Source organism: Etheostoma cragini, chromosome 12 (assembly GCF_013103735.1).
Source record: "Etheostoma cragini isolate CJK2018 chromosome 12, CSU_Ecrag_1.0, whole genome shotgun sequence".
NCBI lineage: Eukaryota > Metazoa > Chordata > Actinopteri > Perciformes > Percidae > Etheostoma > Etheostoma cragini.
The window spans coordinates 14,404,879-14,658,137 of record NC_048418.1 but is presented as its reverse complement, the minus strand read 5'-3'; the positions used below and the strand labels follow the sequence as shown (position 1 = coordinate 14,658,137).

Genomic DNA, 253,259 nt, shown 5'->3' with positions numbered 1-253,259 from the left:
TGGCTGCTTAGAAATTAAGTGTTAACGAGCAGTTGGACAGGTGTACCTAATAAAGTGGCCGGTGAGTGTATATAGACCGGTACGTAGATCCCGCACCGCTGCTGTTCAATGAAGCAAACGATGTGGCTGCCATATTGGTCCATAGTGACCATACCTCCTAATGTTTGTCTATAAAGGACAGTGGTCTATCCATAATTCAAATCAGAATTTCTTGCTACATTTTTAAACTGTTTTTGTTTTAGTTTGCTTAGTTTTGACTTTTCTTTCGCATGAACATCCAAAAGCAGGACAAAAGTCTATGCTTTTCTATTAATCTTTATGGTCAAAACGGGTCTTACTCCTGACTAAGATGGCAATGGCGGCAGAGACGCATCTCAGTAGCCGCGTTGCGGCATCTACATAGATATATCTATGCCACTGAGGCTCATGAAAAGTCATACATTTTGCAGTTAGGACAAATTCCATTTTTGACCTAATCATAGCACTGGATGAGCAGTTAAAGGTTATTGTTCAAAGTTACAATTCATCCTGAGGGGGACGCAAAAGTCTGTGCCACATTTTATGGAAATCCATCCACTAGTTGAGATATATTACGCTAAGGGGAACTCCACCAAATTTACATATGTGAAATAATATGTACAAAGCATTTGTGTCTCCAGAGGGACTGGTGCAATTTTGATAAATTACCTCACGTGATGTCACTTAAGTCATTATCAGTTGGGGCAGAGCTTTGTAGCCCACTCCTCAGATCTGCCCCAGACTAGCAGCCCAAGGCTATATTAGTTGCATAGTTGCAATTACTTGCATAATATGCCCAAATATCTGCCTTACCTGTTGGCAGTTGAGCATTGTGGGTATTGTAGGTGCCAGGTTTTAACAAGAAAAAAAAATGCATGGTATAAAAAGATGATGGTTCTTGTTCTGTTGCATTGGTTTTGATATTTTTTTGTGACTGATATAGCAGTGCAATGCTAAATCGGTGGAGCACTCTTTTAAAACCACAAGTGTCAACCTCATGGTGATGCTAGAGGAAAAGTCAGGACATAATAAAATACATTAGGATTCATCCTCTGGGCACCATAAATGTTTATTTAAAATTGTATGTCAATCCATCCTACAGTCGTTGAGATATTTCAATCTGGACCAAAGTGGTGTACTGACAGACTGGCCAACATGACCATCCATTCAGCCATGCTGCTAACACAGCTAAACAGGCATTCTTTAAATCAGCTGAGGGAAATGCAACACTCTTTTGAAGTGAAAACAACTCAACTTTATATACCCCCTGAGCCACTGAATTGTGTAAAGCCATGCAAGGCATCTCCTCCCCAGTGTTAACACCATGGCCTTGTCTTTCAGCAGAACCTAGCTGAGGAAATATACTCCGCGCAGCAGAGGAAAGGTAAAACGTCTGGAGGATGGATAAAACACAACTGCAAGGGATGAGGAGACTTTTTTTTGATAAGGGGACAGGGGAGACTAAACATTGTACAATGTAAGCAAGTGAAAATTAAGCACACTGCCACTTTGATCACACTTCTGGCTGACAGGGAGATGTAATTACGACCATGGGAAGGCAATTATTCACACGACGTATGAAGAGCCGACAAGAGAGACAGAGAGAGAGGAAGAGTGCGGCAGGAAGCAGGGGAGAAGAGGGAAAAATGAAGAACGATGTACAAGTGATAGCACACAGAGGAGGGGAAACAAGACAAAGACAGAATGATATTGAGGGTAGCATCCTCAGACAGACTGAATGACGGGAGAAAAGACAGCGAGTCAGATGAGGAAGCAGCCACATCTTGTAAAAGCAGTTCACCAGGCACATACTGTAACAAGACAATCTTGGACATGAAGACAGACAGTGCTGCATGCTGCCGGTCAGGGGTTAGGGATTGGGGTAAAAAAGCAACACGGAAAGCCTACAGTAGTAGTTATACCTTCATGTACGCCCTGCATGTCTTCTCTCTTTTTTGAAGCTTTTCCACACAACAAGAGGATCAAGCACAAAAGACAGATTGTAGAAAGAGGTGGTAAAAACACAGGAAGCATTAAATCATGCCACGCACTTACCATGAAGTACAGAATTAATAAAAAGAAAGAAAGGCACAGGTCTATAAACCACAACCTTGAAATGATCCTACAGCTCTAAATGCTTTTCAGGGGAATTCTAAATATGAATCACAATATAGTGAGGGGAAGGGATGAGAAATGCTCAGTAGTGTGGAGGAAAAAATGCTGAGACTAGATTCTGATGCTCCCCATTAACGATGCTTTAAAATACAATGAGAAGATAAACAATGAGGGATGAGGTCATTTGTATTTCATGGCATGGAGAGCAAAATATAGTAGCTATTTTGAAGAACCCTTTGTGTTTGTAGCTACCTTCTCCTACCTAATTGAGTCAAAGTGGAGATAATCACATACTGTAGGCGTCACAACAAAAAGATACAATTTTCTTTGTATCCCGATTACAACTGACACATCATAAACACGTTTTCTTCAATAAAGACCAGATTGCTGCCATAGACACCCCCATTTACCGCTTGTCAATTTGTGGGAAAGGGCTGCGTGTAACTTTAAGAACCATACCAGTGTTTTAGCTCGTTGAACACAAACCATGTGTATATGATTTCTAGTAAAGAAGACACTAAAAAAAGCCAATAGAACTTGCAAAGCCACGGGTATGGTGCTTTAACTTCTGTCATTGTTGCTTGTCATCAGCCAATCTCACACTGTTGTTGTGATGTACAAGTCAGTGAGAAACCTGGAAGCTCTTATCTTCACATGCGTAACAGCAATGCAGCTGTCTTGAACAAAAAGGCACAAACAACGGGCATCATTTGGGTGAAAATAACCTTGTTTACAGAACAACTGCTGTCAAGAAAGTCTGAATAATAATGTAATTTTGTAACTGTCACTCATCTCTCCATGTGACTGCCTGCAGCTGAAAGATGTAAGTAAGTCTTGGGCCTACTCTTTTCTTGACAAATGCCTGCAGAAGCTCCAGGAGTGAGCAATTCCACACTTGTCAGCAATGAAGTGTTATTCTTTGTGTTGGTGGGGGGCTCATGGCCATTAGCTCCTTTAAGGTAACACTGCCAGGTAAGTCTGTGTTTCCAAAGCCGGTAATTACCAGGAAGCTGCAGAGGAATGAGCTTCCCCTCAGGGCTAGACCTGCCTCCCTAGCCAGTGAACACTGTGTGTGTCCAAGAATGTGTGCATGTGTGTGTGATTACATGTGCAGGTTTGTGTTTGTGTGTATTGGTAGGCATCCTGTTAATGAATGTTCTGAGTCATGCTGACACAGAGTTGGAGCAAAAGGGGAATGAAGTTTATGCTAAACAGGAATTTCACAGTACCTTGTTGAAGCTGCGACCAGCTGAGTCCTTCTCGCTGGGCCTTAGCTCCTGCAGCTGAGCATCCAGGATATCCACGAGCTGCTCCATCAGGCGCACCGAGGAGCTGACGTCTCCGGCAAACACCGGGCCCTGTGTGTGGCGTGCCAGCTCATTGGCTAAATTAGCAGCATTTTCGCCACTTCGAATCTAAAAACAGCAACGGGGTAAACAAGGGGGTGTCAGTGAAGCGTCATTGAAGAGGCCCTGAGATGGTTCTGCAAGCCGAAGCTAAAATAATGAATCCCACACACTCCACAGAGTCATAATCCATTGCTTGTTCAGAAGGAAAGAAAGGCATTGTGTGCAGAATGAATAAAAACACTGGGATTGATCACAATAGCATAACTGTAACACACAAGCTAAAGAAACTCTGAAAAATGTTAAGCTGTCTGTGTTTGTATTCTCATATGTGATCAAGTCCAACCTGCCTTTACTGGGCTGACCATATATAGACAGTATATCCTATATATACTTATATTCATGGTATTAGTATACAAAAATTAATTAACTTCCATTTGGTGCTAAGAGGAAATGAAACACACACACACACACACACACACACACACACGCACACAGACGCGCGCACACACACACACACACACACACACACTCACACACACACTCACACACACACTCACACACACACACACACACACACACACACACACACAAAGAGAAAGCTAATGCAGCGTTAATGTCATAACATCCAGGCAAAGTCTAATTCCGAGTCGGATGTATCAGACATTTTTGGCAGCTGGGATATCTCCAACTCGGCAAAAGAAGAACTACAGGATTGTCACGTGGCATAATGGCTGCAACACCACCAATGTTGGCAATAACATCTAAATAAAATTAAGTATCATTGCTAATACAATCAATTCAGCCAAGTGTACTGTTTTGAATCTGATTCACTAGCTAATTAGCAGCAAATATTTAGTAATAACAACATATAACTACATTTCTCTCTCATTAAAACATGGACAGCTCAATTCAAAATTCAAGTTTGTAATTCACTTTAACCACCATTGAAATGTAATTTTAGTACACAAACTCCAATCTCAGACTAGCTCCCCAACGTTTTGGGTCAGTTGCCAAAGCCCTTGATAGTCATGGGCGCCTGAAACCACACATAACATGCAATTATCCCATTCTTCCCATTGTGCCAACATGGAATGGATGCAGCATAGTTATGTTTTCAAAGAATAAATGATTATTTTTAAAGCTCATTCTGAAGCTGTGTGATCACCATCAATTTAAGTTACTTACGTTGATTTGAATGATTTGCATCTCAGAATAGCTTATATGAAAATAATGTTAACTATACACACTTAAAAATTAAGCCGATATGCTGTTTCTTTAGAGTGTTTTAGACTTTTTCAAAAGCCTGCATATAATTAGTAGTGCATGGAATTGAGGCATAGTTCTTAAATTAGTCACATCTACATTATCCAAAATGCCCACTGCGAGCACCCAGAAACCCTTTCTAAACCTGCTGTATGTGCAAGGTGTTTTTCAGTTCAAGTGAAATCTCTTCCTTAATATTCAATATTGTGCATTTGTTTTGCAATATGGTTCTTTCAGGCTTGTTAAACTGTTATCTGTGTGAGTCCATTAGATTTCTACCTGCATGGCAATTGAACATCAAAGCAAAAAAAGTCAGTGAAGAAAGCAGCTCTGGGTCTTTGATTCTCAGTAACTGAGAGCAGAACTTGGCATTTACTCCTGATAGCTCATTTCTCTCTGCTACCACGCTGTATTTAAGCCACAAATAGCTGAAGTATTTTCATAATCTTTACCCTTGACCAGTTCTCTGCTGGTATAAGAAAAACAAAGTGAGCAAGTGAACGGGTAAAACATTCCTACTAGATGTTTGATTTGGACATTTTAGATGTTTGCTGCTATATTTTGTAATTGACACATTGCTGTTTTACCTTTTGTGCCACTTGAGTCACCCAGTGGGAGGTGCAGTTGCTGAGATCTGGGCCTTTGGAGCACCAGGTCCCTGTCACAGTGCAGAGGAAGGAGGCGATGCCTGCAGTACCACACAATAAACACAGCAGTTGGAAAGAAGCCAAAACCTTGCTCAAAACACTTCTTTTTTCTGCTGATCACTCATTCACATCAACTCTTTGGTGCAGAAAACTGTTGCCAGGAACAACCACTTCCAACAATCTGAAAGGCTGCTTTGTAAAATTAACACAACTACAACAGAGAAAATTCCAGAAGGCATACTAAAACAGTCAGGTTCGTACGTAGCTTGAACAAAACTGACGGGAAAAAACAGTGGACTCTGGTTTGTTATTGTCTGAAATAGTCTCAATGCTATGCATGTCTAAATAAAATAAAAAGTACTAATGATGACACCCCCACTGACAACAGCAACAATATACAGTAGTGTAGGTAATCTAAGACTCATTCCCTTTTCACCCCCACAGTCAAAACCTTGTCTCTTTTTAGCTTTCCTCCTCCAATGACCCCACTTTATATTTTGACAGTTCTGTCAATCTCTGTGATGAGGTGTTGAGGTATCTGATGAGAGATTCCTGTGCAAGTATCATTGTCAACTCATGGTGTATAACAGCCCAATGCTTCGTTTACTGCTGACTTCCTGCACTTCAAGAAGTTACATTAAATGTGAGACATAACTGAGAATATACTGCCTGAATGTAATTCAGACCATAAGTAAACACTGGACCTTGGTTCCTGCCTTCTATTTCATAACATCCCAAATATTGTTCATCATCTTCACTGTGTCTGTGCTCTGTTAGGGATGTAAAGGACAACAGCATTTTTCTCTCTTCACACACCCAGCCGCAGTACATGGAGGCAATATGGAAATAGTACACCTAGTGAATAGGCACAGTTTTTGAAAAAGACAATGAAAGAAGCTGTAGTATAAGCAGTCCATGGATGTTCTATATATCGCTAGCATCCGGTAGGCACAACAGTGGGTAGAAAAAAGGTTTAGATTTAGGTTTAATGGAGTGTAAGTTTAAAGAACATTTTACATAAAGTTATAACATTAGTATTATGTAGAGTGAGGCGGACATCACAGCAAATACAATCCCAACAGGGAGATGCACGACGCTGACGTTGGGTTTTCCCTACTTTTTGCCACAGCTAATAAATTAACCGGACTTCTTTTTGTCGATTGATGGATGTCCTCCAAAATGATCAGAACCAAGTATTTAACCAAGCCATGTAATATCAAACACTAACACACAGATAGTGGGCCTACCTCTGGTCCCTTTGGGGCAGGGCCTCTCCACAGTGCTTCCAGTGTGGGTCTGGGGCCAGTCGATGGCTCTCCTGCGGGTCGTCTCACAGAAGCGCCTGGGTGTTGGTGGCAGCTCAGGGATGGTGGGCTCTGCTGTCCCTGAGCCACGATTGTCCTGAAACGGATCCCTCCCATCTCTTGGATCTGCTCCTGCTACAGTGGTGTCACCCTGACTCTTCACAGTGGACACAGCGGTGGTGGTGGCCACAATAGTCTTGGGTATGGATGACGAGAACGAGAAATCTTCACTGGTTGGCACTAGAGTGAGAGAAGAGTGAAGCTGTTAGAGCTTGAGTCGTGAATGTTCGTGCTTTGAACTCCCATTTTTTCCAGCAGTAGGGGAACTGCAATTGTTTGGAGTCCCGTGGCTTGTTGGTATTGCTAGTGTTACTGCTGCCCATAATTCCTGGAAATTAAAAGCTTTATGCAGCTTAAACACATCTATCTCTTGCTATTTTTAGTTTACTTAAGCCCCTAAATAAGACAAGCAGTGCTGGTCGGGCATCCCTTGACAAAACACTGATTTCCTTCTAACAGAATCAGTACCTTGGGCTGATTAAATGTCAACAATGAAGACAAAGCCTGTCTGCATTTTACTTGTTCTGCCTAGTTCATCTCTCTCACTTTGATAAAGCTAGTGTGCAGAAGGAGAACTGCACTGCTCCGAGCGAAAAACATACATCAGCAATAATGCGATTCCACTGTATTCAATCCACGTCTACAATTCAAAGCAAATCTATGTGTAAATGTGTTGCATGCACGTGTGTAAGTGTGCTTGTGTTTGCTCCATTACTCAGGTGTGTTCCTGCTTAAGACCACCGATGGATAGCTGCTGCAGAGAGCCTGGAGATAGGAAATATGGACTGTTGACTAGATAGACTAGGAAATGAGAGCAGAAATAGGAAATCTATGAATTGCATACAGCATAAATAACATAATAATAATTAATACAAAGAGAAAACAGTGAATATTTGTATGTGCGTGTGTCTACATGGATATACAACTCTTCTGTATGAATGATCACACATTTTTACCCACAACCACCTGATTGTATTTAGAGAAAAAAACAGCTTTCAACAATGAGGTCTACTGTTGTGAAAGGCACTATAGTGTTGTCTTCATGATCCCTAGGTGCTTCTGGGAAAATGCAATATCATCCTATCTGACACTCCATCATCCAACACGTATCTCCATTTCCTGAGAGAAAACGGTGACACAAGCCCACATTTCATGTTTCACACTAATCAGCCAGTCAGGAAAGTCTTTACTTTTTCATTCCAGTGAAATATGTTATTCTGTGTTTAATACAAAGCTGATATCTGGCGATGAGGTCTGGAGGCCACAGCTGGGAGGAAACAGTGTTCCTGTGATGCTTATTATTAAAAAAAGAAACTAAACCCCCCAACCACCCTACAGTGTTGGTTGAGTTGTGACATTTTACTCAATGACCTTTTCCCCTGGCAGGAACCCTAGCTAATTAACTTACACTCAAGTCCTTGTGTCTGTCACCCACACATTCACAGGTTGGCCAGGTTGCATAAGTAACAGCTGACATGGGCGGTTAACACGAATAGGAAGATATAAGTTTAGCACAAAAAGTAAGGAAATTTAATGGTCATCCGCCAGTGAACAGCATGAGCAGGAGGAGCCGGGCTGTTGTGGTTCTTCCACACGCTACTGAGGCTCCTGATTGTGAAAGGAATAAATTGTTAAATTGCCAATATGTCTTGTTTCTTCAAACTTCAATCATCAAATCCACCAAAGACCAAATGAGTCAATGGCAGAATAAGCTGCTTGGCATTGGCAGGGAAGATTTGGTAAATTTTTCATGGGTGCAACCCACATACTCAGCGCTGCTGCTCATCCCACAAATGCATGTTCCTTTCAAATGGTGCCCCACTTGATAGGGAACTAAATGTTATGATGCCATCATGGCAGCTCTTTTCTCTCTTGTTTGTGTGATTCGTCTGTTTTCCTGTTTGTTCGCCCTCATGTTTTTTCCTCCTGTGTCTGTGAGTTGTGGCCTGGCTTAGTTTTTGTAGGCTGCGTCAGGTGAAGCCCATTCCCTAATCATCCCCCGGCAGTACTTTAGGCCTTCTCTGTGATCCACTCGTCTGCAGATCGTTCAGTCTACTAGTGTGGTATTGTTGTAACTCCTTGCTCCTTGTGTAAATCTGTTTTCTGGTCCACATGGTTGACGCCTCAAACAAAAGACACTGATTCAGTGGGCACGCTCTGGGGAGCGCACTGCACCCACCACTGGATCCCTTGGACAACCCCTTCTCCCTTGCACTATTACTGTATATATATATTGTATATACTGTATGTATCTTTATTAAATCACTTAAACAGATTTCCTGTGTTTCACGTCTGCTTTTGGGTCCAACCTCCAGTGCCGTTCTATAACACTAAACAGGTTTTTTAATTGTATGAGATTTATTGCCAAAAAGCATTAATAGGAAATAATCTATCAAACACAAATGTCCTTCCATAAATTTCCTTCCTTTTTTTCGCTAAGTTTAGCACAAAAAAACTTTGTTTAAAAATATTCAAATATGTTGTGTACTGCCAGTGAAGATTTTTTGACTTAGGAAAAAAGAGATGATTCATAGGCTGACTCTGTTGATTCAATATACGCATATAATGCAATACAAGGGCAAGTATAATTGGGTTTGAGAATATTAAACCTCTCTATACCTGAGCAAACTCCTGCTTTTTCACTGGCTAATATAAGCCCTAATATGCATCTGCCTGTAACAGCTTGCTTGCATCACCTGAATAACCTGCTCCTGAGACCACATTGCTCTAACTCCTGAGCTCAAAGCCCTCTACCACCCACACTTCAGCATAAATTATCATACCGTACAGAGACACATTTTGTTCTGTCTTGGCATTTTTTGTCACTGCAAATTCTTTTTTCTTTTATATTAACAATAGCAGTTGAATCACTTCAGAGATGCTGCAGTACATGTTAGGGCTGCAACAAATTACAACGTTCATTTTCAATTAATCTGACAATTATTTTCTTGATTAGTCATTTAGTCTATTACATGTTGTATACAATGTCAATCACAGTTTCTCGGAGCACAATGAGAAATCTTTAAAATGACAGAGAGTCTAAAACCGACTGAAAGTCTCCTCTTCTAGCTTTAACAATCAAATAAAATGTAATCAGGAGGGGAACTGAGATGTTGATTTTAAGACCAGATACAATCTTTGTGGCTTTTTGCAGTCAGCAAGTCTGGGGTTGTCAGAGTGTGATTGTAAAGGGAGAACATCATATTTATTTAATACTACATCAAGTAATGTCAGATGTCGAAAGCATATGTGGGTTTATTTGATGTCTGTGCTCCATGCGCCCTACAATTTACTTTTGATTGCAAAAAGCAAATTCCCCTCCAGTGAGATCCGTGTGTCCTCTTATGGCACTCAACCAAGAGAGGGCTGCACCAATTAGCTGCCATTTCTCTCAAGAGGCAGTGAAGTCACTCTTTATGGACAATCTGACACCAAAGGCATACTGTTGCCATATGCTGAATAATCCCTCTTGTAAATAATGGAAGAGTTTGAGATTGAACACTTGACAAATGGCTATCACCAGAGTCAAACCCTGAGTGTGTAAATTAAAACAGAACTAAAAGAAAGAAAAACCATTGTGCAAGATCATCAATCAAGACATCAGAGATGAAGCAGAATTAGTTTTATCACTTCCTAGCCCCCAGAGTCATCTGCAAGGAAGCTGACAAAAACTATTAAACCATAATCAGATGATTGGTCTAGATATTCAGTTTGCCCTTGCTTTGGCAGCTTACAATGCTGAACTAAAAGAACATTTTATCTCAAATTACACACACAGTCAGAGCAGTAAACATTATTTAACTGTCCATTTCAAAGCCAGGATAAATAGATCATAAGTCATCTAATACCTAAAGAGCAATGGCAACTCAAAGCCAAATCAAGCTGCTCTTAATTGGTTTAAATTTTTAAGATTAATCAACTACAATGCTAATTCTTCCAGTAAAATGACAAATAGACAGATATAGTTGAAAGGAAATATTGAATAGGCGGAGCTCAGTTATTAAACGGTGAAAAACAATCAATGTGTGCTACAGTGCCCTTTCTTTTCCTTTGGAATTTGTCCTTGAACTGAAAAGCACCAGATTGAGCTGCATACCATCTAAACGGTATGAAATGGTGAGCGAACGTCCTATTGTCGATCCACATTAAAAAGAAAAAAAACAGCTGTGACAGTAGAGAAATAGAGCAAGGTAAATATACTGTATGGAAAATATAAGGCTATAGCCAGTAACTGGTTAGTTTAGCTTAACATAAAGACAGGAAAACAAGAAACAGGCTAGCCTGGCTCTCTCCAAAGATAACAAGATCCAAGTATCAGTATCTCTAAAACTCATGTTATGCATTGTTTGTTTGTTGCATACAAAAAGTGTAAAAATGACAATTTACCGTTTTATGGTGGGTTATGTGCCGTAGCATTTCCTAGCCAGGACCAGTTTCTTGCTGTAGTGGGGTTGCTTGGCAACTGCTCAGAGCTAATTCAACATCCGGAACAGTACTACTAACCCCCAGTAAAACAGTGAATTTTGGTTGTTGCACTACATTTTTTGGACGGATTAAACAAGCAAGATGTAAAGTGTTAATTAAGGTGCGGCGCAAGTTACTTGAAAAATGTAATCAATTACTTATTACTCATTGAAAAAAAAAGTAATACTAATTTCTCAAAAGAAAAAGTAATCGTTACATTATGTGTAGAAATAAAAAATAAAAAAGCTGTTTAACAAATAGTCTACATTGAGGAGGTATTTACTGACCTTGAACAGCTAGCTTAAATAACTAATTGTATTTTGAAAGAGTATTCAGGACATACACATTACTGAGTTATCAAATTCTTTTTACACATTTAATTGGTGAGCTTTAGGTACTGGTAAAATTGATTTTGTTACCTTTGTGCTAAGCTGCTGGTACTTTCATATGTACTTTACAGACAGAGTTTTATTGATCCTCTCATTTAACTTGCCCCGACAAAGCAAATAAATGTATTTACCAAAATGTCCCAAACTTTTGCTTTAACCAAACAATAGGGAAGTTGCCACGCTGACGGTGCTCGATAAACCACTATAAGTAAAGACAAGATGTGACTACATGTGTGTGGGTCTTCATATATCTTTATACATTGTGCATTTGAGCATGACCTAATAACAAGGCTGTATCAGAGATAAGAACTGTGTGAGAGCTACAGTTGGTCTTTTTTGCCTCTTTACCTAGAGCCAGTGCTGGTAATTAATGACAGGGAAACAAGTCCCAGAAGACATGAATTTTACATTAGGCTGTTTATATGCGCTCATGCTGTTCTGCTTCATCCAGGCCTACGTGATAAGAGTACAAGGCTTGGCATGGAAGGTGCAAAGTCACAAGACAATTCATCTGCCATTTTTTATCCAAAGCTGTGGAATATGTCTTTATTTCTGCTAGATGAAAAAACTCCAACTGTTGAGAAAATGTTGGGGGCCTCACTGTTTAATTACCAGTGGTCCTTTAAAGAGCAGTAGACAGAAAAAGCTCTGCCGGACGTATCCTGTGTCTATGCGGTTAATTTATGAGGCCTGCAACTTGGTAATGTGGAGCAGGAAACATGGCATAGTCATAACTAGACGGTTTAAGTCAGAAGAAGGTGGTTCACAATAAAGACTAAAACACATGTGCAGACAGAAATACACTCAGAAATAAAGAAATGCAAAGAGCAAAAACAACCTACAACTCTGTCGTCTAGGCCTAACTTAAACAATTTCCTGCCATAATCTTGCCAGCGTTGATGCAAGGCGAGAAGCAGAACAATTAGAGCTCTTGCAAATCTCCTGACTCCATTACTTCAGCTACTATTTTTGCTGCTGAATATAATGCTTCAGAGGGTGGAACACAGGCTTAGTGCATGATACATCTATAAATGTCCTCTGTCTTGACGGCTGACCTGGACTCGTCGTTCAAAGATATAAAAGCCTGTGCAGCGAGGTGCACAGCTGAGTTTAGCTACAAAATGGCTGAGCAATAAACTGCGTTGTGATGATCGATATCTATCATGTGGCAAGCAGGATATGAAATACTGGTTTTGCTTCACATTTCAATTAAGCGTAGAGCTCATTTGTGCTCCCTGCTACTGGATTACGGCAGTGGGCTAAGCCTTTTGGACAAAGCCATTCATTTTATGCCCCTTGTCTTTAAGGCCTCAGATCAATGCAACTTCAAATACAAATTAATTTTCTCCTTTCGCTCCTCGTTAGTTGGAAATGCTCTTGGCGATTGCAGGCTCCTCTGATTGTTTTTGTTTTTAATTCATTGGACTGAAATCAGTTAATGCCTTTGCACATCACAGAGAATACATTACTGGTGTCCCAAGTTTTCTAACGACGCGCGCTTTGGTGGGCTTTATATTGGCATGAACCTCTAAGGAGGTGGACTCTAAGTATTGATCATTGCTGTTTTGTGTTCACAATGCATTAGCAGGGAGTAGACATTTTGTTTCAATGCGTGTGAATTGTTTGGAAGAATAAGCAGAAAGATCAATATGGGAAAAGATCTTAGCTAATCACATCAACCAGGGCCAGAATTAAGAGACCTGCAGTGATACAAACACTGTACACAAGGTAAAGGAAACTGCAGACAAGTTGCTAAGGTCAATTATTTTCTGCTTTGATCACTTTGCTAAAACTCCTTTATAAACCCCTAATCCTGCAGACACTTTAGCACCTCTCTGCATGAGCATTACAGCCAAGGTTGATGCTTCTGACAGAAAAGGACACAGACACTCATTGTGTTCCACAAGTTCTACAAGGGAGAGAAATACACTGGGTTGGGTGTTCGAGGTAACACTCTGTGGTCGATGAATCTTAATGGGCACAATTAATTTCCTTTACGCCTCAAGTGCCCCTCAGTTTTAGAGTGAGAGACATTCTTTCAGCACCATTAGATTACCCTGCAGAATAGGTTGTTTAATTCAACGCCATATCATAGGCAGCAATAAATTCTAATAGCTACACAGTAAAGAAGTTAAAGGTGTAGATCTGAGAAAAACTAATAAACAAGAACCAATTATTTTCAAGTGCCATTCACAAAGCCTGGTGTGCTACTGCTGGACATGGCATCTAGTCATGACTCATCTCACCTTCTTGATCTCACAGCAGTTTAAATTGTCCCATACACCATGACATGTTCTGCTGCAACGACACATTTCTGATTAGATCCCAATAACGGAACAGCGGACGGAAACTGGTATTTAGAATAGGTAGTGAAATCAACTGCTATGTTCTGTTGGGTTCCTTGATTAAATGCACTGTCCCTGATGCAATTGGCAGTGCTACGCCTATGTGGCATTAATGTTTACCGAGGCTTTACACTAGCTGAAAGAGCACATTAAACCCTTCATTGAAAATGCTCTGTGATGGCCACTTTCCTCCTCTCCCTGAGCCTCTTTTGAGACAAGGAGAGTAATTATGAGAATTCAGTTGTTAATTACATTAACATACATCAGGACGTGAACAGTTGAGCAGGCAGTTTGCATGCATGGAGAACTCATTCAAGTTTGAGTATTTTACATATCTCCTCTAACGTACTCTTAATTGAGGCTTTGGTTGTTCAGCAAAACAGACACAAAGTCAACTGTTCTAACAAACAGACCCCCCCCCCCCCCCCCCCCCCCCCCCCCCCCCCTGGGTATCGAGTTATCATGCTGGGGTGGATTCCAGGGTATTGCAGGAAAACAAACAGACTTGTTGACAAGAGGTTAGAGTTCAGGAGCACACAGCCACCATTGAGACATCAATGTTAACCCCCCCTTCAACAGCTCAGGTCAAGAATCAGATTCCCCCCTTGCCACCCCTCCTAAATATCCAGAAGTTAAAAATCATAACTTATTCCAGACCAGTGCTTAGGGGCAACCAGAGCTTCTAACATAACTAGAGTTCAAGTCAAGATCCTTATTCCCCAACGTCACACAGGATACTCTCTGCGGGATAAGGTGGCTGCAGTAAAGTAATTAAGCCCATTATCATATTAATGTAAGGTCTCTGTCTGATGACTTATATGTCACCTCTCAACACTTCACAGATTAATGTAAGCTCTCAAACCGCCTGACATGATTCTTCACTGTAATTGATCTCTCTTTCCAGCTACTCTTCTACACTGATTCACCATGTGGTACACAACTCACACACTTAAGCCAGGTGCTTTGAAATATCGGCCATTTTCCCCGACCTCCAGGATATAGGATTATCCTCCTAAATTATTGTTGAAAAAATTAAATAAATGTATATATATATATACACACACACACTACTTCTCAAATGTGTATATATATATTTATATATACACATATGCACATATATACATATGCACATATATATATATATATATATATATATATACGTACATATATATACATACATACATACATATATACATATACACATATATATTTATTCATCATAATGGTTTCAGATAAAGCCAGAGATTAAAGGATTTGATAGGGCCCAAGCTTCAGCTGGAGAGAGGGCCTGAGCATGCCTGATGGTAATAAAGAGACGGGAGCAATCCCACTGGGAGCTATCCCTCATTCCAAGGTGGACCTGGAATTTCTGTCTGCAAATGAGCCTATTCCCCAAGACTAACACAACCCTCTTTTATCTATCACCTCTGAATTGCATCCAACATTAAAAGCCATCCATCTGTGACATGCCATGCTGCAACCAAACAATATATCAATTAGAAAAAAGACAGTGAATGAAACCAAAAATAGGAGCATCTCTCACCTTCAGCAGGATCCGGTGGCCCAAAGTCCAGGTCGTAGCGCAGGATGTAAAAGTTATTCCACACATATAGCTGGTTGTCTCTGGGGTTGTAATCCACAGCGGTGATGTACTGGTACTGGTTAGGGAAGAGGATGTCAGTGTATTCGCCCTGGCTCAGCTTGGTATTGTAGATGTAATCAATTTGGCTCCTGCTGGCCTCGCTTTCGTTCTCTTCGTAGGTCGAGCGCACCACGTGGAGCACGCCGCACACCATAAAGGCGTTAGAGGCAGAGCGCTTGTCGTACGCTGTCTCCCATGTGGCCTCAAAACGGAGAGTGTATGGGTTGAGCTGGCTCACCACAATGCGCCCATTGTTCTGCTCCGTGGCGTAGATTACCCATAAGCCCCTCTCGTCTACTGCTAGGTCAATGTCCGTCTTGCCACCCCAGCGGTAAGGTGAGGTGTCGTGATAGTTGGCATTATTAACAATAGCCTCGCCGCTTTTGATGCGAGTGCGCAGGTCAAACTTGACAATGTTGCGTGTGCGTTCCTTGTTAAAGAAGATAGCCCCATCATAGGCCACAAAGCCTGTCCCGTCAACACGGTGCGGAAGCTTATAGTTAGTGGTCTGGCGACCATTTTTGAAGTCCTCAAGAGAGGCGTACTCGATGAGGGTGTCAGTGCGGTACGGAGTCCAGGGCATAAAGAAGACTTTGTCACCGGCCTGCAGCGGGTCTTTGCACCATGACCCCGCTTGCTGCTCTGCCTCAAACAGGAAGGTGGCGTCTCCTACACCCTTCAGAGTCCCGGGACAAATGAAAACTAGTGACAGAGAAGAGAGTGAAAGAAAATACAGTAAGGCAAAGTATTTAGAACGTACATAACACATTTGATACGCATCATTCTTGCTGCTGAACAACAAAAGTACGGGATAAAAGAAAGATCAGGGATTGTGAATTTAGAGGAATGTTTTAACTAGTGCTTTTGTACTATTGCTAGTGGATAGGGAAAAAAAGAAAATAAATGGACGTGTCATAGTGGTTATTGGGAATCAGAAGTGTGTGTGACGTTAAGAGAACTTGCATCTCAAGGGTCTGCTGCTACATCCTAACAGGGACAAAACAAAACAAAATGTGAACAGAAAGGGTAAAAAATCCTGCAAATAAAAGACATGGGAAGTGGGGAAAATAGAGTTCACACTTAAATAACCAGCCTGTCGCTGACATCAAGTGCCACATGAACAGCTGGGTATATGGACACACAGCACATGCATTCTAACATCACTGAGGTCATAAACCAAACTGAAAAGGGATCAGACTTCACCTCTTGTGATAAGAGTGAACAACAGGTTGTCAATGGTGGTGGTGGCAGCAAAGCAGAGGTAAAATGAAAGTGGAGGTTGGGGAATAGATCGAACAACATTGGTAAAGGATTTTCACTGCTTCTGTGGCAGAACACAAGAGTAACCAGTGATGGGTGAGGGAGGCCGTGGCACTGTTCCCATTTAGACGGTTTTAAATTAATTGGTTCTGGCTAAAAAGGGACACAATGAATTCTTGTTTTCCTTTCAAACTTTTTTTATTGTCTGTGCCAATCTCACTCAGCCATCACTGCTATTTCACATCACGTGCTATGGGTGCAGCAGAAGTTGGGCCAAGCAAACTAGACTGCCAAATAAGAATATATACACACACAACTACTCATTCTTCAAGGGTTAACAAAGTGCTAGGCAAGAGTCCCTGGAACAAATCAACACTGAACAGTTGGTGTTTTCTTTCAAATTGTGAGGACAAAACTACATTTGTTGATCATGGATGTCATTTGAAATTCTGTTCTGAAAATTCATTTGGACTCCATGGGTGCAAACAATCCTCCTATACGTTTAGACGAGACGTAGGGCGAGCTGTACTCAACACCACAGAACAGGGAGCCGGGGGGGTGGGGGGGTGTGTGTGTGTGGGGGGGACCAGACCACTCATTTACCTTTTTGCTCCACTTCTATTTCAGGCATTGGAAAAGAAAGCATAAAAGAGTGCAAAAGGGAGAGAAAGGTTATCATGAGTCAACTACCAGGTACAAAGAGAAGAATTAGTTGGAGGATATGACCATGAGAAGAACTGCAGGGCTGCTTTGGGAAGAAGAACTCGGAAAAAAAAGTGTTTGTTAGTGAAACAACCTCTCATCCTAGGATATAAAAACAGACAAGTTATAGCTGGAGACAGGCTATGTGCCATGATTTCCAGTGCATAAAAACTTTTGTTTCTTACTTAGTCCTCAGCCTTTAACTGCCAACAAAATAATGCATTGGCTGATGTAAAAGCAGTATAAATCCCTCTAAAAATGCTTCTCCTAAGTGGCAATAAAAAAAACATCCCATGGTCATATTTAGATGGTTAAGATTCTTAGAAAAATATCCCTGAAGTTTAGTTTGGCATGTATTGACTGTGGGTGGAGTTTATTCAAACTTTATAAACACGAATAGAAACTCGATTCCAAACTCCCTCGGCCACACACGTAAAACATGACACGGTGCTAATGTTACACACTCTTAAATGAGCCAAAGAGAGCAAAAGCACATGGGATGACTGATGAACAGTCGGCCTAATATGGAGTTTCTTTAGTGGACTGTTGAAGCTGCATTGACTCTGGGTGGAGTGGGGGGAGAGGCTGGAGACAATATGTGAAAGCTTAAAAGTTGAAAAAAATGAGAGCACAGAGGTTAGTGGGGAGGGGTACAGGACAAGAGGTGAAAGGGAGGTCTGTTTGAAAGAAGAGAAAAAAGGGTGAATATTTCTAAAGATGTTTACAATTCATCAATTTAAATACCAAGTACTTTCACAGGCAGGAATGAAGTCTAAAGCTGCTCTTATAAACTACTCTAAAACACCCTTTTAAAGCAGATTAACTCAAATCACATTCCAAAGACAGGTTTTAATCTAGTGCCGGTTTTAACCAACTCTACGGCACATTTAATGAAATCATGTTCACAGAGAAACACTAAAGCTGATCCGTCACAGACTACAGGAATTTGGTTAAAGTTTTATGATCATTATCACTTATGCTGTTTTCCAAGTCTCTGTAGTTTCCACAGGACATTAGTGAACACAATGTACTTTTACTAAACCAAGGCTTAAAATGTACCCATTTCTGTGTAATCTAGCCTTTATTATGTCAGCAAAATGCACCAAATTTAAGAGAGATTCCTTTGGATTGTCCAGAGTAAAAGAAACACTTTTTCGGAAGAAGATGTTGCTGTTGAGATTCATTGAGAATTTAATTTTTTGTAATGTTGTGGGCATTGCACACTACAAACCGCAGATTCCATTTACTTTATTGTGCTCAGGGCAGACATCTCACATCTCACACCTTTTATATTGTATTAAATGCAAATCTAGTATTAACTCATCTTAATATATTTGAATGATTTCTAATCCATTTCCAAATCTGACAAGGTTTAGCTTTCAAAAAATGTTAAAATAATTAAAATTATGTATAACTTAAACTCAAAGATTCAATTTATATTTGTTACTTACTTACATTGAATCACTACCATTTTATTGTATAACCGCTGTATCCTACTTTATTTTTACACCTTATTTTTAAAACTGAAGAACCCAAATCTTCCTGACAAACTACAAAAAACATGCTAGTCTTCCAGTTGTAGTTTCATCTGTAAAACAAACGTTTACTTGTAACTCCCCTGAAAAAAACGAGATAAAACATCTCAATGGTTTTATCCTTACACTAATACATATTTTGAACAACTGAAGAGTATGCAGACTGTGGTTACTTAAAAAAACACACAATAAGAGTTCAGTATGAGATTCGGATGGCGATACTTACTATAGGGAACACACTCATACTGGACCTCTAAGTACTTGTAGGTGCCAGGGCATGGATCAGGAAAGACATCAGAGCCAGTGATAACCACACACTGCGTACGGTTGTTGCACCTAGAAAAAAAAAGATTGACCAGAGATTTCATCATGACTACCCACAGCAAGAGAACTCGGCAAAGACATTGACAGCAAAGAGTGGGGGAGAAAGTGCATAGTTACAGTTACAAAGAGATTGATGAAATCCCAGCCAGGACTGTCACATATGCATTCTAGTTTAAACCTTGACAAACAGAGAGAGGAATGAAAGCATTAAGGACGTATGAATAATATAAATGAATGTGATAATGAATAAGCGAGCAGATAAAGGCATGTAAGGAACTAGTGATGGCATTTCCTTAACAGCGTCCTTATACCACTATTGAAAGGGAAGACGTTCATTAAAGCACATAAAACAGGTGGCGGTGACATGCATGCGGACTGGAATGGTGGCCTCTGTTGAAACGGAGCGGCTCCTCTGTGTGTATGCGACAAACTGGGTGTGAATGTGTGTTATTTTATGAGAGGTTATAGCACTCTGGTATGAAATAATGGCCCACTGTTAATTAACAGTCGGATGTGTGAATTGCAAAATTAGTGCGTGTGTGTATGTGTGTGTGTGTGTGTGTGTGTTGCAGATGTTACTGGTTGCTAACAAAATCAAATACTGTATGGGGTGCTGAGACACTGGGGTTGGGGGGGAGCAGACGACTTCAATCAAGTTCACTTGAGGCCGAGGGATTTAGAATAATATCAGCAGTAACAGAAGCAAACAAGAAGAAATTGGCCCCAAAATAGGACATTCAACAATTTGCAAGCCTGAGATAAATATTTCAGAAGGTCAGTAGCAGTCATGCAAGTTGGACATACATTTCAACATTGGACATAACTTTTAAAGAATCATTAGTAATTCAAGAGGCTTTTTGTTCGTGCGAATGGGATTGTGCTGCAAAACAACCACACAAAGCATTGCCACTGTACTTTCAACTATGCAGAATGTTGAAGTAATAATTGTAAAAAGTAAATGTATGTACATTAACCAGGAAGAGATTATGCTTTCCACGCTGCACTCAAAATCCAGCTATGCAGCTATTTTCATAACAAAAGCCTTCCCCTAGAAACTAATGGACTATTAAACATGTTATATATATATATATATATATATATATATATATATATATATATATATGAATACAAAGGTGCAAAGTCCATTTTGAAATTTACAAATAGCATTAGCTCAAACATCAATGCCAGTATGGTGCCAGGTGCACTTAAGAGTTTCCCTTTTACGGCTTCATTGCAGTGAGCGCTGATGAAAGGGACATGGGTTACTGCAACATTATGTGAACTGACTGACGGCACATGAGAGCAACAGAATCACTTCAAATACACCCAGAGATAATCAATTTAATTCGGGGGTTTATAAGTCTGACTGACACTGGCTCTGAACAGAAGAAGAAAGTACTGTACTTGTGTACAATTTTAGGATCTGCCGTTTAACACTTAACATTTGACATCCATATTTTATATGAGCTATTTATTATAATGCATTCTTACGTATTCTTATGATGAAATGTATATACATTTCCTCCACTTCAACCAGCTACAATAATACAGTACATTGCTGCTAACATGCGTATTATAATACAGACCTTAAATGAAGCCATTCGGCATTATAGTTGGTTTTACTTTTGATTATTAATACTTACGTGTTTTTAATTAAGTAAAACTTTTAATGCAGTGTTTTTACTTGTAATTGAGTTAATTATTTTGCTCACAAAAAACAAACAATAAAAATAACACTGACATATTATCACCACTTAAGTTGATGTGGCTAATGTGTTTGCAAATAATTACCTATTTACACATCCAGAAGCTACTTTTAGCAATTTTAGTGTTTATTTGGAGTTCTTTTTTCTGCCCTAGTAATATATTCACTCACTTCTTAGCTCTGTTTTTGTATCTTCCAAATCCTGAGGGAAATATCTGGCTCTTAAGCTACTAAATGCTGCACTGTTCACCAGCTAACTGCTAACTTTGTCTAACGTTGCTGGTGCTGAGGTAGGTAGGATACAGTCTATCAGTCTGTATCAGAGCTTTTTCACTGAAGCAGCTGCCTAAACAATGAGCTGAGAGACTTTTAAAGCTGAACTGAAACGTAGGTGGTTAATTTTCTGTTGGTATATGACTACAAGTGAACGTTTCTTTTTTTACTACACAAGGTAAATTTCAGCAATTGTTAACAGGGAATTAAAGGCCAATATACGCCTTGTTTGCCTACCGTCGTCCTGTCAGCAAATAACATGACATTCACCCATAGCAGTGTTTATGGCAATGTGTATGTGTTGTGTCACATTTATTTTGAGCTGGCATATTTTGGTTATTTGGTTATTTTTAACATATCACAATCAGTGTTAATGTTAAGTAAAAGTAAAAAAAAAATCTAAATAATTATTCAGCCACTGCTAATCTTTCCACATTGTAAGAATTCACTCTGGCATGTATTGTACTGCAATTCATTTTTAGATGCTTTGGAGAAAAGGGAGGTGTTGTTGCTAAGCATTTAGTCACGCTTCCTCTGTTTTAAACTGCCGCTGAAATCGCTGCATTTAATCTCTATTGCACTGAGCAAAATCTCATGGTTGTAAAGTGTTTGAATCCTGCTTCCGTTGTATCAAAGAGCTGCACCTCTGACCAGAATAAATAAACTTTACTAAGTTAGTTTCACTGAGTCAGAGAATCGCTGGCCATTGAAATGAGGTTATGTAAGTGACCAAAACAGCCTTATTTAGATTATCATCTTGTGTTTTTTTACCTACACTAGTAGAAAACAAAGAGGTAGTGGGCACAAGGTTGACAGAGAGGGATTTCGGACATGCCGTCCATTTACACTCCATCTCTGAGAGAATGATCACCAGAATATTAAACATCCCCAGTAACCTGCGTTGCCATTAGTTCCTTGTCACATTTTTCATCAAGACGCTATTTTTTGTCAACAATCAAATATTTTACTTGACAAAACACCTTGATGTTGCTGAAAATCAATCCAATTGATTCCTGTCTAGCTGCTTTTGTTGTGAAAAAGGGGTTCCTGATGAATACTTTTGTCGCAATTTCCCAACCAACAAAACTGCCACTCTGTGTGGCAGACGCCTCACTGTTTATATCTCCCCAATCTTGTTTAATGTGTTTTTTTATCTGTCCGTGGTGCTATTGCCTTTTGTTCATCTCCCCCGACTATGGCAGAGAGCTGTGTCTTAATGTTTTGCCGGTTAAACATTCTCCTTGTTTTAGTTTGCTTCAGACTGAAAGAGGACTGATTACGGTCTCCAAAAGCTTTGTGACTGCTTTAACATCCCTGGTTATCACATCAACTTTAATTACGGTCAGGAGCCCATTTCCTCTGATCTGAATCATTAGAATAATTCTAGCCGGGGGCTTGTGGTGAAGAGTCTTCTCAAAGCTTTCGCTCAAACACTGCCTCCAGGGAATCTTCCATGGAGATAAGTTTGAAGTTCAGCTCCAGCAAGTGAGTGTCTGACTTGTCAACAGATGTGGTGCACTATGTAGTAGGTTGCAGACTAACCAAGGGGCATGGACACTGTCAGCGGAATGTGTCGGACTCGGCTGTAAATTCAGAGTAAGACAGAAGGACTTGATCTATTCCTGGGCTATTCTGTAGCGCTGCACCTCATGGGAGTAAATACAAACATGAATGAGGGATTTAACCCAAAGGAGATCGATGGTGGGTGGTGATGCTAAGAAGCTAGCCTGAGGGGCTAGGTTAGGATAGAGCAGTGTATTAGATGATGAACTGTGCTAGTTACTATTTATGAATAGTTCATCCAGTGCCCTTTAAAAATACACACCCCTCTAGGGGTAGGCAGCAGTCGAGTTGAAGTGTTGTTGTGCAGTCATTTGACAGCAAAGCAGCATCCTGTGAGAGGGTAACCGGGATAACAGGCATGACGATGGGTACTGCTCACTACCTGAGGCAAAGTCACTTCAATCCAGTACAGGTATTTGAACAAAGGAGGACTAATGTTCCAAATAGGGATTTAAGAGGGTGTTCATGTGACTTGGAGTCTTACTGAGCTACGCTGATTATGACTTAAACAGCAGCAACAACACACAGCTGGTGTGAAGAGCTCTGCCACACGGATGTCAATTCTTGTCTGTCAAGAATTAATCTGCGCCCCAGTTTTCCAGAATTTCAAAAACGCCACCTACATAATTAAGTCAAAATTGAAAAAAGGTGTGAGATGTTGATTAATTGTCCGGTATGTACGTGGCTTCACAAGAAAGGTGATAATTTAAACAATTCTTTTGTGCGCAGATATGTTAGAGGCAGCAGGAGAACAAAAAAAAGGTTCATACTTTGCCAGCTCCTGGTTATGTTTGTGAAATAAGATCCCTCCTCTCCCCCGTGTTTTACCTTTGTGATATGATCTTGTAGGCATCGGGGAGGTAGCAGTTGACGTTCTCCATCTGGAATGGGTCAGCGTCACAGATCTTGTCATCGGTTCGGCCGTAGTTGGCCGTCTCGATCATAATGACATCACTCCCCGGGCACCGGAGATCAATTGCATATCCTTCACATGAGAGCTCCCTCCTGACCAGCCCGAAAGGCAAGGCTGCACGGATGAACCCTGGCAGAGGCACAAAGACAGAGACAAAACCTTTAGAGAAATAATAAAAATTAAAAGGATCACTGCTGCAATACAGTAAGACCACACATCATGCGGTAAAAATCCACTGGCACAAAATAAATAGGCAACAGCAGTCCAATGTTTACCACAATTTTAAACAGACGAGCCATTACACGCGATACAGGAATGGAGAAAGACAAAACAATTCATCCCTCCTTCTCTCTGTGGTCTTGGATGTTGGCTAAGACATCAAATCGAAGTCATTGGAGACCAATGGTAACCTCATAAATTCTTGAGCAAACACTGAGGCTACAGAGCATCAGGAAGGCCTCCACCTAGAGAACATCCAACACGGAGCCAAACCTATCTGGACTGAGAATAGTTTGTTTTACAGTCGTGCAAGCCCCCTCATTTGTTTCTTTAGCTGTACTAGCTCTGTAAAGAAAGATAGAGAAAAAGTCAGAATCCCGGCAGAATGAAGTGTAACATAATCCATTTTACAATGTCGGCGATCGAAGAGTCTGGAGTCCACACAGGAGGAAAAATCTATACATGGAACACAGCAGATGGGAGCAAAGCCAAATAGCTCTACTTTGGAGAAAATTAACTATTTTGCTCAAATCTGTCCACTCATTTTCAGCAAATTACAATAGAAATAGGTTATTCTTCTGTATTTCCTTTTGTCATGACACAAAAAAAGATGGAACTACAAATGTGCAGATTTGCAAAGAGAGAGAAAAGTAATACAAAAACTGGAGAAATGAAGAAATCCATTATCTGAGGTTAAAATGATCCGAAAAAAAAAGGAATTTGCAATTCTAAGAAAACAATTAGGTAAAATCTAAGTAGAACATGCAAATGTGTTTCATTTAAGAAGTGCAAACAGAGCGCTGCATGAACCGTCAATAATCGCCGTTGTTTGCAGCAGGTCCCTGAGGGGGCAGCTACCATTTGTATTTTCGGCACTGCTCTTTCCTAATTAGCCCTCCTTTCAGCCTCTTGCTTTTTCCATGCTCCCATTGGCTTCCGAGCATTGTCATGTACTAATGCTTACCACCCCGGGTTCACTTTTCCCCCGCACTCTAATTATCCTCACACTTCTGACAGTCAGGGCCTGACGCAATTAGCATTGTTTGAACTGCTCAAAGATGAAGTGGTCCCGGCTTGAAATTCCTACCCTAAAACCCCCTGACCCAAATGTCTGCTAGTCATTTCAGCCTGCTGTGCCTGGCTCACTTACATATTCTATGTCAGTCTGCACATGTCATACTAGCAAACACAGACATCTGTGAAACATTGTTGAGAATATAATGTTGGAGTCATCTCATATCAGGAGAAACTTCTGCACGCACTAGTAGTGGTAGCAGTAAAAGAAAATATGAAACTAACGGTATAATTTATCTGGCATTCGGCCACTAGACATTTCATTACAGTGCCATGATCTTTCTAATGGCCAGTAGACTCTGCTTAGCTGGACTGTTTATCACCTCATTAGGAGACGTCAGTGTAGTCGAACCGTAAGTGGAGGGCTGTGGGGTCACTCCATCTATTCCAATAACCACTACAATTATCCAAACCTTTGAGAAAACCTGTCCAGAATGGTAAATGATAAAACACAGAATGGAGTCACCGGCTTTACTGCGAAAACTAATGATCGACCCGCCTGCCATTCCTCATGGAAGGAGTGACGGGTTTATCACGGCAGCATACAAAAAGAGTGCATTTCATGGGGGTTTTAAAAATCTGAGAGACAGTTTTCCAGCTAAAACACCCTCACTGACACACATGCACACGCCAGCTGCCTTCCATGATGGCATGCTGCTGTCAACGGAGGTCTAGCGATTAATTTGGCCTGTGCCTTGCTGGCCTGCTCCTCCCTCGCCTGTATAGATGCTCTATCTGGTCATAGGCTAACACTGCATCAATTATGGGGAGTAGCTTGACTGTACTGGCAGCTTACAGAAGAAATTGCTTTTTCTCCAAACTGCATATAGTCCCAGTCTCATTAATGACTTGTCAACTTGTAAATGGGCAAGTAATGACAAATCTGTCTGAAAAGTTAAAATATATATAAAGGAGATGTTTCGCTCTGAAGGATGATAGCTGAATTCAAGGGACTATATTTTTGGTTTACTTAGCTAGATGCTGCTTAAGATTTAAGGATGTAATCACAGCTAACAAAGAAAAGCTAAGAAAGAAAAACCTAGTGACAACAAAGATTTCTGGATGGAGGTATTCTTCTGTGTTGATTTTCTCGGTTCAAACAAGTTTTGAGAGATTTTAGAAAAGAGAGGAAGATTGTTTATGTGCACAAATGTCAATGTCTTAGGGGGGTATGAAAAGCTTTTCATCTTGCGTTCTGTGCTTTGTTTGACTGCTCAACTTTGCAGCAGTTGAAGACTGCGACAGAAGGGCACCAGCTGCAGGGAAAACGGTGTCAGGAAAACTGCAGGAAAAAATCTATAACACGATCCAATGTGTGTGTAAAAAAGAAGAAGAGAACGGCCTGCTCTCGCTCTGTGTCTGTACCTAGGATTAACTTTACATTACACAATCAGTGAGGGAATTGAACAATGTTTTATATGACCATTTAGTCAAATTGCCTAGGTAACCACTTTGACTTAGCTATAATTGGCTGTGATTCCCATTCCTGGCCTTGTTGACACAAAGCCTTATCATGCATTCTGGTCAGTAAGTGACTGTGAGGAAAGTAGCTTTTCAGATTCCTCCCCCTGACCTGGCTGCTAAGCCGTCTTTTGAACTCAGGATTGCAAAGCAAGGGCCCAGGACTGCTTCTCAATATGTTGCATTCTGGGAGCTTCTCTTTTTTTCTTTAGTTGACAGCCTATAATTCACTGGCGACAATCCCTCATAATACATATTTTGTTTTCTATCAACACCCTTGAAATTGGAAGTGCTACTGTGGCTCAGATGGGCACATCTGAAACCATCCACAGAGTTACACTTGGTGGCTTTTAAAACCCTGGAGATGAAGCAAAAAGATAATTGAGGTTTTTGGTGTCAAGATATTGCCATTTGGGGACTGCAAGCGCCAGAGCATAACACACATGTTAAGGTTCATCTTCGCTGCCTTGTGCGTTAGCAGTTGAGGCCGACCTTTAACCCTAAAAACTCCACTGCGACGGTGGGAGAAAGAACTGGAGGAATGTTTGATCAGTCCAGAAGAAAAAAGAAGTAGGCCATTTTTTGGAGGGTAGACAGAGTGGCTAGAGCTGGCACAGACACAGAGCAAAGGCGTTGGTTGACGCTTGTCATCCTCCATTAAGGTTCCTTTGATTGGCCTTTGTGGTCCTGGAAACGGCAAACAGCTGCATGCAAATGGCTCTGTTTCCCCAAGGCTGGCCCCCATTGTTCTGGTCTTGGGTTTGACAGGGACGCTTTCTCTGCAGCATAAAGGAGGGTGTAGCCTTTAGTCAAATAAGAGTTCCCCCACCGTGGTCACAGCAGGAGTACCTCAAGCTTGTTTGTCTTTTTATGTTGTTTTATTCCTGATATTACTGGTAGCCAACATCTTTGGAAGAAAGCGCAGATCTTAGAGTCAAGCTTTTCCTCCAACAGCGGGGGATGCCTCCGTAATCCAATATCCGGAGTGACAGAGTGGTCTCACAGCATGTTTTGCTCTGGTGAAGATTTTCAATGGAAATTCATAAAGTATGATAACCAAATGAACACACATTTTAAATCTTAAGATTTGGGAATAAAGCATCATCAATGTTTTACCTCTTTTTTTTCCAGCTTCTTTGTTCTTAAATGCTGTATATCTAATCTGTTCAGTGGAATGTTTTGTTTGCTGGCCAAAGAATAAAATTAGCTTAACATTTTTTAAATCCAAAAGAGCATTGAAGTAAACCTGTTATGTATTAAATAAATCAAGAGCACACTTCACTGTCCATGCACATGCCTTTCAACTGACTAAATAAATAGTTGGACTAATTTGGACAACTAACAATGTACAAAGAAAATACTCAAACTGTCCACTCCCACATCCATACATTTGTAAGGCATCCGGTGTTGCTGCTCAAAATGTGTGACTAACATTTACAAATGTAGTACATGACCGCCCATCAGAAGTGAGAGTCACCCAGGACCGAGGTGGGAGATGAGAAAAGAGATTTGGGATTCACAAAATAACACCTGCTTTTCAAATACAGACAACACCCCGAGAACTCCCTTTCTCTGCCACAAGGGCTCATATTTCATTTCAACAGTCAAAATGCGGTGAAACACTGAAAATCTAGTTGGACATATGGCACCATTTCCCATGACACTCTAGTCCCCGCTCTAGTCCACCTTGCTGGGAATTGTTTCTAAAGACGGTGTCAGGCTAGACCACAAACCCCAGGGCTACACCCCCCTTTCCCAGACAACTGCTATCAGACACTCTTGATTACGATATAAGTATTCAAAAATAGAAACTGGCAATATAGGAGTCACATTGATAGAGTCCATTTGAGGTTAGATGAAGCGCTCTGAGTCATATCTCTTTTCTCCTGATACATGAATTCAGTGTAGCCACTTCCCATTCCAAAGAAAACATTTGTATTCATGGCCATGACCTTTTCTCTGATTTATCTCCTGAATGTTTCTTGACTTACAAAAAAAAAAAAAAGAGTAGGTGGAAGGAGAGAATCATATGCTCCACCTTGACGCATGTCTTATTGAAGGGGTTTAAGAGTAAGGATTTGTCATATTGCTGAGGCTAAGTGAGATAGACCCTGCTGCTGCCGCCACTAAACTCCTCAGGTGGGACAATTTAGACAAAGCTCAATCCTATCCCCACAGATACAGGAGTGGAAGTTTTCTCTTTTAGGTCAGCAAGAATAAATTAAAGGCCAAATCCAGTATACTTATAATCACGGAGGGATTTGTGAAAAAAACAGAGAGGGGAATGTTTTACGAAATTTTTAATGAAAATAGGTCACGAATTTCAGAACTTGAATTTCTTCACGGAATTTGCAGTAATATTATATATATCTTATTTACATACATTTAATCTATGTATATCTTATTTATTCTTGCTAGTGCAGTGCCCATTAAAAACAATCCAGTGTGGAATGGGCGGATTACTTGGGCTGTGGCATTGCTGCTTGTAGCTATCTCTAGAACTATTTTACCCCGAAATAACTTACATAAGAACCCCAAAATACTTACTATGCAACCCCACTGTATACTCACTAAAGCCCAATTTATGCTTCTGCGTTAAATCAAACTGTGTATGTAGGTATGTGGAGATAGGGACTCTACGCCGGACCCTACGCAGTCGCCAGACATGCACCTCTCAAAAAGATGTAACTAAACGCTGTGTCGTTGTATGTCGCTTGGCTGTGGCTTGGGAGCGATGCAGACTTATTCCCTGGTCATCTTCTCCATAAACAACATGAAATCAAGGAGAGGGATAACTTTTTCAGCTACAGATTTTTGACCATGGTAACAAAGCACAGGGGAGACATTTGTTTCTCTCAGTATGCCTCTAAAGTCGAAACACAATCCCAACGCATACACCAATGCCGGCCCTGCTATTCTCTTAAAGAGATCAACGCACACACTGACGCACAAGTAACAACTTCAGACTATTTAGGTAGGCTACAGTGAAAGCTCTGTGTGAAGCCTCCGCAAAAATATAAATCCCCCTTTACTGTGTACTTCTACTTCAGAGGAAAACACTGTACTATTACAGCAAGCCAAGTTTGAAGTAGATAAGATAAACGGTTCTCAGGATATTTGAAAGACACACATACACACACACACACAGACATTGTACATTTTTTAAACGTACATACCACAATGTACACAAAATATTTGAAATGCACCGTTTTTTTTTTCATTTTGACATCTCAAATTATGCAACTTACAGAAAATGTTTAAATCTTTCCACAACTGATGCCAAGTATACACGGTGGATTACTTTGGTTCAACATAACAGCCGGCTTAGCTGCAGAGAAGACTGCAAATGAAAAATGTCTCCCAAAGGAGTGAGAACTAAAGTTAAAAAAGCCAGAAAGTGCAGAGCTATAATGACTGTGTCTTAATTTGGCCGCAAGTAATCAAGGTTTTCTCCCCTGTCGATAAGTTGAATGATCCCTGACACTGTGGGCGCACATCAAAGACAACCAGCAAGGAAGCATCGTTACATCACTAAAACGTATAATCCTCTGAATGTAAAGAGGGTCGGTGCTTAATATAAGTCACATTGACAAGAGTAATTCATTTGCAGAGACATTACCAGATGTAACGTCTTCTTTTGTTCAGGTCCATGGACACATCACTCAGATTAAAGCGAAGTATAATTTGACACCTTGTATGGTCTACTGAGAAAACAGCCCTTTCATAAAGAAACAAATAACTGTCACAAAGGCTAAACATTTTAGAGAAAAAAAATTCTACTTGGAAGATGAAAAACCTATATGGTCCTGGGGGAGATCCATTTTGACAGAATTAGTTCATTGCTTGTTCAATATCTAACTTATTGTTGCATCTCTTTTTGCAGGGAAGTTGATGAAACACGTAGAAAGAGGTGTGTTAGAGAACCCTTCCCAAGTGCAGCAGGGCTATAGTTTCACAGGTTTGATCTACCCTGAGTGATGCTTAACTCCCCTTAAAGCCCATATTTTACCCCTGCACTTAAACCCCCACTGGATTTTCCGCTCAAGAAAACGTCTAAGAATAAGTCAGGTGCCTCCCTCAGGGTGCGGATGGAGAGGGAAAAAAAGAGGAGGAGGATGTGGGTTTGGCTCCATCACATGCTTGTCTCTCTGTTCTTGTTTGCTGGGGCAGAGTCTCCCCATTTCACCCTCCTAATCAACCCTCCTTCACCCAGCCCTGCCTGTGCAGAGCGAGCCCAGGAGGCTTACTCAGTACGTCACATAGACAGGGTGTCAGGAGAAGCTGCAACTGAAACACGGATTACATGAATAATGAGCCACAGACTACAAGGATGACTAGGAACAGAGATCAGGGCCTCAAGACAATAATGAACAGACAGTTCTGATAGGAGACAGTCTTTATATTTATGCAGAGCCTGAAGTAGTAGCTTAAGGTAGTAGGTGCTATCACTTTCACAAGTCCATGTTGGTGCTTTCGTCTTTCCAAATAAACCCACTTATGCCGAAGATGAAGTGTTGCAGTTGGGGCTGTGTTAATGCGGATGAAGAGGGGCAGGCCAATTCTGGTATTTGTTCTAACATTAAATTGGGTTTAAGATTTTTCCGTGGCTTTAGCTGGTACAGAATTGGGAATTAATACAGTAATACGGTTTAACGTGGGTTTTAAAAATAGCAACGTATCAGTTTCAAAACCGTCATTGAAACAAATGCAATGCACTTATGTAGGAGACTAGTATTCACGTGGCAGTGTGGAGGAGAAAGAGAGAGAAAGAGCGAGGTGGAAAGATGGCAAGTCGCGCACTGAGTGACAAAATTCATCAATATCAAATTTTGGATACCGCCCAACTCTAGTGCACAGACAAAAAACCTAGACCATGAATTTTTTGTTTTGTTTTGCCTCCTTAATTTGAACATATGTTGTTCATCTGCACATTTAATTGCACATACTAATTCAGCGTTTTTAATGCTATTACGACAGCACCTGTGCTAGCTTAGATTAATGAATGATCCCTATCAGGAATAGCTTTCGCACACATTCAAAGCTCCTGCTAACAATATTTATCTTCCTGTAGCCCCTTTTTCTAGACTGCCTATGTTTCACCAGGACTGGACTTCTGATCGACAGTACAAAAAATATGTTGGTCAAAGCCATTTGCGCTTGCACTCCAGTTTCAAAGAAAATAGAGCCATTATTTGCATACAGGGCCAGTGACAGATGGTAGCTGAGCTAGCAGTACAACTAGCAGGCTGTGGGTTTGATGGTTTGTGACTTTGGTGAATAAAGGTTTAAGTAAAAACTATGGACCTAGAACAGTGACAGTAACCTATGGTATTGAAAAAAAAAATTGGCATTGAAACAAGAAATATTGGCACTGAAAAGTGTTGAACTGACCAAATCAAACCAAACATCAATAAGTAAGATTTTTACAATCCTGTGATATTATTTGGGTCTGAGCAACGAAGTGCAAGGGCACCAACGGTGTACTTGCACGAAGTGCAAGGAACCTATTGTTTTTGTAAGGATTATTATTCTGCACCTCTCCCGTCACATTTTTGAGGTTCTTAGCATATGGGAAAACTCACAAAAACTTGCACACATGTCAGACCTATGAAAAAAATTCCCAACTTCTGTAGTGATTGGTCTAGGCATTGACAGGGGCTCCATAGCAGCCCCTAACGTGCACCCTGAATTCAGCAAAAGTAATAATATATCACACTAACTTTTCAGGGTACATGTGTGTCATTTGGGACTTTATAAAGCTATTTTTAGAAAGACTTTACAATATGGCGATATTCATGCAAAATTTCTCATTTTACAGACTAGTTTGAAGACTTCAGGATCCAGGAAAACTCTCAAAATCATGCAGCCACGTGCAGAATATTAAACTCTTTCATCTAAATTCACACTTAGGCTTGAGAGTGGTATGGTTGTTCTATAGCGCCCCCTAAGTGTTTTTAGCCTGGTTTTAGCCCTTGGGCACATTTTTGATTTATATACAAAAACTCACAAAAATTGGCGTCCTCATAAACATCTGGGAGCTTTGGAAGATTGTTCAGCGATTTGGCCCATACCTGTAAGCGGGTTCAAAAGTGCCCCCTAATGTATGGAAGGCCTACCTTGGACATAGTTTCTCCTATCTTCACCAGATGTGATATGCATATTGCTCTAATCATTGCAGACATATTTCAAACTTACCTTCATTAGCTCCGCACAACCGGAAGGCGGCTGTTTTGACTTTATGCATTTTCATGTGTTTTATATTCTTTTGAACTCCTCCTAGGCCATGATTGCATCTTGTTGAATCTTTGCAGGTAGTATCTGTCTATACTCATGACGAAAAGTTATCCAAAGAATTTTGAAATTTTGCAAAAAATGTGCAAGCTATAAAAAATCAACTTCCTGTCAGGGCTTTTGAAAAAGGAAGTTCTGTTCCGAGAGGGGCAAAGAGGGCGTGGTTTAGGGTAATTTACATAGGCCACCGGCAGATATTTGATATTAGATGTTATTTATTATAACAGTGATTCCTTTCTTGACTTGCTTGTGTCTCTCATTAGCTTTGCCATGGATGTATTAAGACAACGAGCTCCGCTCTTTCTACCTGCTGCCAACACTGGCATGGAACCTTAACACCCCTCCCCCATAACCCTCCTCCAATCACAAGTATAGCAGCTGACCGACAGATTTTTAGGCAAATCACACACTCACTAACAGGCAGAATGCGTTCACTGACCAACTGCCCTAACTGTGTTTTCCTAGTTTTAGAAGATGTCTGTTCAACATTTTTCAGTGCCAATATTTCTTGTTTCAATGCCAAACTTTATTTTCAATACCGCAGGTTACTGTCAGTGTTCTAGCTCCATAAAAAAACATTTTAGTGGGAATAGAATATTAAAAATGATGTTTGACTATTTACTTCAGTGGCCTCTTTGTCATTTGGAAAAGAGGAATCTTTTGTTGGGGGACAGCAACCCACACATTAAACAGAAATAATACGATAATAGAACTGTAATGCTGAAAGTGGAAAATAATTTAGTTTGAAGGCATCCTTCAAAACTGATCAAGCAGTTCAAGTTCAAATTGAAGCTTTATAGTCATGTACAAAACAATTACAGTGAAGCAGTCATAACAATCAAATCCTTGGTTCTCAGGCAGTGATCAAACAAATGTAAACACAATACAATTAAAATTAATAAAAATGACAAAGTCATAAGGGCATAATTTCTGTATGAATATTAATTAAAATACAATTATTTTAATTAATTAAGAAATTGTATTGGAGAGGGGTTGCCTTGCTAAAAGAGTCTCATTTGAAATGTTTGTTTATATTGTAACTACCAAAAATCTGTAGGCTACAAAAAGTATCCTACAGATAGCCGTCTCCACTCGGCACGTGAACCTTGCTTTTGAAGTTGGAGCACTCCGTTTCCCACGCATACAAAAACACTGCCAGCACGCTGTGTATGCATTCTACACATGCAACCTTACATACGATGCAACAGGCAAGGCCTTTTAGGACTTTTATACAGCTCCATTTGGAGTCTCTTGAAGATTTACCAGGAAAGTCAATAAAAAAAAAACATCCAGGCACATTCCTTGGCAATAACCCGCTGCTATCTCTGGAACACTGACCACTTTGATTGGCTTGAGCGTGATGACCTTGTACCATTCCCTTCCACCAGCATTCCGGTCAATGCGAGCTGAAAACAGGGGCACTGATAAGAGATGCAAAGATGGGGAGATCTTCATGACAGACAGTTTCCTGCCCCTCGTCTTCGATGAGGCCATTGTGCCTTGTGCACTCAATGGGGATATATATGCTACAAGAGGGGGTCAACACCGATAGAGCGAGGCAAACAAAAACGTTCTTTGTGCTTTGTTGTTTCTCAGACTATTTTTTTTTCGCTGCGTACTTATTCAATTTCCTGCACTGCAGGAGAGCGCTTCCTTATCTTTGACTGTTTAGACCTGCAAGTCGCCTGGTGGCCTTTTGTTTGCAGGTGACCCACCCTTAGGTGACATTTAATTCCTGGACAAAAAATGTGTGGTCATGCTCTATGGCACAGACTCTCAGCCTGAGGAGATTACTAATACAGTGAAAGCAACAGAGCTGCATTCATGGCCTGAAGTAAGAGCTAGCCGGCAGACACAAAGACCAAGACCCAACACACAGTAGTACACTGGTTTTAATCATACATGACCATAAGCCATGCAAAAGTGAGTGGAATGAAAGAGAAACCATTGGTCCATGTACCAAAGTGGAAACAGCTCCATCTTATATTCAAACACCAGTCCCTCTCTGTACGTTTTTCTCCCTCTCAGACCCAAGTGTGTGTGCGACACATTGGAAAAACTGTGCACACTAAAACACACACACAAGTCAAAGAAAGCACACAAAAGCACATTTACCGAATCATCGTACTTTCTTTAATTAATTGCCATCCTTTCCCCGCTGCTTGACATTAGCATTACCACATTTAATGTGTAACTTATAACCAGCAGAATCTAAAATGTGTGAACTGAGCTGTTTTGACATTTCTGATACGGAGCAAAGAGGAGGACAGGTAGAGACAAATGCATCATTTTCAAACAATTTGACATCAAGTAAACATAATTGAGGCTTTGCTCTCTCTTTTTTTTTTTGCAACAGCGAGGGGCTTTCTGTTCAAATAGCCAACGTCTTCTTTTACACAGACAACGTCTCTCCAAAATCAAGCTCTATATAATAAATAAATGCTTGTAAATGTATGTCACGGTTAGAGAAAAAAACAGCTGGAGAGGCTGTGCTAAAACAGAAAATGTGCTGCCGCATATTTATTGAGAACAACAATCTGCTTTGATTGCCTTAGCACAATGTCCCTTTGGTGTTAAATGATATATCTCTTTTTGCTTTTGCATGTTTGTTTAGCTGTTGTGCTTTTTGTTCAAATTATATTAGTTCTGACATGCCTTCAAGCTATTTTAAAGTATTGAGTGAACACTGAAGCACACGGAAATCCGACAGGTTCTTGTTGCCTCCCTAAATACTTTTGTCTCTGTTCCAATCCTGATTTATATGGTTGGCAAACGCCTCCCCACACACAAGGAACTCTACAGCTTTCTATAGTGTAGACTTGATTTTATTTGAAACCCTTCTGCTTCCACTCAAGATTAAATGCATTACTTTGTTATGACAGCTGAACCCTCCTGTGAAGCAGACTTACACCGAGCAAATCCAAAAGTTTAGATTCTGAAGCAAACTACTTTGTGGTTGTAAGCGGGACTCATCTATTATTTGAAATAGGCTGCCTGGAGAAGGAAAAAAAAGTGTGGACATCATTCACAAAAGGAAAGAATGAGGTAGGCATCTCCTCCAATGTTTATACAATTTGTTACCATAAGGGGTGTGAATTGAATGGCTCCAAGGTGCTCTAAGCATGAGAGATTTAAAACATGCTTGACTAATGAAATCAAACTGTCTGAAAACCGTTGCTCCTAGACCATAGAATTAATTGTGTAATTGTGTGTCTCAGCACACAATAAAGCACAAGCTTTTCTCCTACAGGGAAAAGGGCTTTGCTCCTACATTCGCATATTGGATGGAAACATTTCTTGCTGCTTTTACTTTACCAAAAACGCACTCAGGAAATCGCTGTTGCAATAAATCTAGGATGACCCCATCAAGGGTGATATTGTATTTCATTTCCTCTGAGTGAAATACTGATCCTAGAGATCCATGTGACTCTGGCTCATTTCAATTTCATGTTCTCACATGATTCAAAACTTTCCAGGTCCTCAGTTATTATTAAACCAACGTATTGTTGTACAATGCTATGCAAAAATATATCTGGTGATATATCTGGTGCTCAGTACAGAAACTGAAAAGCAGCACACTTTAGAGAGAGGGCCAAAACGCAGACAAAACTGTATCAGAAATGAAGATAAAAATAACAAATGTGATGATGTATCTATCTCCATGTGGCAAGAAAATCCATTCAATCCATATGATGAACCCCTGCCTTATTTCTTGACGTACTTACAGTTGGCAATTTTCATATAAGACTAATATAGTAACAGATTTTTTTTTTTCTTCGGTGGTTGTTCTTAACACATAGATTGACCAAACATCTGTGAATCTCCCATGGTGTAGCTGATAATTCATAATCACCCTGCCATAGATTTGCAGCATTCAATATGAATTAAATGATAATGGTAAGCCAAGCATATCAATGGATGACAGACTGGATGTGTATGGCCAGGGGCCAGAGAGGAGTTAGACCACAATAGCTTCCCCATTCAGTAAACCCCAGGACTGGAAATGCCAGTGAGACACGAGGGAGGGTCCTCCATCAGCACAATGTATGGCACTGCTTGAGACAAATGTTGTGCTGAGACGTATAGTTAACCTTTACAACCTTTTGGGGGGAAACACAATCATGCTGGTATGTTCAACCAAGGAATATTTCACAATCTCCCTTAGAGATAAATGTGCAGTGTGTTATCCAGAACAGTGGGGGGCTCAAAACTAAAATGAAAAAAAAAAGAGCAGAAAATCTTTTTTCAGAGACGTGATTCTGTTTCTTTTGACTTGATTATTAAAAAGCCAGAATATTAATGTCCGCCATTTGCCCACTCTGTCCATGCTGGAACACTTCCTCGGACCAAAACAAACAATGCCTCTTCACTCTGATCCCCGTCTGTGCAGATATGACACTAACCATTTCATCTTTTACATTTTCCTTTTGTGCAATATTTAGATATGAAGACCAAAGTGCCTGCTCTCCCTTTGGCATTTCAACACAACAGACAACTAAAAGCGTTGACACTAGACTTTACGACATAATCCCCCAAAATCTGGCTTTCTTTACTTTAAAGACTCAGATAACAGCTCTCATTCAGTCACAGCAGGTATGTGCCTGTGCACTTGACCCACCTTTGTGGCTGCTTCCTTTGAATCGGGTTGTCTTCTATCATATCTGCAGACTGGGCGGTCTGAAACATCTAAAACAAATCTGATACCTGCATGACCTAGTTTACTCTAGCAGGAGCGTCACTTTATATACCTGTTATATAACAGCACATGGATGAAGAAGAAATGGAGTGCAAATATTGAGAACAAGAAATAGCATATGGAGAATTTGAAGTGTCCTTGTGATGTTTTCCCTGCACCATTATACCCAATCAAAAATATTAAAAGGATTAAGATTTGACATTCTTTCAAATTAGATATTTTCATGCCATCCGACCCCCATTTTTGACATTTAACTTTTTAAATTTTAACGATTTAACAGGAAAACTAAGCAATAATGTAATGCAGCCATTACTGTTTTTACTTTCATCTCATTGATAACAACATTACTGTTTACTGCTCACTTTCTTCACCCCATATCAAAGCTGTCTACTGCCATTGCAAACAGAACATTTTCTACCTTACTGCTTCACATTAAAAGCATTCAACTGGCAACTGGAGTCTTATTTCTGGCAACAAGGTGAATTTAAGTCAAATAATTACTCTTTTCTAGCTCGGTTTTTCAACTATCAACTCCTGAGGGAATTATCTGTCTCTTTTGCTGCTAAATGCTCTACTATGTTCACCAGCTAGTCACTAACCGTGTCGGTCTGCTTTTTGTGCTGAGCAGGCAGCGACAGTGGGTTTTTAGAGCTTTTTTTGCTGAAAACTGGTACAGCCGTCTGCTCTGTCCCTTTGTAGAGACTGCTTTACCGAGAGGCAGATGATAGCTTGGGAGCTGAACAAGCTAGCCAGCCATCTCCCACCTGGTAGTGACGCAGAGGGACTGTAAAATCCAAACTACCGCCATGGATGTGTTATACTAACTGGATACCAGATCCCAAATAGCGTCTATTCAGTTCAGTGAAGTTGCTCGCATGGCACATACGTCAAAACGTTTCTAAGCTTCTGGGTATATATGCGGCCCTCTGAATATGGGCTGTAGTGTTTCTCCTGCTGGCCCCGCCTGCGAATTCCTGCTTAGTTATAGACTTTAAATGTGGTGACGTCACAGGTTTTTAGATCACTTTCTTCCGGCTAGAGGGAAGTTTTCAAATATAAAAATCCATTGTTTAAAAATTCTGAATAGAAAGAGTCATAACTGACCTTGTTTGCAGGTTGAGGTGCCTTGTCACCAGTTTTAGAGATGTCTCTTTTACAATGGTGGCCTATGGGGAAATCCTTTTTGGGCTGCAGGGAAATGTATTGTTGCAATACCGTGAGTTCCCACTGGACAAAAGTGGCTGCTGAGCTAAGGGCTCTTCCTTGGGGCCTGGCTACCGCTGGCTGATTCAGGTGGGTCAACGCTGAATTGTTGTATGTATCTACGGAGAGTTATTGTGAGACAAGGCGAGGCAACGCGAGGAAATGCTTCATGGCCAAGAGTTCTTTGCCTTCTGCTTGGTGTGTCACCAGCTTTAAACGACGCTATGAGATTGAACCAAAACAGTAAAGTTGGGACGGTTAAAGAATGAGCTGAAACTGGCTATAAAGCTCCATAAAATCGAGGGTAGCTTCAGATTCAGTTAATAATCCATCTGTAGGTTGTATTGTTATTTGATACATAATATAGAAATATTGACTATAGCCGCTTAAAGGATTTTAACTATAATTGAATGCCTGCTAGCATTTGATTTTGCACAAATTGATAAAGTTTGTCAAAACAGAGGCTGACTGGTGTTCATTTTTGCAACTGGCCAGGAAAGTCAATACCAGGAGAGAGAAAAATACCTTTCTTTTCAGCTATGTCAATGAGCATTTTCATAGCAAGAGGAATGTTTTGGGTGAAAGCTATAACCTGATTATACTCTCTCCTGGTGAGGGACAGGAGGTAATTATCAAGTAGAGTTTTCAGTGCTGGCACTATGATGGAAGCGCAGATCATAAGCGCTGGGATGCAGGGCCTCAGGGCTGGACAGGCTGGAGGTGAGTGGCATGTGGATAGAATCAGATATTGTTTTCAAAGGGAGCCACACACACACACACATGCATTCCTTTATTGATGGATGGCAAATAATATGCATTCTTAGGCCTGAGAGCCCTCACATCCACTGAAACCCAAAACCTGAACTTGCTGCATACCAAAGCAGTATTCCTCTTTATGAATTCCAACAGGACTATTTAACACAGTTTCTAAGCCAGGCCACATCACAGGGAAATTCTTTTAATGCGTCAGTAAGACTTTTATATATTATCTAAAATTACAATCTACAAAAAAATGCATTTCTGCTCTAAAGACTGCAGGGATGGCCTTCTCCATAGCAATCTATAGTTGTTAACAAACTATACACCACAGCCAAACCTAAAATACAACTAGAAGACAAATAGCAAGAGGGAGAAAAAGGGCAAAATCCAAATTGAAAAGGAAGCCCCCAAAATAATGGTCTTCAACTATCTATCTGTAATCAATGCTTGGCACACAAGCATGTGATTTTGGGTTACTTTGTTTCCCGGTACAATAGGAATGAATGGGGGACAAAACTGTAATGATTATCATTAAGCAGACATACCAACATCAGTGGTTTTGATGGGCATGTAACAGACGGGAGTGTTTTGTGACAATTGTAATTACAGCCAAATGTACTCATCAAAAGTGAAGGAAAGAACCAAAAAAGAGCCTTGGGATCTCATTGCAGACAATTAAAAACACTGACACATACTTTCCCAGTTCTCGAGTCTGGCACTAATCAAGTGCGTTGTTTTTTTATGCTTTTAGGTACACTGGCTGCTCTGGAAAAAAATTACAAAATGCTTTTATCCGCGGCGGCTCCAGTAGCTCAAAGTACACTCAGACACAACAGTTATGTGTTGTTCTGGAAGTGAATGATAGTGTCCATTGGTTGGCAGGGATATTCAGTGAGTTTAGTAAGTCTTTGAAACACTTTTTTTCACACTCCAAGAGTAAAACCCCTGAAGAAGAACTATTGTCACACATTAAAGAATGTGTGCTATTAAATTCCACACATTCATAAGCTGAATAATGAGTGGCTTGTTGAAAGTATGACGAGAATCACATTAACACTTTCTGCCACTCAATTCCATGGTTACTCACCTTGTGAACAGTGGAAGCAAAAGAGAAGGAAGAAGAGGCAGCGAAACATCGGACACCTCCACAGTGCAGAGGCCATTATGCGTTGTTTGAAGACAATCCAGGGAGCCTTTTGGCTAATAATAGTGTTTCAGTGCGTTGCAGTGGGAGAGTGGAAATCTGGAGCAATGTCAACGATCAGTAGTTCTCGGAGAAGCATCACAGGTCATCTTCTTATCTGGAAAAAAGGAGGCGGAAAGAGCATTAAAACTGAGGAAATGGACGGGGTTATTGTAGTGTCATTACCACTTCACGTGTGCCTTGCATTAAATTAAATGTAGTCACAAATCTAAACAAGCTGAAAACAAAAATTTGGACTGCTGTTTGATTCAAAAAAACAAAAGCAATTTTTTGAAGTTTCACAGAAATATTAAAACTTTCAACTTCACAAATGCTTGACATAAAAAAAAGAAAACAGAGTGCCTTTCTCAGCAATTGTTCAGCACTTTGCAACGTGTTACAATACAATGTTCATACTGTCTCATTCCCCCAAGCTTCCCTGTTCCACCTTCGCCATTTACTCCCAGATCCCGCAGGAGAAAGCTTGTCGCTCTAGCAACACATTCACACAGGACGCCATTAGAGACACAGCTGCTTTGAGTGCAACTTTTGTCTCCTTCCTTATCAAGGGGTGGCAAAAACAGCCCTTTGTCTGCAAAAGCAGCAAAAGGTTAGAGCCTGAGACGGACTAACACACCAGACAGATAAGCTGCTTACCAAAATCAAACACCGAGGAGGGATGTGTTGTGTCATGTGAAATGTCACACATACACAACACACACACACACACACATATATATGCATGCGCACACATCATACCAATGACATGTGCACTTCTGAAGACGTCGAAACACATGCAGAGACAGCATCCACACACTTACACAAAAACACACACACCAATATATTGTATCTTGTTTAGTCCCATGTGCTTACTATCCAGCATTTCCCAAATGCACGCACATGCACCCATGCACACGCACACACACAAACACACACAGAGTAAATAGGATCCGTCACTTGGTAGCCGTAGCTATGCAGAGGAGAGTGAATGTTTCCCGGCTCTGGATGCCGCTCCTCCAGAGCCACTCGTCAACTACCCTGATTATTTTATAATGAACCTAAATTTGAGCAGCACAGCAGTCTGCTCTGATCGGCCTCCGAGCCCCACTAATGCGCTTAGATATTTTTGGCAACATGAGAACCCACAAAATATGTGAAGCTTTCACATTAGCATACTGAGTAATAATTGAAGTCACTTTGGGATTCATTCTATAGGTCACTGATGCCTGGACGGAGGATAATAGCTGAAAAAAAAGCCCACCCGATCTGCACCTAGCAGGCTGAGATTGTTTATTTTCATTTGCAGTCACCCTGGCCGAGCAGTTGTGCAGCAGTCTGTGCCAAGGAAACACACATACACCTACCTTATAATTTATCAGTACAACTTGGGTGGTTTTTATAGGAATTGTGGTTTTATTTGTCTTCCAGCTGTTTATCTGCCAGTGGCGCCGTAGCAGATCAGATAAGACAGAATTGGAGGGCGCAAGCTCTTCTGTGTGGGAAGTCTCAGACCAAGTCTACTGAGGCTGCTCACATTCTCAAGCCTTCTAACACGACTGCCACCAGTTCAATATTGGGCAGAGCACAAAATCTCCAGGGACACACATGACTTCTTCTTTAGCCATTAATCTTCCACAAATATTAGGCCCGGGGCCATGGGGTAACCATAATGGTGGTTGACAAGAGGAGATTGGAAACTGTTGGGGGGGACATCCCCCCGCCATTCTGGCCTGCTGGGCCTGCTGAGCCACTTAGCCCCTCTAGACACCAGGGGACAAGAGCCTGCCGGGCCTCGCGGATGCAGACTTGCCCTCACCACCCCGGGGATTCTTTCTCCTGATCAGCCGTTGCCCCGCTGAGTAACATGTCTCCTTTCTTCCTTAAGCTGGTGGAGGACACAGCCATGCTCATCTTCCTAAAAACACTGTTTTGTTTGGTGGGATTTCTGCACTGAATCAGTCCGGACTTGAGATAAAAGGATTAGGCGATTAACATTCAGATGCTTTACACAAGCACTGACAGACGTATCATAATTTCACATCAGGGGACAGGCGGATGGTGGTTGTGGGTGGGGGGGGTAAGTGAGGCATCGCTAACCCTTCCGATATTGTGTTGTCTACTATACCCCACGAACCTCCTCCCCAGTCCCCCCCCTAAGCCTGGGAATTGAGGTTACTTGTTTCTCGGTCTGCAAGCTTCGCAAAATTATCATTATGTTCCACTGAGGCAGATTTGAGGAGAAAAAAAAAAGTTGCACAGTTATGACTAATTGTCAGCACCAACACTTAATCTAATGAGCTCAAACATTTAATATACACCAGATGACCACTCATTTAATAAAAGTTATTCATTTTCATCTGCGCCTTCAGCTCCTCTTGCTAAAAACAAAATACAAGTATATACTGTATATATATATATATATTCCCTCAGGTTATCTCTCTCTATTAACAGTATGTCTTTCTGGAAACAAGACCACAGGAAAACCACCAATGAAATGAAAAATGATACGCAAACATTCGCAACATCTGTTTTTCTTTTATGTGCAATACATACACAGTGGAAAGGAGAAGGAAGGAGAGAAATCTATCATCAGTTAAGATAATGGAGAGAATCATAGTCCACAGCCGATTTTTCACATCAGCCTGATAGAAATAATAAGCAAGCATTTAAAAGAGGACGGAAAGCAATTAAAGCATAATTAAAATAAATGGATAGAAAGAGACAGCCCACATGTCTTCACATGAAATACAAGGCTGTGTGCAACAGCCGGCTGAATGAATGTGAGTCTCCTTTGACAAAGCTTGTGTCTGCCTCACTCAAGCTGGAGAGGCGTCCAGTGAAAGAGCAAGTGAGAGAAGGGGGGAGTTTGGGAGTTTCTAAGCCGGGAGGGACTAAATGGATGGAAGAAGGAGAGCGGAGGAGGAGAAGAATGGAAGGGGGAGAAAAAAAGAGTGGTAGGGTCACCGTGGAGGATTGACAGCCTGTGAGTATGGCCTGACCTCCTGGGTGCGCCTCCAAGTTCTCTCCACAGGCTTAGAAAAGACAAAAATAAAGCCCAGGAATGTTAATTTATTTTCAATTGTCAATGCCAAGCAGAGATAGATAAAGAACGCATACATACATATCAAGTAAGGCTGAAACAAAACTAATGCGCGAGTCCAAGTGTAAGCTGAAAACCTACAAGTGAAATAGAGATGTTGAGCTGGAACTTGCCAACACAATGATTCTTCTTCCACTCTCTGAATAACTGCTTATTTGGAGAACTTTCTGCCCCGCCCCCAGTGCACTACATTCAGGGCAAAAAAGTCACACGTGAGAGGGGAATTTTAAACATCAGAAAATGGTTGATGTGTTAAAAGTGGGAGACGGGAACTACAGGAAAATACAGCCTCCAGACACTTTATTTCTGTCCTCGGTGCACCCTGATGTTCCCAAGGAACTCTTTTGTCATGACAGTCCTGTCAGGCCTGCGCTTTCAACCCCTACAGGGACATGATGTCATTTCCTTGGCTCCACCGGAGATGTAGTGAACTTGCCTTTAACTGCCAGAAACAGAGATGGGCTGACACAGAGATCAGTCCGCAGTGTTTTCTCAACACAGAACTGATCAGACACGCAAATTACGATAAACAGGTTGTATACAAATGGCTGGTTTACAGCACACAAAGAAACAATAAAGATTTCTCAACAGACGATCAACGGAAAATTAAGTCATTTTGTTAAGCAAAATTATATTTTATAGACCAATTGACTTTTACGAGTAAGACAAAACCCTAAACAAACCTGTTTTTTTGCTTTTTTGATGACAGGAGATCTGCAATGAGTAGTCGATTAATCGATCAACAACTATTTGGATATTCAATGTTGTTTTGAACTATAGACCGGACAAAACAAGTACTTTGAACATTTATTTGGACATTTTATACTGTTTTTTGACCAATTGATAAACTAAGAAAAGTCCTTGGGAGCAACAAGATATCCCAAACATAATCTTGCATGCTTTTTAAATTATTCTTTTCAACTATTGATTATCCAAGTTATTTTTCTTTCAACTGACTAATCGATTAATTGGCTTATCAATTCAGCTCTAGTTTTATTTTTAGGGAAATGGCTTTGGATTACTTCCTATGAGCCGGTGGGTGCTACTGTTTTCTTTCTATATTAAAGCCTGATTCAGTGCCTATAAATAATTTTTGTCAACAGGTTTTCATAAGATGGTTAATAGATCACAGAACTTCTAACATCTTCTGTTTAGGTGTGGGTCAGAATGACTTCCTGTAACATTTAAATGAGAAAAACTCTAATTCAAGGCAATTAAATTGCAGCTTTTATGTCGTCTTTGTTTTCAGAATGAATGGCTCCACATTAAACGAAGACTTCTGAAAAGAGAAAATGTTCTTTAGTGCGGCTCAAAAAGCCCAAACAGAAACCCCCTAAAAGGTGCAATGCTTTACTATTTTATTGAAAGAGAAAAAGCAAAACAGTTGGTGTGTTCAGCAGCTCTTGGCCAAATGATTGAGGCAGTAGATAAGATAGAGTGCCAGCGGGCAGATGGACATGGTGAAACAGAGAGGGGTGAGCAAAGAAGCTTAGTAAAGTGAGGAGAACAAAGAAGACCCAGACTGAACAACCAGGTTAGTGTCAGGCCAAATGAAGAGAGGATGGGGTGTTAGTCTTCAAAAAGGAGCCGTGCGGAGGAGCAGGCACTTGAAAAAAAGACACAAAGCAGATGTTTGTAGTTAAAATCACCTGTCAACTGAATAATGAAACTCACTACTATTACATATATGTCTACCTAATCAAAAAGCAATATTGACTTATGGGCTGCAACTTACTTTTATTTTCATTATCGGTTTAACTGTTGTTCATTCGTGTAATTGCTTTGTCTGTAACCTTTTCCAATGTGATGTTTCAAATCATCTAAAAGCCTAAAATATACTTCTTTGGTATGATGGAAGATTGAGAATATTCATACTTGACAAATTGGAAATGCAGTGATTTACTGCTATTTTTGCTTCAAAAAGTACTTAAATGATTATCAAAGTAGTTTGTTTGATTTTAATTTAAATGTATTCATTTTCTTTCAATTAAACATCTAATTTATTCAGCTCTGACTGGCATATATATATTGTATATATACAGTATATGCCCTAATTATTGATAATCTTGACATGTACAAACCAATTGCGATGGAGAAATGTTTTATGGTTAAACAGTCTTTTTTTAGATTCTCCACCTCAACATTTTGCAAAGGGTACTTGGGCTTGTTGAACATATTCTGCTAAAAAGCTGAATTACAAATTTGAAAATGTGTGAAAATGACAAAATGTCTGTTTCAGTCTCTAATAGTCGGCCACAGGTTAATACTCCGAGCTCAGTAGCCAATCCGGCTTGGCATTGAAATGATAGGGCTGACCTCAGAGCAGTTGGTTAAGCAGTAGGGTCACCGGAAAGGAGCAGAGAGCAACTCGACTCTGACATGGAAAAGAGAGGTTTCTCTTCTTCAAATCAGTCTCTTTATAAATGCACTGACAGCCTCACTTCCCGCCTCCTCTACACATGATTCTAGCACTCCCCACACAGACACATTCACACACCCACTGCATACCTCCAGCTCTCTCAAATGTCAAAAACACATTTTTATAAAAACAACACGAGTGGCCCAGCAGCATCACCCCAAACCTAAACTCACAACAAATTAATTCACTCCTTCAACACATTTCCAGTAGGTGATGTGTTGATGTTCACACCTTATTGGGGGAAATACATTGACGCCATGCTTAAGGATTACACACTGTAGCCCTATTCAGACTGGATTAGTTTTCAGCAAAATGTTCATAAAATAACTGCTAATACTAACATCTAAAAATGACGTGTTAATGTTAATGAAAACATGCAGGCGAGGAAAATTGTGCTTCATCAGTCTCCATTCATGGGCTGCCATCGCAACAAAGATGTATCATAATTATCAAACGTAATTTCCGCAACTGACAGCAAACTTGTTTAAACAATGAAAAAACTGAAAAAGGAGAAGGTGGTTGCATCTGGACTAGGGTGATGTCAGTTTGGGGTTAAGGCCAGACGATAGTGTGCAGAGTATCGGTATCTGAACGTCTCTATTGGGAGGTCCCAGATTAAGCCGGTCGCTAAAATGCGCACAAGTTACTGACATTTCAAATTTACAGACATACTTCCAGTTTCGATTACATTTCACCACCTCCCCCCAATACAACTAATCTCATCCAAATGGGGTTGAGAACTAAGTGGTTATACTGAGAAATATATGCAAATTGGGAACACACTATTAATCCTTGAAGGGAGCACTTAGTCAGTGGTGTAACCATTTTTTTAAATTGTATGCAAGGAAGTAGATTTGGCTTCAGAAGTGGATAAGGGGCAGATGAACTAAGGCCCTGTATTTATATCTTTATTTCAATCTAGTAAATAACACATTATTATGAAAGTGCTTTTTGTAATTCCCCCCATTGTTAAACATCACTGAAAATCCCAATTAGTTTTTGCGGATAGAGACCAAATTCACAGAGCTGTAACTTTTTGCCAACGCATCGATTAGTTGGTCAACGGGAAATTAATCTGCAATTATTTTGATAATGAATCCGATTATATTCAATTTCACAGACTGAATATCTCTGGGTGGTGGACTGAGGAAGTCACATTTGACTTAAGTGATTTACTGTGTTGTTCGTTATTTTCTGATCTTTTATAGGCCAGGTATAATCTGCAGATAATTCAATGATGAAAACGGTACTTGCAGCCCCATCACATTCTCACTACGAAAGGAGTTTGCTGTGCAGCTTGAGTAGTACCTGACCTCCTGCAGGTACAAGCTCCAACAATCAGAGAGTCTCACTGGCTCATTATATTCAATCATTGATGAACACAAATAAGACAATTTCTATTGTTTTTTTCACCTCAAGTTATTTTTTTGTAGAAAACTCATGTAAAACCTAATATAATTAACTCAGATCTGCCAGTAGTAGAAGCACCTCCATTCCCACAATCTGCCACACAGCTGTTACGTTAATGTCTTATTTTATATAGGGAGACTTTATTTTTAATGACAAGACCATTACTGTAAATCAGACATTTTGCATCACTGCTGCGGCTCTCCTGACATTCTGATTTACACTTAGTTACTCACATACTTTACACACAGTGCATCTTATTGATTTAAAAGCTATTAAAAGTTATATGGTTTCTTTCAGCTGCGACTGTTTTTCCACGATGACAACTTCATGACTCGCTTCACGTACACCGAACCCTGGTTTTTATCACCTTCCTCAAGTTGATTCATTGAAAAGTTTAAGGTTTTTGTCCAACGTATAGCACATTTTTGTCCCAGATCCAGTCTGCTTTGCATTACCTATACAATCCATGGTCAACACATGGGCTGCATTCTAACTCTGGACAGTTTGTGTGGTCTCTAGTCACTCGTGCCTGACATGCATTAATTCAGGACTGTAATGTGTACTCAGAAACATGGTAAATATATATTGAATTTTGGCTTGAGTGTTGTGCTTGTTTGAAAATCATCAAGGAACAATTTTTTAAATAAAGTAATCATCTGTAAAGTTGTAAAGCACAAATAACGGCATACAAGGCTGCAATAAAAAAAACAAATATGTTGTTGACATGAAAACAAATTCAACAGTCCCACAACAGCCTCTAAAATGACCACTGTTGAATTGAGTTATTTTCAACAACAAACATTATAACTGTTGTAGAGTTAAGATGTATTACATATCACCTGGCACCCCAGTGCTAGATGTATACTAACAAAGAATAATAATCTAGAGCTGAATCAACTAGATTTAATTAGTCAATCAACAGAGCATTGTTTGGCAACTACTTGATGATGAAGTAATCGTTAAAGTATATTTAGTTTTTTTCCCTCTGGTCCATATTGTAAACTGTATGGATATGGACTGACAAGCTATTTGAAGACATCACATTGGATTCTGGGAAATTGTGATGTTCATTTGTGACTATTTTATAACAATTTATAGAGTTGTGAATCAAGACAATAACTGCAAATGAACTAATAATGAAAACAATCGTGAGCTGCAGCCCTTAAATGAGCAAATGTTTGTTAAAGTCAATTAACTGTTAAAATATTTTGCGTCAACATAACATATACACATATTAAATTTCCACTACTCATTTCATTAGTTTTTAATTAAAACTTTGCTGGAATTGTTATTTATACAATATTGTAAAACAATATCACAATATCCTATAGAAATCACCGAAGTCAATATATTATAATACTACATTATTACCAAGACCTACTTTCCACTTTGCATTCACACATTACATTACAACTACATGAACATAGTAAATAAAAATGACTAATTATGGCTTTAAAGGAAGGGAACCCTAAAGGTCAATGTGGAAGAGCTACAGTAAGTGAAAACCTATTGACATGTAAACATCAAGGTGCTAATGAGTAGTCTAGGTGACTTTAGGCTCTACAAGAAGTGTGCAATTTTCTTGAAGAAGTCCCTGCTTGTGTGAGAGCTGAGGGAGGTGGTCATCGAGTCCACATTAATTAATTCATGAAGCCACTGTAAACGTGGTTCTGCTACAGCTACAGTAAAATTAGTAATATTTTCTCATGCACCTTAGCTATTACAAAACGGTGTGAAGAAATCGTCAGTCCTTATGATCAGTGGTTCAATCAATTGTTGGGTCTTTGTAAATTATAGAGTGTGGTCTAGACCAACGCTATCTGTAAAGTGTCTTGAGATAACTCTTGTTATGATGTGAAACTATAAATAAAATGTATTGAATGCATTGAATTGAACTGAATTAATGAGTCCCATGAGATGGCTGCCAATGCTATTATGGACCCACCAATGTGTTTAACAGTAGAGAGTAGGCATTTTTTTCTGCACGTTGAAACATTTGCAAACAAACTCATAACACCATATCATTATTTTCAGTTTCTCAGTGTTTTGCTTAAAAACTAGATATATTTATGACTCTGCCTTTGACAAAGGTGTAAAGGGTACCCTCCTAATCGATACCTGCATGCTGTAATATAATGTAATTGCAATGCTATTCAGCTTAGGCTGATTTATTGTGTGATGCTAGTTATTCTACTGCTGAGTGTTGATTTGGTTGAATAATGGCTAACTTTCCAAACAGCTAGCACTAGCAAGCTAGCTTTGGTTGGCCAGGTTGCTGAATGCTAAACAAGACATTTTTAGACAACCAAAATCTTCCAATTAATTTTCATGAACCAATAAACCCTGTAAGAGGCTTAAGGTTGGAAAAGGAAACCAAGCAAACAAGTTTTTGGCTATTTTAATGTACACAGTGCCGTAGATACGCTAAGCCTCTTTCCTGATTAACAGGTTGGCGTGTAGCCACGCCCTAAAGAATTCCCAATGTCGTTTTAACAATAAATGGGACCATAACTTACAAAATGACGATCATGCTGTATTGAAGAAGACTTGAAACTAGCGATTGAGACCATAAACATGTTAGGAAAATATTTACTGAGCAATGTAATTACACTGTCATAATTCAAATGAAAAGTAAGGTCATTTTCCCATAGACTTCTGTCCAATCTGCCTTCTTTATGCTACCAGTGGAGTAACCACCTGCTGGAAAATACAAAATACAAAAATACAAGTTTAATGCACTTCTGCATTGGCTTTACTTTTCAGGCCCAAAAGATGTCGCTTGGCAGGGAGTAATGGAACAAGAAGGAGCAGTCACAGTAAGCTGTTAGATGAAGAGCTGCAGGCGATGGCTGCACTCCTAACTTCTCAGCAAGGTAACTAACTTTCACTTTCACAATTCGCAGACTCATGCCGTGTGCAGCATCAAATCAGATCACAGTTTGTCACAGAACAATGGAAAAGGGCCAATTATTGCCTGACTTCTTTATTAAAACGACAGTAGTTTGTTTTGCTGTCCCCAGTATTCGGGGACGTATAGTATTAACCCACATTTGCTGTTACCACCTGATGTTGCCAATAAACCAGGACTGAAATCTTAAGGATTGGAACTCTAAATCTTTATAATTTTTTTTCCAGACATATATCTGATAATTCAACAGTCACCACAGAAGCAACTGAAATTTAGTCACATAAAAAAAAAAAAAAGACAATCGTGAAAGGGAAAATAATGGCACGTAAGTAGTGGCAGCTAATGTCAGTGTGTGTGCTCACACTGACATTAGCACAAACTATGAACGTGATAAGAATATACAGTATAGAACGCAGGAAAAAAGGAGATGTGTTTGTGGTTTTCTGGGTCATGTGTTTTTGCATGAATCAAAAAAATCTCCCAGAGATTCTGGATGACACAAAACTTGGTTATTTTCATTCAAAATGTTAATTGTAATTCAAATGCTTAAAATGCTTTATAATCTTGAATGAAATCATGTGTGTACCGTCCTGTTCAAATCTATTGGCATTTATTACAGGCAGATTATTTAAAATTACAGCTCTGATTAGAAACATCCTTTAGTAGAGAAACAGTATTTCACCAGTATTTCACCAGTTTGTAAAATATAAAGCTACTATCCTTTTTCCAGTTTGGCTGTATTGAGTTGGAAGTGAGCCATGGACTTAATATGCACATGTGCTGTAGGCCTGGACGGGTTTCATGCTTGTTTTCAGTTCAAAGTCGTTTTTCTCAGTATTGGTTTCTATTAATTTGTCCACCCACTCGGTCTGTTCCTTTGGAAACAAAGACACAGGCATCAATCTGCAGCATTTCCAGTGGGAAATAGGAACTGGTTGGACTTGTTTTTCTTGTTTCTTTGTCCATAATTACTTTCTTGTTCTCTTCCTTTCTTGCCTGTGACAGTCTCAGGGTTATTATTATTTAAGACTTACTACCCCTGATTCAGTTGTAACACTTAATTTTCTTTTTGAAAGATGGACCACTGCAGGTTTACCGGTGGGCTTAAAATACCTCTTCCTACATAGCAGTTAGATTGATCCCTGCTGTGAAAGAAAAAGCTGAGACATACTTTTCTTACGGACCCCTCACTGGTGCAACATGAACTTTAACAATTCAGAATAGACAAAAATACATCAAAATTACACAACATGCCTCCAAACAACTAGATAAATTTCAACAAATTTGGGTCCAATCTTGGAATGCCACAGTGGCCAGACTTAATGTCGTAAATGCACCAAATGTGTGAGACTGTTTACAGGGGCAAATGGAATGATTTTAGGCAGAAAAACGTCCACATCTCTAAAATGAATGTTAAAATGGAGCCAAGAATCTATCTTAAAAGGACATTACTGCTGAATCTCAGCATGCTAAATTATACGCTTTACCAGCATTTCCACAATGTTTTTCTGCTCACTCCATTGTAATGCAAACTGGAGGGCCATACAAGTGCGGAGAGACTGAATTGGAACAATGATGAAAGTGCGTGCTATAAGAATCAGGACAGCTGTCAGGGTGTACAGGCATACATTTAGTGGTAAAGGACAGACTTTACTGAAATGCAGCTATGTGTGTTAGACAGTCACTGGGTGTGCAGCATGTTACACTCTTTGTCTTTGAGGGTCAAACTCTTTAAAACAGATTAGACTTGTGGCTGCACAAATTGAATCATACAAAAATATGAAACCTTTAATGTAACCTTCTTTCAAGATTCTTGTTTTGAAAACTACTTCAGAACCTTCTTATTTGCCTCTACTATCTCCTCAATGAGAATCATTGTTCAGTACTTACATAGCCCAACAAAAACAATCAATCTGTGCAACATATAAACGCAATTAAAAACATTTTTTTTTTAAGAATACCACATTCTTGTTACTGATCTTCCTTGGAGACAGTGTAATACTCTACACCACTGACATTTTTTCTCATGTATATTTGTAAGATACACACCGCACCCGTTGCCCTGTTACGTCATGTCAAAGTTGTATCCAGCTAGCGGATGCTCCTAATTAGCAGCTGCAGTAGAAGCATAATCTAGCAACTGTTGTCCGAGTCTAACCGCAAACCAACACAAATAAAAATTTAAAAAATCGGCCAATGCCATCGGTGAATGACATCTTATTTGCTGCCGATGCCAGTCAACGAGGTGAATATCGGCTGATACCAATGTTCGGCCGATGAATCTGTACATGCCTAATTCTCTTCTTTATTAATTAATTTATTGATCTTTTTATGATTAATCAATGAATCCTTTACTGTATAGAACTTCAGAAAACAAAGAGAAGAATGTCTGTCACAAGTTCCCGGAGCCCAATGTAGCAACTGATAGAGAATTAATTTTGATAAAGTCTTTTATTCCTTATTTCTTAAAGTAATTTCTTAAGTAGTATAACTTTCATGCTTATTTTATGTACATTTGACAAACTGTGTTTTTCCAGTTACTGCTGGTTAACACAAAGGTGGTAAATGTCTTAGTTTCGAGGACATTCAAAGTACACGTTGCACAAACTGGCTGCACTCTGACACCTTTAGCGTAGGCATAATAAAGATAACCACCGTCCAATGTATCCTTGTGTGTGTGTAATAAAAAGGCTGAGCTACAGAGAGGATTTCGAAGATCCTAGGAGCAATGCTGGTAAAAGGTTGTTTCTTAAGTAAAGTCTATAAACTGCTCACTACTGTCTAAGTCTTGTTTGTTGCCTTTACCGTCATTATTTGGTAAGTTTAAGTGTCCCGAACCTGACAACAGTCCAGACCTCAAAGATATCAGTACACAATGATACAAAACAGAGAAAATCAATAATTACCAAATCATTTCATTTTTCGGCTACATTCAAACCCGCCAAATTCACCTTTACGTCACACTACTTGAAACATTTGTCTATACAAAATAAAAAAGCAGAGCCAGAGTGATGTGTGTACCCCCATTTAAAGCAACAAATATAAGCAACCAACACACAGCCACCATACCATATCCAATGCTTCAAAAACTGATAAATTCCTTCAGTAGATGCATGCCTTTCTCTGCTGCCAAGATTCCCTTGTGCAGTGTGGCTTAGCCCAACAGTAGTGTAAAGGATGCATGCTTCTCTTATTTTATTTTCAGCCCCCCGCCTCCGTTTTTTTCCTCCTCCAGTACATCATTCCTTTGGGTGTTTGTGCGGTGTCCCTTAGTTACCGGTTAAGAGAACCAGCAGCTCAGAGAGTTAAAAGCCTGCCCTGTCCCGCTCATACCAACAAGGACATCAATAATTCACCTTCATCTGGAAGCATTATCTAACAGCAGTATAAAAATTTAAACATGGTGGGTGACAACACGGAAGCATGAAGAAAGTGCTCCGTAAGAGGACACTTGAGGTGGCAACAATGTTGGCAACAGATGTTAAAGTGGAGGCAGAGGGAAGATGTGTCAGCCGGCCCTGTGAGGCTGACTTAACCAGTACACATCAAAGCCAGAATAGTGCTGGACGGTATACCGGTCTATACAAGTATTTCCTGTATGATGTAAATTTTTCATATACCATAATACCAATGCATTGCCGCAGAAAGCGCAAGTAATCCGTGGGATCATTTTGAACAGGAGCCCTGTTAATTGTGTACCCTTCTCAATCATGGTAGTAACTTTATACTACAACAATGAATAACCCACAACTAACTCTCTTTAAGAGTTAACCTGTTCAACAGGATAAAACACCATAGCACACAACAATGTGTGGGGTATTTTTCTGCAACAAAAAAGGGACATCATTTTGCAACTGTTGCCTGTTGCCCTAACATAACTCGATTGCGCTAACATTACTCTGCCGTGTAACATTAAAAACACGCCACTTCAAACGTGGAGCCGAGAAACAACGCAATAACAGTCTACCTATGGTCCCGTTACAGAAGGTTAAGAAAGACGGGTTCAGAGCAATGATTAAAACACTGGATTTAAGATGTCTTTCCTCGCTGAAATATGTCCGCGGAGCTACGTTCAGTCGCCCACTTTTCTACAACAACCTTATTTAGGTTGTTTTATACAACTATCTTTCAACTTTGAGGTTTTGAAAGGGAAACAATGTTAAAATTGTTTGTAGCCGTACTCATTTAATTTAAGTTTATTACACTACTTTGCAGTTTGCACAATGAAAATAGTTTAGTTTCTGTAACTGTTCCATGCATTCTCCCTCATATAACGTGATTGTATAATGTTGCGGAGCCAACCAAATCCTTTACTAATCCAGTTTAGTAAAATGATGATATTAAAAATGTACTCCTGATAGTAGAATAAGCCATTAACCTACATAAAGGCCCAGTCAAGCAAAAGAAGGAAAATACCGTGATGTACCGTGAAACCGCCAGAATCTACCGCAATACAAATTGTTGGTCATACCGCCCAGCACTAAGACAGATGTTAAAAAACAAAAACAAGAAGGCACATCTCCTCTCCCCTTGACCGGCCCTGTGTGAGTGCAGCACAGAGGTGGAAGCATTTGCTCGGCTGTATTAACACCCAGGCTCATTCTCATTGACAGTGAAATCCCTCTAAGCCTAGATCAATTACATCCAGCTCTGCTGTAATTAAAATGTCCTAACAAAGGTCTTAGGAGCACAGGACAGAAACCTACCCATTAACAATAAGCTCAGTCCAATCTATAACACCATCTCAAAGAAAGTAGCCTAAGATTAGATTCAGGCTTTCTTTGGATGTGCAAAAAGCATCCATGAAAGGCTGTGGTGCTGAAAATCAGTCATTTTATTTAATTCCTTGATGTCATGATATGATTTAAGATAATGTATTAGGCACACAAGCTCACATTAAACACTATTATGCTGCACAGAAGTAAATAAAATAAATAAATAATTTATCTATAGTACTAAAGAAACCTGTGCCTGGTCTTCTAGGCCTGACTGGGATGAAAACAAATTATTTGTTCTCTTAAGTACATCTGATGCTTGACTATGCTCTGCTGAGAAACGACATAATGCTTATGAGTCTCCTAATTAAAACTCAGCAGTGGAGTGATTAGCAATCACAACTCCACTCTTCAAATATCAAGATCTGATTTGCTTGGCTGATCAACAACAAGCTTGCTTCTCTCACTGCAACTCACAGAGCCTGCAGTCTCTCTCTCTCTCTCTCTCTCTCTCTCTCTCTCTCTCTCTCTCTGTGTTAAGGAGGTTTTTGAAATGGAGCAAAGCAGCACAACTATACCAGGAAGGGCTCAGCTGAGCCTGGTTCTATTACACACCGCTGCTGATGAACGCTTAAATGTTTTTGGATTCACATGATAATTCATCATAGTATGAAGTGTAAGACATCAATAAAATTACTTATGGCAGCCACCAAAATTAAACTTGAAAGCTGTCCCCTCGCTGCGCCAAGGAAGGACTATTCCACAGAAAGAGAGCAAGATGGCTGACTGCACTGACACGTTGTGAAAGCACGCCTTGCCATCCTAGGTAATAGATTCTCTTTGCTGTGTGATTCCCAACGCTTCTCATCTCCTGTGACAACGCCTGCCAATCAAGGCCCGGGGAACGTTCAAGGGCTTTGACAATATATGTTCACCTTGAAAACACATTGGCTTCTTTGCAAGACACCAAGTGACATCAAACAGACATCGAATAGCCATTAGACGTGGCAGACTACAGGTGATCCTGTGGCTCCTTTTTCAATATGCTCACTGAAAATTGGCAATAGAAGTATTATTTATATACATAAAGACACAACTAAACATATGCGGAAATATTTTGTATGTGGACAGTACATAAGAACACTAAATGTGGAAGGATTTTATGATCATTTTAGAGAATCTGCCATAAAACTTAAAAGAATATTCAATTCAGCCTTTCAATAAAGCCTAAAACTGGTTCTTCATGAAGCAAATGAACCTATGCTGTTCATGTAGAGGCATTTAATAGAAAAATTTGAGTGGAGGCCCTCCGGATTTGGACAATAAAACGTGAATTTGGGTGTATACCTGTTACATTACACAATGTCTTTCTTTTCAATGCGAAATGAGAAATAACAATGTTACACCACATCAGCAGAGTGATTTGCATTTTTATGTGATTCATGAATAGCAAGGAGGACAGGGAGAGATTTTTCTGCAGTGAAGCATGGCCTGAACCTCAATTTCTGGAGAATTATATGATACTATTTAGGAATTTGAAGAAGAAAGAAGCATTTACTCAGTTGAAGACAGATGACCTGTCAGATACACCTAATACCAACACAAAGCCCTCAGCCTTTAATCTGCACACTTCCTGTGACCTATACTTTGACAGAACCAAATAAAGCACACTATCTTTGTATCCCCCTGAGACAGAGCAGTGTCCTCATATGCTAATGTCAGCTAGTGTTGGAGAAGAAGCTCTGAGGGCGGCCCAGACAACTCACAGGTCAGTGCTAATCTTCTGATATATGGAGCCTAAAGACCCGGGACACATCCATCACACACTGCCAACGGCTCCCAAGTGGGAGAGATCTGCACACACCAAAGGGTTAACAAACATCCCAAAGAGACCTCTGATGATCCATCACTCAAGAATCAGCCTCTTTTTTGAGCAGGAGCATCCTTTAACCACACAGAGGGGGTAGCTTTCTGGGCAGAGGCTCTGCAATGAGAGCCAGTGTGACTGCTAGACCTAAGCTCCAAGCCTCTGTTGATCATTAAACATCCATTTTAAAGCAGTGGGCGAAAGTTAACTGTCATTTTAAACACAGGAGGTGGTAGTTCGGGAGAAATCCTCCCCCCCCCAGATGTATTTTCTCGGCTAAAAGAAGCAAGTACACATATCCATCCATCGCGTTAACTACCCAAACGCATAATCATTTGTTCCAGTCATCTGTCTTTTTATTTCTGAGGCAAGCCACAAAATAGCTACGCTGTCTTTTTGCAGTTAAATGACAAACTCACCCCAAAGCACTATATTAAATAAACCAAATGCCCTTTGCTTTTTTTGGGAGGTTGGTGCTTTTTCACAGCATCACCGATAAATGTCATGTTTGGTGTCAGCCCCTCCGGAATCAGACTACATTCTAGACCATTTTGCAGCAACACTCACCCGGGAAGAAATTCATCTTAGGAGATGAGTAGGAGCACGGATGCCAATGTCAGCACCGATAGCAGCCTTGACAGAACAGAATGTGTGTACATCTCCTCTTCAGCAGCTTTTTAATAATTTGGCAACAACCAGGCTTAGCTCAACACACCACAGCGTGGTTTCCACTGACTTTTTCTCGATTCAACACACTCACTATTAGTCCTCCCCTATATCCTCCAACACATACACAATGCAGAAGGGGGCCTTTTGTCTTGAGTTTGTCAGAAGGAGAAGTCAAAGACAAGCAATGGTCTTAGAGGAGAAAATAGTGCATTTTCTGATGAATTGTGTAGGTCTAAAACTGCAATATTTTCTCCTCTAAGATGCAATCGTTATGTCTCATCTACCATTATTCATCACTCCCTGTCTCTGTCCATTTGTTTGTCCAACTTTTCAGAGTGAGCGTGTCAGGAACTGAACAAGACAGCTGTCAAACCCACCCGCCTTGAGTGAAGAAAGCAGGTGAAGTCCTCTTTTTTTCTCACCCTTCCTGCTCTCTGGGTTCAAAACTCAATCTCTTTTGAGTCTCTTTTTTAAGTTGTGTGATGTTATTTTGTCCGAACAAAGGAAGAAGCAAGCTCTCTTCTCTAGCAGGTTGGGGAGCAGTTGGCTCATGTTATTACCCAGGAGCAGAAGCAGGACCATGAAGGGCCCACCGAACCCTACTGCGCTCCCAAAGGCATTTCCATTCCCTGTCTTTGTGTAACAACATGTCCCAAGCTGCACTTCTTCACTATTAACTTATGCTGATCCTACTTCTAAAGTAAGGGCACACACAAAGCAAGGAAGCCTTTTTTATTCTTTGTTTACCTTTGTGCTCACTCAAAATGACTATTTTCTTTTACTAAGCTGTCTAAAACTGAAAAGATATTATGCCATATATCACAAGACAACAAAAAAATCCATCAAAAATAAGCAGTGTCTTGCCGCATTCTTTCACTGATAGACAACAGCTGCACAGAATGGGGAATAAATATTATCTCTGCGACAGAAAAACAATCAGACACTGCTAGGTACTCAGAGTCGCTCACAAAGCTTGAATGCTCTGCGTCTTTACATCCATACTCACTGAATGTGGAATTAAGTCCTTTATTTTACACCTGAAGAAAGATTTATTTTGGCGCATTTGAGATGCTGTGATTAAAATACCCGTCGAAACATGTAAACAGATTTTCATCAAGTTATTTATGCTTTTTATTCTCCCACCATGGATGCGGTGGGTTCTCATCCTAAAAATGACACAATACAGACCTTTCTTTGTTTTAATGTTGTGTGCTCTTGCTGAGGAATACTGGGGAAAATGTTCTAACAGGACAAAATCTTCTTAACATAACCACGTCCCTCTAACATTTCCCCACATACATGGCTTCTGGTGTTAGATTTTGGCCAAGAAATTCTACCAATCCACACTAAATCTGCTTCCAACACAAACACTTGCTTCACACACACACACACACACACACACACACAACTGCAGTGTCCAGCAATCCTGTCAGAAGCCTCCACCACCACCACCAGCAGCAACACTATCAGAACAGCTTAGAAGAAGGGGGCTGGTAGCTCAAGTTCTCCCTATTGAAATGCAGACACTTTGATATGGAAATTGGCAGCAACAAAAACCCGCTAGAATTCACACTAGCATGCATTGAAACCATTTGCGCAATGTGAGATGAGATTGCACTTCCTCCCAAGACAACACAGACAAATGGACTAAACCAGCAAGTGTGGGACGGGTGAGAGACGGAATGAAGGTAGAGAGTGTGGAGAGGAGAAGGAGGAGGAGGGAGGGAGAACATTTGTCCCACTCCTCTATTTGAATTCCTAAAACCCACTGTCCCAGCATTTGCTTCAAGAACTAGACTAAGATGAAATGCAGAGGATTTTTTCAACATCTACATTCACCAGTAAAACATTGCACTATGATCCATTGGCACGGGGACCTCTTTCATCTTCAGAACTCACTGATAGGTGTTTCATTATCAAGCAGCCACATTCAACTTCATCCCAGCTAAGGAGACTTTTTTTAATCTAGTCTTCCAAAATGGCTGGCATGACCAAAAAACTTCCCCGCCACGGTCAGAAAATGTTTGGATTTGTATGGTGGTGAGGAAATGTCTCACACTGTGCATATGTCTTATATAATGTTGCTGTTTTCTTAGATCACAACTGAACAGAAAATGCTTTTGGTTTGCTTTGATGTCCAAAAACAACTGAATTTGGACAGAGTCATCATCTGTACTTCCATGCATGAAAGCTGTTATATAAGTAAATGAAGGGGGAAGCTCTCAGTTTCCAAACTTGTCAGTATGGCTTATATAAGGTTGCACCACTATCCTGATTTGGCATTGACAGTATGGATTGTGTGTAAATGTTATTTAACCTTGATATTTTAGTCTGCCGTGGTCATGCTCTCCTGGGGTTTCTAGCTGAAGTCTATGCAGCCCTATCTCTAAAAGCTTAACGTGAGCCTGAGATATGGTCCCTTTGCCTGTAAAAACTGTGTGTGTGTGTGTGTGTGTGTGTGTGTGTGTGTGTGTCATTATCACACATGGCTGACTCAATTCTTTGAATTATACATGCTCTGTGAAATGATCTTATTTTATAGCCGCAAAATGGAGAAGTAAATGGAGACAGTAACTGACATCCAAGTACTTAGATCCTGTTGTCCTGAAACTGGGTGGAGATGTTTGGGTGAGCCCTACTTTTCTTTCACCATTTTATCACGCTGACTATTTTATAAATCAACTCCCATTGGGCTTTTCTTTTTATCCAAATCCAGGACTTTCCTTGTCAGAGTGTTCATTTTACATACCAAATGATTCAATTTGTATATAATTTGAATACATTCAAAAATGTGAAATGCTTATATTAGATACATATAATATAAGCATTTCACATTTTTATCACGTACAAAAGAATACATCCTTCAGTGGGATTTTAATTTAAATTAAATATGGATATACTTTAATCCACATGGAATTACCCTAATAGCCAAGCGACTTCATGTTCATCAAAAGTCTTGAGGCTCCAAACATTACAGAATAACATCCCATACCATGCACTTGATTTGCTATGCATTGATCTCATAACAACAGTTTTGAACTGCTGGAGGAGCCCGTGGGCCAGGGTTTCTGACATTTGCCTTATGATATCCTGAGTGTAAATACATAGTATTGATTTAGCAGAGGCATAACTCAGCATCTCCCTTGAAAGACTAAAATCATCCGCTTTTAAAAGCTACTTACTGTGGTAAACCGTGCCAAAATATGGATCCCGGTATGAAGTGTAAATTTCAGATCAACACCAGGAGCCCCCCTCTTCTCCCTTTTTCAGAAGAGGCCCCCAGAAACTAAGCAGCGGGTCGCACAAAGACGGCTGGGGCTCGGCTGCATGCTCCACTTTCTTCACAGTGGACAGATGGTGGGGTTTCCTGTGGCAGGTATCTGTTCCTCTTCAAGCCAAAACGCCCGGGACCGGACGAATAGCTCCATGGCGAGTCTGTCCAAAAGTAATGATCGTTACCTCCCCCCCTTCCTTCCTCTTGTGCGCGCACCAAGGCTCCTTCCGAAGGGAGCGCTACGGATAGACTGCTTTAAAAAAAAAAAAAAAAAAAAAAAAAGGAGCACTTGAAGGAGACGAGATGCACCCCAGTCTCGCTACAAAATCAAACTCCGAGCACGTCAAGTCTCTCTGCAGATCTCCAGCGGCCTGGTTCACATATACAGCCCGAAGAGATACAGGCTAATAAGACTTATTCAGTCTAGCTTTCGGTGCGCTGCCGGTCGTTACCTCTGCGACTCATCCACACGCCGTGCGGACAGTCGGAGCTACAGCCGGACTGGAGGCAAACAAGGCGAGGAGAAACGGCGCACCGGTCCCCTGCTCTGCAGCAGCTGGCTGTCGAGGGTGGCACACAAAACCTGAAGCGGACTACAGGCAAGGCATGGACTGGACCCTAATGCTAATTATGACAGCCCCGATATGAGCTAATATTAAACCCAGTTATCTTGTGTGGTGGGATTTCATGCATGAACACAACACGTTCGCTGTGTTTTCTCCAACCCATGTTGCACAGTATTTTAATCAGAATACCCCAAGTTCAATCAGGAAGGCAAAACAAGTGGCAGGCCATTAATTAGCCTACCAAAAACACTGTTGATTACTGGTAATGATGATAAAAACACTGCTACAATGAGGCTTAAATAAGATTTTTTTAATTGGGTGATTTCACAGATGTATAGTAAGATAGAGTAGAATGCATCAAGGTGAAAAGAAAATCCCTTTTTTAGTTTTTTAGTATTTCTTTGACAAAAAGTATTCCTTAGTGTGGAATGGGTATATGTAACCAGGTCTTGTTGCCAGGGAGGGTGACCTTCATCTCTACACTTGAAACTCTTCTGATAGCTGTTCTACAAAAGTTTAGCATCTAATCAGATGGTGCCAACAGCAGCAAAGTGTATGATGAAGGTATACCTGTGTAAAGATGAGTGAATTTTACAGTTTACAGTTTAGTAGAGGTGAAAATATAAGGTGGATGATTGTGAAGTCAATTGATAGAAACTTGATGTGCATCAATTGTTGTTCCAGCTTATCACTTGTAAGGATTTGCAGCTTTTCTTTATCTTAATTTAACACTAAACAAACTATCTTTGGGTTTTGGAATGTTGATCAGACAAAGCAAGTCATTTTGAGGTGTAATATTGGGCTTTTGGTCTAACTTGCAAAGATAAATTTAAAGGTAACGTTTAAGTACTAGACCTTCATCAAGCAAATGCCAAATTATAGGGCTGCAACTAACAAGCACTAACAACCTTCATAATGAAGGTCTAGTACCAAAAAATGTTGCCATTCAAGTTAGTTTTGCAAATTAGACAGTGTGCAGAAGTTTCTTTGCAACTTTTGACCTACTTGTCACTCTCCAAAACATCTCATGTAATAGATGTGCAAAGTATTTTTCACTTCATAGATGAAATGATGCCTCAATTGTTAAAACAAAACAAGATTAGTTGATAATAAAAATGTGAACCACAAGAATCCAATGATAGATAGTGAGAAAGGATGTAACTGTGGTATAGGTTACAGTGTATACAATAACCAAGATACAAATTATATGAAACAAATAAATCGAACTACGGTATGTTAGTAATGTAAGTGTGATGTGTAGAAAGAGCCTGAGCAAGTATGTAAGATGTGCAGTGTAAAAGTAGTGGCTGAGGGAAATTGGCAATACAATCACAAGGCTTAACCCTCAACCTTTACCGTGCACAAGATTAATCCAATAGTCATATTCATACAAACATGCCCCTAAACCTCCAGAATATAGTGATATTCAATCAGGGAGCAGATGCTGATACATGTTGTGTTTAAACATTCAGTGTTCATCCATATGTTAATAGAAAGACATTTTGATGCTCAGCACCTCACTTAAAAGGTTATTCTTGTTGACATGGAAAAGTTATCAAACAGGATTTAGACCACGGAATTTCACAATGCTCCACTGAAATCTTATGAATTTATATAAATACATTTAATTTACAATCCCTTTGAAATGTCATGTAAAAAAATAACACTTGTGAATTAAAATCACTAAAGCTTTTTGGACACACGCAGCTTTTTTATAAATTAAAAAGTATGCATCAAATCAAAGTGTATTTTTCACTTAATTTTCCCAACTATACCCCCATTTTGGCATATATTTATGTATAAACATGACTCGTTTCACATGTGGAAACAGAAAGGACCAAACTGTTTTTGAAAGTTTTACATCTTAAAGTTTAAATCATGTAGAGTTTAAACAATTTTCCAAAGCATGTTTGTATTTCTCTTAATGTTTCAGACAGCCATTGTACAACTCAACTATGTACGTTATAAATGATATCAAACTCTTGAGCCTAGCTTGAGCAATAATCCCTCAGTGAACAATAAATGTGTATATATGTTTGCCAATGTTATATACATTTTCCAATATGCAAAAATGCACTCAACAATAATGTGATGTAAAGGGAAATGGTTCTCAATTCAATTCAATTTTATTTATAGTATCAGATCATAACAAGAGTTATCTCAAGACACTTTACAGATAGAGTAGGTCTAGTCCACACTCTATAATTTACAAAGACCTCCAGTTCCATTAATTCCCCCAAGATCAAGCAACAGTGGCAAGGAAAAACTTCCTTTCAGGGAGAGAAAGTTCTACAAGGGTTGGTAGATGAGTCTGACAACGATGACGAGAAGGGGTGCTGTGTCTGTAGCTATACACCCTCACCCGCCGGTCTAGACAAACGGAACTGCAGTGTTAATGTTGACGGATGCGTTGCACAACTAAAGAAAGCTTCAAGAGTTTGTTTACTGACTTCTATACAAATATATATGAATAGAAACCAATGGTTGCCAGGAAAGGTTCAAGGAATACATTCAAATTTCTAAAATACAGTAGCGTGTTTTATAAATTGGTTAGCTTTGATATAAAGTGTACAGCTTCTGTAGTGGGCTGAAAAATAAAAATCCATGAAAAGTATGACATGGCAATTTACTGTAAAAACTATGTCATTTTGTATAATATTACATATTAGTGTCCAAATGTGTTAAAATAGAACATGTTCCAAATTCAAGTTGTAGTTCACATGTGATGCTTTTATGTAAGGTTAGAAATATTAAACATCCTAAACAATGTACTTCCCATCTATTGAATTTCAGCTGGAAGTTGAGTGTTGAGTGTCTAATATTTATTCTTTAAAAAGGCTTGGTGGGTCAACCATTTTCATTAACCGCTCAACGTCCTATTTGAATATTGTAAGGATAATTAGGAGATAAAAGAAAACACCACAAGTGCAACAGGGCCGATATCTTGTCCTGCAGGCACATTACAAGTCTTCAAAGGAATATTTAAAGAGTGTTGATTTTGTTTCACTCTATGTTTCTATATCTTTGGTCAGTTTGTTTCTTATTTAATAAAAGAAAACCATTATCTACTGTATATATGTACGTGCAATACATTGCAACAGTTTCCACAGAGGCTTGACTTCAACTCAAGAAATCATTCATGATGCAAATAGGAATTTTGTTGCACTGACTTCATTTTTAAAACACACCATGTTTGTGCTCTGTTGGTTACAATGGAAAAGGGGTAAATTGAATCCTGATATTACGGTTGTGAATTGAGACCAGAATTGTAACTGACTTGGCACCCCAAAAAATCTGCAACCATGACTGAGTTGACTGGAAATGATGGGTTTGTCAATGAAATTACACTTTGGAACTAAAAAGCCCATTAGGATTTTACTGTAAACTGCAAAACATTATCATTAAATTGCCATTTGGAAACAAATTTGATATAATCTCAATGACAAACTGGACTACAGCGTGTTTAAGCAGGGCAAATCCCCAATTATGTAGTCCTGATTTGTTGACTGTTCCGGATATGCCAGCTGCAGGCTACATATTTTCTGTCTTGGATAACTGGAACAAAAAACATGTTCTGATTTATTCAGTCAACCCATTGAGGGTATCATTAGAAACCATTACGCCTGTGATAAGCAAAAGTAACACAGCATACTAATGGTTCATGAAAGGTGTAATGTCTACCTGTGCTGCACTACCAGCTGTGTCCTCATTGTGAGCATGTCTCTGCATTGACTTTCTGGCAAATGTGACATGAAATGTTTAATGCTGTCTGAGCTCTGTCATTTTACCTCTACATATCATGTCAAGTTTCTGTTGTCATTTCTCAACAATCGATGTACTGGAAGGAAAATGATCTGCCCAGCTGGAAGGAGGTTTATGGTAACATTTTCCTCAGGTTTCTAAAGTTCCACCCCATGCAGCTTTCTTTTGAACATGATATTATACTGTGAGTAGGAGCTTTTCATTCTTCTCCAATATGCCTATTTTTACTTTTCAGCATGGTAATAAAAGAGCTACCTCAGTGGTGCAAATTCAGCTGTAAGACATATTTTGCTTAAAAAAAATGTCTAAGAACAAACACTAAATCTCCAAGTTTGGAAGTATTAATGTCCTAAATATCAGTTCTCTTCTCTTCCTCTCATAAGTATATAGTCTGGTCAATGGTCTCCGTTACACGTGGCTCCAATAGAAAACAGTCCCATGGCCGCAAAGGGGAAATGTGAATTTGGGTCAAATTCACCAGGTGGAAAGTGAGCGGATTAGTGCAAAGCTTGCATGTTTTCTGAGGCGTAGTTTTACATAATAAAGAATAGAAGAGTAAAAAGAAAACAGGTGTAATGATGCTGATCCCCTGGCACATATTCTTATTTAGAGAAACAATGTTTATGTATGGCCTACTACTGAAAGTGTAAACTCTCTATTTCATTTTAACTGACCCAGGAGAGCCCAGCTTGCTGGTGTTTTATTCATTGTGGTCCAGGCAGTATATATGTAAATACACACAGTCGGCCCTTGTCTCTGTTTTTTTGTCTTCTTTTTATGAGGACTGATGAAATTGTCAGAAAATGCTTGGCTTTTGCTTTTTTTGCTTCAGCCTGTCATTCTAGTCTGCGGTCATCGTGCAATCAAAACCCCTAGTAATAGCACAAAAAAAGCTAAAAAACAAGACTCAGTTTTGCTGATTCATCTAAAGAGAGTAAATAAATTTCACTGCGAGAGACCAGACTTCATCATTAGAACAGAGTCCGATCTGTAAATCATAGGTCTTTATGAGCCTCCAGTTTAATCCACATTGAAATTATAGCAGCGCGAAAACAACATGCTCCCTTTTTAATTTATACTTCCCTCAATTTTTGTCAAAGCTTAACTTCCACATTTGACCGTAGCTTTTAATGACTCCATTTGTGTTAATTAACATTAGGGAGAGTAAATACCATCCATGCATAAACATTACTTTACTGCTCATGACTGCTAGTGCTTTTCTCTGCATTACATCTTAATGTAGGAAGGAAACAAACAAACTGGCTTACCTTGTTCAGTAACACATGCAACATTTGGGAGAACACATTGTGGTTATGTTAGGTTGTTATTTACTGCATACAGCTGTTTATTTATTTTATTGGTTATTAAGTTTTTGCTCTGGAATTATACTACGGTTGCTGATTCTTTTATTTGAAAATTAGCTCCCGAAACACAAGAAAACAGCAGCCCGCATGCCTTCAAACACAAAGATAATACTTTAATTACATAATAATTACATTTTTGGGGGGTAGCGTTTTTGTGGTATTTTTGCAGCCGCAGAGACCCCACAGAGAGACACAGTGTCCGAATTCGAGTCGCTTCACCTCTACATGTTCTTTTTGATTTGGTCTTCTTGTGCATTGTGTGTGTGTTTTTCCTCCAAATGTTCCGTTCACATTATGGGAAAAACCTCATGTAATAATGTGGGGTGTTTCAACAAACATTCTTGTGGTAAATAAGAGGGTGGCTGGGAATGCTGCGGTAAATATGTCTTGAGTAATTATTAGGTGGTTTTACTCATTAAAATCAAAACCCACAAATTCAAAGAAAATTCAAAGGATCGAAACTGAGTTTTTTTAGCTTTCTTTATGGGAATTGACAAATGCTCTTGTTCCTCACAGACAGAAACACTGGCTGTTCTGTCTGCATTGAGAGGAAGCTAATTCTTTGCGGCATCCATTTCCCAGCTTATTGTACGGAGTAGCTTTCTATAGTTTTGTAATCATAGGGCAGCATGAAAAAGGGTGGGAATTATCATGATCTTGACAGTCTTGTAGTAACAGTTCCCATGATGAAATGGGCTTGATTAAAAGGTTCAACCACAAGTGAACTCTACCACATTCACGATAAGACAATGACTTAATTCAATGAGGACCAGATTGGTTCGCACCAGCTATTCATAAATCCATTACTTTGATTGTGTGTATCTTTCCTTAGTTCCGAGGGAACTACTAGATAGTTTCCACCCTTACTTAGTGAACCAGCTAGTTTCCAACTATAAAAACGTAAAGAATTCGTCAGCGACAATGTATAAATCAGTTACCAGGAAACATCTGTAGCACCTCGCAATCAACAGACATGACATAACTTACAAATGTAACAGTGTTTGGGGGACAAGGAATACAATAAACCTCTGCCGTCTGCCAACTTTTTTCTATTTTAAAGATGCACCCAGAAGTATGTTTCAGAATTAGTAGTGTTTCTGTATTTTAAAATTAGCGGAAAAGAAATAGTTAACCGGATGTTATTAGCTTAACTATTGTGGATTTGAAGTATGTGTTATTTTTGTGAAAACTAATTTAAAATTTCCCAGTTTATACTGTTTTAAAATCAAATAGAAATAAAATTGTCAGGTCAGAAATGTTTACCATATTTCATGTTGCCTTTTTTTTACCTTCTCACTCACAAGCTACTGTTAATTCTAGCTATCGTTACATAACAGTTACTCCTGGGAGTTACTAGAAGAACTATTTAGTAAAAACTAATCATAAGAGCTGTTTTGTGTGTTGCAAAGTTTGTTTTAATTTAGTAATTTAATGTAAGTATTAATTTGTCATATAAAGCATTTATCCATGGATAAATATGTGTCTTAGAGTTAGCAGTGAATGCATTTTAGAATGAGTGGAAAATATTTTGAAACAGCTTAATGCTTTGTAATTTGTGGTATTTTGCGTTATTTTTGTGAAATGTAATTTAAAATGTCCTCAGTTTACATTGCTTTTTAACATATTTTCTATCAAAGTTTAAAGTCAGGAATGTTGACCATATGTCATATTGCTTATTTTACTACTCACTCACAGGCTTAGGTTAGTTTTAGCTAACATTAGCTAAACATCAATAACATCTCGCAGTTACTGGGTGTTAAAATTGAGTAAAAACTAGTTTACAAATTTCAACTTACAAATAATTGGTGAAACCAATCTTAGGGCTACCTGAAGACAAAGAAAATTCTTATTTCTTAAATGACATGTCTTGGGTTCAGCCAAATAAGTACTGGCCTACAGTCTTACAAAACAGTTTTCAAACAATAGCTAAAACTTCAACTTTTAACTTGATTTGTCCCCAAAAGGCATTTGGTTTTGCAGAGGGAAAAAGCAAGCTAATTTGGAAGCTACATAGTTAGTCATAGTATAGACAGCATACTGAATTATTAATTTGGTACTTTAAAGTTGCTTTGGAGGTGGCTTTGAATTTCAGAACCCTAAGTATATTCTCCCTTCTGGAAGTTAGTCCACCATTCCCCCCCCCCCCCCCCCCCCCCCCCCCCCCCCCCCCCCCCTGAGACTTGACTACAGATTCTGCTGACAGAAGTTAGATCAAGCACAGAAAGTGAATTCAACTCTACAATAGATACAATCTGACAAGCAACATGGATCCAGACTTGTCTGCCCTCTAGATCTTTTTGGCTCACAGAACGTCGCCTTTTCTCTGTCCTTGAAACATCTGTAAAAATGCTCTTATATGGGGGGAAACATCGAACAAATAAAAGTAATGTACTAGAATGACTGCTTTCCAGCTGTGTGATTTGCTCCAAAAATATCAATGTGTCTCAGCCCAAAAACAAACTTATCTCAAGAATGCATCTCACTCTATACTTGAGCATTTTAAAGCACTTGGTGAAGCATTTAGGAACATTTGTTTTTAACTCACTTTCCAATGTTGAATGTTTATCTTAGAGTGTAGTTATAAGTGTTGTTCCTCTGTTGTTGTGCAGTGAGTCTACTCTCTTCCACATATGAGGCAGAAACACTGACACATTGGAAACAGATGCTCATTGTTCTAGCATGAAAAGGCAGAGAAAAAACGACAGAAAGAAGAAAAAAGATTTACAGCATCTCATGATTCCATTCAACGGTAGCTGATAGTTAAGTTTTCTTCACACTGTAACTGTTCACTCGTCAAGTCAGATCTTTCTTTTAAGAAATACAGACAGAAGAAGAAACTATATAGTATTAAAAACAACTGGTCTGCCAGAAAATACCATAGTTGAATGAAGTAGTACATGTAGGCTATAGCATAACATAATGCAGTAGGTGGTGGTTAACTTTTTAGGAAAAGAGGAAATGGGTCATCTTCGCGTGCCAGTAAAAGGAATCCTGTCACTCAAGTAGGAGTTCTGTGACTGCCTCTATTTTTAGCACCTGGAGCTCAGACGCATACCATACATTTTAACCCTCACACAAACACAGACGCAATAAATAATAAATCCACCAAACAGGAAGATATTATCCTCTCAAGGGTTGGTTGGAAGTCATTCATTTGCACAAGCAGCTCACAAGATGAATGGGGTAAAATAAATTCTTAATGCAAAAAACACATGGAGGAATAGATGTTAGCGGAGCACAAGCAGTCTTTAGGGTGGTTTGGGACTTTGAATGCAGTTCTTCCCCCATTTCAAGCTAGCTTCTGTTCCACTCACCTAATATACTTCTCATGATGTTTGTATTTGTTTTTTTCCCCCAAAAAGCTGAAGCACTGGGAGGTTGAAAACACATTTTGTCATGGCTTTGTTAGTGGCAATACACATCTATCTTGCTCTCCTGTTAGTGAATAGGCGAATTCCTGTTAGGCGAATCACACCCTACTACTTTTATTTGGTAGTTAAGTAAACTCACGTAATTAACAGCATTGCTCCACCCAACTTAAACATGAACAGAGGCACACCTGTGTGCCTCTGTGTGTACCTGTGTGTGTGTGTGTGTGTGTGTATGTGGGTGTGGTTGTTTGGCAGGACCTTTTAATAATAACTTTTGTCATGAGTCTTTAGCTGCCGTCTGTAGGTGTCTGTACAATATATAACCCCATACTGTCAATGCACAAATTTAACCCTCACATTCTGCCATCATACAACTATAGCTTAAGTCGTAAAAAAATGTGATTGTGCAATTACATCAAAAACAAAATCAGCCAATATCAAATCAATTGACTTAAATTCAGTCAATAAAGCTAATTAATCTGTACCCCATTTGTTTGTATCTGATTTCACTTGAACACAAACCGCTTCCAGTAACATTATAGAATTAGCCAAGTCAGGTCCACCATCATGGAATAACATGACGTTTTCCTGTTCTTCCAGTGTATTTTCAAAGCCTCCTGGAAGCTGTTGCTTAAGGCCAACACAACAAACTGTCTTTATGTTAAAAGGTGCTTGTATATTTGTGTTTAATATGACAGAAAACCACAGTATTGTGTTTAAGCTTTCCACAAAGAGCAATAAAAGATGTTCTATTGAGAAAACGCTTGCTAAGCCTGAAAGTTGGTTCTCCAGGGTTGTCACTAGGTCATCAAGACCCTTTCACATGGCCAACATTTTGATCTAAAATATCAATAAACACTACAGTAGACAAAGCAACAATGAGTCACAAAAGTGAAAAATCAATAACAGTATGAAAAAAATCACTACTTAATATGACTTGTGTAAAGAAATTACTTTTATGCTCAGGTGAATAAGCTCAGAAAATATGAGTCATTCCTTGACCGCCACTCAGCTACTCAGCCACACTCAGAAGCCAACATCTCTAGACGGCTCTTTTCTGCACAGCATTGCATCAAAAGTAATAATGACATTTCACAGCCACAGGTATGTCAGTGTGGAGAGAGCCGCCATGCAGGGAGAGGCTGTTGTGGCAGAGTCATAGGCGGCGTGTGCTCTACATCCAGGCTCTTGTTATCTGAAATGCTACAAGTTGATGAAAAATACATTTAGTAAGTGTGCCACCTGTTAGGGAGCAGAGGCAGAAGTATAGTATAATAACAATTTGATAGCTCCATCATAAATGACATGTGTGACCAGTATGCATTATTTTGGTGCAAAACCTCCAATCTATTTTTGAAATTTGTGATTTTGAGCTTAAAATAAATTACAATAACAAACAAATGCTATGATATGCAGAGCCATAATCATACTCAATTCCATTAGTCTTACTGTCATAGATGTGAAGTGGGAGGAAGCATAGGAGGAAGTTACTTAGGCTATTTGCAAGATAAGAGTGTTAATGGTGTCAGTTTTTCAAAGCATGGCAACCATATCAATCCGGGCCCATGTCAAATATGTTTGACATGATTCAAGAGTGCATTTAATGCTTTGACATTTGTCTTGGGCCTACATTCAGACTGGGTTAGAGAGAAAAGCAGAGAAAATAAATATGCCAATCACGGCTACTGTCAAACTCTCATTGTTCTGGAGTATTTTATGATTTATGCCTTTCAAGAAGGATTGTTTCACATATCAGGGTTTCTACCTTCCTTTTCATATGCATGCCATGTGTGGAGGTTTGTGGACATACTACTGTGGTAGCATTCAGGCATAAGGCTTCATGACAGATACTTTACACATGCCAGACTGTTAGGCGATGGAAGACTGTGAGACAACGATAAAATGTTCATATTAAAAGCATTTACCCCTCTCCAGGCGCCAGCCTGTCTGACACTGGCTCAAATTGATTCTTAATCGGGTTTGTATGGACCCTAGATCTACCGTTGATGAGCACAGTGAAAAGTGGACATCTACGGCTATAACTCTCCACAGAAACGTGATAACACAACTGACCTGACGGAGGGGAAAATGACTTCTTAGAGTTCTGGGCTCCATTTTTAAACAATAATAATTATGAACCGGACAATCTGCACATCTTGAAAGTGGATTTAAAAGAATGATCCATCATCCAGACACAGCAGAACAAAGCGACGGACTGAAAGGGATGTCATTACTCATCACCAGTCACAACCAGTTGGCATTAACCAGCTGTGTAGCTAGATGTCTTTTTGGGGGACTTGTTTTTTTTTTTTTGGGGTTGTAATAAATCACTCAGAGTTGCTGTGGAATGTGATCCAGTCCTCTGGAACAGCTTGGTCTTGGTTGAGGTGATTTTCTGTTTCTAGGCTGACATTCCTCATTATCTATTTTGGCTTGCCTTGCGTGCACACTGGGTCGTGGAAAAGGCTGGTTAAAAACTGAGCAGTGGGGGGAGAGGGGCTTGAATGCTCCTCTGTGCCCCCCTACCGCCATTCTCCCCGGCAAAGCTTAGCATTCCTGTATTTGAAGAGGAAGGGAGGGAAGTTATCCCTACCTTTGCCTTGCTTATGAATTTTTTTCTCTCCGCTCACAGAAGAAGGCTTGTTACCAGAGCAGGCAGACATGGTGGAGAGCCACGCTGCAAAGCTTTATTCAAGCTGAGGGGGAAGAATCTGCTGTGGATTAAGCCTTGTCCAAAGTCTGGTCCTAATTTCACTGCTTTTGTGCAGTCAGACTGAAGGAGTGCTTTTGATTACTGTCTATACCTTTGAAGGCTCACTGCAATTTCAGGAGTCAATAATAATAATAAAATATGTTATGAAAACAATGGGACTAAATGGGCCTCCATTATACAACTCAGGATTACTCATAAACTATAAATGCTCTTATAATGAGCGTATTAACACTTGATTACTGCAGAAAACAGAGCATTTGTGTGGAGTTGTACTGATTACTGTGAAAGAGATAGAGATATGATGGAGGTGAACTAGGCACCATAGACAGAAATGCATTAGGCAACACCTTAACTGTACATGTTATCACAATGAACTCATGCAAACTGGATCAGTGCGCGATCTAGAGCATTCAGAGATATCAATGGAGTCTGTACCATAAACAGTGGCTAAGATATGAATACAACGTCTTTATGGGATGGTTTTTAAATTCTAATAATTTATGGAAATCTCACTGATGTAAGATAATTATCTTGGGAGCTGTTGGGAGATATAAATCAAAGAGTTTATGTAGCATAAACGGTTTAAAAGCTTGAAGTTAACAAAAAAGGACAGTATAATGAATAATCACATGAATGAAAGACAATATGTGACTGTAGCAGGTCAAGATAGTAATACTGACAACAAAAAAATCTGTTGGCATAATAAACAATAAGAAGTAAACCCTTAAATGGAAGCACGAAGCCAAGCAGCAGGTCTATGACTCAGCCACTTGCTTTCTAAAGTGCAACCTCCCCTTGCAAGTGTCATAAATTGTCCGAGGCACCCGGGGCTTACCAGCCTGCTGGGGTGGTCCTTCACCAGCGTCATCCCAGGGTGGGCTAACGTCAGCCTGCAGGCCTAGCGGGCTCGTCAATGTCGCTTTGCTGCTTCTATTCTGGTCACCAAGTGGAGAGGAGCAAGTGTTTGAGTGTTTGAGTGGGAGGCAGAAAAAAGAAGAACCTGTTGCAAGCGAAGGTATGTTCCAAGCATATGGTGGTCTCTTCATTTTCAAAGCACTAAATGGATTTAAAGCAGGGGGAGGAATTTACAAGGTGGCAATGCAAAGAGGAGTGAAATACACAGACTGAAAGGATGTCATGTGTGAGCTGCAAAAAGCAGTGAGGGCTCATTTTACCTGACACCAGGAAGTGGATAGAATAAAGTTAAAGCTTCTAACACTGATCTAATCTTCAGCGCACACATTCAAAACCATGATTATTCCCAATAAAGCAAGATTTGTATGTTTTCCGAGCATTGGGATTTTTGATATATTGATCTGCAATGTATTTAAGCTAATTTCATCTGTGCTGAACAAAGGAACAATGCCAAACCAAATGTCCAAATGTTTCTGTTTCGAGACTTCCATTACAATTCATTTGTAATGTAACACATTTTCAAAAAGGAGGGCACTGTGTTGGAATTTACCCTAATTAATATGCATGTAACAAATGGTAAAACTGCCAACATATTAGCATACTGTTTTCACGATCATTTCCAAATTAGGATTAACAAATTGCATGCTTTTATGACATCAGTTTTCTTTCTACTCTGCAGACAGAACATTCCTATGATCTGCAATAACCCAAACCGGGATTCGACCGCCTTTTCTTTATAACCCATAAATAAAAAGATTGTGATCTATTTGTTCCTTTTATATCCCTCAGTTCTGCGACATTCTTAGATCCTTTGTGTAAAGTCAAATTTGGCTTTTTTATGCGTTTTATTGCATTCCTTCTCTAACCAAATTCCTTTTGTGCTTTATATGGTAGATGTTTCTCTATATTTTCAATGAAAAAAAGTCACTGCTGGCAGATCCTTGGCCTGTTGTGGTCCAGAAGAACAGCACCACAGGGAACTTCAGAAAAACACACTCAAATTTCAGCTTTTGAAATATCGTGGCTAGCGGGCAAGAGCATCTCCAGGTCCAATATTTCAAATCAGATACAGACTCTGTTCACTAAAGAAGGATGAATGCCTCTCACAGAATAAGGTATACATGAATTCCATGTATGATCGACTGTCTGTGTGTTTCTGGGTGCACGTGGTCACAGGCTGACACTTACGTAACCCCTTAACAGGTGCTGAAGTCTTATGTGTCTGAACGACAGCTTAAGAGTTTTCTGCCTTTTTTTACAAGCCAAGCCTTAGTTAGTTCACCTCACACATGGCGGTGTTTTACAGTGCTCAGGCAACTGGTATGACGCGACTGCAGTCTTTAATGCTACAGTGTCCAATGAGTCAATAGAGCTATTATGGGCTTCTGAAAAGCATGACTATTTACCATCTATTGTACCGCATACTATATTGTGTGGTACAAATCGTTTTAGACTTTTGAAGTTGTTATGCCAGGGTCTGTGTATGTTGTCAAATACTGGAGAGAAAAAGAATGCAAAAGGAATATACCCTAAATGAATTGTGCACAGAACTCAATTTTGGCAAGGCTTCTTAAAGGAATAATTTAACATTTTTGGAAATAAGCTAATTCATGCAGATAGTTAGAAGAGAAGATTGATACCGTGCAATAGGTTAATGTAGCTTAGCATAAAGACTGGAAGCAGGTAGAATCAGCTAGCCTGTCTCTACCTAAAGATAATTAAATCTACCTACCAGCACCTCAAAACTAATAATGTCAGTGATAATATGATTATTTTTTAAGTTATATCTTGTTTTTTTATGCCTAGAAAAAAGTGTTAAAAGAGACTACTGGCCATGGGGGTTATGCTGGATCATTTCTTGGCCGGGCACAGTGACTTCAGTCAACCAACAGAGACTCCAAAAAGTTACTTCCACTTTTGTTTTGTACGGATTACACAAAGAAGTTATAACATGTTAGTCCACATGTCCACTGCATGGTACGTCCCGGCAAGGCACGGCTCTACTCAACTCTCTCTTAACTCTCTATAGTATCTTTTACCAGGTACTTTTTTTTGTTACCAACTTGATCAAGTTTCCAAGCAAGCTGAGCTATTAGAATGTGGACACTGCAGACCACTGATTGGTCAACGAGAACCATCACTAGCACAACATGCGACATCCTGCACAAACCCACCATATCTAAATAGCCAAGATACCGTCAATAAAAACCTCAATTTATGTTCATTAGCCCCACTTTTTTTTTTTTTTAAATGGCGGCTCGCAAAACTACACAGGACACTTCGCTGTATAATTGCTAAAGTGCAGACATTGTTGCAGATACAAGAATCCAGTGTGTGTCGCTTGAAGATAATGCGGTGAAAGTTACACACGGCGCCGCTATGGCGATCAGCTCAGAATCCTGCTTACAACGAGGAGGTACTATCTGCAGTGTAAATGAAATTGAAAAATAGCCCATGGTACCAAAACTTACTTGCGTTAAGTTGAGTCGAACAATGCAGTAAATTAAAATGAGGCATAAGTGTGCTTAAGAGGTGCTGATAGGACGTTAGTGTTTCCAAGCTTTATGCTAGGCTGCCGGTACCTTTATCAAGACAAAATGAAAATAAATAAAAAATGGATGTTTTTTTATATTATTCAGTATTCATTTTCTTTCTTGACATTGGAATAATCAGTAGCTACAAGACACTGAAAAGATGTTTTTATAAAACACATACTGTATAATAGATGTTGCAAATGCTTACAAATTTCCAAAAATAGACAAAAGACCATTCAAACTATTCAAAACAGAGTCCTTATTACTAAAAACTTGTTGACTGTGGATCACAATATTTACATTTATGCAACACTGCCTTTACTTGTTGTAAACCAAGGATCCTCTGACACAGGATAAAGTTAAAATAGTGTACTCAATAAATAGGAAATTAAGTATGTGTAAGGGAAGTATTATAAACAACATACATTGAATAGTTCCTGAATCCCATATGCCCCTTCACTCCCCCATCTCTGCTTCTAATGTTGCTCATATGCTAATGAGATCAGTCACGATCGCTGATTCCCTTTGAACTTTTTATTTCGTTACGGGCTGACGGAAATCACAGAGGTAGAGAGCAGGAGGTTTTCTACCGCATGCCCACCACCCCTCTTTCACCATCTGCTGGACCTCATTTCATTTGAATAATAAATGATAGCCTTTTTTTCTCTGTTACACAGAGCCGCTTCGGCTCCTCATGTGTTTTTGCACTTCAAGACAAAACGTCCACTAGCCATGACGGAGGACTGTTGTCTCTCACTGTAGAGCCATGCCCTGCGTCTACAGGCCACACCCGCCTGCGGCACACAGAAATGACTGATTCAAAGCTGAAATGTATTTTTATAAGCCTCGCACTGGAGGGATTGGATTCTTCCTTTATTTTGAATAACTGTACATGAATTGAAAAGCCTGGATATCCTGTTTTTCTTTAAGAACAAAAAGATACTGAAAAATATTTTCATGCTGGGTTAATTCTCTCAAATGAAAAAGCTTTAGCCCCAAAAGACAAACCAGAAATAGATTTTATCAGCAGGATACGCTCATATGGTTACATTCTTGCTGTTGATGGCCACAAGATAACAAGAGGAGCTCTTTTCAATCATTGGTACATGACAATTTATAGACTACTCACTAAGCGTAGAGGATGTAAAATGCTAGTGCCCGTAGCTCTAGAGCTGATGGTGGAGGCTTTAACTATTCTTGCACAGATAAGGCTCCTTGCTGTCAATTTACATAGTTCCCAGCTGGAGATGTGCTGAAGCAGATCTAATTCAAAGTTTCAAGGCTCAAATACACACAGCAGTGCTTCAAACAGCAATAAAGCCAGTGGCCTCTGCCCTCTGGTGTACTTCCCATTGCCACACTTTACAACCCTAGCTCTTAGTGTTAAGATTGGAACATGTGCTCACCAATGGATTCAAATCGAGTCAATAGGCGCTTCTTTCCCCTTCAGCAGTCCCCATGTGGATCTCAAATAGCAAAGTGGTGTGATTAGCATGCACATACTTGATAAGAATTCAATCCATTATCATTTCCACTTCATACGAAGTAGAAGCAGAACATGAATGTTAACAGCGTGCTAATCCTCCTTTTGTTAAAAACAAAACAAATGATGTCTGAACCTTACAGTGTACATTTTCTTTGAAGAGAATATTTTTACAGGATTTTCTAAGCTTTAGTATTTATTAAGAACAAACGTCCTGGACAATCTGTCGAGGGGAATATGGAGAGAGTACGTAAATCTAGTCCCCTGCTGCGTGCCTTCAACAGCTTTTACAATGATTGTCCTCTGCAGGTTTCCAGAAGCCTGGAAACAGGGGAATGCCCTTGACAAACTAGGTATGAGAGAAAAAACGACAAAAAAAACTAGCTGAAACCCGAGGGATCAGCAGGGGCAGTGAAGCAGGTTGTTCCATTTCCCCTTCGTTTAAAAACTACTGCCAAGCACTGCGTAGACTTGGACCCATGTGCCTGGTCAGGAACAATGAGAGCCAGCTAAAATTAATGAAACAATTATCGACAAACGTTGCAATTAACCAGCTTTCCAAATTCTACTCTGCATGAGTTGCTGAGAGAACATCAGTTTGGATAAAATATACATAGGTGCCATAATAGAAAAACACAAACAGCCTCGTAAGATCTCCGGGGCTCCTGGGACACAGAGATGGGCCTCCCCTTTCCCTTTCCTGTTTCCATTTCCAATCCAAACTATTACTAGTGTTAATAGCGAAGCACACATCCCAGCTGCTGCTTTGCACCAGCATTTCAATTAGCAGGGTGTTCAAAACCTTTCATTATCATAGATATGGTAAGATAGCTGGTATATACCAAGCGAGTGCTATCAACACCCCTGACAATAACATGGTGTTAATCACTAGGATCAGCCCGAGCCCTACTGTGAAAACATTCTGCATTGTCACTTTTGATCAAGTACGCGCCAGATGCATGAAAGGTAAGGGCATTAACATGGAACAGCAGGGGTTGCAGCACATTGCAGCACATTGCTAGTTCTTTGAATTAGTCCTGGTCCTAAAACGTTAAGGTTTTTTTTCTCCGATGTAATGTGACATTGTAGTGCAGCACCTTAGGGTAACTATTAAGTGTAATTTCATGGTGAGTGTGCCTTGTTCGTTACACTGGTCAGTGTGCCAACTGAGCTTAACTGGAAATCTATTCTGCCCTACAAAGGAAACACACAGAATCAACATAGTAAATCAAAAATGAGTAAAGACCTGAATCTGATATTTTAATATTGGTTTTACAATTTAAAAAAGACATTATAGCAGACAGAGCTAAAAACAGAGCTAAAAACCTACATCTAAAGTAAGCACATCAAGCCAAAGCTAGCTGGTGAGATGGCCACAGCTAGCCTTAACATCTTGGTTATTTCATTAGGTATTCCACATAACCAAATAAAGCAGTAACTAAATTAAATTACTATGGAGAAAAACAACTCCCCAGCTAAACTCTTGCTAAAGGGAACATAGCAGTGTAGCAGGGACTCTGCAATGACTATTGGAATTCATCTAACCATTAAATAGCATATGAAAATGTATTAAATTGTAAATAATGTATACATATTTTTAGTAATTAGACAACTTTCCATTACTTTATGTTGTACATGACTGCTGCTTGCCGTGTGAAGTTCAAACTCACAAATATCTTAATAAACATTTGTTTGCAAGTTGCAAATAAGCATATGTGAGAGTATATTTCAGGAAAACAGACACAAATAAAACGTTTTATGCACAACTTTTACTCTATCCCCTGGACAAAGCAGCTGCAGCAGTGGTTACACTGAACAACAAACAAACATAAGGACATTATGTTTCCTGCCATGCACTCAAACAACTGTTCAGGTGATTGTGTTTTAATTATCCTCTTGAGGCCAACCTTTAGTTTTGCTTTTCATCTTGTTTTACTATTTTCTAACACATTTGAATGTGTCTGTTTCACTGCCAGGTTTATGGTCTTTGTGTACAAATGCAAATAGAGACTTGTGGCGCATTGACGCATATTTGTCTGACAGTCCAGAATTATGGTAGGCAGACTGGATCCGGCCGTGAGCGGGAGGAGAGAGAGAAAGAGGGCCCCCGGCAAGCTGCCCTGGCTTTGTTTACAACAAAAAGCCATTGTTTGATGTGGTCACGCAGCCGGCTCCAAAGCTCCCGCTCCCACAGGATGTACTCTGGGTAAAATGCCAGACGGAGGCCACTGCTGGATGACTGCGACCTCGCCATACAGGGACTCTAAGCAAAGTACTCCTGAGGCCTGATGAGCCTTGAAGAAGTCCATAAAACTACAAATAGTTTGATGCATTTTTAGTTTTGCATCTATTATGGGAGAAATGTGTGAGAATTAGGCATCTGTTGACCAATCAAATTCATGTATTCTTTTAAAGGAGAAAAGTAAAGGTAGCAATACCAGGTGTGAAAAACAAACTTTGTAGATCTATGACATATTCTTAATTTTCTTTTACAGACCTTCACATTCGACAATTTTACCCTGTTCCTCAAATGGCAGGATTGGTGACATGTTAAGTAGCAAGAGTCCTAAAGTTATTAATTTCCATCCCACATTTCTTCTATTCACAGTCCTCACTCGCCAGAAACATAATGCATTTCTAATTCCTTTCACTCATTGGAAGATTTCTCTTTCAGTCCTTCTCTGCCTTTCCCTGCCAAATCGTCAGTACAATCAAGTCACATGCTACCAGTTTGCAGACCATTGCAAGCCCAGAGAGCCTTCATTGTATTAATGCTACAACTATTCAAACGAAACAAATGTAGGCCATGTAAAGGATGTGTCGTCAAAGGAGACTGCAAGCATTCCCAAAGCTTTATTAATCTTTAATCACATGCAGTGTCCTTAAAGAGGTGTCCGGTTGAATGCCTGGCTGAAAATCATAATTGTGAAAATGGTATCAAAGTGTCTTTTTTTTATTAATTTTTTATTGTTGAAGTAGCATACAAATAAGTAGTAAAGATAGGGCTAAACATTCATTCCACACAGGTGAAGCATTTCCAGCTCTGTAACTCTGTAAATGACACTAGCTCTAGCTTTGTTGATGTATATTTTGATATTTGGTAATTTACATTTGTTTGATGTGTGTGTATATTTTTATCAGTAAAGTAAAGAAAGGGCTTTTTTTGCATAACTATGAAAGGAACAGTAGGAAGAGTCTTCTGACATGCCAATAAGGATCTGGTGTGGCACACAAGGCACTAAGGTAGACTGTAACAGTAGCCGGTATATGGGGATAATCTATGCCTGAAGCAAGACTGGGCAAGCAAAGACACATGTGGTGGTGAGCCAAGCTCAAATCCCTTCTGACCTTGGCCCTTTTCCTGCAGCCAGGATGAGATGAAAGGAAGCGTTGATGTCTCTACTGCCCCCAAGAGGTGCTGGCTTCATGGCGGGAACTGGGGAATCATCTTCAAGGCTAATCTTCCAATACACATCTAACAGGTTGTGTGTTACATAAACTCCACTTAGGCTGATGAGGCCTGAGTTTAGATGTTGAGTTGTCAAACCCACACTTCAACAGTTTAACATTATGATGTACTGCTGTTTGAGAGACAAGGGATCTAGACAAGAGGTTCAAGGTACTGTAAGTCCCAACTGTTTCATGCAGGATCCATTTAATGTTTCATGTCAGTGGTAGTACAAAGCAAGCTCTAAACCACTGACAAAAAGGCAACCTGTAAAGTCCTTGAGGAATCCTAAGAAAGAGTCCTAAGTGAACTGTTGGGAAATTAAATATGCTCTCTGTCCTTCCTCTGAAGAAGTGATGATTCTGGCAGAGTTGGGGGAAATGTAGCACAAGCAACGGTAGAGGAAATAAAAAATCACTGACACAGAGACTGTCTTAGCATGGCTGTTTTTTCCACAACACAACGCAGAAGTTTGTCAAGATAGTTTATAGCCAGCTGTTTCATCTCTTAGCAGTCATGCTTGGAATTAATAGGGCCTTAAACACGGGCAGCTGTGAATTTTCTATACTGTGGCTTGTGGCATCAGGACTAACAGTTGTTATTTTTATATGATGAAACGTCCCTCTTCAGTAGTGATGGGAATAACAGCATTGTAAACAACGGCGTTACTTACAGCCTTACTTTTTTCAGTAACAAGTAATCTAATTGATTACTCTTACCATCTTAATAACGCCGGCGCGTTGTTATAACTGAAGTTTTTTTCATCAGACCAACTTAAACTCAAGCCAAGAGACAAAGACTTTTTTTCTTCCTTGGTTAGTGGGCCGTGCACGAGACAAGCGCATAAATGCTGTTGATTGGCAGAGGTTGAGTAAAATTTCTTTGGAAAGTCAATCAGAAGTTGGGCGGGTGTTCAAAAGCACGCATACTCGGACACAATGAACAACACAAGTAAGTCAGTCAATGAGAGACAGGTATGGCGTTATGAAATCTAGGAGAGGGGGGACTTTTCTTGCTAAAGTTTTCCCACCGTGGTCAGAAAACATAGGCACCATGACTCTATAGTGGCTACTCGCTCCAAAGCTAATCAGTGTCACTCTCTCACTTCTCCCTCGCTCTATCACACACACACACACACACACACACACACACACACACACACAAGTGTAAACACTTATGTTATTTGCACTACAAAGAGTGCATGTATTTGTTATTTATTTTTGCTATAGTGCTTAACAAGCATTATTCAACTTTGCCCAGTTGTGGCCTGTTGAGGGGTAATAAATATCAAAAGTTCCAAAACATCTATTGTGTCATATGTATTGATCCACTAGACATGGTATCTTCGTACTGTACATGGCATTTGATTGAGGCTATTCTCACTTTGTCCCACAGACACATTACAATAGTTCAGATGTGTGTAAATTGGTTCTGTTAATGCATTGTATTAAGGGTCCATTTCGTTATAATATTAGGATTTACCATGAATAATTGAACATGTATTTTAAGTTCCATTAAAGAGGGTTGGAAGTGGAGTCACATTTGAGCATTTAAAAATGTACCTGAAAGTAACGCATTAGTTACTTTCTGAAGTAACTAGTCACTTTTATAATTTGTAACTGAGTATCTAATTTAGTTACTTTTTGGAAGAAGTATCTAGTAACTGTAACTAATTACTTTTTAAAAGTAACTTGCTCTTCAGTATGGTTTCATCCCACTTGAGAACGATGCAGCAGCTATGAAAACTCAGTCAAGCAATTCGTTTCTTATGAGGTCGTTTTGATGAAAGTTGGAGATGTCAAATTTGTTTTGTTGTTATTAAAGAAATCTATATTTTACAAACATGAGACCATGCTGACAACTGATTGACATTTTGCGAGGGTGCTTATGAAAAAAATAAAAGGATTAATATACATTTTAGCAACGTGTGAAGTCAGTTTGCCAACACAAGGGTTTCTGTTTCACAACCAACTGTCATATGTAAATGATTGATTTTCTTTTGGTTTGCTTGATGTCACTGAGCAGATATATTTTATTCCAGTGATTTGCAGCAGCATTCTTAATACTTCTTCCTGCACCATGATGAGTCAGGGTAAATCTATACACTGAATATAAATAAGATTGTGCCTGCAGAGCTCTATAGTCTCTATCCACGCCTCATCTCTCAGCAGCAGCTCAACACTGCAGGACGAGAAATCCGGGAGTTTGAACTGACAGTGACCTGAGCACCTCCTGCTGAATTTGCTCTGTGGCCAAGTGTGTACAGGGGGGCTGTAAACCTCACCAGGAGCTTGTTTTGCCCCATGCTGTCAGGGCAGCTGGTTCTGAACTTGTCATGAGAACACCTACAATCACAAGGTTTTCCCCTCCAGATCAATACACTATTGGATGCTGTGCAGAGATGAGCACCACCCTGCATGAGCAACCAAGCTTCACTCAACACGTGCTGCACGCTCCCCAACCCATCTGCATCTGGCATCATTCATTTTGGTCTGAAATTAAACACCTCAAACATTACTGGAAGCATGCCTGCCGGTCTGTCTGGTGCTGGAAGAGATTATTTTTCAGTCTTTACCTCTGCCAAGTATGTTATGTTTTTTGTATGGCTTTTTCAGTTTGTATGTCTGTCAACAGGATTATGGAAAAGGTCAGATTTTCATGAAACTTGGTGGAAGTGGGTAGCATGGGCCAAGGGGGAACACAATACATTTAGGAGTGGAAACAGAATCAGTGTCTGAAAAGTGTCAGAGTCACATTTGAGATTGGGCACTTGTGCTGCATTTAAATTGATCGTCATCATCCTCAGTTGATCTTTTTAGGGCTCATCTGATCCGTTTGGTTAGCGCTTCATTGTCCAAAAAATACTGATAACAGCTTTCAGCTCTGAGCAACACAATATCTTCTTGTAGCGTCCATGTTGTATTGAAAATACAACTTTAAGCTCATGAACACAACAAAGTCGTAAGAACAACTTCCCAACTATAGTGTTGGGACCAACCCCGGGGCGCATGAATGCACCATTGGCCTTGTCGTCTGCACTCTCCGAGTGTGAATAGTTTCATGTGTAAACACTTAAGTTACATGTTCAAAATTATGCATCCATTTTTTTGCATCCATTTTTCTGTGCAGTGCAGTTGTTTGGAGTGGCGAATTTCATAGTTGACATGTTCCAGAAAGGCTTTAGATCAATGCAATGTCTTCTGGACAATATTGCTGACCTCCAGGTTGCCACAGAGCCTCCAACATGGAAAATTCAGAAATAATATATAAATATTTTTTTAAGTTACCTATGAATGTAAAATTGGTTTAATGCCACATTTTAGGTGATTGTTTTTCACCACTGTATGCATCAGTTTATTTTTTGCATTTATTTAAAGGTTTCAGACAATGACCATTTCAAGGCAACAAACATACAAAACAACCACAAACACAACAACAATAATTATAGAAAGTAAGCCACAATAAATAAATTGAAAACACTATAATAGATAAATTAATGTATATATTTTAGGGCTATTTAGGGCCTTAACACGTTAATCGTGATGTGATTAAGGGCTGAGCATAACGCATTACTTTTTTTAAATCGCATTAATCGCATGCCGCCATTTATTAATTTATTGTACACTTGGCTTTGCATCGTGTCTAGCTGTTCTGAAATCACTAGAATCTACGGACTCTTGGGGCTAGGCTACTATATGTTGACCCTTCGTCGCACATATACTTATCATCAAGCTGCAATACGTCCTTGTAACTTCCTAAAAGCTGCAGGCATGATAGAGAAAGATTAAAGAAAGATTAATTTTCCAAAACTCTTGGACGGCTCAGTAGACAAGTCGAGAGCTTTATGCACATCGTGTAAAGCCGAATTGTATTCAATGAACGAAATTCAAGCTTGAGCAACCACCTACAAGCTTAGCATAGTACAGTTAACGTGACTCAGGTTGATACTACCGGGCTCAGGATAAACACTATTTTGGAGAGGGCTAGTTAATGACCTGTGGATAAAACCAAATCCCCAAAAATTACTACGAATGGGTGGCAACTAACTGCAGACCTGTCAGCGGTTTTGGACCATTTTGTTTGTACAAGCAAAGTATTAATGTTACATCTCAGTTAATTTTTGTGGTGTAAGGACAGGGAAGGAATTGTGCAATAATGACAGATTTTTTTTTTGGGGGGGGTGGGGTTGGTTTACAGTAAATAATAAACAAAAAAAAATCTTAAATTCAAGCTCATAAAGCAACTTTCTTTGCGTTCATTTGATTCCTAATCAAGATACACTGGTAATAATTGCTTTCCATTGTTAATCTGTTCTTAAAAACAGTTCAGAAATGCAAAATAATAGAATTTTAATCATGTGATAAAACATGTGATTAATTGGGATTAACTATACAAATTCAGCATTTAGTCGTGATTAAGAAAAAAATTATTGTTTGACAGCCCTAATATATTCCTAATCTACATCTTTCTTTGAACACCTAATAATAGCTTGTCTGTAAAAAGGTAACCACAGTTGTCACAGAACAACAATGGAGGGCATTTTCTTCAGCTAATGGCATTCCTGACACATTATTGCGCTTGTATGGTGGCTCATATCTAGCCAATAGGTGTATTATACTGCATGGGAGTTTTGACAGTTCCCCTGCTTTTAAAACTCCAATTATGATAATTACATTGGACCGCTTTTCAGCTGAAACTGAGGCCAACTTTGACTGTAATACTGGAATTTCAATCAGTCGTATACACAGGATCTCACCCTTCAGTATAGGAGAGTCAGGAACTGATTTTTACATGAAATCTATCTGAAGTTAAAGTTTACTTTGCAGTCAAAGGAAACCAACGTCAAGCTGCTGAGAAACGCAACACAAAAAGAATTGACGATACGCAAATCTCAATGGAACTGCATCTATATCAAAGCCAATGATTATTCGAGCAAAGCCTTGTCTGATTGCAGTAACAGCTAGTGAGAAGATGAGAGAATAGTTTAGCATGTGATGGCTACCTCGGTGCCTTCGAAACAGCAACGCATGTGGGGTAGATTGCTTTAAACTTTAAAGGTGTCAAAAAAATGTATGAGGCATCTGAGAGTCAGATGGACATTGTGGCATCAATACAATGGCAGCACATCTTGTGTTAACACCCACTGGGCTGCAAAACAGAGATATAGATAGCTGGACAGACTAAAATGACTAAATCAACTCCCTGGATGGATGATAGATAGATAGATAGATAGATAGATAGATAGATAGATAGATAGATAGATAGATAGATAGATAGATAGATAGATAGATAGATAGATAGATAGATAGATAGATAGATAATTTCTCCTTGCACAAATCCTTGTCCATAAGAAATTACGTTCTGTTTATTGTGTGAAAGAATTTAAACACACAACACATTTTGTGATGAATTGAAACACTGCTTGCAAGCCAGGCCTTCTTGTCCAACAACAGTGCCCTGACCTCACTAATGTTCTTGTGGCTGAATGAAAGCAATTCCCTGAAGCCAGCATCCCAAAATCCTGCGGAAAGCCTTTACAGAGGAGGAGAGTCGGATTTGGCTACAGATCAATTGCCCATGGTAGATACTGTAGATAGACAGTTCATTTTTGACCCATTAAGACTGCATTTCTCAACATCATATATAACAAAAGGAAGTGTGTGCTTCATTTTGTAGAAACCACCAGATGTGGTGTCAAAAACAAGAGATGTTATCTCATCTTAACAACCAGCTCTGCATTGTTTAAGAGATTTTTACCAAGATGTGTGGTGATGAATTGTTCAGGGCACCAAATGTATTAAAGTGAGAGGCTTGTCCACAACAATTCAACATGATACAACGTACTTTTGCGCCACTACTATACAGACAGAATAATGTCTGTATTACAGGTAGACAGTAGTAGTAAATGTGCGAGAGCGGGTAGAGAGGTTCTCACAGCATACAAAGGGAAAGTTGTTAGTGTTCATTGGCCCGGCAGCTCTGCAGAGGCCTGAGGATAAGCCTTAAGCCAGAGCACAGCAGATAGCCAGGGGTGAGGTGAACACTCAGACAATACGGATAGACTCTGAGGCAAGCATCCTGCTGGAATGGCAGACTACAGCAGATACTGTGTCACGCAGCAGTGTGTTGGTGTCGCAAACAACAAGACCCTTATTCACACTGTAAGCGGGGGCTTCATGGAACGAATGAGAAACTACGGAGGCAAGAGTTTGAGAGGAAAAGAGAAAGCACAGCAAGGAATGAGATCTTAAAAAAAGGTGTGATGCTGCCGGCACAGAGAATAGATCTAGATTTCTTTCTGTCCTTCCCTCTGTAGGAATTGAAAGGGTCGGCCGGATAATATAATTGGTTCCAGGAGTTGTGAATGACGCAGGGAGGGACTTAAACGCACCCCAAGAAACCTAACAGTACATGCCAGAGAAAGAAAAGAAAAAAGGAAAACAAAATAAATGCAAGTTGACAGGCAAAATGGGGGACAGTTAGGCTTAGTGTTATTACCATGACAAAGAGAAAAGAGCACAGTGTCTACTCCCTGCATGGAGGGTGAAGAGGTTTAAGGACAGAGCAGCAGGAGATGAGGAAGTGGCACACTGAGCTGTGCGTGTGTGCCTCAGTATGCTTCTATCAGCCTGGGGGTGTGTTTGTGTGTGTGTGTGTGTGTGTGTGTGTGTGTGTGTGTGTGTGTGAGAATCTGACACTCTCTGTCATGCGCATGTATGCAATTATACCTCTTGCAAGGCATAGCACTTTGTCTGATCTGATATTAATACTCTGCAACTAGAACATAACTAGGAGGACTTTCTGCACATCCAACGACAGAAATGATTAAGTATGTTTGTTATATGCTCACGCAGGGCCTAAAGTGTTACAGATTGAATCAGCTGCAGAGACAACTATCAAAGACTGATAACTCCTAAGGGGCCCTTCAGGCATGCATGAGACTGATTACTCCTCTGCAGGGCAAGAAGTGACATCATCCGTGGCTGGAAGCTGTTAAGAAGAAGGCTAGCAGAGAGCATGCTTCATATACCATCAGCGCATGCCTCACACACAACTCCCAAGCATGGAGACTGGTGCTTGTATCTTTACACTGTTGAATGTGGCTCTTTACATCATCCGACCACATCAAACAGCAAAGGACAGGGTTAATTTCTCCTTATGGTAATGCCCGGAGGTTTCAACAGAGATGCAACTTTTCAGTCTGTGAGCAATCCTCACTGTCAAACTTGATCACACAAACAGATTAAACTCTTTGCTCAATTTTGAAAAGAACTTGATTCATTAAAATGCAGCAAAAAAATTGGATTAATCTGTATCAAGTGAAGAGTTTCATTCCAAAATTAGATTTCCGCAGAGCATAAAATATGACTAACCAAACAGCAAGAGGATGAAACCTGTTGATTTATTTTCAATGGGGCTCTGAAGTTACAGTAAACAATTTGGGAAATTTTTAATAGTAAAATGTCCTTTTTTTAAATTATATGTAGGTGTGCAACTGCAAGTGGAAATGTGGACGAGTCTAAGTTAAATTGAAAAGTATGTTTTGTTAAACCTAATTCCATACAAAGATTTTTATGAAGCCCTGAAACAGCACACACAGACACACACACAGACACACCCAATGACAATAAATAAAATGAGAGGACAAAAGAGTTCAGTAACATCTCATCTCAATAACATCAAATTAATCTCGTTGGCAGTCACGACAACCACAAAACTTTGAAGATGGGTAAAATGAGTCAATCAAACAATGGCTGCCCCACATTTCTGCCTTTTTGCAACCTTAAACGTCAGAAGATGGATAACCATCTTTAGCTGAAATACAAAAATATCACACACACACACACACACACACACTTGGACATACATGTATATGCCCATGTCATTGATGTATATGCTTTAGGTAAATGGGAATGTGGTGAGGAAAATGGGAAATGTTGCATGGAGAAAAAAAAGAGTTGGAAAAAGAACTAGTGAAAGATAAATTAAAGTAATTTAAGTTCTAATTTTTTTATATTTTTTTGACCAACTGAATGTGTTAAAATGTGTAATGTGTTAATGTGGCAAGTATAAAGTTGCATACCTACATTTCAATAATACATTTAACAATATTATGTATTGCTCTATTCAGTTGTATTTTTGACTGTCTTTTCTGACAACATTAACTACATTTTGTCAGATTTGGGGCTCCACAGAAAAGTTGGTAAAAATATATCCAAATTGACAAATACATGTATTACATAATAGCAGCAGAAAGTGGCAACTTGCACAGAATGACTTCTCTCTGGGTTATTACGTTAAGTAAGTATAATTAAGAGGGCTAGCTTGCCCCCATCTCTTAGAGCCTTACAGACCCTCATCAAAATATGAATGTTTTTAAAAATCAATATTGCATGGTTATCCCTGACTCTGACACAAACAGTTGGGTAATTCATTTTGTTTTTTCCTGGACCCAATTAGCTGATTAGGCATTATGTTTTCTTGTATGACAGAATCAGACCAACATGTGTTATTTTCTCTTCCTGGCACAGATTTCTTCTGCTGATATTATCTATGTGTCTGAATTTTCTTGCACTGGGAAGCAGCAGGTCCTTCTGCACCATACTGCCACAGACAGGCAGATTATATTTCCCTTGTTTTTAAGCACCATGAAGTGTGACAAAATGAACTCTCCAGTCATGGTAATCCACAGTGAGTGATGCACAGAAAGTATGTAAGAACTACAGTTTCACAACAGCCCTGCCCAGATTTACTCTTTTGAGATTGACCTATCAAGATGAATTTCATTGTATACAATGAACTGAGCACCCAGAGTTACCAGACACCCATTATAGGAATTATGTTACTGTGAAAATGACATGTGGTGACAACATGCAGCGATATGGATTTTTGCATAGGGTCTGCACCCAAAGCAGTTAATCAGACCACCCCGGTTGTGTTAACAAGGAGCCTGACACTAATATAAGTCAATTGGACGGTGTTGTTGTGTTATAGTGATCATGTTCCAGCTCCTAGTGGATGACGTTTACTACATGTCTTGCTAAATAATGCTAAGTGGCGTTGTGCATATTGCTGTTGAGCATCCCAACACAGTTTACAGCGCTGACAGTTGTCTGTCTAAGTGGTCCAAATGTTTATCCAAACACAGGATGATGGGAGGGACAAACTAGAAGGTGTGAACTGACAAATGCGTTGTGTCATTATCAACATGACATGTAACACAGTAGTGGCATGGTGTGAATTATACAGCAGAGACACATTTAAGAACACAAGCAGGGCAGGGATGATGTTTCGGAGTCTTGGGTCACCTGAAACATTGTGTCAAAAGATATTTAAATCCCAATTATTGTGTTTTTGTTACCACTGTTAAAAACTCCAAGTTGTTATTAACTCGCTGGCTTCTGCTTGTGTCAATCATGAACAAATGATTGACATGACTCTTCACTTTAGTGGACAAAGGATTCACTTCTATGACGTTAACGAATATTGACATGTTCAAACTTGAATATCTTGAAATTATTAATATGCCTTATTTTGAGTATGGCTACTTGAAATAAATACAATATTTAAAAAACATAAAATTCAAAGATTATTTGTTGGCCAAGGAGTAAACCTCTATATACGACCACAAGCTCTACCAGGTGAGCTACCCAGGCGCCCTAATATTGAAATTGAAAGTAGATATTTAGATGTGGGTGATAAGGCACTCTAATTGATAATTACCTAATCAGAAAACAATTCTATCCAAACTCCCATTTCATAACATAAATAAAATGTGTCCTCTCAGTACAACGCAATTCAACAATACCACAAACTAAAGCCTCTAAAATGACCATGAAGTTAAATCAACATCTCTCCAACATTATAACCTTTATGGTGATAGGATTTATTGAGTTTTTCAGTGTTTTAAACCCCCAACACACTAGGATTAGGCTGTGGTTATGGTTAATTTTGGGTTAGGTGCCTTGAAGTCAACGATCGCAGCGCTGCCCGGTAGGAGACGTTGGGGGCTTAAAACACCATCAAGCATTAATCGAAGGGTAGTAGACTGTATTGGGTGTTTATTTACAGATATACTGTATGTACATAGAATGAAGTGCAGTTTGACAAGTTATTGCCATTGTCTTAGAAACTGTGGTTAAATGCGTGATATTGAAGTGTGGCATTTTTTTTATATTAAAAAGCCAGATTTTTATTTCCTGTAATTTTACGTCTTTTTATTTATTTCTTCAACTGTAGACACATAGCACGTCTCTGTTCTAATTAACAGATTAGCAGATGTCCATCTTAATTTTCATCAAATTTAAGTACAACTGCTATTAATACCACGACTATATTTTAACAGATTGTGAAACGCAGCTACAGTAGATGTTGAACTCGAAACTGTCATAAGGGCTTAACTGTTTTACCTGTTAGAACAAAAGGTTATTCTGTCTATTTTTGGGAGGTTTTATTTTTATCTATAATAGAAATGTTAACTAGGACACAAAGGAAGCAGTCACAGAAGAAAAGAATGTGTTATTTTCTTTCTCATCAAGTAGAGGCTAACCTTCATCTGTGGCTAAAAGGAGGTTACAGCAGAAATATGCACCCTCACTGACACTCAAAGAACAGACAATTAGATGTATAACGTCCCTAGAAAATAACAAAACTCAATTTGAAATCAATTGGACATTGAGGGGGGGAAAAGCCAAATAGTATTTTGGCTTCCCTGTCATTGTGTGTTAGGTATGATCTGTGCTCTGTGCCTAACTTTGAACACAAGTGGAGAAGCAGCTCATAACCCCGAGCAAAGGGACCAGCCTGACTGTAGCCTAAAATCTTAGATCTCACTTGTGAAAGCGTTCCTTAATTTAGGTCTAGCGGCCACCCATCACCCTGTAATCAATTTGAAATAGTCAAGCACATCCAACCCTCAGGCTCTGACCAACACCTGAATGGTAAATGCTTCTTGGCGCAGTTTCCCTTGACTGCAATTTGTGAAAAAGGGTTCCCTTCCTTTCCCAAGGTGTGTTGTCACTTTGCACCCACAGGACAGAAACAGTGACAGCGTCAGTAGCAGCAGTGATCCTATTTCTTAAACACAAATTCAGGCTTAACACTGCACTGTACTTATTGAGTAATATTTTTAACACTCCTGTAGCAGTGTTAAATTAAATCAGCATGACTGTTCATTTCTGACCATGCAGAAGAATCAATATTTTTTTTAAATTATTTCTTTTCTTGTATTTGTTTTTAGGCATTATGCCAACTGCAGGAATATAAGAGGAGAGAAATATAAGATATGCATACATGTCAGAGCCTTTGATTCAAGCAACAGAAGAGTGGAGGTATTTTCACACCTCGCCTCTTATTTAAGAAATGCACACTGCAAAGAGACAAAACAACACTTACATTGTTTAAATATAGTACTACCAAAGTAGGCCTGAATGTTAATTATTTTTAATAAATATTCTCTTTCATTAGTGCCCTTCATAATTTAAAAAAAATATCTTTAATAAATACAAGATTTATTCACATTATTTGGCACATATGTTTGAGATTGGGGTGAATACAGTTTTATGTTGTCTAATAAACTAAATGCAGCTTTTTTTTTATTAATTCATTCATTAATGACCATGTACGGTACCATATCTTCAGTCCCCAGTCCACTTTTATACAGTTACACATTCAAATCTGTACAAACACAGGCTTCCACTCTGCTGCTGACCAGGTTTCTAATCAGAATGAGTATGCCTTCATGCATTATAACATTGGCTGGTCCAGTTGATTTACAAAAGCTAAAAAAAAAATGTTTACCCACTTTAGTAAATTATCAATCATCAATGTAGCACAAAAAATAGTAAAACTAATTCATGTTTAATGTGTTTTGGAAATACTTTTGCAGTAAAAACTAAACAACTGAATACTTCAGGAATTGTAAATTAAAACACATTGGATTGGATAAAACAATCTTTTCAAGGCATGACTTGTTTTTTGGTTTTTTTTGTCTGATTTCATGGAATATTGGCAGGAGATTGGCAAGGAGTTTTGCAATTCCGGCAACAGGATGTCAGGCAAAGGGAGAAGTTGAGATGCTGCTTGGCAGAAGATTCTCTATTTCTGCTGGTATTATAGACAAATTAGATACGCCGCAGGCCTACTTTTTCCCCCCTATGGAAATGACCCGCATTGTGTAATTTAGGAAACATGCGGCATAAATGCTCCACCTTCTCTCCTAATCCCTGCTGCTGGAGGTTTTCAGTCCAGGCTGAGCAAAATGTCTACACTGTTCCATGGCAATGAGGTTTTTATTTAGAGCCACAGTGGCTGTGTTGCACATTGTATGATGGAGGTTTGAACTTTGGAAATGAATTTCAAGGATACTAGTCTTGTCAAGAGATATGCTGCCTCTTATATTAACTACCATTCACCTGCCTATCATTATTCAAGGTGTGGTTTTAGATTTAATGAAAGAAATTTAGTTGAAGAAACAGATATCACACTAAGCGGTACTCATTATTGTGTGGGTCTTTATTTCACAGGAGATAAATCCAGCAGGGCGGGGGCTCAGGCTAATAACTATTTCAAGTCCCAATAAAGCCCAAACATCTGATATGACTTAGGAAGCTGATAGAGGCTTGGCGAGGGAGCCTGTTCTTTTGTCAGAAGCATCCTGCTCCAAAATCCCAACAGACATACATAATCACCTTTCCCTCATTCTATTTATTTATGTCTTATTAATGTTTGCGGATGGCACAAATGCCAAGTCACTCACTCCGTAGGCAGTGATTTACCACATGTAAATATGCCAAGAAAGAATTTTTCGCTGCTCTGCCAACGCCTCCATCAATCAAACCTTTTATAACCTGAATATGATAATAGGGCAAATGTGGGAACAGTTGTGTTTTTTGGCATTGCTTCCACTGCATTTGGCTACTCTTTCTGGTGTTTTTGAGCAAATAAACATGTTCCAGTTGCTTTACTAATTACTTCAATTGCAAGGACCAAGTTAACCCAACTCTTTGCTTTAGTGCTCCAAACACTAGATTGCAAGTAAATCCTTTGCACATGGTGACTACCATAGTCCAACAATGTACAACACCTTGTTTGATAACGACATGTCTTAGATCATTTCTCACACTCACAGGTTATTTACTAAGTTCCTTAAAATTCCCTTTTCATTATTTTCTGTGTGCTTTAGGAGCCCATCTGCTACCAAGGTGCGGGGGCACATTTAATTACAATTTAGAATGAATAACAACAAATTAGGTAGTAATAAGGAAAGGGTTTCAGTGACAGAGGGATTCAGAATGTGCCTTCTATTATAAAAAAAATATGCGCTTCAGAAAAACATTAAAAAGGTACTGTTGATGACCTTTTAAGTATCACATCTGCCACCAACACATTCTGCACCAACCAATCAAAATGCTCCTCCTTTGTCTTGTGACTGTCTATGAATCCATTGTAAACAGCCCTTACATGAGTCACAGGTATTCTCCAACAAGGCTCACTTGTCTCAGTGGGAGGTTTCACACACATTATCAGCCCTAATTCTCTTATTTCCTTTCTCCTTTTAAAAATTTGTCTTTCCCCTCGACCTCATCAGAGGAGGTAGTATGTCCATATTACATGCTGTCTGGCAGCTGCTGCAAGCTCTCACTTCATTTTGCGGGGGCTCCATGAACCTCAAGGTCCAGAGAAACACAAATAACACATGCTACCAAAAAATATAGGATATCTTTTTCCATGTGCTAGTCTGTACTATAGGCTGAATCACTCAAAAGATCTGGCTGATGGAGAATGCTTTGAAGGTTTTAGTCATACCCAAATGTGCTGGTTTTCCTCTCGTGCGCCTCGACAAGGTTTCTCCCTCGTGCGTCTGCGAGAGGATCTGCTACAAAGAGAATTGCAGATCAACTTCAGCTTGACAGTAGATGAATGCAGCCAAGCACAAAGAACCTAAACAGCGTTGCCTGCACCTCAACAGAAGTTGGAAGCACATTTCATTTAGCGTGCAATGGTTTGAGGAGAAATGATGCTTGTACACAACATCTTTTGCAAATTTCACTTTTGATTTCTTCACATTATCTTTAGAAAACAAAAATACGTTGCTGTTTCATAACTGGCGCACTTCCTTGCTACTTGCAATGATCAAGAAAGGTTATGAGAATATAATTAGACACATTCACAAAAACGAGCCGCTTCTCGTCGTCAGTGAATCAGAGGCACATGGCTGAGAGTTGCAGTATACAAAGCAGGCTTTGTGGAATTAAGCGACAGTGAGGGTGCTGCTGTGATTGTCATTTCCAGCCATGTTGGTTCCAGTATCTCATAAACAGACACCCCTCCTGCGCTTTTCATGCATTGGACAACCAGCAAACCCTCCAGTCAACAATAGCTCGGGGAGCAAAGAAACCCGGTTCATTAATGGCCGAGACGGAGGGAGGCAGCAGGAATAAAGCAAGTAAAAAGGGTCGGCCACAAACAAGAACATTTTAATTTGTTTGTTTAAAATGAAATAAATACAAAAACAGCACAGTACCGCCTTCAGATAGAGAAACCGCATGATGTTGGAGACAAACTTAGAATGTCTGTTTGATTTTTTTTTTCTTTCCCAAACACAGCTGTATCAGTTTCTGAGGTTTGTTTACATGGAACGAAATGCAAACTGGTCTGCTTTGTTATCCAAACATCCTGAACAATTTTTACAATTCATCACAGAATTCATACATATTTTTGAATATCAATAAATATAATAAAAAGTATAAAATAACTGGGTTTACAACAGATATTTAGATATTTTCTTAAATAATTCCTGGCTAAACTACAGTTAATTGAAAGTAAATACTGTAAAAGGCTGACATTATTCCATGACCACATGTATGGATGTGAATAGACCATTAGCTCAGGTCCAAGGTCCAACACTCTCAAATATTTTCCGATCCGATGTGCGCTGCATTAACACTGAGCAGATGCTCCTGATAGTTCAAATCCCACATGTGTAAAGTCTTTATGAATGAAACCGAAAACAGCCAAAATGATGACAGTATGAATAAAGAGTGTAATATATGTGAAATTCTCACATTTACACATGCTGTGTGAGAGTTAGTGAAATTATTAAAATAAGATGAGGATAATTAGATTTTAAAGGGGAAAATAATGGGATGAAATGATGAAGTTATATTAATGCTACAGCACGGTAACATACATACGAGATATTTATATTTGCCTGTTAAAGACACAAAGTTGAAGAAGAGAAGAAATTTTGGGGAAATAGAAGTAATCTAGAGGGACTATGCACGATATTTGCACAACATATATATTACTCATTCTTTGAAATTATAGTTACAGTACAATACAGTGTTGGAGAGAGAGTAAGTGCCTTAGAACAATTTTAAGGTACTTATACTTTACTTGAGTATTTATATTTTATATTTTTTAAATTCTACTCCACCACATTTCAGAGGGAGAGATTGTACTTTTTACTCTAATACATTAAGTTGTAGTTACTTTGCAGATTCAGATTATTAATACAAAATATAATTTAAAAATATATATAATAATTCTAATAAATTTATAATATATATTATTATATTAAGCTATCCAGCAGTATGTTATGTAGTTCAAATTAACCCCACCTCACATTTAATATAACTTGCTTAAACTCAAAAAGACTGTGTGAGCACACACACACACACACACACACACACACACACACACACACACACACACACACACACACACACACACACACACACACACACACACACACAGTATGCAAGAATGCATCTGCCAATACAACTTACAAATTACAGTGTGTGGGATAGGATGTCACATTTCACTCCCTGACTTTGAAGTAAAAAATAACTCTCTGTATTTGCCTTGTTGATGCTTTTTTTTAACCACCCGGTGTGTAACAGACAGATGTAAGCCATTAATAGTAGATATTGAGGAAAACTCTAGAAAGAGGACCTAAATAAGCAAGGAGATGTGGGTTTAAATGTGAAAAGGGATACAACCATCACACGTCTAGCAATTTACGGTAATAAAACTACAGAATTTTCATCTTTAAATATACAGCAACTGCTGCATAGCTGCATTTCCCAGCACAAAACCCATCAGCCCTTGTCACAGATGAGCTGCAGTAAAGGGAGCCTGGTCTGCTGCAAGCTGGATGTACTTAATGAAATAGCCGCTGTGTGAGAAATCTAGACCAGAGCAGTAATTCTGTTTACCACAATTTACCCCCAACATGCACTTTGTGGGGTTTCTTGGAAAAGCAGGTACATATCCGCTGTATCCTCTTCCACCTTATTGAAACAGTTGTGGCAAACAGCCATTGTTCTTGCCTTCCCCGATCTAGTTTTCTCCCACTCTACACACATGCTGCCACATCAATAAAATCAATTCCCTCTCTGTCATGCTTTAATCACTCACTTTTTAATGAAATCTGCAAAACTTCAATGGATTTTTCCGCGTCAGATGCTCTATGCCTCCTCTCGTCCCCGTTTTCTGTTTCCTGATTTCCTTCACGTGTCAACGTGCATTCTTCCTCCACCGTTTGCCTTGATTCTCCTTCCGTTGTCTTTTGCTCTTCTTCTGAAGGTCTCTGACCTCTCAACTATTTTGCAAATGTATAAACTTGCTTGTAACCGTTTTGAAAAATTGTGATCATGTTGGATATATAGCTCTATTTTCAACTCCTCAGCAAATAACACAAAACCCCAAGAATGAGAGGAAGACACCTAGTACACTGAAGACATTACCAGAAAAATGAAGGGCCTATTTCACAGACATGGATTAAACTAATCCTGGCCTAATACATTGAAAAAGAGAACTTTGGCTGTCTGTCTGTGAAACCAATCCTTAAATCTCATTGAATTTAAAATGTCTGATATCTCTGCCTTATACTCAGCTGTTTTACACAACATGGGAGACCTATCAGTACAACTGCTTATTAATAGCATAGAGATGGGTGGCAACAAAAAAAAAATCACATACACACACATTGTAGTGAAAGTATATTTGTGCAATTTAACCCACCCTAGTATTAGGAGCAGTAGAGAGTCTCCAGGGAGAAACTTGGGGTTCAGAGTCTTGCTCAGGAAGACATCGACATGTGGCAAGAGGAGCCGGGGATTGAACCCCCAAGAAAAAAAAGATTTACAATAACGAATAACCTCCGAAGACTCATAAATTTATTGCGCATAGGGTTTGAATTTTCCACAAAATTCAATCAGAGTGCTATCCTTGTCCAAGTTATCTCTCTCTCGACCCTTTTATTTCCTTAATATATTAATATATTCCATTTAATCTATTTCAGATGATATCAGACTTTTGCTGTATCACGGCTGTGGTGGCCTAGACAGTTGAGTGTTACCACAGTATGATTTCTGGCAGAAGGCAGAGAATGAATGGCTAAATCATGATGTTCCTGTCTAATATCTAATGTCCTTTTACTTTTAAGATATTTAACTGACACTTCTACACGGAGGAAGTAACAAAAAAAAGCTGCAAATAGTTGTCAAACTGTCATCTCACTCTGTCTTTGCTTTTACGCTGAAAATATTTCCTGGCAACTCACAATGGATGTACAATTGTGTTCATTATTAATGGTTACATGATCCCAAATGCATTTTCGCTCCCTAAACATAGCTAACTGTGTATGTATGTGGCTAACGCTGAGTCTGCCAGTGTGTAAAATATTTAGGTGTACAAGCCCTTTACAATTGTAAGAGCTCTGCACAGGATGCTTCAGTCAATATCACAGCACAACAAATATCAATGATGACCGCTGTGCTGAATATGAAAGATACTTGCAATGCAGCCATTAGATTGAGCCAGGCCAGTGATTCTGAGCTTATCTGTCCTTGATTCAAGTGTTGCCGTCATGCTGCATGTCTAGGATCGTTTGATGTGAGAACATTGCCCCCTGCTGATTCCCCGATGTACACTATCAGAGGCCTTCATCAGCCAAGCTGACTGACAAAAGACATGTGCGATGGGGTCACTCAAATGCCACAGAGCAATCACTCTTAGCTTTGACAACTTTTTTTTTGGTTCAGTCTCATGTCCCAACTCTGGTGTCATTTGTCATGTAAGTTTCATCTCCAGCAGCAAATGTATCATGTTCTGGATATGCTGCAGACAAACAGTATGATTGAACTCCACCAGACCAAAGCCGTTGGAGAAATCATATGGAATAAAGTTTGAGTGGTCTAAATAATTCACTCATATCCTAAATAAATAATCTTTATATAATGAAAATATACTGATTCAGTGCATCCCTTTTCTCAGTGCATCATTAAGGCACCCAGAAAACTCTAAATCTTGAATATGTCTTTACACGATTACATATTTATGACCAAATAACACACAATCACAAAGTTTGGGTGGAAAATAAATCTTGGAAACTGAGCTCATCAGCTTCATCAGGACTGTGAGTGTGTGTGTGTGTGTGGGGGGGGCGTTAATCAGATTGAATAGACTAAACATTTGAACCTGACAAAAGAGATGACTACAGTTGAAATTAAAACCAGAAAGTCAAAAAAAAAATACTTCAGTAAAGAGCGTTGATGAGTTTTATCAATCTGGGCTAAACCAATTTTTGATGGAGTAGGTACGTGTACGGGCACGCTTGTAGTTTTTTCATGGGAGCTGTCGCTTTATCCCTTAAAATCTTACTTAAAATCACAAAGGTTTCAATTCCTTGTTGCGACTGCTATAGATGATGGCAATGTGTCATACTTGTAAATTATGAAAAGTAGATAGGACATCATGACTTTGGCTCTTCATAGTAGACTTATTAGAATCCCTAAACAAATCAGAAATGAGAGCAGTTATTCAGAGGTCTGGAACCAGGCTACAGAGAAAACAGCACAGACAGAAACCAAAATGATTCTAACTTTGGGACAAATTTGTGTATTTGTGTAGGTCCCCATTCCTCATAGTAAGATTATTGAGAAATCATGTTTTGCGGGCCTTTGATAAAACAAAAAAGCAATTAAGCGTAAACATTGAAAGCTTGGCTAATAGAAAACAAAAGCTTATGCTTTACTGCAAATGATGTGTTTGTTTCCTTACAACGCTTCAGTCTGCAGCAGTCAGAGATGAAGTTACAAAGTGTGTCAAAGTTCTAAATACCATGTAGGTCTCATTTCATCTGTCAGCCATCATAGATTTCATGGTGGAATCTTCATGTCTACTAGTTGAGCCATCCAACATAAGGTCGATATGTTCTAAATAAACGGTAGAAACGCCTGGTGAGAGAAATTGGTATTCTAACAGAAGCCCTGCTTCCAACTGATGGTAATCTGTATTCACAAAGTCTGCCCTGTCAGACGAAAGACGTCAATAAATCAATTCTATTCAGTATTTTCCTATTATGCCACCACCACTATTTACATTCTCTTTCAGCACCCAAGGGAGCTTCCACCCTGTCCGACAGTTGCTGGAATCACTCCTGGTGGGAATATAAAAAAAAAAAAAAGGTTTTGAAAAAAGTGTGAAAACAAGTGTTTTGTAGTAATCAGAGTCATGGACTTCTAATGCCTGATGCTCCCCACCTCGTGGCTGTATATGTGAGGAGCCATAAGTCATCCTTTCAGTCTTAACCCTGGATGAAAAACTGAGACTCCAGCAAAGAGATGAAACACCTCCAATGCTTTGATTTGCACCCTCTTGCTGGCAGGGGTCTGTGCCGGCCCTTAGCGTGATGCTTGTTCCCTCACCGGGTGTTCTTAGTAGAGAGAACCACTGATCAAATTTTGCTCTGTTACCTACATGCTGCTGCAGGATTCAAAACAATACAGTAGCTGCATCTCAGTTTTTGCACTTACACAAAAGAAAAGGCGCATCTGTCTTGCAGACAGATTAGCTTCGTATTTGTGTGGGTGGGCGGCATAATGCTATTATTTTGAACCAACAAGCATTGCCATGAGAAATTATTTTCTGAAGATAATAAAGCATCAGCAGCAGACCTCATCTTGTGCAACTCAATAACCAAACTCATACTGAGATATTCCTTTGCGAGTTTGTAAATTGGACCAGTGTGGAGATTTTCATTCAGGGTCTTTATTATTAGTATTGTGGTGTGGTTGTATGGGAGGCAAGGCACATAAAGGAACATATTTGCAAAGCCAAAAGCAGGCCAGTGGGAGTCCGTTTTCAATGAAAAAGAGCTAAAGGCCATTCTGCAGAGACCCTGCTTCGATTTAGCCCATATATCTTGCTGGGTCAGCCCAATAGCACTCCAAGTCAGCTGGATTTCTGCCGCACCCCTGCTGGAAGAGGCGAATTGAAACAAAAATATAAACCCTGTTTTATAGAATGTGTTGCATTCATGAAAAGATTATGTAAAAACCAAAATACACTGAGACAACGATGACGAAGACCTGAGGTATAACTTTCTGTGTGTATGTATGTACATGTATGTAGGACTATTTACAGGCTGCATGTTAAAATTAGAGTTGCTACAATTAGTTAGTTAATCTATACTAAAAATGTACAAAAATTACAGCAATTCTGATAATTGATTCATAGTTGGAATCAATTAGGGCCACCAGGCATGCACTCACTGAGAGGTTCCCATGTGAAATAATCAAAGCAAGAATCCTTTACATAACATTATGTGAACTCTGTTCTTTGCTAAAAATCGTCAGAAATTGGAAAAACGCTAACATGATAAGATCATATCACATTATTGTTCAGCAACCAGTATATATTCTAAAGTTAACTATTTAAAAAATACTGCAAATAGGAAAACAAGTGGAAAGAAAACCAAACGATACAGATGACCTACTTTTCTTTCAGTGGGTTTTGTTTTTATTTCACTTGACCTTGTAATTAGCCTCATGAATAAACACTTTGAAAGGAGAAGGGACATACTGGTACTTAAAAATCAAATTGTCTTTGGGACAGACTATGGCTTGGCACCATGCTTGGAACTAGCAAAAGACAAATGTTAAGTAACGTTAATTCATTTGCACGGTTGCACGCCAGAAGCCCTTATCATTGTCTTTAGCTAGTTAAATCTAACATATTTTCAATAATATACATCCCGTTTCTACTTTTTCTAATTCGACTTACTTATAATGATTTTGACTTCTTGCAGCATCGATGTAAACTGGTTGCCCGGTGCAGGCGGTGTTGTGCACTGTCTCGCTCCCAGTCAGAAACAGCACAGGAAGAGTTAGCTGCCCATTATTGCCCCACCAATCAGCTGTGAGGTTACTTGGACGCCCTGCCCAAACAATACAGACAGATCGCTGGAAATATTGCCACAGCGCCGCATATTTAGATTTTACGATTGGCAGGTTTTATTTATCTTCTTAAAACCATTTTGTAGTGTTTCCAAAATGAGCGATGTCGAGGCACGTAATTTCAAAACTCGCTGAGACGATGATAGCATAATAACGATATCCAGCCTGTTAGCTACCGTTAGCAAGGTATCAGATGCTAGCCCAGTCAGCTAACACAGCAAGCTATGTGACCCCCGGCAGCTAGTCGAAAAAGTTGTTTTGGAGAAGCTCTTTTGGGAAAGTAAAGTAATGCAGATCAGCTGTTGAACATTTGTTTGTATTCGTTGTAAATCAACAAGGAAACCAACAGGCAAAGTCCAATGTGTTTATATCCGTTAGCAACGTTGCGTGGTTGAAATCCAAGCTAGCAATTGAATAGGTAGCTAGCTTAGCTGCTAGATAAACGACAACATCCATCAAACTGGACAAAACTTTGGATTTAGTCGGGTTTAAATCGGGCTCGGCTGGTTCGCTGACCCCTCAAAAGAAGATGAAGAAGAGGAAGGAGCTGAATGCCTTGATCGGACTTGGGGACAGCAAGAGAAAGAAGACCAAGAAGGGGTCCGGTCACCGACTTCTCCGAACCGAGCCGCCGGACTCGGAGTCCGACTCCAGCTCGGACGATGACGAGTTCAACAACCTGAGCAGCGGAGCTAACTTTGGAAAGTGAGTGATCAGTTTAAAAACGTTTTGTTTGGGTATAATATTTGGTATTATGAGTGTGTTTTACTCAATCATTAATTTACTGCATAAAACTGTATTTACATTTCCAAAGAAAATGTAGATTAAAGTGACCTAACGTTAGTGGAATAAGGAGGCTGAAATAATTGTTTTCAAGAGCATTTGGCACTATTCAACTATGTGAATTCAGTTTTTTTGTAAAAAACTGTTAATATTTCTGTTCTTACCTCGTAGATTATTACTGATTTAATAGATGATTAGGTTGCCAACATATTGCAACCAAACTATCATTTTTCACTAACATGTGCAGGACAATTATAATGAAATATCACAATTTTCGAATCAAATAGGCAGGAAAAGTTCCATTCTCCTCTGCAAATCTATATTGTAGTCATTGTGCAGATGTTTAAAAAAGATTTTAAATATATATCAATCCACTTCCACTTTTCTTCTGTGCCCAGGTCAGTAGGACCATCTTGCATACTAAGAAGATAGTCAAGCTTTTTCTTCCTGAAGATTGATATTAGGCAAATCAGATACTACATTCATCATAAGTATGATATGAGGATATAATCTATGTTCAAAGCACCATTATTTAACAGTAACCCTTTTAATTCCCATGACACGGAATGCAGTCTTGTGAAAATATCTCTTTCATTAATAATGAAAGCGACTGTGCAGTTGTAATGTCTAACAATGTCATGTTTCTTCTCTTTTCAGAAGAAGCTACTCCCAGTGCTGCAATGTGTGCTACCCCTTGTTTCTGTTCATCATACTTGCCGCCTGCGTTATGGCCTGTGCTGGACTCATATGGATGCAGATTGCTCTGAAAGAGGATCTAGACTCACTGAAAGAAAAGCTGCATAGCAGTAAGACTCACTGTCACACACAGTCACCTTGTGTGACTTAAGCCTGTTATATCCCAGTTACATATGCATTCATTTGTCTTTAACACTGCTTTCATGTTGTTGTGATGTTTCTGTAACAGTGGAATCCAGCCAGAAGGTCTCATCCAGTGAAATACCAAAACTTAGTGAGGACTTGAAAAACAAGGAGAGAAAGCTTGATGATCTGGAAAACGGAGACAAGGGGTTGAGCAAGCTCTGGTCTAACCTAACAGAAATGAACAGAAAGGTCAGTTGTTTTCGTTGCTCAGAGGTGTTGAAGCCACTTTAACTTTCACACTGTCACACACTGACCACTGCTCATGACGATGTGTTTGAGAATATCTAGACTTACGGCATTGCTCATACTTGAGTTTTATTTTCTTGACCTAAATGTGCAAACATAATGGTTTTAGTTGTCTTTGGGAGTGGCTAAATAGATCAGTTATTCTGTCTTAGAGGTGTAACTGAAGAGCTTGTGTAATTTTACTCTTGCAGATCAGTTTGCTGGACTCTGCGGTAAATCATTTAAAGACCAACTTAAAATCAGCTGCCGACTTAATCAGCCTTCCCACTACAGTTGAAGAGCTTCAAAAGGTAAAGGCAAAGTATAATGGATGGATGAAAAGTGATTGAGAATCAATCTATTGCTATTCTTTTTGTTTTACTGATTCTAAATATTGACCTCGCAGAGTATTTTTCTTTTCCAGAGTGTTGCTACAATTGGCAGTACACTAACAAGTGTACAACATGACGTGAAGACTATGCAGGCTGCTCTGGAAAATCAGAAGAAAGATGAGGAGTTGAAGAAGACAATGGTAAAACAGCTGGCAGTTGGTATGGTAACATGCTCAGATGAAATAGGATAGCAGGGCTACAAAACCTAAACATCTTTTCAACAGCTCTAAATACACACTTTCTTGCTATCTTTGAGATGATTGTGTTGGTTTTCCCTTTTTTATTTATTGACTTCATTTTAATCTTATTTTGTCTGGTCTTGCAGAGTAACTGTTCCATACTCAACATTTTTCCAAGTTTTAGTACATTCAACCATCAATTTTTTTTTTGAAATCTCAGAATGAATCAGCACTTGTGTCTCACATTCAGGGATGATGGATCTTGTTTGCAATGAGAGGCAGAATAGTCAAAGAGAATACCTTTCAGAAGAATTTCAAACTATATTAAACTACTGAAACATCATACAGTGTTTTGGGCAGATGACGAGCTTGTAGATGGCTGCAAGCTCTAGTATTTCACATAAGAAAACCCATGGATTTTTCATGAGTCAAAGTTGAATTTCACTTATTTAGTTTGCCGGCTTGTCTTGTTTATTTACATGTCTAGGTTTAATGCAAATATTGCTGCTTTTTTCATTAAGTATTTATGCATAAACGAATGGCAGTAGTGTTTTATAAAACAAGTAAACTCCAACCTGCGGCCCTTTGCTGCATGTCATTCCCCCTCTCTCTCCCCTTTCATGTCTTCATCTGTCCTTTCAAGAGTAAAGGCCAAAAAGGCCAAAAGAAATCTTTAAATTAGTTGAACAACTTGGCATGCCAGTATTTAATGTTCTATTTCTCAGTTCCTAGCTGTGGATTTGCTTTTGCACATTTGTCTCACTTAGAATTGAGGCAAATATACTTACATATGCCAAGATGAGTCTGTTGATGAAATATTGGTTGATCTGCTTAACTACGGCAGGAATCCAAAGCAGACTCTGTGGTGAACTTTGCCACTGCCAGAGTAATTTGTTTATTTGTTTACCCACCCACGCACGCATTCATGTTTTGGCAGTTCTTGTCGGGCTTACATTGACAGCGCCGACGGGTTAAAAAGCCCCTGTCCTTTCTTGGATCCATGCTTTGGATTTCCATTCATAATACATGAAACCAGTGCCAATCTATTTTGGGAGCTTAGATGCTTCCGTTCGCTAAATGAAACTAGGTCAAATATCTGAGACAACTGCAGTGTGTTTTCTCCACTTAATTAGTTCGAAGCATAATAGGATAGGCAAAGAGGATCAGCAAATAATCACTGTGATCAATAGTCACTTTTACACATTTCTTTTATAAAGTGACCTTAATACGTGTATGTGGTCAGTGATGAACTGCTAGCCGGCTGAGATCTCCATATTCTTGAAACTTTAGATTGCCTAGATTCTGACGAGTCGTAGAAAGTGGCAGGAATCTCATCCAACAGTAAACTGCAAGTTGCTGTTCTGTACATGGATTTTTTTTCTTTTCTTTTTTAAATCATAGGACATAACCGACCTGAGAAAAGCAGTGAGTGAGGCTAACAAGACAGAGGAGCTGCATGTTACACAGACTGATGAGCAGATCCACATCCTCCTCTCTACGGTCACAGATCTTCAGCAGAGAGTGTTGTCATTAGAGAACGGGTCACAGCAAAGCGTGAGTAATATGAAGCTTCACATTTTATTTCTGCATTTTTGAAGCAGCAGCACCTCTGGTTGGAAATCTCTGGCCTAGACAGTAATAGACAACTATATGCATTTTACAATTCATCTTCCAACTGGTTTACAGTCGAAGGACAGTAACGCAGCAGCAATCGCCAGTGGAAGTCCAGTGACTGCGACGGTGAACCAAGCCACTCCAACCCAAGCAACGCCTGGGGATGTGCACGGTACAGTGTAGGATAAAGCAGTTCATTACATCGGTTTTCTTTTCCACATGTGGCATTTTAATATTTTTGTGTCTTTTTTTCCCCCCCAGAGGTATCCACACCACTGACAGAGCCTCAGACAAGCAGACGCCCACGCTTCTTAAATCCCAACCGCTCTAAGAGAAATGCTGAGACGACTTGCCCAAAGAGGGTGTTCCTTCCTGGTGTCAGTTCTCTAAAAGGTGCACATCATCTCTCCACATGTATAGTTCAGCTGTCATTAAAGGAATGGTTTGACATTTTGTGAAATACACTTCTTAGCTTTCTTGCCGACATCTAAACAACTCTCATGTCTCCCAGGAAATATTAGGCTATAGTTCATCAAATGTCCCCTGGTTGCCTGGCAACCTCATGGTGATGACAAGACTTCAAAAATGTATTTCTCCAGGTCAAAAAATACCCGGCACACAAATCACTGTAAAACATTAACTTGCGATCTGTACGTACGTGGTGAGCTTTAGAGCTGCTGATTGGAGGATTTCTTTTTTGTATCTTTGGACAGAGCCAGGCTAGTCACTTCCCCCATTTCCAGTCCTATGCATATTTAACACAGACTTGAGAGTGGTATCAATCTCTCTGCAAAATAGCAAATAGGTATATTTCACAAAATGTTAAAAGGCTACAATATAATATATATGAATGTACTCAGTTTTACAAAGGGCCATTTCAAGAGGGCATTGACCTCATTACTGTTTTCCCTTGGTATGTGGAAGACTTAAGGCCGTTTTGTGGTTCTGCGTAGAATCGACGGCGTACTCCCGCAGGCCCCTCTGCCTCTACGCCAGACCCTACACCGTGGCACGATGCACATCTCTTGAAAAATGTAACTACACGTCGCAGCCACGCATGGCGCTCTGCCGTGGCTTGGTAGCGTAGCATTTCCCCCAACTCATTTCCTTGTTCTCCTTCTCCACAAACATGAAATCCAGGAGAGGGTTAACTTTCCCTACTACAGATTTCCCACCTTGGTCAGAAAGAACAGGAAAGACACGTTTCTCTCACTAAGACTCTAGAGTCACTACTCACTCCGAAGACAATTGCTGTCACTTTCTCACTCGCTCTCTCACCCACTCCCCACACACTTGAGTGCCGGCTCGAGAAACACCCAACGCACAAAGAGTTTTGCTTTGGACCCTCTGGAAAAACCACACACCCACTAGCGTTCTGGCGGTGAAATGCACAGCTGTGTAAAGCAACACGTTCGATCCTGACACCGGACTCCGATAGGGTCACAACGCCATAGGAGTGACGGCGTAGCTACGGCGTGGAGTTTAAGAACAACCATAAAACGGCCTTGAGGTGCACATATGTCGCGGGAGGTTTAGGGGTCCTCCTTTTTAAGAAAGTATTGCATCAGCCTAACAGCTTGGGTGCTGCTGCTAAGCCTTGTGATTGGAAGGGTAAACCCTGCCTCACAGACAAACCGTTGTTTGCATGTTTCTGATTAAAACTGTTCTTTTCACAGATTTGGAAGACATCTTTCATCAAGCAGGAATTGGACATAATTTACTCGGGTTTACCTACCGGGGCCTGAGGAAAGAATTTGGAACATCAATTCCCAGTGTTCGTACCATGGAGTGTTTTGACAATGATGGAGACCAGAGGTACTCCCTGATGGAGCTGAGAGCTGCTGTAGGTTTGTGAGCACATTATCACTGACAGCAGTGTTGAATACCCAGCAGGGTCTGGGGGTTCGAAGTTCCGGACCCTTTTCTGTAATTGCTGCACTTTTGTGAACTGAATATTTATCATACCGATTGTGGAACAGTGGCGCTGGCATGCCCCGTACTTACTCGCTCTCCCCGGTCTATTCCAACACTTCCTCGTCCACAAAACATACGCTTACATTTTAAACTTATATCAGTACTATATGCAGAATATTCAGCACTTATTTTAGCAACTCCTATGGTTTAAATGAAATAAACAGTGGAAAAAGTGTTATTTTGAATCCCGTTTTCCATCCTTAATTCAGACTTGCCGTTTTTATTTTTTTGTTAGTCCGTCTGGCTTATTTACCTTTTTTGTAGGCTTTGTCAGTCTACTTCCCCAGTCAACAACAAAAACACCTGATGGAACTCCCCTGAACCATATTTATAGAACCTAAGATAGAATTTTAGGAATGTTTACAAAGTAATACTAGAAACTGTTTTTGTGAGTCTTCTGTTTTGAGACAGATTCCTAACTTTTAACTGAAACACACAATTGAGCATACAAGTGAGAAGTTTCAGATTCCTTTGTTTTTTTCTTCTTATTTTCACTTAGTTGCTACATTTTTGTTGATGTGTTTAGTCAATCTGTAAGTTTTTGCAGCTTTTAGTTCTAGAAGTTTTGAAGGGCTATGTACACTTTAAATCATTAAGAAATAGTTTTGAAGTAACTCATGAGGCACATGTAGCAATAACAAAATGACAGATATTGCTTGTTTAAAACTGCAGTAGACCGAAGGCACACCTAGCTCACAATGTGTAACAGGTAGTATAAGAAGCACTGACAGCCACTCTATACTTGATTCATTTTATTCCATTTTTAATGGGACTAATAATGGTGTATTTACATAGCAAATTTGTCATACTCAAACGTTGTTGTACTCTGTAAAAATGGTTTAAATGTATTCTCACAAATTATCTTGTGAAGGGGGTCTGGTTAAATTTGCTTTTATGGTCTTACTCAACATTGGACATTTCTTAAATAATTCTGTTGTGCTTTGCATGTTGCTTATAATGTAACATGAACAAATTATTTATGAACTTAACCTAGTCGACTAGTTGTTTTTGGAGGACAATGTAACAGCTTTGGCCATCATGACAGATTGTGGGTCCCTGCTGCTGTACATGGAACGATTTTATGAATGTTTTTGTGTGAGCACCAATGAATAAACACAAAGTTGAAAAGTTTGATTTGTTGTCCATCGGGTTGCTTTAAGTCATGAACTGAGAAACGCTGTCTACACAATGTTTTACAAGCACACTCCACAACACTGCATCATATTTGATCCAGGCTGTTATATACCAAAACAGGCGAAGAGCTTTTAACAAACATATTTACAAGTATTGGATTGCTGACAGAGTTGTACAAAAAGATTTTTTTTTTTTTCTCTCCTAGTTGTATGAGAATCTAGAGAGACTTAGGCCAGTGCCCCTTTAGCCCTCCAGTCCCGGGACAAAAGCCCCAGCAGCTCCTCTTCATTCTCTTCTTCCTCATCGCTGGCGTCTACCTCCATGCGTTCCTCCATAGTGGACAGAGGCTTGCCCTTTGCCACATCTCGCTTGTCTCTCAGTACTTCAACCCTCTTGTAACACTCAATCTGTTCATCGATTTCCTCAATCTGTCGTTCAAAGCGGCCCTCCTCGTCGTCCTCCGCCACGATGGCCTCTGATTTTGTGTTTACCTGTCGTATCTCCTTTTGAAACTCGTCCCACTCCTTGTCCATGTGATCTTTGGGTGCGTCGACGTTGCGCACTTTAGCATCTCTCACAGGGTCGTCGAAAAAGCCCTCGGGGAGTGCCTCGGCTGTGTTCTCTTTCTTTTCTGTGATTTTCTCTTGCACGTCTGCTTTGAGGATGGATCCTGAATGGGAGATGGCAGGAGTTGATGGGATGGAGCTGTCAAAGAAATCAGCGGGTAGTCCTGCCGATTCAGCCTCTTGCGGAGGGGGGTTCGTGGTTCCTGCCCCTGTAGCGTCTTCTTCATCGTCCTCGTCATAACCTTCAGCCAACAGACTCAGACCTGCAGATCTTGGAGTAGAGGAGGCTCCCTTTTCGCTGGGTTTCTCAAAGAAATCTCCTGGCAGCCCTGACGACGCAGGCTGGCCTGCATCCAACGAGGGTTTCGCCTTTTTCCAGTTAACGTCCTCGTTCTCCGGTCCTTTCCTCTTTACTGGTTGAAGCTGTGGTGTCACTGGTTGACTCTTTCCGCCCTTAAGCTCAGCAACTTTTTCTTTGTGCTGTTTTCCAAGAACATGCGCCGGCCAAAGTAGTTCAGACTTTACCTGCACATTGCACAGGACACAGCTGAGGTGCCCGAGACTGTTGTATTTAGCAAAAGGAGACTCGATGCGCTTCTTGTCTGTGGTTTGCCTTTGTTTTTCCCTCATTAAGCGTCGTAGTTCCTCCTGATTTACCACTTTCTTCCCCTTCTTTAAGGAGGCCATTCTTGTAAACAACGTAGCTTGTTAGCCAGCTAGCTACTGGTCTGCGATGAAGTCAAGATACGTCTCATGAAGATGACATGAACTCGCGCACACATTGTGCGTCGTAGAATAATCTCGCGAGATTTACCACACGCAGCCAAGCTAACAGAGGCGTTGCTCTGTTGGCTAGCTACCGTCTACCCTTCCATCTAGTCCGCCTGGATTTTGCCGCAAAGCAAACTGAATCTATTCCATTTTAAAACGTATATCAGAGGAGCGGTAGAGACAACGATGTAGTAGTTTGTTATTCGTTTTAATTCATAGCTGTATGCTAATTTAGTGCGTGTGTTTTCTGTTATGTTTAGCATTATTTTCTGTTTTGATCGCCGCATCCACCGTATTCATTTTTTTTATTGTGGGCCAGCTACTGGTAACGGTAGCTAACGCTAATGCAGGCTGTGGAGCAGCAGGTGTAACGTTATTTGATTAACAGAACTAGCTACTAGAAAACAATCGCTATTAGCTTAAATTGCTAATAAACTCATTTGAAATCCGATTTGACTAGATATATGCCACAGCTTCACCAGGGTGTATTACGGTAACATTAACGTACGGTAGTCATCATGACAGGTGAGAAGATACGCACCATGCGAAAGGACCACAACAAACCAAACAAAAATGAGGAGATAATGGACACGAACGATGAGACCTCAAATGAGACTATCCCTAACAGCACCAGTAACCATTACAAATCGAACAAGGCTTTTCAGAAGTCAATCAAAACCACGGAACTGCAACAGCAACAGCAGCTCAACGCAAACAACATTAACGGCAACTCATCATCATTTGGCAGTATTGTTAATGATAACAACAAGAACCCAATAATCCTGACAAGTGAGGATTTGGAGTTTCCCGTTCATGAGTGCGTGTTCAAGGGAGATGTGCGTCGGCTCTCCTCTCTCATCAGGACCCATAGCATCACTCAGAAAGATGTGCATGGTAAGTGTTCTGTAATTACCTGATTTATCTTTTATTTAGTTATTTGCTAAAAAATACATGATATAACAGGCACCTCTGATCATGTGGAATTATTGATATTATTTACATGAACTCGGATAATCATCTGAAGTGCTTCTTTTTCAGGGAACACACCTCTTCATCTGGCTGTGATGATGGGCCACAAAGGTAAAAGTGCTTACAAAAAATGTTTCATCAGCTCGTAGTCATTCACAGGATTACCCAAATTGAACAAAAAAAGCTTCTCGGATGATAATCTACCAGCCTCAGGTTGATCCCAGAAAATTATACTAAATCTGCTGTACTCCATGTCCTTTCATCATAATGTGGCTTTATTGAAAGAGCATTTGGCAACCTCATTAAATTCTCTTTTTTTGAAAACACCGTTCCAGTTCCTTTTTTGGAGCAGCCAATTATAAGGAAATGGATACTTTTTGTGTAGTGCAGATTACCTTTAGTTTATATAGCCCAAAATCCCAAATTAGAGCATTCCATTCCTTACTATTTACGACAACTTCTTTTCTTAACTACTAATACTGAAAAACTCCACAAAGCAAATTTCTAAGCAGGAAAAAGGGGGGGGGGAAATAGAAGTGGAACAGAGAAAAGAACCTACTTTATGGTACAGAAGTAGTAGTTGCTGGTACTACTGTTGATGCAGACCTAAATGATTTACATATACTGAAAAATGTGCATAATGATTACTAAGTTTGTCATTACATAAATATCAGTAGTCTGTTTAAACACACATCTTTTATCTAGACTCAGTTGGAAAGTTACTAATAACATCTTAACATTTACCTTTTTATATTCATTATAGCTGCTCAAAACAATGTAGGGAAGAACAAGTGACAGTACATAGAATTGACAATACTGTAGATATGTTCCCAGTTGTCTCTGATCATTTTGTTTTACTTTCAGAATGTGCCCTCCTTCTTCTCGCCCATAACGCTCCTGTAAAAATAAAGAACGCACAGGGATGGAGCCCTCTAGCAGAAGCCATCAGCTACGGCGACAGGCAGATGAGTAGGTTATGTCAACACTGCTCTGAATAGCTGTCTGCTGTCCCGAGGTTTTCATTGGTGGATGGGTTTGTGCTAATCTTAGTGTCATACCTACAATTGGGGCTGAGCGATACAGAGAAAATCCAATATCACGATGTTCTTGCATGGTTGTATGTATATTGTATGGTTGACCTTTGGTGCTTTAACAAAATGTTATGTACACAATGAGATTTTTGATAAATATTCTCCAGAAATGATTTAACGACTTCGTGGGTAAAGGTAAATTGTAGAACAGCTAGAACAGTCTGGTAAGTTCAGAAAATGACATCACTTTACTGTAATGCAGCCTGTAAAACAAAGCCCCTAAAAAAGGACAACAACTTACCATATTATATAACAATATATCTAAAATCTAAGATGATATCTAGTCTGATATCGCAATATCGATACAACATCAGTATATTGCCCAGCCCTACCTACAATCATATTACTGTTCCATGCTGCCTGTCTGACGGTTTGATAGAGTTATGAAGGGATAGTCGGAGAGTCACACATTCTGACATCTGGAACGGAGTTCTGTGTGAATGCTAATATTGTTGCAGTATTGGTAAATGTCAGCTTGGTGGTTATGGTGTTGTCATGAAGTATCATACTTGGTTTGTTTGAAAATTAGGATATTATTCTTTCTCATAGTTATTAATAAGTTACGACACAAAATGTCAATGTAAATTCAATCTCTAGAGCCAGTGCTGAGCTGAAACGTGTCCTGGCAGTTTGTACAGTTTAGAGTCTTCTCAGATAAGTCTGTAGTACACGGTTTCTGCAGATAAATGGGGGATAAAATCTGTTAATTTCCACACAGTTGAAATTAACTGAAGTTGCAACATCTCAAGTTTGCATAAAAAACACATTTTTAGTCTAAATCTTTAACTCCTAAACCTTTAACAGTACCTCCATATTGTGGTAAATAACGTGTGCATTATTGACAGATATAAAGACCGCTATCCTGTCAGTCCAGCTAAAAAAAATAAAATAAAGGTGGGGGGATTTTCTCTGAGCACTCCTCATCCAGATGGGCTGGAACACAGCCTGAATGATAGCTTAGTGTTAGAAAGCCCTGAGCTTACAGCCTGGTCACACTGCTGCTTAATGATGATGATGATGCTGCTGCTTTTAGATCTGACATTCTGTGAAAAAGAATCAAAGGACATGTGAAAGGCACCAGCTAATGCCTATGGGATGAACTGACTGCTCTTTCCGTTTTTTTTTTAAAGTTCTGGTGTTAATTTTGTATACTTAACTAAAGATAATAAAAAAAGATAACAGGCAGGCTACGTGTCTTGTAAAAGGGCCGCATACTAAATCCTTAATCTCTGTTTTTGTAACAAAGCTAAGCTGCTTGCCTGTGTAGATAACCTAACTGTGAATTATCAGCTTCCTCTTATACAGCCTGTGATGGAGGCTGTGAGGCCCAGCAGTTTGAGAAATGACCCTCAACGCTGTTAGTATGCGCCGCGACTCTCCCTGCCCGGCTGGCTTGGGACTGGGACCAGGAGTTTCGCCTTGAGAAGGTTGCACCACTCACAAGGGGGAAGGGGAGGCAGAGCGGGAGCTGAGTACATTCACACACGTTAGCAAGGACATGCAGAGAGAGGCATAGCATGGGGTCTTTAGATCTTTGGTTAAATAACATTAAGCACTCAGCTGGCTATCCCTTATTGAGAAGGGCAAACAGAGAATAATGCGTGTTTGATGCAAATTGTCACGAAATACCGCACTCCTGTCAGCAGTCGTTACCTTTTGCTTTTACACGTGTGCACGTTGCGTCAGCAGCTTGTCCACTGGTTGTCCGTGTTCAGCGAGTGCTTCATCAGCACTTCACTCCTCAGTCACATCCATTTACAGTCTCCCGCCTCGGTCAAGATAACCAGGATACATCTGAGATACGTTAATGTATTGTGGTCCATCTGGTATTGATTGGTTGCTGGTCACTTTGTAAAAACAGTGAGTGTTATCAGCCCATCTAATCAATGCTACTGAAAAATGTTGTAGCAGAGTAGTGATGCTTACTCAAGTGTTTATGTGTAACAGTAGCCATATTAAAATCTCACTAAGCACTTTACTAGAGATTTGTAATGTGATACCAACATATCTGTGATAAGAGCAATTGGTCAATCGGACTGTAGTACCTTGTTTAGCTACATTCAAAAGGTAATGTGAAGACAGTGGATGTACAAGGCATCGTCACACATTTGTGTAACTTGAGTTCTATCCTTTCTCATCCTTGTTTCCTCAGTCACAGCAATACTGCGCAAGTTGAAGCAGCAATCCAGGGAGAGCGTGGAGGATAAAAGGCCAAAATTACTGAAAGCTCTCAGGGAGGTGAGGATCATGCTGCCTTCACTTCCACGGATGTCACTCCCACACCAAACTCCAGTTTGCAACTGCTTTCATTTTGCATCCCTGAACATTCCCTCCATTATATTTTCAACATCTCTGCAGGCTTTGATTTGCATGAATTTGTTTTTCCTGTACTGTAGTATGCATATTAATTGCTGACCCATTAGGTCATAATACATCAGCTGAATCCTTCATTTGGATGTGGTTGTGTCTTTTCTGTAGCTTGGTGACTTTTATCTGGAGCTGCATTGGGACTTTCAGAGCTGGGGTGAGTTTCAGAATTCACACACAAAAGAAATTGTTTACCCTATTCCTTTGCTAAGTTCTTCAACATTGCTAGATAGGTCGACTGTTGCTTTAAGGCTTGTATTGAATATAAGTGAGTGTTTTTCTTTTATTGTCAATGCATAACCTATAATATAAAGAGTATAAAATACTTGTTATTCTGTATTTTAGTGCCTTTGCTGTCCCGGATGCTGCCATCTGATGCTTGTAAAATCTACAAGCAAGGACTTAACATCAGGTAAAACTGTCCTGAATGAGAGAATCTAATTCACGGTGCGTTTAATGCAGCAAATGGTCGATATCCAGGTCGAGGACTTCTTTTAGATCTAATAAGCAGGACGAAACCATCTTCACACACACACACTCTCTCTCTGTCTTGATTTAGACTTGACACCACCCTCATAGACTTCACTGATATGAAGTGTCAGCGCGGAGATCTTAGCTTCATTTTCAACGGCGAGGCCGCACCCTCCCAGTCCTTTGTGGTTCTAGACAATGAAGCAAAAGTGTATCAAAGGATACACCACGAGGTGAGTAATTGGGACGACCAGACCTCTTGTTTCACATGGTGTCATCATCTGTTTAATATGAACAGCAGCGCCTCACTATCATTGTCTTGCCCCCATTCAATTGTGACCAAGATATGTACTGTGCAGGACGAAAGCTGGAATATAGTTAGTGCTCTCTGGTGGACCAAATGTATAATAGCGACACTGTTTCTCACTGACCTCAAACACATCTTTGACACTTTTTTTTACTTTCAAACTGTATCTTCGCCTGCTGCTGGTTATCTAGTTAATGCCTCACTGTCATTGTCTTGCCTTCAAGGAGTCCGAGATGGAGACTGAAGAAGAGGTGGATATTCTGATGAGCAGTGACGTCTACTCTGCAACTCTGTCCACCAAGTCGATCAGTTTCTCTCGCAGTCAGATTGGCTGGTTGTTCAGAGAGGATAAAACGGTAAGCTTTATGGGACAAACCCTTACTAAAACATTACTAGACACATTAAACCACAAAAAGACAAATGTGGGGTAAAGAAGATTTACAGTAGCTTGTAGTAGTAATTTGAGAAAATATCAAATGAGGCATAGTTGAAATCTATAAAAAGGAAGGCACATTAAATAGGGGTTAAATATCAAAACATTACATGTAAGCAGGGTAAAGGTGTGTTTTCAGTCAGCAAGCCTAAGTTTACAGGCATTTAATAGTTAATAGTTACCTCTGCTAATCTATAAATCAATATAGGAAAGAGGTCTGGTTGTTTTAGATTTTCAAATGGATCATTGTCTACTTTTTAACCCAAATCATGATCCATGTGACAATGAGAGTAGTCTAAAGATAATGACACACCAACCCGATAACGACTCTAGTCTGTTCGGTTGCCGTCGTCAGTTGGAGGAGCCGTCGTCCTTCATTTGGACCGATTTAACATGTTGAATCTGAAGGCGGGCAGTCAAACTCAATGACCAATCCGATTGGAGGAGTGGTAACCCGGAAATGACAAGCGGAATGAGCGTGACAAACGCCTCTCAAAATCTGACAAATCTTTTAAACTGAGCTGAAATAGACAGGTTCAGCAGCTGCATGGCCCATGTCCCGCTTAAAATGTTTTCAGAAACAATATTTTTGTAAAATATGAGATGGAGTTGCCATGACGGTCCGGCTTTAAAATTCCAGGGACCCCAGATCCACGTGACGCGTTCCTAGGCACTTTTTTGACCAACTCGGGGAGACTGTCAGCCAAAGGTTGCACTATGAATCTGAAAAGACCTGTGTGTACCTAATTGCTATGTTTTATTTAATTTAAAGCTTCTGTGTCCTGAAAAGTTAGTACAGTCCTACGCTCAGGCTGTACCTTGGCACATTTTAAGGAATCAGCAGTAGTGTTGCGTGATTCAAAGGATAACTCACGATGAAACCCCAAACAAAATATGCTTGTTTTCTGTGCAGGAGAGGGTTGGAAACTTCCTGGCTGACTTCTACTCAGTAAACGGTCTGGTGCTCGAGTCACGTAAACGGCGAGAACACCTAAGCGAGGAGGACATCTTGAGGAACAAAGCCATCATGGAGAGCTTGAGTAAAGGAGGCAGCATCAGTGAACAAAATTTTGAGGTAAGAGAGAAACAAATCCCTGTTCAGGCTTCATTGAATTGTAAATAGTAATGGTACCCTGATGATTACTTTCTTGTCCTCAGCCTGTGAGACGGCAGTCCCTCACAGCTCCTGCACCCAACACCATTTCCTGGGAAGAGTACATCACTGCAGAGCAAGGAAAGTAAGTAGTTCGTATTTTCTATGATTTCATCAGTCTTCGGCACAATAAGAAATGTAATCTGGGCAGTTACAAGAAATTCCGTATAGATGGTGAGCGTTACATCCAAGTCCACCACCAAGAATAAAAAGCACTCTCTTGTGTCTTTTGTCTGCGTCTCCTCTCACCTTCAGGCCACCTCATCTTGGGAGAGAGCTTGTGTGTAAGGAAAGCAAGAAGAACTTCAAAGCTACTGTAGCCATGAGCCAGGATTTCCCTCTAGGCATCGAGTCGTAAGTACATCCCTTCCTCCTCAGATCTTTTTGCAAAGCTCTCTGCACAGTTGGAACCCGGGTGAATACCCAGGACCTACCGATGAGATGAATTCAGAATCAACTGCTCTACCATGTGACAACAAAATGTCAGTATGTTGGATTATTTTTTAACTCATTGAAACCACCGTGTGGGCTGTGTTTGTTGATATTAGAGCCTGACTTTTACAGAGTTTTAAGACTGATAAACAATATTTTGTAGTTTAAAAAGCCAGTAGAAGTAATGTGCCTAACATTTTTAATAAGAATCCATTTAATTGTGACCAAGATATGTACTGTGCAGGACTCAATCTTTTTTTTTCTACTATGGCCACGCCAAGACCAATACCAAATCCATTCACACTACTATTGCCCAGGCATCCATGTTTACATGTACAGATTCTATCCCCTATCCTCACCGTAACCACTCAAAGTCAAGGCCTAACCCAAACCAATCGAGCTGCTATTGAAGACCGTTCTGGATAGGTAAAAGAAAATAGTCAGCACTCTCTAGTGGACAAACTATTTTATAGCAACACTAATAGTGACACCAAAGCCCCTCTATGGAAAACCTGTTCACTCCCCATTTAGCCCCATTGTACCGAATTTGGGGACAGTTCCACCAGAGTTCCACTGGGGGGGATCGCATGCGAGTGCAAAATGAATGGGACTCTATGGAGCTAGTCGGCTAATGTGTCTCTATGGCTGGATTGCCGTTGAGAAATCTCAGATTTGATTGTAGATTTTGCAAGTTCAACATGGATTATAGGTTAAAAGTTGGATGAACGAATATGTCCTTCCGATTTCTTAAGGTTGAGTTGTTGTTGTTGCCCATAAAACTCTAGCATTGTGCTAATGAATGCTGAGTGGTCAGTGAAGGACTGATAACGACTGGAGATCCTGCTTGATGACGCCATCTGAAGCGGTACCAGAACATCTGAGCGAATATTTCGGCATAGTCTTTAAAATGTTGGCGAAACAAACCTCTTTCTACAGTGTGTATTGACAGGGAGAGCCTAACCTGTCCGCTGTGTTGTTGATGCTTCGAGAGAGAAAAAAAGGAATTTACTCAGAGCTTGCCGTAAAGCAGTATCTCCGGCCGTAGAAGGTGTATGATTTAAAAAAAAAAAAAAAACTCCCAGTAGAGTGTATTGTCTTAGCCTCCCCTTTCAAATGCAACATTCAAATTACTAGACAAAAAAATGATATCCTGAGAAAAGTGGATTTTGAGAGGTATAGCTCCATAGAGTCCCATTCATTCTGCACTCGCCTGGTGGACACTGGTGGAACTGCAACCCGTTCAAAAGCCAGAAGCATTGAGAGAGTGGAAGTACTTCCAGTACTTGACACTTTTTTACTTTTAAAATGTATCTTTGCCTGCTGCTGGTTATCTATTTACCCACATTTTATATTAGTTCTTTAAACATGAATGGACAAAGTGTAACTACTTTAAGCTTCATTGATCATCTATTGCATTGAGAAGAAAGTTACATGCAGAAAACATTTAAGCTTTAGTGCGTAACTTTTTGATATAAATGCACGTCCGTCACAATCAAGCCATTGCCAAAGGAGTTGCTACCCAGCTAATTAAGACTTTCAGCTCCACACAACTCTATCTGGGTGCACGGTCACAGAAGGCTTGTATCATGCGGATACACCGACAGATTTGTTGACATTACACAGAATTCCTCATGGGGGGAGACAGAAACTACGCACTATAGCTTTAAATAAACTTAAAGTTGGTTCATGATAATGTAACCAAGAGGTTCGCAGAAAACAAATAAGATCTGAGAAAATAGGAATTTCAAAGGATTACATTACACTGAGTCGATGAGGAGGACTGGTTCAAACAGGATGTGGTTTTATGTTTGCCTGTAATGGGTTACAGGCGGTGCTGTAAAATATTACTGGGACATCATGTAGTAAATTGCTTTGTATCCCCTACTGAATGAAGCTTAAGGGAGCTGGCAATAAAACCCCACCCTTTTTAACTGGTAATTTTTTAATGATCCCCCCCTCTTCCCATTTTGTGCTTTGTAATGTTAAAAATGTGTTGCACTTGCTTCTCTTACACTGTTAAATTGAATCTCATTAATCACAAAAACAGAAACCAATGCTAAAATTGTAGATACATTATTTTGTCACATTATGTCAGGTTTTGAAAGAATACTTTTCACCCAGAATACACCTACCAGTTTTTATTCTAATAGCGCCTCAGAGGTTAATCGATTTGTTTTCCACTATGAAATTAATTGCCAACTATTTTGTTAAATGATTCATCGGTTTGAGTCATTTTTAAGAAAAGGATCAGTATCAAAAAAGTGTCTCTGATTCCAGCTTCTTAAATGTGAATATTTGAAGTTTTTTTTTGTTCTCTCTGTGACAGTCAACTAAATATCTTTGAGTTTTGCAACATTTGAAAATGTCATCTTGGGCTTTGGTAAACATTTTCCCCTTTTTCTGACATTGTATAGACCAATCAACTAATCAGGAAAATAACTGACAGATTAATCGAGAAGGAAAATAGTCTTTAGTTGCAGCCCTGAGTTCTAACCATTTATTTATAGAATCTTTTACATCTGGGATGTAGAGTGAGTGTACTTCACTACTCAGCGTGATAGAAGACCAGTTAGTCTGGACCCTGAGGACTAGGAGAACCAACGGGTCACAAGATAAATCTAAGGGCTGGCACGATCATTAACAGGCCGATGCACAAAACTAAGACGGTATAGGCCGTACCTGAAGAACATCAGCATGTTAGCAATCTAATTGTGAGCATGCTAATGTTAGCAATTAGCTCAAATTATCACCGCTGCTAGCGTGGCTCTAGTCTCTAAGTTAGTTTAACTACTTAATTTTTTTTTTTAAGTTTTTATAGTCTTTTTCAATTGGAGAAAGGGGACTAAAGCCTGTGCCAAGATTCTTTATTCACTCAAGATCTCAAATTGCAGTTTGACTTGGCCCCTTTTTGTTGCTCCCATTTCGAGGAATGTTGGCAAAGAAAAGACCGCGAAAGACGGTGAAAGAAAGCTGCTGACTCACTTTTCTCTGCCTCCAGGTTGTTAAACGTGTTGGAAGTCATAGCCCCGTTCAAGCACTTCAACAAACTCCGGGAGTTCGTTCAGATGAAACTTCCACCTGGGTTTCCCGTCAAACTCGGTATGTGCGTCGATCTACCGCTGTGTTCCTGTGAGTGGGCGAGCGCGACGAGAACGAACACAGGGTAACCTGTTTTCTTCTTGTGTTTTCTCCCTTGCAGACATCCCCGTCTTCCCCACGATCACAGCAACTGTCACCTTTCAGGAATTCCGCTACGATGAATTCGAAGAGTCTACTTTCTTCATCCCCGCTGAATACAAAGAAGATCCGAGTCGCTTCCCAGACCTCTGACCTGTAAACACATCTGACGGCGAAAGGAAATGACCAGCGAGCTAATATGTTCAACATGTGGGAAATAACAATTGAGGAATACAGTAGTTTTATTCCTATATAAATATTCTCCATTTAAAAAGAAAAGAAAAGGGAATGGTCATTTTCCAAAAATTTGAAATTTAGAGCAGTTATTTTTCATTTTTGCTGATGGATCCAAAGTGAATCAATGCAAACAGATGTTACAGAGCGCCATCTAACATATATTATAGATGCATATTGGCAGTCGTTTTTATGTGATATAAGTGATAGCTTTCGTTGTTCTCACTGTTCACCACCTGAGCAGTTGAATGCACTGCTCTGTGCTGCTGTTCTTTCCTGTGAAAGCTGTCAGAAGACAAAGCCTGGACATCACTATTTTAATATCTACTCTTATCTCAAGTAAGCAGAAAGGACTGCTTACTGTATTCTCATTCTTGAAACTGCACTGACACTGTCATCTGTAAATGATTCACGTCTCACATGTAATTCATATGAAAAACCACACAAATATAGCTATATACTCAAATTGAGCTTAATCATTTATAAGTGATGTACTTGATGATATATCTCTAAACACACACACACACACACACACACACACACACTCAAAGGAGTAACACTGTGTAGCAATACATTTCCAGTACATAAGAATGTTCTTTACTAGCAGGGAGAAGGTTACACATTAAAACACATTTCGCTATCCAAGCCTTTCACCCTGTTCAGGAGGCAATCTCTTGTATTTTCAGGTTAGCTCATGTTACCTCTTGGCTCTCTCTGTTTGTTGTGATAGTATGAACTCTGTGATTGGTCTGAGTGAACAATTGTACGGTACCAATGGTTGTATGTGCGTTTGTGTGAGGGAGAACCCAGATGGGATATCAGGTAAACTGTTCTCAGTTTAATACTGCACTGATATTAAGTATATTTAAGGCATGCTATGGCTGTGTTGGCCTGCTGAATAACATGCACCCCTGTGTTTGTTACATTACCTGCAGACTTATTGGTATCAAGATTAAGTAAAAAATGACAATTGTAACTAACACTTTGGAACACCTTTTATTGCTTATAAAAATCTTTCCTCTATGGTAGTCTGCACATATTTTATTTAATTCAAGGAAAGTAAACTAAGCTGTGAAGTTGATATCCTGGTACTGTCCTGGTGAGAAAGAATCTGATCCATTGAGTTGTCTCTGGCTTCAGCTAATATGTACTGCAACCATACCTACTTCACTTCCCTTTAAATAAAGCACCAGCATCATGTTTTAACTGGCTTTGTGCAAATATAATAAAAAGACAGCATTCCATGAGGCTTAAAATAGGGCTGGGCAATATGATTTTGTCAACCATCATGTATTCTACTATGTCGCTTTAATAGATCGGTTTGAAAGCATTAAGTGGGACTACTTTGTCAATATTGAATTTCTACATGATTTACATCCGTGTGATGAGTAACTTTTCTTAGGTTGGTATAATTTGTCAGTTTAGCCAAAAACAGACAATTGTGTCTAACGTAAACATGACTATTTACATATTGATTTGCCAAAAGTCTTGTTAGTCTCATCGTCACAAAATCAAGTTAACTTATAAATTAAGACAAGTAAACACCTTCAACTTCGTTCCCATTCTAGAAGCTGAAACTTGTATGATTCATTTTCTATCCACCTATTGTTTCAGCTCATCTGGTTGAACCTATTCATTTCTCAAAGTCTTGGTTCTCCAAATAGGCTTTATTATAAAAGAAATCCTTGATAAAACACTTTTAAATGACAAGAAAAGTTTTGAGAAGATGGGGAAGAGGCCTTAAGAACACACCACAACACTAAATAAAAATGTAAAAGATACAATATTTGAAAAATATGACAAAACCTGACAACACGTGCTGAAGAAAAGCAAAGTAAGCCTACTTCCAGTTTTAACAGACTATGTTCTTAGAGGCAAAACATAAGGGTACTTTAAAGCAATGTGACACTGTCATCGGGCAAACTCCCTGCAAAAAAAGACAATTCTGCATTGTACATTTGCAAAAAGAGTTGTCGAGTCTTCTGTGCGAAAAATCATAACAATCGCTCACTTCACATTTTATATTTACCCCAGTGCAGAAAAAAAGTCATAACATGTTCACAAACAAAACAGAGGGACAACAAGAAAGGGACACACTACTCAATCGCTGACATCCATGTCCTCCTCATGGTGATCGTCCGCTCCATTAACTTTGGCCTGCTTCACAGGCCGCGCTGTGCCGTTGCCTTCTACAGACTGAGGAGACAAAGCAGAGTCGTCAGAATCCTTCCTGTCCTCCCTCTCTTTCGCGCTGTCATAGCCTTGTTCTTCCTCATCATAATCCCTGGTGATCTGTGAAAGCAAACCAATGGATATGACATTTTAAAGCATAAACAGTCCCGGTCTGGTTAACATCTCAAGAGCAACACTCACGGTAAGTGTGTAAGAATGAAGACTTGTTAAATACACTATACTGACCTTGACATCTCCTTTCTCCCCGTCTGATTTCCGCTCCCGTTCCCGTTCTTTGTCTTTACTTTTCTTTTTCTTGCTGGTGGAGCGTTCACGTTCCTCGCGACTGTGATCTTTATCACTCTTGCGGTCCCTGTCCCTTTCCTTATCCCTTTTCTTTTCCTTCTTGTGTCTGGAGGGAGGAGAGGAAAAGTCAGTTGTGCCATGAAATTCCATGAATTGGCCCACACAAAGGATACAGAGTTTATTTAGTCTGGACCAAAGAAATAAATACAGATTGTTGACTTTTAGTTCTGATTTGGTTAAAAGAAAGAAAGAAGCAAAACGGGTAATCAGTGTTTTTTTTAATCCACAAATATTTCACATCATAACACCAACCTTCGAGGAGATGGAGTCTTCTTTTTAGGAGACTTTTTAGGAGGAGATCGGCTGGCGCTTCGACTTCTCCTGCGTCTCCTGCGTAGCGGAACATTAATAACAGGCTGAGTACTTGAAATCTGAGAAGATGCGGTGGCTTCTGTATAAAAGTATATACTTTCAATCGCCTTCTATCTGAGCACAAGACATCCTTTGCTGTACTCACCGGTCCACACTGCGGGACCTCCTGGCTGTGCTGTAGCTTTTAGGTGGCGTTTTGGATCTTTTTCTCCCTGAATCGTCTTTCTTTCTATCTCTGTAGATACATTTGATGTAAGAAATTGGATTTAAGATCTCAGACAGGCTCAAATCATAATTAAAGATGTAAATCTTTAACTATTATTTGCGTAAAGTCAGTTTAAAAGCAAGCATTTATTACAGTTAGCCCACCTGGATCTGCTTGGAGAAGGCCTGATTTGGTCTTTGCCATCGGTGTGTCTCCTGCTGCGAGGGCTTTTGGAGCGCCTCCTGCTTCTGGAGTTTGATGGTCGCCTTGATCTGCTTCTGGTTCGCCTGAAACCACACATTTAGACCATTTAACTTTATTCTTAAAATAACAAAAAGCTAGAGAGGAAGTGGGCAAAATCTTCAAGATGGATTTCCCCTTGGACCCTTTTTTTTTCTTATTGGAGATAATGCCTGAAGACTTGCTCTCTAAGGACCAAAGCTACATGCTACATATCTTGTTAATGACCGCAAGAAAAATGATTACTATTAACTGGATGAGGCCTGGCCCCCCTAGAGTAGCCCAGTGGAAACAAAAAATTAAACAGGTCCACACAATGGAAAATAGGACTGCTATTTAACAGCCGAAGGCACCTGTGTTTGTGAAAAGATGGACTCCTGTCATTCTAGGCCTTGATTTAAAATAATTTAAACATACTGATGTGTAATGGTGTTTTTATCCTGCATCTATGTAGTCAATATGGTTGTTGAACGAAGCTCAAAAGAGGGTGAACCTTATGTTGTTGTTTTTTATTATTATTTTTTATTTATTTATTTCCCCCATTGATTAGAAAGAAAGAAAAAAAAAGTTTAATTGTACTGTAATGTGTTGCTAAAATGGCCTGTAATGTTCAACTTGGGCAATAAAGTTAAAAAAATAAATAACATAAGCTTCTTCATCTCGACTCCTCAGATATTTATCAGTAATTATCACCTGTGTCTTGAACGTGATCTGGATTTCCTCTTCCTGGACCTGGACCTCGTCCGAGAGCGCTTCTTTTTGCTCTCCTTATCTGCAAGACAGAAAAAACAGAATTTGTCAAGGTACAATGTACAAAGGACCTTGTGTAACCTTGAAGTACACACAGACATTATTGTGGACCGCTAAGTCAACGCCCTGTTAAGAAAACTCCTCCAAATGTTTGTACACTCACTTCCAGGTTCAATTGCAGCAGAAATGAGCGACTGGGCTTCTCTGACTCTCTTCATGGCCTCTTCGATTTCTCTATTAGACGCGTCCGCCTTCAGGCTTGCACTCATATTCAAGCCTGCAGCCAAAGGATTCATTCTGAACAAAAGGATATTAATTAGTGGAACACATCCATTTCTTCAATTTTTTTTTAACCAGGAGCTTATTTATACTGACTTACTTTGGATCTGTCATGAACTTTAACAGCTGATCAGCAGCCTGTATAAAAAATAAAATACAAAAGAATTGTTGGAAGAAGGGTTAGGGTTTGTCTCGTTTGTTTAATCAAATATACTGCATGGTCAACTTCACAACTTCTGGAAGACATTTACAGTCCGTGTCATTCAAGAAAAGCTCTCACCTGGGGATTCATGTTGTGTCCTGGGAATCCAAACGCAGCCATTGCATCCATGCTCGGAACACCGAACGGGTTCCCTCCCATCTGGAGTAGAATCGCATACAAGAAACCACAAACAAGCATGTAAAGGCACTTTTGTTATGACAGCCATATTGTTGAGAGATCTTGACAAGTGTTTGTGTACTGAAGAATGAATTTTTAAACTTTTAAGGTATTATCAATTAACTAAAGCATGAATTTCTGGTAGAATATCCACCACTGTGTTGTCCCATTTTAAAATTGTATACAATGTGACCACAGCAAACATTTTATAATTTTCTTAAGGTTATGCACAGGCATATTCAGAGAATTTGAAGTCTTACAGGATTGGACATGGGATTTGGCGTTGGAAGAAGTCCTCCTCCTGGCATCATTCCTGCAACAGCGTTTGCTGGCGCCAACAGTGACAAAGCTTTAGCCTCATCTGGAATAGAGCCTACAGGAAAATAAAAAAGCGGCATTAGGAGAGAATGACATCTTAACACACATCAACTACAGAGAAGACACTTTGGAAAAGACAAAAAAAAAAAAAAGTCTTCACACTGCAATTCCTCATATTAGGTTCAACAAAATAGTTACCTTACAGATCAGAGAAGATTTCCCTTAACTCAACATAATCATTGCAGTGACATAACTATTGCTGGAATATATCACACTACTCCAATGAACACTGCCAAGAATATATCACCTGAACGTGTTTTTTAAGTCATGAACCAAACGTTAGCAAGCACAGCTGCTTCTCCAGTTGGGTGAGCCCTCAATTTTCATTAAGACGTTTACTGAAACAAGCGACTCACGCTGGCGGCTTCGCTACTAAAAGCACACAGAGAAAAATCGAGATACACACAACAGAGAGAATTTTAGGGATTTGGCAAGAACACTATACAAGCTATTAGTGTTTACTTACCAAAAACACAAATGTCAGAGCATATAGTGGTATGTACTAAATGACAATAGCAGAATTCAGGGTGGGTAGCGTGTCTGCTTTACACCATTATTCTAGTCTCCTTACCTGCCACTGCATCAATCAAATAAACAAACCTAGGCAGAGGACTGGTTTGGTTAACCTGCGCTACCACAGTCCAATTACAAAATAATTGTTCATCTTTAAATTGCAATATGACACTGATTGTTGGCCACATTTTACAAATAAACACCTTATAATCATTTCACAGTAAATCCACCCCCAAAAAAAGTCTTTCACAAAAGGACATGACACACAATGACAACATTCAAATAAAAAAAGCACACTGAAGAGAGAGAAATTGCTGCAGGAGACAAAACTGTTGGATGGTATTTTCAGCAGGGCCTGGTATACAGGACTGGCTGAGCCAGGAAAAAGAACTGTAAAACACAACAACAAAAGAAGACCACTGTTAAAGAGAATATATTTTACCATCACTGTGTCATTTCGGGTGGGCATCTTAAGACAACTTATGATGAGATGTAGTACCGCTATTATATAAACTAACCAATCATTGATTAGTGTTCCGTTGTTAAGTCACACAATGAACTGCTCTCATTTGGGTAAGTATGTGTAGTGTCAGTTGCCTGGGCATTGTTGTTTTTGCACGCAAGTAATTATTAAAACCCTTGTATAGGCTTTTACCACTAAACCCAACTAATGCATTGTATTTCAAAGTTTTTTCTTTCTTTTGTGAGTTACTTTGCACATTTTTATAGATAAGGCTGGCAAAATTACATTTTTGGTTATTGTCAACATTGCTTTCTGCTGCATCCAATAGCGGACCCATATACTAAGGCGTGCTGCATGTCATGCCCTCTCTAGCTTCCCCTTTTTCTGTCAATCTTCAACTGCACTATTAAATTAAGACAAAGAAGCCCCCTGAAACAAATAATCCAACACAATACTTTGTGCTCCCAGCCATAACCTATTTGTTACCACTGGAATTACAAGTGACAAATACATGATTTCATTTTTATAAAAGACTAACACAACTGAGTAGCAAATGTTTTCATAGAGATGTAAATAGTACATTTCTTGGGGACTATTTTTAGTGGCGGATGTGTGTAGTGTGTGCTAGCAAGTATTCGTGGCTGCAGTGTGGTGCCGGTGCCACTGACTTAAAATAAAAATACAATGCCTGTTTACATCATAGTGAACAAAAAAAGTCACCCTGGCAAACAGTGTGGCTCACTGATGGGCTGTCAATTGTTTTTGGTCAATTGTCTTTTCATGGAATTTGTTGACATCAAAAGATGAAGAATATTGCCAGCCATATCCGTTAAGGAACAATGCTTTTGCCACAAAATGCCTGAGAAGCTGTTTCAAAGTGTTGCAAAACAATGCAAAATGAGCAATGTTTTAGGCTACGTCCCAGATATAACTTTTTGCTCTAAACTAAACCACCTAGAAAAGATGAATTGGACAGAAGAAAAGAAAAAGAGAAGGCAGAGAAAGAATAGAGGACACAAAAAAAGAGTGGGGTGGGACTTGAATGCTTGCTGGCCTTTGAAAATGTCTACAATCCCCTGTTGGCAGGCAGAGGACCACTTTCAGCCATCAACGAGGGGGCTGCTTTTCCCTTCTTCACTACAAAAATCACACACACACACACACACATACACACACACAAATAACAGAGAGAAGTTTAACAGTGGATAGTCCAATATGGGGGAGAAAATAAAATGCATATGGTTAGGAGTATTAACAACTTCACTTCACTGCGACGCCGACAGCTTGGGATTGTTCAACTCCTAGTCTGTGAAGCAGATTTTGGTATACTGCACTTTCTAAATGCAGGACAAATTATTGTTTTAGGCGGAGACACACCATTTGATATGCATTTGCCCAAATAAATACAATCCAGTTCATCAAAAGAATTGCATTGTTGTGGTAAAAAAAGATTTGGGATGTCCTACCACAGTATATCAAAAATCTGACAATACAGGTCTGCTTGTATACAATGGGAGGGAATGGCATTACCAGTATCATTGAAAGTATCTTAAAAGCTTATATAAACAGACCAAGGTGAGGTGACTTGTGAAATACATAAATGGGACAAATAAATCCTTTTTACTCTTTAACATTTGCACTATTTGTGCCATTCAATCAACAAGAACCACTCATACGGGAAATAATGATGTGACGACAAACCTTCAGCAAATGGGACCACAATCAATGCTCTGTCCACAAACACTGTGTTTGTCAGATGTTGAGACACTCCAACAGACTCTGGCTCCTGGAACTTCACAAAACACACCCGGGATGTCACCGGCATCTGAGAATCACTATTGAGGAAGTCACAAATATTACATTAAATAGCATAAAATCTACAACAATCAAAACAATACATGTTGCATCCTGTCTTTTTACAACGAAATGGGGTCCAATCCTACCCACATATATTGACATGTGTGGATTCGGCATATTCACAATTTAATGGGATTTAAATTAATTTAGTATATTTCTCAAAACAGCATCCACACACAATACTGCCATAATTATAACAATTGAGTACTAGTGAAATTAGGCAGGTTTTGAGCCACCGCAGCAATGACTCAAAATGTCTTATCAGGACAACTTCTGGTTAGTCCCCGTTTACAAAAGACAAGACAAAACAAGATGTATTGTCAGTGTCCAGTCTTGTTATGAATACATTTCTCTACGCTTCTTCAAAACTAAGACGAAGAGGGGCAGTAACAAAACAAAGGTATAAGTTGCCAGGGGAAATGAGGGTATGCTGATGATAGTAAGTCAACATTGTCACGTTGTACGGCGGAATCAAGTCAAACTTTATCTTACTAAAGACAAATATTGAGACAGTAGAAAACAATAGTTTCAAAATGACTTGTCTCACTGTGAGTAAGTTTTCGTCTTTATGTGAATGATTTAACATTTATCTTTTCTCTATGCTGGGAGGAAAAACGTATTTCAACTACTGTAAAAAAACAACAAAAAAACTAACAAAACGTTGCAACCCATGTAACGTTAGCATTAGACGCGTTATGTTCGTTTAGGACTCTCTAATATTTTATTTGACCCTTTATTACTAAGTTAGCTAGCTACATTTTGCGTGTGTACGATACAATCAACAAGTCAAATGAATATGAACGTGAATGTAGCTAGCTGGTGTCAGACAAGTTGCGTAACGCTAGCTAGCGAGCTATAGCGTTATTAGGTTAGTTAGCTACAATTCTGGTTAGCATGCTAGGCCCAATATTTCGTTATAAGCCGTGAACCCATTTACAGACCCTTCCAGGAAATCTGGTACTTTATTATCAATTAAGTGGCTAGCTACTTCACCAGATAGTCAACTCACTCTGGTGGAAATAACTTCAGTTCTTCGATGGTTCCCAAAAAGCCGAACAGTGTTCTCATCTGCTCCGATGTTGTGCTCGGCGACACATTTGTCACCTGGACCACTTTCGTGGTGTAATTCATTTTTCAGACTAAAACCGTTTAAACAACACCGCTACTGTTAACCACGAAACTTTAATTAAAGTCACGGTTACCCCTAGCTTATTAAAACAACAGCCTCGTACGTTATTAGCGAGCTGGATGTTAGATCGCCTCTCGATTGTAGGATGTCGCCGCCATATTGTAATTTCCGAACAAAGTGCGCATGCGACTAGCTAGTTGATCTCGGTTGCTGAAAATAAAAATAAAAAAAAGGTTTATACTTTCATTATAACATCAAAGGTTATTGGGTTTCTCATTAATTCCGTCTACTCTTACATTGATCTAATATTAGCTAATCGTGCCCACCAGTGCACACGACAATAATACTGTGTTGTTGGAAAAGTTGAAAAAGTTGCAACCTGCAATCAACCAACAGAGGTCTCCCTTTTAAGGCTATGACAACTGAGGTACGTGGACAACACAGTAGGCCCATGGAGAGTAAGCCTAAGTATTATTGGGGATGTTGTTATGGTTACATTTCGTTTTTATTATTTTATTTTTCTGATAACCTCTGCGACTGGAAATTATGACTGTACCAAACACAAGCTCACCCATTCTATTTATTGTAGATAGATAGATAGATGGATAGATGGATAGATAGATCCCCATGACAGCTGGATCTGTAAATCTATAGCCTACTCTTCATAACTTCCATGACAGCTGGGTCTGAAAATCTATAGCCTAATCTTCATAATTTCCATGACAATTGAGCAACCTCTATGAGGAGGACCATGTGGAACTAGGTTACAATTGGCCGAAAGATACGGGCATCTGATTTGGGTTGACAGACCTCTGACTGAACCGCTGTCACTCTCAATGGGCAGTATTCAATAACTGACCATTTCTTTTTATTAGATAATCATAAAACATGTCATATAGGGCTTTTGCTGATTAACGTTAGTCCACATGTGTCAGCTGGGGGAGCAACGTCACAAGCCCAGCTGCTTCTGGTGAAACTTTCCCTACTAATGGTGTTTTTTCCCCCCAGGAGGAACAATGCAGCGTTTGTCACCAGGCTATATCGAGCATAATCCCTGTACATGGATTATAGTTGCACTGAGATAAATAAGTTAAGGCATTTTGAGTTTAAACCAAAGAACAACTGGCCACATTTCATCAGTATTATTTATTATGTTACATTGTAATAAAAGCAGTGAAGGTTCCCTGTTATTGTTGTTTCATAATACACCCTCATTATATTACTGTACCATTTCAGAAAACCATTACTTAATCTAAAATAAAGGGGTGGTACTTGAGTCCCAATCCCAATGTTCCTATGAATTCACTTTTAATATTACATTTACATTTAGATCACAGATATTCTGAATTACTGACCTTAAAATCCACATTCACTTTTGTTTACTTGCACCATGTTTTTATGTAGCCCTACAAATTGTATCAATACTCTGCACAGTATGACTCAGCGTAACAATATCATAAAGCACAACAGTACAGTGGCTTGAGAAGGTTTGCACACCCATGCTAAAGTAGATTAAAAAGAGGAATAAAAAAATCTTCTGTAAATGGATCTTAATGCCGTAATTAAAACAATTAGGGAAAATCCAACCTTTTAAGAACACCAATTTACTGTGTGAATGAATAATGTATTGTAAATAAATAAATGTTCTTTCTTAAAATACAGAGGGCATAAGTACACAAACCCCTATGTTAAAGCCCCATAGAGGCAGGCACATTTTTATAACCCCACAGGATCACATACCTTCACCATACCTCGAGATTGTTGAATAGTGATTCAACAATGGAAGATGGTGATAGGTATGTGATGATGTGGGGTTAGTTTAATTCCAAAGGCCAAGGGAACTTTATCAGGATGCATAGTGTCCTGGATCCATGAAATAACTGGCCTTTAAAAATAAAGATGTCCCTGCCTCTATATAAATTTAGCATAGGGGTGTGTATATTTATGCCCCCTGTGTTTTAAGGAAGAACATTTATCTATTTACATACCTTGTTCATTCACAAAGAAAACTGGTGTCTTTTAAAGGTTGGATTTTCCTAAATTCTTTGAATTAAGGCACTAAGATTAATTTCCAAAAGATGTTTTTATTCCTCTTTTTAATCAACTTTAGCATGGGTGTGTAAACCTTCTCAAGCCATTGTAGATACAATTGGAAAATCACATGCACAATTGCAACATATTTGCCAGTTCTGTGCAATAAATATTTTCTGTTATAAATCCGGTTTAAGAGGGGTGGCCATGGAGGCACCCAGCACAGGATATTGGCACAAAGGGATTCTTGTTCACGGTGGGACACGATTGGCTTGGAGAAAGGTTTACAGAAGATTTTCAGGGACTGTGAGGGGGACAAGGTAGATAAATACCCCAAATCCATTGGGAGACCAGAGAAATCCAGTTCAGAAGGAACTAGTGGTTTTCTTCAGAGTTTGCTTTGTGTGGTGCCACAAGCAGAAAACATGGTCAGCCGGTGAGTTTCGGATGAATTATTCCGTCTGTAATTGTTCTTAATTTCATGGTGATTCCCAAAAGGTGGGGACAACATGTTTCAAAACTAGCTTAATCAGTGATGGATTTTGCTTTTGTTTAAAAAGTGCTTGTTAATGTTATTTAGCTCTTCTATATACACTCTGGGTCCTGTGACTTTTACACAGTCACTCGAATGGTCAGTGTATCTACAGCTTATTCAGCTCCTGAAGGATTTAAAAACTCATGATCTGTCAGCAATTCAGCTTTTAAGGACTTTAACCAGCAGACTCATACATTTAACTAACTGAAGTTTAATTTATTTGGCTGCGATATTGCTTGATGTCTTCACTTTTTGACAACAGATTTGAACACCCAGCTGGTAGCTACAAGAAGATTTTTGAGACATGCGAGGAGCTGGCTGAGCCTCTTCCAGCAACAGTCACAGGTTTGTTTGCATCTTTCAGACAGAAATAGACCGCAGGCAAATCCTTCTTTGACAATCATATAGTGAGTATTTTTCATCTTTCTTCTGAGAGCATAGGAAGAAGGCTCTGATAGCCTTTTCACAAATCTATACATTTCAAAACAATCTCTGATTTGTGTTTATTATGTTGCTGTTATACAGGTAGGATCCCTTCATTTCTGAAGGGGAGTCTTCTCCGCTTGGGACCTGGGCTTTTTGAGGTTGGAGATGAACCTTTCTATCATCTATTTGATGGCCAGGCCCTCATGCACAAATTCGACTTTCAGGACAACCAGGTCACCTACTACCGAAAGTAAGACCTTGAGGACAATACTCGCATTTTGACATTTTTCAGACCGTTTTGCATTATTTACATTACTGCCACATAGCTACATTAACCTGCCAAAACTTGAGCATGTGTGCATCAGGTTTGAATTTTAAATAGTGTGCATGCATTTCTAATCAAGCTGCACACACAACTGCATTAACACCATGGAATAATATCATAGCTGCATTTTATAAATAAAGGATGTCTAGTAAATCACTTGAAAAATGTTTTTCAAAATGGATGTATAAAGTTTTGGGATAAAATTCTTTTTCTTCGTTTAGGTATATCCATACAGATGCCTACGTGAGAGCCATCACAGAGAAACGTGTGGTGATCACTGAGTTTGGCACCTGTGCATACCCAGATCCCTGCAAAAACATTTTCTCCAGGTGGGTGGCACATTACCACACATGATTTATTTTCCGGCTCATCCTCACTATCATTTAGATGCTTTGTAAATGTAAAAATGAAATGAAAATGCTAAGTAACTTGTCAAACTCATCCAGAAAACCAATACACACATTTTCCTTTGGCTCTCTTAAGCGATTGCACTGCTGACTATGCTACAGCGGGTTTTTTTGTTTGTTTTTTGTATCTCCAGACACCTACTTGTGTCAACTTTCATTTAATCTCATAACAAACCATTACCTTTGCACAATTTAATCTTTTTTTTGTTTGCAGGTTTTTCTCTTACTTCAAGGGTGTAGAGGTCACAGACAACTGCCTGGTGAACGTGTACCCTATAGGTGAGGATTTCTACGCTGTAACAGAAACCAACTACATCACTAAAGTAAACACTGATACCTTGGAGACGCTGAAGAAGGTACATCAATGCAAATATATCATATCATTTGGGGTGTAATTTTACTTCAGAAACTGTACATTATTTTTTCTTAAAGCACAGTAAAATTGTTTTCTATGCAGGTTGACTTGTGTAACTATGTCAACATTAATGGAGTGACAGCCCATCCTCACATTGAGAGCGATGGTACAGTGTATAACATTGGAAACTGCATGGGAAAAGGAGCAACGCTGGCCTACAACATCGTCAGGATTCCACCAACACAGAAAGGTATGCATCAGCGGTGACATCACCACACGTCACTGCAGCAGTTAACCGCGGCGACCTCTCCTTAAACTCAGATGCTCTTTGTTAAGAAAATATGCTGTTGAATGCTAATTTGGAGTTATCTCTATTTAATAGGATATGTGCACTGCCAACTTAAGCTGATTACTACAAACAAGTACTGTGATATAGTAATTCATGTTTTTTTTTTAAACAAAAAAAAAAAGACCACTAAAAGGTTTAATTATAACTAATTCTGGGATTACAGTGCAGGGTCATTCCCCGGGAGCTTGCTTAATAATAATAATTCAAAACAGTCTTTCTTTTTCTTAGATAAGTCTGATCCCATTGAGAAGTCCAAGGTGGTGGTGCAGTTCCCCAGTGCTGAGAGGTTCAAGCCCTCCTATGTGCACAGGTGCGTGTAGACAGGTGTTTTGTCAATAATCCATTTGTTATGAGCATTGACACGTGAGGTCCAAACTTTGACATTCTCCTTAATAATTTCAGCTTTGGCATGTCAGAAAACTACTTTGTCTTTGTGGAGACCCCGGTGAAAATCAACCTGCTGAAATTTCTGAGCGCTTGGAGCATTCGAGGCACCAACTACATGGACTGTTTCGAGTCCAACGAGAGCCAAGGAGTAAGAACTTGAAGTAGTTTGATCTCTTTGGTGATTCTACCTATTGATATCATCATTGTCTCTGCCCCTGCAATCTCATTAAATATCTATTTTGAAATGTGGTTTATAGACCTTGTTTCACATTGCCAAGAAAGACCCAGGAGAGTACATTGATCACAAGTTCAAAGGGGCACCCATCGGCATGTTCCATCACATCAACACCTACGAGGACCAAGGCTTCATTGTTGTTGATCTCTGTGGCTGGAAAGGGTAAATGTTAGACTTTTATTTAAACCTACCTGTACATCTTTTCCATATGTATTTGATACAGAGATATTTTTTGTTCATAATCCGTTTATTCGTGCAGTTTTGAGTTTGTTTACAACTACCTCTGGTTGGCCAACTTGAGAGCCAACTGGGAAGAGGTGAAGAAGGCGGCCATGATGGCACCACAGCCGGAGGTCCGCAGATATGTTATTCCACTGGACGTCCACAAGGCGAGTCGCCTGTTTTGCTCATCACAACCCAAATTGCTCCCTAAAATTGTAGTCTCACGTTATTTGTGTTTATCCCATTGCGGACTCCATGTAGGAGGAGCAGGGGAAGAATCTTGTCAGCCTGCCGTACACCACGGCCACAGCGGTGATGCTCGCTGACGGCAACATTTGGCTGGAGCCAGAGGTTTTGTTCTCCGGGCCTCGACAAGGTGCAAACACACCCAACAAATTCAACTTACTCAATCATGGTGGACATATTTATCTTTAAATATTTTTTGTTTTTGTAGCCTTCGAGTTCCCTCAAATTAATTACTCGAGGTACGGAGGGAAGAATTACACATACGCCTATGGTCTGGGTCTCAACCATTTCATACCAGACAGGGTAAGTTGACAAAATACCTTCAATTGAAAGTGTGTTAAACAGAGGTTTTTCATTAACTGATTTTGATGCATGTAGATCTGCAAGTTGAACGTGAAGACCAAGGAGACCTGGGTATGGCAAGAACCAGACTCCTACCCCTCAGAGCCTCTGTTTGTTCAGACTCCTGATGGGGTAGATGAGGATGATGGTATGTCAATAGCAATAGAAACACACTATATACAATTCAACACCTACTGTGATAGAAATGAATTTGGTGCTGTACCCTTAGGAGTGCTGCTGACCATTGTGGTGGCTCCCGGCTCCCAGAGACCAGGATACCTCCTCATCCTCAACGCCAAGGATCTGTCTGAGATTGCCAGGGCAGAAGTGGAGTGCACCATGCCTGTCACCTTTCATGGGATGTACAAACCATAAGGGGGGTTTTCTCAGGGTTTACAGCCTTTACAGGGTTATTGACTGTCACCCAGCATTTATAACAGATACATAATAACTAAATGGTTGCATGTTCTCATATGCAGTTGACATGAGTTGTTAAATAATGATATTGTGAATTGATGTGCCTTTTTGAGTCTAATTGTTGGATGTACTATAATATCTAAAACTGAACTGTCAGCGTTGGTGTAATTAAAACAAAATGGATTTGTTCACATGATGTGTCAAATGAATATTTCATGGTTGGAAAAATAAATTTAGCAACATCAAAACATGTTGTTTTATACTCCTCTTATGTGGTTCTAGCTATTTACTAGGCAGCACGGCGGCAAACAGAGGATAAAGAACAGTCCTTCAACTGGAATTCCATCCTCCATGAAACTGGATATTAACTGATTTAAATTCGTTTTTAACACAAACTCCTAGGCCGCTGACCCTGTGCTCCAATTTCACTCAAAAGATGTTTTGGGGGGTAAAATAGCCCGGTGTATATTGATGATGCTTGGTATTTTCTTTAAATTAAAAAAATATATATGTTATAACTAGCGTCACTTTATTGCGAATTTTACCTATTCATTCTTTTGCCTTATTTAAAAAAAATTGAACTTTTGTTTCCAGCAAGCATTGAAACAGAATGTTAATGCCATGACAATAGATATTCCATTCTAAACAAGAAGACATTTTCCTTGACATATCATATATATGTATATATCAGAACAGCAAAAACAATTAGTACAAATAATCCTGAAGCCTACAGTTGAGAGATTTGAAGGGATTTTATATGTTGCCCCACCAAATCTTATTATGGCTGTGTTTGAACAGGTGACCTTTAAATTTTCCGTCCTTATTGGGTCTGAATCTCGTGCAGATCTTGTAAAACAGCTAAGCTGATTACATGCGTCACCGCTTAATCTAAAGAAAGAACATGTTGCAATCCACTGTTGTTTAAGTGCATAACAGTGGATGGGTGGCCCTTGTGTATAATGACACCACATAAACCATTTCTTTGAATGTAAGGTTTACGTACATAAACAAGGCATCTCTTTGGTTTAATGGATCTTGAGCAGACATGTGCAGACCTTTATCTACGTATACGAGGATTTACCTTCTGTTTTTACAGTTTGAATCTGTTTGTGCCTCATACATAAAACACTTAACTGTCAGTCTGACTAACGTTTCCAAGCCTAGGAAACAAGCGTGGGCTCGCTTGCTGCATCAGACAGCTGGAGAACCCTGATTATGTGGTCCCATTTTACACCCCACTGCCAGATTTTAGGATTGCATTAAAAGGTTCAAAGTAATCTTAAGACAAAGTCTGTAAGACAAAGTATTTTGGTTATGTATAGAGCCACAAACCTGCCCCATTGCCTGCATTTCATCTCATTTGCCTGACTGATGATCAGATTTTTAGATGAGTGGCAGCTGTTCTTAAGCCATAGAACTACAATTGTTCTTCCTTTATTTTATTTTTTACATGATGGCTTATTAGCCTTCCAAAAACCAAGAAAGAAAACAAGATTACAGGAAATATTATTTTTCAGAATGAACTTAAAATATAGAACACAGCAAAGGAAAAGCTCAATGAAAAAATTGATATCTCAGATGTAACTATCGCACCATAAAAGTCTCTCAGTATGAAATTCATTTGGGACAGAGGTCTGCACAGCCTTAAACCAGTGTTAAAGATATATGCTTACTTTCCTAAATATAAAGTGGATTTTACACAAATGTAACAAAAAGATAAAACACAGGTAACAGGAAAAAAAAGACACTTTCATCAAATAATGACATATTGAAAAGAAATAATTGTAACTACTGCTACCGTAAATTGAAATAAAGCAACATTAATTATAGTGTAATAAAACAAAGAAATGTGATGTTAAATAAAAAATGACTTTGCCAATGTGGATTGAAAATGAATCCAAATTCACCCTTAAATTTAGCCTATATTCTTTCTCAAAGAAACAGTTTGACATTTTGGGATATATTCACTTTGCGCCAAGAGATGAGCAGATTGATACCTCGCTCGCCAGTACGCTAAATATGTAGCTCTAAGAGGGAGCCACTTGGCTTAGAATAAAAACTGGAAGCAGAGGGTAACAGCTAGGGTTGTTTGTTCTGTACTTAAATAGTTTTACATGGTGTTGCACCTTTACAATTAGTGGTCAAACACTTTATATCCTGGCTATGGAGCCATCCTAGAAGTTTCCCACTACTTACAGTTTTTATGCTAGGCTACGCTAATCGCCTCCTGGCTCCAGCTCATAATTTAAAAAATAAGATTGATACCTTCCAATTGTGTCAAAATGTCAAACTTTTCCTTTAAACTGGAGCAAGCCTCTGTCCCTTCACTTACACACAAAAACACACAACAAACGTCAAGCAGAACAAAGCAGAGGCTCACACTACCAAATCACGGATTTCATGAAACATATCTTCAGACTTACTTAAATGTGATAAGTGACTACAGACAGCTTTGAAAATACTTTTTCAGCTATACAACTTTTGCATCTCACAAATTAAAGGAATGAAGTATTGATAGTGCAAGGTTATAAGGTACATATATTAATATATTGTTTAGATACTGTCCTATAAGTAAAGTGCAAATTTCTGGATCAGATGAAAAGTGTGTGCAAGCATTTCTAATTGTTGACTGACTGATCCACCTGCCCATGCACAAATGAGCCCTTTACATTGGCTGCCTGCTACTATCCACACGGCCTAGTGAAACATTCAAATTGCAAATTTTGTCTTCAACTCAAAGCATTTCCTATAAATTCTGGCCATTCGGAGCGACCAAATATCATGTAGCCTTGATATCTCATGTAGAACTTTGGGGGACTTCTGTGTGTGCATAATGTCTTTGTCATCCTGTCAAACTGGAAAAGTGATTTATCCTTTACTGTCTAACACCAACAGCGTAAACTTCAGCTGTGTATTGCCACACCTCCAAAATGTAGGCCCATTCTAATATGAGAGCATGTTCAGGATCATTATGTTGAGGAAGTCTTACTGTTGCCACAGAAAGCTTCAAGTTAAATCAAATGGATTTCTAGGTACACCTCATTGCATTTTGGTCAATAACCTGTTATCCTAATTATACATTTGAATGACGACTAAAGGGGAATGAAGATGAATTGGGGTCAGTTAGGGAAAAACACCACTGAGACCAGCTCAAGTGGAAATGCAGTCAAACAACCCAAACAACTCGCTCGCTCGCACACACCGCTCACCGTCAGCATGACAAACACACACAAACTCAATCATGCAGGGTCACCTGGAAACGGTTTCTTACAGACTTTTGTAACTGGTGGTTAAGACCAGCTTACTATTTAAACATGGTGGCATGGAAGGCCAACATTGGATGAGTAAATTTAGAATTTTTCAAAGTGCGAGAAAACAGCCAACACATTTGTTTTTTTACCTCTTCTCACTCTCTAAGAGGGCAGTTGTTGGGTTTGTGTGCGTGCGTGTGTTTAGAGCTGGATGAGCCGTGTTTGATCTAAGCTTGGGGAACAAGGGGTGAAAAATCAGTTGGTCTCATAGGTGGAGAGCAGGGCAGCATCCACAGGCTCCATGCAGGAGGGGCATGTGAAGGATCTCATCAGCCAGTCATCTATACAGTCCATGTGGTAGATGTGCATACACGGCAGGAACCGGATTGGGTCCCCGTAAACAAAGTCCAGCATACAGATCACGCATCTGAAAAAACATTAAATAAAGAGCTTAAATACACACCGGTATAAATACATAATTCATCTTTATTGTCTACATAACTGCACAGAATACTGTTCTCAACCTGCTCTTTGGTATTTAATGCTTGTTTTGCACTTCTGGTTGGATGTCAACTGCATTTCATTGGCTCTGTACCTGTCCTCATCTAAATGACAATAGAGCTGACATTGTGCTGTGAGGCTACAGATCATCTAGGACTTAGCAATATTTTTATATATTATATAACTCACACTGGTCTTTAAGGACACATTAAGATTATGTAAAACTGAAATGATTTGTCAATAAATGTAGTTGAATGACAATTTTGGCAACAATTTTGATAGTCGATTAATCCTTTAACTATTCTCTGGTACCAGCTTTTTTATAGTGATGGAAATGATGTTATACATATTGTTACCATAACCATAACCATGGACTATATTTGGGCTGCAACTAACCCATTAGATCAAATATTAGTCACAAGTGTCGCAATATGTATACTGAGGTCAGGGGTAGGAAAAAAAAAAACATATGTTTGAATAAATTACTATTGCTAAGCTCAAATGGCCTGCAACCACCAGCAATGTAAAGAGCTTACTCTCTGATCTTCTTCTCTGAGCCGTCTTGCCCTCCATCATAAACACCCTTTGGGAGGTGCTGAATGAGGCCGATGCGTTGAGCTATGCGGATCTGCTCCTCCTCTGTCAGCTGGGTGGCCAGACGGGCCTGACTGGGCGTGGGATGGTACATGGGCATGTGAGCCTGCTCCTGTTAACAGACAAAAAGAACCCCAAAAATGAAAAAAACAGCAATAATGATCCTCCTGTCAGCTCACTTAGTCTGTACAAAGCGGTCTGACTGGTGAGGCTCTGTGCGTCACTTTTAACTGATAAATAAAGCAGCTGTGTGTTTTGGACGTGCGTTACAGGCCAGTTAATGATTGTGTACTGTGGTTTTCTACTGACGTTACACTGGACTCGAGGCAGACTTAGAAAAAGGCCAGACAGTAAACAAGGAGGGACACAGTCATACTTTAACAATCATCCCCTACTGCATATGAAGCATTTAGGTTTTTAATTAACATTATTTTCCCACCACGTGTCCTGCGTGTGACAGACGCTTTGTTTTTCTTAAATTATCCCCCTGGATGTTGAGTATTAAGGGTCTCTTACCTGGTATGGCGGAGGTGCCTCCAGGTCAGGGTCCGTCCCGTCACCAAAACTCGCCCTGTCTGACTGGGACTCATGAAGCAGAGAAATGTCGTCTGATGTCGGAGACTTGAGACAGTTGCCCATAACTTCGTGTCTCCAGTCCTGTCCCGGCCGAGGTTAGAATCAGATCTTTGTTGCTAAAGTTGCTCTCGGTGGCTAATGTTAGTTTTGTCTAATAACCCCAAAACTATTAACTTACAGTTCAACTACACACTGCCAAATATCCAATGTGCATGATTACAAAACTCCTACATTCACGTTAAATGTCAAATGTCCACACTAGATTCTCTTCATGTTTACACGGACCTTCCCTTGAAAAACAAAACAAAGAACTCGTGCTAACGACAGCTACTAGCTAGCCCAGCTAGCTACTTTTTCGCTAGCCAGCTGGACGACTTCCTTGATAAGTGTCGCTCATTCCTTTGTAGGAATCACAATTTCTATAAAATATATATTTCAGCAACAGCTGTGACTGTACCACTGAGCTGCCTGAGTGTTTGACTGTAGCGACATTTCCGCCTTTAAACTTAGTGAGTAACGTAAAACAGTTTGCTTCCTTGCTAGCTCTTTCTTCAATCGGAGGACATGTTATCGGTCCGTTGGATATGACGTACGGGTGTGATTCTTCGCGGTGATTGGATGATTTCCTTTACGTACTAGATCTACGAAGAGAGCCGAAGCCATTTAATAAGGAATATTATCATTTGTGATAAACAAATGATTATTCAAACAATCAGGAAATATGTTAAATAGATTAAAAAACAATCTAAAATCCAGTGATTAAAGATATACATTTAAATAATGTTTAATTTAACAAGTTTTATATTTTAACTACATGGAATGACGGGTTCCTTCTAACAGGTAGCTACAACTAAACTGATAGAATAATTATTACTGGGCAATTCAATGTAGCTGCTTAAAATGCTGGCTAGCTGTCACCGTCTTGGTGATAATAAGTTATTTGTGAGAACATTTGCTCAGACTGTACTCTCCCACAGGGATATAGAGGTCTTATAAGGTTCACCTGTGTGGGTAAAACATAAATGTGTAGGACCTTGTAAAACCTTGTTTCTTGCTTGCCATTGAAATGTATGTTTTCTTTTAATATAAAAGTGTAAATGTGCTTCAATCTCATTTGTTAAGAACTGTTGTTATGTTAGGCGGAAACATCTTTTGGTCACTAAAGTTTAGGGAGAAACCCCTTTGTAAAGACATCCTGTTTTATTACTCTCTGTGTGCACCTATACAGTTTACTATTTAGTGAATCACAGGCTATGTACAGAAAATGTGCTGTGTAATCAGAAAAACCAAATAGCAATACAAATACCATAATAAAAATATGTCATCAGTTTTAACAACTAATAAGTATAGTAAATCAAGAATATACATTTAAATAAAACTGTCAGTTTACCACTTGAACTGGTTTCTGTGTGATGTCTTAATGTCATGGTTATATCTTATTTATCAAGGTCACTGATGTTGTTGATCCCCAACAGAAAAAATAAATGAAAAATGCATCCAATAACAGTTGGCAACTTCAGGACACCTTTATTTTTATATACAGCTATTGTACACATAAAAACCCACAACGTATTTGCATTCCAGGAACTTATGGATACAAATCGCTATGTTTTTGGTTAAGTGATTTTCACAGAATTGACCTTCTTCAGGCAAATAAAACAAAAACACAAACCTTAAAATGAACATTTCCAAGGATTCCTTTACCTTTAAAGGCCATCAGCAGATACTGTTTTGTTGTTACTTTTTTCTCTAAATGTTACAAACAGCAGAATTTCTCTGTACATTATTAGTAAGTAATAGAGTAATGTTAATCTGTGAAGCAAATGTGTCATGGGGTGTCTAAAATGTGTTTCTACAGTCATCGTCTGCAATGGTTCATACAATATTCACAAGGAAAAAAAAGATGAACGATGAATTTGTTGTCATATTAGTTCATGGTAAAATTACACGCCCAACACATGTTAAATATAATTGTTGGGAAAGTCTCAGTTAAAGGGTGTTGACTGGTAAAAAAGAAAAGCAAAAGACTGTTTTGAAGGATAATTTTAAAGGTTTGAGGTTTGTTGGAGGCATGATTTATCAATAACAAACAAATAAGCCTATCTTCTGTTATTCTATTACTGTATTCATACCTGACAATTTATCATGTTCAATACCAAAACGTTAATGGCAAAGGAAATCAGGCAGTTTTTTCCCCTGCACATACATTCACACTGTAAAAAAAAATCCAGCATTATTGAGTGTTACTTATTAGTATCCACATTGTCTGGTAAAGTACCAGACCCCTCTTTGTCATGGCTTATTCTATTTTAATAAATAGCAATGGTGTGATGACCACAATGTATTTTACAAAACAATTAATTTATAAGAAAATGTAGTTACATATTCACACACCCCACAGGTACATGTTAAGATCAACACTGAATTATTTAGAAACATCTTCGGAAATGAAAATATCCATTGACATAAATTACATAATTTGATCCCTTCATTTATTTTGTACATCCCGTATCTATTTGAGATGTATTATTACTCTCTATCATCAAGTAATAGTCAGGAAATAGACCTTATTTATTGTCAGTGTGTGAATTGGCAACTACAGTTTCAGGAAGTTCTTTTTGTTTGTTTTGGGTTCATATTTTATCAAACATCCAGAGTGTTCGTGGCCTCTAAGCAGTGATGCAAAAAGAGTCACATTAACCTTCGCTTTGTACTGTCGTACAGAGTCTTAACACCTCTCTGGGATTCCCCCTCCTCCATCATGCCGTGCCGACTGTCCCTAGCACCTGTCATCCTCCTCTGTGTCGCTGAGAGCATCACAGCCAGCAACAGAGGTTGTCTGTGCCAGGCGCTTCCGAAAGTGTCCGTTGGGGACCTGCCAGCCAGTCCGCAAGCGTGGGCGGGCCGAGCTGACGGTGTTTGAGCGTCCCAGGCTGCAGGCCACAGCCGCCTCGAAGGTCAACGTCTCCATGGGGCCAGAGGGGTCTGGGCTGTGGTCCCCTTCTTGGGAGGCTAGGAATGGCTCGGAGGGGTAACGCCGAAGTGGGGACGCGTCTCTGCCTGCCTCTCTCAGCCTGTCACCTGCGACCTGCTCTTGGGTCTCCCAGTTGGTTTTGCCCCGCCGTATGGTCTCTGGGCTGCCTTGCTCATCCTCGTCTTCACCGACGGAGGGGTGAAGCGGAGAGTAGGAGACGTGAGGGCGAGAGCGGGTCTGTGATATGGGTCGTCGGCCGCTCGGGGTGCTGGACTCTGATGTGGAGGGCACCGGACTGTCCGAGCTGTTGCCCTGGAAACCAGAAAAAAGACAAAATGGAACAAACACTGTCTTCATGGACTGCCTTTTGCAGCACATCTGGTAACTTTAACCTGTCAAAGTTTAGCAATGGAGGGGAAATTTGGTCGTTCAATTTTATTTTCAGAGACTTTAAAATGTTGTTAATTTGTGACACTAAATTGTTGCTGTCCAAGTCCCTGAAGTCAGTTAGTTAGACTAAGCTTTTCTGACCCACCTGTTTATCTTGGCGGTGTGCTCTCTCTACACTAGAGGACCGTGAGGGCTGAAAACTTCTCTCCTCTGAGTTACAACGAGACGTGTCTGGAGAAAGGAGGTGAGAGCGCTCCTTAGACCGGCCACGCTCCCTGTCGCCCTGCTGTCTGTGCTCTGACCGAGAAACTAGAGGGAAGACATTCAGGCAAGGAAAAGACATTAAATGACAGATAAAGAGATACGGAGCTACTTAAGGGGGGGGGGGGGTTAACACAAGTGTTCGATGTTAGGAAATGGTGGGGGAAAAATGCTTCACAGCACAAGCTGATAAGATAATAACAGGTGAGCAGCAGAACTGACCAGCAGCCTTGTAGCTTTTGTGACGAGGTCGATAGAGTCTCTCGGGACTTTTCTCCTCCTGCCAAAGACCATTCACCTGCTGATCTGCAATGGTGGAGGCTGAACGTTTCATGGAGCCACTTGCAACCTCCGTCTGCTTATTTGTGAACACACACAAAACAGACAAACATGCAAGCACAAGGTACATACATTAAAAAACATATTGTAATTACATTCAGATTATTTATTTTAGAGACCAGAAAGTGGTCCAGAAAGGTTTAAAAAAAAAAAAACATGCTGAAAGGAGAGAGTTTAAGGTAAGAAGGCACCATCATTCAAAGATCACACACCCAATTTTAACAAGTCTTTGAATCTTAATCAAACTCCTAAAAATACAAGCCAACACCCTACTGACTTAAACTTCGCCATCACATAAGGAACCAGGTACTTTGGCATAAGAGCCCATGCAGCCACTGACATCCTCACGTTCCAGCACAGAGGCCATGTCATGGAAGATGTGTGTACCTGCGACTCTACAGCCAGACGGGGCATGGAAGAGGCCCGCACACACAGACCACTTCCTAGTGGAAGCTCCTGTGGGGCCTCAATCCCTCTACTGCACTCGCCCACCTAGGTTAGTACAGAAACAAAAGAAGAGGGCAAGGAGGGACACCAATCAGGCTCATCCCTGCCAGGACTACCAATATACGGAAGTCCAGTTTAGATGAGAGGAAGGCGGACAAGCCATTTCATCACTACGGGTCATCTATCATAAACATCACCATCGCCATCCAATCAGAAGCCATTCCAGCCAATCACGGACAGATTAAAAAACTAGCAACAGGAAAACTGACTTCAAGGTGGAATAGAAACAGTGGAGAAGACGAGCAAGAATAGGCAATAAACAAAACAGTTTACAGGGAAAGATGGAATCCATATCTCAGCTTGGAAGTACATTCACTCATGCATGTTGAGGTCTTAATAGCTATTCAAACAGAGCCAGATAACATCAGTCTAGGGACCAAACACATTCCTCTGCAAGAACAAAGACTAATATATGGGGATTTCAAAATCAAAAAAGTCATTTATCTAGCAAGCAGTGTAGACCAGTAAAACCAGACAATATAGACACAACAAAACATTAACAAGTTTGACAATCTGCCTTTGCATTCCAATCTCAACAGGACCAAGAGACAGGAGCACAAAGAGCAGCGATGCAGTGCTCTGCAAGGCACGGAGAAAAGGAACAGAAACGTAAAAGATTACAATATGTTAATACTGTTTTTGTGGAGTTAAACACTTAAACGAAAGGTGTGCTTATTACCTTTAAATTCATATTAAGCCTATGTTTGTCATAGTACAAGAGCCTGGGGGTCAGGAGCCCCCTAAGGGATTACAAGATAACTCTAAAGTGCAACACACATCAGCAGTGTATGACGCGTGTCAAACCCACATGTCCATTGTTTACTATGTACGTCCGCACACCAACAGGCTCGGCACATCCTTCCTACTGCACTAGGGCTCTGTTTTGGGAAGATTTTTTTATAATAAAAAAGTTAAGAAGAAGGGAGAATTTTTGCTTTTTTAAGAAGCTGCTGGTAAATGGACAGTTCTTACATAGCGCTTTTCTGATCTCAACGACTACTCAAAGTGCTTTTACATAGTACAGTAATCATTCACTATTCACACGCATTCATACACTGTGGCCAAGGCTGCCGTACAAGGTGCCACCTGCTCTTCAGATTAACACTCACACACATTTACATTATGATGCGCAGCATCGGGGGCAACTCGTGGGTCAGTGTCTTGCCCAAGGACACTTCGGGACTAGGACTGCAGGGCCAGGGTTCGAACCACCAACTTTCCTTTTGGCAGGCCATAGCTAACCATGATGAATGGATTTTTATACTGATGCTCTGTCCTACCACAGCATTGATGTAGCATGTGTGTGTGCGCGTGCAAGCAAGTATGCATGACAAAAAGAGAGAGAGCGAGGTATGTTTATAATATTAAAACCTAACTTTAGACTGATATCTTCTTGCTCAAGCAGTTTTCTAATTACAGAAATTGTTCCTCAGTACTAAGCTAGTACTTGTGCCTGAAAAAAACGTGTGAGTGCCTGACTCACCTCGATACTATACCTTGACAACTTCTTCTTTTGTTTGGTATAGAATAGGGACGAGTGTGATGTGTGTTATGGATGTCAATTGATGTGTGACTCTGTGAAGCTGCAGATGTTTGTTGCACTTGAAGTAGGGTTGTAGAATGAATAAACATTAGAGAGTAGAACAAAACATTACTCTTCAATATGATGTTTAATGTCTGTTAATTGTTCAAGAAACAATCTGAGGCAGATAATTGCTGTTTCATTTAACTGTCCACAACCACCTACACATAAGCAACCTGTGGCAAGTCAACAATGCTTTGTTCTAGGGGGTAACAAGTTAAAAAAGGTTAAGAATCACTGCTCTAAGACATGGTTGTGTTATTTATGGTTGAAGGCTCAAGTTGGTCCTCTATCTTACCAGATTTTGCTCTTGACTAGCATCAGGGTCGGCGCTTATGGGCTGCAAAAACAGTTCCTGAGGTGAGATGGGGCTCAAAGCCACAAATCCTCCTCTGGTCCTGTATTAACATAGAGATGAACAGTAAACAAATGCATAAATAGAGGTACAAGTACAAATATAACTAATCTGTATGTGTGCACAAACTCACAGGGCTGACCCAGCGCTGTGGCCCATCATAGGCAGCGTCTGGGTGTTGGACAGAATTTCCTCGGGAAGAGCAGAGCCATCCAGACGCTTAAAAATTAAGCTACTCTTCTAAAATGAAAGAATAAAAAACACAAGAAATTAAACAGAGGTCAGAGGGCTTCATTCCATATTTATTTTCACATTGTTAAGGCTAAAAATATCCAAGATGATTGAGTACTCTACACCCCAAAGACAAGAAAATTCAGTAACTTCTGTACATTGCCAATCCTCCCTTTATGTTCTGTACACACTGTGGTTCTGTTTGGTAGCAGTGGACGCTTACGAACAAACGTTGTGATTTTAAAATATATATTATACTGTCATTGTTATTCCTCCATTTACATCCTGTACTGACTTTTCCTAAATACCTATTCTGCACATTCCTACCCTGTCATAATGATAGACTAATATTTAGAAAATCAAAAAAGAAGGTTTAAAAAAAAAATATATACATATCTATATCGTGGGGGCTGCGCTTGTCCTTGCTGCTGTAGAGATTAACGCCGCGCTATAGAAATGAAGAGGGGTGATGCGTTTATGGCCCGTCAGCGATAACAAAAGACGCAGACTCTTGGATATAGAACCTCTAAAATGCCTGGTGGTGCTAGTGTTAAGAATTATTGCCAATTGGAAAAGAACTTGATTACTGTTTTGCTACTGCAATTCTTCTTTAAACGTTTTTTTGTTTCTTTGTGTAATTGATCAAATTGTGCCTTAAATGTTGTCCATACTACTATCAGAGGAAATTATAACAGATCCCTTGTGACAGACGATTGACATGGCTGTCTAAAGCTGTGCTGTGAGTTGAATGTTTTTTGCTTTTCTTCCCCCCACATTTTCAAAATCTAATTGCGTACCTCTTTGAATATATAATTGCAAAACCGGTTGAGGAAGTTGATAGCAGCATGCAGAGCTGACCTGAGCTTCAAGTTGTTGCCTGAGCTTCTTGGCTTTGTTCAGTTTGAAGTAGTCCATTATCATCATCGAAGCATAGATCTTTCCCACTGTCATGTCCGTATCTGTGAGGGCAGACACGCTACATTAACTGTTACTGCTTGTCTCTCAGTATTACTTTGTAAGTATTTCCTCCGTAGTTAGAGCCAGACCTTTGTTGATAGGTACCAGTAGGTCCAACGTCTTCTGAGGCAGATAAGGCCAAATGATACTGATCTCTTTTTGTAGTTCACTATCCAGAGTGATACGATCCTCACCTCCTGTGACAAACATCCACATTCAGCCACTTTGGCAAATATAATAGGTTACATTAATGGTTTTACTAAAGCTGAACAACTAGTCAATCAGCTAACTGATGTCATACCTATTAAATAATTACCTAACTAAGAACTACCTATTAACTAAATAACTATGAACTACCTATTAACTAACTAAGGAACTAACTAAAAACTACATACCAACTAACTAACTAACTAACTAACTAACTAACTAACTAACTAACTAACTATCTATCTATGACCTACCTATTAGCTAACTAACTATTAACTTACTAACTATGAACTACCTATGAACAAGCTAACGTACAACTTTCTCAATTGTGATGATTTGCTGAATTTGTTTGTTTCATATGATAGCAAACTGAGGATGTTTAAGTTTTGGATTGTTGCTCGGACACAACAAGCAATATGACATGAATTTGGACATGTTCACTATTTTAGGTCATTAGACCAACCAACTAATCTATAGCTGAACCCCTAGATGCTATGTCACAATCATTAAGCTTGCCAATTAGCAACTCTGACCTCTAGCTATTTTGATGTCCAAAGCTGTGCGGATGAGTGACATCAGCGTGGAGGTGAAGTGAACGGACATGTCCTCATCTACAGGCATGTTCATCAACACCAACCTCTGAGAGACGGATAAAAGGAAGACAAGTCAATCACTTCAGTTTACATATCCAGCAGGAAATACCAGACAAAATGATTTAGTCTCCGTACATTTTCCTAAGTGGAATAATAATCAACAACAACAGCAACAATCCTTCAATTGTATCACCCTTCGACTTCATAAAGAGTCTATTAGTATGTTCCCTTGAATACTTTTTATTTACAATTCATATTTGTCTTTGCTGTAGTATATATCATGCATACACCATACAGATAGGGTAGGCTTTACTTGAGTTTTGATTTTATCTAGCTCTTCTGTGTTTAGTGCTTGTTAAGTGATTACGTTTTCAGTACCTTGTAGGCGATCTTAGCAGGGCATTTTTTGCCCAGGCCCAGGGGCGGTGACATGTGGGTTAACATCTCATACATGGCGGTGTAATGGATACGACCACTACAGAGTGATAAGTGAGGGGAGGCACAGAGAAACAGACACAGAAGATGGAGAGTTAAAAAAAAGTCTCATAAAACAGAGATCTCATACAGATGAAGACAAACAGCAAGTACCCTTTTCAAGGTCTTGTACTTCTTATGTGGCATTGGAGATTTTTAGGACAATGATTTATTTTTCTAGCAAAAACTTAAGCACAGTGAACTCTTGATGTTCTTTAGCACTTTTGGAATTTTATCAACTTGTGCTTAACATGACAGCTCATTGCACTGAAAAATGTGTTTCACACGCTTTGACGGCCCTCTGCTGGATAAAGATAGAACATGAATGTTGATGAGGTATGCTCGATACTAAATAAAACTGAAAATGTGAAAACGCAGCAGTTATAAGATCATGTCTCACCATGCCAGACGATCATACTCCCCCCAGATGCGAACAAACTCATCCAGGTGATGGGGACCCAGAATTGAGGAGTCTCGTGTCAGGTACTCAAAGTTATCCATGATTACAGCCACAAACAAATTTAGCATCTAAAAAAGGACATGTAGAACAAAATCAGTGTGCAAGCCAGCAGAGAAATTGAAAAAAAATATAAACGTTTGTATTTTGTATTTGTATTTTGTATTGTGTATTTTGGTGGAGCCCTGACCAGAAACGAGCTAAAGAATATGAATGAGACGAAGTAGCAGTAGGCAAAGTCAGTCCCACAGCCTCCTTCGTGGTCTGGAGACATGATGAGAGGGGGGATGGAGGAGTCTGGTTCACACTCCTGACCAGATAGACATGAAAGCATAATCTCCTGCCAGGACTCCCCTGTCGCACTCCTGGTGGTTTAAAAACAAACACCTAATTGACTTGACATCAAATTAAAGGGGACATATCACACTCATTTTTAAGTTCATGCTTGTATTTTGGGTTTCTACTAGAACACGTTTACACGCTTTAATGTTCAAAAAACACTTTATTCATACTGTCTGTTTGACTATACCCGTATACCTGTATCACCCTGTGTCTGAAAAGCTCTGTTTTAGTGCCTGTTCCTTTAAGACTCCCGAAAGTCCGCTTAGACTGGCTTGCAAGAAAAATATGGCGCACCTTTGCAAATGTAGTTTTCGAGCTGTGGGAGGAGATACTCAGATAGGGGGTGGCATATTCTAATGAGCCTGCACGTGACATAGGATGAATATCCAAATCTAAATGGATTGTCCCATGTTTTCCGATCCAGGCAGCCCACAAAAAACTGAATGGGTTGTCTATTTCAGTTTGTGCACAAGCACTAAACACTGTGGGTTTTTCATGACATGTCATACTTTTCTGGAAAGGAAAGAGAACAAAGAGAATGGAATCTAAAGGCATGAAAGGTATTTTTTCATAAGCCCACCTGAAGAGCAGCATCAATGCACTAAAAAAGGTCTTAAAATTGTTGTGTTGGTTGATGTGACTCTCATCATTCAGCTTGATGTTTCCAAACACCTGCAGAAAACAGGTTTTGTTAACTTCATCGGATTCCCATTAGCTTCTGCCATAGCAGTTATAATCTTCCTGGGGTCCAGGGATAGTAATTTAGTTAAAATAAGCAATTAATCATTTCAATAAATGGTGCACCAAACAAGCACGATACAAATTACAACCATACAGCAACATTTAAACTCACAAACATTTGTAAAATCCATAACTACAAAGTGTACAGAAGCACTGTATATATGTTTGATTTCAACTAAGAGCCGTGACAGTCTTTTATATTTGTGAAATATTAGTGAAAGCATACCTGCATTCCAATTATGGCGTATATGAAGAAAAGCATAGCAATGAGAAGACAAACATAAGGAAGAGCCTGTTGGAGAAGAGACAGTAAAGATTAAAACTTTGTCATCCACCTTGTGCGAGGAATCAAAGTGAGGAAGAATATACTGTAAAATGTCCGACCTTGAAAGATTGTACAAAGGTCCACAGCAGAATACGGATGGTGTAACCCTGTCTCAGCAGCTTGATCAACCTGGCTGCTCGGAAAAGCTTCAAGAAACTCATGTTGATGGTGTTCACCGACTGACGCACATATGGTTGGAGAGAGGGTGAAACAAAGGAGAGGAAGGGAGAGAGTGGCAGACAGAAGGGAGAGTCCGGATGTAAAACACAGATGGCAAAATTCATCACAACACGACTTGAGTTGTTTTTGGAGGCAGGGATCATAACACACAAGGGAAACTTGTTAAAAGATAATGCTGCATTTAACACTGGCTATTTGTTCATTTTTTAAAGTCACAGCATGTCACAACATCGTGAAAATGAGTGGTGCCTTGGCAGTATCTTACCTGTAAATCCACAATTATCTCGCTGATGCTGCCAAGAACAGTGATGAAATCAAAAATATTCCAAGTATCTCGAAAGTAGTTCTGCGGAAAAAAGAAAATGTTTTAAGTAATCTGACTAAACATAGGCAAATTATTCATCAGGGGTGCTAGATGGGATTTAAATGGCTTCTCTCTTCAATTGATCTCTTCTTTTGTCAATGCTCACCACCAAGCCAAATGCCATGATCTTGAGTATACACTCCATGGAGAAGAGAACAGTGAAGGCTGAGTTGAGGTGTTTAAGGACCATGTCGTAGGCTGCCGGGGCGGAGTGGTACTGAAGGAAAAGAGAACTTTAAATTTACTGACAGAAGGATTATCAGAAGTCAAAGTTTCCACCCTGCTGTTGATTACAGTTCATTTCAGTACGGTATGAAGATGTTCTTCCAGAGACTTAAAACTTGCTTGCGATTGGTAGTCACATTGAACAATGAATTGCCTTTAGTTATATCTGATATCAACGTTTAGTTATTGTCATATGGTGCAGCAATTTTGAGTTAAAAAAAAGTGGTACATTCAGTTGCTTGTTGGAAGTTACAACATTCTTGCACTGTCGAGCAACGAAGAGCTATACCCAGCATGCCGTTCGGCGGTGTGACAATTACCTTTCATTTCAATTAGATACTGTTCCACTATGAATCCTGATGTACAGAGTGCTTTACCTTCATCATGAGGACCACAGTGTTGAGAGCGATCATGACTAGCACTGTGTTCTCAAAAGAAGGCGATGCCACAAAGTGCCACAGTCTGTACTGGAAGGTCTGTCTGTTCTGGGGCATGTAGCGGGTCATCGGCTTGGCACTGATAGTAAAGTCAATGCAAGCCCTCTGATGGTCAGAAATTTACCAAATTAGACATGAATGAATACGTTTAAATGTAAATGTGTGTATTTATCTGCACATGTATTTCACCACAACACACCTCGTTCTTTTCCAGAGTGCACTCCTGAATCATCTTGTCACCCTGCTCCTGGAAGGTGATGATGATCAGAGCCACAAAGATGTTGACAAAGAAGAACGGGAAGACCACAAAGTAGACCACATAGAACACAGACATCTCCATTCGGTTCCCACGACTTGGCCCCATGCTGTCCTCTGTAACATCGGTAGAGTGTTGCAGGACCCTAACGGAAAGAAAAAAAAGGGAGAAAAGCGTCATTTATATTTTTTAATTCTCGTAAGACCAATATGTTTTTTTTTTAACTTACATTTTGATATATTGAATTAAAAAGAAAAATCCCCTTACTGAGGCCATCCCTCTCCAGTTGAGACAGTGAAAAGTGTGAGCAGGGCCCAGCAGACGTTGTCATAGTGAAACTCATGTCTCTTCCACTCTCTCCTCTTCACCTCCTTTTTGTCTCTGCTGTAGTCAATGTAGTAGCCTCTGTAGGGAGCAGAGCAACTCGAAGGTCATTGTTTCACTTAATTCAAAGATTAAACCAGCATTTTGAATGAAGATGAAAATATGTAAGCTTTTGTAATGTGCAAATCTTATCATCTAGTGAATCTGGGGGTCTAAAGAAAATCACAGGTTATCTGGGGGCGTATAAAGACTGAGGTGCTGCCCTTCATGGCCATGTTTTGCTGCTTATACCCAGAGTCTCTTTATTGGGAGCCATTTGTGCAAGGACTTTTGTATATCATATTGTATAGCATTTGTTCTCAAAGATCAGAAATGTTGCGGCCATGTTTGTTAAATCTAGTTTTTAGTTAATTATATAGAGTTACTGTGTATGTAAACTCCTTGCTCCTACTTTACTTGCTGATTTAGATATATATCCACTTACTGGCATGCCTTCTCTGAATTCATGGAGCTGTCAGTGCAGTAGAAGAACTTCCCCTTGAAGAGCTGCACGGCAATAACAGCAAAGATGAACATGAAGAGCTGGTACACGATGAGGATGTTGAAGACATTCTTCAGAGATGTGACCACACAGTCAAAAACAGCCTGGGGAAAAGAAAGACAAGAGGGAAGATAAAGCAAGTGCAATCTGTTAAAGATCTGTGTAACACCAAAACCCCCAGATACCGGAGTGCTTGCAGATTTTAACATCATACCTTCAGTTTAGGAAGCCTCTTGATGGTTTTAAGAGGCCGCAGAACTCTTAAAACTCTGAGGGACTTTATTGTCTTGATGTCTCTGCCTTTATTGTTTCTGTTGACATTGAAATACAGCCCTTAGGAACATAGCTGTACACTCAATCAAGTTCACAAGGACACATGGCACAGACCCATTCAAAAAGAAAGACAGTAAAAAGCATAATGTCAACACAAGTGCATACCAAAAAAATCAATGAAACACAGAACTTCATCATGAGTGTGTTTATACAGAGCCCAGCAGGTGTCACAGGTAAAAGTTATGATAATTTGTGCTATTTGTACATGTTTTGAGATTCACGGATACATTTTGGCCTTTGGCTGATAACACAACAATGTGTTATCTTCCATTATTCCATATTATGGAAACGTTTATGATTTCCTATTGATTATTCTGCAACAATTCTTAATTTGAATGTACAACTCATTAATTAGAGGGCATCAATGATTTGTTAGTATCACCAAATAATCAGAAATGTTACCCTTAAAACCTGTCAGGCAGTTTGGTGAGATTTAGAAGACACAACAACACAAAACAAAGAAGCACACTGAATACGAAAAGGAAAACCTTTACACATGAAAATAATAAAATAAATATATGAGAAGCTTATGAGACACATTTACATTTAGTGTGACAAAATCTTTTACCCCATCACATTCCTGGTAGCCCCAACAGTGACAAAATCCACAGGAACAACAGAGAAAAATTTAGGCATAAAAAGAGATTCACCGTGAGCAAAGCTCGCAGGATCACAGTTATATTCACAACAGAGAAATTAACATACAATACAATCCTCTACAGTACAACAAAAGGCACAAAAGATTCAGTAAGTTATCTGGCACACTCATGCAGCGTGGACAACAAAAATAAGTAACGTAGAGGCTTTTTAGCTTCACCCATGTATAAACCCCCATATTACACAGAAATCTATATTTCCTCTTGTTTTAGGACCATAGGGACATTTAATTCTGAGTTACACACTGTACAGCACCATGCATGCCGCCATATTTGCAGTTTATAGCTGCAATGGAGCAAAAATTAAGCTGCAAAAGGTGTCTTTGAGGGAAGCTCGTTTATAACAATACTGTATTCTCAGAAAATTATTTGCTGCAGTGAGTCAGTCATCTGCAGGCAGCAGTGTATAGTGACTCACGTTAGAGCAAAGGCAATCAGAGCTCCCACCACCACAATAAAGTCCAGGATGTTCCACATGTCTCGGAAATAAGAGCCATCGTGCAGAATAAGACCCTGGTCTATCATCTGGAGAACAAAAAACGTACCCATACAGACACGTAAAGTTAACAGCTTATATACGTACAGGGACCAAAACACATCAAAGTACATTAAATTCTTTAAAAGTGTGATTGGTGTTGTTAAAGTGGAGTAAATAAATGTTTCAGTCACCCACCTTGATGATCATTTCGAAGGTGAACACTCCAGTGAAGACATAATCGAAATAACGCAGGACCTAGATAATTTACAAACAAAAAAAGTACACAGACACAAGACTTTTCTGAGGGTGCAAAGTAACTCACAAGTTTGTATTACTCACATGTACACTATTTCTAATATATACGTTCTGCATATTAATTGTCAAGTACAAACAAATCGCAACCTTGGAATGTCCCAGCCAATTTAACTTGATTTAATGTATGGGTGTGAGCAGCTCTTCTGTTTCATTTGTACATTGGGGCAGAATAATGTCCATGAAGGCTTTCTATTCATACATTTCCAAAGGGATTTTGTGTGCGCTTAGCAGTGTTGTTACCATGTCATCTTTGCTCAAGTCCTAAGTAAGTCAAAAGTCATTTGGTCCAAGTCTAAAGCAAGTCTTGAGTTGTTGTTTTTTGGGGGCAAGTCAAGTCAAAGGTAATGTAAAGTCAAGTCAAGTCAAGTCAAGTCGAGTCCTTAGTTAAGGCAAGTCAAGTCCCAAATCATTTTTTACACACAAGATGGAGCACTCTTTTGTGTTGATTTTGAATCCAAAAGCGATTAGGCCTACAGGTGGCACAGACGCAGGCAATGTGGTTTTACTGATGGTGACTGACCGACAAATCAAGCTGTTTCTGGGTCTTTCATGTTACTTGTTGCCATAGCAAGGAGTTTGAGTGACAGCCAGTCATCCAATCATGACAAATACATACCTGGAAGCTTTTTGAGGTGTTCCAATCATGATTCACAGTTTGCATTGCTGCTGCTGCATATCATACTTGATAGTTTAGACAGAAACGTGAAAACGTTAAATTATATTATATTATACTTAATAGCTAACAATCAAACTCATGAATATACGCAAGACATCCGAATCATCATGCCTCAAGTCAAGTCCAAGTTAAGACATTTATTTTTTGTCCAGTTGCAAGTCATCAAAACGGTGACTAGAGTTGACTCAAGTCCAGGTCACCAAGTCTCAAGTCCACATCTCTGGTCCTTAGTGTGGATCTTTACTTGGTGTGTGTCTCTCTCTCTCTCTCTCTCTCTCTCTCTCTCGTAGAAGTGTAGCTTTTACTAGTTTGTGTTTATTTAGTTACTTGTGACACTTTCCATGACACAGAGTTGTGAAAACAAATAGAGCACAGCTATTTCCCAGGAAAAAACTGCAGATTCGCACCTTGTATGTGTGTGAAATTAAATGTGTCACGACACATTCTTGCTGACAGTGTTATGTCAACTTGAGATCAAACAGTAAACCTTAAAGCTAAAACTGTCAGTAGTATTTCAGAATGAGTAAGTTCATATTTTCCATTCATTCTTTTTCAGTCGGAAAAATGATTGCTTCTTACCATCAAATTGCTCTGGTGCGATCACAACCTTTGTGTAAGTTAAATAAATCTAAGACATCCACTGCTTTTCTAAGGTATGTATGTAGGTATGTTTCATACGAGGTGCGTTTCAGATAATCAAACTAAATTAATTTAATTAATTGTACCCTTTCCCGAGCCAACAATCAGACAATCACACCCACCTAATGCACTGATTAGCCAGCAGTGTGAAGTTTTTCTGGTTCTTCACACGATTACTTCTGTCACTTCTTACATGCACAAACAATTGCAACACTATGAAGGCCTTCAAGGAGAGACTGTCCTAAAAGTGTGGGCCGTTATCGACATTTGAACAATTTATGTGTGGCCGTTCGGAAAAAGCTATTAGCACTTTTGCCTGCAGACATGGCCAACATGTTTGTAATGAGCACAGGACATTGCACACACCCGCTACTTTTCCAGAGCAAAAGACATTGTTAAAGACAGTTATCACACTGGCCACCATCTCTTTGATCTCCTGCCCTCAGGGAGACACTACAGGTCCATCAGAACAAAAAAACCCAAACTGGACGCCACCAGACTAACAGTTTCTTTTCAAAGGCCATACAGACTCTAAATCTACGCACATAATGTCTTTGCACCCATATTCACATTTCCTATTAGTGTTTTTACAATCCATTTTATTGATGTTTGCAAAATGATATCTTTGTTTCTATTAATAACGGCAATTTATTTATTATTGCAACTACCTGCTATTGTTTTATGATGAATTTTGAAAAAATGTGGTTGTTTGTCTAATGTTATACATGGATGTGTGCACTATAGTTTTATTTTAAGCACCGCTGGGAGGGGCACTTTTTTCAGTTTTGTTGTATTGATTGTAATATAATGACAATAAAGGCTTCTCATCTTTTCTTCCGCCCGCCTTTAGTCTACCAGATATTTCTAACGCACCTGTAAAGCACTGCTGTATAATCTTTTTGCACCTGGTAAGAGTTTTCTTTTGACATCAAATTAATCATCCGACATCCAAGTTTTGGATCATAAATAAAACTATTGACACCTGACGAGAGATTTATTTCACTCTCACCTTGTTTCTGTCTGAATTGGTACAGACGGGGTCCTCAGCAGCCAGTGCAATGCTGCTTGCCACAATAACAAGGAGAATGGTCATCTCAAAGTAGCGCATAGTGACCATATAGTGACAGATCTTCCTGATACTGCAGATCAACAAAAGGGGGAGATGTTAATTGTTGGTGGATGAAAGAGTGCACACAGGAGACAAAGACGTTTGATACTCAGTCCCAAAATTTTGTGGGTTTTGTAGGATCTTACGGGTTGGAGGCCTTAAAGATGAACATGCTATCTGGAGCTATAGGTTTTGGAGGAACCGGGGGTTCCTCCTCGTCCTCCTCCTCCTCGTCCTCCTCCTTCTCTGTGTCGTCCTCTTTGTCTGTCTGTTCAGAGTGGTATGCCTCCAACTCTTTACTGTTCACTAAAACCCAGACAGAGGTCCCAGAGGATAGAACAAAATGTATTAGCTGTGTTTGGACAGCTATGATGAAAAAAGAACAATGTGAGTCACCAGCAAAATGGATTCAATAAAAAAAAAAATAATAAACACTGGCACTCTAACCAGATGTCAAACACATACACATGGTGATCCGAGGGGATACCAACACTAAATCCTACAGTATGATGCACAGTAAAGGAGTGTGACTGCAGTTAAAAGTGATCACAGTGCTACCTGTCATAGCCGTGAGCTCAAGCAGCGGTTGTGCAGACATTTCGATGGCCACGCTTCCCATTAGGTTGGACTTGTCCCGTTTGATGGAGACCGGGCGGTTCTCAGACTCGATGGCCCTCACACTGAACTCTGTGGCCTCTAAGGCGGTCTCCACTGGGATGCTTTGGTCTGAGTGCCCGCCTTCACCCTGCTCTGACCAGGTACAGTCCAGCAGCTGCTCACACTGAGGAGGATTGGGAATGTCCCTGAAATAAAGAAGAAAAATAAAGAAGAAAAGATCACTGAACTTAAATCAGTGCAACAACACATAGATATGTTATGACGTGGCTCTTTTCTGTTGAAGAAGTGTGCAAAAGCTCTTAAGTATACTGTATTTGTATCATGTGTTGTTGTACAATTATCTTTCGAAAGAGAGAGTTTTTAGCTATGTTGGCTCTATAGATGTATGGATATATAGGCAATATTTCAGCAACTACTAAATGGCTTGACAAGCCATTTGGTGCTGACATTCATGTTGCCCTCAGGATGATTTGATTTGTGACACCTTTTATCTGGTCAAAATTATAATTGGTCCAGCACTTTGGTTTATGATGAAAACCCTGCATAACAAGTAACATTCCCATCGACCTCAGCTGCACTTTGTGTTTAGTGCTAATCAGAAAATGTTAGCATGCTAACATGCTAAACTAAGATGATGAACACATGGTAAAGATTCAATCTGCCTAACATTAGCACTGTCACAGTGAGCGTGTTGACATGCTTTTGTTAGCACTAAATAGAAAGTAGCACTTCCTAATAGAAGAGATTTGGGACAATATCCACAGTCCTCCTTCTGTGCAAACATGCTTTCCAAAGTTTAAGTGAAGCAATCTGAGGCCTCAGCAGTTAGACAAATAGGTGTCTTTAAAAGTTAAGTTAACCTTGGTTAAGTCAACTCTTTCAATGAGGACTCCAAACGAGGGACTAGAGGGAACTAGAAAGATAGTAACTTAGGAAAAAATACATACTTGATTTCTTTAACCCAAACTTTTTAAACTTCATATAATTCAATTTACTTAATTACAGTGGGAATGCATTTTTGTCCTGATTGTAGACTAAAGGTAGCTAAATAAACTTTTTCAATGCGCATATGGGCATGTGAATAATGTTTGACAATATGCCATTATGTCTCATGAGAAAATATCCAGTGACAAATAAACAATCCAGTTAAAATGGATTTTACCAGATAATTACTTACAACAAGAAAAGGGATCAAAATACAAGGGTAAAAACTATGCTTCAGTTCTAGAGATAGTATTTAACCTTATGATCCTTCTTCCTCATCAAGTAACACATGAGAACAGCCTTACCTTCGACAGTCTTCTGCAACTTCTGCATATGGGTTGATGATGCATGTCCCACCATCATCTTGGACTGACTCTCCTTCTTCCTCTAATTTTTCTCTCTCCTCTCTGTCATCCTTATCTTCCTTCTCATCCAGTATCTTCCTCTCCTGGCTGTGCGACCGTCTGACTTGTGGCACCTCATGTGGTGCCTGGGTGCAGTCCAGACTCTTGGCTTCAGCACGAGCATCGCGGTGACGGTGACGTCTGTGTCTCGCCCCTTCGTCTGGCCCCTGACTGGGTCTGAACTTGCGGGCCATCCTGTGCCTGCCTCCGCCTGTGGTCCGGTGGTTAGCTCCGACAGTTTTCTCCTCACTCAGGTTTACCAGAGGCTCAACTGTTGGAGGCTCAGGGATAGGGACGGTGATGGACATCGGGGGCTCTGGGATGGGCATCCCCACAGACATGGGAGACTCAGGCAGGTGAGTCGGGCTGGGCTCGGCAAGGTGGGGTATGGTGGGAGTTTCAACGGTGTCCTCTGTAGGGCTTGCAAACAGCTCCTCTCTGCTTGCCATCTGGCGCCGTTTGCGTAGCTGGTTGGCTCTCTGCTCCCACACTGACATGTGAACTTTTCTCCTCCTCTCCCGGCGGCTGACGAAGGCGTTAGCGCCATTGAGGGGCTGTTCGTCTGGGGCCCCTGTCTTGTCCTCGGGCTCATCGGGGAAGTTTGGTCGGCCTCTGTGGATGGCTCGTTTCCTGTATAGATAGGGCCTTCTCCTCCCACTAAGGACCACAATATATTTCATATCAATATGGGGCAGGAACAGGCCCAGATTTAAGGAATTGGTGACAAGAAAAATCAAGACTTTAGCATACCAGTTATATAAAACAAAAAACAAACCAAATGAAAGCTGCAAGAAAAGGACAGACCTTTTCTGTGAATTTAATTAGTTAATCAGTAAGACAAAACAATTCCCATAAAAAAATACGCAAAGTACTTCAAGCTAAAACAAACACGAATACATTCAAAAAAGAAAAAAAGAAGATGATACCTAAGAGGTAAGGACAGATAAAAAGAACAAATACCACAAGAACGAAAACGGTACGGTGCAGGATTTAAGTACAGAGTGTAGAGTAGGAGTAGGAAAACTCAAGGGAGAAATTCTGTGAGACAGAGATGCATACAATTATACTTACTGGTATTCAGATTCTTTTGTTGTCCATGTAATCAATGAGTGATTTTTGAAAACAAGACATTAGTGTTTTACAACATACATAGAACATTTGTTGTGACACAGAACAAAGTGTGTAAAGGGGACACAAAGTGTAGGTGAAGGTTATCCAGTTTACAGAGGTTAGGGATTGAAATCAGTTCTTTAAGATTAATAGTTTCAAGGGAGCATTCAAGTTATGTCCATCAACATTAAATATTTTCTTACTTTAAGGTGTAAGGTTCAAATTAATTTGAAAGCTGACAGCATGTCAAAATACACAACATTTTGGTCAGTGCCACAAAACAGGCATAAAACAAGACAATGTGATGGGACCAGTAAAAGCCTGTAATACACATCAGAAGCAGGGTCTTGATAGCTGCAACATATACCAGACTAACATTCAAATATGTAACAGACAAATGATACATTCAGTGTAACAGCTAAAGAGTTAGTTACCCCTCACTATAGATAGGTGTTAGGTGCCTTTTCTCTATGGAGTTTAAAAGTGTCTGTATTTTCCGTCTTTTGTCTGAAATGCAGTTTGTAACTTTGAAATGTGCTACGCAAAATAAAGGTTTATTGTAACATTTATAACATGATTTTAGGGAGATTAAAGGGCCCACCCTAACTTCACCAGGGAGTTTGCATGTGTTATCATGTAAACATTTGTATTATTGCCTGCAGTAATATAAATTACTGATGTCCCCCCATTTAAATATGGTATACAACTCAACTAAAAAAGCTTGCAGAGACTTTAAACACTTGGAATAAGGGATTTTTCACAGTGAGCATTTATTTGTTCATTCATTTCTTTTGGTAGGGCAGTTGCAAATTAGAAGTTGTTTTAAAAACTCTTTATTGTTGGTGTTATCTGTTTTTTTGGGAAGCTCCGACATTCAATAATTGGTGATATAGATCTTTTCAATGGACTTCCATTACTAGGCAATAGCTGGGCCCCTTGCTAACTTCCTGTCAGTTGATGTCATTCACATGACACATTGGCACAGGAAATCAACATTGGGCCATTTAGAATGTTTATGTTTACATATGTGAAAAGATCACTTTGATTTCATTGCCGAAAAGCCAACCAAGAAATTTCAAATGATCATTTTCACAATTGTCCTAATTTGCCTTGTGTGTTAGATTTTTCAAAGATTAAGCCTGAATCGCGCCTTGTTTATGTTATGAACTACAAATGAAGCCTCACTTGGAAAGCAGCAAAAACAAATTCATCAATTTTAACCATTTACATTTTTTTTTTAAATCTAGCTAGTAATGGAAATACCCAGAGTTTGTTGGTAATGTAATAACTGACACTGATTAGACGGAGTCATACTAAGTATGTAAAAATCTGGCACACTCCAAAATGTGCCTCCTCCCAGTAGTGACACACTAAGACTTCCCACAGTTCCCAGAAACTACCTACTGCCCTCCGCCTGACTTATTGGATTATTAGACCTGTGGGAAAGCCACCAGGTACCAGGGAAATGGACTGCAAATTAGCCTACGACTAGAAGTCCCACATACAGTAAATTGCATCGGTTGCACTCCAGATGTAACAAAGCCCATATGTATTGTCCCTGACAAAAAAACTGATAAAATAAAAATAGTTCATCGGAAGGAACGGGACAAGAGGTCAGAGAAGAATCTCGTTAACTAAAGCGGCTGCTTATCACCACTAGTAGGCTGAGACGATTATAGAAGAAGGTTCAGTTATGCTGCAAAATCAGTCTCTCAGAGGTCATGCTTTTAAATCAGGCACATTCAATAAACATTCAGGATTGTGTCATCAATGCCTCAAACATGCTTTTTTCACTGAACTGCATTCACCATGCAACTAGAGGCACTGCGGAGCAGATTTAGCATTCACCAGCTACACCTTAAACTGGTTCTCAGAGAGTCCACAGTTGAAGACATTGTGAAAATATCGATCTTATTGGCAATACCTAATTGTTTTTTTACACAACTTCTCTCCAATAACAGAAGTTGCATGATGATCGCATTCAGGAACACCACCAGTTCTCCCACAAGCATCTGTATAGTACAAATCTAAGCTCGATTCTACTACTTGCATCTGCGGCAAAAAGACAAAACAATTTAATGAATCATGACACGTTTTCAGCCCAATCTGAATTTTCCATTGCTCAAGAGGATAGCTGACCTGAGAAACAGTCACACACTCACAACTAAGAACTACTTGAGAGTATATCATCCTAGAGTGCTCACTTTGTTAGCTTGTTAACTTACTCAGATATCAGGCCATCTCTGCCTCTGGCATATCTCTGGTTGAAGAACTCCTCCTCCTCCTCTTCATCCTGATAAAGACAAAATCAATATGCACATTTAATGACCAATTTCTGGAACACGAAAACCATATAAATCTATCAAGTATTACACCTGTAACATACATCATTGAAGGTGTGTGCTGTATGAATAAATATATTGTATTTGTTAAACTGCCATATTGGAGGTAAAAACAGTTCAAACCTTTGTCAGTTCCTGTGCGTTGGCCAGATTATCCACAGCGATGGCCAAAAAGACGTTCAGCAGTGTATCTGTCGTGAAGTCAGTTAAGCACAAACACACCAAACTGTGGGAACCTATTATTCTTTGTCTTCCCCTCTCCCCTTCATAAATGCAAACTGATTTTGAGTTTGCATGACAAAAGAATCTAAACTCAATTTTCAGTCTTGATGCTAATTTAAGCTACGCGGCAGTTTACATTAGAGTGTGTAAGTGTTCTCATCTAACTCTCCGCAAGACAGCAAATACGCGTCTTTCCCAAAATGATGAACAATATTATCATAAAATAATATATAATTCTGACAGGGGCCATTTTGAGTACTTTGACTTCTGACGGTCAGTCCATTTACAGTAAATTTTGACTGTGTACAGACTTATACGCTACATCAGAGTTCTCTGCCCACTTGTTAAAGGTTCAATAAGGATACAGTTTCCAAACAGGGTGAGCACTATGAAGTAGATTGATGACCACATTCCATACTGCACTCCACCCTGCGAGCGAATCCCATTATACATCACCTCGTTCCAGTCCTCACCAGTCAGAATCTGTAGGCAAACACACAGAATACTTAGCATATATAATTGCATTGCTCATTGTTGGCCTAAAAATACATGAAGCAGGAGACATATTCTCTGTCTGCAAACCAGTTCAAGATATGGTATTAAAAATGGCAGCGAGATATTTAATTGCTATGTGTGCTGATCAAAACACTCTTTCACAGTGCAGTTTGTTTTGTAGCATATCTGATGTGGATTCACTTGTCTGATATTCATGTGCGCATATGTGTGCATGGATGTGTGGGATGATAGCGGAGGCAGGGGCTGGAGAGCGAGTGAGCAGAGTTGTTTAATCTGCGCCTGGGGTGAGAAATATCCCAGGGTGCAATGTGTCATGGAGAGCAGGCAGAATGAGGGGATTTGTGAGAGCCAAACCTGAAACACTGTCATGATGGCAGCTGGAAACGTGTCAAAGTTGGTGGGAGTGTAATCTTCAAAGATGAACCTAGAGGGAAGGCAGATAGAAGGCAGGGTCAGATATGACCAAGGATGAATAGGAGGAGGAAGATGAGGAGGATGCGGAGCTATTTTCACCCCGACATGTCATTTCCGTTCCTCTTCATCATTGAAAAAACTGATGTTCAGTTTGCAGGGTGTGTAGCTACCATTTTAAACTGTGATATGATCAGAAATGTAGATTAAAAATATTCTGAGAAAAGCTGTCCTTGATAAGTGAAGCAACAAGGATGTCAGCTTTGACGTCCTTCAAGGCTTTTACTCACCTTCCTCCAAAAAGCTGCATCCCCAGCAGAGCAAATACCACAACAAACAGAAAGAGAAGAAAAAGCAGGCTGATAATGGACTTCATGGAGCTCATGAGGGACACAACCAGGTTCCTGAGAGAGGCCCAGTATCTGACAGAAGACACAAAAAAATCAATGATGTTTTCTGATTTTGAACAGAACTCTGTGGAAATATAGACATAGATATGCTACAACTGAGGCCTAATTTAGCTGGAATGCTGTGCTTTTGGTTGTCCCACTTACTTGGTGATCTTGAAAATTCTCAGAAGTCTCAGTGCCCTCAGTACGCTGATCCCAAAGGACATGCCAGGCCTGAAGAAGCCCCAAACGACCTCAAAGATGCTGCCAACAATAACCTGCAAAAGATGTCAGCATAGACATGTGTTTATGTGTTTTTTTTTGTGATCTACATTTGCGAGAATGGTTTACTTGCTGATTTATATTCTGAAAATAAAAAATAAAAGTTGTAGTCGTAATAAAACACCTTCATCAGTTAATTAGCATTACCCTAATTCCTAATTTGAACTAGAAATGTAACTTTTACATTTGCAACATAAACAAACATTGGTTTTGTTTTTGTGTAATAGGGAGTCCGTATGAGGGATGAAGGACCTCACCCCACAGTCAAAGCAGTTGAAAGATGAATGGAAGTAGAGCCGGAAACCCAGACCGTACATTTTCAAAAACATCTCAGCCAAAAACAGCCCCAGGAAAACAAACTCAGCATAGTCTAGAGGTGAGGACACAAACAAGCATAAAGTTCACAAAAGAGAGATGAAACTGTCTCCCAAAATATGCATTCATCAGACATGATCTGATTTATTATAACAAGTAGTAAATAACAAGCACCACCAGTCAGATCTAAAACCCACAGAGAAAGATGGTCAGCCAGTCGGGCTGGTTGTGGTGGACGATGGCCACACAGATGGTGTTGAGAGCCACCAGACTGAGCACCATCAGGTAGAAAGTGTCCGTCTTCACCATGCGGCGGATGGAGATGCGTAACATGCGCTCTTTACGTCGCAGGTAGGCAGCAGGGCCTCGCCGGCCGCTGCGGAAGTTCATCCTCGATCGCGACATGCCTAAGAGAGACAGAGGAAGAATCAAAGGCGGGAAAGAGAGAAGTGCAGGACGGTGAGGAAGTGGTTAATACGTAGGCGAAATATACACCAAGAAAAGAAGCTTGCTCTAAAGGCAGTGAGTTACTGAATAGACTGAAAGTCCTTTACTAACTGGCAGTAGACATGTCTGTGTACTTCTCGTCCCCTGGCGCTCCTCTCCGTGCACCAGTCTTCTTACTCGCCCTCTTTAGCACTGAAAATGTTCCACAAAAACTCAAGGTTATAAATATTTCAATATATTTCAAATGAAAATGAAAACACAACTAAAGAAATGATCACTCTTGGTAAACTAAAGGTCTGCTCAACAGTGAGTAGGCTTTTGTTTTAGTTTTTACAGTTTCCGCAGTTATCAAAGCAAACTGACTGTGGATAGAACAGTGCATTAAATTTATTCACATGGTTCACAATTCACGAATTTAGCACCCTAATACCATAGGCACTTACTAAACAAGAAGGAGGCTGTTTGTGATCAGTTTAACCCATGGTTAAGTACCCAACATGGCTGGGTTCATCTATTGGCTGCAGTCATGGCTTTTTAACATTTGTTTAGGGCTTTATTCAAAGTTCACAGGACCGTAACAGCAAGACCTACAATTCTCGCACGATATTTGGCACCTCAAGCATGAGTGGAAGAGGTAGCAAGCACTGTTGAAAAGTGTAATGATATCAGGTCTCTCATAGGATGAATTAGTGAAGGATTTTAAAACTTATTTTACCACTGATGCCTGAATTAATGAACAATCAATTAAAGGAGAAAGCTCAAGGGAGGCTTGCCCCTACTACTTACTCGTCAATTTAATCATTTCATAGTTTATAACTTTAATTTCAGTCTTCTGCCTATTTTTTTATGTCCATGGGAACCATTTTTTAATTCCTATTTGCAGTATGAAAAGAGATTTGCAGTATTTCATCTATGCAATTGACTTGAATGAAAGTTAAAAATATAAAGAGGTAGACTGCTGTTCTGACGTTGTCTAATGTTAAATCAAGCATTTATATTGTTGCTATGGTTACCAGCAGCTTACACAATGACTTACAGTACAGAGATGGATACTCGACCAGGACTACGTTTGACATGGTCGGATATCCGGTAAACCTTTGTGTTTTCTTCCTGTTGACCATGCCCTTGTTGTCTTCCAGGGTCAAAATTGACCCGGTTTGTTTTGCCAATTTATAAAGCATAAAGTATAAATTAGCACCCATTTTGGTGTTACATTTTCTTTTCCAACTTCTTTCCAACCTATTAGTACTAGTTTTACAATTATATATATTTTTTATGATATGGCCAAAAAACCTTATTAAAAAAACCTGAAATTATAAGTCATTTTGACTAAGAGTTGAGATTGGAAGAACATAGTATGTTGTCGGGTTATCATAGACTGGAATAAGTTTAGTCAGGATACTGTTTTGAAACTAAACTAAACTAAACTAAACTTTTTCAATTTTTTAAATGGCAGCAAATAATCTCACTTATTGTCCTCCCGGGTCTAAATTGACCTGGTTTGTTTTGCCTTTTTATAAAGCATAAAGTATAAAATATTACATTACATATTATGTCTGTGTGTGCATGTGTAAGTGGCTGTTTGTGTGTGTCTCTGCATTTGCAATCATGTATATATATATATATATATATATATATATATATATATATATATATATATATATATATATATATATATATATATGTATCTGTGTGTGTGTGTGTGTGTGTGTGTGTGTGTTCATCTTCTGTAAAGCACAATAGTGCCCCATTGCACCACCAGGTCAAAATGGACCTGGAAAGACCACAAATGCTATATAATTAAAGAAAACATCCAAAATTAAATGAAAGTAGAGAACAATCATTGGGAACCACCCATGTTATTTTTGGTTAATTTGGTTGAAAGAAACCAAAAACAGGTCACATTTGACCCGAAGACAACGGTTAAAACCTATTTTATTGAACTTCAAAAGTTAAAACATACAGCACTTAATCCAATAAGACAGTATATGTTGTCATATAATACGTAATACCCAGATCCATGTGTAATTAGATGTGATGAAGAACGTATGAGAACTCACCGTCTAATGGGGATCTCCCAGAACTTTTATTCTCTTCTGCAAGCATTACCTCCTCTGTAATACAATAAAACTCGAGTTTATACACAGTCAAACTTGATTTTATTAAGAAACAATTTAAATCATCACACGTGGAAATATACATTGCAGGGCTGAATTCCAAATAGAATTCTATTCTATTTGGATGTCAGCAAATGTCTACAGGAACTGAGGCCAAACCAATGTAAATGCTGCTTTGAGAGACCAAAAGGACCTTCTTAGAATGAAATAGCCCTTATTCTTTCTTACATTCTGGCGTTATCTCCCTTTCCATTTTCCCTCTCTCTTCCCACACTCACCCACATCCCTGCACACATAAATATGCACCACAGCTCTCTCTCACACACACACACACACACACACACACACACACACACACACACACACACCAATGCGCATGCACACAAATTTAAGTCAGTGAGTCAGTCTCACTTTTTTCTCACCCTCTACTTGCGTGGGAGACTAGTAATGTAGATTGCCATTGCACCACTGTGTGTGTGTGTGTGCGCTCGCATGTGTGCATGCATGCGTGCAACTCAAAAAAATTATCTACTTTCTGTATAAAATGAAATTCAGTTTGTCATAGCTTGACATTGAAATTTGCTTATTCACTTCCTTGCCTTTTCAGAGATAGATAATATTGATACCACTCTCATGTCCGTCTGTTAGACATAAAACTACATCAATCAGCCAGTTAGCTTAGCGTAGCATGAAAACAGCTAGCCTAGCTCTGCCTTCCAATCGTGTTTTCAACCACACCACAGCACTGAGATGGCTTTTGTTAAAGTTTTTAATGACATCCATTTAAACACAGATAGTGGCAAAATCCCAGTCATAGTATTAATTGATCTCAGTGCTGCATTTGATACGGTCAACCACAACATATTACTAGACCGGCTGGAAAACTGGGTTGGCCTTTCTGGCTCAGTACTAAACTGGTTTGAATCCTACTTAAAGAATAGGCATGCGGAGTTCCCCAAGGCTCCATTCTGGGGGCCTCTTCAGTTTAATATCTACATGCTTCCAGTGGCTCAGATTATGGAAAACAATAAAATAAGTAACCATATTTATGCGGACAACACACATATTTACATAACCTTTTCGCCGGGGGACTATAGTCCAATACAAAAACTGACTAAGGACATTGAACAAATTATCTACTTGATGTGCCAGAACTTTCTTGAAAGAAATGAAGGAAAAACTCATGTGGTTGTTTTTGGAGCAAAAGAGGACAGTTGAAAGTCAGCGCTCAGCTTCAAACAACAATATTTAAAGCAACAGACAAAGCCAGAAATCTAGGTGTAGTCATGGACTCAGACCTGAATTTTAACAGCCAAAAAGACAATGACAAAGTCAGCCTATTACTACTTTAAGAATATATCAAGAGTCAAAGGACTTTTGTCTTAGCAGGATTTAGAAAAACTTGTCCATGCTTTTATTTTCAGTAGACTTGACTACTGTAACAGTGTCTATACAGGTCTCTCTAAAAAAATAAAAAAAATAAATCAGACAGCTGCAGGTGATTCAGAATGCTGTTGCTCGAGTCCACATTAACACCAACAAAGTTGAACACATCCCTCCAGTTCTGAAGTCTTTACACTGACTTCCGCTGCCTCAAAGAATTAATTTCAAAATACTTCTTTTGGTTTAAAAATCACCAAACGGTTTACACAGTGAACTACCCAGACCTCTCAGGTCGTCTGGGACAGGTCTGCTTTCTGTCCCCAGAGTCATAACTAAACAAGGGGAAACAGCATTCTTTAAATGAGTGGTCATTTCTTCTACTGAAGTTGATTTTTGTTGAAACTGTATGACAGTCAGCAGGGGTAGGATCAAAATGAAATGACTTGATTAGACAGTGATTTGACTGTTCTGATGAACATTTCTAGACAGTGTGCAACAAAAAGGAAATCTTTATCATTCATGTTGGGTGAAACAAATATTAAAGTGAACTTGGTGCCTTTTGGGATGTTTTTGTTATCCATTTGTGAGATTAGGATTGTAGCCATTCTGGGGTTATTTCTGAACAGGAAACAAATGTATGTCTGAGAATTTCTCCAACATGGGTGTGATATAGATTTTAAGGAAAAATCTACCAGAAACAGTTGAAGCTGTTCAGGATTTTGCAAAGTTTGCCACGATTAAACTAAGCCTTATAGTGATGACTATATTGAGGTGTAAAAAGAAGTACTTCCACTCTTGGTCATGGGTAACCAGAGTACAAAGTCACATGATCCTGCAGGGCCCATGGTGGATGAGATGCTAAAACAAATATTGAAGTGAACCGAGTAACTTGCTACCATTTGGGTTGTTTTTGTTAACAATTTTGGAGATTAACAAAATGTTTATTGTGCTCCAATAACGTGGGGCGGCGGCTTATACACTGTCCCATACTAGCAGCCTAGAATCTGCAATTTTATCTGCTTTTATATGTTCTTCTCATCCAACTTCCGGCAGGAAAGTGAATAAAACCGTATTTCCGTAAAATAAAGAACTATAATGAACTATAATTGTAAAATATAGAACTATAATGGTTTTAACAACGTTGTACAGTTTTAAATTGATTTTCAGGAAATCAGGAAAAGCCACATAAGAGAGGCTCTAAACATTTTGGAATGCTTTTACACATCACGTTTTGTCTGTTGTGAACACCTGTTAGGAAAATTATGATACATACTTTTTCTCTGATTATTATTAAAACTGTTTGCATAAGAATACCATATTATACTAATCACTCTAAACAAGATAACCATGGGGAGCCATTGTCTGTTCTTGTGAAAGTCACAGGATGTTTCTGGGGGCAGAGCAGGCAGAGGAGATTCCCATACCCAATGAGATAAACTGACATTGACTTTGTTACGACTTTGAATCAACATCCACTTTGTATAAATAAGTGGCTGTAGAGAGCTTCCAGTTATGCATTTTCTGTACTATTCTGTAGTGTGGAAACTGTCACCTTGTGTTCACAAAAAACTACCATAACCACTGAAGGCTGCCGGCTCACTCACTCACTCACTATAAGCCTCTCTGTTACTGTAAACCACCACATAATTAAACAACAAGATTGTGTCTGCAAATGTTAAGTAATTCTGCTGCCCAGTACCTGCCCTGTCTATCCAGGCTCGGTAGCCGTTCAGTTCTCTTTCCACTTGTTGCTGGCGGCGTAGCTTCATGAAGGCCCGCCTGTTCTCCACCCTCTCCCTTTCCTTGGCAAATTCTCTGAAGAGGGAAGCATTACAAACATAATGCATAATAGAGACAAACACCAGTGTTGTACATGTAAGGAGATTCACACTCACCCCGACAGGACACCCAACACAAGGTTCAGCACAAAGAACGAGCCAATGATGATGAGGGGAATGAAGTACATCCAGTTCCATGTGGTACCCAAGGCGTCATTGGTCTGAAAAACATTCATGTGAACACACATTTTCAACAACTGTGTGATGTTTTGTGATTCATTTGTTTCCGCAGAACTGAAGCTCACATTATAGAGAACAGCTGTCCATCCCTCCATGGTGATACACTGGAAGACTGTGAGTACAGCAAACAGGATGTTGTCGAACTGCGTGATGCCGTCGTTAGGTCCAATCCAGGTGTCGTTGCAGTCGTACTTCTCTGGACACTTCCTCACTCCGCAGGCAAACGCCAACTCTGTCGAGTCGACAGTCTCATTGTCTACACAAAAAATAGTAAAGCAAACCACTCACAACCGAGTCATTCATTTTCCAACCATTTATTATATCTCTCCCAGACCTTTTTTTTACGCTTTGGTTTTAGTAGTGATCAAACAAACAAGATATAACATGTATATGAATAAACTCAAGAGAATTGTTGCTTTAAGGAAACTCTTAATTCACATTGTTTTTGCACACTGCACAACCATTATCATAATTCTTTCATTTTCAGTTTAAATCTCTCATTTTTAATGGTATAGCTCATGCTTTAACTACACAACTAAATATGCACTTAATTGCACATTATGCATTCAACAAATATATCTTAAATACATTTTTTTTAATCACATTATTCTATGATCTACTACAGCCAGTCATTGGTCCAGTACACAACTTACACAAGTGTGCTGTGACAACTTGAAACATGTCTTGCATCCAGTAGTTAAACATTTGAACTATATTTGCATTTTTCGGTTGAAGTATTTTTTATACATCTAAAAACATGTTTGGAGGGAATCTTTAAACCTTTAAGGGAAAGATGTTAATATTTCCCCCCGGCTCTAAACGCTGTTTATACATATTCAGGTTTTATTGTGCAGGGCGATGACAGTAAATGCTATGGTGTGGCGCGTGATTACAGAGTAGTTGTTGACTAATTAAGCAGTAGCTAAATTAGCCAGCAACAATTCTATTAATATGTCTGAGCTCACTGCTACTGTAATCTATGAAAATCTCAGTTTTAGTTTTCAATTTAAAACATGAGCAAACCACACATTTGATGTACCTGCTGGTGAACCAATCAAAGTGAATCCTAAATTATCTAAAAACAGAGTGTGACAATAATCCTCTAAAGGCATTAGTATCATGATGAAAGCAGGTGTGAAGACACCCCTTTATTCTAACTTTGAGAGATAGCAAAACATGGTTTAAAATAATCCTGCAACATTTGTCCGCCCTTAAACTTTGGCGATGTCTTTTGATTTCATCTTATCTAGGTTTAACTTAGGACCAAATCCAAAGCTTTTTCCCTTGTGTCTAATTATTTAGTTTCACACTGTATGTACAAGAAATGAATATAAAACAAAAAATGTATGTGGAGAGCGGACTGCCCTCTTTGCCTTAAAACAGAAAGAGACGTACCGAGGATATCGACAGATGGCAAGCAGGTCTGGTGAAGCTTCCCGCTGTAGAACTCCAGACCAATGATGGCAAACATGAGGATGGCAAAAAACAAGAGAAGGCCAATCTGTAGCAGCGGGATCATGGCCTTCATGATGGACTTCAGCACAATCTGCAGGCCTTGAAGTATTCACAAAGAGACATACATCCTGTTCAAGGATAACATCACAGTATTTTACTTGCAATACACTTGTGTGTAATGTGTAATACACTTAATAGATTAAAACAAATATATAAAAAATTAATAACAAACATAAAACAAAAGCATAAACACTAGTCTGTAAATGATTTCTTCTAGATAATTGCAAAATGTGTTGCAAAAACTGCAATAAACATGCTTTTGAACATGTTTCTACATGTCTAATCTGTTTTTCACAGAAGGTATCAATGACTGGCAGCTCATGGTAGATTCTGAATGCCAAATAAATTGGTAAGATTAAGCATGTTTGTGCATCAGCAAATTCTGTTTTTCTGAATAGTTTTGGAACAAATTGTTGTTGTTCTCGTAAATCTTACTGCAAGACACATTCTCAAAAAACTAGATCTTTGAACTGAAAACTCCTAAAAAATTACCTGCAAAGATTAATGACTTGTTATTTGCATTATTACGGCATTTGTTCAACCTGACAATGCAGGATTAGAGGTCAGTAACTGACTCACTGGGGATCCCGGAGACAAGTTTAAGAGGTCTCAGCACTCGCACTGCCCTCAGGGTCCGAAGGTCCACTGGAATGTTCATGTGGGCACCAGCAGTGGCCAGGATCCTGATGGATCACACACACACACACACACACACACACACACACACACACACACACACACACACACACACACACAAACACACACACACACAATGTATAGAGAGATATGGATGGTAGTGTTGTTAGGCAGACTGTACATTGTTGGTATTTTTAATCTATTCTTTTGTTAGGACAGTTAAATAAATAGCTTGAAAGATAGGCCTGAGAAGAAAAAAGACATTTGGGTTAAACTAGAGAAAATGCAACAGGGACATATAAAAAAAATATATGTCCCCAAGCCTCTCTTTGCTTTCTTGAGATTAATGTTTTTGTCTGTGGTGTTTGACACATGTAATGACAGAAATCAGATCAAATCAAATCAAATCGATGTAACTCAAAGACAGTTCTAGAAAGGAGTCATTTAAAACGAAAAAAGGGAAAATAATAAACTGATTTCATGTCATACAGCACTGACCAGCCAGTGGGCGGTACAGTATATCTGTTTAGTGTACCAGACTTGTATGGTGAGAGACAGATAATGCACAGCTACATACCCCTGGCAGGCATCTCTACTCACATCTCCCCATGCACACATTGATGTCCCTCCACCCACACACAAACAATGAAAAACAGCAACAGGAGCCACCGGCAAGCAATCTCTTACCAACGTATAATCACATGTGATTTTCAATTAGGGAAAGGTAATGTTATAAGAAAATCTTATTCATTAATCCTGCCAAAAACAGCATTTTTCATTTATTCAAGTCCATATCATCCAAGCCAATTTGGTGACACGTAACCATGTAAGATTTCACTGATCATATTTCTATGGATGAGACTGTTAATATCTGCTGCTTATTCTCTAAATATTACTTAAACTGAGTTGTGATATCCTAGAAATCATAATCACATTTTTCGGCTTTCCCTCTATCTCTCTGTTTTACACACACACACACACCAGCTAAAGTCTTTGGACAGTGTTGGGGAGTGTGGGGGAGGGTAAGTGTGTGTGTGTGTGTGTGTGTGTGTGTGTGTGTGTGTGTGTGTGTGTGTGTGTGTGTGTGTGTGTGTGTGTGTGTGTGTGTGAGCAGGGGGTAGAAAGCACATGGCATAAACTCAAGTGTGAGCCCACGCAGAATCTCTCCTGAAAGCAGTGGGAGGGAGAGAGGCAGAATGAGCGAGTGAATGAGAAAGGTTATGTTTACACTACTGCGGATAAACCTGAAAATGCTGTTCAAAGTGGTGAAAGATCACCGTCCAAAACAACGGTTTCAGGACCTTTCTTAAAAATCCACTGTCAAGACGCTATGCCATAAATGTTATGGCACGTTTAGTATGCTTTTAGTGTTCCCGGTTACTAATTAAACAGATCTCAATGTGTGAAAATAAAACAGCCCAATACAGAACACCCTAAACATGCTTATAATGGCAAGCATTTTATGTTTTTGAGTTGAATTTACAGGTACAGTTGTGGCAAGCCTCATTAATGACCAATCACATCAAATTCTCTCATCTCAATCCAAAGATTTATTCCAAACCGGCAGGGTTTGACAACCAGAGACAGTCAGAGCAAGAAACTAACCAGGCAGGGAGTAGGCATAAATCAGAGTCTGAGGCTTGATTGGTTAGATTGATATGGAATCAGAGTAGGAATAGATATGAATGATACTTTATCCTACTCTCTTCTGATTCACAGTGTCAGTATTCAGGGTCAGGATAGAGATCAGGTTACAAAGAGCAACGCTGGAATGTTTAGTTTTAACTTAAAAAACAATCTGGCAAAGAGGTGTGTGTGGTCAGGTATAAACTGCCAGAGTAATCAGGGGAAATGGGAAGCAGGTGAGTGTGTGGGTGTAACAGGTCAGGTGGAAGAATAGGTGGGAACAGGATTACTGAAGGACAGGATGGAGTGGCAGAGTGTGGAATGAGATGCAACAGAGCAGACTGAATGACTAAATATTGAGATCAGGAAGGATCTGTGACAGGTTTAGTAGTCCGGGGTTTCTAGATTAGTTTCTAGGTGGAAAACTGACCTTCTCTAAGAGTTGCACAGTTACTCATCACAAAATGTTTATATAGGACCACAAATTTTAAAAGGGTACTGCAGCTATTTATTGTTGAAATTCTGTAAAGTTAAGACTCACTTGACAAGAATGGTCATAATCACTGCACTGCAATTCTTTTATAGCATCTTTTTTCTTAGACCCTGATGATTCCCATAATTTTCTAACTTCACACCTCCATATTCTAATGCAGCCTTTAAGTTACACAGTAGACATTACAAGTAGACATGACATCACCAGTGTTAATTCCAGACAACAGGGCTCTAGGCATGGCAATGTCAGTTTGTTGGTCAGTTTGTCCCTCAGTCAGATTAAAGTTAAAAATGGAGCAGACAGTAACCTAATTAACATACCTACTGTAAACAATATGTCAGTCTTTCAAATCATTGTAGCATGTATAGTCTGACGCTCTTTATGTTTCTATTTCGGTGCATGTGTCAGCAATTTACAAATAACACCACAGTGAATGGTGTCAGAATACCATATCAAATGAATGTAAATTCATCAACATGACAAACAAATGAAGTATTTCTATTTGTCTTTCTGTTAATTTGTGGCACTAATAGAGATAGCAAACAAGTGAGCGAGTGAGTGAGTGAGTGAGTGAGGGAGTGAGTGAGTGAGACAAGAAGATGACATAGCGAGAGACACTGAGACAGAGAGGGAGCAGAGGAGTAGGAGTGTGTTAGCGTGACAAGTAGACCCGCTAGCGTGCGTCTAGAGTTCTAGGCTAGTAGTCTGTGGAAATAGCCTTCAAACAAAACACACTGAACAAAGGCAGGCAGCAGCACTGCTCGTTCAAGGCTGCACTTTGAGCTCAACAATTCAGCGGAGGCTCCAACAAAAATTAAAGCAAATATTCTGTTTGTGGCATGTTATAAATCCCCCCCACACGCACACACACAGAGGCCATTTTCTTTAGTTTAGTTCAGAAAGTGTCTTCCAGCAGAAACAGAATTCTAAATAATCATACAAACCAACACTTTCCTAGTATTTCAACTGAAATACCTACAGTTTACCTGATTGTTGTACAGTATGTACGTTTGCTTCTAACATCTTTGGGACCATGCAGATGCACATGATAGCACATGACCACTGTGTTCTGAAGTTTTAGTGCATTGACCAGACTGATCTTAAAGGCAAAGAATAACCTTGTGCTCATCGTGCCTTTGTGTTAAATAAAACAACATAATACAAATTAGGAATATAGCTGTAACAACAATTCTGTGACATGATTGGTTTAAATTAAACAAGAAGAGAAGACCTCTACTTAACACCTGACATGCATTTACCAACAGTGCATTAGACTACATCTACTTTTTTAAGGCTTTTAGTACAGTAAAGAGACAATAAAATACGTAGGGCGGCTAAACACAAGCCCCTCTACAGATTCAACTCTGTAACAATCCAGCAGCGAGTTGATGTTCATACTGAGAGGCTAATCTCTTCCTCGTTGGCTCTTTAAGTAAAGCACTGTTGCACAGTATTACACCAAACTGGCTCTGGAGAGGAGGAATTCATTACATGCACAGAATGCAGCCTCTCCCACACACCTCCACCTACACTAAGAACACCACCAAAAACTACAGTAATCAGCAGCATCACGTTGCTCATCATTTCAGCACAGCTCTGCATATGGTAATATGCGTCAACACATTAATGGCTTTGAATTAAATCTAAAAAAAACATAAACCATAAGTCTAACTGAAACATTAATGTTGCACTGTTGAATAGGGATTACATTTAAAATAAACACTTTTTCACTATTAGTCATTGGACAACCGGCTGGGTGTATATTTTCCCAAAGAAAACCCCCCAGGGAATATAAGCTATTGTTTGTTCAGTTAAATTATGATGGCAAAATTGGAGCTAGGACCACTGCTGCTGTCTTTTAAAACACCTGGTATAAATGCTCACATAATAGTGTTGACAAGATCATTTTAATCTTAGTAGGTTTTGAGGTTACAAATATGCAGTGGGACTGGTGCTTACTGGTAGGTTTACATGCAATGCCAATGATGAACAGGTAGATCAGACTAATTTACCAACAACTAACTAACTGCCCTGGAGCCTAGACCTCCGGGATTGGGTTCCCCCATGTATTTGTAAATCCATAACATTTGTGCAAAGTGCAAAGCAAGTGCAAATCCCTTTTAAGTTTTATCTCACTACTAACTAGTTTCAAATGGGTTATTTTCTAAATTGAGTTGCACAACTAAACTTGAGTAATATTGAGTAACAGACTAATGCGAACCTAACTGTTATTCAGGCTGATGTTTTAAGCAACATTTTTGTAAATTGAGATATTTTTTTCAATAATCAAATTTTTAAGCTCCCAAATTGTTATTTAACAGCATTTTCATCAAGTGTCAGGTCAGTTGTGTAAACTATATTTCACTCTAATTACATCACTACAAACGAACAAAACACAGAAAAAAGTGGAGCCATGCAGTAGTGAGTGAGTGAGTCTTTGTGCCAGATGGCTAATGAATCAATCCCAACTCCCACCCAGTTGTGTTTTCATCCTGTATAAAGAGCGACAAATTTAGTTTGTGTCACACATGGGAAAGCTAATATCCTTCATACAATGTGAACCTGGAGATCAACATCATTCAGGCCTGATGAGTGAGTTGTCAGAACTAATCTAACAATGTGAGAGCAACAGGTTCACTGGCAACAATCTGTACCTAAAGCCTTATAGAAATGGAGTAACAGACAAACACACACACAACCACACACACGTCACTTGGGAGACATTGTATTGCTAATCAAAGCACCAAGTCCACCCGTGCCAATGTGTTTGCCCCAGGATATAATTGACCATTTTTGGAATCAGTGAATTAAATTGGTTTGGTAAGTTGTTCTAGTTGTTGTCCTTTTTGCTACACACTCTTCACTCAGATTAAGGATTTTAATTGAGCTCAGTGTCCCAGCAGATTCGCTTCTAGCAATGCATTAATATGAAATGGAATAAAAGCCGCCAGCCCTGGCCCACTGGCCTCGATTTTATTCCCATCCGGCTATGACACGTGTGTTTTCTTTTAAGTCTGACTTACTCGTACTGTCAGACTAATGAGTGTGTGTGTGTGTGTGTGTGTGTGTGTGTGTGTGTGTGTGTGTGTGTGTGTGTGTCTGTGAGTGAGTGAGTGAGTGAGTGAGTGAGTGAGTGAGTGTGTGAGTGAGGGAGTGAGTGAGTGAGTATGTGAGAGAGAGAGAGAGAGAGAAAGAGAGAGAGAGAAAGAGAACAGAGTAGCATATGTGCTACCAGAAAATGTGTCAGATAGGTGGCAGGAAACCAGGTCGCCAATAACCAGCTGTGGCTGCATTGAGCAAGAAGATGATCTGTAGCCTCCAGAAAGTCCACCGACAACTTTGTGTATTTTATGATTTAGGTGACGTGATTTCAGTTGTATGAGAACAACTTAACTTCAACAATTGAGTCGATGGAAACCAGAGAAACTCTGCATGTTTTAGCTGTGGTTACAGGTGCAACAAAGCTCATATCTGACCAAACTCGATCTTACGCATCAGTGATGCTGGTTGTGGCACTGACACATACTCTTCAGCCTGGTGTTACTCTTTAAACCTGCTGTAACGGATTTTTTTAGCAACCTTTTGGACAACGTGGCATCCTTTTAAGTTGGTGAACTTAGCAATCAGTTGATTTTTTACACATCTATTAGTTAGGGAGCAACATTATTATTTTTTGGCCACCTGATGTATGTAAGTCCAATATTCACCATTCTTTTAGCTCTGTTTTTGGTTTCTACTTACTCCTACAGGATAAAAACTGGCTTCTTAGCTGCTAAATGCTCCACTATCTATCTTCACCAGGAAGTCTTTAACTTTGTCTGTATGCTTTTTGGTGTTGAGCAGGTAGTGAATGGCTAGACGCTATAATGAGAGCGGTGATTTAAACAAAATGTAAAGTTGCCAGACAAAAATGAGCTGAAACTCGCTATAAAGTTTCATAAAGTCGAAGGGAGCTGCAGATTTGGCTGATATTGAGCCCTTTCATTACGTGATTTAATACATTGTTATTTAAAAAATACTGACTATTGGCTCTTTAATGTGCACTGTATCAATAACCAAAACCTTTCAAACTGCTCTCCAATGAAACTCCAACCACTAATGCTCAAACGTTTGCCCCAATCTTGTATGACGACAAATAAATAGATTGAATAAACTTAAGTGTAAGTCAAAACATATAGTATCATGGTGTCTGTAATTCGTGCACTGCTTGACCACCACAGAAACACAGTAGAAGTGAAACGATCAGTCAGTTAATTTATTTTTCAATCCAAAGAAGTTTAATTGGCAACCATTTTATAATAAAGTGGTCTCACATTGCCAGACCTATCTCCACAGCGCTGTGTTACCACTAGAGTATGTTCTCGCTACACTACTTATCTTTTCTGGGATAGGGGAAAAACGTTCTAGCTTGTTTATATTTCTTTAAACCAATATCAAATGTCCTGAGCGGCACTGAGCTCTAGATGCAGCAACGGTGCCCTTTGCTAAATAGTTAGCAGAGATAGCGGAAGGTGAACTGACATCATGTGCGTCAGGCTATATTCTAGCAATCTACATCCATTGAACCAGACCAATAGTAGTTGTTAATACGATTTTTTTAATACATTTTTTTGAAGATTTAGCTGGTTCAAGCCTCTCAAATGTGAATATTTCCTGGTTTTCTTAAAGGTGCTCGAAGCAATGTCACGTGTGTTTTAGGCTACAACATTTGTTGTCGCATAAAGCAAACATCAATTCACTAAAAACGCGGTCTCTGTAGACAGCCCCGGGTCTACAAATGGCAACAAAAATAAACTGTGCCCATCTGCACCACGAAGCATACACAAACAGTGTTCCAGCGTTCCAGCCAATAACCGACAAGAAGGATTTGGGGGTGGGGGGGTTAGTGCGCGGAAGCACAGGTAGGTACTGGACGGAATGAGGAGGAGGGAGGGGCAAGCTAGTCTTCTTTTGTTTGAGAATACTTTGAACGTCAACAAGAAGTAACGTCACCCAACATCGCTTAGAGCACCTTTAAGCCCCTTTCACAAATGCAGTCTTTCCCTGAAATGTGCAGGGACATTTCCTGCATGAGGTCATGAATAAATAGAAGAAATGATTGATATGCAGTAAAATATGTCCCACCAACGTCCCTACTCAATGTACACTACTAGAAAACAGGAGAAATGCTGGTATGGCTGTGGTGTGAATGCAAACAGGAGCATTGCAGGGATAAGCTGTGCTGCTGTCCCTTCCCCCTTCTATTCTGGGGTTGCCAGGACAAGTGTCAATAAGTGCAAAGTGGGAATGTCCCTGAACGCTATGTGTGTAAAAGGCTTTAGTCTTCTGTGAGTGTAAACTGAATTATTTGGATTTTGGACAGTTTTTCAGTTGTTGTACTTTTATGTCACATCACATGTAGGATGATGGGGGGTATTTTATAAACCAAACGTTTAATCAGTTAACTGAGTAAATAACTGTTAAAAATGTATCACTATTGACAATAATTGTTATGTAAGACACACATTTTCAAGTTCCCACCAGTGTGTTTTGGAGGACAGTTATTGGGTCCACACCACAGTTCTCTCTGAACTCCAACTGTTACACATCTTGCACCACTGGCCTTCAAGTGATATCCTACGCCGAAACTCTGTTTTTGGCAACACTCACATTTTGCATGCTTGATGGGCGGCTGATAAAAGACAACAGTTTCCTGCAGTGGACAATTTATATCAAATTATTACGCCTTTGCATTTCAATGGAGTAATATAAGGTAAATATCACAGATTGTCCTAAATGCATGTGAAGAAATTGAAAATATCATTTTACTGATGTGTTTCTCCAGCCGTGAGTGGCCAGCACTGTATTTTAAAAAAGATTTTAAATCCACAACTAGTCAAAGGCTTGTGAATAACGAGCTGTTTCTTTCGCACGGGTGTTTTTTTGTGTTAACAAGCCTTTTATACAGAAACTGAAAGCAAAATATTTTGTAGCAAACTTTGACAGATGCCTAATGAGAGAATTTGAAAGTATCCCAATACAGCAACCAGTACTGTTCATTTAAACTGACTAAACACTTTAACCTCGTAAAATTCAGTGGAAATCTGTCAACAACACAGCTGTTGAGTATTTAGACTGGCACTAACTGGTCCGTAAACGTGATGCTGATGTGCCTTTTATGTAAGCGGCAGAGAGAGAGAAAAACAGCGGCATGGAAAGACAGAAATAAGAGATACTGTGAAAAAGAAAGATGTGGGTGTCAGGTTGAAATGAGATGTCAACATGCCAACAGCATTCTTCCCTGCATGCTGAAAACTGTACACTTAGCCATAAACAGCCTAGCTGATAACACTGTTTACCTCTTGCACAATTAATTTACTAAACCTGCAGTCTTGAAGGGAACAAATGAAGTCTCTATGTTTTTTTTTGTCTCTCCATCGTCCTTTCCACCCCTTATTTCCCCTCCCCTTTCTTCTCTCTTTCTCTATGGCATCCATCCATTCTTCCAATGCTTTTGCACAACAATAGCGCTGCGTTTACATTTAATTCACAAAGGTCCTGGGGGCGAACCATTGCAGGTTTTAGACACAACTGCCAATCCACTTATCCACCCACCTATTGCTGACTGCAGAGCCTGACTGTGCCATGGAAATACACATTTACTTGCATTTATGCGTTTTTATGTGGATGTATGCCGTGTTTATATGCTTATAAAAAAATTAACAACAACATATATCAACTATCAAGACCTGCCTATAGGGTCCACTACTGCTGACCAGGTGTCAGACATGAGGTAAAGCGAGTGGGGATGAGAAGCCTTTTATTATTTTATTTTTTATGCACTACAAGCATGCGTGGCAAACGTTGACACAAGCAGCGTCACATGCATGAATGCACCAACATAACTTGACAATCAGTGTCGCAAAATTAATCTTTTGGTTCACCAGCCACAGCCTGGTAAAGTAAAATGAATTCTGTCAAAATTAATTGCAGCACCATTTGATGAGCATTCATTTAAAACTATTTTTTTTCTCCACTCTTTAATACAACTGGTGAAGTTTGTAATTCATCATGGAGTTCAACCAAAATGAAAAGCCAGCATTTGCAGGGATCCCTCCAAGCGCACACACACTTCTGCACATACACAAACCCGCTCTGTTAAGAGTTACACTTGACAAGTTAATATTAAAAGGCTACTTTGCTCAAGTACAACTAGAAGTTAGAATGTAGTTAGGATAAGGCTGGCAATATTCTACATTTTTCTTGTAAACAAATCACATGAAAAGAACATAATCAGCAATGGTACTGCTTTTACTAACAAGCCTGTGTTGCCAAAGCCTAATAGCTTATTCCTCTGTGCCATAGACCTCCATTGTTCAAAATCACATTGACGACCCACATCCTTGCACTAGGTGACATGTTCTTTCATTACGATAAACACAGCCACAGAAGTTTATTTTGAGTCATTCCCACATACACCTTCCTGCTGCTATAACTACTAAATAAAGCACTAAATGTCTGTTGATCTGTGGCTGAAAATAGTCCTTAAAAATGCACTGTTTACTCCTGTTTGACTAAGTATATCACAATGCCCACCTGTTTCAGGAAATTACACTGCCTTTTTTTCTTTCCCTTTTTTTCCTAATAGTTGCCTTACCACACAAAACAGTTTTTACTTGCATTTTTTAAAATAGGTGTCCATATGTGTTTGTGTTATGTTGTGAATGTGAAAATGAACTGCTACTTCCTCGGTCAGCTCTAGCTAGTGACAAGAAATAGGCGGAGAAATCAGGCCAATTACAACAGCTGGTCAGTCTGATGTCATGTTGCCTCAGCTCATTACTATTCATGAGCTCGCCCAGTTGAGCTGGGTAAAGGATACTGATAGCAAGGCTCTCATTGGCTAGCTGTTCGCCGATCAGAGTCAAGCAGCTTAGCTCACTTAATATTTATGAAAACTGGCACAAATCAAGCAGTCTTCTTGCAGGCTTCCTATACCACGCTAGAATGGCCTAAAACAAGGTAACCAACTCATTTTTTTCACAAAAAAATGTTAAGAGTCCATGGTTAGAACTTCAGATATTACCACAAAGTAATGGAATACATGTGGCAGGGCACCTTTAACTATAATTGTAAAACGTTTACATCAGATTTATGTCATCAGTAGAAAAGAATGGGTTTGGTATTGAATGCCACATAGTATTCAGAGACGGATAAACACATTGTTGTTTTGGTATTTTCATGTGATTTGTAGAAAAACTATACAGAATAATGACAGCCTTATCCTTAAAGTTTATACAAGCTTAAAAATGGTTGTGAATACGTACAATGTTAGGGATTATGTTTAGATATGGGTTTACATTTTTACAATTTTGGGGTATATTTATCGTAAATATTTGTCCCATTAGTCTCTAAAGACATAATTGGCATATTCTATTCTATTGTAGTAGGCCTGCCTGACCTTGTATCTTGTTAGCTTGTAAGCTGTCACAGATAACAAACTGTTACTGAAGGAGTGGAGCACAAAAAATGAAGACTTTGATGGTTTAAAGTTACTGTTAAAATCAGATATGCAGAAATATTTAACAATCAAAAAGTAGATTCCTTTTGCATAGTAGAACCCACAGCAAAGGACTTCTGTTTTCAGTCATAAATACTGTACATTAGCTAACAATAATGATATCAAACATATAGCCACAACATATGGCAATACATATGCAAACACAGCAGTGCATTAGACATACACTTATTCAATAGTCGTCCGCTCTAGTACAGAAAAGCCAAACCCCACTTCAGAGCAACAGTTAGCCTCTGCTCCACTAGCTTTCATTGGGAGATGTTGTTTAATATTAGAGATAGTAGCAAAAATAATCATTGTTTTATTATCAGTATTACCAATGTAGCTAAGAATATGTACAAAAATACCAAGTATTTTGTTTGAGAGTGATGAATAAAAGCTATATAATAAAATACATTACTGACGCTACTGGAACAGAATTTAGCATGGAAAGGTGACAGGACTGACTGTTTGACTACATAGCTACTACATAAATGACACACTGTGACCAGCAATGTATTAAATGTCATTTTTGTTGATAATTCAACATGCAATGGAAAGAAAAATTCAGGTGTAATTAATAATGTTAATGATGGCTGTATTACATTTATGTGAGCCAGCTACAGGGTCCTGGTATTGTGCAGACTGGCTCTCTGGAACGAATGGCTTAGTTTGAAGTGTGCCATTGCTAATGTTATTAGTCACACCTGTGATTTTTTTCCAGCTTTGACTGCTTTCTATTAAGCATCCAGACACGAGGAGACAAACAGGAAGAAAGCTAAGACACTATTGCCATTCCAAAGTCTAAGTGCAATTGCTTTGCTCTGATTTGATTGGCTCACAGTCAGAGTGTATGGCAATGCTCAAAAAGTTGGTTAATTACAGAGAACAGATATCCGTTCCTCCTACAAAAACAGATTTCACCAGTATACTTGGTAGTAACTTAGGAATTGGTTGACAATGTTTCTCACCACCAGGTTGTCATAGAGACCAGCTTATGTCACTCACCCACTGAGGACGACTATGAAGTCCATGACGTTCCAGCCGTTCCTTAGGTAGGAGCCTTTATGGAAAACAAAACCGAGGGCCACCAGCTTGATCCCCGCCTCGAAGCAGAAGATCCCAATGAAGTAGGGCTCTGTCTTCTCCTGTGGAAGTAATGTACGAGAAGCAGGTCAGCAGAGTCTGTAAAAAAGTCAAAGCTATAACCTGTTGAGTGTACGCAGGATTCACACATAAACACATTTATAGACAATATCTCATATACAATTGAGGAAGTGCGTTTAGCAGGGTTGTAGAAACAAAAAGCCATAATGTTGTGATATTCATATTTACTCCTATTTGGACAATAGTCCTTTACTTAACTAGAAATATGACTCCATTACAAGGGGAAAAAAAGTCATACACTTACAATCCCTATACTGAAAGGTGCTCTAAGTAATGTCACGCAATGTTTAGCCAACAACACAACAAACACTTTTTTGTCACCTTCAGCAAACATCTCCTCACTATCCGCTATCTGCCTGTACCCTGAACACACTGTAAAAAAATAACAGGCTCCAAAAACGGCAACAAAAACAAATTGTGTCAACCTGCACCACAAAACCTAAACAGTCTTCCAGCATTCCAGCCAATAACCGACAAGAAGGATTTGGGGGTGGGGGTTAGAAGGGAGGGGACGGGATGAGGAGGAGGGAAGGGTGAGCTAGCCTTCGTTTTGTTTGAAAATACTTTGAATGTCAACAAGATCAACATCGCTTAGATCTAAAAAATAAAATATTAGCATCAAAAATCTTCATTTGGAAAATGGTCTCATTCAGAGTCTTTCTAAACATGTATGTGGCACTCGGTAAAACTGGTAACATAGTAACAATGTAAAGCTATCTTACATTAAACAGGCATTTCTTTCTTGCCCATTTCTGTGCAAAACTATCCAACACCTTCTTATAATGCTACATGCTAACAGCAAAGTTTGCACCCTTAACTGAAAGGTTTTACTTCAAGACATTTGGGGTTTACTTTTGTGACTTCTATAGTTTAAGGCACAAAAACAGCTTGATCTTCTCAGAAACTCTGGTTTACTTTGTGACCTTGCTCACAACCCCGTCTATGTGTTGAGGATGTGAAAACAGATTTAATTCCTCACCAGTCTCTTTGCCATGGGGGTCTTATCCTCTCCAGGGAGGTGCTGCTCCAAGGCCAGGACAACGCAGTTGGCGGTGATGGTGGCCAGGATCATGTACTCAAATGGTGTAAAGGCCACAAAGTTAAGGAAAGTACTTTAATCAAAACACAAGGAGACAACAGATAAAAACATTCACATGCTGATATTGTAGATTAACACTTCAAGTATCTGACAATATAACAAACATATCCTATTTGACCATACTAAAGTAATCACCGTATTCTAAGTTGAACAAGCTGTCCAAAGCAGTAGCAGCAGTAACTATTTTTGTAATTCTTTATCCATATATACAGTATATTTTCTAAATTCCACAAATACTTCAAAGTGCGTAGGTCAGTGTAAAGGAGAAAAACATAGATGGATGGATGGTTGACAGATGCATTATGGCATGGTTCATATTCTCTGGTATTGCAAGCAATCTGTTAGAGAGATTGCAGTATCCATGGCAACCTGCTTTTAAAAGTGCTTTTCAGTAAAAAAAAAAAGAAAATAAAGAGGCAGGTTAGGGAGAGGAAAAAGAGCGCAGTTGTCACCTTGGCCTGACAAGTTTAATAAACAAACTACAGCAAAACGTCCTGATAACTCCTTTCCCTATAGCTAACACCACAATACACTACAGTGTCAGTTATACAGTACAGCAAGTTTAGTGTACCACATCCTCAAAGTATAAAAGCTTTTCTACTTAAGCAGGGCAGTCTATAAATAAAAGCCAAAGTATATTCAGTGTCTTTGTGCTTTAGATCTTCAATAAATCAGTTTTAGACTGTTGGTCGGACAAAAAAAAAATAATTTAAACATGTCACCTCAGGGGTCTGGAATTTTGTACAGTTTTCTTTCTTCCATAAAGGGTAATCATTAGTTGCAGTCCTAATATGATGCAGAATCTGCTGAGGAGTTGTAGAAACACTGTGAGTCTGTACGTTTGTGAAAATAATAAACATATACAAGTTGAATTTGGAAGATTGTCATATATCAACAATGTAACAAATGTAATGAAAGCTTTCAATTGTGCATTAAAACAATTATTTACTTCCAGCTCTTCAGTTACGATGACACTAATGTTGAATAGACCACAACTCTCGCCACATTTCCTGCAAGAAACTTGTTTCAGGACGGATTTGGGCCATTTTAGGTGACTCCAAATTCAGAACTTAGGTGTCTGAATGGTTTCTGTAGGTTTTAAAGCTTAAAAGTTCACATTATTTCTAGAAGCTCTTGCATAATTTTGATAATTTCTCAGGAGTGATAGCTACCTTATTATTTTCTCCCAGCTAAATGTGTGTACAAGCATTGGCCCCATGGATACAGTATGTGCATATGTGTGAACCAGATGTGCCCCAGCACTTGTTACGTGCTTGTGACTTCTAGTCTCCTGGAGTGTTCCCATGAGGCAGCTGCTCCTTGTTAATAATTGTCCTGCCTTTAGTGAAACGGGGTCACTGACTCACAGAGGAGTGCTGTGATTGGGGCCATCAGGGACCCACACTGACTCACATTGACAGGTCCACATTGTTGCCATTGAAGGCAGTTGAAAATAGCTAAAGTGGGGAATACTTAATAAATTTCGCCCACCAAACCTGTCCTCACTACACCTGCAGAGATTATGCATGTTTTAGACCATTTAAGATTAATCCCAGTTAACCATGCTGTTTTTTTGTTTTTTTGATATTTCAATTTTTTTCTGATCTTTTAAGCAGCTTTTTGTTTTAGTACGGAACAAAAATTAATTGACACCCTCTTACAACGTGGAATAGGGTGACAGGGTGAGATTATCTGGGCTCTACTTTTCCTTTTCCTTTTCAGTTTCTTGTAGCTGTTCCTATGTTTTTCACTGGATACATTTATAACATCCTTTAGTTTTAAATGATTTAAGAAACTGAGCTGGCCATTATTTTATTATTAATTAATCTGAAAATTACTTTCTTTATTATTACATAAGTCTTCTGGTCTATCAAATGTGTTGCAGCAAATCACAATTGAGAAGCTGGAATTAAGGAATGTATGGTAGTATATATAAAAAAATGGCTTAAAGAATTAAGGATTCTAAAAATGATTGCAGATTAATTTGCAGATAATCTATTGACTAAACAAATCAATCTATCAAGTCTACAGTATTTTCATCAAAGTTACATTCTTAATAGAGTGAGATGGAATAGATAAATAATGAAAGTGCTAATGGAATTTGTGTTCTATGCAAATAAATGGAAACCATGGCTGTCTGGAAGGTAGAATGAATACATAAAAAAGCAGTGATGTAAAGTATACACACAGGCTGCAACTAATGATTATTTTCAGAATGCATCAATCCGCTCATTACTTTTGAGATGTATATACACATTTATATAAATGAATCTATAAAACATCAACATAAAAACCTAAGAATATCCACCCTAGTTTCCAAGACTCCAAGGTGACATCTTAAAATCTATTTTTTTGTCTGAACAACAGTCAAAAACACAAAGATATGCAGTTTACAATTATATACAGCACAGAAAAGAAGCTGCAACCAGAGAATTTTTATACTGGCACTGTTCTTCAACTTAACTATGGTGCAGACACTTTGACCTACATCGAGCAACAGAAATCCCAGCAACTTCTAAACCTGTAAGAAATGCAGTACCATACTGTAACACTCCAATATGTTTGTGCAGGAATATACAATCAAAGAAACACTGTTGCAAAAAAAATCAAATGAATCTGTTTTTCTCTTGCGATCTTTGAAGTTGGACCCTGTGAGCAAAAAGCTGGGTCTCACCCAGTCAATACTCTGACATGTGCTGCTTCTACAGCCCACGATCCACCACAGTACAACTGGCCAGCTCTCTCCCACATACCTCTGCTTCTGTGATACCGACAGGCACATTATCAAGCTGCCAGTGGCCAGCTAGTCTTGACCACTAGCCCCACTCCCACACACCACACAGAGCCTGTGGTTAGGTAACAGTGAGAGACTGGCATGCTCCACTGAAGGGGGTGTGCAACGGGAGGAGAAGTGGGAAGATATGGCAACTGAGGGATGTTGAACTGATTGTGCTTTAAAAATGTCTAAATATGGACATGGTTTTTATGGAATGGTTTGATTAAAGTGAACAAGACAAGTATCACTAATGTAGTCTTATGTATGGCTTGTGATGGTGAACACATGTTGGCTGTGTTCACGTTAAATGAATGTGCTGCAGTTGCTGGAAAAATAACTTCCCTGATAATGTTTGTTACTGTAGATCTTAAAGTTCAACTGTTGGCCAATGTTGCAGCGGGAAGAATAAAAAAACGCTGCCTGGTGGATTTGAACTGACACCTACTCATGGCCAGGTTCATATTCCAATGAGCAGAGATGTGCCTACATGCCACCCCCACAGTGAGCAGAGCTGCTTCTAATGATCACCACATGCTAACTTTTTGTCTTCTGCCAACACTGAAGCACATGGAGCTGACAGATGAATAAAATCAGGGAACAGTTACGAAGCAGAATTATGAGAAGAAGGTTAAATGCAGCTATGTAGAGGAATTAATTAATTTGTTGATTTAACTAACAGCTTGAAATCAGTATGCCGATGAGCAAACACTGAAGGAGGATGCAAGGCATCTCCCTATATGTAAAGGACTCATGCAAAAAACATTGAGAGTACTGAAACTGTACTTGTGTCACGGTTTAGACATGGTGTAACGTTCAAGTGTGAATGGAAGTTGTAGGTTCATGCTGAAGGCTTCACATGCTGCCTGTAGCTGTCCATGGTGCTGAAATGACAACATGCACTTTCCCTACTGTACTTTGAAAATGTGTTTTTGTGGAAGGATATGGCCATTCAATGATTCGCCGTGCGGTTTTCCTAATGAAGTTGTTCTCTGCGAATATGAAGAGCGACCTGTTGACGGTCAGGCAGTTCTGCCGGTGTGGGACAGGGTTGTACATGGCCATGGTCCGGGCCCGCTGCGCCTTGGCTTGTTTCATGGAAGCCGAGAGCACCGCTGCCGCCTCGTCCTGTCCTTCTTCTCCGCCGCGCTCCACGTCCCCATCCCCGGAGTCCATCGTGCTGGGAGCGGACTCGTCTCCAAACCGTGCCATTCTACAAAGAGATGAGGAGACCGCCGGCTTAGAGTGTTTCACTACAGGACGACTTCTAGTAAAGAAAAATGTGAAGTGGAGCTAAACGAAAAAAGGATCCACCTTGAATCCGGTGACAGCTTTTCGAGCGCCAAGATTCCCCAAAAGTTGCAGATTCCTATCACTCCATCTCCACAAGAAAAAAATGATTATATCATTCAGATGGCTTATATGCTAGGGGGAAAAAACATCCATTAAGCCTACTTAATGGCGATTCAGGCACAAAAGCTCAGCATCTCTGTTATTCCATCTGTTTAACAGCGCGTTACCATCGGCTCTGAACAACTTTTAATGTGCACGCGTCTCTAAAAGCAGCGGAGAGAGGAGGAAAAAAAAGATCCACCGAGTTTATACCTTTCAATTTTCTATTAACATCCAAGCTCGTTTTGATCTGACAAAGCGGCTCAGACAAAACCTACTCTGTGCTCATAAGAGATCCGAAGGAAATCTTCGCAAACTTTACGCATCTTCTCGACCCGGTGAACTTGACAAATGGAAGACCTCAAGGAAAAAGGACGCCCGTTTAACGCGTATTAAAAACCAGATTCTTTATCGAACTGCACAAGAAGTTATTCTCTTAGGACTCGAAAATGTAGCAAGAGTTGCTTGAATCGCTAGATCATCTAACATGTTTTCACCTGCTGAGAAACGTTCACGCAGCCAGGAGCAACGGCAGCCCCCTCCCACAGTGATATTTCATGATGGCGATTTCAAAATTCATCTGAATGAAAGCTAGTGAGGAGGAGCATATTTTGTTTCCATAGTAATTATAGTTTGCTGAGGATGAACAAAACTGTTTCCTAAAAAGAAAAGAAAAAAGAAACCTTTACTGTAGGCTGTGTGGGTATGTGGTTCAAAAACAATTATGTAAAGATGTTAGTGGGTGAAGTGTCAAGCAAGAAAGGGGTATGAAAATTAATTTAATAGCTGACTAAAAAGAGAGACAATGCAACAAGTGTGTGGATAGGGCACGCTAATAAAAGCAATGACCTAAAGGTGATTTAAAGAACAGGAGCTTGACTCATTTCCCTGCATTTAAATGTGTTCACCATTGGATAGACAGCGTTGTTGAATTGACATTAATGGATACAGACATGCACTATTAAAATGTTTAAAAACTAGGCCATTGTGCTAATATTGGAGTAAAAGTCAGGAGTAAAAATAGAGCATGAAATAGATCTTAGGGCTGTTCCCTTTTTGAGGGAGCAGAGAAGAAAGCAGGGTCTTTTTCACACTCAGTGCCACAAGTGAGACCTCATTAGGCTACTGGGCTCTCCCGCTCCATCTGCTGCTCTCCTCCTTTCCCCACCGTTTCCTGAAGATGACCACTTCAGCCCCCACGCAGACATGATGTTACTGAATCGTGGCTGAAGCTGCTGTTTGTGACGCCAAATACACACAATTAAAATCAACCACGGCATCATCCCTGACACCAAATATGGCTCTCTGCTGCTGACTGACAGCACAATGCAGGTATGCAGTGTGCAGACGGGCAGCGAGCGAGGGCTCAGACAGGGGGATTACGAAAGCAAACCCAGAGAGAGTGACAAATGTATGCTTGGCAAACAAGTCGCGATATGGGGGAGAAGAGATATTTTTAACAGGATGTATGAATAAGTCCCTAATTGAGCTCCTAAAACTCAGACCTGATTCTGTTACTTCCTCTTCCTAAACTGATGAAGAAGGCGGGTCTGTCACTTCATGCAGAGCCACAAAAGGCAACACTGACCAATCCAGTGCATATTGTAAAAATAGCAGGATGACAATTAGAATGTAATATGTACAGTTTGCTGTAATGCACTGCACAACAAGTATCTGCCACATATCTTACATTCATATCCACTTTCTATTAAAAATGTGTTACATAGGCATTCATTACAAAAAAAATCTACTTGTATGTTGCCCAACAAAAATATTTGTCCATCTTTGCAAACAGTAGGATCTCTCTCTTTCTCTCAGTGTGTGTGTCTCGCTCTCTCTTTGCTGTTGTTTCCATAGCGACGTAGCTCTCTTGAATTCCTTCTCCGTTCTTTTAATTTCTGCCAAATAAAGCCATGTTGCACAATAGAGCAACCTCTTCCTACAGAAATCTGTTGTTGCACACACGCACGCACACACACACACACACACACACACACACACACACACACACACACACACCAAACTGACTTTGCATCACTTTTGCGTCGCTACACTGATAATCCATGCATATACGACCAGATGTAGTCTGCTTTAAGACTATTTAGCTTTTGTTCCTGCTCTTGCTCACAGCCTACTCAAAGGTTACTAAAAATAGCTGTGTGTTAGTGGATAGAAGCACAAAGGCTCATACAAATGTTCTTGGACCCGACCAAACTTTGAATAGGATGAATTTACTGTATGAGAAAGGGTCTACAGTATTTAGCTCATTAAGGACTACTTAAGTGCCTTACAGTGATGCAAACAATTCCACTAGCTTAAGCTTTATTTTTATGTCCATAGTCTAGGAGAAAACACCTTATAGGAGGAGACGGATGAAGTGAAGCTGCAGGTTACATGCACCGGGAGTTAAAACGTTAATGGGCGTACTTTGTGCCAGAACTCTAAAGAGCATTTATATAATTGCAGACAGGCTTTCATCCAGCATTGAATGGAGTGGTTTTAGCATTTTATTTTTCTCGCTGTTCCTTAGCAACAGACATCGTCTAGTACTGAGTTATGTCAGTTTGATTTGACCAATAAACGCTGCTTATATCTTCGCACAGGGCCGTGACATGTGCCATTTTACCTTGAAACACAATAACATTATGGTTATTCCCAAAAAAATCTTATAACTCTGCAGATCAACACCAGAAAAAGCTTAACATTTAGTAAATCTCAAATAACTTCTGTTATGAGAAAAAAGTTTTTCTCACTCTCAAAAGTCATATTATGCAGAGATTTTATATCACTCATTGATGAAATATCAATAATTTCAGCTCTGTATCTTTAAAAATCAAAAATGTCCAAACTCAACTGGTGAGCTCCAAAGACATCATATGCTGCTTCCCTGATTTCTTCTACTTTGATTCCCTAGCATCCCCTAATGGACAAATAACCACAATACAGTGCATGTACAGTACAGTAGTGCCCTAAAATGAATGTCCCTCGTTTAATATTTGCACTTTTAAGTGTTGTAGCTCATGTAGTCAATACTTAGAGGTTAAAAATAAGAGAATATGCACATTTCAAGGGTCAAGAATGGACGTGTTTCAGGGTCTTTTACATGGGAGGAAAAGTCAAAAAGAGAATTAATCTGTAATGTGGATGTGTGTGGTGGAAGTATAGTAGAGTAAAGAGAAATCAAAGGAGGAGGAGGAGGAGGAGGAGTAGGAGGAGGAGGAGGGAGGGAGGGGGCTTGTTGGTGGGTTGTAGGTGACGCTGATGGAGGACCACTCCACAATTGAGCGATGGGAAGCAGATAATCAGAGCGATGTGGCTCCAGAGGTCAGGAGTTCACAAGCAAGCACCCTCAGCTCTGTTAATAATGCTAGCCAGTATCTGATTACAGAAAACCGCAGCCAACAATCTCACACAGGCATTAAAAAAGAAACAAATCAACTGATGAAAGCAGTGGGAACTGATTTGGTGATTCATTGTTGGAACTATAACAAAGAAATCTGCATATGTATGGCTATTATGGAGCACCCTTTGATACAACCCTCTGTAGCTAAGCAACAAAACAATAACAAGTTATACTTTATACAACATACTTTCTGCATTTCTATATCTGTCACGCTTTCTCCCTCTCCTCCAACCGTCGAGGCAGAAGGCCGCCGACCAAGAGCCACCAAATGTGCTGAGATAACTTGTGTTATGATTTGACACTACAAATAAAATTGAATTGAACTTATTTTGAATTTATCATTATTCATTTCAACACTTGAACCGCTAGTAGCACTGTGGAACAACGTTTTCAGATGTGCGTCTCCGTTTTGTTAGTATCTCGTGCACAGGGATGCACAGGGACATGGGATACACATTCATGTCAACGGATTGCCATTTTTACACTGATCGGCAATCGGTGAAAGTAACGCGCCAGGAAATGTAGCAATGCACCAACAAAGGAAAGAAAAGAGAAAACTGCGAGCAAGCTAACATGGACGTCAACAATGCAGGTTTCAACTTACTTCAACATACATCCCTGCAGATGTTTATGAGGAAGGAAATTAATTCAACATGTTTATTAGGCCCTAAGGACACACACAATGTATTTAGGTGGGAGACCGTCAAGAAAAACAAAAACTCCACAGGTTATCTTTAATTTTTACCTTAAAGTGGCTATATATCTAACTTTCAGTTTGCCTTGATTCTAGCGGTCGCTTTAGACAAAAGCGGGAGTGTTTTTACCATGCTTGCTGTTGTAGAGGTCTTTCTTTATGGTGCTGTATGTGTTAGCGTTAACATAACGGCACCTACCCTGTTCAGCTTGCTGTTCTGTGTGCTAAATGTCTGTTCTTGGTCTTGGATTTTGTAAATGCGCCTATAGTCCAGTGTGACTTGTATATGTTTTAAAATACGGTAATTTATCATTCCAATATGCATCTTGCACACTACATTTGCACTATTATGTGTCTATATTGCCAATAAAACTGATGCTGATTCTTGTATATATTTTTTTTGTAATTTTGTATATTGTATATTATAGTTTTGAATCATAACAAGTTTGCCAGTTCATTAATTCCTGCTAATATATAATAATTCATTCCTGCTCATGACAGTTTAACCCTTTTGTTGTCCTCGGGTCAAATTGACCAATTTTCCTTTATCATTGTTATTTTTAATTACCAAACGTAACATGATTTGGCAAGTACAAATCTGTACTTTCATTGATTTTGGGGGGTCTTATTCAATTTTATAGCATTTGTAAAACAAATTGAAGTGGTTTTGAAATAGTATTAAAAGTTGACATATTCCAGTCTGTGATTATCAATCAACATCCATTCCTTTAATATTAGTCTATATAATTCCTAATTTCTGCTTTTCCCACTCAAACATTAGTTATACTTTCCTATAAATGAGGTTTATTGACCATAAATTCCAAAAATAATTGTAAAACTAAAGTCAATAACTTAGTGTTATGTAGTGCTGAAAACCTCAAAAAAAGTGACAAACATTGAACAAAGTGTCAAGTGTTGAAAAAAAGGACAAATGTAAGAAAAAGATGAAATTAGATTTTGCAACGTTAGGGGAACGTTCTCTAAAAGGTTGCAACGTTAGGGGAACGTTCTGAGAACATTCACCGTAAAAGAACGTTAAACCAACTTTCTTATGCAACCAAAACACAACCAAAACCCTACCCAACCTAACCAAAAACAAACGTTCTGGGAACATTTTGGGAACCAAAAATTGTTAGCTGGGGTATCGCCTACTGTGTATAACTAAATTAGCGTTACCAGGAGGTCATACAGTCACAATGAATATTTTGCTCAGACAGAAAATCCTTCAGAAAATAAGTTACAGATGCATTGTTGCATATTAAGTATTGCATACTTAGCCTAGATGTATCGTGAGCTAAACCCGGTATCACTGTCAGTGTGTCACGAGCCAAAGCATTAAGAGATTGTTGTAGCAACCAACCTAGTCATTTTTTAGATTTATATAGAGCATTTCATGAAACATATATATATATGCTTTACACAAGAACAGGGGGACAAAAAAATAGTAGAGCAAACATCTGTGCTAAATGGAAGGGGGACGTAATTTAATGTTGGCTACTGGTGTGCAACCACAAGTTATTTCATGAAGGATATAGACAGATGACATACCTGAGGGACAATTTGGGGACGTTTTTGAAACGTTTACAATCCTGTAATTGTCTCCATCTGTTGAAACCCCGAGACTGGGGTTTTGCCCGTAAGGTTGTCTTTCCCTTTCCCTTTTAGCTTTCAGTTTCCTATTTTATCCGGGCAATAGCATTCATAAAAACTATCTTAAAAAAAAGAAATTCACTGCAAGTCTTGTTTGCTGTTACAGGTCAAAAATTCAGAAAACACTTCTGTGTGGTCTCCATTGGACCAATTCATCATTTAAAAACTAGTGATTTGTATAGCTTTAAGCCTAAGTCATATACAGTTTGTATTTTGTGTCTGCTTGCTCTGAATTAGTTGAAGCTACAATGTGTTACAGTTAGGTCTATTTCACAGCAGACAGTTTAACACATCATACCAGGAAAACAACTGTAATTAATGTAACTATTAACAATAACTAAATTAGGATTTGTAGTCACCATTTATGTTATTTTTCTGTAATTACAAGTCAAAACAGATTTAGTGACTGACCTGTTGAAAGGAATGATTCTTTTTTTTTCATTGTATGGCGTAATCAGCCATCAACCCAACATATTTTCTATCTTTATAAGCCTTTGGACTTTGTTCAACATTTAAAACTCAGTTCTTTGGTTTTACAGTGTGTGTTCTTTAACACTGGCACTTTCATCCTCCTCCATGGAGATTTATCATCTCTACACATACAATTTAAGAGAAATCTCTTTTATACTTACTCCCACTCCTTCCTGCGGGCTTGCGGCGTGCTTTGGATTTTGTGAGCCTGGTGAGCCATGATGATGTCCTTTTGCTCCACAAGTCCACCACGCCGCCGCTGCATGCAGTGGGGGCTCAGAGACCCTGAACCCTGATCAGACCAGCCCTCTTCTTGACCACATGGCACATCAAAGCTGGCGGCTCGAGGGGGCAGCCCGAGGTACTCAGGGAGGGTATGAGGGACCTGCAGGGAGCTGGATCGGGCTCCTTGTGCCAGGCCGTGACGGGGCGTGGAGCTGGGCTTCCTCCAGGCCTCAGGCTCGGGGAGGGATAGGGAGGACTGGACGTGCATATTTCCACCTGGACCACAGCGCGATGGAGAGTGGAGGTTGGGTGTGAGGGAACGGGAGAGGGACTGGTCTGAATTGGTGAGCATCTCTACAGAGGACGGTAGTTGGCGATCTCACCATAATGCTACAAATGGGGAGGAGCGGGTATAAAGGCAGAAGAAATGAGGAGTGAAAAGTGGTGAAATACATTCAAGAAACATTTCACATCTTGCCTGTCCCTTCTCTGTTTGTCTATTTTTAGTCAAGATAGAAACTCGGCTCTAGGAGCCAGAATGTCAGTCTGCTGTTCAGCACTTTCTACAGATATTTATGGTCCCCAGGGGATGAAGCCCAGTAGCAGACAGTCTCAAATAGGGTTAATTCCTCTGACTGTCCTGAACTGTTACACTTTAGTAAAGGTTGGCTATGGAATATGGATGAACTTTACTTTTTCTAAACAAATACCTCAGCCAGTGGCATACTTATTGCAAGCAGTGTATAAGCCTGGATGAACAAAAGCATTACACCAGCAGCCATGCAGAAATTGTCCCAGTAATTGTACTGGTAAGTGGAGTTAGACTTTGTGGGTCAGATATTAGATAATCAATATCTAGAGAGCATTAAACACAGCAGGGACTTTCTTGCTTTTACGGTCTCATGACATGGTGCTCTTTGGATGCTTTTATATAGACCTTAGTGGTCCCCTAATACTTTATCTGAATTCTCTTTTATATAGACCTTAGTGGTCCCCTAATACCATATTTGAAGTCTCTTTTATACAGACCTTAGTGGTCCCCTAATACCATATTTGAAGTCTCTTTAATACAGACCTTAGTGGTCCCCAATACCATGTCTGAGGTCTCTTTCCCAAATTTCAGCCTTGGTGCAGAATTACAGCCACTAGAGCCAGTCCCACAATGGGCTTTACTTAGGATGTGCCATTTCTGAGTCTTTAGCTTTTGAGGAGGGGGGGCAAGGTGGAGGCTGGGGGTGTGGCCTCGACCACATGCCAATTTATACAGTTGAAAGCCATGATGTCTTTTTCTCACGGGATGCCAAATTCTCTGGGTGGGCAAAGCAGAGAAAGGGGAGGTAACCTTGCTCCTTATGACCTCATAAGATCTGTTCATACACCTATCGCCGTTTCAAGCCACTGCAGGCTAGGGTGACGCATATTCATTTAAAAAAGTCCTCATAAAAGTGACATTTCCATGCCATGGGACCTTAAATCCACCCCCTTTTTTTTCAAAATAACACTGAACACACCATAACGGACCTGTAAAACCCTTATCCTGTTGTAACAGGGACAGAGACATATGAGTGAGATGAGGTGGCACAGCTGGAAAACAGATAGTTTGAGGTGAGCCAGTCAGAGACAGACCAAACAAGGCTGTTCCCACTGAGCCGGAGCTGAAAGGAAGATGACTGAGTGTGGGAGAGCTGAAGCAAAAGGCACAGTGACTCATACATCAGCAGCAGGGCTCCTCAGACGTGAACTAGACAGACTGACTTGAGCTCTGCCCTCAAATGCAGCACAGCGCTCATCTGAAAGCCGGGAGAGGCTACAAGGTCAACGCACCCATTTACATGGGTGGTGGCTTGATGGCTGCATTATGCTGCTGATGGACAGGCTGGCGCTGTTTTTGCACAGCCGTGCAAATTTAAAATATATGTGATGCCTTTTCTTTTTGGTGACTTTTTTAGCAGCCACAGCTGTATCAACACGCACACCTTCAAAAAGCTGCAGGTGCAAAGAACTAGGATGATTTGCCTCTGAATCTATGCCATAGATGAAAGCATGAAAGCATCACAGCAGTGTGCTAGAGACTCTAATTATTCCTGCAAAATGCGTCCACCTTATCTGTTTTAAAGTTAAAACAGTCGTTCTTTTTTTTTTTATTCTTATTACTCTGATCTCCTTTCATTAGTGGAACCACTGGAACCGCAGGCAGCCCATCCTCTAATTTGTGCAAGTCAGCTGCTGGTCTGCAATCGTTTTAAGGAATAAATTAACTATCCTGTTAACAGGTATTGCTAATTAGGATGCTGTTTCTTGTTTGACGCACGTAAAGAAAGGAAGAAAAAAACCACGCAGAAGCAGTATATCAAGTAAGAATAGATGAATAAGATGCTAAAAATGTTCACTGGAGGGAGAGGAGTAATGCACTGCGCGCGCGACAGGAGAAAAAAAAACAATTAATGAATGAAATGAGTAATGAATTTGACAGCTTTACCTTGAGGTAAGGCGCGCTCCTTCATCGTCAGAAAGCCCCGTTCAAGTGGATACTAAAATTCTCTATTCACTCAATGCAAATTTAGAGGTTTGAGGACGATTCCGCGAGGATTCCTTGAGTGATGATTACGGCTGTTTGGCTATAAATACCGCGGCGGAGGAGCGTGGCTCACATAAACGTAAACAGGCATGGAGATAATCCCAATCATTTTCACTAGCTGAGCTGCGCTGACATGAGTCACTTTATGTGGGTCAGTATGAACGGCTGGATCTTAAAACTTCATTTAAAGAGTTAATTTAAAATGTGCAGACACAATTCAAGCTAAGTCTACCTGCTCGGAGAGTAGATATTTTTTAAGTGAAAGCAATACATGCAACAGGTCTGCTATTTCAAACAACTGTGGTCTGATATGAGCACACTAGATGGTGGACTTCAGCCGCATACTGTACACACTAGTGTTGCATTGTGCCGATAGGTCTGGCTACACCACACATGTTGAGAACTTAAACCAAACCACAATCGTCTTGGGCGGCGCTAAATTCCAAATTCAGCGACGGTGTCTAGTGCAAAATGTCTCCAGAAGGAACTTTCGTGGAACATTTTCACCCAACAAAAGAAAACGCCACATGAAATGTATGCCTAAATGAAGGTAACTGTTCGCTAAACACAGTAACATGAGCTATTTAAATTAGCTGCTGCATGGTAAATGTTAGCTAGCTCGTACCAGTGCATCACCTGTACGGCCTCCAATTCGTCCACAGCATCCCTGCCCATTGGTATCAAAACGTCCCAGTTAGGTAGTTAATGTCGTAAACACATTCTTTGTAAGTCTTTACAATCATTCACTGAAATACCAAGCAGGTCTGCCTTATTGCACGATCCAAAATTTTCTTCAAACATTCCGTTTACAGAGTGTGACTAGCTAGCTTAAAGTTTGTAGTTTCCCGAAGCAGAGTTGAGGGGCAAAGCCTGCTACGCGCCAGATGTCAGACTTTAACCTGGACATTCCGTTTGTCCAGAGAATTGGCATAAGAAGGTACAGGTTTTACCTTCACCTGTATCCTTTTTGTTTGTCCAACAGCAGAGCAGGCACAAGTTTTCTTGGAACTGCAGTGTTTGTTTTACCTCCCCAAATCCCCAATGAAGTAAGCAGTGGTGAAAGAAGTATATTTTTCCCTTTAAATAATTAAAAGAAGTAAAACCAGATTGGTAATATTCCATTATGAGTCAAAGGCATCACTTCAAATAAGTACTTAAAGATCTTAAGTGAATGTACAATACTTTAGTATTCCGTGTATTATAGTTAGAAAAAAAATAGATCATTAGTGCTAATGCAGTAATATGAACAGTAAGCTGTTGGATCATATTATCTATAGATATATTCCATTTAATAAAGTGGTGGAGATGATGATGATGTGTGTAAAAGCGTAATCTGTAGAGTAACAACAGCTGCCATATAAATGTAAGTAAGTAATATACATTTACTTTTGAAATTTTGTTTAGTAGAAGCAGGACAAAATGTCAAAAGCTTTATGTCAGTAACAATCTAATGTTTTCAGCTTGATGAATGCACTGAAAAAAAATGTTATATACATACATTTAAAAAAGCAAAGGTTTCTTCCAAAACCTTAAACACAATCTTTATAAAATCCTTCTTTTCAGGTCTCAAGTGTGTCATGTGTATGTACTATATTATGAATCTAGAGCCAAGGACAGAGAATACTGTTTCTTTGATTAAAACCAAGCCACGATGGTCCATGTACTTACTATAATTAAAAGGTCAGACGTGTTCATTTTAACCAATCCTGCAATTCCCTAAACTGAGGAAGAGGTGTCAGCCATGGGACTAAGAGTGGCGCAGAAACCATCTGCTGCCACCAACACTGAAGGGTAAATGAAGACTTCTAATTAAAACTGTGTTTCTCCTAATGTTTGTCCTGGGACGGCTTTCCAAATCTTTGTCTTAATCAGGTTATAATTTTCCTTAATCGCCCAGAGTCCCCTCAACTATCTATTCAAATATCTCTATAAACCGCAGTAGTTGTCAGACATGTCCCTGAGCACTTTTTAACACAAAGAACACAGGGTAGGATTATTCAGACATATTTTTCTATGTCCCAATGCCATATTGCGTGGATTAGATATTTATTTATGTAATCTAACAGAATCATCTCAGTGAGGAAATAATTGCCATCTTATCTTCCAGGCACGCAGCCAAGTGGATGCATGACGTGGAGACGCCAAGCAGAGAAACCATTGAAAGAAGGGGGGAAAAAAAGACATTAGAAATATACCATCAGAGGTGTGTGTGTGTGTGTGTGTGTGTGTGTGTGTGTGTGTGTGTGTGTGTGTGTGTGTGTGTGTGTGTGTGTGTGTGTGTGTACTGTAGGAGGACGAGCATGCTGTTTGGTGAATGAGACAGTTGGTAGTAAATGGTTGGCAAATCAAATCTGGTCTGGCATAAGAGGCAACCCTGAGGGTGAACATCAGAATCTTTGTATGCTTGTTGGTTCACATTTTACAGACTTCTGCTCAGTGCAATGCAGTTTTCTTTTAATCTCTCACTCAGATTTTTAAATAATCTAACCTTTTGTAGGCCCAGAGTATGGAGACGCATCTTTATTACACGTAGGTATTAGGGGTAGGGTTGGGTACCGAAACCTGGTTCCCGGTACCCGGTTGGGAGTCGGAACGGATTAGAGCGCAAATTTAGATTCCTCATTTTAATTGCACTTAATTTATCGACTGAAATTATCCAAAATGGACTTAAAAATATCACACTTTCTCTGTGGTCTGATGTTAGTTAGCTGCCGTAAATGTTGGCTACTTTTAAAAGGCCACATTTTTCCTTTGGGCTCACCAAAACGGACATAAAAGCAAATTAACCATTCACTGCACGTGATCACTAGGACACATCTTACACTTGCTCTGCTAGTCTGTCGTTAGCTAGCTAGCTTTAAATGCATTTAAAATGCCTAAAGCAAAGCAGACATAAGTGTGAATGTATTTTACAGCGGAGGATTCCGACACTGCAGAATGCAACAAATGTTTCAAAACGGTTACCTGCAAAGGGGGAAACTTGTTGAATTTATTGAAATATGCGGCGACACACGGGATACATCTTAAGGCAGAGGGATACACGGTGTTGGACAGCATGCGGACATCAGTCTCTGGTCCCAGTGACAGCGGGACCAGTTCAAGTCTGACTGCTAGCATTTTTGTGAACATTGATGATTAGGACAATGATGACAGCAGCCTTTCTGCAGGTAACCAAGCTAATATAATATTGATTGCTAATACCGCACTTATACTGTTAATAGTGTTTTAAAACTGATTTTTGATAGATCATTGTAGTTGTGTGTTAGGTGACTTGGGTTACTTTGAAAAGTTATTATATTGTTAAATTTTAATTGATTTCAATTAAAAAAGTTAAGTTTTTCAAGAAGGAATCGGAATTGTTTTAAAAGTAATGTTTTGGCATCGGAATCGTAAAAATCCAAACAATACCCAAACCTAATTAGGGGCTGCAGAGGCAAACAGCAAGTTTAATGACTCTGTCGTTAACTCATGTTGACACATGGTAATAGCACCAGGATGCTTCAACTAATTCAACTACAGTACAGCCAACACAGCTGTAGGGGAGTCTTCAGGTATGAAAGCTAGCTCTAGGCAAGCAGAAAGGGATGTGTCCTTATGACTTGTGAACACTTGGCATTTATTTTGTGTTTGAGTCTCATTTTGTCAAAGTGTGAAGTAGTGTTTTAATAAATTAGACAGATCTCCAAGTTCCTCTGTGTTCAGCGGCTCTTTCACAGGTTCATGACTCTTTAAAATTAGTGGTGAACAGTTCAACCAAAGAACGATTTTTGTGTCATTGGGTTGTTTCACTTCATTACATTTTGAGGCAGAAAACTATTCCAATAAAAATACAAAACTGGATAGTAGAAATATGTTTTTCTCTGTCATAAGCCCATCTCAAAATGAAACTTTGGAGAATTCCTAAACTCAGTTTAAGTATAGTGGATGTCCAATAAGGAACATCTTCATCTTTATACCGGTTTATTTTGTTATTATATGAGACCTTCATCAGACTGCTCACATCCACTTCATAGAACATTCTAATGAAGCAAGTCTTCTGTCCAGAATGTCAAAGAACTGAAAATGCATTTTAATCATCAAGAGTCAATTTATTTCCATATTCTAAAATGCAAAGGACATAACAGGATTTGAGAATAAATCCAAGGTTGAGTGCACAAAAATCTTTCACTGCAAGCGATTATGTACAAGAATGAAATCAACAAATCTTTACAGAATTCAACAGGTACTGCATCGATATTTAGAGTCAACTTTTTTCAACCTAATAATGTAGACTAGACTTCATTTGAGATTCATTTGATCTTCTTTTTTTTTTTTAAACAGCACAATGATTAATTAACATTTTTGTAAACTTTGTTTGCTGAATTAAAAGTTCACTATTAGTGCATTAAGGACCATTGAACACTTGTTTATTTTTCATACATTAAAGATTCAAATCCCGTCAAGGTAAATTCTCCGTGGCCTCATAAACAGGCCTGGTAGCATTCACCTGTAAAGGAGAACAAACTAATGTCCTCTTCATCTGTTTACCCAAACACGCTACCCATAAATACATTGGCTAGCAATTACAATTTGATTGTACCGTCATTGTATAATTAATGTGAACATTAGTGCTTCATGTGAATATTAAGAATCACCGGCAAAACTTCAGTTGCGTTTCTTTCTGCATGAAGAATATTTGCCACAAACATTTGGCAAGATTTTTTTCTGTTAAGTTATACAGAAACACGACTTCAGTCTGGGTTTAAACAATTAAGATAATTAGTTTTGCTGTAAATTAGGGCTGGGTGACATGGTAACATTCTCATAAAGATCATTGCGTTAATGTGTCTTTTTTACAATGTCCTGGTTGTGTTTGGATCCGGTATACCTGTACCTACCTGTGTACCTAGTTACAAGGTATTTTTGTCGGCTACATAATGATTGCAGTAAGGAAAGGTTTCTGGAAATGTCACCATTTTAGACAGGTAAATGTTATTCTTTTAGAGAAAGACAACAGTTGCATAATGATTCAACAACAGGATAAATGCACAATCCAGCGAGAGAGAAGTGAGTTATAACATGAGTGATGAAGAATATGTATACGCTTTGATCATTATTGTTAATGTAACTCACCCAGCCCTAGTTTAACTTAACCCCATGATGACAATTTTGGACCGATCACCTTTTCTCACAGTGTTAGTCCATTAAACAACACTGCATTAAATGGAATTATGCCTCTACTGAATACAAGATACAATGGATTTGAAAGCTATAATTCATTTCAACACTATGCGTGCTATAGAAGAGAAGCAAAAAACACTTACTATCAGATTAAATCAAATCAAATATGAAACTGACCATTTCTCAGAACACAGATGATTAAATACATGAGTTACACAATTCTTTTTTTCAAACCTTCAGTAGGGAATAACGAAAGTGCTCTGGTCAAACCTGTAAAAAAATAATTTATACACACCCCAGTCATCTGACCGGAGGGTTTGTCAGAAAATTATTGAACAACTGTTTTGCTTATTGATGGTCCTGCCTCCATTCACACTCCCGCTCCACACCCTTACCGCCCTTCAGTTGGATTAGTTGTCATTTGTTAAAGGGAAGGCAGGCAGGTAGTATGACAGTGGAACAGGCTGGGCCCGCTAAGGGCTCTGCCACCTCTCCCTCCAACTCTGTCCATGTTCCTTTCTCTGGGCTGTAGCAGATGGTAGAAGACTTATAGGCCCCCTGAGGAAAAACAAATCAAGTCATTCTCTTCGTTCCTGTTGGCGCTGTTTGGATTTAAAATGGAAATGGAAAAAACTCAGTTTTTATATAAATGCATGTGGTCAAAAACAGCAGGGACTTTAAAGATTAAGTCTGGTTATTTTCTATATTTTTCTTTTACAAATTCCATGTAGAGACCAACAATGAACTAATCCTACTAACAAGCGGTGCCTGCTTAGCCGCAGCCTGATATAGCTTATGGCTCTGTGCAGCGGACCCACACCAAAAACGCGGTGACACACTCCTTCATCACCATGAACCCGCACACTGTACTGGAGCCCATCTTGCTGCTGAAAATACTCACTAGTGCACCAAATACGCAGCTGCAAATAGTTCCCAACAAATCCACTATTTATTCCTGTCTTTGAGTGACATTTGCTAAAAAAAAACTATGATGCCCAGATTTTTAAGAAAATTAATTTTTAAAGTCAAAATCATTTATATAGATTTTATTTTTTCTGACCCATGCCACAGATGGGTTCTGAAAGACTTTTTGCATTGTAAGTTTTGGTGTTTTTATAGGATTTGTTGACAAAAAAAAAATTTGACTTTTGCCAGCCCTCGGTTTTGATATAAAATAATCTAATATGATATGTAAGATTATACCATGCTCCAGCTGTAGCCGCCCACGAGGAAGATGCTGTCATCCAACACAGCACAGCCTGGGCCGCTGCGGCCCTCCAGGATGGGTGTCTGCAGGATGTTCCACTGGTCAGCTTTCGGGTCGTAACACTCCACCAACATTACGTCAAGGTGGGAGAACCCTATGTGATGGAGGAAGACAAGGATCTTAAACTCATGAAAGTACTTCAGTGAAGTTAATAATGAAGGTCCAGGATACAGTAATATACTGCTTTTTCTAAACTTTAAAGGCCATGACAACACATTTTTGCAAACAACCTCTTACTCTAAGCATTACTCTAACACTTTTAGTTTTTTTCTTTGTGCTGTTTCCTACACGCTCTTCTTACTGTTTTTTTAAGTGGGTGGCAAAAGGGTGATGTCACGTACTTCTGTGGACCAATCAGTATATAACAACATTTTAATGAAAAATTAAAGACAGTCATGGTTTTATTTGTTTATGTTGCCGGGTCAAATTTGATCAAACTACACACACAGTCCTCATTAGGCCGATTAGATGAGATTTTAAGTGTTAAACTCGTAAAGGTGCTCCAAGCGATGTTTTGTGACGTTACTTCCTGTTGATGTTCGAAGTCTTTTCAAACAAAACGAGACTAGCTTGCCCCTCCTTCCTCCTCATCCCGTCCCCTCCCATCTGTGCTTCCGCGCACTAACCCTCCCACTCCCGAATCCTTCTGGTCGGTTATTGGTTGGAACCCTGGAACACTGTCTGTGTATGCTTCGTGGTGCAGGTGGGCACATTTTATTTTTGTTGCCGTTTGTAGACCTGTAGGCTGTCTACAGAGGCCGCGTTTTTTTACAATGTGTTCTGGGAACAGGCAGCTCGTTGATAGTGGGGAGATGTTTGCTGTATGTGACAACAAATGTTCTATCCTAAACACGCATGACATTGTTTACAGCACCTTTAGTAAAGTCCAGGGGAGCTTTCTTTCTGCTAATTTTACCTTGTTTGATTTGATTTAATGTTAATGACAAATACTTTTTAGATTTAAAATAAAATGTACCGTACTATGCAGCTAAAAGGCCCCGTCATTGAACAAATGCCCAGTAAAGACAGTAAAAAACACACATCAACTCAACAAAAATAAACCTCAAAGACAGTTGTGACAGATCTCAGTGCACTTATGCTAAATTTTCATGAGCTGAATTTTACACGGTGGCAGTGAAAAGCCATTTAGAGCTACTTAAATGTACATTTAACAGTATTCCAAACGCCAGCATTCAGTTTTGCCAACCAAATACAAATGCACAACATGTAACTGTAAATCACACGTGTTTTTCTTTTTTCTTTGCTTTTTGTACCTTAAATGATGACGTGTAGCTGAGGGTGCACCGTGTTATAAAGGCCATCGTTGCCTGCTCGCATCACCATCATCTCTTTCACTTTTCTCTTTCTGTTAATTTCCTGAAACGCTCGAGTGCTTACCTTTCAAATGGTTTCCACCAATAGCATATAGGCGGTCGTTCATTCCAGCCAGGGCATGAATGGCACGCTTTGTGTTCATATCCTGTTTCCTCGCCCACACATCCATTACAGGGTCATAACAGTAGAGCCAGGACACATACTCCCCATTGTGCACCCCTCCTGCAAACACAAAACTTCACCTTTAATACTGTGTTGAGGTTCTTACTGTAGGAAGACACACTGGCTGCTCATGTCATGATTTTAATTTAATAATAATAAATACTGTTTATTGGTCCCCAGTGGGGAAGTTACAATTGACACTGTTTTGTTAAAAATCACTACACAGGACTGATAATCGTGACACGCACACACACACACACACACACACACACACACACAAATGGAGAGATGTCAGAGTGAGTGGGCTACCAGTGCTGGACCAGCACCCTGAGCGAATGGGGGGGGGGGGGGGGGGGGGGGGGGGGGGGGGGGGGGGGGGTACAGTGCCTTGCTCAAGAGCACCTGGCAGCGCCCAGGAGGTGAACTGCCATTTCTCCAGCTACCAGTACTCGGTACTTTGGTCCGTACTGGGACTTGAACCAGCCCAACCAACCCAACGTCCTACGGACTGAGCTACTGCCACCCAAAACACTCTGATCAATAACCATGAATTGATTTTTTGCTGACCTTGAACCAGTTTTGAAACAAATTCTATGTTATGTTATATTTCTTTAATTCTGAAAATAATACTTTCCAGCCACATATGTTTACAGAGAAACTTGATCTTTGTATCTCTGGCTAGACTTTTTTAATTAAAATATTGCAGTGCGTAAAAGTTAATGGTGCCTTTTCCAACCAGCTGTATTCAAACACTCAAAGTTGGTGTCTTTTATCTCTTTAGTTTTTTTTGTACTGTAATAACTGGTGTGGTGCATTATACAGAACAATAGTCATAAAACTCACTGATGATTCAGTGATAGCTTGTGGAAGGAGAGGATTTTGGTTTATAACATTCAGCGTTGGTTGGTATGATGCATATTTGACTGGTATAGATGGCACTAAAATAAAGGATATTATTTTAGATTTTAGAAAAAATGTTGCATGAAATTTATATTGAAGCATATTGAACTGGTTATGAAACATTTGTATTGCAGCGTTTCATGCATCTTTAACCTGCAAGAACTGACTAATCAAAAAGCAAAATTGAAATGTAATCATTATGGAACAGAATGACACTTGTTGGTATTATCATACATTAAATTCATTGTCTACAAATGGTAATGCATTACTTTGTAAGATGCTCTTTGATTTTATAATTTAATCAATGCATTATCAATCTATGAATTACAGGAAGGTCTGTCTGTCTGTGTGTCTGTTATTTGCATATCTCCCGAACATCTACTCTGATGGATTTCAAACTTGACAGATGTCTTGCTATGGGCACGAGTAAGTGCAGTGCCAAACGTTGACATTGTTTGGATTAGAAATGCAAAAAGACATTGTTATATATATATCGGTAAAAGAAGCACACATTGGCTTTACCCGCTCTAGCCGCTGGCCACTCCCCCTCTCACCCTGCACACTGAGTGAGCACAGCGCAGGACCAGAGACAGAGAGGGTCGAAGAAAGCAGCGGAGCTTTTGACAGCTACAACGTGAAATACACCTCAGACCCAAACAATCTATCTAATAAACTGATAGGGCTGGCAAGAGGTTGTCTAGCACTAGGACCCAGCCAAAGGGGTTGAGTCTATAAATAGGGGAGGGAAACTCACCTGGATCTTTCTTTCTGCAGTCAGACACACCTACGAGAGCAGCTGAAGCCAGCTTTTGTTTGGTGCTAACCCTAACCCTAACCCATTATTGTTGACGATATTTCTCTCTTGCTCTCTCTCTTTCTCTCTCTCTTTCTCTCCTAATCTTTTTCTGTTGGTTGATTAACGCTGATATAATATACGCTGGTTAGCTCTCATAACGGGCCAAGTGGGTGGCAATGATTCCACTAGGCTAATGTCTGATTACTCAACATTTTCATTGTGATATTTTGTGACTACATTCTAAATCTCACGTTCTATGTTAGGTAAATATAATAGTACAATCTCTTGCACTGATGTTGTGATAGACTACACTGTAAGTCTCTACAGTGTAGTTGCACATTAAGTAGTTTGGGGTCCTTTTGTAAGCAATTTTGGGGTACAATTTGGTTTTGAAGAATTCTACAAGCAGCAATACCATGGACCAAGCAATCGACCCAATGGGCACTGTACTAGTATTTTTTTTAATTATCACGTTTGATTTATAAAATCTTAATTTGCAAAGTAATTTGTAACTATAGCTGTCAAACAAACTTAATGATATTAAAAGTACATTATTTCTCTTCAACAGGGGGACCTGTGCCCCTAGGGGGTCCTCAGAGTCACTGCAGGGGGTCAGCCAGTGAAAAGAAACTCCTGCAAATTGTTTAACGTGAAAAAACTAAAATTTTATAGTAAGGAATGTTTCGATACTTCATCTGGCAAAATTAATTAAGGGAGTTTCTTTGCAACTTTTGAAATATTTTTTTTCAAAAATAAAAATGGGTAAAATTAATACAACATATATAAATATGAATCAGCCTATTTGTGAAGAAAAAAAAACATTTATGATAGGATTACTGGCCTATCATATTGTACCCATGAGGAAAGGTAGTCACTAAGGTAGCCACAGATACAGTTAATAAGGATTGACTGTGCCACATGTATGTTTCAACATTAAAACAATATTTATAAAAATCATACCAACTAATATTCAATACCTTAGCATTCTATGCACTAAAGATATATGCATATGCTTTAGGCTGCCGCCCAGTTTAATATGCAACTTAATTTTATACAACATGAAGTAAGAGGTCCCTGCTCCATCTGTCTCAGATAAGGGGTCCTTGGCTTAAAAAAAACATTGAAGACCCTTGCTCTAAACTGTAGTAGAATAGATGTTTAAATACTCTAAATACTAAAGTATAACTACCTCATATTTGTACTTAAATGTACTTAGTTACAATCCATTAATGCTTAACTCTGTACTGTGTTGGTGTTTATGGTTGTTGTCTGTGTTGAGTGTTTTTTCAATATGATATATTTTGGGGCACCTGGGTAGCTCAACCGGAAGAGCGTGTGCCCCATGTAAAGAGGCTCGGTCCTTGTCACAGCGGCTGCAGGTTCAAGTCTAACCTGCGGCCCTTTGCAGCATGTCATTCCCCCTCTCTCTTCCCATTCATTCCTAAGCTGTCATATCAATTAAAGGCCTAAAATGACACCCACCAAAAAATCCCAAAATACAAATAAAGTAGTATTTCTTATTCAAATGCTGAGCAATGAACATTATAAAAACAACATTCTGTCTATGTTATGTAGTGGAGGGATAACTTATTATTTGCAGAGAGTTAAATGGGTTTTATCATGACAAAAGAAGATGGGATAATAAGTGTGGCAGGTTCTCTCCTGACCTGATATGTAGATCTTGCCGTTGTGCACGGCTCCTGCATGGGCAGCCAGAGGCTGCGGCAGAGACGAAACGTAGTTCCACTCGTTAGTCTCCAGGTTGTAGGACTCAACGCTGGAGAGGTAGCCACTCTCGTTCCTACCACCAATCACGTACAGGTGCTTATCCAGGCGGCAGGCAAAGAAACTGGCTCTCCTGAGGAAGGAAGTGTCAACCAGACAACATCATTAAATAAACCAGCAATGACTAGTTTGTGTAAGCTGGAAATCACCTTACACACAACCATTTATTAACTGTGCTAGTCATATGCTTACCAGTTGTGAGCACTTCTATTGAAGCGAGAATAATGGCTGTAGTTACTTTTTCATTAGACATTTAACTTAATGTCATAACATCATAAATTCTAAAGATGATAATGTACATCTAAAGTAATAGAGATCAATACCAATGTGTGTATGCAAACAAAAAATATAAACATTGTTTTCATTATATTTGACTTATTAGAAGTCAATAAAGTGTGTGCAGTTCTTTCAAGACCCTTGAAATCCTACAGTCTCTTGATGCATCATCAGAGTTACTGTAACTATATCTTCTTTTGGCCAGTATGAATGAAAGATTCTGTATTCAACTACAAACAGACTTACCTCTCCTGCATAGGAGGCAACTGTATCCAACTGTTGAATCTGGGATCGTAGCGGCTCACAAAATGAGTGCTGTGTTTTCCTGCAAAACAGACACAAATCCAGATGACAGTAATTACTCTGATTACAAGTCTTTAGGGTTCAACACAGTTTAGGTAGACTATGGCAGTGCTTAGGTGTAATTGGTTAACTCTTTGCCAATTATTTTGTAATACACAGCACCAATTAAATGCACAACTGTTACTCTGAGAGTCTTCATTTAATGTAAACATATCTGAAATTCACCACCCACACACTTGTTCAAAACCTCTTAAATTATCGCTAATAATGTGTATTGGTATTGTATTGATTTTCACTCTCAGAACTAAATAAACACTACTAATTTCCCTATGTGCAGCAGTGTATTGTTATGATACTTGGTGAAAAAAGAACTAAAAGCACAGTATCAGATTTTGTTGATCATTTACAGTCTTTGTTTCCTTCTACGGCGGTGTGTAACCACCATTTCACAGAAAGCTCTCAACACTTCCACTCCACAAATATTTCACTGTTAATAACAGTTATTGTTCTATGCCAATTATTGACAAGTGTTGAATGGAGTGTTGTTTGTTCACTCAAAGCTGAACTGGCTCTACAATGAGTGGGGCCAAAACTATCAAGTGTTACATTAGTGTAACTCTGATGGGATTGAACTTGCATAAAATCTGGTTTAGAGCGCTCTCTACAATCAGTCACCACTGCCAAATCTGCTGTGTGAAATCACTGGAAAGGAAGACATTCAGTCCGTAGTGTGACTGTACCATTGGGGTTCCACTGGTCCTCTCCGCCCAGCAGCAGCAGGAAGTTCTCCACCTCCACCACGCAGTGATGGGCGCTGTTGTAAGGCATTACTAGACGGGAAACAGAAATCAAAATCTGTCAATCACAAAAATGCATAAATGATGGTCAGTAAAGTTGAAATCAAAACTCTGTAATGTACTGTAAATACTATTATAAAAAAAAGTCATATGTAAACCCCAAGAAACACAACCTTTTTTTCATAAAATAATGAATGCCTCCTTAATGAAGATTGGCATGTAACCCAGGCTATTTAGGCCACACTATGGACAACCCTAATCCTAACCCTGGTGTGGAAATAAAGTCTAATGACCTTCCCAGATAATACTTGATTTAAAAGTGCACCATGAACAAAGTTTTAATTCCACAGCTTTAGACTATTTGACCATTACAGTTGTCTCTCACAAACACAATAGGGGTGGTTTAAAAAAGAAATAGCATGCAGATAAAAACAAAATGTTTGAGGCAACAACAAAAACAACAGTACTTTCATTCATCCATAAATGAATAAAGCCACTGTTTATGGTGTGTGCGTAACCTAAAATACTGTTAACATAAGCTTCATTTGCCATCAAATATAATGCTAAAACTAATTTTACAAATCAATTCTATTCTTAAATAAATCATAATAATAACTGAATGGCAGTTACAATGGAATTAGGTTCTTATTAATAGAACATCTATGTAAACTATTTAAAAAATAAACATTTGTACCAGAAGTGTTCCTAATTTAGTGTCTGTTGTTATTTCGTCATGCTGAGTGTCCAGAGTGGGTCAACGGGTTAGGGTTTATTTTCATTGCTTTCGTTCTGAAACCTTCCATTCATCAATCTACGGGAAGTTATTTTTTGTGGGGAATCAAGCCATCATCAGCAATCAACATCAACTGTTTGTTACAATTCTATCTATCTATCTATCTATCTATCTATCTATCTATCTATCTATCTATCTATCTATCTATCTATCTATCTATCTATCTAACTTTAACTTACCTGCCGGACTGAATCTCACAGTGCAATAGTTCTCTTTTTGTCCTTATCTCACATTAAAATATCCCACAGTAGTTTTTCATCAAGCAATATATTGAGTATGTCCAATATACACAATCTTTAGTGTATCATACTCATACAAGTTAGATTAAATGGCTACAAGCCCACAGCTTCAGCAGGACCCCTTGTGGAGGTTTTTTCCTTGTGTATGTTTTTTTGTGCTCCTCTTCTCTCCTCTGTCTTCTTTTGCTGAAGTGACCCCATTGAGATGTAGAGAAATGGTCTTAGGTGACAGTCATAATGAACATGATCGTGTTCACTCAATAAATCTCAGGCCCGGTGCTTTTTGAGCACAAATCAGTGAAATGTTAAAGCCCACCTGTCTGTCTCCATCAGTCATTTCCACTGTCACCTCCCCACCGCCTGATGGATCACAGTTGCTGCAAAATTAGACAGCCTTGAATCTCATTTCTTTCCAATTGGCCTCTCCCTGCAATATCACTCTGACTGGCTGACATGTGCCGGTCCTCTATGGGAGGGGAGTCTCAGATAGGAACTAATACTACATACACTAAACACAGCTTTATCTCGAGACGAGGGATTAGGTTGCCTGCCTCCAGTGCACCTCAAAGATGAGTGCCATATGACTGCCAAATTCCCTTACATGCGATTTACATTATAATTCAGTCAGCAGTACTGTATATAGGACATGGATGGGTGGCTTTTTATTTGATGTCTAGTGACTTGTACTCATACTAAAAATCATCTTGTACCCCTGTGAAAAGAAGATTATTGCTTTTCAGTATGTCACAGGCTGCAGTCTGAGGAGTGCGTTGGGAGGATTTGGGACATTTGCCCGCCTCTACAGGTGCCTCAGATAGAGGTGAACATATAATAATACTTATAATAATAATAATAATAATAATAATAATAATAATAATAATAATAATAATAATAATAATAATAATAAATAATTATCGTGACCTCTGTAATAGTTTTGTGCCGTGAAAATAAATTCAACGTATAAATTATATTTCCTTCTACAACAAGTAAGACTTAACCAAGAAATTTCACCTGAGAAAGAGTATGAAATTAATCTACCTATCTCTCCCTAAATCTTCCTCTAACCCCAAGGGTGAACAGCCAAAGGAGGGCGGGATGAACACGTCCTCTACGAGATGGACGCCATCACTCCAGTCTACAGTGAGCTCTAGGGCTCACTAGAGGGAGTCAGAAACCTCTGCATGGAGGCACAGTCTGGGTTGGTTGAATGAGTCCACAGCTAATGCACCACTGCCACTCGAGCGCTGACGTGCCTTTAAAGCCATTACAATTGCATCCCACTGAGCTGAATTTCCTTTGTTCTAGGCCATGCTGAGTAGATGAGGTCCATTTCCAAGTGGGAGATTTTAATATCAGGTTAGTTTAAAAGAAGAAGAGAATAGTCCAGCATTGTGGCAGAGCTGCGCCTGCCTTTGTCTTGTGTTTGTCCACGCTGCTGTGGGTACACTAGATGGCAAACTTTACACTGGAATCACCAAGCAGTAGATATATCTTGCACAAACGAGTGGAATCAGATTCTTCCCAAATTGTGTTGATGAATGTCTTAATCAAAGGCTGTCCCTCTTAGGTTTCGCCTCATTGAAAAGTTATGATTGAATGTTAATAATCTTCTATTCCGCATCCATTGTGTGGAGGCTACATCAGATGGTCACTGATGTGTTAAGGGGATGATTTTGCAGTTTTGTCCTTCCACTTGGTCACGGACCATTTGAGTGTTAACTTTTTAGTTTTGAGTGATGGAAATCCCTACTGACCTTTTTGCTTGTTGCAGTCTATACCCAGGAGTGTAAGTTAAATGAGAAAGTGAAAACATAAACACCAGTGAGTTTCAGTACTGTACACATGCATGGCTCCATTAGTAAAATGCACCCCGACAGATTTGGCCAAACATGAGCTAAAATAACAAATTACGGCCAAGAAATGTTTGAGTAGCTAAAATATTTGAGCAGAGGTAAAAATAAGGTCCAAAACTTTTTTCTGAATTTAAGACACAACAATCGAAAAACACAACATTCATTCATAACTTGTGCTATAAAGTGAGAGTATAAACTGCACAATATCGAGCTGACAGAAAACAGACCAATGGCTAATATGTACGAATGAAGAGACACTGCTGAGATATGGCTTCAACCAAAACAAAAGGACAAAAACTCAATATGTCTGGCAATGATGATGCTAAGGACAAATATGGTTTCCCATTAGTTCCTTTTTGACCTTTGCAATATGACAACAATATAGTGGTGAGCCATAAAAGGTCAGGGAAGAAAAAAGAGCACTTTACAGAGGTGCAGGAAGTCTTCAAATATGTTCTCTATATACACTACATTTATTTTCGATATAATACAGCAGATTCTTTGGGGAGATTATTACAACTTGCTTTCAATGTGATAATATGAAATCAATATCATAAACTGTCCATTCATGTAACTTCCTACAGGTTATGGGAGATGTCTTTATATCTTATTTTTCTTATTTAGTTAATAAAAATCATATATTTGCGTTTGTATTTTTGTATCTTTACAGCTGCTGTGTTCCACTAACCCCAGCCATCTCTTTGGTCTTTAACTCACCGTATATAAACCTAATATAAATAGTGACACCAGGTCAACCGTCTGTGTTTCAGTTTGATAGTGTAATTGAATCTCACGCAATCATCAATGTGAGTGAATTATCAAGCTACATAACGGTCATTGTTGTTCTCTCTCTGCCAAAATAGATCATTAGATTCAAATCTGATCATGCATCCTGCCAGCATATTTCAGCAAAAATAAGGTAAACCGGGCATGAAGCTCCACAGTGCTGTGAAGTCACGCTCTGATTAAAAACTTATATTAAAAGTGATAGTGATACATTATTACCTAAAGGATTTAGGGAACTCCTTCCCCTCATTTTCCATTGAAATTAACCTGTGTTACAGTCTTCCATAGGAACAACTTTCTCTCATCATAAAAGCCACTAACACAAGATGCCTCAGGTAAAAAATAAAAAAAAAGGCAGGAGAGCATTTTCTACTCACTTGTGAGGATCTTCCATGTCTTTTTCTCGTCGTCATAGTACTGAACCAAATTGCTGGGGAGGCGATCAGGTCCAGGAGGCAAACCACCCACCAGTAACAGCATTCTCTTATTGGAACGGATTCTGTAATGTGTGTGTGGACAAGTGTTAGGAAACAAGGAATATAACAGGTATTAAGACTAAAAAAAAAACATCCAAAAGGCCAAGATTAGCTCAACCTAAAACGGGACACCTTTGATTTCTTAATTTACATTATTATGTTGATAGTAATAGCAGCAGTTGCCCGGCATATTTAGATTTTCGATCTTAAAATGTTTAATGTATGAATTAAATCATCAACGAAAAAATTCAAGAATTCATGAATTAGATTAATAACTGCTCCTAGTGAGCTTCTACTACTAACTACTGAAGTTGAAGATACAAATCAGGCAATATGTGGCCACGTTTATTATAATTAACAAAAAAAAACAGCATGCTCATCCTTTTGATGCATTATTGAATGGTTATTTTACTCTGAAGATATCTTTTCAATTAGCTGTGAAGCGAAGAAGATACTGCAGGGTGCCATGCTGGAGGCTAAAAGCGCAATTGAGTACATAAACCTGGCTATACAATGTCTCCATTTCATTGGCTGCAGTGATTCATGTGACATCTCTGAGCCAGTTGTGTGATAGTTCCTGCTGTTTGTATATGATCTATAACCCAAAAGCTGCACACTTTACTGTACATTAATGACCGTTATCTGTCTCCTAATGGATTTGAACACACATTTACCAATGTATCACAATCTGCAGTAAAAAATATTAAGAGCAGCTGGCCTTTATATTCAGTCACGTTCACCTTTTTCACATTTTACTTTTTTATGCTTGGAAAAATCCCAGTCGTCTCGGTACATTCTCTATGCTACTGGCCCACTCGGAAGTGTTTGGGGTTATTCATATGCAAATGAGCCCCTGGACATAGATAATGGTGATTAATTGAGAGGAGAGAAACAGTGGCATGTGAAACTAATTATGAGGATTCCTGATTCTTTGCTCATTCAGGTCCATATGTGGGAATAGATATCTTATTGGGATAATAGATTTCTTTTTAATTATTTCACTTTTAGATTCTTGGTACAAAATTTCATTTTCATGTTTAAAGAATCCCAATGCCACAGTTCTAATTTTCTGCTCTATAAAGTTATATGCATGAGTTGAAAATTGCAACACTTATGCCAACACTACTCAAAAGATGTTTAGCTTTGACTGAACGGTCAGCTCTGTAAACAAAACCTGCACAATCAATCAATCAATCAACTTACTGACCAAGCCTGCCTACTTACCAGCTCCTTAAAGTGCTGATCAGGACAAACATGGAAGTGTTAGCCTTGGCCTATTTTTGTGTGAGTGAGACATTTTTATCTAATGTGAATATAGGGAGCATTGTCAAATTGTCCCTTCTTTGATAAGTCCTTAAAATATAATACATACCGAAATATATTGAATTCCCTCTGACTGTATTTTGTTTGTTGTATCCTCAATAGCTGCGATATTCTTGTACTCATACCAGAATTGTAACATAATCACCATGTAATCCTGATAACAATTCAATTTAAATTGTATTCATGAGAGTTGCTACACATCAAACACATAACCTTTATCTAGTTTGCTACATCTTGTCTACACTGATTACAAAGCAATTACACAGATGTGTGAGGAAATAGACTTGTTGTCTTTTCACTAAAACATAAGGTAAACTTGTTATTGTGGATACAGTGTAGCATAGAGTAGATCAAGCCTCTTGACAGCTGGCAGTCTCTTACAGTAAAAGCCCCACAATCCTCATTAACTGGGCCTCAGACCTCCCATCTCTGCTCGGCCTCCTACATGGTCTAAACCACACAGGCTGTGCAACCAGTGTTTGAGCGAGTGGGCAATACTTGAGTTGGCAATTTGTTCAAATTTAACAAGTGGGAGGCATTTAATCGCTTTCCGTCCACTCTCAAACAGCTTATTGCTGTGTGTATGTATGTGTGTGTGCGTGTGTGTGTTTCTCTTTTTGTATCTTTAAGTTGGTCGGTCTCATCCTCACCTGCTGGCCGTGGTCTGCCTGCAGTGCTGCCTGAAGGGCATAAGGTGGTAGTTCATGGCATCCATGAGTAGTTTCTGGCACACAGGGTCACTCCTCATGAAGTCAACAGACTGCACCCTCTCAACCAACTCTGGAGCAGGTATGAGGGCGAAGCGCAGCCTCTTCATGAGGTCCGGCGCGTAGTGCATGCGAGTCTCGCGGTCATGCTCCAGCCAGAGGACTGACATCTGGAATAGAGCCAGCTCTGACTCCACTGGGGGTGGCAGAGCATCTAGCATGGCACACATCTCCTCAAAGTTCAGCAGAAGCACATCCTCCACCAGGTACTTGTTGGCCAGCTTCTTGGTCTCATCCAGTCCATGGAGTGCAGCAATCTTGCAGATCTGCTTGTAGTTCTGCACAGAGATCTGGTCGTTGAGGAACTGCACGCTAAGCTTGGTAATCTGAGGGATGTTGAGGATCTTGCTGACTGACAGCACCTCTTCCACTGTGTCCAGGGAAAGAGTCACATTGGCAGTGTACAAGTACTCCAGCACTAACCGTAGTCCAATGGAGGAGCAGCCCTGGAGTACCAGGTTATTGATGGGCCTGGCGCTAGGGGTCACCAGCTTGTCATCAGGTGAGGATGAGGGGGTCCCACTGCTGCCCTGGTCCCCTTTGCTCCCCTCATTGTTGATTACATTGTGGGAAGAGAAGAGGGATCTGAAATACTGGGAGCAGGATGCCAGCACAGCTTTGTGGCAGTGGAACTGCTGTCCCTGGGCAGTGAGAGTCACATCACAGAAAAGCTGTTTTCTCCATAAGAGATTGAGCCCGTGCAGCAGGGTGTCACTGTGTGTTGGGTCAAAGGTGGATGTTCTATCACCCGATCTGGACATGACTTCCTGGCTGTGAACGCCACCTAGGCAACAAATAAACCATGCAAGCCATTTACCTCATGTCATGTATTTGCACAACTCACAGCAGCCTATGGAAGCTATCAGTCAACTATTGCAATAGAAAACGATTTCTCGAGTTACGTTATTGAACAGATCTCCCGTCCATCCATGCCATGCAGCCGGCGAGAATCAACATCCAATGCGGCTTCAGTCGCTTTTCAACTTTGAGCTCTGGTCGTAAAGCAACAAACAAAAACGCAGTAGTTCCCAGGGCGTACCACTCTTATTCATTCTCAACTCAAGATGATTTAAATGGAGGCTGAGGTTTGAAGGGCGCTGTCAAAACAAAACGAGGATACGGAGATGCTGCAGCGCTTTCCCCTCCGTAACGCGGCTGAAGTTGTCGGATAAAGAAACACAGACACGGTGGACGGATAACATGCAGCATTCAGCTTACACTTCTCCTTTCTCCTATCTTGCTGCACACCCCCACAATGAGGACATTACACATCGAAGACATATTTACGGAGTCATACAAAAGCAATTAGTTTGTCTCTGTGCCGTCAGCAGCAGTAGCCTACGGGTGTGTTTCGCTTTTAGCCTACCTGAGTTAAGCGGACGTGAGTATCGAAAGATATTCTCTGAAATGCAGCTTTCGGTAAACTTAAACCTAATATGCATTTCTATTGTTTCCTAGGCTCTACAAAAGCTATTTCTATGTGCGCAATGTGTGTAAACTTGACACAAGCGTGCTGTAACGTTGTCGCCAGATTCACTTAAAGCGCCTGTCACAACTAAATGATGTGAGCAGCTCGCCTGAGAAGCAGCCAAACTTACCTGACTTCAGCTCTTGACAAAAAAAAAAGAAAGTAAGCTTCTGGTTCCCAATATTCTCACTTGAATTGTTCCTTTGTTCTTCTTTTAAGAAAATGTCCTTTCCTTTTAAAGTCTAAGGTCGGTGGTGTCTGAAAATAACCATTGATTCCAACTCATAAAGTCACTATTTCAGGTTATTTGTTGACGTTGATCATTTGTTCTTCTGAATTAACAAGAAGTGTGTGAGTGTGTGAGAGGGAGCTGTGCTTTCTGCAAGAGAAGAAGAAGAAGAAATATACGTGTGACAAATTATGCTACCAAGAAACAACACATCATTATCCTTGGGCCTGGGGCTCAGTGAGTCGTAACGAGAGTAATAGGAAATCCACGGTTGGGGAGAGAAACGGTCGTGCATGGCCGGTGGAGAGAGACCATGCAGGGGTATGGATGCTGGAGAGACTCGCAAAATTATGGCTCAAGGCTATTGTAAAAACTGTCGAGCGTAAATGACTGCGATTTCAAACATCTATGGAAGAAAGAAAAGAGAAAGGGGGAGAAAAACCGAGTCTTTCCCTCGCTGTTATAGAGAGAACCGTCAAGTTTTAGTGCGCATTGCTAATTAGTCAATTTCTCTCTGCCTTCACAGCCCGACGACTTTGCTGCTGAGCTGAAACTGCTAATTTCTGGGACCAGCCTTTTTTTGGCTGTGAACTGGATGGATGAATGGCTTGTCTCGCACAAATGACAAAAAGCCCCTGCCTTAATCTCCATCGCCAAAATAACCCCTCATCTCATTCTGCTCCTGCTAGTCCTTTAAAAGAAGGTGTTCTCTACACAAACTCAAGTTTTTTCATCTGCATCAAAAACACTACATGCACTATAATGTCCACACATTGTTTATAATGTTGAAGTAAAGCACATATAAAATACCCCTTTTGTCATTTCTATAAGCAGCAGGCCGACACACATACACACACACACACATCATGAAACACAACACGAACCCAAAGTATGTAAAGTTATTAAAGAAAAAGTCTACCAAAACATAGTGTTTTCATGTGCTATGATACATCCGATCCGTTCGCTGTTTTACAACTTGAGGTCTAGCTGCAAGCCTGAAAACACAAAGGGTTGAAACCTAATACAACATCCATCAGTGCACAGTAGTGTGTTGTAATGTGACAGCCCTTGTTGGATATTTAGATTCCATATGTCTACACACTTTCACTTACAAGACTGACCTTTAACCCCTAAAACAAGTTGATTGATGAATCTCACAATGACAAAAAAGACTCCTTGTTGTCTTAAGTGACTTTCCACAATTGTATTGTGCAATTCATTGCACTCAAGAACAGCCAATATGCTAAAATCACCCAATGTACTTTCAGTCATGTATTATAAATGCAGTTACTGTCAAACTACTACATATATTCCTTTACCACAGTATACAAACTACGCAACTCCAGCCTGAAGCATGAGGTCTGGATGTCTAAAACTGACATTTGAAAACTTGGGGGAGAAAACTAATCTTATCATCCAAATTAAGACTATATCATTCCTATGACCCTGCTCATGAATAATCAGGTAATCGTTATATTTTGTGGGTTGAAAACGGCTGGTTACAAGTTAAAAAAGAGCAAAAACAACATTCTTGCAAATCTAATCTAATCACAGTTAGAAATGACTTATTAGGACAAAATAAACTGTCAATTAAATAAAGAGCTCAATTAGAGTAAAGAAACTTGCATACAGGACTCCCGTGGGACCAGAAGTGACAGATACCTCACAAGTTATGAAATGACAGATAGGGATAAATGGGTTTGTTCACGTACTATGAAATAGAGCAACACAGTGCTACCGTAACAAAGAAAAAAGGCCACATATAAGTAGCATTTATCATAAAGGGAACCAGAATATTGTTTGATGTTTGATTGTTTGACAAGCACGCAGCCTGCATGTCCCCCACTAGTTATACTGAGCAAATTCATTCTACATGAACTCTGCGAGATGACTGATTAGATTGTGCGCTGCATCTCAATAAGAGCCATCACTGAAGGAAAAATCTAATACTGTTGTATTAATTATTGGTTTGTAGCCACTAAGAATTTGTATTGTTATTACAACTGTTATTGTGTTGCCTCGTTTCTAAAGCACTTGTCACTGCAGAGCAGAGTAGTTGCACTGTATTTCACTTCAGAGTTGCATACTGTTATCTTTACTAGCACTCAGTTAGCACTACATTACCCAAGTCTCGAGCGAGCTATTCTAACGCAATAAAATGACCATTTTCAACTCTTTCAGCTCTTTGTAGCAACTCAGTCTCCTGAGGCCACTGGTCTTCAGATTGCAGGGCGTTTATGGTTGTAAGTTGTTGCAGTGTGCAGAAGGAGGGGGGCGGGATGGGGGGGGGGGGGGGGGGGGGGGGGGGGGGGGGGGGGGGGGGGGGGGTCATCAGATAAGAGAAGAATTTCTAGACTAATTAAACCCTTTGAGACATAGAATCACACCACAGTGATTTACAACTCTCTGTACCAGTTAACCCGACTCATTTATCTGTCATATTACTCAGATACCATATCTACCTCTATGGGTAGAGAGCCTTTACATCTTTTTTCCTCAACAATATGGATAGACAAGATGTAAAGATATTTGCCAAATAACAACAGTTACATGAAATGTATGTACTGTACTTCACTCACAGAGACAACTGCTAAAAAGGTACAGACGATTCCAGCTATTTACAATCTCCTTCATTCAGTGGCATGCAGCATTCAGCTGCTACACAACTTCCTGTGTAATTAGCACAATTGTCATTGTTTCTCACACATAAATATAAGTCTAAACAACACAACCTGTAGACATTTTGTGTCCTTGAATAACTGATTAAAGTGTGAACATTTAGTCTAATCAGTGCAATGACACAAAACAAAAGGAGAAGCTCCAAAGTTGTGAATAGCAAAATCTACCAGGCATAATTCCTTTTGCTGGCTGCTGCAGAGGGGTATGCTAAGATAGAAAGTATTATTTTCCTAAATGGAAGGTGTCAGATGGTCACGGAAATGTGATCGGCTGTTCAAGATCACTGCTTCCCATCTGCAATTTGTGACGTGTGAAAGATTCAGCCCAAATGTGCTCACCAAGCGTAAATCCTCAGCACTTTCTCTTATCATGGAAAAGCAAGATAACCAGCTGTTTACAGATCAGAGAACATATCATATTAATATCATGGAGAGGGTGATATCATCTTGTTTGTAAAATATTTTGTTAACTAAGTGTGGTGTGGTAGGGCAAGCTATAAAGTGAAAGTTGTATTGTATGTTTGTGTTTTTTTTTTTTGTGCTTTGTGTTAGTCAAAGGTTGTTTTCTGATTAGAAAATATATATTAAAAGGAAAAACAGAAAATGCAGCAGGCAGCCTATTTGGAACCACTATTTAGACAAATCTAATGCAAACTGCAGGTTACAGTAAATTCTGAAAAATAATGCTTTAAGCAGTTACATTTAAATGAAAGACCCCGAATCTCAATTCCAATTAACAATATGTCTAAACAAAAGCAGAGTTCCACATCCCTCTTCCTGTACTTATTTGATCTTAGAGGAGGTCACAGTTATTTGTGTGTTATTTGTGTGGGGTTTTGATCTGGACTCTCAGTTTCAGAGTGCCAGTAAACTGTAACTGTCTGTGGCAGTGGTTTTACCAGTTTCTCATCTCACAAGTGTAGCTGCAACACAAAAAGAACAAATGAGTTTACTTGAAGCATTGGTTTAATCGGTAGAGGTGAGGAGAAAGTGAAAAGGTCAGTTAAGGTTCAATATTTCTAACAGAAGCTTCAGTTTCTCGTGACGTATTTGGAAATTTTAACAGATGCATTCATGTGTTTACTTAATAAATATCTTTTACAATTATTTTGATACTAGGACTGATTAGCACGTGCTTGTCAGCTCAGATCAAAGTTAGTCTGAGATGATTCATAAAATGTCCACTGTGTAATACATTTGAAGCACTTATATTTGATATTTAGGGAGTAAGGGAGGCCTGCTGTTTTAAACCCCTAGATCCCTCACACATGGCGTCGCCACCACAGACACAGCTCAGAGACTCAGCCGGCAGCCGGGAGGTGAGCAAAAAGGAACAGGCGGTGTCCCCTTCAGAGTGAGCATAGGAGCGTGTGTGTGTACAGTGTGTGTGTGTGTGAGTGTGTGCTTGTGTTTGTGTGGCATTTCTCAAATGACAAAAGAATACCAGTTGTGCAGTTCAGGTGGGAGAAGACATGGAGGTGGTATGGACACTCACCTGAGGGAGAGCATGGACTGGCTGGGACCAGGGCTGTAGTGGGGACCCGGAGATGTCTAGGGGCCGCAGGAGGCCACTGTACTGTGGAGGAGTTTTTTGGGGGCTGATGGGAGAGAGGGGCTGCTGTTGCGCAGTCTCCCCAGCGTGATGCATCTACCTTCAGGGTGGCAGCAGGCGTGGAGTGGGGTGCAATGGAGCGAGCACGGACTCAGTGGCGCGGTCACCTAGGGACGCTGAAGCTGCTGTAGCAGGACTGATAGTTATTCCTTGGGAGAATTGCAAGATGAGACCCATTGTATTAGCAACCCCCGTCTAGTGAAACTGTATCAATGTTCTCAAGCCTTTAAAGAATGAACTCGGGGTGCAATATATATATCTGACTTACCTGTGAAACACAAATCTGCATGCTTTAAAGTTGTATTCAATAAAATAAATGCAATGAAGTACTTATCTCTCTTTAGAAAATAAATTGCAATACTAAACAAGCTTTCTCTGATTAACTATACTATTCTAAACTGTATGTTTCACTGTGAAAACCTCAGTTAAGTATGTTCTATTCTGATTTAAGCATTCTCAGTTTTTAAGCGTATTCATTTCCAAGTCATACTTTTGTGTTGCGACTGTTTCAGTCGTATGTTTTTGAAATTCTCTGTGTCTAATATGGTCAGCACTCCCAATTATTCACTCCACTGACAAGTGAAACAAATGGGACCAACCAGTGCATTCTGTATTATCTACACCCCTTGGATTCCCTGACAATAATTAATACAATGGCAAGCTGCTGTTACCAGCCCGATGACATGAGCTCAACAACATAAGCTCTCCCTTTTCCAAGAGCTCTTGAGAGGAAATTACATCCAGCGCTGAGGTCATGTACATCACGACCAGTAGCAGCCGGGTCATATCATACTACTGTCTGTAAGCTTAGATCAGATAAAGGTCCTAGTGCAGGGTGCTGTTAACATCGCCAGGTTATTACTCACATCATTAAACCATGAATGTAAGGTGCATGAAATACGTCAAGAATAATATAAATGTAGCCCTGACCAAAGAGATATACAGAGCCTTCAACAGCAAAGACCGTCCTGTATATATCAGGGAAGTTCATTAATATGCCACATGATCTTACTGAAGCAACAGTAGTGACCACCTCGCTGCTATGGTCACACATCATTATGTAGTGTTACTTCATTTGCTCATAATACGTATTAACAGAAAAACAACATTACTAATATATCACATATATAGCATATACAGTATGTAAGCAGTATTAAGTAATTTAGATGCATGCTTTTGCAAATCAAACAAAAACTAGTCTCATGATAAAACAAAATGAAATACATGCAGATCGTTTTTTGTTTTTAACAGTCATCTGACCAAAATGCCCTTTTAAAAAGTTGTCATACAAACATCTCTTATTTTAGCTTACAAGGATATTAACAGGTTTTTTTTTAATTATAGAGGAGCACATTCTCCTAACATCCATTAAAGGAATGCCATGCTAATTTTAAATCCTCGCAGCAGGCATTGGCATCAACAGAAGAAAAGTGGATGAGTTTCTCTTTAACAGCTGTAATTTGTGTTTTCCAATCACCATGCTGATTTCTGCTCATTATACTCCGGTTTCACACCGGTAAGTGAGCAAAGTTTGGATTGATTGACTCTAATTAACTAAAAAATGTTCCAAGCCATGGATTTATTATCATGCTAGCTAGCCACAAATGTCAGAGACTTTCACAAATTATTATCCTGTTAAGATAAATATCTTTGAAATCAAACGAGTGTGGCAACACAAGGAACAATTATTGTTATGCTGATGAATTTGTTTGTCATGTTTTCTGCCCAGTTCCACATTAAAGACTCACCTGGGCAAACACACTGTTCCGGTGTATTGTTAAGCTGTAAAGTATGACTGAATGACAGACACTGTAGTTACCTAAACTTTAAAGGAACATACTTTAAATGAACAGTAGACAATGTCCATCTAGGGACGTGCATTGCAAATGGGCTAGAAATGCTTGGGTGTGTGGCATTGGTCTATGCTACATACTTGTCCCTATACAAATAAACAAATAAATGTTTTAACCGATTTAGTCAAAATAAAATAAAATGTTACCTTTAAAATAAAAGGTATTAAGAGCTACTATATGAAGCAGTGCAGAGCTGCCTAGTCTACTCTATGTTAACAGAAGACCTATTCCCTTTGGGCTCCAAAACTTGGCAGCATCTCCCTCATTGATATTTTAGACACAGTAGCACCTCTCTCCACTCACATTCTTTCCTTGACTCCGTCAGCTCTATGGCTCAACTCTTCACTTGCTCATAGACAAAAACAGGACAGTTTGAGTGGACACCTCCATTTTTCCCGATTTCAAAAAGAGTTTTGGTTAGCTTAAGAACAGAACGTTGCTCTGATTCACTCGGCTTCACGTCAACGATCACAAGTGATCGCTGGAGTGAATCCAAACGAAACGGGCTCATCGTCTGCATGGTGGCGCCAGGCTGAAATTGAGAATCATGCAGCCTGTAAATCAGATTTTCCCAACATGTCTCTTGCCAAATCTGCCTATATACAAAACTACAAAGAAAATCATCTTAACCAGCTCTGATGTATTACAAAATACAACAACACAGTGGGACTGGTGCTGTTTCCAGTCCATCCTCATCTCACTGAAACAAGCATCTAACATAGAAGAAAAGACATCTCAGCTGTCAAGTTGCCACATCAGTATTTCCACAGTCCACCCTCTTTAGAGTAGGAGCCTTTTTGGTGTGTGCACTTTGAGGCACACCTGCAGATAAATGAGAGAAATCTAGTCGTGGCTCACTTTCATTTATTTTGGGGATTGATTAGATGCAAGGAGACTAGATAAATGTGTTGGGGAGGCACTTGTATTTGAGATATTGCCATATAGTCTGTAAGGAATATAAAAATGGACTGAACATTTTTCTCTTCAAGGTGCTTTTGGAGATCAAGTGGCATCATGCAAGTAGTTACTATGAGATTCCGTATCAAAGCAATTATACAGGCTGTTCTGAATGTATAATTTTGTATAGCATATTTAAGTTCAAAGCTACAGACGAAAACTCTATTGAAGCTCTGAATTCACTTTTTGCAGATAAAAGAGTATATATATACATATATATATCATAATAATAATCCTTAATTTGAGATAAAAGGCTATGGCCATGTTAAGACTCTAGACTGGACCGCGTTGCGGTCAATTATGTCTTTCTAAGGTTGTTGTGTTCACACTGCCCCCTTCTGTCCCCACAAATAAAAGAGACATCCAGCGTATCAACAAAAACAACAGCATCTCTATCAACCACACAGAGACAGGAGAGGGCAACCCATATCTCTAAGGAGCATTGGCCTTGAGAAAATCCACTGCATGTGTACTCTTTCAAAAATTATATGACCATTTTTACTTATTTATTTCTATTTTTTAATGTCAATTAAAACATGTACTAAGTCTTAGGTGATTTAGACTAGTATTGTTTATCCAGAAACAACTTTTAAACTCTATGTGGAACATGGTGTTGTGTACCATTAGTATGACATTGTTACAACATGACAAAACAAAAATCTATTTTCTAGCAGTACTAAATGTGATTGAGTTAAGATTCCAAATTGAAAACAGTGTTCCCCCAGGGTTCTTTAGAAAGCCAGTGGATAGTGCGCACACAACATCCTTTTGTGCACACTATTTACCCCTGGATTGCTTCAGGCTAATGTCTCAATAATTTTCACTCCTTTCTCAGGTCCTTCCCACAAAGGACTTAACTAATGATCCATGGACAAAATGAAGCATTTAAATTTATTCATTAATCATTCATCTCCAGCTCATTGAAAATGCTAAACTTCCACAAAATTAAGATTGAATATTGAAAAGTGATTGAGGGAGACAGCTCTCAAAGAGTGGAGGAGAGTGGAGGAGTGTGGGGAGCGGTAACAAAAACAGGGTCTTTCAAGAGACAGTGGTCTTCACATGGGCATGGTCAAGGTGGCCAAGGTGTGCTAAGTGCTAGTTAAGGTCACAGGGTTTCACTAGTTGTAATTAGATCTTGAAATCTGGAGAAGCGTAGAATTTCTGTCAACACTGCCTGTAATTATTCTCTTTTCCAATTAATGGTGACATAGATTAATTATCTGATGAGGCAAAGCCAATTGCAATCATTCACCCAGCTAAAATTAGATCAGTCCTGACAGCAGCATGAAAGTCACCTGTTTCATTGTTATGGATTCGCTGCAAGTAAAGAGGGGGGAATAGTGAAGCGTGCTAGGGTAAGTAAGTTGTCTGGTACAGGTGAATGTCCAATTACACTGCGATTTGAACTGTAGGCATCTACTCATTCGATCCTGGACTGACTTGTTTGTTCACCCCGGCATCTTCAGTGGTAGTAGAGTCATCTGTCAGGGATTGCAGGAATGCACCGATGAGCTGAATTTCTGCTGACAACCCCTCCTGTTTGAATAACAGAATAAATGAAACAAGCTCATTAAGAAAATGCTGTTTTTGAACAAAGGAAATACACAAACTCCTGCATCCCAAACACAGCTGATGGTGAGTCTACATCTGTGAAAAGTAAAGTTACCATAATGTTCATATTTTTGAGAAGAAGGAGAACAAGAGGCTCCTGGTGAACCATGTCCAGGTTCAGTGCTCTTCTGTTTTAAAAACCTCAGCATCCAGTTTTTCTATTAAACTGCCTGGCACTGTCAACCAGCTTGGGAATCTGAACCGGTCTAGTCATGCAGAAATTCTCTGACTAACAATTATATCAGAAACAGGATCTTGGATTACAGTCCCCTGGGACTGGGGCAGTGGGCGTCTGCTCCAATCATTACTGGCCATTCAACAAGCCTCTGCACTGCTCTCCGCTGTTAGCCATTGTCAATTATGCCATCCCTTGTGTAAACTCGCAGAACACAAAGCTGAACTGCCAGTTCTGGCAGGAGTGTAACAGGATGACAGCCCGCCACCCTCCACTCCCACCACAACCCCCACCCACTCCCACTCACCCACCCTAGGGTTCCCCGGCCTTCCTCCCCTCAAGCTACTTTTGAAAAAAACATGCCATTTGGCTTCTGATTCAAGTACGCCTTAGCCGTGAAAGTGTGAACCTGACCTCTCTTATGTTCTGCTTGTGGGGTTAAGTGGACATGATGGATTAGTATAGGCCTTGTTGGGATACAGCCTGGTTCAACTCCAGTCACAAATGGTATCAGTTCCATTGATTTCTTTATCTCTTTCTTACAAAGTGGCAACAATATTGATAATCTATGTATCATGCAATTGTGAATTTCTGATTAGTAATCACTTTCTGCATACTGTCAGTGCATTTTTCATGGATCATAAAATCACATTAAAGGGCTTAATATTTAGGTAATCATGCAGATTGTGATTTTATGCCTGTTTATAAACTCATAAAGGTTTTCTTTTTGTTTAAAAAAAAATCTATTCTCATAAAGCTTGTCCTTTTTGGAGGATAGGACTGTTCACGAGTAGCCTGTTTAAAGTGAGGGTTGCCTGCTCTGATGGACCCTGTGCTGAGCTGTGACGGGTGACGGTGTGGTGCGCTTGAATACACCAGCTCTTTTGTCCTTCACACTCTGCAGCTCTCTGATAGCTCCTCCCCCTGTGCCCCACTCCTCCCTGCCTTGAGCTGTGATCTGCTGGGGCCTTTTGAGGCTGGGCCACTGAGACATGGCTGCTCCCTGTAATGTCTGAACCAGACCCATCAAAAAAATGTCAGCAGTCAGAGGAGGAGGAACAGAGAAGGAAACCACTTAATAGTATTTTCACTCAGCCCTCCCCTGGAAAACCACTAATCAAATCTGGGTATACTTTGCTTCCAGCATATCTGATAAAGTTAAATGTTGGTAGACGACAAAAAGAAAAAAAGGATTCTTTTTTACACAAAAACAACAGATTGCAACTGGCAAACATGAACAGGGTTTTGGGATGACCTACTGTTGAGATAAAGAGGAAGTTAAAAAGGGTGGAAGTAGTAAAGGTATGGTTGCATGCCACTTGGCTCTGCGGTAATGTTGGACAGGAGATTTCATAAAGATTCATCACTGTCCCTCTGTCCGCTTTGACCTCATCTCACATCACAGCACAGATTAGACACCGATTATCCTCTAATTGAAGATCCTTACTTCTCAACCTTGCAGAATATGCCGCTACTCTTCTGCAAGAACGACAGAAAGTTATTCTGTTCACAAAGAAGAAGATATCTTCCATGTGGTGTAATAAACTCACTCGGAATTAGCCGTGAAGTCAAAAAACACCCTTGCTAAACAGATAACAGGCTGAAATGTTAATGTGACGTGACCATACACCAAGTGTTTCGTATATAGTTATCGAGAGAGGCAGAACCAGCCTTAGACGCGGGGTCACTGCATAGGCGCTCTAGCAGACACATCATCCATCAGTGTGATCTGATGATGAGTGAATGTATAGACTGTAATGTAACAGTGGCGTCTTTAACTCCACCATAGCAGTGAGGCAAAAAGCCATGGTGGATGTTTGCCTGGCTGCCTTTGCCTGGCAAAGAAGACACAAGGCAACTGACTTGCCGGATGAGACTCAAACAATGCCATGCATAACATAGAGTCACTGTAGTATGCAAAATAATACGCTTCCATCCGGTAGAATACCTAGACTGGGATAAAAGTTGAATAAAGGGATTTACCATTTAAATGAATAGTGACAGTTTGTGCAGTATTCCAGCCTGTTTTACATGTATATGTACAAATACCTGGGCTGTTTTTATTTTCTGGTCGGTCTCATGAGAAAGAGCCTGGCACCGGTCCAGTTCAGCCTGGCTGTAGACGCTGCGTTGTTTGAAGTATTTCACCAAAGCTTTGTGCATCCTCTTCTGCAACAAAGAGAGCTAGAGGGAGAGAAGGCAGAGAAAAGGAATTGGTAAGGCAGGAGAGGAAATTAATGGCAGTGTTCAAGAAGAATGATGGAGGGGAATAGAGAAAGCAGTCAATAGCCCATTCTGCAGTACACGGGCCTGACAGGAATTTCACAGTCTCTTGGTTTCTCTGCCCACTCGTGTGCACTCATCAGAATCCAGTCACATCTGGCTGCCAGGATGGGGGGTTAATTTTCTCTAAATGCTTCAGCAGTTTTGTTCTAGCCGAGGCAAACTCTGTGACTGCAAAGCTGATGAGTAAAATATTTCTACTTCACCCAGTTTAACTTTATACCAATCCCCTCAAGACATATTTTACACATACACACAGAGTCATGAACCCCCCACTGAAACCAGAAATTATTCCTAGTCTCTTGGAAAGACATGCTGCTTGCTTTATTATTTTAACACAGTTTCAAGCAAAGAGGTTTAAATTCTGATAGATGCCATTGCTTTTCTCCCCCCCTCCATCTCTCTACTCTTCCTACAAAGCTTATCATTGCTTGGCAATGTGTTCCCCAGTGCATTGAAAACTAAAGCGAATTAGCTCAGTCATCAGCTCCTGAAGGAAAGACAATAACAAGAATGCTCTTTATGGTGTGCCCTGTTAAAACCCAAAAGCTGAAAACCTCCACATAAACAAAGCAATGCCTACACGTACAGTGGAACCAAGAGGATTTTTATAAAAAGGCACATGCCGGCAAGTGCTATCAGATGTAAATTAATCATGCTTTTTTCATTCGTAAATGAGAATTTTGATTTATGTATTTATACTTGTTGCATTTTGATTAAAACATAATGCCCTACTGTTTTACTACATTCTCTCTTTTAAAACATAAAACTATTACATCTAATATTAGATAAACCAGCTAAGGTGTGTCTTGACTGGACAATTAATAAATAGGGCATACTTCTTCCACTAGAAACATACAAAACCAGGAACTGTTGAATAACAATTATCTGTATCTCAATTACAAATATATTAAAGCTGCAATCTGCAAATAAGTAATACATGTTCTTATATCCGATAAGTTACGATGGAGTATGACAAAACACTAAAAGCAGCCTATTTGCATTTATACATCTCTTAAGAAATGCTGCTAATAATGGTTGTTGAATCACCTATTTTGGGTGACAATGTTACTACATTTAGAATAAATAATACACTACCATCAGTGGTAGACAAAGTGTTGAGATCCTAAAATATAAGTAATAAATACAAAAATGATAATGCATTGAAAAGGTCACTTAAGTATAAGTATGTATTTTATAAACTGTTGGACATATTTATACAGTGCTACATGTATTTAGTTACATTCCATCACTGACTAACATTCAAGGTATGTGGTTGGTAACAATTCAATCAAGATAAAGTAACAAGCTTGACACTAGATGCTGCACCTCATTAGCTTCAATTCAACATGACAACTTGTGGAGGGTTAATTAAATCAGCCCTAAAAGTAGAATTAGAACCTTTTTACCATTTTAACATGTAAATATCAACTACGGGTTGTGTTGCGATGGCTTGGAAAAATTTAAATCACAAGCCCACTCCCAATCATTTAGTATAGATGTTTCACGTTTAGATGCTTTTTGTATAGTTTTAGACAAAAAAAACAAGGTGCAAGGAAATGTATTTATTATAATATTTTTACCATACTTCATGCCAGTTTATATTGAAGGTGTTGTGCTGTATAGTTGTTGTCTTAAAAGCAAGTCACTTGATTTATATGATGCAGGAATGCCTACTGTCAAGATTATATTTCAAGGATACTTAAGAGAGGGTTTTCATTGTGTCCCTCACTTGAATATCATGAAAGAAACGACAGGCTTTCCAAACACACAAATGAATGTTGTGAGGCATCTCACACATGTGCACTATTGCTCTGATCTCTCAAATGATCATGACAATGTGTAATGCATTTAACATGTTGCCTTCAGTTACAAACAAACCAATTAATGGTAATCTCATTGTGCAATATACGTACTAACTGGGACAAAATATTCACACTGAACATTATAGGGATAATTATAAATTTAACACAGTAAAAGAAGAGGGCTTGAATGTTTCTGTAAATCAGATTAAATGTGATATTCATTTCAGAAACATTGTTGATTTTAAGCTTGTTATAAAAACTACATTCTGGCATAAAAACACTAGCCGAGAGGCGGCTGATATATAAGTGTAGCGTTGAAACAAACAAAAATGGTGAAGGCTGAATCCAGAGTAAAAGAAAATCAGGCTTTGATCATGACCGTGGAAAATCCTGTCCACAGGATTTTATTTTTGCATGCATTTTTCACTTGATAACATTCATGCAGTTAGATGAGGAATTGCTCAAGTAAAGGTATTAGTCATTTTTGGAACAAATAATATGAATTTTTCATTGCAGGAGCAGTGTGGCTTCTTCCTGGCGTTATGCTTGTCATGTGTAATTCTATTCCAGTTAAATAGTGTCACAAACTATAAAGAAAAAACAATAAAATGCTGCTGAGTTGTCTCCCTCAACTAGTCAAGACCTCTGGTGCTATTTTAGCACTGAAGGCACATTCATTGTCTGATCATAACCTGTGTTTGCAGCTGATCCCTGACCAATGGTGTGTGTGTGTGTGTGTGTGTGTGTGTGTGTGTGTGTGTGTGTGTGTGTGTGTGTGTGTGTGTGTGTGTGTGTGTGTGTGTGTGTGTGTGTGAGAGAGAGAGCTGTGGTGAGCAGAAGCAAATTTGGAACACCCCGATAATAAAACATTTCACCTCTGACCACCTTACAAAAACTATAATCAAGAAAATGTAGAAGGTATAGTATTTACATGTGCCATCAAGCTCTCTCTTTACTCCCCTTGGTGGCAAAACTACTACTGCTATCATTACATTATGTCATATCCATCATCCTCCTCCACTCATGTTATCTCATCATTATTAGATTGCTGCAGTCCCCTCCTTAGTGGTTGGCAAACTAAAACCTTCTGAAAATGACTGCCCCTGCAAAGGATAGCAGAGGAATAGAACATAAGATAACGGAGCAAAAATCCTAAGTCATGAAACATAATTAAAAAAGAGAGGGGGCGATAGTAAACATGACAAAGAGTTATATAAGCCGTACCTGTGTGTAATAATGAAAAGATTCATATGTGTGGTTTTTCTCGCTCAATGCAGACACTGCCTCTTGTTTGGCCTCCAAGAGGATCTTCTTAAGCTCTTCGTAGTCGCTTGCCAGCTGTTTGTTCTCCTTCAGTGAAATCTTCAATGCTTCCTACACACATATGAAAACAAAAGGTTCACTTAAAATGGTAAAGGTAAATACTATCTTTACAGTGGCTACCACCAAGACACAAGTAACTATCTGTAACTGTTGTAATTGTGACTTTCCTACTTTACAGTGTGACTGCTGATCTGTCTCGCAAGGCTTATCCTGATCAATTCAGAGTATCTATCAATGCTGGATATCCATCCAATGCTTTTCTTCTTCCCAAATTTAAACTAACTTACTTTAAACATACTTACTTGTATATAGTTTACTGCTCTAAATTCACTGAAATATACGGTAACATGAGGGCAGGCGTCGCTGTGGTGCTAAAAACTTGATTTTGTTTTAATTTGTTCTGTGACTAAATGAATGTAACAACTGCGGAGGCAGCATCATGTACAGTACAGATGTAAAAGACTTACATAGTACTTGAACGAATGATCACTTTAGATCAATGTACAGGAAGGGGATCCGGAGAGTTAATATACAGTACTATGCAAACAATACAAGCTTCCTGTATTTGTGTTGTTAATTACGGCAATATAAATACAACAATGGACACTTTTTTGGGAAATCAAGCAAATCAATCACAGTGAGTGTGTCTCTCATGTCCTCTTTTTATTTGAACAATGTTCCCCAAGTACTGGATATGTGGCTGGTGAATATCTCAACTCTACCTGCAGACATAATGAAGTGTGTCTCTGCAGTAAAACAGAACAGCACTAAAGTGATGAGTTTAACCCAGCAGAAAGAGGGGCTGTAAACATGACAAATGCGTGCTATTGATTTCAGGTTTAATTACTCCATGCAGCACTGACAAAGCCCATCTGATGCTGTTGTGAAGTGTAAATGGAACAAATTACACTTCATTGCCCATAAGAAACTGATAGCGTTGGCAGTTTGCATTGTTTACTTTGTGCTCGCCAAACGACAAGCCCTGATCAAATCCAAAATTAGGTTCCCTGTACGAAGGAATAGAGATGACCACAATTTCACCTTGATACTATACCCTATATTTGTATAAAATAAGCATCGGCATGTTGTATTTAATACAGCCACATACTAATTCCCATCAGGCTATTACCTTTACTGACCTGTATTAGTTTCTATAGAAAAGAGGAGCTATGACCAACAGGAGCTTATAAGAGTCAGCAGTTTTAGAAGAAATCTCTTCTATTAGAAATATCTGAAAGAGTCTAACCATTCTGCTTCATGCACTGTGGTTTCTGAATGCACACTCTGCTTATTATGTTATGCTAATGCAGACATTATGTGTGCTTTATATTGGTCTCTATGATTAAAGTGACCAATTTCCTTCGAACTTCATACTCTCTCTGATCTTTTTATTTGGTGCGGAGTATTGTTGTTATATCATCTTATTTCGTCAACTGAAAAGACTAAACCCTTTTTTGCATGGCTAACTTTTATCTGGCTAATGGGAGTTGTGGCTATGAGGAAGACTTCTAATTCTTAAATTGTCTCACACCAACAACTTCTTTAAAGTTGCTGCACTTGGATGCATGGCGGCTTAAGCTCCATTGCCTTTTCTTGTTTTGAACTAATGCATTCTTGATCACCGTTTAATGAAACTATATACCACATGGCGATTTCACATTAGATAAGCCATGTGAAACCCCCATCAGCAAAGAGGCTCTGGCTGGGGCTGATAATCCTGCAGATGAAAACCTTAAAATAAATAGGGGTTTCTCTTACAAAGGAGTGTTCAAATACATGCCTTTTTGCGCAGAGTGTACCCATTTTTTTTAAGAGCCTATTTCTGACATTGATATAAAAAAGTCTAGATTATATGCTTATTTGATATTCTGAATTATATGCTTTGATCCGACACTGATTTGAAAAATGTTGGCCTACAGGTAACAAAACAGGCGCAGGATCTCACCACGACATGCATCATCAAATTCGTCCAGACAAAAGACTATAACAACAGTGAGTTGTCATTTGTGGGAAAAGCACTTAAACAAGATTGACCATGGCTTGTAATTTTAATTGCACACAGCTCTTTTCTCTGCATCTTAAGGGAAGTATTGTGACAAGCAATGTGGTGACACTAATCCACAAACAAATAAACAATGAGATGGGTTCTTTTTACAGCGTCTCTCTGATTCCACAGTATTTAACACAAAAAATCATGTATTTGCAGAAAGAAATACTGAACAACATTTTGTTACCTTGGTGTCTTCCATTTCCTTTTTTTTCGCTGTAACATGAGCGGTGTGTGTCAGCATGGATCTCTCTGTTCGTAGTTTGAAGTTATTAATATCAGACTGCAAGGTGCTCATTATAAGAGCAGCTGATTTGTTTTTGAATTCCACCACATCAAAAACACTTCTGGAAGGAGAAATCAAACACGTAAAAAATATTATTTTTTTTGAAAACTACTTTTGAATATCATAAATATATGATTACTGGATCAATGGGGGAGCTGGTACTTATTTAAGTGGTTCTAAACTTTTCTGAGTCGTGACCCCCTCCAGAATAAAGAAGTTGGTGTTTGCGACCCCCCCAACCCCTCAACAACAAGAAAGAGACCTGCAAACTGGTGTAAACAACTGTTTTTTACACGCTTCCCTTGATTTTGAATGATTTTTGTGAACGTTCTGATTAATAAATGTAAATAATGCTTTGCTTTAATGACAGTTTAGTTTAGTTTTAGCAGCTAGCACCTAGCCTTGTCTGATGTGCTCCTGGCTCTGTGAATTTTTGATGCGTTTGTGACTTTTTCTATCCGCCGCCCCACCTTCTGACCCCTTTCTGTGTTGCAGGACCTTGCAATTTACAGATGAAGCTCAGAATAGAACACATTTCATGTACCCAACTCACACAACAACAAAAACCCAAGTGAAAAACATTCCCCAGTCTGGAATATGTTATTTCATGTTTTCTCCCCATCCATCAGGCAACCCCAAGAAATTATCTTGCGAACGCCTTGGGGGTCTAGTAGCCTGGCTCCACCCTCCTACGTACTTCCACTCAATTTTCATTTTCCTAAGGGTGACCTCTAGCTCCCCCAGTAAGAGCGTGCGCCCCATGTAGGCTGAGGCATTTGCAGCAACTGGGTTTGAATCTGACCTGCGGCCCTTTGCTGCGTGTCATCCCCCTTTTCCTGTGGATACACTCGGAATATAGCGGAAAAAATAAAATAATAATAATCTTTTAAAAATGTTTGTTTTCCTACAGTAATCTGTCTGGGTTTGCAGTATATTCCTGGGTTTTCTTTGGCTAAATCTTTACCGGTCCAATCAGCAAACAGAGGGAGTGGCTGAGAATGGTGATGTTGAGGTTCGATAACCTTCGGTGAGTTCCGTAATGGCGACAGAGAACAATGCGGGCGGAGAAAGATGAGAGCAGAGAAAGATGAGAGCAGAGAAAGATGAGAGCAGAGAAAGATGCGAGCAGAGAAAGATGAGAGCAGAGAAAGATGCGAGCAAAGCCATTCGGCCCGTTGTGGCAAAGCTGCCAAATATCCAGAAGTTAAATCCCGAAAAAGAAAATCTTTGCTGAGTTTTGTTGGTGGCCATGATGTTATGGCCCTCCTCCCCATGGAGTTCAGGAAAAGTTTGATTTTCCAGCTTGCTCCATTAGCGGTGAAGGACTAAGCCAAGGCTAACACAAGCAATGCTAAGCCAATAGTTGTTGTCGTCTCCCCTCTTGTTACCTACCAGACCGTTTGTAGCAGGCCCGAGCCAGGCTACCAGAGCGGCTCTGGGCAGATCCAATAGTTTTAAACTTCACAGAGTAACCGCCTTCAAGGAAGCTAACACTAGTCAATGGAGAGTGGCCAGACTCTCTGTACAAATGAAATGTACCAGAGTCTGGTGGGACCAGGCTAGGGGTCTAGGCCCCCAGGTTGAGAACCACTGATTTAAGATATACTCATTTTGGAAAAAGGTTGAATATTATCAAATACGTATACAATCAAAGATATATTAAAATTCTTTAGAGAAAAGGTTGATTATGAATCATATTGAGTACTTCCTGCGTTTAATTAACTTACTGAAGTTCTGCTATGGCTTCTGGCATGCTTTCAACGGTTTTTTCCATTTTATCTGAAGCAACCCGGCATTCCTCACTCTTCTTTGTAAGGCCACTGATCCTGGCTAGGGTGTTGTCATATCTCTTTACAGTGGCAGTGTGTAAATCCTGTTAACAAACAGTTGTATTAATGTTGAAAAAAGATCCCTAAGTGCTTAGAGCGAGAGATGAGTTTGTTCAACATAAGAATGACATGATACATAGCTGTGACTAGCTTTATGCAACCCTCCATTTTTCTTTTCCTACCTTAGCAGCTTTCAGTTGGTCACATTTGAGTTTTTTCTCCTTCTCAAAGTTGACTAATGTGTTTCCGTGTTCACGCTGAATCTTTTCCAAATCTTCTGTCAATTTCTTGATTTTCTATACAAACAAAAGATCAGTCACAATTCTATAAATTGTTGCTTTTTTACCTAGAGTTATCTTTAAAATAAGATAAATAATTATTACGCTTCATTATTACCTGAATTTTTGTCTCCAATTCTTTTGTTGCTGTGGATGCATCTTCGAATTCTTTCTGAAGTTTTTGGTTAGTTAGCTCTGAGCTCCTTTGCTGTCGAAACAATTCTTCAGTTTTATTTGCACACTGACCCTGATGCAAAAGAAAAAACAAGAAGGAATGTCATTATCCTAAAGTCTTAAAACATATACAGGGGGTAAAAACAGTAACAGCATATGTAACGAGTGTGGGAATGTATAAAATTATGCAACTGAATACAGCCGGGCATTTAAAACTATCTTTATGAAACGCATAATGTTCCATTTTTATTGAGACTGTGCTTTGTGAAGCTTGACCTCTTCATACCTTTCTTCATAGCTATACGCTGATACAATCTAAGTGTTCCACAGAAAAAGTCAAATACAGTAATATATTTTGAAGATTTCAATTTAAGTCTAGTTTGTTTGTGTCACAATTTTGTCATTATATTTTTCTTCTGTAAAGCACCTCATGAATTTACCTTCAGCAGTTCCAGGGCGGTCGTCTGACCTGTCAGGTCTTTCCTCAGGGTTTCAATCTCTTTCTGTAGAGCATAGATAGAGCCCTGAATAACACTGAAGGAAACATTTGGTATCTGACATTTCCCTTACACACTGTGACCCATGCAGTATACATAGAATGTGGACATATGTTGTCACTGACCCTGGCCCGCTGTTCTTCCATGAAGGTGAGCTGTTCCTGCTCTTCCAGTTTAGTCTGGGTGACACTGTGCCTGGCGACAACTTGGGTCACTTCCTCCTTGGCCTTTTCCCACTGCTCGTCATTGTCAATGATTTTCTGGAGCATCTGCTTCCTCTCCTCATGCATCTGCTTCACTGCTTTCTTGCTAACAGAAATCCCACAGAAAAGTAATGATAGGTGTCCTACTACTGTGTATAGTAAAACCAAATATAGGATATTGCTTGTTTCTCCACAGGTTTGGCTTTGATACTATACCTCTCAGAAATTTGTATCTTGTAGTCTTCTACATTCTGTTCATACTCCATGTTTTCTTTACGAAGAGCTGCATACGCATTACGCTTTGACTGGAGCTGCTCTTCTACGCAGGAAACCTCTGCTTCCCCTTCAAGTCTCTGTGAGTAACAACATACAGTGTGCCGCTGAGTGGATGCACTTATCCAAAACACCTTACAGTGCCATGAATTCAAACATTATTAGCATGCATAACTCCAGTCCAATCATAGCGTGGCAGTTATGTGCCATGCACTAGACAATATACTATCAAGACACACATACATAAGTAGAAAAAGCAGCACCAACATTATAAACAGAACATTGGTGTGACATGATTTAAACATCCTTGTGACAATACTTACAGTTTTCTCAATGTCTTCTTGCTGTGCAATCAGTTTCTCTTTTAATCTCTTATTCTTTTCCATTTCCTCCTCAAATTGAAGTTTTAATTGCAAAATCTGTCATAAAAGGGGAAAACGTGAATTTGACTACGTTGGTAAACTGTTAAAAGCTACCTTTTTAAACATTAAAATGTAGACAATATCAATTACCCGGGCTTTTTCCGTCTTCTCGAGTTCAATCACTTCAGGGATACGTTGTGTTTCGGCTGCGCATCTTTCTTCTGTAAGAGCAACCGTCTTTTCAGCATCCTTTATTTCAGCAAATATACCTTCCCCAATCTTCTCCAACTGGTTTAATTCTTCCCTGAAGAGAAAAACAGTTTTGTCTTTTGTTATGAAGTTGGTGATTTAAAAGCAGTTTTTGAAATCCAGTGCTTATTTAGGGTTTAGAATCCCACAACAGTTCATAATATAATGCTGTCACAATATGTAGCTATGATAATCAGAATAATGCAAAAGAATCATTTTCAACACAGAATGAAAACTGTAAATGAATAGGAAAATATACCCTTAATTAAGTAATTATTTACAAAACAGGAATTAAACCTATATTGATTATTTTACTACCGAATTTGTATTATAATTGTTATGAAACATGAACTGATCTTGACTTTGTCAGCATCAAAGAACAAATTCAACAAATTGAAAACATTAACATTGTTTGCATTTCAGGACACCTGTATTTGAATAACTTTTCAAAGTTTGTTGAATTAATGGTTAATTCCAATCTAATGAGACTTGTTATCTAGTAATGTAGCATCAAACAAAAATATTGTTACTATGATTAAGTGCAGGTTAATATACCTTGCACACTGACTCAGTTAAACTGTTGACCATATCTTTGTTTGAGGTGTCCTGTTATATGATTTTCAAAGACACCTGCAAAACAGACTGAATCAAGTGATTTCACCGGCTCAATCTATTCAAAAATGCTTTCCATAGGAATTAAATATGAAATGTTCAATGACTGTGTGGTTATTCAGCATTTTCCTGTAACTTCCTTTGTACTGTACTTTGATAGTATCACAAACTATCCCACCAAGTCAAAGTAAAATTCACCAATGATACAGAGTGTATATTAATGATTAATGATTCAATGTTTTTATGGAAGATGTGTCCTGTCTCAGTTGTCCTACTTTGATGGTGAACCTGTTGGTTTTCACTGCAGTTAGGATAGATACTCACAATCTGTTAGCCAGCAGATTATTTGCCGCCAAGAGTGCATAATCCAGTGATATCTTTTCATTTTTGCTGTCCAGCTCGATTGTTTTAAACTCATTCCGAACCATTATGAGATCACTTTTTGTTTTTGAGTATACTTCATCGGCCTAAAAAAGAAGGGGGAATCATGGGCTTATTAGTTTCCACAGACATTGTTTTTGAAGACTTTTATAAGGTACTGATATCACAGGCAATACATTATCCTCTTTTCTAATCATACTCTGACAAAACTTAATACTCTTAATCCTATACCTATAGTATGCCACTGCCACAAGTCAACAGTGAGGCTGTGCACAAGAAGGTTTTCGACATTGTTTTAGTTTTGGCAAATCTTAGTAAATACAGAAATCTGGCCTAGCTATTAACTTTGGGCTTAGTCTGGTTTTGAAGATTAAAAGTTGAATATCAGAGCCCAGGATTAACATCTTCAGAACACTCACAGGCAATGACTTGTTAAGATGTAATTAAAAAAACAAACATATCATTTATTCTAACTGAGTCAGTGTGGTATTTCATTCTGCAACCATAAAGCTGGAATAGTTTGCATTCAAAGTTGACCTCTCTGTATCTTCCTCATCACTCCTCTCTCTATTAGTACACTTAACTTGGCATATTTGATTCTGGGCATTAAACTCATAATACAGATAAGGCTGTATATCGATGTTGCTGCATCCTAACTTGAACAAAAGAAATTAACAAGGAGAAAAGCTTAATTAAAATCAGGGAATTATCAAAGTTATTAGGATTCATCATCTGGGGACCATGAATGTCTGTACCAAATTTCATGGTAATGCAGCCGATTGTTAAAAAGGAATGATTTTACTCAATCAATGGGTTGGATGGACCAATAGACCAACAAACATTGCAATCCCCAGAGCCAGGCCATTTGTGGATTAATAATGGAGTTAAAGAAAAAGAACGAGTGGGTAAGTGAGATAAAGCCTTATTATTTTATTTGGTGCTTATTTTATTGTGGGTATATGCTAATGTATAAAATGAAGCAGAAGGTGGTTAAGCACATATTTGTATGGGACCACCACCAAAGACAGAGCTATTAATTAAGCAGAGCCCGGGCAAACATACGTGTACAGCCTTTCTGGGTTTGAAAATATCAACACAGAAATTGTTTTTAAAACAAGAATAAATCAAATAAGATGTTACCTCAGCTTGTGCAATGTTGATTTGATTTATGATGCCTCTCTGGAGGGCCAGGTTTTCATTCACAATGGGAATTTGTTTTTTGGCAAAGTTAATGTCCTCGTGTAAGGTCTGGTTCAACACTTTAGTGTGTGAAAGTTTCTCCTGGGCTAAGTCAAGTTTCTCTCTTTCGAGCTTGAGCTGCCACTTTAGTTCAGTGATGTCTCTAATGCAAGCTTCGTGCTCTAGAAAAACAGCAATAGTCAAAAAGAAATTAGTTAATTCATAGTACAAGAACAACAGCACAATGTTTTTCATGAGGAGATGATAACACACTTCTAAGTCACTGACCTTTTTGGACTACAAAAGAGTGCTCTTGTTGCTTCCACAGTGAAATACTGTCAACTTTGTTCTCCAAAAATCTTTTTCTTCTCTTCTCTTTGTGGAGAGCTTCCTCTGCATACTGCCGATCAGCCTCCAGACGCTCAATCAGATACAAAACCTCTCCAAGGACTTCATTTATTTTCTTCAATAGTGGCGATAAAGGACAACTTTCTAGAGGATGACAAACTTTACAAGATTGGTACATTTAGTTGTACTGTATCATAATGTTCTACTCAATACGCAAAAGCCTTAACAGGTACTAATGTTTGAAAAAGCTATGTTAACATTATATGACTGACTACAAAGTGCAGATAAACATAAACTTGATCCAGGGTATTCTATTACCAGGGTGGTTACTTTATGGAATCTAATCAATTATTATGTCGACAAAAGATGTGAACCAGTAACTGGGACTGGTAGGAATTATTGTCTCCATGACTCGCCACTACTGAAAATAGTTAACGATCTTAACCAACCTAGAGCTTCTCTAAGTACTGGTAAGTGCACATTACACACTTATGTGTTTCTCAGGCAGTGTTTGCTTTTCTATTGCATAACAAAATGAAGACGAAATATTACAGAAATTACTTTTTGCTATTTAAAAAGAAAAAAGGGGTCACCGCTTGCAATAATTGCGATGCCTTCAACGAACAACTCCGTAGACATCAACGATTCAGTATCTGAGTCTCTGGGCTGATATCTGTTAAAAAGGAGTTAAACTCATGTCATGTTTTCATTTCCAACTGAGTATAACAAAAATAAATAATGAATGAAAACAACAGAGGACTTTACCTTAAAGTTTTACTGTATTGGTGCTTGTCCTGATTGATCAGTGGCTGATATTTTCCAGGCTGGTACAATACAAAAATGCTTTTAATTAGATGTTTACTCAAATCTGATAGTTGTACTACAATCTCTGACAGGTCACATCTGAGATCAGTTTACCTGTTGACACCAGTTTTCCACCGTCATCTTCAGCTCTTGGATATGGTAAACGGCATTGTTGACACATGGCAAGGGACTGTTGAGCAATGCACAAGTACGACGTCTACCGGAGCAGACTGCTTGAAGATCTGCTTGATCTTGAGAAACACAAAATATTAGGATTTGTAAATACATCTTTTAGTTTATCACAAACAATTGCTTTCAGAGAAGCAATGAAAAGCCATCCCCACCTACATATGTCCTTTACATAATGGCACAAAGCCCTCAAAACTATTGTATAATTACCACACTGATGAACCATCTCTCAACAGACTTTAGTTGGAACAAATGCTCACCCTACTTCAGTAACTTTATTTTGAAAAGTAATTATAAAAATGTATTTGGCTGTGAAAGATGTTCTGTTATTCTTTACTTTCTCTTTAATTCTGGTTGCATAAACTCTGCAATACGCTGGAAGCATCAGTGTGAGAGCAGAAACAACTAATTCAAACAAGACATACCCAAGGGCACAATTCTTGGTGGTGAAAGGACGCCATCTGGCTGACAAAATGGGCAAGAAACAATGCGAGTGGCAATACTTGACATGAAATAATATTTTGTCTATATTATAGTACAAAGATATGTCAGTAACCTTTGGGCAAATTTCAAATGTGGCGATTACTGAAGACCAAGTTTATGTTAGTGGCAAAAATTGTTTTCTGTACTGTATATTATTTTAATATACAGTAGGCCTATGACAATGCTACTACAAACTACTTTTAATTCAGTCCCTCAGTGATTAATTCAAAAAGCCTGGATATACTGTAGTATTACAGTTTATCTGTACAGTTTATTAAATTATTGTCTGCATTATTTTCTCACTCATCTGTCTCATACTGTAATCTGTGATATAAAACTGTAGGTAAGATGGAGGTAGTCTATTGGCTACGTTTCATTTTTGGGATTGTTCAGGTGCCGCCGGAAATTCTGCCGGATGTCCCTCATTTCGGCCGGATGTCTGTCACGTTCCGCTTTTTTTGTGATCGCAGTCTAAACTACAATGCTCCTCAGATCTCTGCAGGGTCTATCCAGACAGCTAGCTAGACTATCTGTCCAATCGGAGGTCTCTGTTGCATGACGAAAACAACCATTCAACGTACGCGTTCCACCAAAACAAATTCCTTACTGAGGCTATTTGGCAGTGGCATTGCTGCTCCGTCCAGCGCTTAGTGCCGCCCAAGACAATTGTGATTGTTTTAAAGAAACGCCGATAAACCAGAGCACATTTTTCTTTCATCCCGGATTGCTGTGTGGACTAGTCGGACCATCCTGTGCGGCGCTGTGGAGGAAGGTCTGTGGGTCTGTCAATGAGACACTAAGATGAAGGTAATGTTTTTTTCACTGCACAAGAGAGAGGGGAAAAAGGGATGTTCATAATAAATAATACCTTTAATTAATTTAATTTATTCAATTTTCCAGTATTTTATCTTGAGGGCCAACTTGTTGCTGTCATTATCTAGATGAATGGGATAAAAATGGATGGATTGTTTTTCTCTGTGCTCAAACTGCTCCTTTCACCTGTGGGTATTTTGCAAGGTAAGTACCCAGCCCTGGATAACGTGTCTGTCCACAGATGCAGCTGAACATAAATGTATGCCACTGAAAGGAGGATCAAGCATATGCACACCAACAAGAGCATTTTCAGTTGGCACAAGTGGTGGTATAACATGCGCAACCAGGTGATCGTGCACTTGTCTTGCATGCAGTGCCATTGTTTAAGGACGGCATCACATGTTTGGGGTAGGCCCCTTCATAACAGTTAAGACAGGTAAATGACCACCTTACAGAGATACAACCAAAACTTTCAAAGACCTGTAGACAAACAAGAACTCTAATCAGTATGAACTGTATGTGACACTATTGAATAGAACCTTTCCCAACTGAGATAACAGTTATCCTGCCATGATGATCCAATAATTATAACAATGACTAGTGAGTGAGCTTACTCAGACCAATAGCCTACACGAACAGTCAAGGAAAAAATGTGGGGACATCAGAAATGAAGGCCATCTGTTGCTGTGCAGTTTAGATGAATAATACACAGTGAAAGAACAAAGTGGGGTAGGAAGGTGGTGAGGCAATATGTCATCAGTGGGCTGAATAAGCTCTAAATCATACTGGCAGGGTGTATTATGGCCAGAGAGCAGGCCCATGTGAGTCTGAGGACCAATTCACCAAGTTACAGTACACCTGTCATTTCACTAATGACATTAGACGGTTAAATGTAATTATCATAAGAAATTATGTAACACCCTAATATAATTTCTGTAGTGCAGTCCAGTCAGTACTCTCTACAGGCTGGGCTTTTTGTGGGCAGTTCACTCACTGTACTGGGACAGGTTTGGTCTCCAGATGAACTTAATGTCTGTAGACAACTCAATAAATACTACATTAAGTTGTGTGTTAACCTAAAAACAACTGAAAAGTCATTGTGTTGACTGTGACAACTGCTGGTGAGTTTCTGTCATCAATATTTGTTTGTAGTTATTTTCCTATTTAGACCTAAAAAACTAAAGCTGGAAGAAGAAGTTGGTCAAAGCGAACTGGTAACACTTTATAATAACTGTCATTATTAAATGGTAAATTCATAGTTAATTAAACTAAAGTTAAGTTATTTTACTGATAAGAAATAAGAAAATAATAACTAATGTTTACTTGTTATTAGTAATGCTATGATTTACATTAGTTAACAGTGTATTGTTGCACACAACATAACATTTTATATATATGATATTAAAGTATTATGTGTTATTGCTTACCAAATTATTTTTAAACCTTTTGTAAACCATCAATAAACATTGTCTGGCTATTATGAAGTTGCAACTGATTATTGTAATACCTTGCTAATGGTTAATACATACTTTGTACATCATCTATAAACAGTATTTATAGAGCTATATCAGTGCCAAAATATTCAAATTGTCATCTCTTTCATTGATCACCAATAAATAGTTAATGGGGCCAATATAATGTTACATGATGCTTTATAAACCACTTATCCATGTAAATAATGTTTACATAACAGTTTTTAACTAAATAAAGTCGACTTATTTACCGTTTATACAATTAAATCTTCTCACCTTGCTGACTAGGTCGTCCTTCCCTTGAAGGGAATCTAAGCGGTTCAACGTCCGGCATGGCTCAAACTTGTCCGATGGGAGAAAATCACCAGTTTAAACTCCACCGTCGTGTGAAAACGTAAAACCGTTGACATTCACCATTAACCTGAATTTTATGGAGAAATGCAATTGTTAGCGTTAATTATTGGTTTTATGTAGGCCTACACATTCGTTAGCTATGATAAGTATATTATTTGCTGTTAGTTAGTTAATCTTTTGGAAAAAGTTAACGTTGGCTAAAGTTACAACTGATACCTTCACTCATCTCGCTTTCTTAGCTAACGTTAAATTGACGGTTAATTAACTTAGCTAATGACATATTAATGAGCAGGGGGGGTTGTTGCCATGGCAGAAAGTGAAAGCGAAAAATGGAAGGCTATCAACTTACTTGTATTAATAGGCTACACCTTTGACTACCAGCTATCTTGCTATCTCGATGTTTGTTATTGTTCTTCTGAATGACAACGCTGAAGCTGACCTGTAAAAAAAAGTTGACTTTTAGCTATATTAAAGTTTTCTCCAAATGAATCAACTGAAGTTGCAACTCCTGTCAATCTTCTGCTCAGTGTTGCCTAGCAACAAGGGGCTGCGCTTGGAGAGGGTAAGTTGCGTTCAAGAGCAGCAATGAAGGTGAGTGCTTTTGTTTCGCAGCACCAAGAACTGTTTAGCAGCTCAAGTGGTGTTTAAACAACAATGTGCCTAACTCCGCATGAAACGAGAAGGAATTCCTTCTCGTTTCATGAGTTAGGCACATTTTGTTGAGTAATAAAAAACAAGGTCATAGATGGGGTTGAAAAAGAAAAAAAAATGTGTTGTATATTAGGCAATGATCATTGCCTTCTGTTGTGTGTATAGAACTGGCATACAGTGTCACTAGGCCACAATTTATAACGATGACATGCTGATAGGACGTGTTATTAAATTAGTCTTGGACACTTTTCAGACCTAGGTTAAAGTTGCATACACAATACATACTCATGCGCATTGGTTTGCAAGTACCTTTGAACGTTTCTTATGCGTTGCACAGTTAAAAACGAGGCTATATTGGCAAATAAAATAAAAAAATGCAACCCTTAAAGGAATAATCTTTATTTTTTATTTGGTTGTAAAACCTTTACTGACTATAGGCTAATGGTTATTTTTTATATATTATTAGGAACGTGTTAGCTGGGGTCACAACTAAAAAAATATGGATATGGGAAAATATATGACGTAGCCTGTAGGTATAACAATTCAAATTGGAAATGACAATAATTTAGTGAGTCTGGGTCTATCTTGAAAAAAAGATCTTTAAATAAGATTGGTCTTAATTTAATTATTTTAATTGAATTCAGTTTTCATTCACAAGAGTTGGCCTACGGAAAACACATCTCGATGACGCCATCTTCCCAAAGCTACAACATCATTGCAGCGAACGAACGCCTCTTTTAGTGCACCTGGGAAAATGTAAAAGTAAATCTGCAGATTTTCTACACGTGTCCCCCTTTTGCACCAAAGCGATCAAACACTAACATTTTGCAGCCGAAGGATATACTGACGCAAGTTAAGAGATTCCGCATTACGTCATCGCAAAGGCCACATAGTGGAGGCAAGTGCTGCCTCTGTTCTCTCCTCAGCCAGTACGCTACCCGAAAATTTCCACGACACAAGCTTTGCAGGAGAGCGGCATAAGATCGACCGCTTCGTGCAGTGATGCAGCACCCTACACCAAAGAAACCCTGATCGCACTGCAGGACACGACCGGCTCTCTGATCCCTGGATGAAAACTAGTGATGTAGCCTAGCCTCGAAATAAATTGTGGTAAGTCTTGGGCAAGTGCTCTGCTGCAGCTGCTAGAGACTGGCAAAGCAGCAGAGGAGCCACCTTAACCTACTTTGCCAGTCTGGGTGAAATGAGTTTCACCGATCAAGTTTCAGCGATAAAAAAAACGGGAATGTGCATGATAAAAACATTAGAAAGGAAGTCGTAAAAACATATCTGTAACAACGAGACCTTTGTGTCGCGTACAAACAGGTGTCTCTGGCGTGACAGGTGATGTCTGAGCTATATACCACCATGTGCCTTTTCCCTTTCTCGCTGCCCTTTTACCTTTTAATTACTGTGGTGGAATTGAGATGTCTTTCTTAGTGTTAGTTTCCAGAGGGCGACGTGACACTGTCTATGCCCAGGAGTAGGCTACATCTGTTTTCAAGCTTGTTATTGACATACAAATGTTGTGTGTTGTCCATAACGTCACACATTCGCACAGGCAGACTGTACTGCATTTCCATTCATTCTAGTAATTGTACTATTTTTGACACTTAAAAGAATTTACTCTTTTTAGTTTGTGCAAAGAACTCAAACCAGTGTTTTATTTAAAATCACAGCACCAGCAAACCATAAATCTGTAGCTGCACTCTCATTTAACATAGGGGTCCTAAAGTTTTGGCTTTTTGCAGCTGAAACCATGGTGATCATCAGCAGGCGACAGAGAGCAGAGGGCCCTGCAGCAGACATCACTGGCTGGTACCAGACAGAAGGAAAAAAACTGTTTCACTACCTATACAGCATGTAGCCTACTACAACACTAGAGCACAACATCTCTGGCTGTGCTGAGCTCCATCTGATTAACCTTAAGTCAACGGCACAGCTTTTTTACTCCTGTCAAGGGATGGGATTCGGATGCCAGTGCAGTTTATAGTATGATGTAAAAATAACTCTGGCCAATCACTGGTAACAGCTGCGATGTACCGTACCGAGCCAATCAAAACATAGTTTGCTCAAGTAAGTGCTTGTGTTTGGATATTTGTTGCATTACAGTCTGTTCAAGGAGGATTTAAATTAACAGCACGGTCCACTATGTTTTGTTGAGCTGCTACAGAAATAGACTTATAATGTAAATAACTGACTACTTAGGTATTTTTGCAATTGAATATTCGTCTGACAGAAGTCAGTGCAGCATTAAAAGATAGTGTTTCATTACAGTGAGGACCTTGGTGTGGTGTCAGTGCTTAGTCCTACAAGTCCTTCTGCAACTGTAACAGTAAACATTGATTTGCTCTTTTAAGGGCAGTTATGTTCTATTGCTGCCAGTGTGACAGTGCGACAGAGAAAGAGTAATGTTTGCTGGGCACATGCCAGGAATGAGGTTTGGGGTCTGCAAGTGCAGAGCCAGTTAAGCCGTACAAGAATGTGGAGCCTTCTCATTTGTAGTTAAAGATAGAGGCAGCACAGGCTGCATCCTAGCTGACAGTTTCTAATTTCAGATATCTTCAGTCGTCCATTTTGATTGTTTTTGTTGTAATGTGTCCTTGTTAGAAGGAAGTTTGTGTTGTGTACCATTCATTCTAAAAGGAGGACTTAGCGTTGTCATAACTCAGCTCAGGCAAGGAAAAGGGATACAGCCATGTTGATTTATGAAAGGTATGTTGATCATCTTGCTTCCCCTCGCCATTGTACACTTTGTATTGGCTGTGCTTGTTTAGTATCTGGTCTTGCAACAGATTGTATCAATCTTAGTTATTTCCGAGACTGAAAACAGACCACAGAAGATCACTCAGGATGTGTTTGCTTGTGATGTGGAAACGGATATCAATGTTAATCTATATAAGATCGTATATTTGTACACTTTTATGTTTACTTACTTTGTTATGTTGTTAAGGTATGAATGGGCTTGCATATCCATTACTTTCAACATGACATTGGACTCCATTGGACTGCTGGTAGTAGCCTGACTTTGCTGTGTGCGTCCATCTAAATGGCTATTTAATGTCATTGCCACTGGTGAAACATTTGTTAATTGTGTTATTACAAGGTTATTTATAAGATCTCTTCATAATATAAATCCAAATATTTAGATGGTTTCTGTTGTAGCTTGCACCGCTTTGCTGTGAGGTGATATTGTGAAATACTGCACTTGATTCTGTAATTATAGGTTAATTTTGTATCCCTCTTAAAGATTGTTCAAAAATTACAGAGCACGACAGACCTCTTATACTCTAATTCAAAGTTTGCTAGGGCTCCATAATTGACCGCCTGTCCTAACTAAAAAGCAGAGGAAGTTATTTGCTTTGAAACACTAGGTGAATTCTAATTTCCACACCATGGGTCTTTACAGCATAACATCTCAGTGTACCCCAAACAATTTTCAGCAACTTGCCCAAGAAGTGCAACTGTGCTCTCAACTATCCTCTTAAATGAGCATTTTCTCAGAAAGGATATTTATGGTAAAAAACTTTTCTCTACAAACTTTGCTTGTCTGCAGTGGGAGGTGTAGTGTGTGCGTGTGTGTGTGTGGGGGGGTGACTTGTTCTATGTTTTTACAAACGGAGCGCCTGGGATCTTTGCTGCCATGGAAACAAACCACATGGTGTATTAGATTGCCTCGGACAGTGTGCAGTGAGGCATGGTTTGAGCATTCTCTCTGCTGCTATGCCCCTTCGAAAGTCTTGTCCTTGTCTTACTTAAATTTTTCT

The 253,259-nt window shown here is 39.5% G+C and overlaps 11 protein-coding genes and 2 long non-coding RNA genes across 55 annotated transcripts in view; 5 read left to right on the top strand and 8 right to left on the bottom strand.

Annotated features, from left to right (window-relative positions):
* Positions 1-61,656, bottom strand: part of LOC117954404 (adhesion G protein-coupled receptor L2-like) — an 84,856-nt gene extending 23,200 nt beyond the window's left edge. For 4 of the 12 annotated variants that reach the window (XM_034888167.1, XM_034888173.1, XM_034888177.1 and 1 more), the window contains exons 1-10: positions 61,028-61,655; positions 40,662-40,875; positions 23,787-24,000; positions 19,320-19,429; positions 17,460-17,474; positions 15,498-16,298; positions 6,640-6,936; positions 5,333-5,433; positions 3,363-3,548; positions 1,941-1,979 (exon numbers count right to left, since the gene is read on the bottom strand). In XM_034888167.1, the coding sequence (XP_034744058.1) occupies positions 1,941-1,979; positions 3,363-3,548; positions 5,333-5,433; positions 6,640-6,936; positions 15,498-16,298; positions 17,460-17,474; positions 19,320-19,429; positions 23,787-24,000; positions 40,662-40,737 (1,839 nt within the window). In that variant the 5' untranslated portion in view covers positions 40,738-40,875; positions 61,028-61,655. Of the gene's footprint in view, positions 1-1,940; positions 1,980-3,362; positions 3,549-5,332; positions 5,434-6,639; positions 6,937-15,497; positions 16,299-17,459; positions 17,475-19,319; positions 19,430-23,786; positions 24,001-40,661; positions 40,876-61,027 lie in introns of all 12 variants that reach the window. The other 8 variants (XM_034888175.1, XM_034888171.1, XM_034888169.1 and 5 more) reach the window with 8 other exon arrangements.
* LOC117954416 overlaps positions 1-75,549 on the top strand; it is a 305,368-nt gene extending 229,819 nt beyond the window's left edge. Inside the window, exon 3 of the long non-coding RNA XR_004658818.1 lies at positions 75,471-75,549. This is a non-coding gene — a long non-coding RNA (uncharacterized LOC117954416). The remainder of the gene's footprint in view (positions 1-75,470) is intronic.
* Positions 75,550-100,228: 24,679 nt separating this feature from the next.
* LOC117954786 lies at positions 100,229-102,413 on the bottom strand. 2 transcript variants are annotated; one of them, XR_004658893.1, is made up of 3 exons: positions 102,345-102,413; positions 100,823-101,536; positions 100,229-100,719 (listed from the first exon to the last, which is right to left on the bottom strand). It is a non-coding gene; the product is annotated as an uncharacterized LOC117954786 (long non-coding RNA). The 2 variants fall into 2 exon arrangements; XR_004658892.1 differs by having other exon boundaries at positions 100,229-101,536.
* An 81-nt stretch (positions 102,414-102,494) lies between these two features.
* On the top strand, positions 102,495-109,698 carry efcab14 (EF-hand calcium binding domain 14). The gene is made up of 9 exons (XM_034888780.1): positions 102,495-103,222; positions 103,958-104,106; positions 104,226-104,371; positions 104,620-104,718; positions 104,832-104,939; positions 106,380-106,532; positions 106,665-106,764; positions 106,854-106,985; positions 108,269-109,698. The coding sequence occupies exons 1-9, from the start codon at positions 103,047-103,049 to the stop codon at positions 108,445-108,447; spliced, it is 1,242 nt and encodes a 413-aa protein (XP_034744671.1). The 5' UTR covers positions 102,495-103,046; the 3' UTR covers positions 108,448-109,698.
* Positions 109,444-111,058, bottom strand: znf830 (zinc finger protein 830). Its single transcript, XM_034888781.1, has one exon. The coding sequence runs from the start codon at positions 110,951-110,953 to the stop codon at positions 109,928-109,930; it is 1,026 nt and encodes a 341-aa protein (XP_034744672.1). The 5' UTR covers positions 110,954-111,058; the 3' UTR covers positions 109,444-109,927.
* Positions 111,059-111,107: 49 nt separating this feature from the next.
* LOC117954782 (ankyrin repeat domain-containing protein 13C-like) lies at positions 111,108-122,103 on the top strand. The gene is made up of 13 exons (XM_034888772.1): positions 111,108-111,931; positions 112,076-112,117; positions 112,871-112,975; positions 115,250-115,335; positions 115,576-115,621; positions 115,810-115,876; positions 116,024-116,168; positions 116,467-116,598; positions 117,589-117,750; positions 117,834-117,913; positions 118,084-118,182; positions 121,259-121,359; positions 121,460-122,103. The coding sequence occupies exons 1-13, from the start codon at positions 111,556-111,558 to the stop codon at positions 121,588-121,590; spliced, it is 1,572 nt and encodes a 523-aa protein (XP_034744663.1). The 5' UTR covers positions 111,108-111,555; the 3' UTR covers positions 121,591-122,103.
* A 1,220-nt stretch (positions 122,104-123,323) lies between these two features.
* LOC117954783 (serine/arginine-rich splicing factor 11-like) lies at positions 123,324-130,881 on the bottom strand. 6 transcript variants are annotated; one of them, XM_034888776.1, is made up of 12 exons: positions 130,595-130,881; positions 129,430-129,563; positions 126,635-126,747; positions 126,276-126,374; positions 126,096-126,133; positions 125,880-126,013; positions 125,660-125,738; positions 124,891-125,013; positions 124,667-124,756; positions 124,462-124,539; positions 124,090-124,255; positions 123,324-123,867 (listed from the first exon to the last, which is right to left on the bottom strand). In XM_034888776.1, exons 1-12 carry the CDS (start codon positions 130,714-130,716, stop codon positions 123,772-123,774), a joined length of 1,272 nt encoding a protein of 423 aa, XP_034744667.1. In that variant the 5' UTR covers positions 130,717-130,881; the 3' UTR covers positions 123,324-123,771. The 6 variants fall into 6 exon arrangements, with proteins under 6 accessions (XP_034744667.1, XP_034744664.1, XP_034744666.1 ...); XM_034888773.1 differs by having other exon boundaries at positions 123,718-123,963; positions 130,595-130,879; XM_034888775.1 differs by having other exon boundaries at positions 123,718-123,963; positions 126,276-126,356; positions 130,595-130,878.
* On the top strand, positions 130,104-137,239 carry rpe65a (retinoid isomerohydrolase RPE65 a). Its single transcript, XM_034888771.1, has 15 exons — positions 130,104-130,133; positions 132,943-133,181; positions 133,543-133,625; positions 133,806-133,956; positions 134,253-134,360; positions 134,653-134,794; positions 134,896-135,043; positions 135,371-135,452; positions 135,545-135,677; positions 135,787-135,926; positions 136,024-136,153; positions 136,248-136,362; positions 136,441-136,535; positions 136,611-136,722; positions 136,804-137,239. The coding sequence occupies exons 1-15, from the start codon at positions 130,119-130,121 to the stop codon at positions 136,947-136,949; spliced, it is 1,839 nt and encodes a 612-aa protein (XP_034744662.1). The 5' UTR covers positions 130,104-130,118; the 3' UTR covers positions 136,950-137,239.
* A 1,630-nt stretch (positions 137,240-138,869) lies between these two features.
* On the bottom strand, positions 138,870-142,566 carry LOC117954503 (RING finger protein 11-like). Its single transcript, XM_034888355.1, has 3 exons — positions 141,854-142,566; positions 141,280-141,449; positions 138,870-140,669 (listed from the first exon to the last, which is right to left on the bottom strand). Exons 1-3 carry the CDS (start codon positions 141,974-141,976, stop codon positions 140,498-140,500), a joined length of 465 nt encoding a protein of 154 aa, XP_034744246.1. The 5' UTR covers positions 141,977-142,566; the 3' UTR covers positions 138,870-140,497.
* An 848-nt stretch (positions 142,567-143,414) lies between these two features.
* Positions 143,415-201,086, bottom strand: cacna1eb (calcium channel, voltage-dependent, R type, alpha 1E subunit b). Of its 7 annotated transcripts, none has more exons than XM_034887829.1 (49): positions 200,898-201,086; positions 198,355-198,808; positions 191,530-191,796; positions 187,691-187,796; positions 186,553-186,692; positions 174,833-174,936; positions 174,134-174,292; positions 172,804-172,994; positions 172,616-172,719; positions 172,420-172,535; positions 169,281-169,334; positions 167,332-167,412; positions 166,971-167,180; positions 166,716-166,828; positions 166,342-166,454; positions 166,078-166,209; positions 165,731-165,800; positions 165,226-165,343; positions 164,762-164,829; positions 164,522-164,589; positions 161,088-161,843; positions 159,739-159,983; positions 159,327-159,486; positions 159,082-159,211; positions 156,638-156,697; positions 156,383-156,489; positions 155,877-155,888; positions 155,190-155,286; positions 154,919-155,079; positions 154,378-154,515; positions 154,054-154,255; positions 153,795-153,959; positions 153,299-153,409; positions 153,094-153,174; positions 152,708-152,827; positions 152,550-152,615; positions 152,163-152,254; positions 151,431-151,605; positions 151,184-151,311; positions 150,688-150,784; positions 150,250-150,355; positions 149,599-149,706; positions 149,411-149,511; positions 148,455-148,561; positions 148,265-148,364; positions 146,265-146,369; positions 145,761-145,896; positions 145,423-145,586; positions 143,415-145,199 (listed from the first exon to the last, which is right to left on the bottom strand). In XM_034887829.1, the coding sequence occupies exons 2-49, from the start codon at positions 198,768-198,770 to the stop codon at positions 144,693-144,695; spliced, it is 7,167 nt and encodes a 2,388-aa protein (XP_034743720.1). In that variant the 5' UTR covers positions 198,771-198,808; positions 200,898-201,086; the 3' UTR covers positions 143,415-144,692. The 7 variants fall into 7 exon arrangements, with proteins under 7 accessions (XP_034743720.1, XP_034743723.1, XP_034743724.1 ...); XM_034887830.1 differs by having other exon boundaries at positions 144,693-145,199; positions 145,761-145,893; XM_034887832.1 differs by lacking the exon at positions 146,265-146,369.
* A 4,892-nt stretch (positions 201,087-205,978) lies between these two features.
* klhl14 (kelch-like family member 14) lies at positions 205,979-222,489 on the bottom strand. Of its 2 annotated transcripts, XM_034888710.1 has the most exons (9): positions 221,613-222,489; positions 219,898-220,798; positions 217,826-217,947; positions 213,721-213,810; positions 212,924-213,002; positions 212,284-212,474; positions 208,822-208,980; positions 207,360-207,517; positions 205,979-206,714 (listed from the first exon to the last, which is right to left on the bottom strand). In XM_034888710.1, exons 2-9 carry the CDS (start codon positions 220,773-220,775, stop codon positions 206,574-206,576), a joined length of 1,818 nt encoding a protein of 605 aa, XP_034744601.1. In that variant the 5' UTR covers positions 220,776-220,798; positions 221,613-222,489; the 3' UTR covers positions 205,979-206,573. The 2 variants fall into 2 exon arrangements, with proteins under 2 accessions (XP_034744601.1, XP_034744602.1); XM_034888711.1 differs by lacking the exon at positions 221,613-222,489 and having other exon boundaries at positions 219,898-221,592.
* A 7,186-nt stretch (positions 222,490-229,675) lies between these two features.
* On the bottom strand, positions 229,676-249,407 carry LOC117954770 (coiled-coil domain-containing protein 178). 3 transcript variants are annotated; one of them, XM_034888753.1, is made up of 20 exons: positions 249,194-249,407; positions 248,767-248,911; positions 245,648-245,784; positions 245,495-245,553; positions 245,323-245,402; positions 244,670-244,873; positions 244,343-244,563; positions 243,146-243,288; positions 242,111-242,264; positions 241,922-242,017; positions 241,542-241,678; positions 241,248-241,431; positions 241,066-241,128; positions 240,570-240,698; positions 240,356-240,469; positions 240,072-240,217; positions 238,246-238,405; positions 235,913-236,062; positions 232,650-232,784; positions 229,676-230,350 (listed from the first exon to the last, which is right to left on the bottom strand). In XM_034888753.1, exons 2-20 carry the CDS (start codon positions 248,822-248,824, stop codon positions 230,231-230,233), a joined length of 2,490 nt encoding a protein of 829 aa, XP_034744644.1. In that variant the 5' UTR covers positions 248,825-248,911; positions 249,194-249,407; the 3' UTR covers positions 229,676-230,230. The 3 variants fall into 3 exon arrangements, with proteins under 3 accessions (XP_034744644.1, XP_034744642.1, XP_034744643.1); XM_034888751.1 differs by lacking the exon at positions 229,676-230,350 and adding an exon at positions 231,369-231,612; XM_034888752.1 differs by lacking the exon at positions 229,676-230,350 and adding an exon at positions 231,400-231,612 and having other exon boundaries at positions 249,190-249,396.
* Positions 249,408-250,259: 852 nt separating this feature from the next.
* The window catches only part of dtna (dystrobrevin, alpha), a 19,469-nt gene continuing 16,469 nt past the window's right edge, over positions 250,260-253,259 (top strand). For 10 of the 17 annotated variants that reach the window (XM_034888078.1, XM_034888076.1, XM_034888074.1 and 7 more), the window contains exon 1: positions 251,966-252,207. In XM_034888078.1, the coding sequence (XP_034743969.1) occupies positions 252,191-252,207 (17 nt within the window). In that variant the 5' untranslated portion in view covers positions 251,966-252,190. Of the gene's footprint in view, positions 250,606-251,243; positions 251,569-251,964; positions 252,208-253,259 lie in introns of those variants that run through there. The other 7 variants (XM_034888067.1, XM_034888063.1, XM_034888064.1 and 4 more) reach the window with 4 other exon arrangements.

What these genes read in the sequence shown, in the direction of transcription:
- efcab14 (XM_034888780.1), top strand. Translation starts at nt 103,047, where the DNA reads ATGAAGAAGAGGAAGGAGCTGAATGCCTTGATCGGACTTGGGGACAGC. An exon ending in AGGAGTTGAAGAAGACAATG is followed by an intron (nt 104,940 to 106,379) that starts GTAAAACAGCTG and finishes TTTAAATCATAG; the next exon opens with GACATAACCGACCTGAGAAA. An exon ending in TGGTGTCAGTTCTCTAAAAG is followed by an intron (nt 106,986 to 108,268) that starts GTGCACATCATC and finishes TTCTTTTCACAG; the next exon opens with ATTTGGAAGACATCTTTCAT.
- znf830 (XM_034888781.1), bottom strand. Translation starts at nt 110,953, where the DNA reads ATGGCCTCCTTAAAGAAGGGGAAGAAAGTGGTAAATCAGGAGGAACTA.
- LOC117954782 (XM_034888772.1), top strand. Translation starts at nt 111,556, where the DNA reads ATGACAGGTGAGAAGATACGCACCATGCGAAAGGACCACAACAAACCA. An exon ending in TCAGTGAACAAAATTTTGAG is followed by an intron (nt 117,751 to 117,833) that starts GTAAGAGAGAAA and finishes TCTTGTCCTCAG; the next exon opens with CCTGTGAGACGGCAGTCCCT. An exon ending in TTCCCTCTAGGCATCGAGTC is followed by an intron (nt 118,183 to 121,258) that starts GTAAGTACATCC and finishes CTCTGCCTCCAG; the next exon opens with GTTGTTAAACGTGTTGGAAG.
- rpe65a (XM_034888771.1), top strand. An exon ending in AGTCCAACGAGAGCCAAGGA is followed by an intron (nt 135,678 to 135,786) that starts GTAAGAACTTGA and finishes TGTGGTTTATAG; the next exon opens with ACCTTGTTTCACATTGCCAA. An exon ending in TGGGGTAGATGAGGATGATG is followed by an intron (nt 136,723 to 136,803) that starts GTATGTCAATAG and finishes CTGTACCCTTAG; the next exon opens with GAGTGCTGCTGACCATTGTG.
- LOC117954783 (XM_034888773.1), bottom strand. Translation starts at nt 130,716, where the DNA reads ATGAATTACACCACGAAAGTGGTCCAGGTGACAAATGTGTCGCCGAGC. An exon ending in TGTGGTCCCATTTGCTGAAG is followed by an intron (nt 126,748 to 129,429) that starts GTTTGTCGTCAC and finishes ATTTTCCTGTAG; the next exon opens with GCTCTATTCCAGATGAGGCT. An exon ending in GGGAGAAAGGAGATGTCAAG is followed by an intron (nt 123,964 to 124,089) that starts GTCAGTATAGTG and finishes TTGCTTTCACAG; the next exon opens with ATCACCAGGGATTATGATGA.
- LOC117954503 (XM_034888355.1), bottom strand. Translation starts at nt 141,976, where the DNA reads ATGGGCAACTGTCTCAAGTCTCCGACATCAGACGACATTTCTCTGCTT. An exon ending in AGGCACCTCCGCCATACCAG is followed by an intron (nt 141,450 to 141,853) that starts GTAAGAGACCCT and finishes GTCTGTTAACAG; the next exon opens with GAGCAGGCTCACATGCCCAT. An exon ending in TCAGAGAAGAAGATCAGAGA is followed by an intron (nt 140,670 to 141,279) that starts GTAAGCTCTTTA and finishes ATGTTTTTTCAG; the next exon opens with ATGCGTGATCTGTATGCTGG.
- cacna1eb (XM_034887829.1), bottom strand. Translation starts at nt 198,770, where the DNA reads ATGCTCACCAATTCAGACCAGTCCCTCTCCCGTTCCCTCACACCCAAC. An exon ending in GTTGCAGAAGACTGTCGAAG is followed by an intron (nt 159,984 to 161,087) that starts GTAAGGCTGTTC and finishes TCTTTATTTCAG; the next exon opens with GGACATTCCCAATCCTCCTC. An exon ending in TATTCTTTAGCTCGTTTCTG is followed by an intron (nt 151,312 to 151,430) that starts GTCAGGGCTCCA and finishes GTCCTTTTTTAG; the next exon opens with ATGCTAAATTTGTTTGTGGC.
- klhl14 (XM_034888710.1), bottom strand. Translation starts at nt 220,775, where the DNA reads ATGTCCAGATCGGGTGATAGAACATCCACCTTTGACCCAACACACAGT. An exon ending in AGGCAGACCACGGCCAGCAG is followed by an intron (nt 217,948 to 219,897) that starts GTGAGGATGAGA and finishes CACACATTACAG; the next exon opens with AATCCGTTCCAATAAGAGAA. An exon ending in GACATGGAAGATCCTCACAA is followed by an intron (nt 213,811 to 217,825) that starts GTGAGTAGAAAA and finishes TTTCCCGTCTAG; the next exon opens with TAATGCCTTACAACAGCGCC.
- LOC117954770 (XM_034888751.1), bottom strand. Translation starts at nt 248,824, where the DNA reads ATGCCGGACGTTGAACCGCTTAGATTCCCTTCAAGGGAAGGACGACCT. An exon ending in CCGCCCTGGAACTGCTGAAG is followed by an intron (nt 240,699 to 241,065) that starts GTAAATTCATGA and finishes CTTTTGCATCAG; the next exon opens with GGTCAGTGTGCAAATAAAAC. An exon ending in AGAAAATAAAAACAGCCCAG is followed by an intron (nt 231,613 to 232,649) that starts GTATTTGTACAT and finishes GGTCTGGTTCAG; the next exon opens with ACATTACAGGGAGCAGCCAT.